Source organism: Rissa tridactyla, chromosome 2, assembly GCF_028500815.1.
Source record: "Rissa tridactyla isolate bRisTri1 chromosome 2, bRisTri1.patW.cur.20221130, whole genome shotgun sequence".
Classification (NCBI taxonomy): Eukaryota; Metazoa; Chordata; class Aves; order Charadriiformes; family Laridae; genus Rissa; species Rissa tridactyla.
The window spans coordinates 93447016-93735373 of record NC_071467.1 but is presented as its reverse complement, the minus strand read 5'-3'; the positions used below and the strand labels follow the sequence as shown (position 1 = coordinate 93735373).

General features: G+C 45.1%; 3 protein-coding genes and 2 long non-coding RNA genes across 22 annotated transcripts; 3 read left to right on the top strand and 2 right to left on the bottom strand.

Annotated features, from left to right (window-relative positions):
* Nucleotides 1-25513: 25513 nt before the first annotated feature.
* Nucleotides 25514-45517, bottom strand: RIOK1 (RIO kinase 1). 3 transcript variants are annotated; one of them, XM_054190937.1, is made up of 17 exons: nucleotides 45415-45517; nucleotides 42908-43112; nucleotides 39559-39649; nucleotides 38344-38413; nucleotides 37567-37609; nucleotides 36857-36949; nucleotides 35736-35848; nucleotides 35537-35617; nucleotides 34907-34993; nucleotides 34232-34369; nucleotides 33555-33658; nucleotides 31746-31852; nucleotides 30537-30602; nucleotides 28757-28876; nucleotides 28435-28488; nucleotides 27227-27370; nucleotides 25514-25732 (listed from the first exon to the last, which is right to left on the bottom strand). In XM_054190937.1, the coding sequence occupies exons 2-17, from the start codon at nucleotides 43046-43048 to the stop codon at nucleotides 25622-25624; spliced, it is 1563 nt and encodes a 520-aa protein (XP_054046912.1). In that variant the 5' UTR covers nucleotides 43049-43112; nucleotides 45415-45517; the 3' UTR covers nucleotides 25514-25621. The 3 variants fall into 3 exon arrangements, with proteins under 3 accessions (XP_054046912.1, XP_054046910.1, XP_054046913.1); XM_054190935.1 differs by lacking the exon at nucleotides 45415-45517 and adding an exon at nucleotides 44294-44514; XM_054190938.1 differs by lacking the exon at nucleotides 45415-45517 and adding an exon at nucleotides 43387-44196.
* Nucleotides 45518-57450: 11933 nt separating this feature from the next.
* On the top strand, nucleotides 57451-81231 carry SSR1 (signal sequence receptor subunit 1). Of its 3 annotated transcripts, XM_054192629.1 has the most exons (9): nucleotides 57451-57662; nucleotides 59626-59744; nucleotides 61476-61563; nucleotides 61738-62000; nucleotides 62656-62732; nucleotides 63683-63761; nucleotides 64790-64883; nucleotides 67562-67625; nucleotides 80342-81231. In XM_054192629.1, exons 1-9 carry the CDS (start codon nucleotides 57578-57580, stop codon nucleotides 80364-80366), a joined length of 894 nt encoding a protein of 297 aa, XP_054048604.1. In that variant the 5' UTR covers nucleotides 57451-57577; the 3' UTR covers nucleotides 80367-81231. The 3 variants fall into 3 exon arrangements, with proteins under 3 accessions (XP_054048604.1, XP_054048606.1, XP_054048605.1); XM_054192631.1 differs by lacking the exons at nucleotides 67562-67625; nucleotides 80342-81231 and adding an exon at nucleotides 65437-65671; XM_054192630.1 differs by lacking the exon at nucleotides 80342-81231 and having other exon boundaries at nucleotides 57452-57662; nucleotides 67562-74026.
* A 1412-nt stretch (nucleotides 81232-82643) lies between these two features.
* RREB1 (ras responsive element binding protein 1) lies at nucleotides 82644-207602 on the bottom strand. 9 transcript variants are annotated; one of them, XM_054192623.1, is made up of 13 exons: nucleotides 206724-207248; nucleotides 161060-161430; nucleotides 154447-154566; nucleotides 149912-150031; nucleotides 148342-148544; nucleotides 143649-143738; nucleotides 142151-142314; nucleotides 123738-123882; nucleotides 122419-122558; nucleotides 108046-108235; nucleotides 103743-106485; nucleotides 88139-88885; nucleotides 82644-84963 (listed from the first exon to the last, which is right to left on the bottom strand). In XM_054192623.1, exons 5-13 carry the CDS (start codon nucleotides 148453-148455, stop codon nucleotides 84443-84445), a joined length of 4854 nt encoding a protein of 1617 aa, XP_054048598.1. In that variant the 5' UTR covers nucleotides 148456-148544; nucleotides 149912-150031; nucleotides 154447-154566; nucleotides 161060-161430; nucleotides 206724-207248; the 3' UTR covers nucleotides 82644-84442. The 9 variants fall into 9 exon arrangements, with proteins under 9 accessions (XP_054048598.1, XP_054048600.1, XP_054048596.1 ...); XM_054192625.1 differs by lacking the exons at nucleotides 161060-161430; nucleotides 206724-207248 and adding an exon at nucleotides 207507-207600; XM_054192621.1 differs by lacking the exons at nucleotides 154447-154566; nucleotides 206724-207248 and adding an exon at nucleotides 207507-207549.
* A 28006-nt stretch (nucleotides 207603-235608) lies between these two features.
* Nucleotides 235609-238538, top strand: LOC128905053 (uncharacterized). Of its 3 annotated transcripts, none has more exons than XR_008464740.1 (3): nucleotides 235609-236006; nucleotides 237393-238014; nucleotides 238333-238538. It is a non-coding gene; the product is annotated as an uncharacterized LOC128905053 (long non-coding RNA). The 3 variants fall into 3 exon arrangements; XR_008464739.1 differs by lacking the exon at nucleotides 235609-236006 and adding an exon at nucleotides 236248-236772; XR_008464741.1 differs by lacking the exon at nucleotides 235609-236006 and adding an exon at nucleotides 236944-237236.
* Nucleotides 238539-240079: 1541 nt separating this feature from the next.
* LOC128905052 (uncharacterized) lies at nucleotides 240080-287611 on the top strand. Of its 4 annotated transcripts, none has more exons than XR_008464737.1 (10): nucleotides 240080-240184; nucleotides 248769-248864; nucleotides 251017-256732; nucleotides 257893-260789; nucleotides 263086-263177; nucleotides 272940-273234; nucleotides 274472-275930; nucleotides 277090-283064; nucleotides 283149-285447; nucleotides 286404-287611. It is a non-coding gene; the product is annotated as an uncharacterized LOC128905052 (long non-coding RNA). The 4 variants fall into 4 exon arrangements; XR_008464735.1 differs by lacking the exon at nucleotides 286404-287611 and adding an exon at nucleotides 240784-241356 and having other exon boundaries at nucleotides 283149-283834; XR_008464736.1 differs by lacking the exon at nucleotides 286404-287611 and adding an exon at nucleotides 240784-241356 and having other exon boundaries at nucleotides 240097-240172; nucleotides 283149-283834.
* The last annotated feature ends 747 nt before the right edge of the window (nucleotides 287612-288358 follow it).

Below are 288358 nucleotides of genomic sequence, written 5' to 3'. Positions count from 1 at the left end.
AGAGAGGGAGTGTGAGGGGGTCAGCGTGTCAGGAAGGGAGGCTGACTTCAGCAAGAGATGCACTTAGGATAATCCATGATAGGAAGCAAGGATACCATTTTGATTTTTTCTACAAGTTTCAAATACAGATGATTTCTGCTAAAAGAATACATTTTGTCCTTTCTCAAAGCATTCAAGAAAAATATACCGTGTATGAAATGCATAACTTCACTCCCGTGACCTATTACATGTCTCTAATACCCGCAAGAGGGCTGAACACTGCTCGCAGAAAGGAGCAGCACAGCATATGCCTGCATACAAGGTTCATGCTTTTCTATGAATGTAATAGGTATTTATCAGAGGGCAGTTTGACCCTGTACTAAGGTTTTAAACTTCAGCGGAGCTAAGGTGCAGCGTGAGCCTTGGCAATGAAAAAGAGTGGCTTGGGAGGCAGCTCAGAAATTCAGGAGCAATGAAGGCACGGGAAGACGTGGGGCTGAAAGCAGACTTCATTGCTCCTTGAAACACAGCAGGTTTACAGAGAGGCAGGACCCCGGGGTGAGCTCCCCCAGCCTGCAAAGGTGCAGTTCGTGCCCCCAGCACAGGGGAGCGGGGAGGCTCATCCCGCTGGGGACCGCCAGCCCTCCAACTGCAGGAATCCCAGTTTGCACCAGGTAAAGGATCTTTTTTCCCCACGCCTTCCTCTTGTCAGTGAAAGCCTTTAGACACTGACAGGAGGTCTGCAAACCACTGCCTCGCAGAAAAAAAAGCAAGCACATGAAGAAATGGATATGCCAGCATGAGTCGGCTGTAAGAGATGTAACAGAGACCATTTTCTAAGTCATGCCCTGTCCTGCGTACAGCCAAAACTGAAAAGCAGCTGGCTACTTTTCGCAGAGATGAACACTTTAAAGCCAGAAGGAACTGTTTTGATAATATAATTGGTCCCTGGCACAGCACAGACTGTGTAATCTCACCTCGTAAATCTAATCTTGAATCAAAGCCTGTGTTTTGTGGCTGAGTTAAAGCTTAGCTTTTGGAAAGATAGGCAATCCCGATTTTACTTCAGATGACTATATGAGAGGGGTGATTAAGAGCTTCAAGAGGAAAAATCAGCCTCAAAGAATTATTTTGGATGATGGGCCAATGAAGCTGACAGTTTAACCTCCCCCTGTCCCTAGATTAACAAGCAGTGTGAGAGCACATCAGTCCTGCCCAGCCGTGGGAGAAGTGGTACCTTGCATGGGACCAGCTGGGAAAGCTTAGGTGGGAAAAAAAAGAGACATGATACAGGGATACTGAGGTGGAAAGCTTGTCTAACTTTCCAGCCATGTTACTTGATATGTCAAGAGATTTTTAGTCTCTTGGTAAACCTTGTTTCCCTTTTCTCCTTAAATCATCCCAGCTACTGCAGTTCTACCTCTGCATCTTGCACCTCACCTTGGAAAACAGTATAGACAAAAAATTGTCTTTCCACAAAAGAGAAAACCACAGCAAAATACCAAAGCATATTACACCCCCACTGTGTGGCTGTCAGCCACATAGCATGGTCACAAGATCTGTTATTAAGCATTGAGTAAGTAACAAACATTTGATCCTATAGACATAAATAATGCATTCAAACAAACAGACAATGCATTCATAGGCATGCTGTCCGTCTCCCGACTCGCACGTGTAATGCTGGAATGTACTACTTTCATAAAATATGCCTTTTATCTCGCTGCAGCTAATAACCGGTCTGTGGTTAAGAACCTTTCAGCCATGCTCCATCCAAGTGGTGCTGCCTCAACGGAGAGCTGCTGGGCCTTTCCCCTCCCCTCGCAATCCTGGCCAGCCGGTGTAACCAGAGGGAGGCCTGGCACACCGGAGAACGGGCTCTTGCCAAACTTACCTTCTGAAAAGAGGAGGGGTAAGCTGGGGCATGGCCACAAACCAGAAATCCTTATGGTGTTCCTCCTGCAGCATGGTCCCTCTGCCTTTACGGTAAAAGAGCTCTGACCAAGACACTCAGGATTTTCCTTTGCATTCGTCATCCCATCAGTAGGAAGCAAATTCCTGACTCTCCTGGGCTCCGAAATGAGCTGGAAATAATTCATTGTTGGTGTACAGTCAGCCTCTTGTGGGTCAAGGGTGGTGTGGAGAATGAACTGTTTGACCTGGACTCCTCTGATTAATACAAGAAAAAATAAATGAATTTTATCTTTCATAGCTTGTGAAGTAGCACTCCATCCTTATGGTACCTTGGAAGACTTATCAGAAGATTAGGTACTGTCTGGCAGCAGCTGGGTATTCTTATATCTAAATCTTGACTTAGACTAGCAAATGTAAATGTAGATCCACATTGCAGGCATAATTTTTTGTGCTTCGCTTCTGCACAGTTGCACCAAGGGCTCCTGAGGTGCAAAAGGACTGGCGACTAATTTCAGTGACTGGCACATAAGCTCGGTTTGTACAAACATGTGGCCTGGAAAAATATTTGATTTATGGTGAAATAGGTTTACTGCTCACATAGAAGAATTCAGCACAGAAACCTCTTTTTGGATTATAAGGTTGCTATGTTTCTAAGCTGCAGTCTGCTCAAGACAACTTGCCTTCTTTTCACATTTGTGGTCCCTTGTGTTTTATCTGCCATCTTCACATATGTCCTGGAGAACTGGGAAACACAGGCAGGCCCCCACCCCTCAAACACATGAAATGAAAATCACCTCAGTCCTGAATATGCTCGTTTGAGTTCTAGCTAATTAAAAGGCATGAGAATGGGGTAAGGGTCTGGCCCCCTGCGCCCTCCCGCATCACCTGGGAGAGCCGAGGCCCCGGCCCCGCTCCCCAGGCTCCTGCAGCCTGCTTGGGAGGTCCAAGGAGGATGGTGGCTGTCTGCAACCTGTGCTCCCGGATGCTAAAAGCCACAAGAGCAGATACAGATAAATGTTCAACTCCACCCGCCGAGCCAAACGCATCTTGCATTTAAATCTGTTGATAGCAGTGGCTGTGCATGAGGGATGGATTCGCTGCATTGCAACCACCCATTGGATATCAGAGATTGCTGTTTGCAAATAGTGCGGGGTTTTATCTGCTTTATGTGTATATTTCCTGGCTACACTTGCCTCAGCCCACCTCCCTTATTTATGTGATTCCTGGAGCAACACTATGTAACATCAGCCCCATGTGAAACAGCAAGGCTAGGAAGGTATGTCAGTGTGGAGAGTAGAAAGTCAAGGTGAGCAAATTCAATGTGGAAAGGAGCATAGAGGCTCCAGATTTGGCCCAGACTTGCTGTTCATCTAACCCCGGCACTCTCCCCCCAGCAGTGGTCTTCAGAAAGAAACGTTCCTCCCAGAAAAAAAAAAAAAAAAAAAAAGTTTGGGTAATTCCCTGATTGTAACTGTGATTGTAACAATGCTAAGAATTGTTTGTGTTTCAAGGGGAGAAAAGGACTCATTTTCCTTTTCTCCTCTAGACTAATGAGAAGTGATCTGAAACTGTCAATGGCCTGGAAATTCACCTTTTGGTGTGAATCTTCCAAAGCCTCTGGTACTTGACATTTGAGGACACACAGGGTAAACTTGCAAAGAAGAAACGAAAAGCAGGTGGCACATACGAGTTTCCATGTATTCCAAGCCTTTACCTTGAAGCAGAGGCTGTCCACAGGTGTTTCCTTCACATATGTAGGTGTGAAGGACTTTCAAGCTGACCAGCCAGCAGTTTTTGGTTTGACAGTACAGCCACCTTCGCAAGAAGCCACATCAACATGCAAGCCAAACACCCTCAGGACAAGCCATTTCCCAGTTACTCTTCCCAAAGCCGCGGCTGGATCTGAGCTTTCCGAAGGGCATGCCCTTCTCCTGGGCTAGGAGGGGAGAGTTTGCCTCTCACATCCCTGACGCAGGTCCCGGCTCCCACGAGGCTGTCCCAGCGCAGAGCCATGGGTGTGGAAGGCGGGCGGCTTCCACCTTCCCATCCCTTCGCTATCAATAAAACATAAATCATGCACGCTCGGTCACAGGTAGGAACATGCCACCTGGACGGCTGCCTGGCTTTATTCGGCCACCGATGGCTGCAAGTAATCAGCAGTTAGCCCTGCAGAGAGCATGAGGTACTATTTTGATGGGCCTAGCGAGCTGTGCTTACATACGGACCACAATAAAGGCTGAAAATAAGCTACATGGCCAACCGCCAGTGGAGAGGGAGTGCTCTGCAGCCTGGATCCAGCCCGCTTCCCATTGTCCAAACTTGAGGAAATGCCCGCTTCCCGCGGCAGCTACGGGTCCGCCCCGCCATGGCGTTGCACTGGAGAGCCAAAAGCGCTCGCCGCTCTCTATTTGCACATCCCCCAGCTCCTCCCCGCCGTTCACCTGCCTTCCAGCCTGGAAATGATGGCCCGGCTTGGCAATCACATTGCCAACAACAAGAAGTGGAGAGAGAAGGTGGGGGAAAAAAAAAAAAGGAAAAAGAACAAAAGAAGAGAAAGAAAAAAAAAAAAGGGCCGTGGTGGTATAAAACAGATCCCTGCGGGAATAGGGCTGAGTAGGAGCAATGCCTGAGCTGCCAGCCAGTGCGGTGCTGGGAGCAGGTGGGATTGCGTGCGGTCCTCCCAGGGGCTTGTGGAGACAAGACTTTTATAGGGGGGATATAAAAAAGCGCACACACTAGGCAGTCAGATAAATAGAGACTCTGAACCCTGCGCGTTGTAGATATTACATTGGCACCGGCAAACACAGGGCAGGCAAAGAGGAAAGCCGAGGAGAGATGGGAACCATCAGCAGTGCCAGGGGGGAGAGGTTAAGCTCCGGCCAAAGAGGCGAGGAAGGCTCAGACCGGGGAGCTGCTGCCACTTGCTGCTGCAACCTGCCGCCTGTGTGGGCATTGGCAGGAGACCCAGCAGGGAGCAAGGTCAAGCAGCTCTGACTTTAGAGGCACTGAATGTGCCCCTGCCCACAGCAGAGGCTGAGCCCGCCCAAAGAGTCAGAAGCTGGGACGATGCAGCACCTGAGAGTCTAATGTGGGCAGCATCTTCGGAAAGAGAAGGACTGAAATAAATAATTTGGGGGTTTGCCATCTTTTAGCCCACTTTTCCCCATTCTCCTGCTACTCTCATTCAGGTAAATGAATAATCTATCACACTATTTTCTCCACCTCGTTATCAATTTAAGAGAAGACTGTTCGAAGATGCCTTAGTGAGTCCCATTTACTTTCACTGGGATTTATAGTTACTCAGGCAGCTACTTTAGAAAAACCTCTGCTTGGCACCAAGGGATATGGATCCAGCTGAAAGCTGGGAGCCCAAAAAGCTTTGGTGAAAGGCACCGGCCAAAGCCTAGTGGGTAAAGTGCTGAACTTCCTTCTGCTGGGATAAACTGTTCACAGAGGAAATCTCTCGGTACCTCTCCCTTCTTTAAAGGACACCTAGGGAAGAAAAAAAACACCTTATTTACATGACCCTGGCACACATGCGTTAGAGCTTCTGTAAATTTGACCCATGATTTCACCCAGGCCATATCAAACTGATTGCTTCTCACTAAACCCCATGTTGGTACGTGCAATGCAATAAGGTATTAGCGTTATCAGACCTTATTTTCTTTACAGAAACAGCCACTCTTAGCCAGTTGCCTAGGGATGCTCTGATTACATCACTACTATACAAAATAATTTCACTTAATCTGAAATTACATAGATTGTTCCTGCTGAGGCTAGGCTGTGTTTAATGCAAGATAATTAAAAATCTTTCCGCATCCTGCATGCCTATTAAAGCGCTCTAATTGTACCTGCTAGGAGAGTGCCTTTGCAGAGAATTTACTCAGTATCAGCAAAGTTGAGAGACACCGAGGCCCTTTTCTGGCCGTCAGTGGGAGTAGCTGGTTAACACAGCTATTAAGTTCCAAGGAGAACTCTCCATCTGACTGTCCTCTGACTCAGCCATAAACAAACTTGCTTTATCTCTGTCTCCGGCCTGGGCCCCCTCCCTCCCTCCTTTTCCACATCAACAAAGGAAAACGTGGAACAAGATGAAACAGCTGGGATAGGGCTTTCATTAAGAGTACCACGACAAGGAAAAGGAGGTAAGAAGCTCGGGGAAGGACTCACTGCCCCACGTGTACCCCCTAACCACTGCCAAGATGCGCAACACGAAACAACATGATTGCTGTGTATCATTTAATGACATTAAGTGTTGATGCCTCCTGCCAATACCAAATGTCATCCTCGAGCGTCGTTCTCAGACATGGTCTGGTTTTAATCCTGCCTTACTTCTGACCACGCTCTCATCCTCAAGAGGCGCCTGATCAGCACAGGAAGAGAGTGGAGCTCCCTGCTGCCTAGTTCAAGCGCCGCCGTTATAAATAAAACCTGTGTTTTACTGCATTGCCCTTTCCTGGTGCTCCCCAGCGCCTTGCCCCAGCCACCCGAGCTGGCAGACACAGCTCTCATCAATGTTTCAGGCTGAGTGGTGGTTGCCCCACAACAGCCAAGCATCCCGGTTTGGAGACCCGCTCTGTGGGAAGCCCCAGGGACGTCTGGGGAGGAAAAGCCTGCAAGGGGTCAGCGCATTCTTGTTGTGTTTTGCAGTACAGGGCTCATAAACCCATCCTGCTAAATGCCCCTGTCAAAAGCTTTTTATTTCAAACCACTTTATCAAATAGCCTGTCACTTGGTCTTAACTTTATGAACGTCTCTTCCTAAATCTGCTTAAACATATCTTTTACTATGTCCTGTAACAAGGCAGTACTTTATGTGCCTCGGCGGTTTCAGTGCATGCAGAATAATTTATAGCAGCTGAGAAGCAGGCCAAAAATATGTTTATAGTTCCACTATTTATTATTTTTTTATGACTATGTGCTTTTTAACGCACTGTGTATTCAACCTGAAAAGATAATATAATCCAAGCAAACAATACTGCTAATGAGCACGGAGTTAACAACTTTCATATTGCAGGAAGATCAAAACCAAGCTAGACATTGTCCCTTGGCTGTAGAGATTACAAGTGACACAGCGGGTGAAAGGGGGAAGGAGGGAAAACCCATACCACCGCTGCAATGCCCAGTAAGATTTTGCTGGTTAAGCTGCCCAGCTAAGTTTCTGTTACAACATTTTTTTCACTAGTACGTTAAGTTTTTGTATGGATGAACATACCCTTTTATAACTAGTCCTGACCTGTTACACTCTTGGCTGGCGCCAATAAAAGCAGCATTATCTTCCGTCTCAGGAATGGACAGGGAAGGACGGCGTCTCCAGGTGACGTCAGGAGAGTCCAACCCTTTCTTCTATGAGGCCCAAGGCTGCGACCCACCCCCGTGGTTGTGTGTAAACCTAATCCTTCAGGATACCTCTTCCGTGAGCTCAGTCCTGCTCTTACCTCTTATCTCCCCGACTGGAACAAAAAATCAAGCGGCAGTTCCCAGCAGATGTTGGCGCCTGCTGGATTTCATGATTTATTTCAGCCATTTTCTTATTTGAAAGACTTCTTATCTGGCTGGGGAAGATGCTGAGCGATTCCTCCACGACGCACTGCAGGCAATGACCAAACTGCCTACGGCAAAGCAAAAGGAAAGGTGCTCCACCTGGGCAACTGCAAAGCACTAACAATGCTGTTGAAATGCTCATTAGCACCTGAACCATCCAATACCAGATTGGTAAACGAGAAACCATCACAAACACGGGTACAGCACATGTTCAGATCTCCTGAGGCTCCAAAGGCCACGGGCATACACAGCCTATGGTCCAGCCCGAGCTGTGGGCACCAGTACCAACTGGTAATGGAAGGGGATGCTTTAGGAGATTAATTTTATATACTTAGTCCACTTCTCAGGTTGATCCCTTTCCTTATGCCCAAGGCACATGCAGTACCATGAACGGAGAAGCTGAGTGACAGACGCTGTGAACAGGAGCAAGCTTATCTAACGAGAGGTTAGATCCAAGGTTGGTCCATCAACCTCAGCATCCAGGCTCCACTGGGTAGTCAAGGGCACATACTTACAGAGCTGGATATGTGCAAAGCAAGCGCAGAGCAATACTTCCCCAGGTCCTTCTCAGACATCCACTGAACCTTGAGTTAGACACTGATCAGAGGAGTGACTGTTTTGTCTCAGATGTGGTAATTAATTAATTCCATTAATTTATTCAACTCTTTTCCAGTTAACCTTAAGTATCTGATGCACCCTAAGCCATTGAAGAAATTCTTACAGAGTGGCTATTCTGTACTTCTCTGTCCCAGACACATTTCTCTGTACTTTTCCAGTTTTACAAATTTGTTTTTGAGACAGAGACACCAGAGCCACAGAGGTACACTGCAACATGTTGACACTTCCCCTTGTGTTCACCATCACTTTCTTTAAAATTACTTGACTTTTTTTTTAAATGAGGATCGTACAGATTTTCACAGCTCAGTTGTAACCCCAGACCTCATTCTTGTGCTGCACCCACCAGCCTGGTACCCACTGCAGGATACATAAGGTGGGGATTGTTTTCCCCCTTGTCATCAGGTGCGTCGCCTTCACCTTGCACTTATCTATACTGTACTTTATCTGCTATTTCCTCACCCAGTCAGTGTCACAAAGTCTTTCTGCAGCCCTTCACAATCAACCCTCAACCTCCTCACCCTGACAGCTCAAAATCACCCACAGATTTTCTCACCTCACCACTTGCCCTCTCCCTGATCATTTACAGATATGTTGAACAGCACAGACTCGGGCGAGACACCACTGGTGACTTCCCTCCGTGGCCATGCTTCTGCATTCACTTTTCCTTCCCCGAGGGATGACATATAGCAATTGGTGAAGGCTTCTCGTTTTTCAATAATTCTTTAATTACTGTAGCAGCAATCTTCCCTTTAACTGACTTTGCTCTTTCAGTAATTAGACCGTGCGGGTATTTATGGGTGTAATGGACACATGGGACAGCAGATCCACCACAGTACCTGTAAAAATTAGGATTTATACTCCACCCGAATGCCAACTTCAGCAATAGCAAACCTGCATCCACGTGTGCACATCATGTCCCAGTTCAGTGAGGCTTTCCACAGAAGTCCACGCGCTGCTCCTGGAGGATTCATTCTTCCCACCAGACCAGTGGTTTAAATGCCCAACACTTTTGCTGGTGCTGCATTTGCCACCAGTAAGCACCGCTCGCCTGTGACTGACGTGAAGTCTGGTCCAACTGTTCATTGCCATTATTCACCTATTTCTGTAATTACAGCCCCAGATGCCATCCTTTCCCTAGAGAGCGAGCAGCCGAGCAGAGGGGCAGTGGGTGTGCTGCAGCAGGGCCCCTCCCAGGAGAGACCTGGCCTTTCTCAGTCCTGAAGACATTCAGCCTTCAGGCCAACTTGCTCTTCGACCCCCAACAGCGGCTGCAAAGGCATACCAGATGCAGAACCGCGGATGAAATACGTTTCCGTGCTTGCTTGAAGGAATGCCCTTCTTCTCCAAAGATTAGGGCGCTCGGTGGCTGCACAGTGTCTGTGTGGGAGACAGGCTCTTCTGGTATGGAAAGTTCATCAGATGATTTAGGACAGGTCAGACACATTCACACCCAAGAAATATGGAAGAAACATGCTGGTTCCACGCAGCCCCCTCCCCACTACTCAGAGTTTGCAAAGACCCGTCTCAGCATTAAATGCAAGCCCACACACAGTCGTTATCAGGTCAGAAATATTACGGTGGGATAGCTCTTCGTGCACTAACTTGGAACAGCAATAACTGAGAAATATATCTACTTTCTTTCAAAAAAGTTAAGACCGCGCCAAGTGCTGCACATTTGTGTGCATTTCCCTCTTTCAGGATACTTCCATATTTGTGCCAAGACTGTTGAATTTTGTAAATATGTTAACATTATTTGTATTATCTTTACTTTTCAGCCAGAGAAAAGTATCAAAAGTTACTGTTTAAAAATTGTCTAAATATTCATAGCTGGACATGTCCTACGTACTAGACTCATGAGGTTTACATTAATCAATTGTATTTGGAAGGAGAAGGATATTTATGGCACATTTTTACACAGAACCATTTTCAGTGGAAGACACAAAAAAACAGTGGCTTTTTTCTTACAGCGACTCAAGAGTCGGAAAAAATGTTTTCATTAAAATTAAGAAATGTGGTATTTTCTGACCTCGTTTGGTATTGACTTTTTTTCTGATGAACCTCTTTGATGATAATTGTTTTTATACTTCATTGCAAATCAGCGCAGACAAGGTCAGTACATCTCTATGTGAAGAAAATATGTATTAAGGCCTGCATTAATACCTACACTCATACATGACTGCCCATACCTTCCATGACATTGTGATACTTACTCTCTCAAGTAAGTATTGCTATCCAAGTACTAGTTAAGTAACACTTTGGGGCATCTTGGCAATATTTATGCCAAATGTTGTTTTCACATGTACCTACATGACACACGCTCCACTGCCAACAAATACGACAATGCGTTAAACCTTTCCAAGAGGTGGTCAGTGTATTTCAGATAACTAGGAAAAAGTAAGGGGAAAAGATTTGATTCCTGCTGTAAATCACTGTTTTCGCTGTGGGGTGTCACCATATGCAAAACCTTGAAGGACTGCTGCCTTTAAATCATCAGGATCAAATGCATCCTAATGAATTTTCCCTGTTAATCCAGGGAAATCTGCTCCCAAGAATGTTTTTTTGTATTTGTCTTTTGAAATCCCTCGCACAGCCTTCAGAAGAGGCAGCCCTCTGCGAGTCTTCATGTCATCTCTTAATAACTTACTACGAACAGGAAACCACCAGGAAAGAGTGGAGCTCAGATGTTCTCGAGGGTTAAGAGTTTTCCATCTTTTACTAAAAGAATTAAGGAAAAAGAACCTACCAAGAAAGACCATAAAAAAAAAAAAAATCCCTTTTTTTCTTCAACTGGCTTTAATCTCTCCCTCACTGTCAGCGAGGACGGCTCCCAGTGGTGGTCCCGGATCAGATGCCGTACATGAAGCAGCTGCATTTCAGAGCACAGTAAATCAATTGCAGACGTCCAAATTGGCCGCAGATGCGGAGCCAGCTCATCCAACAACGTGCAGGACAGTAACGCTCAGGAAGCAACTTTAGTTTCACCAACTAAGGTAGCTTGGGTAACACCTTTGCCTGGGGCACCGTGCTGGCTTCTGTCGCAGCCAAAAAAAAGCTGCTGAGTGTGGACAAATCACGGAACAGATTAAAAAGTAGCTGAGCTGACGCATGTGCTTCGTATATCACCTTCCTTTATGTACGATTCGATCCAAATTCCTCAGCTATCAAATGGCGGACTGAGGCTGTGATTTGTTTTTTCCTCCATTATTAAAAAAAAAAAAAAAATCCACAATATATTTTTTGAAACGATCAGCTTGAAGCGGTGCATGCACACCCAAAAATACAGAAAGCACCATGCTCCAAATTGCAGAAACATTCAAGATCATTTTTCTTTAAAGAAACATGCTTTTTGATATCGCTTCACAAATCACATATGCAGACAATGGCTTCACGTTATCTTACAACAGATAACCAAAGTTTTGCAAATACACCTGCATAGAGCAAATGGAAAAGGCGCTTGGCTCTCCACGATATCAAAGTATCCTGTGTGCAACTACTCTTACATTTCCCCAAACCTGATAAGAGCACATGTGCAGCACTTCAGAAATTAAAAGGTTTCTTTAATATCAAACCACAAGGAATGGAGACTGGCATTTCACATATTTCAAGAGTGTCTGCTCTGGCTGATCACAGCCATGCTACAACCTCCAAACCAGCAAGAAGACACAGTAATGATGTGCAAGGAGCCTGAGGTCTATAACTAGTTTTTAAACTATTTAAATCAGAGGGGGGGGGGAATAAAAATCAGTCAGTGGTTTTTTACTTATGGTGTTTTGCAAACATGCCAAATACTTGCAAATCCCACCAATAGGTCAGGGGGAGGGGAGCTGCCGGAGAGACCGGCAGTACCTTTCTGAATGGTCTGTGGCATCTCCCAGGGCACAGTGTGGGGACTGATGTTAACAGGGGCTTGCAGCGTACAAAGAGTACAGGATTCTGTCTAATGCCTCCCCAGAGCCTGCTGCAAACTGTGGGAGAAGCCCCTTGACTTCCGCAACCAGAAAGCCAAACCGAAACAACACACGGAGAAGAACAGAACAGGTAAAAAGACATTGCTAAGAGCTGGAGTGCTCTCCCAGGGGCTGGGGCATCCGCCTTCTGGAGGAACAGCCATCGCTGGTACCAAGTGACAAGAGGCAGCATGAGGCGAGGCATTTGCGATTCAAAGAGAGGATTGTGCCAGGGGCAGAAATGGAAGCCAAGTGAAGCCTCCGCTCTCCCGACCTAAGCACGACAGCAGAGGAAGGAGTTGACACCAAGTAGGTTTCGCTTTACTAAAAAGATTTTTTTTGTTTTGTTTTTTTTTAAATCAACTTGCCTGCACCTGTCAGGGAGAAACCATCAACTCAGTATAATCACAGAGATCTAGAGGGCAGCTCCTCCAGGATCATCCATCACACCCTGGTCCGGAGGAGTTGAAAAAGTTGTAATAAACACAATGCAAGCAAGCAAAGGCTAGGAGGAGAGATCAAAGGGTTTACCCGGCATGCCTAGCTATGGGAATGGGGAGTGCAGCTGCGTACATGAAAGGGTTACACCCAAAAAATGAATACGATTGCCAAGCAGGGTGGAAAGAAATTCTGTTTACAATTGCAAAGCCTCATGATTCCATCATCAGGTGTTACAGAACAGGAATCCTTCCCTGCAAAATTTTCCAATTACCTTCCTTGACTTTTTCTGCACGTAGTTTCCTTTCTTGTTACGTATTTGGGAAGTTACTTTCTGGAGTACTGTTCCCATGCAAACCAAGAATTAAAAAAAAAAAAAAAACAAACCAAAAACAAAAACCCAAAACGCAAAAAACTCTGATGTCATAGGATGAGCTGTATGCCAGTTCAGACAGGATCATAATGGAAAAAAAAAAACCCAAACCCTCAACTATTTGCTCTGATTCAGGTCCAACTTTTCAACTTTACCTATGGCAAAAAATAGTGATAACTTTCTGTGTCCTTATAGAGGGTCCAATTCATGGAGTCATTTGAAGCTTTATTACCATAAAAAAGCCAAAGGGGACATTTAAAAAGTAGAGCAAGCTGCCATTGCTCTTCTCTCTTCCTGAGCAAATGCAAGTTCCGAATACACCCTTATACTCTTACAGAGGTGGTCTCTTTCCTTTAAAATAAAGGAAAGAAAAAGGAACACAGAAGTTCTTTGAAAAACCACCACCAAGACAATCGCTGACTTAGAGATGGCTGATATTTTGTGGCCCAAGAAGCTTAGGATCGGGCCTTCCAGAAGAAAGCATTCACTACTGCAAAGAATAGTTAAAAAGAAGAAAAAGAAAGGAACCGACATGAAGCCAGAACGACACTGAAGACAAGACGAGGACGTTGCTGACCCTGGAGGCCATTTGCTGTGAGGGAACAAACTCCTCCTGTTACAAGATAAGGTTAAGAAAATCAAACAGCTGCATTGAAATACTACTAATACAGTATTCTGCTTTCCTGGGATGGGTTGAAAGCTTGCCGTATTTTTATTGGACTTTCCAGTGATGTCAGTTTGAGGCAGGGCTTAGGCGAGTAATTGCTAAAGGGTGAGTCTAAAAAGGGTATAATTACTGCAGGGAGTGTCTGATGTGGGAAAGCGGCATTCCAGCTGGAGGGAGAGACGGCCCGGTCTCTCCTGGGTCCCAATGAACTCACAGGTACCGTCATATGAGTCTTCCTGGCCCCGTGCAGTTAGTTACAACCGTGCAATGCCACTGACCTCAGTTATTCTTCAGCAATTACTCAGGCAACAGCAATTTCACGTCCAGCGTTATTCGCTGTCACAGTGCTGGGAATGCAAGCACGTCTTAAACCTCTAAGATATGTAGCCCTCAAGTTATTGCATCAGGCAGTGGTTGCAAAACAGACAATTGCTGACTTCAGTAAGGTTGCATGGGTGTAACTGGGAACAAAATTTGGCCCGTAGCATTTCTAAGGGTTTCACTGTAACTTAGGAGAGGGATGTGGAAGAATCTTTGTTTTGAAATTGCAGAGGGAGCACTACCTCCCCTGCTGTCCATCTCCTGCCCACAAAAGCTGCCCATCCTCCTTTTATGAATGAGAGGAATTCCAGGCGTCCCTCGATGCATCCCTCCTCCTTTAAACCTCTGCTTTAAGTTCACCTCTCCCACAAACGCTGGCGGCTACCAAACTGAGCCTGTAAGTAGTCTGTACCAAAACTCCCTCGTAGCCCTGGCCCATGTAGCTGCTCCTACACCCGCGTCCATCCGGCCATTTCCTTCATGCAGCTTTCGGCGCTTGCCACTGACAGGGAGCTCCGCAGCTTTTTCCTGTAGACGCGTCTATACAGCATCGCAACCCCTGAACAAACTGCCCACCTGCCGAGAACTGCGTGAACACGAGGCGGTGGGGCATCACAGCCTCATCCGAAGCACGAGCAGTCCAACCACCTTTTCTCGCGCGGCCTGACGAACGCTGCCAGATCCAACAGCCTGGGAGCCACTCAGCCATGCGAGGCTACAGCCACCCTGGGGGTAAAACCGCTCCTAACAAGCTACAGGAAGCTGTTAGCTTCCTTCCCACACGAATCTCTGCGTCTTTTGCCTGCGCTGCTCCTTACGTACAAAGCAGAGCCCCAGAGATCACCCTCTGGAGGCTTTTGCAAGAGCCGCTGTGTCGGTCTGGGAGCTTACATCTCTTCGCAGTCCTGGCCAGCACAACCATGAGATAGCAAAAAGCATCGGCAAAGAGATGGCTCAAGCCTGAAGGTGCTCTTTCTTATCATGCACTGACACCCTGAAGGCACGCACGGCTGACAGCGCAGCACACACCGACGGCTCTACGCAACCTGTGCCTTACGTTGAAGGATTTCAGTTGCGTCATCTTATTTTTCTCCCTCACTTGTCCCTCTTTTTCCTTTCTGTACAAAACCCATAGGTTCTCCTGGCTGCACCACCAATAGCAGGTGCTTTCAGGACCTGATTAAAACATGCTTCTTTTTCATCTAAGCCTTGCCATCCAAACGAATCTCATTACTCTCAGCTCCCATTTCTAACACTTCCAGCACTCCAGCCAGTACAAAGCAAGAGAACATCGCACCACCCAGGCTCACCAATTGTCAATAAAAAGTGCTCATTAAACGTCTTCCAAAGCTATACACGGAGCAACACAAACAGCACAGATATCGTTAATCCCATACAAACAGTAATCCTTTAATTCTGCACAGCGCAATCCATAGGCAGCCACAGGGTACTTGGTGTAATTGAGACTCCCCAGAAGAGGGCCTGGCCGGGCACAGAAAGCTGACGTCTCATTTCTATTTAAGTGGAAATCACGTAGCAGTAGCGTCTGTGGGCATTGCTAGCAGTTTCCCAAAATGAAAAAGACAAGAGGGAGTTCCTGGTTCACCTCTGGGAGGGGAAATACTCCATAAAACATGTTTGACAGGGACTTCCCAGTACCTTGGGAAAATTTTGTATTTGTTTAAGTCCTTGGACAGCCAACACTGAATGCAAGTTCAAATTGTTTTGTGACTCTTACACAACAACAAATTTTATTTTGCCTTTTTTTTTTTTTTTTTTTAAAAAAATCAATACCTCCATTGCAGGCTGGAGCTTCTTCAACTTTGAGGAAAGCTCAGCACGGGCTTTTCTCTCCACTGTCTATCATATGTCTAATGTTGATGTATGTCTCAATGCAAGCACTTTGGATGGCTGAGAGAGCTTGTAACAAATATGGTATTTTCTTCTTTTTCAGTGCTATAAGCAGTAATCATTAGAAGCTCAGGAAATAGAAAAAGCACATGTTACTGACTCTTCCGAAAGTTCTTCTAAATCCTTAAGAAAAAAAATCCTTGAAGGAACCACTCACTTTCTCCCGCTGCAGCAGCTCTACTGTGCCAGAAGACCAAAAATGTGACGCATTCCAGAAACCGTGTACCTGCCTCCCCTACGCACCTGTGAACCCTTCAGCTCCATGTTAAGCCAGCCTTAAAGCTCGACTCCCATCAGTTGCACCAGGAGTTGAGTCTTTATCAGGATTAAGCCCTTGGTCTGGTCCCTACCCATCCCCAACAATGAATCGCGCACTGATGCTCCTGATGTCACGGAGGCAAGTCACTGCAAATCTGCCACCTCAGTCACGTACCCCCACAGGGAGTGGCTGCTCAAACAAGTCAAAACTGCCCTGAAAAGGATCTCCAGCTCTCCCTGCTGTTTCTTTGTTTTGCCCCATGTGTAGCTGGTGTGTGGTCTATGGTGAAGGTGAGAACCTAAGGTCAGGTTGGGCCAACAAGGGAAGGGAACTGGCAAGCACTCGGAGCATGGCGGTAGATCGGTGACAGCACTCGGAACAAGCAGTGGTACAAAAGGGGCTGGAGAACCACAAAGTGTCAAGCCCTTCTCTCCCTCTTCAACTGCTCTTTCCCTCTCTAGCTTTATCTTTTCGGACCGTTGCTCCATCACGTGATCTATCGCCATCTCCAGAGAACTGTTTCTCATGCACACCACTATCACAGCCAAGCAAGTTGTATAAACACTGTGTTTTGTGCAATATGGTATTACCTCCTTATATTTCCTTGAGGGCCCAAATATTTGTCATACCTGAGGTCTGCCATGCATAGTGGCAGCTCTCAAGTCCACATAAAGGCCCGTTTGTAGTCCCAAAGAGACACAATGCTCTGCAACACATGCAAACTTACACTCCACAAGCTTACACACATCCGAGGACAACAGAATGAGAAACCTGACAAGGACAGAGGACAAACAATTCCCCAAGGTAATTTTCCAACCAGAATTATAAAAGCAACACCTTATCTGAAGCACACAAATTAGAATTTTTCTTCCAAACCGCAGCCACCAGCAAACCCTCCGCTCCATGTTTCTACTCAGCATTAGCCTTTATCTAGTCCTGACAATGCACAGCTCTCCAGGCTCCGCACCTCCCAATTGCCAACTGTACTATGCAGACTAAAACCGCTCCTCTTAACACCTCAGAGCAAACCTTACCCCAAAAAACTCCACACACCGAACACCAACTCAACATTCAATCCTTACTAGACCTAGCGAGAAGCCTGCTTACCCAGCCCCACCTCTCCAAGCCTTGACTCCAACCTGCTTTGATTATTTATAGGCTAACAGCAACCCTACCAATATGGTGACTTTAACTCATATATCTTACGAATACCAGCCTGCACAGCGAAGAATCCAGACTTGTCCAGATCCCTAACCAAAGTGTTGGTAACAGACCTGCAACATCTCCCTGCCCGGAACTCAGCGTAATTTTTGATGGTACCAACATTCACTCAGACTTTGAAAAGCTGCCATCCTAAGTTCTGTTCAATATATTCATCATTGATCTGAACGAAGGGATAGAGTGCACCCTCAGCAAGTTTGCTGATGATACAAAACTGAGAGGAGTGGCTGACACACCAGAAGGCTGGGCCACCATTCAGTGAGACCTGGACAGGCTGGAGAGCTGGGCAAAGAGGAACCTTATGAAATTCAACAAGGGCAAGTGTAGGGTGCTGCACCTGGGGAGGAATAACCCCATGCACCAGTACAGGTTGGGGGCTGACCTGCTGGAGAGCAGCTCAGCTGAAAGAGACCTGGGAGTCCTGGTGGACAACAGGATGACCATGAGCCAGCAATGTGCCCTTGTGGGCTACCAAGATGATTAGGGGACTACAAAGAAAGGCTGAAGGATTTGGGTCTCTTCAGCCTGGAAAAAAGACGACTGAGGGGGGATCTTACCAATGCTTATAAATACTTAAAGGGTGGGTGTCAGGAAGATGGGGCCAGGCTCTTTTCAGTGGTGCCCGGGGACAGGACAAAAGGTAACGGGCACAAACTTAAACACAGGAAGTTCCACCTAAACATGAGGAGGAACTTCTTTCCTTTGAGGGTGGCAGAGCACTGGAACAGGCTGCCGAGAGAGGTGGTGGAATCTCTGTCTCTGGAGACATTCCAAACCTGCCTGCATGCGTTCCTGTGCAACCTGCTCTAGGTGACCCTGCTGTGGCAGGGGGGTTGGACTAGATGATCTCCAGAGGTCCCTTCCAACCCCTACCATTCTGTGATTCTCTGAAATCCCATCCATCTTTCAGGCAACTCACAGCCAGGGCTAAGAATAGAGAGGGATGAACAGATAATTTCATTTCTGGATCCTGGAAATACTACCAAACTAGGCTGATTCTGGACAATACCAGTTTGGCAAGACGCTAGCTGCATCTGATCAGAGGTTTAGATTAGGGAGTGAAAGGGCTGAAGAACCAGCTTTGTTTCTTGCTCATTTAGGTGCCAGAGGATTGGAATGACAGCTGGTGCTGATCACACACCCCAGGATGATGTCTGGGGAATACGGGACTTTCCTGTTTCAGGGTAAGGCTAGAATTGGAAATGGGGTTAGGGCTCAGGGCTGGAGGCACTAAAAAGCGAGATCTGCCCCCGGCCTCCAATAAGTAGTGGGGGGCTTCAGTAGTGGGGTGAGAACCAGCCCTGGCTGAATCTGGGAGGGAGACGACAGCCGGGAGCGTGGAGTTCATGCTGAGCTTCAAGGGTGGGGGCTCTGATTAGGTAAAGGGATGAAAAGCAAAGCTTAAGAGTGGGAATGACAAGTACACACTCTGGATCCAAGCAGCCTCTCCAGAAGACAGCTATGAACCAAGCTTTGCGTCCTCATATCCCCACCACTGGCCTTCGCGCCAGCTCTTAGCCCACTGCTAGCACCAGGAGAAGGGTCACTGCCCATCTTTCATCCCGCTCTGCAGCAACCCAGTATAGCCTGCTGTCTTTAAAAAAAAAAAGAAAAAAAAGAAAAGAAACAACAGAAACAACACAGACAAAAAACCCCAAGCAATACCTGCCAAGTACAAGTCCTGCCCAACAATCCCAGCCTTGTGGCCTTTGCGAACTCCAGAGCAGACATGGATCTCTGGGCTAGATTAGAGAGCTAGTCTTAAATCTAGTGCTGTGGGCTAGGTCTAGCATGCACATTGTTGCTTAGGAAAACTTACAGTTCCATGCAGGCTGCAGAGGTCAGAGGCAGGTTGTTGCATGTCAGGAAGAAGGGCCAAGTTTGTTCTTATGTCAATCCTTTGAAAATAAACAACGGGGCAGGGGGGGAAAAGAGCCAAGAATGGAGCAGCTGTCAACAACAAACTGTCTTTAGGGCTAGTGATTGTGGCAAAACAACTGCATTTCACAAAAGATCCGTGTTTATGCCCATGGATTTGGACAGTTGTAGGATGGCATCCTTATAATTTTTTAGATTCTCACCAGGAGTCTTCATACATGCAGGGGGGGAAAAAGTCTCCTTGGTGCTTGTCATGTGCCATCAGAAACTCATCCTAAACCCAGCATTAATACCATAGCTGCAGCCCCTGCCTGGACCAGAACAAATTATGTCCCTAGCACCTCTGAAAGTATAAGACTTTGTCCAAGAACTACAAATTCAGGAAGAAAAAAAAATATAATAAGCTAGGTGCCATGTACAAATCCACCGAAATTTATAGGAAGTTATGTAGAGAACTGAAACATCATTAGCACTTTTCATATATTGAGGGAGCCTTAACACTTTCCAACATAGTCTGAGCAAGAAGTTACTTCTCCCTCTAGAGGACATGAAAATTAGCACAAGGAACGTAAGATTATGTCAAGACCAGGAAAGTAATGAGATGCTAAGGCAGAAGGTCAGCATTTTTGCTTTGAAAGTCTAGTAGCATTTTAGAAGGACCAGAATTACAACTGTAAAAACAATGAGTTATAAAGTTATGTATTTATTTTTACGGCAATGCCCTAGAAAGTTGAAAATAAGTTCTCAGTTAGCTTTTTGCATGTAAACAATCTGTGAAGCTGTTTACCACGGAACACTTTAAAAGTTCATCGAGAGTGAAAAAACAGTTTCTTTAGGTTCTCTCTCACTCACTGTCTAAATCCTTTCATTTCCTTAGTGGGGAGGGGCGAAGACAGGCCAGTCCCCGTAACCAGACAAGAGACCACTATACGCTTTCCTGCCCCAGTGGTCCCCCATCACTCTGCACCCAGGGGAGAAGCCCAGGGTGAAGGGCACACAGAGACAAAGCACCTGCCGCGTTCTGCATCCAGGTATCATATTTGCAGTATCATACTCAAGCTGGCTGCACAATTTTGCAGGTGAAAACAGCAGGTAAAGGTTCATCTGGAGAACCAGGTAAGCAATCCAGTATTCTGGAATCCATCTCTCGCCTTCGCAGCCCTTTGTCATCAGCTTCTCCACTCGCTGTGGCCAAAAACTGCAGGACACATCGGTCCTCAGAAAACATTGGCCTTGCTTCTTTTATATCTCCAAGGGCCACAGGTGTGACTCTTGCCTGAGCACACATGCCAAGAGCAAGCACGCAGCCTGCCACAGCTAGTTTTGCATTGTTTAATCAAAATATTTCAGCACAGAAATGAAAACCCTCTAAGGAGGCATATCCTTACACGCAAAGCTGGTTTTACTGGCTTCATCACGGGGAAACCAAATCCACAAACCTCCACCTTCCAATGCCTTCGCTTGCTACACGTAACAAAATCTATAGCGTGGGAGAAGGAACAAATTAATACCAGCCTGGCACAGACCTCGGAAGTGAGACAAAGCCTGACGCCAACTGCTCAGAGTGCAAACCCACCACATGGCACTGCAGGACCTCAGGGAGATAGAGGAGGGGGGAAAAAAAATCCCCCAAAACTCCAAAACCTCACTGATGAACTGTTTTGGAACTCAGCGTATCTTAGCTAGGAATATCTCCCTCCCAGTCCTCCTCCCCATACCTCCTCTCCCACTGAGCCTCAGTGAATGACTGGGAAGATGGGACTGCTTGGGAATGCTCGGGAAGATAGGATTAATTGGTATTGTACATTTTTATCTTTGACAGCAGAGTTGTAAATATTCCCACCCTACATACTTTAGCTGTCAAATATCACTAAATCTTTTGGCTGCAAATTGCCAGAAGTACATTTTTCCAAGCATCTGACCTGTGCCTGAGAATTTGATGTCTTTCATATGCTCAGCCTGTTCTAAAAATTAATAATAATTTAAAAAAAAAGCCTAACATCTCAGATTAGAGAGCTAATTTTCAGCCCGTGCTTACCTGCACTGGTGCAGACACCCCAAGCACCACCCTGCTGCAACCCACCAGGAGCCTGCCCTCTGTGTAAAGCACCTTCTCCTGCCTGTTTTAACCCAATCCTCCACTATTTGAGTGTCTGCCGAAGAGCATTTCTGCATTTTGTCTGCTGTTTTCATGATTTCTTAAACCTCCTTCATCTCCCTGCTTTGCTTTCTCCTCTCCAAATGGAGAAGGCTCGCTCAGCCTTTTCCATCTCTCCTCACGAGCTGCCCCATCCCCTCGGCCACGCTCTTCCCCGTGACAACTTGGTGACGCAAAGGCCGGAGTCGCGGGCAGCACTCGACACACAGAAGCACAGAGGCTTTAGGCGGCAGCAGCAGCATGGTGTTCCCCGTCCCCTGCCTGAGGACACCCAAAGGTCAAGGCTGCTGATCTCAGACCATCGAGGGTGACACCGCAGACCCCTCCCTGCGTGGTGGCTCTCCATCCCGTACGCAGCACCAGACCAGGGGGCAAAAGCACGCTTTGTGGGTCCACGTTCCGACTAGAACTTAATACCAGTCTTAAGACTTGGTCAAACACAATGCATTTCGTCTTCAGCCTGAAACCTATGTGCTCCTTAATTTAAAATATAACATTTTTCCCATTGAAAATTTTACCTACAGGGACTTTGATTTCACAACTGGTATGTTTAGTGTTTCTAATTTAGTCAGAAAGGAGTATAAAGCAGTTGACAGTTAACTATGCTTTTGCAGCTGTAAAAATTCAAACTAATTACCAGACAGAACTGGACTCCAATCCGTTTTCAGAGAAGACAGATAACAAAATATTTGTGCTTTGAAAAACATGTCAGACAATATAAAAAGCCTTGCTTGCCAAAACATTCCCAAAGCCACAGTGACAAAGCAATGGAGTTTATGCCATGACCTCAGTACAGATGTTCTCGTTCAAAAAGCAGGGGGAGAACAGTAGTAATCTGGAACGCCCAGGGAGCAGTGAAGCAACAGGTCTGCATTCAACAGAAGGGAATTCTCAGTCTTAGGGGTAGGTATCAGACCCCCACAATTCAGCCTCACCGCTGCAGTAACCTCTCAGGGTCATCCCCAGGAGCCACAGCCCACCAGTTACCCCACAGCCCACCTCTCCAGCGTCTGCCCGCGTGCACCATCAGGCGAGCTCCACAATGGAGACACTTGCAATAGCCCACAAGAGACCCCAGAGCTCTACCAGTAAGTGCAACCTTGGGGGCGGGGAGAGTACGGAAGATAAAGGGGAAGCGTTACCTTGAGCTGTTTGTGTCCCACTTCTTCTCATACAAGGTACTGGCATTCCGGCCCTAGCAATGCTGCTCTGGTCTGCTCAGGTGCCAGCAGCAGGGCACACCATAAACATGCTGCTATGGCAAGCAAGGTGAGCGGGCCTTGTCAGATCCTAATCTCCGGGGGGGAAAAAACCCTACCTCATCATACGTTGATATCGCTAGAGCATAACTGAGTATCTGTGCTACTTTGAAGTTTTTTCTTTAGCACAGGATGCAAAGTCATGCCATCCCATCCCCATCCTCCCCACCTCCTATGAGACTGGTGCCTTTTGGTAGTTAGGTCTAACGTTTCTTCATGGCCGTTCTCTTACTTCACATCACCTGAAAGATGGCTCATCTCATGGTCCTGGCCCAAAGAGCTCCCATTCCGCCCCATTCCTATGGCCTGCCTCACTACTATACATCTCAAGCCTGCAATGGCCCAGTCTGGTGAGCTGCGCTCACAGCCCACCTCGACAAGCGTGTACCCAGCTGCAACAGCTATCTCCAAGGCCATCGGCACTTGCACAACGTAGGCTTTTTTGGCATGCTCCACCTCAGGTGCTCTGCAAACACCCTACGCAAACATGCCCTAGAGAAAATACCTGAGGCAGATAGCTCATGCTTTGCACAGCCTGCACAGACAGTCCTGCTGCACATCACTGCGAGCAAGGATCCAACCCTAAATGACTGACTCAGGACCACCTTCATGCTACAGGATGGCTGGAGCTAGGCAAACTTGATCAGGCTGTGGTGCATGGCCTGGAGGGAAGACAAGGTTATGTGGGCTGAGACGTTTCCTCTTCCCTCAAGCACAGATGACAGCAGCCTCCCTTCTCTGAAGTGTCTCCTCAGGTAAAGGAGGTAATTTTCGCCCCCAGCTGGACACACACTCTGCATCTCTGGGGTTTCCAGGCTCTTTGCCAGGAACTAACAACTATCCTTTTCTTCAGAGCACCCAACCCCAATGAAAAGAAGGTTGTCCCCTGTGTTTAACAACCCCCAACTCACACTGATCAGCCATGGACCGGTTTCCTGGTGGAGTCATCCCCTGCTGAGCTACATGAAGTTAAAGCACACACAGCTTCTTGGAGAGTCACTTTCACCAAAAGTGCTGACATCTGCCCAATACGCACACCACTGCTGGAGGAAGGCAACAGCTCAGATGCAGTCCCCCACCATCACCCCATGTCCCTACACATACTTCCTGGTGCGCACACCGTCATGAACCACAACTGCTATCGCAGATGCATGTGCCATAGCCTTGTCAGTCAGCAGGGAAGAATCACCAATACAATGGGATTCGAGGCCAAAATGAGTGCACAAAGCTGTTATTGTTTCAGTCGCCTTCAGCACTACCTATGAACACAACCAGTCAGATTCAGAGCAGCCATCACCAAGGTCACCTCTGCCTGATGACATCAGTAGACAAGCTCCCGTGATGGCCAGGAAAAGCAGGAATTGTTTCCATACATGTAGCAGCACTTCAGCCCTTGGCTTTAGACAAACAGCCATCAACGGTACTCCCTCACCTCTGGATGTAGGTCTTGCACCTCCTCCTCCCTTCACTACCAAGTTAGAGGCTGCCCCCTTTCTTGCATCTGATGCAATGCAATTTTCCAAAATGCAGGTATTTCATGTCTCCCAACAAACATCCCCACTTGCTGAGGAACTACCATTCTTGCTTCCCAACATCTCCAGCAACACAATATACGCTTATATGCTGTGTATAAGAGTGCTGCCAATTCCCATATGGATACAGACAAAGGGAGGACAGACAGTGAGATCTGGAAGCACTGACCAGTTCCTCTTACCAGATTCTAGACAAAGGCACGAAAAAGGTTGTGAAGGCCAGACTGGGGAGTGCAACCAGACCACATTTCCTTGAGGAATACACTCCTGAGTGGAGCAACCACGTGTGCAGTTGGCCAACATCATCTCAGTCTTTGCCAGGGTGGCTCCCTATGACCACCCCACAATCTCTTTTGGGTGTGGGAGGTGAAGAGCAGAGAGAAAGAAGCTTCACCCTGCCCCTGGCCAACCCATCATTGTTGGGTACCCACTGATGGGTAAAAGCTGTCCCTCTGTCATCAGAGGGTGTATGTCCTGTAAGCATAAATCCCAAGGGCATCAACTCCACCCCTAATGCGGGAGAACATATCAAGACATTTACTGGAATCAGAACCTTTCTGTGTGCTGGTACAGGGAGTTCTGAAACTGCAGGCAGTGGGAAAAGACAGCTGATGTGCTACAGCATGAGGAGGACACCTCCCCCAAGACTTGTCAGCCTCAGCCGTCAAAGCAGCTGCCAAGAGAGGTTTTCTCTCTTCAGTATGGTGCCTTTGCCTCAGCCCAACTGGGTGACTCATGAGCAGAGCTCTGCCAGCGTCTCCTTAATGTAGAGCTGGGGCACCTGAGCGCAACATGGTCTGGTAATGCTGAGCCACTCCACAGAGCTCCTGCCACAAGCCTTTACACAGCCTTGAATTTTGAACATGATTAATCTTGACAGCTTACACTCATTTGACCAGCTTACAAAAAAAGCTGGTTCATAACACTCCTAAGAGCAACTACGCTGGGATCCAAACAACAACAACAAAAAATTAAAAAAAAAAAATAAATCAGGCTTTGGTCTGTTTGGGTAGGCCTGTCTGATTGCTTCAGAAGGGCACTGAGGACAGCTGCCTCCCAAATCACAAAACTCAACTTTCAGCAAGAAAATATCAAAGGTGATGCAAGCACAGGGAGACAGCAAAGGCACAATACCTGCAGGGTTATCCATGGGTGACTGTACAGCCTGCAGAGGACAGCTAGCTCACTTTGCTTCCATACTGTGAAGAAAGCATGGGCCTTTGCAGCAAAAGTGTTTCCTAATCTTTGCCATTCCCCCTCCAAGAATCTGTTAAATCTGGAGCAAACCACACTAGCTTATGGAGTGTAAGACAGGGGAGTAAGACCCCAGGAACAAATCAATGCAAGTTTAACAATGGGTTAAACCTGCACAGGTACAAGACTTTATCATTCACAAGTGTGCTAAACTCATTCTTTCCTACTGAGAAACCCACGGCATATACTGTGTTCAAACAATTTCACCACGTTATTAAAAAAAAAAAATCACCTTCCAAGTTAATATTGTATGCATATAAATAAAGGATTTTTAATTAAAAAAAAAAAAGAAAAAAGATAGTGACTAAATAACCCACAACAAACCATCCCTTTCCCCAAGCCAAAGCTGATTTTATTTGCCTTTCTTCATTTTTGCAGTCTTTTCTTTCCGCTTCTTCACATGCTTTGGGATTTTGGTTTTTCTCTTCTCTCTTTGGGCTTCTTTAACCATCTTTTTCCTTTCCTATAAAGAACCAAATACCATTCATTTAAATCCATAAGGAATGACAGATTTTGAGCAGGTCAATCAATAGTTACATTAACAAGTTAATTAACACACTACATAAAGATGATGTTATCAAGAGCAAGAAATAAAAAAGAAAAAAAAAATCAATAGGAATGGGGAGGGGAAAGAAAAAAGGAAGTCTAGGTTGGGGGTGGAGCTAAGAGCTGCAAACTGGTAATGACAAGGCAAAATTCAAACTAGTTAAAACCAGAGCTTCATGCAACCTTTGAAGAAAGGGAACAACAGGCACTCTAAAGTCATGCTATTTACAGCTAAGATTAAAACAGGGCACCTGATCTAGGTTTTCTGCTACCTATAGGGCTACTGGAGCAGATGTTTTTATGTCATGCAAAATACTGATCCAGTAACTACTGGTAATTCAGAGTAAGCTGATCATCATCAGGATTGGCAAGAAAGAGTGCTACGCTACAGCAATACACTACAATTTGTGCCAGACAGTGAAGACACTACGCTCAACTGGAAAATGCAAAGTCAGCATAACTGGGGGGGGAGGTGGAAGTAATTGCTGCTACTCAGTTGTTCAACCTACAGCTGAACCCATAGGTTACTAAAAATCTCATCTTTCTTACACAAAAAGTTGTCCAAATGAGAACCCTATCCATAAGGATGAGAAGTGATCAAGACTCCTTGCTCCATATCTAAAATGCTCTAGATTAGTAGAAAGCGTCGAGTACTGCATTTTTATTTGACAGACAGGAAAGGTATTATCTCACCTTTTCTAGGAGGAAACACCTAAAAAGCAAACTCCCAAATCTTGAACCCCTTAAACCCAGCAAGTTTCATCTGCCTTTTGTGCAACACCTAGAAAGCTGCCAAAAGATTCTCACCCACGGATGATACTCTGCAGAAGAGTCTCATTGAAACAGCATAGTTGTTCTGTGATTTGGAAAATGAAACTTAAAAAAAACAAAACAACAAACCAAACCATAATCCCTTTACACGACTGCGTTACATCTCTTGCTCACAGCAAAGCTAGCCAGTCTGTACTAATGGTACTGCAAAAGCCACTGTGGTACAAACATGGTCACCAAGTTTCAAGTGGTCTCAGTTCCCTGGGCAAAAGGAGGTTAATCAGGGACGACAAACACAAAGCTGTACACCAAAGCCTGGAAAAGTAGCCAGAGGCACTGAAGAGTTGCCCAGTCTTCACTAAATTCTGCTTTCCACAGCCTTAGAATTGCCTGCAGAGATCTCTTTTCTAGCTTGGTCTAGGCTACAGAGAGCTATGCTACATGTTCCTCTACATAAAAACACCATTAATAAAGCATCCATAATGAAATTCACTTTCTCTGCCCTCATTCTCCACAACAGAAATAGTCCACAGCTTGTTTCAGACAAAAAGTAGCAAAAACCACTCAGAACTAAGTTTGGATTTTTTTTCCTGTCATATAGGTAGAGGTTGGAAAAACAAACAATTTCTGGCCAGCTGACCTTTTTGTCCATGCTGACTTCAGCGGGTTTATCTTTGGGATGTACAGATTCTTTACAGACTGAATCAGAGTCCTCTGAGCTGCCACCATCCTCATCAGAGTCTGTTTCTGACTCACCTGCCTTCTTTTCAAGAAGTGCAGGAATCTGCAAGATATATCAAGACAGAATTATACCAGAGCAAAACAAAGAAGCCTAATGACAACATATACACACACACATACATAGATACATAAAAACCAAAGCAGAATCTGCTGCAAAGAAACCCTTAAGTGAGCTTGGGCCATGTCCTTTACTACAGCCATCACTGAGTCTCAAGAAAAAGAACGAGAAGTAGGTTAACCCAAACTAAGAACAAGGAATCTAGAACATGCAACACAGAATCTCTTAGGTCAGGGCTCACAACACAGCTGTATTGGCATTCCCAAACTACTTTCCATAAGTTAAACAGTGATTTGCTAACATATGCGGAAGCCAATTTTTAATTATACTTGGATCATACCCAAATCTACCTTGGGGGCACTGTATGTAGGCTTTATTGCAAACACAAATATCTACACTGGAAAACTCACTTATTATTAAATAAGCCTGGAGAATTTGCCACAGCCTGATCCCATCCATATTAACATTTCCATTTTAAAACAGAGTCTACACCACTGCTAGATAACATTTACAAAGAAAGGAGGAGGAATCCACGTAGGGCTTCTGCCTTGAATTATATTGCTACAAACTGTTCCGTACCCAACTGCTTATCCAATGTACTCTACAAAGTGTCACTGTCAAGTACTTCAAATATAGTAAGACATAATATCTTTATGCTTCATACTGCAGGACTGTTCTTTACACAATAATTAGAGCAAAGCTACCCAGAACATATCAAAACCTGTAGTCATGCTACAGTTTAAATCAATTACATTTTACATAATTGGAAAGCGTCTTCTCTCCTCTCCATCTTAATTTAGGGATCATGGCCATAGCAAGGATTATCATTTCTTTCTCATGCAACCCAGCATCAGCCACAGTGCAGCAAAGTAATTGATGCGGTGTGCAGACACACTGTCATGCCAGACCCACCCCAGACATAAATGGTCACTCAGAAGACAGGAGGCTTCTTTCATGGTGTCAGACACAAGACAAAGCATTCTCCATAGTTCTTATATGCACTTTTCTGAAAATGGCTAAAATGAAGAATTTCAAAAAGACCCTCTCACCTTCTGAACACCAGACAAATCCTTCTTCAGTCCTGTCACAGTCTGGTAGAGAATCTACACCCAGCGAGAGAGAAAGAAAACTACATTATCAAAACATGAGTCTTAAATCTTCATGCCCAGAGGAAATGAGTATCTCAAAACCAGGAAAAACCCCACAATGTTAGCATTAGTACTAACCAGACAATTTTAAAGTACGACACTAGATTCAGTACTCCACGCCTTGGTAACAAGGCTTCTGGTTTTGTTTGTTGCTGTCAGCTTCTAGTAAGAATTATTCATTTTCCCTCCCTCTTTTTTGCAGTGCCTCAGCATGTCTACTTACATTATCCTGCTGAACATTCAATGCCATATCCTCTTCTTTCAATTTCATCATTATATCCACATCTCTTTCATAGTTTTTAACTTCAGTCAAAGTTCGAGGTATGTAAGCTTTCTTAAACACCTAGCAGAGTGTGGAAAGGAAACACAGACTTACTAATTTACATATAGTTTCATTATGTTCTTCCTTCCTAATTATGCATCCTTAAGAGAACAATCATGAAGGATTTTGTGGCTCAGGGAAAACTAAAAATGAACATGGCAGTCACTCACTATCATTTGAACTGCAGAGTATCTTTTTTTTTTTTGCAGAAGCAGACTTAACATGCTCATCACTAATAAGGCTCCTTCCTCAGCATGACTACCACCAGGCCACTTACAAACTTCTCTAACCCTTCTAACTTACTCTTAACTGATTTGAGTCCTAAGGTTTTGTATTCTAACTATTTTCTCTAATGGTTTTGTTGTGATGTTTACAATGCCTGCAGGAAGCAACTCCATTAAAATGCACCATTAGAAGTTAATCTCTGTATATAATAATACCTTCTTCAACCTACAGTCCAACTCAGAAAAGGTTCTTGCAGCAGCATAGTACAGTGAAACCTAACCGCAGCATCAACAACATACTTAACGTTAGTCATGCAGTCTTTTTGAAACGGTCCTCCAGCAAACTTAAGTCACTACCAGACCAGAAAGAAGTATTTTGCTTCTCTTTTCCATGGTATCAGTTCAATCCCAGTACAAATTCAGTACACTTTATGATCGTAACTGCTAGACTAAGTGTTGTGCAAAGAGCAGATGCCCCCACCTCCGCAAAGCCAGCTCTACTCCCTTGTGAAGGAAGTGACACAGACTAGCCATGGTCACATGAGAAGTCAAAGAGAAATAAACTGAACATAGATGCTACTAAACCACCTCTCTTATATAAAGCAAAGAAATAATTGGTTTGCAAAAAATGGGCTTGCAACAGAACACTAGCATCTGACCCTATAGTTCAGAACTTGTATGCTGACACTATCTTAGGAAACCAAGAAAAAAAAATTTTCCTTGGCCAAGCTTGAGCCAGAAGCAGTTAGTAAAACCTGCAGAGGTCCGAAAGAAAAAGTGTTTGATAAATCAAGCAGCATTGACTCCAGAAATAAACACCACATGAACCAGTACAAATAGGCTTTCACCGATACAAATTCTGCTCAGAGTTGGTTTTTGGTTTAACTCTTCTGAAACAGAGAGATAAGACTAAGATAGAAATTGTTCTACCTTACATCAAGCCTTTCCAGAACGTTAGCAGTTTTCTGTAATGCACTAGAAATGGTTTCGCTTAATGTAAAAGCAAAGGAGAGAAACAGTACACGGAAGAACTGAATTATACTGGGACTGGAGCTAGATAGGCAATTTGGTCAATGTATATTGATCCAGATATCCTGCTTTTGTATCACTGGTCCAAAAACACTGTCATAACCAGATCTCTCCACTGAGTTTTGGGCTGCTTTGTGTTAAATGAACCTGAACTGGAAAATACATCACAGGACCTATCTACAGGCAAACGTTAGTTTAGGAAATGGAGTATCTGCCTTTTGACATCTTATCACTGTCAGTTTTTACACATGCCATCCCTTAATACTTCACATCTCAACTCATTCAAGACATCTCAGTATCACAAACAATGTTTTCCTTATCAACTGTGCATTTTTCCAAATAAAATGTTGCCAATAAAATCTTTTTCATTGTTTAGAAGAGGCAAGGTTAATATTAATTTCACAGCAGGAACAAAAATCGTCACTTACTTCCTCATCCACTTTATCTTGACTGGATCTTTCCTCCTCTGTTCTTTTTGATGCTATTTCCATTGCCTAAAGAAATATAAAACAATACAAAGTTATCACTCTTTAGAATCGCATCACTTAATCCAACTAACCATTCCCATCTATGTTTCTCCCTGTACTCCACACTGTCACTCACAAAATACTCCAGCTTTCCCTATGGCAATGCCTTGAGTGACACCTAATGGTAACCAATATTTCTGCGAAGCACACTCGGAACTGCAGATCTGCTTTATTAATATGGGGAAAACATGCTTGCTGCTCCTTCCAGATCAAATTATGGCAGGCCCAGCATGACTACAGGACATAACAGTGCAAGGAGAATAGAGTGAGCAGTGCTCAGACCTGTAACTTGGCTCTTCTCATGCACGTTGAGCAAGCCAGAGGAGTACACGGGGAACCACGCAGCACAGCTCTGTCTCATTCAACCTCCAATATGACAGAAAGTATACCACATCTGGAAATCCCCATGCTGTACTGCTATGCGGACCACAGTCAGTCTCTGCCTCATGGTCTTGACCATAAATGACACATCAGATCTCCACTCTAAGCATGGCATATGTGGCCCCCATTTCTCTTGCATTAACTTAAAAAGCTTCCTCCTCCCCTTTCCCTTTTTGAAGAAACATCTAACTGGGAGCAGAGGACTGGCAGCTAGAGATGAAATACATGGGTGCTGCTAGCAGCGCTGAGTAATTTTACCTCCTCCTAGAATCAACATGTTCTGCCAGCTGCTATATTTGGCTAGCAAGACCATGTGCCTTGGAGTAACACTGTGCTGAGTCTTACCCTTCCTCCCTCATCCCACTCTGTTCAAATCTGCATTCCTAACCCCATTCTCTATATAAGCATGATTATATTTCTGCAGAGCTTCTCCTTGCCAAAAAGACCGTACTAATTTAAAGCATCCTGCTTTTAGTAGCACCTGAAACAGACATTTGAGTTTTCATGATTAGACTTTTTGAGAAAACATAGAATGAAAAGTGCTGTCATCCTATAATGGTATAAATGGAAGAAACCTGTATGTATTTTTGACGCACAAGCATAACAATGTCATGTACCAGCTTCCTTCAATAGAAGGATATAGAGTAAATGAGATGAAGGAGACTGAACTAGATCTGATTTTATTGTTCCAAGTCATCCTACATTAATAATAAGACCATGAGGTCTTACCTCGGACAGATAGTCATCAATGTTCTCGCTTGTGATAGAAGGATCAGTAATAAACTCAAACAGCTCCCTCACAGTCATCACTGCAACATTGCGCTTCTGAAAAAAGTCTACCAGGAAACAAGAGCAGAGACAAAAACCGTAAGTAGTTATGTGTAACACATGCAGCTGTGATGTTCAAGTGACAGTTAGAGCAAGCTAATGGCCCTGATGACTTGAGAAAGTCTCAGCAGCATGTACCGCACCATACTGGGTTCAGTTATCAGATAACTCTTAGCCATCCGAAATAAAACTGTTCATCTTCCAGATGCAACCAATACTGAATGGAGAATGACTGGATAAATATAAAAGCCAAATCAATTCCATCACATTCACGGAGTAGGGGCTAAGTAGTAAACAATTTAAGACAGGTGTAGTATTTGCAATGACTAGGATGAAAAATGTGTTTCAAAGAATAAGGACTGTAAACCTCAAACTTTTGCCAAAGAGAAACAGAAGTATTTATTCTGAAATACAGTACAGCCTAATTATGATCCACCTAAAAGGGAAGACATTAACATATTAGAATTTTCCTCAGTACTACACTCAGAATTGGTTTCCTCCATCAAATATAACCAATTTCAGAGACTGCACTTCTGTACTGATAAACAGCAGTGAAAGACACTGAGGACTGCTTAGTGTTTCCTATTAAAATTTTCAGAAGATCTCTCACCATGAGAAATTAATTATAAAAAGAACAAAAAAAGTTAATTTAGAAACAGCTCTCTGTGCCCATGGAACCACAAATCTTCGCAATGCTCACAGTTAGGGCAGAGCATAAACCAAGGTGTTTCTCAGAGTCTCTGTTGGAGGACTACACAGAGAAAGTTACAGTGACAGAAAACAAACAAACAAAACACAACAAAAGCATTGCAACCCACTGATGTACTTCAGTATCTAGGGAGAGCAATCCAAAAGACATGAAAATAAAAGGAAGGGTGCAAGTATCTGAGGTGGAAGAGAATTATCAGAAATCCACGAACAGAAAAGGAATACGGAAAAACTAGCACACTGGGTATGGATAAACACATAGCATCAAAATGCACACGGTTCTTTTTCCACAGACTTTCAAGAGTCTCTGTAAAATCAGAAAAAAAGTCAATCTGAAAAAGTAAGGGGCGAGAAAAACAGCCTGCAGTGACATATCTCTTGTCCTCAGAGAGGAACGCAGCCTACCAGGAGGTGTCTGTTACGTAACATGCATGCTCACACATGAAGACCAAATTTTCAAGAGAAAAATACCATAAAGGTACCTTGTTTATCAAAATACTATGGCAAGTGATAACATCTCTAATAAATTACTCTATGCCTTGATCCTCTCAGCTGATCTGGACAAGTAAGTGCAGGGAGCTTCATAAGACACAGTAACTTCTTGCCAGCTGAGGCATTCCAGATGTGGATTCCACTCACAGGAAACACATCAGTATGCCTGCGCAGTCCTTTAGGTAAGGGAAGTTAAGACTGGGGTGGGTGCTGCTGCAGACTGGGACTGATCTCTGATCAGTCTGGGACTGATCTCAGATCTGTCATAAATCTGAGATTCAGCCAGGTGACTCATTTTGGCCGGATGTTTTCTAGCAAAATCAGCTACGGTCTTCTAAGCTCAGCACAGTGACTCCCTGAAGAAGCCAGGAGAACCTAGAAGAGGGAGCATTTTAACAGAAGTTTGACAGCTTCTACAGTCACTTACACCTGAAAGAACATAGGTGAACACAGTTCACCTTCCTAAATAAACCAGCTATCAGAACAAGTGTTGAAGTGCAGCCCGCTCACCGTTAACGTTGGCACAATCCTTTCGCAGGAACTCCAGCGCATGTGGGTGGTCATGCTCCACGGCCTGAGACACATCAATGATGTACACGTCCCCGCTGTGGTACCTGCAAACAAACGCAGAGAGCTGCGCTGACGCCACTGACGTTATACGAGAGATTACTGAGGGGCACGGAAGAAAGTGTGCTTCAAACTTAAGAACTAGCAAACAATCTTAACATATTTCTCTAGCATACACCTTGCATACTAGGGCCAGAACAACTTTTTTGGGTCAGTCCTTTCCCTCATTTACACAAGCTCTACTATTAAACTTTAAAGTCTGCTTCTGAACACAAAAAGCAGTGTTAGGGATGGGGGGAGGGGAAAAAAAAAAAAGATACCTCACATTTTTTTCTCTTGTTGAATAGGTTTTTTGTTTGTTTGTAAGGGTGTTTCTTCTGGGATATTTTTTTCTTTGTTTGGTTTTGGTTTTTTGTTTGGTTTTTTTGGTTTTTTTGTTTTTTTAAAATAGAGAAAGCCCAGATCTGGGTTAAAACCTACATAATTAATTAGATAAGTTACAAAACCAAGCCACAGAAAGGACCCCACCCTCCCTTAAAGGTAGATTCGTACTCTCACATAGAGGTTGCCAATGCATACATTCTAGGTGTCACAATTCAGAGCAAAGTTTAAAAACGTACAACATATTAAATTCACTGAGATCTGCGTGAACAAGTCTGGCATCTTGGTACATTCTTCTCATGTACTGGATGATTTGCAGGTACAGCTCCCGGACTTTGGAGTCAGATAACTGAGCATTCTTCAGCAGAGGAGCAGGCCTTGAAATTACAACACAAATAACAGGAAGTGAATGCTTCTTTCTTCTTCTTACCAGCTGCAAATGCTTTAACTGCTGTACCTGATCCTTCCACTCACTGTGTCAAGCAAGTTGGCATGAGCAGCTAAGTGCACAGAGCCAGCACGAAGGGCAGCAAAGCTTGGAATATACTTGCCAAAGATGCTGGAGCTCCATTTCCAACATCAGCTAATTTGGACCATGCTACATTAATGTTTGTACCACAAAATGATGAGCTATCTTCATGTATGATTAGCAAGCCTTTCCAGCCTTAATCTCTAGTTAAGCCACGTTATGAATTTATTTTGCACACAATTTCATGCTTTGGAATCATGCAGACTGTCTGCAATAGTAGCTGGCAAACGTCTGAGTATTCTACAGGTCACACGCACATACAAGAGTAACATGTTTACAGGCTTAAAGTAATAGTGGGTAAACTCAGAGGGTTGGTTTGTTTGTTTTTAATAAAAAGTTGTGTAAAGCTACTAATTAAAAAAAAATATTTTCTAAGGATACTTACCTATCACCTTTACCAATAAAGCCCATGACAAGCACGTGACTTCTTAGCACAATCGGCTCTGGACAAGGTATCCGGGCTGTATTCAACCTGTAACACAGGAACAAAGCCCCAAAAAATAAACCCAGACTCTACTATTTGCCTTGCACTAGTGCCTGAAGGAGCTCTATCGCTTTAAACATAATACACAACAAGAGCTCCTCTACTGAGGAAACTCACTTGTAAGGAGCAACTAGGAAATGAATATAAAAAGCCACAACCATTCTGGCTCTGACCTCTCTCTAAGCATTCCTGTGTCAGACAGACTTTTTACACAGTTCAGGTTAATCCAAGATTAACCTATATCACAGTGTGTTGTTACTCAGCAGCAGCAGCTATTTCTAGCTTTTCCTCACTTTTCAGTCATGTCAGACAGAGCATTCAGACACTGAAGAGCTTAGAGCATGAGCAGCAAAATGAAAGAATATCTTTATTCCTCCTTCCCCTTTCTTTTCTCGCCCACAGGGAAGCTTAAGACACTTTCCTGAATACTCCAGAGGCCCTAAAAGGTAGTGATAGCCACAGTGTAGCAAAAGGAGAGTACCTCAGGTTTCAGTTACCTTTGCATGCTGAAATAAAAACTGCAAGAATCACCTTATTAAATTCCTCATTTCTTTTTCAGCCCACGTCTTAACCATTTTTCTTGGGTTGCCTTTGCAATATCCATGACGAAATCTTTAAATGAAGAAATAAAAGACAACAGGGACTCTTAGCCAATCAATGCAGTATTAGCATCGGTGATTTTACCACCTTCATCACTTCCCCAGTAAAACCAGGCAGAAGTCAAACTCACCTGAATTCACCACTCACATATTTATCCCGATCTTTAAACATCAGAATAGAGGTTTTGTAAATCTTTATTGCTCTGTTCTCTCCGTCCAAAGTACCGGCATGATATACATTAGCCTATTGGATTATGAAGGGAAGAAATAATATTAAAGAAACAGTCTTTAAACCAACCTAACCTTCTCTCTTTTTCTCTTTCTGGCATCCTGTAAAAACCCAGATAAGCTTTCTCACCCCAGGCCCTACATGGCACCCAGCTGAGTAAGACTGCACACAAGGGCAATCTCTTTTTCTATCCGAGGCAGCTTACAGGAAGGACCTAAGACTGGGTAGGGGTGTGACAACGCATATAGGACAAAACACCAAACAGGAAAAACTCTGCCTCATCCACATTTTGGAGACTAAAACAAGCCCTTGTGCGAAGGGTTAATTTGAGTCTGTGCACTATTTCGCCCCTAAAGCACAGCCCAAATATCTCACATTGACACCGCTACGCAGGGTGGATGTATGCCTTTAATCAGCATCCAAGGACTTGGAAGAAAACCAGATCACCCTAGGGACCAGGCATTCTAAGACTGATTTATTAATTTACCTGGAAATTTGTGGTCTAGTTTTATTCATCTGCAATATTACTTGATAACAACAGCACACAAATGTGCTAGTTTTGTAAAAGCAATGAAGGTTTATAGTATTTTAAACAGAATTTTTTTACACCATTTAGATAACTCCCATTGTCTGCTGACAGGTGGAGCTGGCCCGATCTGCACAGAAGAGGGTTTCGGACGAAGAAAGAATTACCTAGGTTTGTATGTTTTTTCAGGCATTGTTTAATATTGTGTATACACATACCCTTTACAAAAATTGCAGTTGTAACATACAATTAACAAGATCCACAAATTTAAGATAACAAATTTAAGTATTCTGAGAAATCTTTCATATTTGTGGAAACTTGTTTCCTTTAACATAAATTGCATTTTATCTTAAGAAAGCTCCCTACCAATCAAGCAACACCAAAAATAAAAAAAAGTACTACTAAATCCAAGTATTTCAATACATCTTCTGAGCACCACAAGCTTCCACTTAGCTTGCTGAGAAAGAGACTACCATGTCATTTATAATAAAACTTACTTCTTTCCCTGTGCTGATGCAGCCATTGATTTCTGAAATGACACCTCTACTTAGCATCTTGAACAGAATCATTCGAGTCCGTGGATCCAACACCTCAAATTTAACACAGAAAAGTCAGCACAATTGCTGTCTTTGAAGAGGACAAAACCTACTAATACAGGCCGTTTTTAGTACTATACTAAAGGACCCGTGGCATCAGACTATTCTTAAAGATCAAACAATAATCCAAAGAGCAGCCACTCAGAATGTCTTTGAGCTATCTCCAGAAGAGACATAAGAGAATGATTTCTCACCCACAGTTGCATTAAGCGTGTTAAAATAAGGTTTCTCTTAAGATAAAGCTATCATAACTGAAATACAGGAGCTATATGACCTTGGGCCAGCAATAGTTCAGTCTTGTTAAAGAAAAAAGGAAAAAAGCAAATCCCACACTTTTTTTATTGTTCTTTGGAATTTAATAAAAGCTTAAGATGCATTGCATATATGAACAAATCACAATACTATGCACAAAAATGAGCTCCAAAATGTTTATGGAAGCAAGTACAACCTTCACACAAAAACCAAAGGAACAACAGGTCTCTCCAGGATAACAAGGGAAACAGAATTCCAAGGTGAAACTTTGTTCTTACACCATGCATTTGATCAATGATTCCTAAATTCCACATTATTTGTTCCGGTCAAAAGAGAAGTTTGATGCATTAGGGACTTACCTGTTCTACTGTTGCTCTGTCTGACTTATCTTTTACTCGGTACCTAATAGAAGTGAAAATAAAACGATACAATCCCACACAAGGACTCAGTACTTTGACAGAGTAAAACATAATAATCTGTATCAAAGAGAAGACGACAGTCTCAAGTAGTAAGGCTCTCAGTTCATACAAAAGCAAAGACTTCTCCTGCACGCTGGGGTGGGTGGGGGTGGGGTGGGCAGAATAAAAATTAAAAAATCCATAAACATCAGTGCCCTTCACTTCCACAGATTTCTTGCCTCCACTGAATTATGCTCACTCAGGAGAAAAAAATATCTGTCTTAACAACTTAGAGTTATAAGCTGCAGGCTTTAGAACAAAAAAAAAAGTTTAAAAAAGGTACCTCTCCTGACCAAATCATCAGGTGGAACCTTCAAAAGGCTTCCAGTATTTTTCCTAGGCCAAGTGCTTAAGGATCTCTGTTTAGAAAAAGAGTAACAGAGATAAAATAATCTTTTGCTAGTGGAATGACACCCGCCGCTTCTGTCCTACTACACCAATACAATCAGATGTGCTACCAGCAGCAGTGACAGAAGCATCAAAACTCTGGAACTATTTAAGCAACTGATCTGGAAACCAAATAGTTTAAGATCAGAAAGCAAACTTCATGCAGACTATTTACAAATTTTCGTTTTCTTAATAAATTTATTCAAAACTCAGGATCACATTAGGAAATAAAGAACTACTCTTCTGGGTTCAAATTATTTAAATGAAAATAGAACCAGAAGTAATACTCACATGTCTGCTTCCTTCTGTCTAGACTTTTCTGTGACTCGGTTTATAACAGAGTCATCAAAATTCAGCTTATCTGAAAAACACGTAAGACGAAATGGAAAAAAAAAAAACAAAAACAAAACAAAAACCAAAAAAACCAACCCCCAAATCAAAGAAGTTTCATACATTCAGAATTGCCCCTGCAACTCTGCTGCCAGCCAATATGCCACAACACAATGTTCAAACACAGGTGGAACTCTTTATAACAAGCACAGAAGCTTAGCTACATACCAGAGATAACCTAGCTCTCCGCTCTGTCTGCATTTCAAGGACTGTAAGGTAACAAAGCAGATGAGTGAGGCAGTCCCACACACTTGGAGATGTAATGCCATCCACAAGTAATGCCTTTTGGATAACATCTCACTATTACATTTGTCCACCACAACTGAATGCCGTTTTTCTGAACAGAATAAGCAACAGACTCCAAGATTCTTTCCTCATGATGTATTTAAAATGGTGTTTGTTAAATTGCTAAGTGTATAAAAGCTGCTGTATTTGGCTATATGCACACCAGCATTGCTCTTTTGAACCTTCATTTTAGAACCACGTCATTATGAAGGAAAACGCAACGTCTGTTTACTACCCTATCAAAAGGCCCCAGTCACAGCTACATCTAGCCCCAACAGGCTGAGATGCACAACCATTTCCATCACATGGTAAACACCAAACTACGCTGGCTAGGATAGTGGCCTCTGCACTGATCACAGAAACTCTGCACCTGTGAGATAACTGTTGCATAATGTACCACCCTAATACTAGAGGGGACTGCAATCATCCAGGAAATTTAGCTGTGGTAGCAGCTTTGAGAATGACCCACAGCATCACAACAGGGAGTTGATAACCCCCCTCCAGGCAAACAGCTTGGTGCGACAGAGAAGCTAGGGAAGAAATACTTTATGTGGTCTAGAGAAGTCAAGGGGAAGAAGAAAGAAAACAAAAAACAAAAAAACAACACACCAAAACAGCCCTGTGGCTCTGAAAGGGGAGAAAAATGGGTATGGCAGCTGCTTAATGGAGACTAAAGGCAACTTGCAAGTACGCAAAAGCCATTTTTTATTCTGTCTTGCAATGGTTAACTGCCATTCCAGTGAGCTCTGGCTTTAAGTAAGCAGAATTAGTCTGACAACATCACGGAGCGGTATCTGTTTTCATAAAACATGACAATGCAATTATACTCACCTAAATTAATTTTATTTTCAAATTTCCTTAAAGCCTTGTCTGTAGGGGTAGACATTTTTGCTGAACAGCAACTAGGGGTCTGTCTATTTGCCTGAAACAAAGGATTTGTTAATATAAGTTGCCTTCTCTAAATAGCCCTTCGAAATACAAACAGTATCATTGGAAAAGTCAGTTCAAATGTCTATGTCTAGAGCTATAAATAGAAAACCAGAAAGGGATATGGATTAACATCAGATTTTATTTAATTCAAGAAAAGAAAATACAGGTGACATCGGTTAAAATTCCAAAAACTGCGCCAATTCACATTTATTTTCAGTCTGGGAACTGAGCTGCAAGTCTCTCATGTTAACGCTTTTTCCATCTGTAAAAAGAAGGGAAACGGCAGACAGAAATGAAGAGAAAAATGAGGGGAAAAATGAGAAGAAAAAACGAACAGATAAAACTTTCCAAGATGGTATCTTTTTCCTACAGGTAGTCTTCTCCAAATACAATTAGTATCTGTACATGATTTCACCAGCACTGGACAGCACAAACCACTAACTGAAGGCAAGAATAAGTCACCCAGGACAAGTCTCTAGAGGGAAGGGGGGCCCAGGACAGCTGGTCAGTATTCAAGGATCACCTTGTCTCTGTCCAGGAGCAAACTATACCGACAAAGAGGAAGGCAGGAAAGAATGCTAGGAGACCTGCCTGGATGAACAGGGAGCTCCTGGACACACTGTCACACAAAAAGAAACTTTATAAGGAGTGGAAGAAAAGACAGCTAGAATGGGAGGCATAAAAGGAAGCTGTCCGAACAGCAAGAGACCTGGTGAGAAAAGCTAAAGGCCAGTTAGAATTAAATCTAGCCAAGGAGATCAAGGGAAACAGCAAAAATGTCTATAGGTACATTAATGGTGGGAAGGAGACTAGAGAGGGTGTGGGCCCCCTCAGAAAGGAAACAGGGGAGCTGGTGACAAGTGATATGGAGAAGGCCAAGGTTCTCAACGACTTCTTTTCCTCAGTCTTCACTGGCAAGGGCTCCAGCCACACTCCCGGAGTCATAGAAGACAATGGCAGGGGTTGGACAGAACCGCCCATCGTAAGTGAAGATCAGGTTCGTGACCATCTGATGAACCTGAAAGTGAACAAGTCCATGGGACCCGATGGGATACACCCAGGGGTACTGAAGGAACTGGCAGATGAGGCTGCTAAACCGCTCTCTATTATATTCCAAAAATCATGGCAGTCTGGTGAAGTCCCCACTGACTGGAAAAAGGGAAACATAATCCCCATTTTCAAAAAGGAAAAGAAGGAGGAACCAGGGAACTATAGGCTAGTCAGTCTCACCTCCATGCCTGGTAAGATTATGGAGCAGATCCTCCTGGAGGCACTGCTGAGGCAGAAGAATAATGAAGAGCTGACTGGGTACAATCAACACAGCTTCACCAAGGGCAAATCGTGCCTGACAAAGCTGGTGGCCTTCTATGAGAAGGTCACGACATCAACAGACAAGGGGAGAGCAACTGGCGTCATTTACCTGGACCTGAGCAAAGCCTTTGACACTGTCTCGCATGACTTCCTGGTCTCCAAGCTGATAAAATATGGCTTTGATGGACTGACAATTCAGTGGATAAAGAACTGGCTTGACGACCGCACCCAAAGAGTGGCTGTCAATGGGTCCATGTCCAAGTGGAGGCCACTGACAAGGGGAGTCCCTCAAGGATCAGTACTGGGACTGGTCTTGTTTAACATCTTTGTCAGCGACATCGACAGTGGCATAGAGTGCACCCTCAGCAAGTTTGCCGACGACACCAAGCTGTGTGGGGCGGCTGAAACACTGGAGGGAAGGGATGCCATCCAGAGGGGCCTTGACAGGCTGGAGAGGTGGGCCCACGCCAACCTCATGAAGTTCAACAAGACCAAGTGCAAGGTCCTCCATCTGGGTCGGGGCAAACCCAAGCACCGATATAGGCTGGGCAGTGACTGGCCTGAGAGCAGCCCTGGAGAAAAGGACTCGGGGGTGCTGGTAGACGAGAGGCTCAACATGAGCCGTCAGTGTGCACTAGTGGCCCAGAAAGCCAATTGTATCCTGGGCTGCATCGGGAGAAGCGTGGCCAGCAGGTCGAGGGAGGTGATTCTCCCCCTCTACTCCACTCTCGTGAGACCCCACCTGGAGTACTGCGTCCAATTCTGGAGCCCCTACTACAAGAGAGATATGGACGTGCTGGAACACGTCCAGAGAAGGGCCACGAGGATGATCAGAGGGCTGGAGCACCTCTCCTATGAGGACAGACTGAGAGAGTTGGGGTTGTTCACTCTGGACAAAAGAAGGCTCCGAGGAGACCTTATAGTGGCCTACCAGTATCTTAAGGGGGCCTACAAGAAAGCTGGTGAGGGACTTTTTAGGATGTTGGGTAATGGCAGGACTAGAGGGAATGGATTAAAACCAGAGATGGGACGATTCAGATTGGACGTTAGGAAGAAGTTCTTCACCATGAGGGTGGTGAGACACTGGAACAGGTTGCCCAGAGAGGTGGTGGAAGCCCCATCCCTGGAGGTGTTCAAGGCCAGGCTGGACAGGGCTCTGAGCAACCTGATCTAGTGGGAGATGTCCCTGCCCGTGGCAGGGGGGTTGGAACTAGATGATCTTTAAGGTCCCTTCCAACCCTAACAATTCTATGATTCTAAGTGTGGTGAGTCAGACACGATATGCCATGATCAACATCACAAATTTATCTCAATTCTTCTGTTATGTTGGTATCAATAATAAAAAGAGGTTTTGAACTTCCAGTGTCCAAGCTGAGGGGAAGAAGGATGATAGTTCTAATGCCACAAGTGCTTTTCATTGCGCAAAATGCCAGAGTTTCTACATCAACAGCATGCACTTTAAATTAATCCACTTCTGGCACCCCTCCCTCCATCTCCTATGCATTCTTTTTCCTCCTTCACTATTAATCCAAAACATAACCTGTTCACCCTGGGTGTGACAAGGAGGTATGGTCTCAAAACTGAATAGAAAGGAGGGGGAAGATGCTCAAAAACACAGAGGACAAATACCAAAACATAAGCAACATCAGCAGAGATCGGAGTGGGCAAAGAAAGGTTGAGAAAGCTAAGAAACAGATGAAAAACTGCAGTGACAAAGAGAATCCAGCAACAGAGATGAGGAAATCGAGGAGCTCTGGCTACAATGTACATACACACATGGCACAGTAGAGGAACAGACTCAAAGAAAGGGGATTCTCTTGAGGAAAATGTTCCATTTGTATTTATGCTCAACATAATACTAACAAAGAACAAAGCCTCTACCTTAGCCCCGTTTGCTCTTGGGTACCCTTGATGCTCACAAAATAGCCTTCCAACATACCTGTGGATTGCATCCACCAGCAGCATTGTGGCGCTTCATGAGTCTTCCCACCTCATCATCCCAGTCCCAGTCTTCGTCTTCCTCTTCATCATCATTGTAATCATCACCATCTCCTTCCTCAGTGTTAACTTCTTTGCACATGCGTGATTGGCAGTTCTCAGTGACCTCACCTTCTTTAACTGTTTCTGTGTCTTGCGTAGATTCACTTCAAACAAATACAGATGTTCATATAACTACAAATGACTGTTATAGTCATCAAACATTCAATACATTTATCCCAACAAATTATTTCACTAGTTTAGCTCTCCATGAGATGTTTCTCACTTCACCTGTCTTTAAGCAAGCGTATATGAGGATGTCACTGTGCTTAAAGGATGGACTACGTTTAAGTTATGTTCTTCACCACATCAGTGCTGCCTTCTAACTTTTCTGCAGTTATAAATAGTTGGATTCCTCTAACTCTAATCAGATGAACACACCAGATGAGGTCAGCTGGCTCCTTCACCAGAGATGAACCGCTCTACTTGGTGCCACGACAGATTTCCACCTGACAAGGTATCACACGAAATCTCACTTGAGAAAGACAGCCAACCTGTTGGTAACTCAGGGCATCAGCACAACCTACATCAAAAAAGTTAGGCCTACAAAAAAATTTGTGGGATAAACGAACCCTTTTGACTCACTCATGTCTTGATGTCCGTAGCTTGGCATGTTTTTCTGCCTGAACAAGTATGTCCCAAAGCAGATTCTCTGCAGACAGTTGACATTTAATTAAATGCATAGTAAACCGGGACGAAAAAGGCTTGAATGCATAACACAAGACCATTCCTTATTCACTCACCACTAAATATAAAAAGCTTTAGACTTTCAGCGCAACAGAAAGCGTGCTTTGATTCCACAAAACGAATCAAAGTTATTTGCTAAGTCCTAAGCAACTCACTGTTCTCTCACATGGTTTCAGGTGTTCAGTTATACTCAAGTAACACCAAGGTGAAGTTGCCCCCGCCACCCCGCGCCTGCAGGTGGGTCTGCCCATTTTAGCGGTGAGGCAGAAATAACCGAAATAACCGAAGCGGAAGGACGAGGGGACGCACGCAGCCTTTCCTCGCGCGGCCCGTCCCAACCCGGGCAGCACACCCGCTCTCCCCGCCGCTACTCAGCGGCCGTCGCCCCGCTGCCGGGCGCCGTGCAGGATCGCTCTCCTCCCCGCTCGTTTTTTTGGGGACAGACGCCCCCGAACCGCCGCCTTCACCGGCAGCTCCGACGGGGCCTGCGGGAAGCGCTCGGGACCCGCGGCCGGCTTCCCCCCGCTCGGCCTCGCCTCACACCGGCGCGGGGCCCCACAAGAGGTCCACACCCAGCCCCCCCGCCGCCGCCGCCTCCTACCCATCGGAGCACTCCGCATCGTCAAACTGGCCGGGAACCGCCTGGCTCATCGCGATCGCCCGGTAATCCATTGCGGCGGTAGCGGCCATGGTGGTAGCGGCGGCTAGCACACGGGGCTGCAGGCGCCGGGCTGCCCCCTACAGCGCCGGCAGAGGGACAAAAAGCATCGAGTGCGAGCGAGGCCGTACAGCTAAGGTGGGCGGGATCCGCCTACCTCTCAGGTTCCGGCGCGGGGATTGGCTGCAGGCGCCTGACGTCAGTCTAGCCGTCGGGGCTGGCCCAGCCGCCAGCGTGAGGGGGTAGGAATGGCGGAGAGACGGGGCATAAACCCGGCGGCCGCGGCCTTCCCCGGGGCGGGCTCACAGCCACCGCCCATACGTAAATAAGTCACTGAGGGACTAATGAGGAGCGTTCGTGCGCTCTTGGACATGATGAGAAGTCCTGCTCTGCTTTTTGCAGTCCCTTTGACTGTCTGTATAGCAGCACAGCAGGAGGCCGAGAGCTCATCCGGATAGCAGGAAAAAATTCTTTGCGGAGAGGGTTGTCAAGCGTTGGAACAGGCTGCCCAGGGAAGTGGTGGAATCGCCATCCCTGGAGGTATTTAAAGGACGGGCAGACACGGTGCTGAGGGACGTGGTTTAGTGCTGGTTTTGGCAGTGTTGGGTTAACGGTTGGAATCGATGATCTGAAAGGTCCCTTCCAACCTCGGCCATTCTACAGTCCTACCTCACGCAGTATGCTTGATATTCCGCTATTGCAGGTTATAGTCTGACTCTATACATGCATTGGTTTAAATGGAAGAGGCACATGTATATAGGAAAGATAAATTAAGGAATATGTTACGTCAGTGCTGCTGTGAACATCCATGTAGTTGCATCAAGTTTTGGCTAGGTGGCTCCTGATCAAAAAGGATACACACCGAGGAGCAAACGATACATGCATCCTGTTAAGTCCCAAAGAAAATATAATATAGCTGTGGAGAATAAGTACTATTTCCATGAACATTCTTTGAAACCGTTATAAGAAACTTAATTTTTTTTTAATTCTATATGAATTTTCAAGATACTTCTCAAAAAAGGAGTCACTAAGTCATAGAAACACTTGCCATAGAAGCAACGCACCTTTCTACATAGCCAGCTGGAAGGAGCCTTCAGGTGTGGACACATTTTTTCCAGAGGAGAAATCCACAGGCAAAGAACCAGCACATCGAAGGAGAACGCTGGGCTGGCGAGAAGAAAACATAGATGGAGAAGGCACTGTTAAAAAAGAATTGCAGGAACGTGGGAGAGAAGAGGTTTCATTGCCAGAACAATTATCAGTGAAGTCCCTTGTAGTTGCTCACGAAGAACCATTTGTAGAAATGGAGGAGTCGCTGCTGGATTGCAGTAGAGAATCCTCCATAAAAGTTCTTTCTTATTTTCTCACTCGACCCCATGTCTCTCTAGTCAAGATATATCCAGATTTTGGTACCGAGAAAGTGTTTTCTGGAGAAGATAATTTGAACTTGGCTAGCAAAACTCCCAGCCCAGAGGAAGTCATGGTTGAGATTTCATGCTGCCTGAATGGAGGCTTGAACGATGAAAATACCTTTCTCTGACAAAGCTAGTAGTAGTGCTTTAAATAACATGTATATTGCAGTATTTTACATTAGAGTGCTGGGCCTCACAAAGGTATTGTATAAGAGAGGAGTGTTAAAAATATTAAATGCAGGTGCTGGAGTTGTGTCTTGAATTAACTGAGTAATGAATGTAGGGGACAGTGCATTTTCATTGAAGTTCCCATTCAGGTTACAAATGATTAAAATTTTTAATTTTAATTAATTTTTAAATTAAATTACATTTAATTACAGAACATTACAAATTAAAAATTATTACAGGTTACAAATTACACACTTTTGGTAGGCAGCCACTGGACAACAGACAGAGCCTCCAAACAACTGGAGAGAGAGCAACAATACTATATCATCTGATTCTTTGCATGAGAACACAGTGTATATACCAGGTCTGATACAATCAAACAGAGAAGTGAAAAGAGGTAGAAAGAACAGCGTAATACACTACAACAAAAGAGGAAGCGCTGAGAAAGAGTTTCCACCAGAATCTGAGATGCTTTTTTCTTATTTATAGTTTTCTATCTTTTTCAGTTACAGACAGGGTAAGAAAAAAAAAAATGAAAAACATTTTAAAATGGTGGATCAAACTCTACTCCTGTTTATTATTAGTTTTATTATAGTATTTAGGAAATTCAGTGAAAAAAACTGTGTGGCCTATTACATAAAGTATTGTAGGATATTCTGACTGTCCCGCTTTTTCCAACAGACTAATTCAGTAGCATTTCAAACATTTTTTTTGCCTTTTACCTTTTCCTTCAATGAGTAAAATCTCCCTTTTAACAGCCTTTTCAAAATTCAGTAGAGCAATGCACTGAGCATTGGAAGACTTGTATTTCTTACTGCTTTAATGTAAATATTGCTGCTTCTCCATTTTCTAGAATCAAGTTGGCTGGCCAATAGTTTAATTTTGGTTTCTAGGGTTTTTTTTAATTCTGGCTTTAAAATGAAAGATTACTGTAAGTTAGGCCAAAATCTGACAGTGACATTCTTTAGACTTTTCACTCCACTGGAGCTTGATGCAGGTGCAAAAACTGTAGGCAGTGTAGAGGGGTGGGCTCTTTCATTTTCATCTTTTTATCATGCTGGCCCACACTGACTTTATCTTCACAGACGGAAAATTTCCACTGAAGTTAGTGAGAAAAAATAGCTTGCATGAATTTTACAGACTGTGTCACCTCTTGTTTTGCAACAGAATGGCACAGCTCTACCATTACTCTAACAGCATGGGTGAAGCTTACACAAATTTACCCTCAGTTGCCTTTTCACCTTCTCTGAATAGATTACTGGCAAGCCGCATGACCTCACATTTTTCTAATTAGTTGATGACAGAATGCGGTTGTCCCCCTAGGAAATGACAAGAGCTGAAAAGGACTTTTTACTCCAGCATTCCGAGATATCACTTGCTCCCAAGGAAGAACAGAAGCAAGAAGATACAGGCAATAAAGGGATTCTCTCCACTTATAGAACACGGAGGCCCTGTCCGAGTCTTTATGAAGCATCCTCAGATATGCGTGGAACAAAGTATTCCAATTACCATTTGGAGAAATTATCATTTCAGGAGAGAGTTACAAACTTCAGTGGGGCCATCAAGGAGCTACAGCAGGCTCTGCAAGAACAAACCCAAGTCACAATCTTCAATGTGATTATATGGTTTTGGAGAAGGTTAAAGACAGGGGGAAACTACTGCTTAATGAAGGGAATTTAGGTCTAGATGATGTGACTAGGAGGATGAAGTGGCATCACAAGAAACAGCCAACACAGCTTATTGATTCTTACTATGAAACCATTTCTCTGAAGACCAATTTTGAAGAGTTAAAAACAAAAACTGTCCAGCAACAGCATTTGGGAAAAACTGTAAATAAGTTAAAGAAGGATACTGAAGTGAAATAAAAAACAAATTCACAAAGGAGAAAAATGAGGCTAGAAGTTGATCATTATGCAGGAAACTTTATTCGGTGCTATCAAATATCTTGAGGATGCTGAGACTGAAAAAAAAGCCCTTCTGAAGCATGTGGAAGAATTTAAATCTGTGTATTACCTCCTTCAAGTAAAGCATGAAGCAGAACTGAAGGCCAGGTTTAGGAGACAGTGCTGGGAGATGGATCATACCTTACGCGAAAAAGACAGAAAGATATGGGAGCTCAGAAAAAAGCAGAAACATGAGGCCAAGACTAACTTCAGCCCTGCATGTGCTAAGGGAGGAATAGGAGAATACACAGAAATGGCTCCTATCCTTGCAAACAAAATTCCAGGGAGGAAAGGATGTCAGGTTGGCAGAAAGTCAAGAGTTGCGATGCAAATATAATAAACTGGCTGCTCAGCTTTGAATCCTGCAAGCAGAATTTGGAAACGAACAAACTGAGATGGAGAAAATGCAACAGCAGTTTTGTGAGTTCAGAAGACAGAACCAAAAGCTGCGGCAAGAGAGGGTGAAAGACCAAGAACAAGACCGCTTCCTGCAGCTTGAAACTGCCAGATGGAAAAAGAGATACGATGAAGTCAGAGAATCACAGACAGCCAAGGTATAATTCAGACTGATACAACACTGCAAGCAACATCAGTATCTATAAAGGATAGAGTTCTGCTTCCCTTCTCAGGGCAAACTTCCACTGACTCCAGCTGAGAGTTCTGACCAAGAATTTGAGAACCAGGAAAATATATAAACTTGTGTTTCTCTTCAAGAACTTCCACGTTAAGAAAGCACTCCTTCTCTTAACTCCTTTGCTGAACGTCAGTCCCAGTGTGGAATTTTGTCTTATACAGATATTTATGCAATCCTCTAATTTTGAGTAGTGATCAAACACTTTGCAAATTTATTATTTGAAATAAACACAGGAATAAAAAGTTATGATAATGGCCGTTTTTCACTTCTTCAAGGGGAAAAGGAGTTAAAGGATTGGAATGTGAATGTTGCAAAATTTGACACCTTCTGTCTTCCTTCAACTTTGCAGAAACTTCTAGACACAGTTTTGTCTGTATCTTCCCTGGGTTGGGGAGGTTCAAGACTGCACACAGTAATCTAGATGCACTCTAACACTGATGAGAGAGGTAATAGTCACTCACCTTGATCTGCTGCTGGCTGTGCTCCTCTTGATGTAGCCCAGCATGCTCTTGGCCTTTCATGCTGCTGGCTCATGGCGGTTTAGCATCTACAAGGACCTCCCAGGTCCTTCTCAGCAGAAGCTTCTCCCTGGCCAGGCAATCCCCAGCCTGTTCTGCTGACTGGGGCTCTTCCTTTCCTGGTGCAGGACTCTGTTGAATTGCAACAATGTTTGTTGGCTCATTCCTGCAGCTTGCCTAGGTCCCTCTGGGTGGTAGCCCTGTTCCCAAGCGTATCTGCTAGGCACCCACCACCACCCGATTTGGCACCATCTGCAAACCTTATAAGCACTTTTGCCCCCTCCAAATCATTGAGAAAAATATTAAATTGGATGGGTCCTGTGACAGACCTCTGCGCTATTCGTCTTGATCCTGACATCCAGGCCATATGAGGCTCCCAAGAGCCAGCAGATTACTGCTGAGCTGATGACTGCTGGCTAGATGACAGAGGTCAGCCACATCTGCTTTATAAACCCTCATACCCTCACCAACTCCCCATTAAAGAGTTCAAGGACCTGGAGGCAGGGGTCACTTCAGATGCAGAAGCCTGTAGGGCTGTGACCTACTTTGGTTGCCTGGCTGCAGTCTTCAGCAAAGATCTGGAGACTTACTAGGAACTGTCAGGGAACCCTGGGGGCAAGGTCCCACAGTACTCAGTTCAGGGCTCAAGAAAGCCCAAGCTAACTGTCAGGGAGCATGCAGCAGGAATGGGGCTGATCCACAAGGGAGGATGGGCCAGAAGCTGAGGGTGACCCCAGCACAGGCAGCATCCCACCAACCATGCCACAGAACTGTAGTACCTGGGTGAGGTAATAACAGCAACAGGTTCTGCCAAGAGTCCCAGTGACTCTGAAAGATCTCAACCTCTGAAAAGTCAGCATCTCCTCCAGCTGATGATCTGTGCATTGTTTCATAATGTTTGATAACACTCCTGGTGCACCTGACAAAGGTTAAATATGCTATTTTACCACTTCATTTATTAGATCACGTAGTGATTTGATATCACTAAATTTTTATATAAATTGTCTGAAAAATAGAGTCACGACAAAACAAAAACCAGAATGAAATGCAACATGGTTGGGTTTAGTTGCAAAACTGAATAGGTAATAAAGAAAGTGCTTGCTTCTTATAGGTAAAAGAAAATATTTTTTTTCCTTGTTGAAAGAGCTTTGATCCTTCTTCACTGAGCAGGGAAAGAAAAAGGTGTTCAGACCCAGAACACGTTGTTCAAATTTGAAAGTACCAATAACAGTACATAAAGCCATGCAACAATGAAAACATATCTGCTTTGTTCATTTCCCATTGCATAAAGTGTAATGTCTAGGAATTAACTGGATCTTCAGTTTCCCTTTCTTTTTTCTTTAACATTGACAACTCTACCATAGCCGTAGGGGTTTTTCTTATTTATTGATTAATCCATATGCAATTATGTGTACATGTTACGTGTACTGTTAATTTTTCTCCACTGTTACACTTGGCTAGGACACAGATCATCTTTTTACCCACTGAACGTAACAGGAAGAATTAAGCTATTATTGAACTGCAAGAAAAAGTAAAGAATTGTACCCTTGAAAAGAAAACCTTAGAGATAAAGGTGTATCTTTCCTGAATGCTTGAGGAATGTACAAATGGGTCTGTCCAGCTGATTAAGAAATGTTGTGTGGTACAAGAATACAGAAATCTTAGTAATTCTTTTTATGGGACTGATTATGAAACCTATTTGATTCACGGTGTTTTCATCATATTTTGCCTCCCAGTAAAGGAAATTTACTCTTAAAATTTTTCCTTATTTGATTATGACCAGTAAACACATAATTATGCCTAGTATTACACATAATATCATATCAGTTCTCTATCATCATAATGCCTATTGAGATTTAATTATCAGATTTCTAGGTCACTTTGGAAATGACTCAGAAGAAAGCACCCTTCACCTATGACACTTGGTGTAACGTCCTTCTATTACATTAGTCACTTCTAAAACAAACCTGAAGGTTTCCATTATAACATAAGCAAAAACCAGTCAAATTATTTGCATTATTTACTCAGTAACATACACTTAGTTGGGAAGATGATCAAGAATGGAGTCAAGAAATGCTTTCAGTGACTCTAACGAATATGAGAAGCACATGCCTAAGGATGTACAGTACTCTATGTGCAGCGTCACAGAGCGTATATCAATCCTTTAGGAGATACTTCCACCCAAAGAGGGAACAGACAGTAATTATGTGAACTGAACCTACAGCTCCTTTACTCTGCAGGCTTTACCTTCTCCCGGCAAGCCCAGCAGTTGACGTTCCTTACCTCCCACAAAGGGACAGATTGTCTAAGAAAAAGGTTTAGTTGCTTTGTAACTTATCCTACAGCCTTATCTCTCAGGCCAACTAAATAAAATTTAAGGGAGAAAAGCCCAAGCTAGCTGGAGATAACTGAATGTAGAGACTGAAGAACATGATACAAAGATCTGAACAGCTGGTTACATTCGATAGCTGTGATTCTACAGCTAAAAGAATGTTTTGAGATACATAATAGAAAGAGGCTCCACACAGAATGAATGTATAAAGCATTATTTCCAGCTCAGGGTTTATCACTGACAGTCTGTTTTTAAAAACTGCTACTGTATTGACAGTTTTTTGTAAGACAAGGTATGTATAAATGACAGTTGAGTCTCAAATTTTAGTTTAGTTACAGAAGTACATGAAAAACATAGCAATCACTGGCCAGTTCATCTATGAAATGAAAACTTTCCAAGACCAAGCTACTGAGGTGAGTTCATCATTATTCACAATGATAGAAGTTACAGGCTAGAGGTTTACTTGATGTACTGAGCACTGCCAATATAAATATTACTGTGTACTGTGCCCCCTTCCCTCTTGCTCCCCTTTTTTTTTTTTTTCTGTGTTCACATAGAGTTTATACGATGGAGTCTGAAAGCTTATTAGGGCCCTGCGATGCATTAATGTCCTAGGAATAAATACATAATACAAGAGATGCACGCCTCCTCAGCTTGCTGTTTGAGTACTTGCTACTAGCTCCTGGCTAGACAGCTACTCGAGCTCCTTTGGCAGGGATGCATGCGTACACACAGTCAGCAAAATTTGTCTGTTGCACTACGCCCTGTTATACAAACACAGCAGAAGGACAGGACTGCACTAAAGACACCTGAACGCTGCTAGCAGCACATAACATCTGATTAGCCTGGTAACTTCTCTAGCACAGAGGTGTCCTCATTCCCTCTTCCTCATCCTCCTTCAAAGGCTTATGCCTTATCAACACCACACCTATTATTATTTAGACCTTCTGGAGAAGACAAACTGTATAGACATGATAGTGTTCAGAACTGGACCCATCCTTAGCAGCAACCAGACATCCCTGCTATCTTTCAGGACTGTAATGCAGTACAATCAAAAAAAAAAATAAAGTGTGACTCAAGGAACTTGGAACACTAACAAAAAAACCCCAAACAAAACAGTGGACACTTGTCCCGTTTTACTTCTGATATAAAAAAAACATATCGGATCTTTTGCTGGACTGTGGAAAAGTGGTTTGCAGCCTTTCACCTCCGAGCTTGTCACTAGAGAACAACATCCATGTCTGGTGTAAGTCCCGAGCCCCTCCAGAACACGCTGTCAGCAGTTCTGAACCATGGCAGTTAGCTATGCACAACTACATCAGACTCATTTCCACTCCCAAACTCTTCCGCAGTATGAGTCCAAATTATGTAAAAAGGGAATGCTGGTACTGTAAGCATGGTGCCACCTAGGCTCTAATACAAGTAAACTCTCACACTTATCAATTTGTTTGATTTGCATTCAGAAATGCGAACGTAATTTGTAATCTTGATGTTGACAACTCTGGCATTTCCAGATAGGTTTAAACCAATACAGAAGGATTAGTAGATAAACACGATTAAATGGACATGATGAATCTTTAGTCTAGTACCATTAAAACCACAAACCCACTCTGACCCTCAGGCTAAATCTTCTTGCAGAATTTAAAAATGTTGCACATATGAATTATTCTTTATATACAGTAATTCAACAGTTGACAGTTAATTAAACTGTTTAACTCAAAAGATTTGATTTTTTACTTGAAGAAGATAAAATAGACTTAGGATAGTCTATTAGGTTCTCCCTTTACAAGTGTCTCACAACTAAAACACTTAGATGCAACTGGGGAACTCTTCAGAAGTCAGAACTCTCTCCAACTTTGTACTTTCCTAATTTTACAATGTAGCACCCTTCTCTTTGGTGAGAAAGACTAGAGGTGAATTCCATGTCCACAATGACATAAATCTGCCAAATAGTCAGACTATTGCTGAAATAGTACCAATCATTAATTTAGACAACAGAATAAAAATAGGTTTGTACCTTTTGGTGCCAACAACTTTGGTTTTGCTCAAAAATCTGGTCACTAAAAATAATCTGTACGCTTTAAACTGTATATATTGCAAAACCATCACCCCAACCTTCAACCAAAGTGTTACAAAGAGTCTTAAGCTGGGCAACCTTGAGCTAGGCCAAAGGGACCTCTGCAGTTCCTCTCCTGTTGCTGTTGTACAGAATTTCCTGTTGCAGCATATGGAATTCATAAATCTGATTAAGCAATCATGGTTGGTGATGACAGATTTGTCTAGATTACTAGATTTTTCAGTTGGTTCTTTCTGCTTCTCAGAAACATGTCTGGTTAGTCAAGCTCATGGAACACATAATTTCTCCATGTATTTGTATCAGGTAGATATTCAGATCTGGTTTTTTTCAGATAAAATAAGGAACTTCTGTGTCTTTGAGACAATTTCGCTGCAATAGGGTAACTAAAATTGCTTCCTGTAAACAAAAAAAAAAAGGGAAAGCACTGACTTTCAAAGAAACCCCACAATTCAGCCCACAATTTAGCAGATTTCATTAAGAGCTCCTGTGAACACTGGTTTGTCTCCTGTACTACCACCCAGTCAGAAGCAGCTGATAGGACTCCCAGGGCTGAGGCTTGTGATGTGAGTACTTTCTGCTCACATCAGTTTCAAATAAGTTGATCCCCCAGAGTTATAATGAGTGGTGAGAGAGAATAACACCACCTCGATAGGACCAAGTGGGAGAATTGCATTGGAAACATTAATAACTGCCACATATAGTAACTGTTTGACATTTTGAAAAGTACTATAGAAATTCATAGGAAAAATCCTCAGAATTCCATATCTAAAGAATTACTTCTCTAAACCACATAAAGTAATGAAGAGATAATACTTGATACAATTCTCTTGAAGTATAGGATTAACTCTTCTGATTTCAGCAGGCACTACAAAATATAGAAGGGTAGGAAGTCACCAACTATTAGAAGAAAATTTTACAGCTTTTTACACTTTCTGAAAAGCAGAAAAAATGGTCTCATCTGTGAGCCCATGAAAAGTCCCAGCAAAAAAAATGGGCTATCTCTTCAGTGTGCGCTTGATTAGGGGGGTTACTCATCAAAACTATTGCATTGACCTGAACCTGAAGAGAACTGGGAAGTACTGTAGTTCTCAGCACATGGTGGCACTGCAAGGTATGGACAGCTATAGCAAAGTCCAGAGAAAAACAACTGAGAAAAAAAAATTGTTAGCATGTAAAATTCCAGGAAAACTCACAGAGCAAGCAATAAAGTGAACCTCCTGATTCTACCAACAAAATTTCCCTCTACGTTACAAACAGGATCCCTGTCCTAGTCAGATTACATTTCAGCCGGCTTCTTCCTGAGACGTCCCAGTACACCATCCGAAACTGAGAAACAGGAAGCAGACAACAGGTTAGGACTCTATGTATGACACTGCTCCTAACAGCCCTTTGCTGAATCCATACCTCTGAACACACTCTGAATCCATTTACTCTGAAGACACTGAGTAAATGCTGATGAGGCAGTCCAACAGATTCTTAAACACTTTGCCATGCCAAAAGCAAGTATTAATGCAGAAATAAGAAGTCTCTCTATATGCACATAAACAATGATTTGTCTTTTGCTGATATCTTAGAAAAAGAAACACATCTGGGAGAACCTGGAAACATGAGGTAAACTTTATTTATAGTTCCCGGACATTAAGAATACTCACCCTTTTTGTAATACATCTTACGAAACTGAAGGCATTTTTCCTAACAACAGCTTTACCTGTAATTTCTAATTGAAAAGCTTTTTAAAATGCAAGGATACAATGCTTGTACCTAACTATGCCCACATGCAGAATTCCCATGGGCAACATGAACTCCTACTGAACTCCAGACTTCCCAGAATTAGCATCTGATATAAGAAATGCCAAATCTAAAAGCTACAATAATGGCAATTATTGTCAACAATTATTTTGTTATGTCTGTGAATACACACAGAGAGCAGTCTGTGCAAAAAAAAAAATTATATATGTCTGCAGCTTGCTTCAGTTATTCATACAGTCTTTCAGATGATAAATTGTTTAATAAGGGTAGAGTACTTAGCACAGAAGAACTGCAGCCTAATAGGCTTTCAGGCACAGCTGTAATATTGCAGTCAGTCTGGGCTCAGTGTTTTGCTAAAGCTAGTCAAGGTATATCAATTATTTTCACACATACTTTTAATTAACACCTTTCAAGTGTCCTCACCACATGCAAACTCAGTAAGAGCACCACACAGGTTAATTAATTAGTAACATCAGGATCAGTTAACTCAGATGGAAAAGCAGCATACAAAGTACGTAGTCACTACCTGGAAGACACAGAACATTTCAAATCCTACAGTGCTAAATAGAAAAACTCCTATAGCATGCTAGTATTCTCTCATTTATCTTCCCCGTGGAAAAATATTTAGCTGCTTTTCCAAAACAAACAACCCACAAAACAACCAAACCATGACTAGGTAAAGTTAAACATGTTTGGCCAAAGATTATGTTAAACAAATGTAAAGACCTTTGTGGAAAAAGTAATATTATATCATTGGGTGGATATTATCTGACAGGAATTACTTTTATCAGCAGCAATGGATGTTCTTCAGTTTTCATAATCATGCTTCATCTTCAGTCAATACTTAACAGCGTTTCAGTAACATTTTCAGCATGTTAAAAATATGATTAAGATGAAACTTAGCTAGAAAGATAACTTTTGGGGGTTTCTTTGCATAATTTGCAGGTTCAAAATCGAATTAATGAAAATAATGTGGAAAATGAAAGACGAAAGATTCAAGACTCCATTTACCACTGGCATCACAGCAAGCTGCATACGCATAAATGACAAAGTTACAACAAAACATGGAATGTGACTTAACACTACTCATGTTTCATTGTATCCTTTATGCAGATTGCCAAATTAACAGTGGGAGAAAAGAGAAAGCTTTGGGGCTGGTTTTGGCCTTGGTATTTTCACTTAATGTTTTGATTGTGGGATGTGGGAAGGCTTTCCATCTTAATATGCCTTACATTTAATTTGTCATAGAATAGAATCACAGAATCGTCTAGGTTGGAAGAGACCTTTAGGATCATTGAGTCCAACCATTAACCTAACACTGCCAAAACCACCACTAAACCATGGCCCTAAGCACCATGTCTACTCGCCTTTTAAATATCTCCAGGGACGTTGACTCAACTCCTTCCCTGGGCAGCCTGTTCCAATGTTTGATAACCCTTTCAGTAAAAAAATTTTTCCTAAGACTTGTGCTCTAGACCAAAAAGAACCCCTGAGATAAAGGTAACATAGCTTTTTCATATGCATTGCCTATCACGCTTTGGAAAACGTTTTCAAATAATCAAATATATGAGTCAAACCCAGTTATTTTGAAGCAATGTAGAATTGTGAGATTTTGTCATAGCGTCTGTTTCAGTAACTCACTTTACCTGGCTTTCCAGAGATGTATGCTAGTCTACAAAAGAGATCCTCACCTGGTGGATTTTATTTCTCCACCAACGTGAACGAACACGACTGGCATTCCCAGCGTTAACGGCAGCCGAAGCTGAGCGCACAGCCCCTCACCCTGCTGACTGCCGCCGGCATGCTGGCCGAGCAGCGGCCCTGCCTTCTCCCACACCCACCCCGTCCACCCGCCGTGGCCAGGACGGACCGACAGCCCCTCCACGCAGGCACAGGCACAGCCACCGCTTCCCACAAGGAGACCGAAGCCGCCTTTCGCGCGGGCGGGGCGGCGCGACGCTCTTCCCCGCTGCCGAGAGAGACCGCACCACCACCCCTCCGACAGGAAGCCCCCCAGCCCCAGCGCGACCTCCGGGGCGCCGAGGGCCGTTCCCCAGCCACAATTCACCTCAGGCATAACGGCCGGCGAGCGGGCGGGAAACCCTGCGCACGCGCGCTAGGCGGCGCGGGACGTAATGGGGCGGCGCATGCGCAGCGCCGGGGGGGGGGGACGGGCGGAGAGGAGACGTGTGCTAAACCCACGTGACCGCCCTGCCTCCTCCCCGGCGGAGCCACGTCCGCGGCGGCGGCGCGCGGGGGCGTGGCCGGGGGGGTGGTGGGCGGCGGGGAGCGGCCCCGGCCCCGGATGGAGGCGGCCGCCGCCGCCATTTAGACACAGCCCGCAGCGGCAGGGAGGGAGGGGGGTGTGTGTGCCGGGTAGTTATTGCCGCCGCCATGAGGTACCTGTCACGGATGCTGCTGCTCGCCCTGCTCGTCTTCCCCGCCGCCCTGCTGCTCGGGGACGGCCGTGGCGGCCCAGGTGAGAGCGGGAGGGTGAGAGGCCGTGGCTGCCTGAGGGAGGCGGGGGGGGGCGCGGTAACGGCTGAGCGGAGCAGGCGGGGGGATCCTCTCAGCGACCCGGGGAGGGGGAGCCGCTCCTGCCGGGCCCGGGGAGCCCAGCGCCGCCCTCCCGTCGAGGGGAAGGTGGCGGCGGCGGGCGCTGCTCATTCATCGCCGGCGCCTGAGGGCCTCCCGGCCGCCCTGCACACGTGGGCCGCCGCTGGGGCCCGGGCCGCCCTCCTCGTCCCGGGACGGGGCTCCGGTGCCTGGTTCCGCTGCCGTGGCCGTGCCCCCGAGAGGTGCGGGCTCCTCCGGGCCTCGCCTCTCTCGTTCCACCGCCCCCACCCCCGGCAAGTGTCCTTCAGGTCGCCCGGCGCTAATCTCTGTTTGCGCCGTAGCGTTATCTGATTCACGATCTGGAAATTGCCGCCCTGCTCCGAAGTCTGGCACAGGCGGGACGGGCCGCCATCGCGCCCGGCTCTTGCCGTGGGCCGCGGCACACGCCGTGTGGTGGGTCCCTCCTTCTCGCAGCGGGCAGCGCGCCGTTCCCGCTATTGCCACATCATCAGCCCCCCCGGCATCCACCGAAAAAGCGCTAGATTAGAGGTCTCGGAAAACGTGCCAGCGCAGCTCCGTGTGAAGGATGCCCATGCCCTACCCCGTAGCCTGTCCAGATACAAAGATTTTAATTAAAAATAAATCATTTCTGGACTTAAAAGTTTAAAAACTTCAAGTAAAATCAGCGTAGTTGGTCTTTAAGTATTGCACGTGGTTGAGCGAAAGTCCCTGAGTGTACCTACCTTCTAAAGACTTTGGGGGCGGGGGGGGTGTTGTATTTGCTTTTTCTGACTGACAGTCCTGAAGTCCTTGGATATACTTGTCCTGCTCAAGGATTCTTATTCCCCGTGAAAGTTTTAAAATATTTGTTCAACATTTGTACTTATAGCAATTAAATTATTTTTTTTTTCCCCCGGGCATGTGTAAATCAATCATCCATTCATTTTTACTCCTTCATTTTTGGAAAATGTTAGCTTTGTAAAAAAAAAAAACAAAAAAAACCCAAAATGTAATGTAGTTTTGCGTGTATTTTTAAAAAAGTTCTCAGCCTAGCCTGCATGTGCTCTAAACTGCAAATGGAACAGAACTTTGTCCTGTTGCCACTATTTGTATTAATCATCCCTGCCCAGTGTTTGAATGTATGAGACTCAGCTCCATAAAAGCAAAGAGGCGATGAACTATCTGACTGCAGTTGTATTGGAGCCTTGCTCTAGGTCAGATTTCTTTTCTGACTAGGGTTCGGTTGAACATATGGATACAGCAGTACATGATATTGAGGAGGTCATTATAAAAAGGACTATGTTTTAAAACTTGAATGAAAAGAAGTGCAAAAGTAATAAATTTTTAACTATCTGTGAAAGTGTAGTGTTCTGATACCAGCAGTTGAAAAGGACATGCTAATCATTTACTAAATAAACTTATTTGTCTTGGAAGGAATAATACTCACTAATTTCCTGGCAATAGCAATGTCTTTTTATTTTTACATTTGTAATGACAAAACAAAATTGAAATAGTTTAATACGTGGACATATTGAAAAATTAAACAATAGCTTTTAAGGCAAAGTTGGTTGCCCTCTGCAAATTTAAGCATTGCTATGTGAATGCTGAACTTCTTGTTATCCAGCTGTAAACTTTTTGGTTTTGAACTTACTGGCACATAAATGAGTGGTTCAGAAAGTTCTTAGAGAAGGAAAAAGACTGAAAGATCAACACAGACAATCATTTGAATGTGAGGGTTTTGCAACTGAGGCTTCAAAACACTGTTTTTGACAGATTTTTAAGAAATTCTTCAAACATTAGTTTGAAAATTGTACTACAATGTCAGTTGTCTATTGATTAACTAGACATTGAAAAGGCTTTCTTGTATTTGCATTTTGCTTTGGTAGGTTCAGGTTTATTAGTTGCAGCTCAAGATGCTACAGAAGATGAGGAAGCCGTGGAAGATACTGTAGTTGAAGATGAAGATGATGAAGCTGAAGTTGAAGAAGATGAGCCAACAGACTTGGTAATTGTACATAAATGTTATTCATAAGTATGAAGTAGACCAAAAGTACTTGAAGCTAGATAGTTTAGAGTTTAGTTTAATAGCATTGCTGTTTCCAAATAGCTGTCTCAAGGTCTCCAGTTAAACTTGTGTTTGATTTGAAGTTTCAGCAGGATTTGTCTTGTCATCCTGAATTACCAGCTGAAAAGTCACATGAGGACAGTCTGATTTCTGACTACCAAAACTGAAGTTCACAAAAAAGAACACACCAAGTGAGAGAACTAGATTCTGATAGGAACCCCATGTAGTTCTTTTCCAGCTTAAGCTGTGTCTCAGTAAACTGATAAGGACTTTGGGGTGTAGGACTACTTCATTCTGGCTTCTTTGGTATTGGTTTTTCAAGGGAAAACAGAAGCTTAGTTCTTGGTTAAGCTCAGTATTAATGCTGAAAACCTTGGTTTTGCAGCCTGTTTTCGCTTACTGCGTTCTTGGTCTCTGGCACTTATTGCAGGGTATGCCTGTTTTACCAGTGGCTATATTGCTCTTCGGAGTCACTTGTTTCAGCTTGACAAAGTGAAATATTTTATTTGTTATGTGATCTGCTTGTAGCAGTAGAGTATTAGGCTTACTAGACACTAGTGTACTTGAATTGGTACAAAATTTTCTCAAATTCCTGGTGTAAAATTAGAAAGTTTGGGACATCATTAGATGGAGGAGAAGACATGCGTAGAAATGGAGACTTGGTAGACTGTGCTTTGATTCTGTTAGATTTTTACTGATGTTGGTGAGCTTATGGTCAACCAGTTTTCCTAAGTGGTAGGAGGTATGCTAGGGATTCAGTATTGACGGAATATTTTTAAATAACCTTTTGGATGTAGTTTGCTTTTAATAAGTAGTCTAGACTTGGGTGTAAAACATTACACTTCTTAGGCAGTTTCTTGTATTTGTTGCCCGACAATTGTATTAGGTGCTCGGTTCTGGTTCATGGCTTCCCTAGATCATGGTACCTGTACAACTGATCCAGTAAACTATCCACTGCTTCAGGTGGTTGTTCTAGCAGTGAAATCAAATTATCTAATTAACTTGCAAACAGTTAGTTCAGACAGTTCAAAATGGGGTCAGCCTTGTTTTTATTTGGTGGAGGAGGTGGTGATTCTGTGATCCCCACGTGGAAAATAAGCCCTTAATACTTGCATTTTCCAAATTAAAAAGTGAGTCATCACTAAGGTCACAGTGAAGAAGTGAATCCAAGAATTTACTTAGTTCCAACAGTCTAACCATCTCCAGGCACACATAACATTTAATTAATTAAAACTGAATGGGAAGCTTCTATAAATACTCCCTTGTTAATGAAAGTAACTCTCATTTGCCTTATGGTTATCTGTAACTTTGGAAACGCTTGCTTTCTAAATAGAAATAGCTTAGATGCGGACACTTAGCATTTAGATTCTATTCCTTCCACCCCAAACAGGGACCTTACTGTTGCTTTCTGATAAGAAACCTTTAAATACAGCTAAATGCAGCTGAGATTAGTCACTGTGTCAAATGTAGCAATTGGAAGGATAAATGCTGAAAATGATGCTAATCAAATCTAGAGGGAGAACAGACCATGTGCTAATTCTGCAACAGCAGGGATTGGTACTAATGCTTGCCATTGTTGCATGCTTTGACACATGGAGATTCTCATGAAACAAGCATGGTCTTTGCTTCACTGTTCACTATACGATTTTTCAAAAAAGTCTCTTGTCTTAGACAGAAGAAAAAGAAGAGGAGGACTTGTCAGGAGAACCTAAAGCATCACCTAGTGCTGATACAACCATCTTATTTGTGAAAGGCGAAGGTAAGAGTCCTGTGCTAATCTACCATCTTCTTTACATTGCTTAGACTAACTATATCAATGTGTGCATAAAATAGCAAAGCTCTAAAAAACTAGAATCTGTTCTAGACTGTGCATTTAGAAACAGGCTAGGTGTGGTGTATGAAGCATCTAATGGTTTAATATTTTTTGTTTTAGACTTTCCAGCAAACAACATTGTAAAATTCCTGGTGGGCTTCACCAATAAGGGTACAGAGGATTTCATTGTTGAGTCTCTCGATGCTTCTTTCCGGTATCCGCAAGACTACCAGTTTTATATCCAGAACTTCACAGCCCTCCCTCTGAATACAGTAGTTCCACCACAGAGACAAGCCACGTTTGAGTACTCTTTCATCCCTGCTGAGCCTATGGGTGGTCGTCCTTTTGGACTAGTTATCAATCTCAACTACAGAGATATAAATGTAAGCCTGATGTTGTAAATCACTTTAATCTTTCTAGTTGATGTGGAAATGTCAGGAAGGAACTGCTTAGTCAAGTTACTACCTCTGTGGACAGTGAATGTTCTTTGTGGTTTTTAGGCGAATCAGTAGATACATAAGCACAGTAAGCAACTGTCTACATGTTTCACAATAGCCCCTCATGTACGCTTTAGTTCTGTATATGTTAGACTTGAAGTTATATCAGCAATGGAAGCTATAATGCCTTAGAATCATATAGTACTGGGCTGTACTCATTTAAAAAAAAAACAACCAAACAAAAAAAATTGCCAAAACTAAATGTTTCCTTAGCATAACTTAAATTTCACTGTGCTTTTCAGATTGAGCTTTGCTGACAAACTTGACTCTCAGCCTGAATCCCATCTGCAAACTTCACTTTGAGCACTTGATGAGTCTTGAGCATCAAGACTGTTCTTTGTAATTGCACCAAAAAGTTTGTGCTTTTATACATTGAGTCAAACTTGCACTGCTTATAAACTTAATAAAATCTCTTGCAGGAGATAACTGCTTTCTTTCTAGAGTTTTTCCAGGAACATGGAAAAAGATAAACATATGTGTGTGCGTGTGTGCGTGTGTTCAAGAACTGACTTTTAAATGTTATGTGGAAACTTTGTTCTAGGGCAACGTGTTTCAAGATGCTGTCTTCAATCAAACTGTTACAATTATTGAAAAAGAGGATGGGCTGGATGGAGAAACGTAAGGAGTCTGGAGATTCAATTTTAGTTGGTGTACTGGTAGAACCGGTTATTGATGAGGCCAGTGACAATAGTTCTTATGTCCTTATTTTATTGAATGTGATACTCTGATAAAGGAACTATCAAAAGAATTCAAATTATTAGAACCAATTTGAGTTAATGTCGTGTGAATAGGTAATTACGGTAAAACAGGGATGTTCAGTTAAGTCTCTTCTGTAGTTTAACTCCGTAATTTCCTTTGTTACAAATCTGAGCTAAGACGTTCAACTTGGAATAGATTCTTTACCTGTAAACTTCTGCCTGCTCCCCCAATTAATTTTAGATATAACTTATGTTCACCTTTTGCTAAGTATCAACAGGTATTTCAGGTAGAATTCTTCAAAACAAACCAAAATGCGCAGATTTAAAAAAAAGATTGTTTGCATTGGTAGAATTCTAACTGTGGAACACAGTTAAGGCCTTTCAAAGCTCTGTTGGCAGTGAATTAGTATGCTAGCAGTACTTGCTTTGCAGTAGCATATGAAAAGCATATAAGAGTTTTTTTTTTTTAAGGGTTTTGTAAGTGGTTAGAGCAGTCACAAACATAAATATTAACTGTGACCCAATGTCTTGAAACATGATACTGCAAAAGAGTTCTTGCAGTTACTAAATTTCAATAATTATTTATAATAATTTCCCAGTTTATACGGCATTTTTCAAATGTTCTGTTGTTCAGAATTAAATTTAGGATTATAGTTTCTGAAATTGAAGTCAGAATAATTACTTAAGATTTTTTAGCATTTCAATTTCAGATTCATTGTTGGGTTTTTTTCCCCACCCACCTACTGCAAAAGTTCTTAGGAAAGATGAAGTGGGCATGTGGCCAAAGCTAGGCTTAGTTTCTATGCAACTTTGTAAACTCTTAAACACTTAAGATTTTTAGTTAATTGTTTCTTAAACTGTTTTTTAAAGGATCTTCATGTACATGTTCCTCGCTGGACTTGGTCTACTTGTCATTGTTGGCCTACATCAGTTACTAGAATCTAGGAAGGTGGGTAGTGTATTTTCTCTATGTACTTGTTAATACAAGACCTGACTGGTATGAAAAGAAGGCAGTTCAGTAATTGCTTCTGGCATACAATGGTACAGGTTGAACTTTAGAAGACTTACTTTTAGAACTAAGACCTTAGAGATTACTGGGAAAACCAGGACATTTTAAAAAAGTGTTTGTAACTGGAGACACTTAGACTGCTTACGTAATGCTCTCTTGGTCTGCTCTTTGGCACCACACTGAAGTGGTTAAATTGGAAGCTTTGGTACCTTCCTGTCACTGGATGTGTGCAGCTACTGATTCGATACTTACCAGGTAGACTTTCCCTGTGCTCTCTATTTCAATCTATTAGTTTGATCTAGGTCAAACGTCAGGGAAAACAGCTGCCTAGTCCTTTACTTAGTTCTTACCAATGCTTTGCTGTAATGTTAACTAGGGCCTTCTGGATTCCATTTGTAATGCTACAACAACTAAGGGTTTGTCTGTATAAGTGGTCAGGCAAGTAAAAGCTGTTGAAACCTGAAGTCTCATCTGCATGCAATGCATTGGTTATGTTTTTGTGCAGTCTGGCATACTATACTTTTGAAGTAGTTTCCCTTGGGAAGAAGGTATGGAAGGATTATTGTGCTGTGAAATCTACTTTGCTAGGTGACATACAAGAATATTGTGCTAATCTGAGAAAGTATAATGAGACCGGTCATTACAAAGTTTGATTAATCATCAGCCATTTTTTGTAACAGATAAAATGAACTTGCCCAGGCGTGTGCATGAAATCTTGATATCTTTGTGTAGAATAAGGATTGTGAGGCATTAGAAGTGGTATTGCTAAGCTTAGGTGAATAAATCGCTAATGGTAAAGATAGTTAAAGCTAAGCTACAAAGACAGCTTCATACATTGACTAGCCTTAAGTTTGTGACTTAGTGAAATAATTGCAGTTCATTAAATACAGCATTATTAGTTATTTCTAATATTTGTGCTATCAAAACTTTGTGGAAAGAAAAATCTTTTTTTTCCCTTGAATTTTCAGAGGAAAAGACCAGTACAGAAAGTAGAGATGGGAACATCAAATCAGAATGATGTTGATATGAGCTGGATTCCCCAAGAAACTTTAAATCAAATAAGTAAGTACTCTACCTTCCACAAACTAGAAAATAACAATTACTTAATCAATTAGTTGTAACTGAACAAGTAGCTAATAGCAGTTTCTCAGAACAGCATACATCTCTTCTAGGGAATAAAGAACTGTCTAAAGCACTGTGCTTAATGATTAGACTATTACATTAGCAGCCTATTTTTGTATAGAACAAACTTCACTGCTTGATACAATAATGACTTTTACAATTTGTTCTGTAGACTTTTTCAACAGATAAAATCTCTTCCCAAAACCTGGATCACAAAGGAGGTTTAAGTAGGACAAAATATCTGTCATCTCAAAGTTTCTGTAAGCTGTTTGGCAGTTTGCCTATAGACCAAAGTTTTAAATAAGCATTAGAAGTGTGTATTAACTAAAGCCACGTTAATGTCCTTCATAAGTCCAAAAATGACTACGTTCTAACTGATGACTGAAATGTCAACAGTAAACCAAATATCTGATTTCTTTAGACCATTTGTGTATTTGTGGATATTTCTAACTTCTCTTGCTGTCTCTTCTGTTTTGCTTTCCCATGGCTTCAGTGCAGAGTAGAAGAGGTGAGGCAAACTCTGTTGACTTAAAGAGTGGAAGTGCTTAATGTGTTGTCCATGTGATAATTAGGCATAGATAGAAGTACAGCTTCCTGCATGCAGTGATTGGTGATGTAGCATGAGCAGTAAAAGATTCCAGAACAGATGCACACAACCACACAAACACCTTATATATATATATAAAACTATGTTTTGATATATAATAAATACGTGTGTATATGTATTATTTCTGGCTATACTGTTGTAACATAGTTTCAGTAGAATATTGCTGAAGTACTGTTGTCTCCTCTAACAGCTCCCAGAACCCTTTATCTAAAATGCAGCTGTGTATCTTGCCTTTCCTGCTACCTTGGTGTAGTATCAGGCTGATGTTACATGAGGGAGGTGGAGGACTGCTCATGACCAATGGCTCAGCACATCTTGTTTCAGTGAGAAACAAGCCTCAGCCTTGGGTATAATAATTTAATAGGTTTATCTTTGCTGCGTCTTCCTTATCCCAGGTCAACGCCTGTCACCAGTAGCACTGGCTGGTGTGAGGTGAGATAGCTGCACTCAAAACAAACTGCATCCTAGATGAGATAAGTGCTTTGGAAACCCTTTGCAGGAACTACCTTGACTTGAAAAAGACTCCCTTTCTGATGAAATAATCATTCTGTGCTTTATTCAGCGTAGAAAGGCTAGAGGCTCTGATATGAAGTTGTGCCAGGAGTTGATGACACTTTTTTTTTTTTTACTCTTTCAGCCTTTTAAACTGTACTTACACATAGGTATAAGGACTGGTGTTTTACTTCTGAAAGTGTAAGCTTTCTTGTACACTGTCTTCTGTGAGACACAAGAATGATGGCATAAAATCTAGAAATAGGAATTCGAAAAGTCTCAATCTAGCAAGAAAGACTGAAGCTCTAAATGTTTAAATGTTTGGGTTTTGTTGTTTTGTTTTGTGTTTTTTTTTCTGAAGAGCAAGCTGTCTTTAAATGGGTTCGGATCCTGGCAATGTTTGAGTGCTGTCCCCCATCCCTTTCTCTAGCTAAATAGGTATTCATATCTTAATACCTGAAGTCTAGGAAAAACTCACATTTTAAGTTGCTCGTAATTGTGCTTTTCTTTAGCTCCAGGTTAGTTTTAATTAGAACTCTATACTGGAATCCTTTGAAATGCATGGCCTTCAAGATCCTCTGAGGTTCTTGACTATTGTATTGTTGAAAGACACTTCATACTGTACTGATTGGCTTTGGCATGATGGCTGCTCCTCGTGTTTGCACATACAAACTAAATTATTGGAGATGGTTCTGCTTAAGAGAATGTGCATTTTTAAGTCAACAGATACACTTAGCAATCACTTTAGCACTTCATACAAAGTATTATAGCTTCGCTACGATATTACAAGGATTGAAGTTCTACCTATGTAAGGACCAACATTGTAAAGGACAATTACAGGCCTGTCAAGATCTTAAAAGTAGGGTGATGCTTCTGGTATCCAGTGATCATACAGCTAAAGCTGGGTGGCTTTCCCATATGGCATATCTGATTACAATATGACATCTCCGTAGTCAAATGTGGATGCTTTCTGGAAAAGTGTGGTTCTTTCACATCCAAAACACATCTTTTGCTGTTAATCTGTATGAATGTGGAAATATTTCATGCAAGACAAAGCTGTCTTTTTAAGAGGGTCAATCGCATATTGTTCAGGCAGGTAAACTCAAACCAGTAATGATAAAATAATTAACTTTCTAGAAGTGTAATTATTGAACATGGAACTTTTCTCAACAGCAGAGCGTGTGGTTTCATCAGGAGATGGTGTGGGGTTTGGTGTTTTGGGGTGGGGGTTTGGTGTTTTGGGTTTTTTTGCATTTTAGTAGCTAGCAAATTGAATAGTCCTCACCCTGGAGTTGCATGTTACAGAATAGAAACATTCTTTTTTTGTTGCCTTCTATTTAGGATGTTAATAGTTAAAAAGCCTTACGTTGTTTCAGCTTGCTTCTCTGTGGTGATGCATTGCACTAAAAGGGCAGTTTGGCTTGGGTTTGGGAGGGAGAAAAATACATGGTCATGCAACATCTAATCTGAAGTAGCCATAGCAATTGTTGTAACTATCTTTTTTCTTTCTTTAATCTAGATAAAGCTTCGCCAAGGAGGTTGCCCTACAAGAGGGCACAGAAGAGATCAGTGGGCTCTGATGAGTAAATGTTTACTAGTACAACAGTTGAACCTTTACTAATCCTGCCTGTTTGGGTTTTTTGGATTGGAGTAGTGCAGAGAATCCATATCACCATAAGGAAAATACCGCTAAGCATTTGGACTGAACAGATTAACTGAATGGTGTTAATATTACTGAAAATGCACTTCTCTCTTTTGTTAATTGTTGAGGGGGGTGGGGGGAGAGGTAGCCATTAAGATTTGTGCCTGCGTGTGTAAGCAGTTGGTCTTAACAGAACACGTTACCTGAAATGTGCCTTTAGAGTTCTTTGTAATGCTGGCTTGTCATCTGTACGCTGTCCTCGAAGGATTTTTCTCCTCCCCCTGATCTGAATGTCTAGTGACTTAATCTGTCTTGATTGTATCATGTCTGTATCGGAATCTATATGCATTTTTCTTCTTCAGTAAGTAACTTTATTCTCTACAGTGTGCACACACTGAAGTTTGTGTGTGTGGTCCTACTTCAGTGGCAAGGCACTGATCATCTAGATTTCTGCATAGTTTGCATTCTAAAGGCACAATTGGGTATAGCTGCTTGTAGTGGTAGATATTTTGCTGCTGGTTTGATCTGGGCATGCAGTGACCTAAAAATCTGAACTTATCTGCATAGTTGTTAGGAAGGCTCTTACACAGCAGCAGAACTTGTGAAGCATGGAATTTGTGTGCTGAATTGGTATTACTACATAAATTTTTTTTTTATACCCAACTTGTTAAATGGTTAGTTATTGAGTCGTGCCAACAGCTTAAGCGTTCCAATTTATAGTGGCAGCTCTGCAATGTTTACTCAAGAAATTGTATGAGTCAGAACAACTTTTCAGTAAGTTCTTGGTTGTCTCACAAATACTAGAATGTCATATGTATCAAAAGGTGGACTTTTCTTAAAGCTTTACAGGGGGCAGGGACTTTGCATTTACTGTACACTCTTGAAATTGAAAAATTGTTGGCTTCAAATAATGCTTTTAAATGGCAAACGATTTAATTCACCCTTTACACTTTTTAAATCTCAAACTTCTTTCAACTGGTCAGTACATTAATCTGAGGGTTTGGGGTCTTTATCACCTTGTCTTTCCTACTAGTAACATATGCATATCCATTAACTACATGTTAGTTCAATACTAAAGCAGAAAAGCTATATGCAATCAAAAAGGGATTTTCTTTTGTGGCAGGCACATGATTACCAGGTACTGAGGTACTGATTCGCATCCACTGCATTCAGGAAGTAAAAAAGGGCAGATAATATGGCATGTCAGTTTGCTGACATTCAGGTGCTTGGACAAGACTCAAGTTGTTTGCATCTCAGCTGCATCTCTTCCTGAAGATTATCTGGAAGCTTGCTGAGTTCAGGAAGAGGCATTGAGTGGAGACCTCTCTTTTCTTTTCCTCCCTTTCCTGATCCCCACATGTGAAAGTGCTCTTTTAGATCTACACTTGCTCTGCAGGGACTGAGCTTCTGAGCCAATGAACACTGAGCAATACTTACAAATCATGTCATAGCATGCTTGAAGCAGCTAAGCTCTGAAACTACCTGTACTGGCACTATTTTACTATACGCTTTGCCACAATGAACTGTGAAGATGCTCTTGACTCCTGTAGGACAAGTAAACCCAAAACTGCTTTGTTCAACTTCCTGATAATATAGCTAGCCCAGGCAGAATGTTTTTAGGAGTTAAGGTTGCTGAACTGTCATACAGATCACTTAGCAAACAGTTAAATGCTACCTCCATAAGGAGGTATCTCCACTCAAATTGTGGGGAACAACTTTGTGTTTACTGATATAACCTGGCTGGTTCTGTGCTAGGCTTATGGGCTTATATTCAAGTTTGCATTGATTCAAAGTGTTCATGTATTAAATGCTTTGTATACTAAAGACCGATAGCTATTGCAGCACCTAATGTACTGAACTTCTAAGTTCCCTCTCTGGGGTTATGTCTCTAACCTGAAATCAAGAGACTTTTCTTCTTTTCCACCTTCTGGTAATAGATAATCTTAAACTGTGTGCTCTAATTCGTCCCAAGATAGGAGGGTACTCTTTTGAGGGTTTTATAAGAGCTACTCTAGATACAGTGATACTCCAGGGAAAAAGACAGAGGCTCAGAACAGAGGATACTAGTTTATAATATCCTAGTTTCATTTGTTCAGATAAATAGTTTAGCCCTTACTGATTGAGTTTTGGAATAATTTTGGCCTTTAGAAATCTTACACTGACCAGGATTTAAAGAGAAGCTGAAGGCCTGAAGCATTGTACAAATAAGTATTTGAAGGTTTCAGCTTTCTTCTCCATACTCAGGGGTTAACATCCAAATGCTTAATTCTAAGTATGAAAGAAGAGAGGAGACAGTTCAGCAGCTTGCATAGGAACTAGCAATGTGAAAGTCGAGTTGTACCAAGACCGTCTTTCTGATCGTACAACTGGCGTTCGCTGTGCATGGTTCATAGTAACTTTCTCAGCCAGAACAGTTTGTAAGAACAGTGGCCAGCAGTCTGCTACTGCTCATGATAAATGAAGTAACAGTTTTGAATTTCTCGTTCCTTATTAGTTTGCTGTAGTTGAAATTTAGCAATAACATTCTAGTGTGTAGTGGTAATTGAACTTTGGCATGTCTTACATTATTTCTGGTGAATAAGCCAGTCTGCTACACCCAGATTTCTTCGAATAGGAGAACATATTGTGTTGTCCTTTTGGTTAACAACTTTTATTTTGGTACTTGAATTTTCTACCCGTTTTTAAAATGCATAGATAGCTTAGTGTCACAGGTACGTTAGAAGGACCCTATTAATTCCTTTCTCACAGCTCCTTAACTAGTTCAAAAAAAAAATCATAAACATGTAATGAGTCTGTACTTGAGGTAAGAAAAACCGTTGCAGAGTTCATGTCTACAGTGGTAGCAAAGCATTAATAGCTACACTTGAACTGCATTTGATAGTTGTAGCCCTCCGTATGCTGTCTGCTTTGTGACAGATGTTCATTTCTTCCCAGTATCATTTAATCTGAGAAAGAAGAGTGGCTGCTGTCAGGCTAAAGGATGGAGTATCATCTCTGTTCCTCATGTAAGAAATAATTAAGTTGTAGGCTGTAGAGATGAATGGAGCAGGCCTAGCGATGGTAGTGCTTCTGCTTGTTTCAAAACAGTTACACTGGACATCTTCCTTACCTTGCAATGGATATAATCAAAAGCATCATTCACTTTTTATTCCTGGAGTGCATGGCGCTAAATGAAGTGTTGCAGTTGAAAGCTCTGAATTCAGGGAGACAGCAGGAAAAGTCAAATACTAACATAGGCTGGTGGTCCTGTTTTTCAGTGTGCCTGATGCACTGAGCAGCAGTTCAGAGTCTGTTCTGCTTTCTTTGTCAAAGGAAGGACAGTACCTACCTCATAGGAGCAACACAAGGGCTGTTTCAGGAGTGTTTTGAAGTTACTTGATACTTGCACAATACACTCCGTGGAGATAGTAAGACATAGCATTAATGTAACTTGATGGCAACTACATGGATTCACGTTATACTAGTTTAATCCCCTTACGGAACAGAATTTAGTAGCTTTACAGAAAGACTTTTCTTAAATCCACAGAGGAATTGCAATTAATGTACAGAGGAGAGCAAAGCCGGAAAGATCTTTTAGTTTCTGCTTTTATTTATAGTGTTTATAGGTGGGCTGTATAACCTTCTTCTGACATTTTTCCATTTATCTCAGAATTTTCCCAGGGATTTTTTTAATCAAGCGTTATAGATGATTGTTTGTGTAGATACAATCAACAGTCAGTTTAAGAATGACTGATTGTTTTGGATGATTAAGTTCACATAATGTACTGCTACCAAAATGTTAAATTAACATTTATTCTTACCTGCTGACTTTCATTTATAAGTGAGATCAGATCTCTTGAAAATGGCTGCAGGTTGTTGTTTTGGGTTTTTTTTGTAAAGTAAACTTGATTTGATTTTTTTTTTCTTAGCATTGTGTAGCTTTTTTTTTTTCTTTAAATAAAGCATGAGTCTGGCAGTAAAAAGCTCGAGTGCTCTGCTGGTGCACTTTTCCTTGATAAGCAACCTGTAGTAGCAAATATGTAAAGAGTGAAAACATGCTATCCTTAAAAAGCTGCTTTTCTACAAGTATATTTAGAATGGGAATAATAGCAAGGAAGTATTCTGTGATGTTTTGGACAATGGACTAATATTAAGATTAAAATTCTTTATAAGAATAGGGGAGGGCCCTGAGAAAACACTTAGTAAATTCTTGAATCCTGATCTGGTAAAACTGAGCCATAGTCCCCTACATTTCCAGAAAGAATAACCTGTTGTTAAACTGTAGGCAGTTTGAAAAAGACTTGTTAAGATGCTTAAAGGCTGCAGAAGCACAAGGTTATAACAATGCCAAATCCCTATAGCTTTAAAGTGCATGCCATTGTCTGAGCAAACAAACAATAATATTCCAGGCAGTAAGACTGAAAGTAGCAATGGGAGCAGGTGTGCTGCATCTAAACAGGAGGAGGTAAGATTTGCTGGGGGAAAACGCTAACAAAAGCAAACCAAAAATGGCTTAAAGATAAAGGATGCTGAGACTTCTGTATTTGAACTACATCTGTGGATAAATAAGGGAAAACTTAGAAGCATATGTGTGAAGATGCATTTTTAACTCCCAGAGAACGTAAAAATAACTCTGAAATCTGTCTCATCCTTCCCTGAAAAGATCAAGGTAGATTTTTGAGACTTTGTAGTGGTCTCTATTCTTTCTAAGCAAGTCACTGCAGTCTTAGCTTCAGTAGGCTGTCTCTCTGTCCCCTCATGTTAGTAGTCTTGATAATTGATTTATATTAATCAAGATGCATTAAAATTTCAGTATTACACCATTCCAGTCCCTTAACTGCTGAGGGAAAAGTGAAACTTAACCTGTCTTTCCTCATCGCTTTTGGTCTATTCAGCTTACACGAACACCGCAGCTTGTCCTGCCTTATTTGAGTTTTCCCTGTGCCACTTAAATTCGCATAATGAAACCAGAACCTAAGAGCTGGCTCTTCCACATAGTGAAGAGAATACTTGGAGCTAATGTACATAGCCACACAAGTGTCTGAACAGGAGAGATTTGCAGGTGTGTATTCTAGTAAAACAGATGCAGACAGGGCCTGGGTGGAGCTAGACAGACAGCACGGTTTTCATTCAGATGAAGCTGCATCGATGGACCATGTGTGATTAAAGCATTCACCCTGAAGATAAAATACACTACTATGTTCACTGAATGGAAATTATTATAGCCAGCAATACCAGCAGCTGCCAGCTGAGGGATCCCCCAGGTCAGTGGCAGCTGCTTCTCATGCCAGACAAGCACAAGAGCCTTAGGCCCTTTTCAAAGAGCAGCACCTAAGTGGGTGGGCTATGGCAACCGTGTCGGGCTTTTCCTAATCATTCTTTGCTATGGCTTGATCACTGGAGTAAGTCTGAGCACTGCACCTCTCCGTGCTTTAAGAAAATAATTGAAAATGTGAAACTTGAACTCTGAAAAGCTGTGAATACTTGGTGTCTTGCATTTGCTTCCAAAAAAAAAAAATGTTAGGGCTATAGCCACTCACGGGGTCAGCCTGAGGCATTGCCGAGGCAGGGATAACAGTGATGCTACATCCACACTGCCTCTTTGTCACCTGATGGCCTGGTCCTGGGCTCCTCAGCAAGGTTTTCTCTGATTGAAGTTAGATTAAATTGGGCCCTTTAACTCCACAAGCACCTTGACCGTGTTCAGACACAAATAGGTCCATGTTCCGTCTTCAGCTGGAGTATTTCTTCCATGAAAGCCGAATCAGAGTCCAGTCCATCCAGAACACATAAGGGTACTTCCTTGCATGATCCACGTGGATCCACGGTACTAGAGAAGCCAGTGGTGCACAGGACCTCACCCTGGCAGCATGCTCAATCCCAGCCTCAGCTGGCCAGTCCACCAGTGAATTCCCAAAAGAGATAGAAAGAAACAACAAACAAACTGCTTTCTTTAGCGGGCGTCTACACAGAAAGGAGGAAAGTCTTAAAATACCCTATTGCAGGTTTCCATTGGAAAGGAAAAGCCAGAATTTAAATAACATCTGATGATTGTCTCATACAATATGAGAAACATTGTCACCAAAATAACGGGTTATAATTAGAAGCAAGTTTAAATACGCTAACAAGCTTGATTATGAAGTGTGTTATGTTTTTCTTCGAGACGGTATTAAGACTTAGTTAATGCTTGGTTGGTTGTAATAGAGGTTCATTCGTAAAGAGTGGAAGTATTTCTCACAGCTGGAAATGCCCGGCAGATCCTAACTGGTTGCTACTGTAAGCAAGCTGAAAACTAGGGGGCGCAGCTTGCTGTTGGGCACTGCAGGAAAGGCAGTCTTTCAGAAAGAAAAAAAAAACAACAAACAGGATTTAGCTTGTATTTTAAAAACCACTAGACAGGGACCATCTCCTTTCCAGTGTGGTCTGACAGGTGGTATCGCCTGAGCATCCTCTCACCACCACCCCCAACGACAAGGGGATGAAATTTGAGGTGCCAGCAGGGTCCGCCAGCCGGGAAAATCCCTGCCTTTGCTCAGTTGTGTTGGTCCATGCTCATGGAGAGCAAGGTGTTTCCTCAGTCTCAATGGGACCTTGAACTCCCTCTTCCTCTATTGGCAGCATCTTGCTGGGTGTCATTTACTGCTCCTTCAGTTGGGTGCTGCACTCCTTGTGGTTACTCCTGTTTTCCTTCAGTGACAATCCCCCAGGGGCCATCACCCCATCATTGCTATTTTGCCAAATTTGCAGAACTGCACCAAAACGGATGTCACTGATTCACTGCAGCAATAGAAAGTACAGGCCACCAAACTGCAGAACATCCCACAGCTCAGGTCAGTAGAACACTGACACAAGGAACCCTGGGAGGAGGGTGCTGGCACTTATTAAGTGTTGTTCAAATTCAGTTCCTTCATTTTTAAGCAGGTTCCTTCATTTTACAGCTGCTAAAGAGACTATTTTGATTCAGAATAAGCTTCAAAGCTGTTTACGGGAGGTGCATTCACCAAAAAGGAATAACCCAGTGCATTAAAAGCGGCACGTGGCTTTGCATCCTGTGCCAAAACGCATTGCCATGAGGTGCATGAAGTTGCTCGGTTCTCCAGACCTTTTCTTTTCCCTTAGCTCCAACCCTGGCAAACTCCTCTCACCAGCTCGGCGCCGATGCTGGGTTTCGGGTAGCTGCGCTAGGAGGGCCTCTGTGGTTTCAACGCCAAAAGATACCGGCAGATAACGATCTAGACGGGAGATCAAAAATGAAACTCCCTGTGTTGTGGTGCAGACTTTTTCACGGATTGCTGTGTATGGGCAGGCAGCTGGAGACTTTGATTTTTCTCCAGCCGTGGAGTGTAACGGACCTGATGTAGGTAACCCTGAAGCCTGTGAAGCTTTAGTCATATAAGCGTCTTGAAGGCAACGGATGGAATGGTGTTAAGTATAAGTATCCTGCCCGCAAAAAGGAATTTACTGGTAAAGTGAGCAAAAGTACAAGTATTGTATCCCGCTCAGCGGCAGCGCGTGAGATACAGAACATGGGAGGACACGTGCTACCTCCTCCCCAACCGCGGCCTGGGAGCCCTCTGCATCGCTGGGGCTACGCTTCATAGAAATAGAGGAAAACAGCAATGAAAAGAGTTAGATTTTTGTTGTTTACAGCCAGGTTTACTGCTTGAGTTGCAAACACTTGGGAGAAATATTTATTGGTCAAAGCAAGCCCACATCTCACAACTAGCACTGCCGTCACCCTGAAATGAAGTACAAATGCTCCTTTTGGGTGCAGATTCATTAGAAGTCAGTCGCTGCTCATTTAAAACAACCACCGTAGTTGCAAATCTAAGCTGTCGTCATTCTCCGCACAATCAGGTAACGGGATATGGGAGAAGACACACACACACAGAGACATTTTGTCCTAACCCTCGCACATCTTTTTACGAGCAGCGTGGCCACGCTCCCCAGGCGGTTACAGGCTAAAAATTCCTGACGGAAAGTCAGCCCGCAGCAGAGCTGGCCTTTACCACGTTAACCTCTGCGATTATGAAAATAGATCAGGCCTTCCACGCTGAAAAGCCTTTTTCTCCAGCAAACTTCCCTCTTGTTTACAGCCTCCCATTAACTGATGTTCGTAAACCGCTTCACAGCCCGTTGCTGAAAGGCCCTTGGAGGGGTTCAGGCGCTTTCACAACAGCGTATTCCAAACACCCATCGTTCAGACTTTCCTCAAACACTCCCGGCCCTTTTCCCTGCCAAACGAGAGACGAATCTGGCGCAGGAGAAATAAACAACCAGCACAGCAGAGGAGAAAGCTATTTGCAGTTCCTACTACTCAGAGGATTGCTACAAGGTTTTCTACTGCATTACGCAGCGAGGGTCGGCGAGCCAGAGGCATCTTCTCACTTGCTACTACTTAACAGATGAAAAAACTACTTCCTTTGAACGTGGGGTGTTTGGTGGTTTTTTTTTTTTTTTTTAAGGCTGAGAGGGGACTGAAAGTAGGAGGCAATACTAGAATTTTTGGAAAGCCTCAGCAGTGCTTCTCCACTCCATCTTTACTCAGTTTCAGCTCTACAGGGTGATTTCAGATGCCTCCTGAAGTGAAGACATCTTGGCCCCTTACCTAGGGACACTCTGAAGGTTTCATTTCCTTAGAGAATCAGCTTTTTCCTCTGTCAGGCACCCCATTAACAGCATGACACGTGCATGCAGATACAGGCCACTTACCTGAGGTGACACACACAGCCAGCAACAGCAGGGGAGATGTTCCTGTAGCTCTTGGGCACCCCATTCTGTGTAGTAACCTGTCCCCAGGCTGTGTCTTCACCACTGTCCTTGAGCAGGCCAACTTCCCTCCACCTCTCCACTGTCCTTCTCCCAGGTGTTGATCCAGTTAATTTCATTGAGAAAAAAAAAATCTGACTGGTAAAATACTTTCCTAAACTTTTTTTTTTTTTTTAATATAAAATACCAACATATGCTTCATCAGCACACAACACTACTCTCCTTGTCCACCCCCTTCCTCTCCCTTGCTTTAAATCAGGCTCACTGCCCCAGGTGAAACCACTGATGAGCCCAGGCAGCACACAGGGATGCTCAGCAGCTGGTGAGATCCTAAAAAACCAAATAATTCTGCCCCAGAGCACTCCTCTGGGCTGTGTCCCCCCCCCAGCCCTCTTAATAAGTCCCAAACAAACACATGCATGCCACAGGATGAATGAGTCCGTAACTTTTCATAGGACCAAGGGCACACGCCACCAGTGTCTGACACCCACTCAACACCCTGTGCTTGCTTGGTACAAATTGCCCTTTCAGGACTGGTGAGAAAGTGTTAAATCCCCTAAAAAATGCATTCCCAATAACTCAATCCTCAGCTGAGGTGACTAGGAAAGAGGCCGGTGTGGCCATGTTGAGAAAGGCCAAGAGCTTCAGGCTTGCCGAGCACCAAGGCATCTGCGGGACACGCTTTAGGCTCTGGAGGGGGCTGCATTAACAAAACACTTTTCCTGCTAAGGGTCTTACTTCAAAACCAGTGGATGAGACTGTGACCGACTGCACACAGCCTCCGCAGAGCTGCCAGCTCAGGAATCCCAGCTGTGCTGAACTCCCTGTACTCGGCACTGGTGGGGCCCCACCTCGAGTACTGTGTCCAGTTTTGGGCCCCTCACCACAAAAAAGACATTGAGGTGCTGGAGCGGGTCCAGAGAAAGGCAACGAAGCTGGTGAGGGGTCTGGAGAACAAGTCTTATGAGGAGTGGCTGAGGGAGCTGGGGTTTTTTGGCCTGGAGAAAAGGAGACTGAGGAGAAAAAGAGCCTTATCGAGCCTTATCACTCTCTACAACTACCTGAAAGGAGGGTGTAGAGAGGTGGGGGTCGGTCTCTTCTCCCAAGTAGCAGGTGATAGGACAAGAGGAAACAGCCTCAAGTTGTGCCAGGGGAGGTTTAAACTGGATATTAGGAAAAAAATTACACTGAAAGGGTTATTAAGCATAATAACATACAGGCTGCCCAGGGAAGTGGTTGAGTCGCCATCCCTGGAGGTATTTAAAAGACAAGTAGACGTGGTGCTTAGAGATATGGTTTAGTGGTGGGTTTTGTCAGAGTTAGGGTGATGGTTGGACAAGATGATCTGAAAGGTCCCTTCCAACCTAGGCAATTCTATGTGATTCCTGTCATCTTGGGGTATTTCCACTTCCTATAAACCTGAGAGCCGGCATGGCACTAATTGCCCAGGGCTGGGGAAATCCTGTGATCTGCCAGCAAACCTGCAGGTATTAGGAGTCTCCTGTTTCCAGACAGTGACAACAACATGCTCCTGGACATCTGTTTGCCTTGTTCCCTGTGTGCACACGTGAGGACATGGAGCAAGGGGAGCAGCTCTGGGCTGGGGCTGGAGGCCAAACCCAGGAAGCAGAGCATGCCCAGAACACAAAATCCAGGGGTGACCACAGTGACATGGTGCCACCGACCTGCTGTACGCACGCAGCCAGGCAACCGGTCATCTTCCCCTGTCAGCCACAGCACAGGCACAGTCTGCCTGTGGAGACAGCTAGTCAAATAACAGCCAGTTAGACACCCACCTTCCACACATGCAACCTTTCTTCCCCAAACCTTGGACCTTTTTTTTTGTGTGTAGCATCCAGCTCTTCGCTGACATGAAGGAGGTTTTCAAAATCCCCCAGGGCAAAATGTGGCTCTTCCGCTTCCCTTATTTAAACAGATTGGAGAGCAAAACCCCAGCATCTTCTTTATCGCCCGTTTCGCTGTTGCCGCACGCTTGCAGCGAGCCTCTCCCCTGCGCGGGCCATCGCAGCCGCTGCTGAGGAAAGGGAGTAGAGAGGAAAAGCGCTTTACGCGGCTCCTAGGCTGGAGAGCTCAAGTGACCCATGTCGCCAGAAGATACTGGTGCGTTGTCCAGGTTTCACTCACTTCCCGCCCTGATGTTGGCTGCTCAAGCACCCTGGGAAATGCCAGTGCGGCCCATTTTTCCACAGTCCAGTAGTTAGAGATGTCCCAAATAAACGATCCAATTAATGCATTTCTACATCCTTTTCTTTTCCTATTATCAGAGTGGATGATGAAAGATGGTGCCTCTTAGACTGACATACAGAAAGTGCCAGTTACTCCGTGCTGGGATCTTGCGTCTCCCTTTTGCAGACAGTCCAACCCTCAGGGTTTCCAAAACTGACATTGTCAATCCCATCTTAACTCCCAGTCTCTACAGAAATGCCTAAAGAAAAAGCCATGTGTCATTCCCCAAACCGGAGGCTTGCAAACAAGGAAAGGTTTCAAGTAAACTTTCACCCCTTGTTTTCCTTGCTAGTCGAATTGTGACTAATCTAATCTGGTGTGACAAAGACTTTTTTTGCAACAGAACAGGGCAAAACACTATGTTAATAGTATCAAGAGCAAATATTTTCTCATTGTATTCCCTTTCTGAAGATCTAAGTGTAGGTAGACAGCCCTCCCATCCCCCAAATGCTGGGTACTTCGTGACAGCTCGGTACTGGAAAACAAGTACTTTTATTCCTTTCTTTTTACCAGTTTGCATTTCAGCATCAATAAATACGCAAAAGATGCTCCAACCAGGCTCAATATCCTCCCTTGGCACAGCCAGTTTTCACCCAAGCCTGCTATCACCCAACCCTACCCCCTCCATGGTCCACAGCCCACAGATCCATATTCCACACTTCCAAAAATCCACCTTCCTGGTGCCCCTCGCCACCAACGCATCCCCACGGCGGCAGAGGATGTAGGTCTTCCCCAAATCTTAACGCTCTGGGGCGAGGACTCCACACCGGAGGCACTGCTGTGAGATAGAACCACAACACACAGCTCCACCCAGGTCAAGACTTATCCTGCTGCTCCACCTTTAAAATGGTGGAAGAAAAAGCTTTAGGGAATGAGGCAAGGGCAAGGAAGCAGCAAGTTGGAGGAGGCACATGGAGACACCACCACCTCCCCATCCCTCTGTCAGCCCCATGTCTCGGGCCAGCTCTTGCCATGGCCACCACAGGAGTTACTGCGGGGAGAAGCAGAGGCAGGAGGAGGGAGAGGGAAACACCAAGGAGGAAAGCTCAGCCGGCTGCAGGAGCTGGCCCTGTTGAAGGCGAGCAGAGCAGGGAAAACTCCCAGCTCAGGGATGGTCACAGCCAAAGTCAGGCAGAAGTGGAGAAGGTCTGGGTACACAAATTGCGCCCTTCCATGGCCAAGAACCAAGTGCTTTCGAAGTCATCTGTTTCGTAAGTAATTAGTCACAATCATTTCCCAGCCACATAAACTCATCCCATTTGACGTTACGCCTCATGCCAGGTCCCCACACCCTTCGGTTGTGAGTTTTCCCAGCCGCCTCACAAGAGGAAGGGAGGTTTCTCAGCCCAGTGGGCGGGAGTGGGAAGAACGCGATTTTCTGCAGGTTTCCTCCATCAGAAATCTTGTTTCCACCCCTTCGTCCCACCCAGGTGGGTGCTTCGTCAGAGACCCTTGGCTGGGGGCAGAGCTGGTTGATGGACTGGGTTTTTTTTCACCCTGTCCCTGTCTGGCGGTGAGGGACCAGGTCCTCCCCAGAGAGAGCGCTGTAGGGAATTTTAACCTCTGTGACGAAGGTGCAGGAGGGCAGAGGGAGGAAAGCAGCAGCACTTCACCCCCTGGCCGCGTCTCTCTCATTCTGAATCTCCTTCACTTCTCTACCAGAAAGAACCATCCCACCAGGGCTTAGGAAGATGCGGATGCTTCAGCTTTGCTGCAATCCCCCAGCCTCCAGAACTGGATACGCAACTCAAGACGATTCTTTGGTTCACTGCCCTGTGAAATGCGTTTTATTTATAGGAAAGCGTATAAAATGCAGCTAAGGTGGCTCCAACAAACTACAACAAAGGATTTCTCTCTTCTTTTTTTTGACACGTGCGCGTGGCTTTCAGACATGTCCTGAAGATTTCACAGCCGTACGCATTTATGTAAAAATAAAACTATGGTGGCAGAAACCTACTTCCTTTATACAGAAATGGACTGATAAAGAGTGTTTATCACCACAGCGTGCCAGAAGGATGCTCACTGAACGTCATCACAGCGCTACAGTTAATAAAAACAGAGGAGAGAGAACCCTGACCCAACACCTGTGCAGGAAAATGGGCAGCAAAGTACTTTCCTGCTGCCTTCGGTTGCTACGATAAGGAACTGCACCGAGAGAAAAGCACCATTTCACAGGGGCTTGACTCCCAGAAAATGGCAGAGACTGTAGTCAGTGGTTTGACTACCAGAAAAGGGTGGTCAAAATGAACGTGAGTTTTCAAAGAAGTGCTACATTCACCTCCGAGTCAAGCTCAGTCCGACTGAAGGAAGAGAAACGGCGATGCTATTTACGCAGATAAGCTCCAGCTCGGACGTCGTCCTCTAGCAGAGAAGCCTGAAAGCCAGTTACAACAAACCCACAAGAAAAGCCACGTCCATTTTGTAACCTATAATTTTTAAATATAACATTTTATTGCTTAGATGGTTTGATACAGAACAACTTTTACTTTTTATTTTGAATTTGGAAGTACTGTACAACTGAATAAAAAGAGGAGTAAAAGTACCAAAACAAATGTGTGATTCTCTGTTCATGTGGCATAAACCAGTCTTGTACACAATTCGTAGCAGCAGTTTAAGTTCCCTTTAGAAAAATATGAATTCTACACATTTATTACTGTTTCCTGCATGGGATGAAATCACTAGGATTAAACTTCCTTCGTGGAGAGAGAGAAAAGAAAGGAGACACACAGAGAGGAGAGAGAAGATGATGAATCATTCTGAAAATGGAATCAGACTGTCACATAGCCCCCGAGAGTTATTTCACAACAGCCTCAAACAAGGTTCTCTCTTTTTCTTTTTCCTTTGTTTATTTTTATTTTTTTGCGCTTTCACAGTCAAGTGCTTAATGTAGTGATTGAATTATCTCAATGTTAAGTCCATTGCAACTCAGTCAAAAGAATTTCAGAAGATCCTTTTTTTTTTGTTTGTTTTTTGTTTTTTGTAAAAGCCCTGAGAGAGGAAAAAAAAAAAATAAAAAGATTCAAACAAAAAAATCGTATAGAGACAAATTAGCTGAACATGCAAACTAAAGCCTAAGATTCACCCATAGTTTAAACACATTATAAATTTCACAGTTTAATATTGGGGGAGGAGGGGAAACAAAAAAACCCAACAACAGCAACGGTTCTCAGTCAAACTCAACTAATAAAAATGTCAATAAAATGTGGCAAGATCTTATACTCTACTAGGATATAGATAAAGGCTAAATAAAGCTTTAAATCAATAGTGATTATTGCTAGCAGATGTCCCGGCAGGCTGCTGGGAATTAATTACTTGCTACATTGTTCTGCAGCATATAGTTTAGTAATGGCTTCTCCCCCACAGTATTGCGCAGTTTAGTGTGGAGAGTTGCAAAAACAAAAACAAAAAACAACAAAACCAAAACCAAACCAAAAAATAAACAAAACGACAAAAACCAAAAAATACCCAAAATAATAATAATAATAATTATTATAATTATAATAGTAATAACAATTTAAGGGATGCGTGAACTGGTTTTAATTAAGTAGAATGCACCTGGGTAGAGTTTCAAATGAATCATTGGTTGTGACTGATTTATCTATATCTGGCGTTAGCTTCGTTTCTGAACTGGTTCAAACATCCCTATTTAAAAAAAAAAAAAAAAAGATAAAAAAAAATAGAAATCACATATACCTCAACCATTTTTTTTTCTTATTCTATTCGCAAGAATATTACTCGAGAACGTTTTCTCTTCCTTTGAATTCTGGACAGTGAGATTTCAGTCTCCAGAAATTTTCGGAGAATTTTTAATATAGATATAGATATATATAGATATATATATATTATATAATATAGTCGGGGTCCGAGGCCCACTTCCTCCATGTCTGGTGAGAGCAGGAAAAGCGATTTTGCGGGGGGGTAGGGGTGGGGTGGATAAAGAGGGAGAGAGGGAAGGGGGGAGGGGGGGTCACAGTGCGGGGTGGGCTGGGCTGGGGGGGCTGCAGTGGTGGAATAGCACAGTGAGGCTCCGGCAATGCTATTATGGCTCTGTCTGTCCCAGAGGTCATGACTGAAGGACAATTAACAAACAAACAATAACGACGACAACAAGGACAACAACAACAACAACAAAAAAACAACGCTGGGCACTCCTAGAAATGCGCAGCTACAGTAGGATACATTTCGCTTAACCCCTTCAATAGTGGTGGCTGGAGTGTCGCCTGTTGCCGGCAACAGGAGCCATGGGGAGAAATTCCAGCTGCCAGCATTAAAGGGGTTAAATTATTGATATGAAATTTAGACACACACCTCAAGTCTTCAAGCATCAACCCCAAAATCTCAGGAAGAATTTTATTTTTTTTTTTTAATTTACTTTATTTATTTTTAACATGTCTTTATATCTGTAGTTTTATTACCAGTAGTATTTTCTTGCTCTAGAACATGACAGTAGCAAGATGACGGTAAGGCTCGCATTTCTCTCCTGCTTGCTTTCAACTGGAAGACGGAAGAACTTTGCTCTTTTAAAAAGTAACACACGCTGCCACCGATGTGATTGCAACACGACTCAATCTAGTAACTCGCAGTGCCTTTTCTCACGCGCCTGGAGGGGCCTTCCACCGCCCCCCTTCTCGCACGCTTCTCCCCCCAACACACACGCAACGCACGCACTCGCACCCACTCGCAGGCACTCGCTCCCCACCACCGGTGAGACGTCGCCCTGTACAGGCGTGACGATACCTCGCTGGCCTCCACTTGACTCTCCGGTCAGAGGAAGGGTTTCATTTTAAAGTACAGTAGAAGAGCTGCAACATAAGAAGAGGAGCTGGTGAAAGCGTTAGAAGTCAAAAAAACGTTTCGAGAGGGGAATCCAAGCTGCGTTACGCATCTGCGTGGGCAAATATTGCCCATTGGTTTCTGCTGACTGCAGAGACAAGCGAACTGATGGATTTATAAAATAATAATAAAATAATAATAATAATATACTGAAGCAAATCAAACATATATAACAGCGGGTGCATAATTTCCATAGGTTACGTTGCTATGTAACTCTTCTCTGCGTACATGCTCAGTCCACGATGGCCAGAAAAAAACCCTAGGGTTCAGAAGACCATTTCTAATGCTGAAAAGTGGAAACAAGCGTGAGGCTGAAATTCGTTGTTTCCTGCTTTTGGCTTGAACCACTTTGAACACCTTCAACTGCCACGTTGTTCAGGCCCGGAACAGGCTTAATGCTCCACCATGTGGCAAATGCAAGAACATCTACTGAGAAAAAACAATAAATCAACATCTCATCTGCATTTCCTCTGACTATTTCATATGAAATTCACATAATTTTTCTTCCAGTTATTGGCTGTGGTATCCAAGGGCCTCCCACCCCACTGCCCCCATTTCCAGCTCAGAGAACAAACACAGCGACTATCACAGATATACAAGAACAAGCTCACGCACACCAATACAAAAGGTAACATTAATGCTTAAATGAAAAAGGTCCTCTCCAAATAATTCATTAAAATATTAAAAAAAATCATTTTTGAAAAAAAAAAAATCTATGATACCAAAAGATCTAATAAAGTAGTAAGGCACTCAAATCAGTATATACTGTAGTCTCTTGCATTATTATACTGAAAGGCATATGGCACCACGTCCAGTCTGCCATACTCTTCCCCATAGCTGTAGGTCGCTCTTCCAAAAAACAAAGACTCCAGAAACCTTGCTCTGCTGGCTTCAGTTTGCGTGCTGGGACGGGTCCCACCTCCTAGCAAGTCACTCAACCCCCAAGAGCTGAGGCGCGCTGTCTGCAGAGGCAAGGATGTGATTCATGGGAGACTTTTTGTTGTGCATCTCCAGCAAGTCTTGAATGAAACCTGAGGGCCTCTCGTGCTCGGAGCTACCCCGAGGTTCCTGGTCTTTTGCTGTCTGTTTCTGTGCACTCTTGGTGGGCTCCACGAGGCAGGTGCCGGCTCCTCGCCCGCTCGGCCTCTCCTCTCTGCAGGGGGATTCCTTGGCCGTGCCGGCCAGGGGCTCTTTTCGGCTTCCCACGAGGGATGGATGGCTACCGATGCCCCCCGCAGAGTCGCACTCGTTTTCAGAGATGGGGTTGGTGCCACTGTGGCTTGACTCATTTTCGCTGTCTTCTCCACACCTCGACTGGGTCTCCTCCTTGTCGCTCTCCTTCCCGTGGTTTCGGGCATTTTTGACTTTCTGGTGTATGCGCTGGTGACGAACCAGGCTGTGTTTCAGAGTGAAGGTCCGTTCACAGGTTTGACACTTGTACGGTCTCTCACCTAGAAAAGAATTAAAATACCAAGTCAGCCGTAAGGTCACAAACACACCTCCCTCTTGTTTCAAGCAACGTGAGATGCTCTACACTTTGGAAATTCAGTACCTATATCAAATATGGATGTTGCATTTATGCACGTTTTTCGCCTCTCTACTATCAAACTAGCTGATGGCATGCAAGCAGGAATACAGATAAATCCCTTGGGGCACAAATGAAAACCCAAAACTAAGCGTCTTGAGATTTCTACAAACTTGGTATGGCCCAGCACTAAGAAACGAGGAACACCATAAGCCTCAAGTGCTCGTTAGCGTCCCATCTAATTTAGTCAGCAACTTTTCTGGAAGAAGTTTGCAGTCGTCCTCTGGAGCTCAAAAGCCTTTGTGAAACCAGCCCACCATGGGGACTCCCTGCTGCAGGTCAGCCCCCGATACATGTGGAGAGAGAGGACTTGAGATGGAAGGACAAGGATACTGCCCAGGTAACCGCGGTCAACAGCGCTTAAAAACCGAACCGAACAGCACGAGAAAACATCTCCCTCTCTCTTAGATGCTGACAGACGGGCAAGCAAATTAATCACCAAAGGCAAAGAGAAGCTGTCAGGAAATACCCTAGCCACAACAGCCCCTCCTCTTTCTGTGAAGCAGAAGACAGTATCACCACGTTTCCAAACGGACACAGAGCAGCTGAAGGACCTAGAGTGGTCAGGCATTCATGGGACACGGGAGGTGTCTTTTAGAGGTGATCAAAATTTACTGACAGAGTAAAAAAATGCCTGCCGTGGGATGTTATTTACAGAGCCAGTGGCGTTCCTCAGCCCACTGGTGCTTTAGGACAGGAGTGACATGTGAAAACCCCTGAAAAACCTCTTCACACCCAGCCCAGAAATGCTACTCGGAGGACAGAATTCTTCCTCTTATTTTGCAACCTTAAGCTGCTGAGCAGCTGCAGGCATCTTCTGCTGTAATCAACAAGTAGTTTACTCCCATCTCAGAGCTGCTTTTTGTACCTGAAACGCTTGAATACTTTCCTAAGCACGAGCTCATCAGAAAACAAAGCAACCAGAGCCCCACAGACAAAATTCCCCCAAAGTCCCAACCACGTGCAGTGCCCCAAGGTGCTGCCTGCCCTGGGGAACTGAAGGTCCCACCCTGACCAGTTCGTTTTCTGTTTCCGATTGCACCTACTAAAGATTTTTCAGTGCTGCAGTTCCATCAAGACACCACCTTGTGCCAATGAGCATACAATGAACAAGACACTTGCGGCTCATTTCCCACTTGTAATAATGCTCGGGATCGTTAATAGAAACTTGAGGTGGCTGGCTGAAATGTGCAAGTAGGTCCTGCTGTCCCTGGGAAGCATGGCGCTGCTTAGAAACATTTCTCTCCAGAGCCCTGCTCGGGCATCTGCTATCAAGGGAGGCCACGGCTCCCTGGGAGCACTTTCGGCCGACAGCCTTTGCCCACCCAGCACGTGGCCGTGGCCAGTGCAGTGCTGTGGCCCACCCCGCGCTTGGGCAGCCAGCACCAGAGCATCCCCCAGCTATTTGCTGGGAAGCAGCCTGCACTGGGAGAACGAAACGTTTCCAGCCCGAATGCCATTCAGTAGGCAGGCAGAGGTTTCTCGCACACTTCAGCGTGTCCCAAATGCTCCTCTCCTGAGTAATGGAATTCCAGAGCCTTGCAGTTATCTTTAAAAAGCCCCGTACATTAAAACTGAAGTATAAGCAATGTTACAACCTGACAGTACTTTGTCAATACGGTTGAACAAGTGGGAGAGAGAGAGGGAGGAAGAGAGTCAACCCACAGTATTGAGACAAAATCCTCAGTTGAAAATGCGCTGATCTAACAGCAGGGATAGATGGTATTTATACTTGTTAAATTTGAAGAAAGCACTGTCCCAGGTTCCCGTTCACCACCTACTCTATGTTAAAACATCCTTCAGTGTCAAATAAAAAAGAATGGAAGAAAAACCATGCTGACAAGCCTTGTGTATCTCAGCATGCAGTGCAAACGCTTAAAGCACACTGTATGGGAATCTCCTCGGGCACACACCAGTGTGTCATCTGGAGGTGAAGCTCAGTACTTTAGAAACTAGAATCTCCTCAAGGCTTCTGAATTAGTATGAAAATAGGCACAAAGAATGGGACCCAGCCCCTGTTTCACTTACGGCTCAACTCACAATTTGAGTCCTCGATGCCGGAAGAAAACAGGTCAGTTTTGCACTTGAGAGGTCAATAGTCATGATTCAGAAGGGTAGTAAGTTTGGTTAAGGCACTAGTCTTTGGTGTAGTTTACTAAACATCACCATTGATTACAACACAAATATTTTGTTAATCACAAAGTTCTTGTCTTCACCAGAGAGCATCTTCAAAAGACACAAAATGTCAAAGGACAAACGGCACCAGTCTTCCCCCATCAGAGCAGTTCACTGACAGGTAAAATGCATCGTTAATAAGAATGCATTAACAAGGATGAATGATTAATTCACCTTTGAGCTGGCTCATGACTTCATCTCCTCTGCATGGTACTGCTGCAAACTCTGTATCGCATAAAGCGATCCTGCATATTTTAACTGCTGAGTCAAGTCACCGGATAAGCATTTTACTACCTGTGTTCCACCTGTGTCCCCCTGCCCAAGCCTGAATGAAGAGCAGGGCCCCCACTGTAGCTTCGCCTTTCACTTAAGCAGCAGGTCATGCAGATCACCAGCACGTTACCCGTACCAGGCTTAGATAATCAGACAAAACCAGGCTCTCCCTCTCTAAACTTTCACTCAGAGATGAAGTCTTATCATACACTGCCAGGTTTCTCCACTGCTCTTCGAAATACTGGGAAGAGGTCAAGTCACGCACATATGAGAAGAAGGGAGTCAGACGCTGGACAGAACAACTGCATGGGGATCTCCATACATGTCCTCACTCCTAAACTCTGAAAACAAGCATGGGGGACAATGGTGTGGGAACTGAAGATAAGGCAGTGCTGACATTTCCTGCTCCCTCGACAGGCTTTGTATGCAGCATGGTAGGTTGGGGAAGAGAAGACACCTTGCAAATACCCACAGGACTAAAAGCAGTGTCTCCGACCTCAAGTGCTAGCAGCAATCGTGCACCTAGCGAGCAGATGCCTCAGTCTGGTGGCAGACCTGCTCATAATCTGTTCTGCTCTCAAGCCTCCTCTTACCTGTATGAGACCGCATATGTCGCGTCAAATCTTGCAGAGACCAGAAACGCTTGTTGCACACAGTACAGACTTTCTTTCTTTTGTCTGCTTTTGCAGTACTCTTAGCCCCATCAGTCTTTGGTTTTTTGTCATCACTGCTCTTCTCAGTGGACTTTCTCTCTGTGCCTTCCCCCTCAGAGATGCTTTCGCTCTCTTCATTCTCCTTTCCTGTTGCCTCACAGTCCACAGGAGACTCCACTACCTTCAAGTCCATCGGAGACTCTTCCTGCTCAAGACCAGAGTCCTGCATCGAGGGAGCTCCTGCATCATCCTGAATGCTTTTGCTTTCATCCTCACTGCTCCTTTCATCCTTTCTGTCCTCACGAGTGTGGGCCTTTTTGTGACGGCTAAGAGTGCCAGCAAACTTGAAGGTTTTGCCACAAATGTCACAGGCATGTTTCCTTTCAGTCTGAGAACTGCTGCCTGCACTCTGGTCACTCTCTGCCAGCTTGAAGTCCATTAATTTGCTGGCAAAATTGAGGTCAAGACTTTTATTACTTACAGAATCTTCCTCAGGGCCCTCTTCATATCCATCCGCTTTTTCTTCGGCATCCTCATCTGCCAGAGGGGAGTCAGCCTTTTGCTCCTCCTTTGGGCCGCATGCACTCTCTGGTAGCTCTGTTATTTCCTCTGGCTGTTCCTTCTCGCAGGAGGTCAGGTCCAAGACTTCGTTTCCTGTAGCTAGTGTCTCCGCATCAGACTGGCTGTCTGCAAGCAAACAGAGAGAAACTTTCAGTGGGATGCTCTCTGCTAATTCTCAACTACCAGCGGTAAAGGCTGCACACAGTCCCACGAGCATTGCTTCTGATCAAGCATCCCAACATCTGTTTCTCTTATCTGTGACCCAGGCTAGTAACTTACTGAGAAGAGATCAAAACACCACAGAACCCAATTAACAAGATGATTAAAAATCTGTAACAAAATGCTTTCTTTTCCAAAATGCACTCATTTTCTTGAAGTCACTAATATAATCACTTTTACCAGAGAACGCAAAATGCTGACATGTCAAAGAAGAGTTGAGATGGCTACTATTACAAATACACCATACCAGAGACGTGTATGTACTATTTAGAATATTTCATGTATGAAATTCGGAGATAGACAGAAGTAATATACAACCACATATTAATGAGACTAACTTACAAACTACAAGTAGTGGGAAACACTTTTCAAAGGGAATGTAAAGGCCTCATGCAACCAACTGGGACAATTAAATGTTAACGGTTAATGCAGACAATAACACAGATGGTCAGTTAAAAAAGTGGGGTATACATCATGTAAGCAGAAGATGCAAACATTTGTCCACGTGTGGGTCTTTGACACACACTCTTTGTTACACCGACACCACCTGGAACCAAAAAAATAAAAGCCAAGATGCAGTAACAAGCAGCATCCTTCGTTGTTTCACACTTCCCATAACAAGAAGGCAAAACCCACCTAACACATCCACCTTAATGACCCCCTCTGCTTCCTTATCAGTTTGTAGCATTAACATTGCTGAGGACATAACATGTGTCGAAAAAAATAAACCAGATAAGGAGAACAAAGGGCTGGAGCTGTACCTCTTACAAGCTCTACACCAATAGTGTACGCGTAAATAGGAAATAAGCTTGACTGGATCTGGAAGCCAAAGCTAACGATGATGCACGGCATGTAACTGCATCCCCAGTGCCACTTGCCAGCAACTGTCTCAGGACAAGAACTTAGCAAGTTGTGCTTTCTGAAAGCTGAAACTTTCCTTGCTTTAAGTCCTCCCCCTCACCCCCTTCTTGTTAACAGCATGCAGCCAAGGGAGCACACAGCCTAACAGGCATTTCAGCATTCATCTGCAAGCCTGATAGCTGTTGAGTAACTACAGGGATTTAGAAACTCTAGTAGAGCTGTTTAAGTTCTCCATTTGACACAGTACAACATGTGCTTGTCTCCGAATTGCCTAGATTTCCTATTACAGGCTTGTTTCATAAGCAAGGAGTAATGACAGAAGATAAGAACATAGTTCTCAGGCACTTAGTAGTTCGGATGCAACATAACTTGCATTGACCCCATCTCCTTGCACAAATTACAATAAATGGCCATTAAACACATGTCAAAGATAAGCAGCATTTCCAATAATCGTGAACACTTAATAGAGCATAATCCTCGATACACTTTTTCCTGGGAGGGTGGAAGGGGGAGAACTGACCTGTCAAAAAAACTAATCTCACCTTTTAATCAAAACAGATCCGTTTACATAGACAGTGGATTAAATAAAGTTCATGGCTCATCTAATTATCTGCCCATTAAAACATGCAATGGAGCTATAATCTGTGTATAATGCTAGAGAATTTGAGGATGTGGGCACTGAAAACAAAGGTCACCTACAAGTGCTCTAAGAATCTGCATTTGAATTCTGTGTTTTGACTCATTGCTCATTTCTTGGCTATATTAAGGCACACACACACAAAAAGAAGAAAGCTATTACAAACAAAAAGAGGTAATTTTTAAAAATCAAGCTGAAATGCAGAGGCATGATAATTAAGGGGAAGCATTGCTCCGCAACCCAGAGAAATGGGAGCCAGGCATGTATGAGAAGCCAGGCCCACGCATGGTGCTCCTGGATGCAAGGCAGGTAGCCGAGTCTCACAGCTGCAGGCAAGAGAGTGAGCCCAGAAGCCAAACCCGGACTGTATCTACACGGGGTATATGTTTAAAAAGGAATCACAGTCATGGCTTCCTGCCTGCCGCCTTCTTCCACACACTGCATTTGGGGGCAGGACAAGCGCATCTGGTTCTCACTGGCGGCGTCTCACCTTGGCCAGAGAGTGCGGATGGAAGAAAGGATAAATGGCAACCGATGTGATGCCCCACGGCTGCTGAAAGGGTCCTCGTCCTTCCCTGGACGCCCACTCCCACCCCAGCCCTTGCACAGCCCTAACATTCACATGGCCATGCAGTGACCAGGGCCTTTTTCACCAGGGCACGGGTTTATGTTGGACTGAAGTGACCCCCTAATCACCACTCCCTTTAGGCTAAGGGCAGGAAGGAACGGAAACAACAGGGAAGAGCAGTTTCCTCCCCAGCAGCCTTTGGTTGTCACCATCACGAAAACGTGTCTGTGGATGATGGACAAAGACAAAACCAGAGTGGCAAAGTGAGGCTGAGGAGCAAAGACCCTGAAGCGACACCAACAGAAACGGCTGCTGTACCCCTGACATTGGTGTTCATCCTCAGCAAAGTGGGGGTCACCTCCTGGCAGGCGTGAGCCACCCTGTCCCATTCCCAGCGAGGTCAGGAAACACTCCCCCGAGGGGACGTGCGTTAGGCTGAAGAAAGGACTGCAAGCAGAGCATGGATGGGCTTCATCAGGGAGCCGGGCAGGAAACCATGTGAGCTCTGTTAGGATGGAGAGGTGTGAAGAGCACGAAGAGACCGAGATAGAGAGAGCTCATTTTTTATCATACCCAGAGAGATGTTTTGTAACTCTTTGCTGACCAAAGAGAAGACAGAGGACGCAGAATAAGTTTGTTTTTCAACAGGAAATATCAGGAGCAAAGTGAACGAGGGCAATATACACTGGTAGCACTCAAGAAAGCACAGACCAAAACCAGAACGTCTTAAAACTCTGAAATGCAAAAGTCACGACTTTTACATTCAACATGTGTATATCACACATGGTTTTCCAATTCCCCCCTAATTTTCCCTAACTTTATCTTCTTCTGCTTCCAGTATTTCCAAAAATATATTCTTTTTCTTACAGTATACTCATCCTTCAATTAATCATATCCAAACTCTACCTCCTTTTTTGCTCTCCTCTGTGCCCTGGGCTCCTTCCTAGCTGCTATGCTGTTCTTGTGCTGCTGGCTCGCAATTACATTTTCCTGTGCAGGAGAGGTATGCTCCAAGGGATAGGTGGTCTGCACTTGTGGTAAGTGACGTTGCCTTACTAGCACAGGCAAACAGATGAGGTCAACATCAAGTAAAACAAACGTGAAGTTTAAACAACGTGCCTTCACGAAGGGCAAAGACCACTTCAGACATCAGGAGCACAGATGCACAGAGGTTTTCTCTCCCGAAGCCGGCCCGCCACCCCTGAATGAACACATTCAAAACGCCGGTAGGGACGTGGCCAGGCACATGCTGACACACGCACGTGCTTGGGTGAGCGCTCTTCCTTTTTACCCGCACAAACCAGACCTGACGTTTTCTTTGTCAAGAAGGAGTTTTGCAGGCCCCTTATGAAACTCCATGCATACCGTAAAGCAGCAGCTCGCAACAAGTCGAGCTGCTCTGTGGTTACCCCCAACCTGCGCGGTTGGTTTTGCAGCTGGTGAAAAAAGCGAGCTGCTTTGCACAAACCCCGGCTGTATGGGGATGGGTGAGAGTCAGCCCAGCTCCGCCGCACCTGAACTGGAAGAGCAGCAAGGGAGCTGTGGAGGTGTGTGGGAAACACCACAACCGTGACAACAACCACATTGGGTCTGGTGAGGGACTTCTCCCGCAGCGCAAAGGACGGCCGCAAGGGTATTCTCGCACTGGCAACCGCTCTGTCCGCTCCAGCAGAGGTTAGGCTTGGCCTATACTACTGTTTTTTCCCTGCTTACGTACCTATCTGCAGCAACAGAAAACCTTGCTGGCCATACAACTCCGGCAGGCTTGTATCTTACACAAGGAGGAGGATTTTGACCGAGCATTGAGATCTGGGCAAATATCCCTCCAACGACGCTGAGCCCCTCCTCAGATGGGTAATTCCCACTTCCAGAATTTTGCTCATTTACGGTGCAGAGCAGATGCCTGCATCCAGGTGGTGAGGAAGGCAAGGTGCATGGGAAAGGCCTGCCTTTTCTTTCACTCCTTCGCCATCTTTCACTTGCTAAGGTTGTAAAATGCTTTCCGGTCCGTTTGTGACCCCACAGATATTTATACTCGGCGAGTCAAGAGGACAAGGGCGGAGAGGTCTGTTTGCCAAGGCTCCCACCCACTGCCACTTCTTCAGTAACTGTGGGAGCAGAACGGACAGTAACCATGGGAACATGGACAACCAGAGTCATCCCTCCAAAGCAAGGACAAGAAGGTGACAATATTTAATGATGTCAATTCTGACACCGGAGTCAAAGAACATGGGCAAGGTTAAGGGACAGAGTCTCGGAGACGAGCAGGGAGGTAAGGATGTACGGAGGAAGGCAACATGAAGCAACCACTGGTAGTTCAGCTGCTGCCTCATCAGCTCCTGGGAAAAAATGAACTTCTCAGGAGATATATTCATAAGCAAAACCTCAAGGACTCCATCTGAGAATCCAAAAACTTTTCCGCTTGCATGAAAGAAACCACGATATAGTTGTAGCCAAAGTAATTTTTCCTTAGAACTGTGGAAAGAAAAGACTGTTTTGCTGAAGTCTATTTACAATTCAAGTTGCAGTTTTCAGTCAGCCCAGTCAGAAGAGTCCGCTTAATCTTTTATAGGCGGCAAGAAAGAAAGAGAAAGAGGGGTAAACTGCTTTCCTATATACACAAACGAAATTATCAAGAGAGACTCTGAATGTGTAAAGTTTCAGATAAAAGAGCAGATACAGATCAAGGTGGGGAGCTTGCTGGTTTGATTCTGTTTTCCCGTGGTTTTCTTTTTTCCTGGAACTAAGGTGGAAGAGAGAGTAGAACTTGAGATGCTAAGGAGTTATTGGATAAAACAGGGTGTTGTAAGGGAAACTGTTTTGTGACTTTAAAGCAAGTGTTTATTGCCAAACGTTCCTGACGTCCCCAGAGAAGTGTTAGAAAACCCATCACCTAAGTAATTCTATAAACCAGAGCAGAGTGAGCACTGGAAATGGATGTTGTACAAGCAGCTGGCATTATCAGGCAGATGAACTGATGATTTACTATTTTCCCTACATTAACTGAAATAACCCCAGCTAGTCCTCTAGTATAGATGCAGCCACCACTAGGTGGTAGCAGCCTAGTAAATTTAGGGTTTTTTGAACCCACTCACAATGCTGCTTCTACTTCCACCCATGAACTGGAGAACATCTTTCCAACCTGTGGAGTCAACTTGCAAAATTTTCAGAGTTATCTTTGTCGATTTTTATTGTAAATACTCTAAACACTAAAACTTAGCCACCTTCATTACACCACGTGCATACACAAGTTAAATATTTAAGTAGCCCACAGGTGAGGGAGCTTCCGTATCTGCATGCCTTTTGAAATGAAAACATTTGAGATAGAAAAGGTCTATTTACAGTAAATGGAATGGAATATATTTGGGCAAAAAGGAGAAAACCAACTCTGGAAAAAATACTGTTTTGCCTTTTACACAAGGCACAATTCCACTCCCCCCCCCCGCCAGCCCTGGACCTTCAAGAGAGCAGTTGAAACGACCAACACAAAGAAAGGTGTTCAGGACTATTTTTGACTGTACCCACCAAGTGGAAATGTTAACTGGAAGGAAGCAGGGGGGAGGGAACCCAGACTTTCGGTTTACACTGAATTCCACCGTTTAGCATAAAGGCAGTTTGACACAGAGTCGGTAATACAATCAGCAAGTTATACACCATCATCTCAGTATCTTCCGAGCAACAGCTCTAGCACTCAGGCCAACTTTATGGCTCTTCCATTTGCCATGCACCCCAGCAGCAAGCAACTCTTGCTTTACCCTGAGCTGTAGCTCTGGAGCAGCTGTTAAACTTTGCCTAACACTGAAAAAGCAGTTTCAAGCCCTTTGTCCTCTAGGAAATACCCACAAATGTAGTTCAGAGGTACAGACAGCTAGAACAGTTTGGAAAAACAAAAAGTCCCCCACTATACCCAGGGCTCACATGATTTCTGGAGAGATCACAGAGTGGCAGATATGTAGAGCAAAGATGAATTCTGCTAAACGCTAATCGGAAAATTCACTGCTGAGTATACTTACTTTGTAAATATTTGCCTAGTTAGCACAGAGCAATTGCATTCAACCCTCTCACATTAGGGGCACGGCTCTTTAAGAAAGGTGTCTTTCCTTAGCAAAGTCTCTTTCTGTATTATGTGACAGATAATCCCTTACTCCATTCCCATCCCGCATCTCTCCTCCATCAACTGTATTTTGTTGCAAGACGGGAGCATTCGGAAAGCCCTAGGGAGACGAAGGCAAGGCTGCTTTAACATGATGAAACTGGGCAATTCATTAAGTTGCTCCGCAATTTTGTTGTATGCCTCTCTGCCGGTACAGGTCTCCCGTGGGCCGACTGCTGCGAGCCAGGCGAGATGTCCTCAGTTTGCTTCAGGTGCTTTAGTCAGACCATTCCCTTCCTCTCCATGCAATAAGGACACGCACAATCCCCATCACTTACACAGCTTCCTCATCTCTGAATCCTATTCAAAACCACCATCCTGTTTTTTGTTTTGGTTTAAAACAAGACCAAAAGAAACCCTCTATAAACTTGTTCCCAGTGACACTCCATTGAATTGCACTTCCTGTCTTACACCTCATCTTAAATCTTCACTTTGTTTATGGCTGACCAAACACCATCCAAGCATCTCCCTTCATTCCCTTTCCTTTCAGCATACAGTGAAACCTGGACGATTATTTGCTTCAAAGTACAGCCCTCACAAGGGCACTGCATGGGAGCCCCAAACATGCTACTCACCCAGCTTTTAAAACCAGCACAAAAAGAGAAACGACCCCATTTTAAACTGAGCCACAGTTTCAAATTGTTAATCTACTTCCACCAATTTTGAAATCCATTTTTCTTGGACAATGGAGGGAGACCACAAGTCCAAAGCTGTTGAATGATTTTGGATCATGATTAAACACCGCTTGGCGAAGCCAGTTATAAACACTAAGCTGTGCTATAAAGTGCATGTGGTAACTATACCAGTATAGGATCTGGGCTCCTTCTTTGCTGTCTCAAGCTGCTGTCTGAAGACACAAAACATTTGACAGCAAAGCCAATTTCAACAGCATCTATCCCCAGTGCCTCCCAGGAGATGCTGCCAATTCCACACCTCAGCTGCATCAATGTGCTCTTTTAGGGCCATACTGCCAGCCAGATCCGGGAACTGATCTCACAACTGCCAGTCCCTCCCCTTGCCCTTTTCATTTTTTTGGGCAGCTGGGTCAGCTACAGCTGTGGGGATGAACAGTTGGGAACAGGTCGAGCCAGTACAGCCAAGAAGGGCTTTGTGTTATCCAACCGTGGCCCAAGGCTCTGTCTGCCGGGGGCAGGTCGAACCACTCTGACCAGCCCAGCGCCAGCTACGTGAGTGCAAAGAACAACATCTACGTTCCACCAAAGTCCTACCCATCTTACATGTTGTGCCAGCACTCATCCGAGTGGCTTTAGAAACACTTGCCTCCTCACCCTGTCGACTGGTTGAGCTGTGCTAGGATCCCTCTAATTGCAAAGAAAGTTTTCAATGGACCCAAGTAGGACGTTTTAGTTTCGCTCTGCCGTGAAGATCGTCGGAGGTGAGCACTTTCAGAGCCCTTTCTGCAGACTTTTGTTCTGCGAGGGGATCATGTTATAACATGAGTCTTCCTCTCTCACGCTGTAGCCATCTGTTGTCTGCATAGGCAGGATGAGCCCACGTGACACCCCAGATACCGTGCTACAGCCCTGTGAAGTTACGGGCTGTTAACATGGTAACAAGACAACTTAGTCTCTTCGTGATAGGCAAGATCAAATCACGTCGTAACATGTCTCCAGTGTGGCAGATTTTAATGCCAGACTAGTACCGAGACCTGTAGTACTGCATTTGAATCATTGCAAGGCAACGTGCCGTATTAAAAGAAGAAAGGATGAGAGAGCCTGGGAAGACAGCAGACTTTCCCAAACAAAACGGAGTTTGAAATGTAAGAGGAAAACCCTGTGCACGCTTTTGTGCAACCTGATCAGCAGCTACCCTGAGGTTGAGAGTAACAACTGATTCGTAATTTTAACTACCCTGACGCACAGAACCAACTTCTTGCTGCTTTTAGGTTTGTTACTTCAACAACTCTCCCGTGAAACCGCCTCAAAGTGACAGAAAGTGACCCTGTCTCTCCTGGAGGTGTGAATGCCTTACAGCAACGGCTCCCCTGTGCAAACACTTTCCAGGCAAGGCACATGTACCACCATCTGCTGAGCTTCTTTCTTGCATCCATCCCATTTGGTCAGCACACAAAACCCCCGAGTGACTGTGCTCACCCTTGGTTTCACATCAGCTTGTCCTTTCTGCCTACATGCCACTCGCCTGCCTACAACAAAGCCTTGCATGATCTGACAATCAATCTCCTTCACTGCTAAATTCTCAAAACAGAGAGGGCAATATGAAGGCAGGGGAGCTTCAACGCAGACGAATGTAAGGTAAAACGCGTCTGGAAAAATAATTTAAAACATGCCTATGGGATGCTGAATGTGGTACTGGCAGGTACATTCAGGCAGACGGTCTCAGAGCCATCGCTGAGAGCTCTCTCCAGGATCACTGGTTTGGCCTGCAACAGCAGCCGAACTAAAGCCAAGGAACACTGGGTACCATGAGGAAGGGTATTGAGAGCAAGACCAAGGGTGTCCCTTCGCTGCTGCATAAAGCCCTGGTGTACCCTTGTTTCAGGGGTGTGTGCCCTTCTGGTCTCCATGCCACAGGAAGGAGACAGTCGTGTTGCAGATGGCACACAGCAAACCCGATCCAACCGATGGGGCAGCTGCCCTGCAAGGAGACACCAGAAAGGCTCGGGCTCCTCATTTTGAAGGAGAAGGGAGTGCTGTGATTGATGTTTACAAATCGTGAAGGCAGCTGAGAGGGCACACACAGAACTGCAATTCCCTGAAACTAGCAGGGGATCAGCTGAAAACAGATTAAAAAATAGTTCCTTACACAGCAGGTAGTGAACTTCTGGAGCTTGATGCCAGATGAGGCTGGAGGCAGACAGCATCAGCAGGTTCAGAAAGCAACCGGAGAGACTTGCAGAGAGCAGGTCCATAAACAGGTAGTAAAGGGCGCAGGCAGGGATGTGCTCCCTAACACACAACCCTAATGCAGCAGTTGTGGATGCTGATAGAGCATTAAGAGGAACAGACCAGAGGAAGTGGCCGGGCCCACATGCTCACCCCAAATAGCACATCCTACCGCTGCCATCAGAGACACGAGTACTTGGCTGCATGTACCACTGCTCTAACGTGGCAGGGCACTCCTCGTGTCCTTACGCTTTGCTTGTCTGCAGCATTCAGTCCAACCAAACACAACTCGGGCTTGCTATTCTGAACAGCCGGGAAAAACTGTATGTGACACTGTGAGATGCAGCATCCTCTTCCTTAGACGGGGGAATAAGCACATTCCTCCTCAGTGGCAGTTGGCAACTCCAGGTTTGTACAAATTCTGTTAGATTTGGTAAAAAAAGACAACACATTTTGACAGGGGAAGGGCTTCTGGCCCGACCCAAGAAAAAAGTATGTCTATCTGTCCTTCTAATGTGTAATAAGAAACTTCTTTGGTTTTTTCCCTTTCCCCCTTTCCTGCTTGGTGACCAACTACAACATCCTGACTGCAAGCTCCTCCACAGCAGGCTCTGTCCTGAGATGTCTATCACCCGTGTGAATTTGACACAACTTCTATCAAAGCCACAGGGCATCTTTCCATTGACTTCAGTGGAATCAAACCCCGTATGTTGAATAAGCAATACATTACTTCCCCACAGGAGAAAGTTTTTCATGTCTGTAATTCATTTAAATGACTAGAACAAGGGAAGGGACTGAGCGCAGGAAGAGTTGAAGGAAAAGCCAGGATCACGCAGTGCAATGAAGAAAGCGGTCCTGCAAGACATCATCGTGATGAAGAAAGAGATTGTGAGGATAGTTACTTGTATAAGGAGATCACCTCTTGTCACATTTTCCATCTCACACCCAAAACCTCTGATCTCACACACAGACACACACCCCCGCTTCCCCCTCCCCCAGCCAGCAGCCTCTTTGATACAACATTGTGGGTATGTTTCGCACTTTAATCTTCTGCAAGTTGGTTCTGTTCTAATTAGCATCTCAACCCGTACAAGGGATTCCCCACATCTTGCAGACATCTCAGGTGCTGTTTCTTTCTCTTAATTTTCTTCCAGTGTCAACACAACTCTTTAGAAGCATCACGGCACTGCTTTTTGTAGGCTTTCAAGTCACTCTTTTTAGATGCCTGCTAAGTCAACCATAAATTTATGGTTACAAATACTACCACTTTCTGCACTTTTATTTGGCTTCATTCACAATGCAAATACAAAATAGAACTTCAAAGTTGAGCAGAAATCCTTTTGCTTCATGATAGCCCAATTCCTTTCCACATTTCTTCTCAAGCATGCAATGACAGGATTAGCTGGGGATTAATTACTTGAAACTCAACCTGCATCTCAGGTCACAATTTTCTCATATTTTCAATCTTTAAAACTTTCGTATCAAACAAATATTTGTCATACAGACCAATACTTACAACAGACAAGATATTCTTTTTTCCCACTCAAGCGTCCTAGTTGGAGGTCTCAAAATCCAAAAAAAAATCACGTTTACTGTGCAAACTCCAATACTGCCACCTCAACTTACAGTCCTATTCCCAAATGGAAACCAGACTCCTTTCCAAAAATGTCACCTTTAAAGGCACAAAAAAGATCATTCAAAAAAGCAGGATTCTCTGCTTTCTGTATCGTCCCTTAAAGGCAACTGCTCTTCTGACAAAATATACTTGCTCAGTTTAAGTGTAATGTGATTTGATTTTTTATTAACTTTTTCCATAAGAATGGTCATGGCCTGGTTCACAATACGTCTGTGCCTCCACATTGACTCAGAACTGGCTGTAAAATCTCGTTACTAGCACAAGCGGGACTAGTCTAGGCTGGACACTTCATGGAAGCCAACCATTTGAAGGGAGTCTTTTTCAATAAAAAGGGTCATCTAAATAATCACAGCTTGTAAGAAGATCATTCCTTAATTAAGGTATCTCCTACCACTGTTGTCCTAGTGGAAATACATTACCGCCACGGTAAGGAAAAATGTTGCAAAGTAGGGATGTCTACAATTTCACTTCGACTTAAGTCATAAAAGCAAAGAATAAAAATGCTTTCAGTCCTTTTTTTTATGACTTGTGTCCTCCAATCAACAGGAAACATGCAGGTTCATGGGCTAGGTGTAACTGTATTCTATTTATTTATGACTTTATTTTGTTTATAGATTTTTTCTTGTCCAGTTCACCCCTGTTGTAACACCAAAGCAAAACAAAAACAAAAATAACCCTCCTCTGCCATCGAATCTTGCCTTCTATAAAAAATAATCTTGGGCCAAATAAGATCTGGCAGTATCACTCTGAAAATATCCTCAAGTGATTCTTTGCAAACAGATTTAGGTTATCTATAACAAACTAATGGCCAAAAAAGACCATTATTTTAATTTTGTACTGAACCTAGTCTGATGCACATGCCATAAAAGGAGCAAAATTAACTGCACCACCTGCAGGGGCACATCTTACCTGCTGCTTTGAGAATGAAAAAAGTCAAGAACAGGAGAGAAGAGCAAAAAAGAAAGGCAAACCAAGTTGAACGTAGAGGAGTAAATTAAACAATAAAGACATCAAGAGAAAGAAAGTATTAAAAGTGAGTGTTCAAGCATGTTCAAACAAAGCACATGTACTGTGTTAAACACTGTATAAAACCAAGCTATGCCAAATTCCCAGTGCCCCACTTGTGAGCTTTGCATTAAAATAAAAACTGGCGAGGAAGGTGTATGCTTCTTCAGGGAAATGCTTTTGAATTAAAAAACACACAGTGGTGTTGAGGTAAGAATAAGCAGGGTGATAACTTTCATGAGAGAGATTTTTGGTTGTGTGAGGGATGTGGGTTACTGGTAGCATGTGCATTTTTGCCCTTTCACAAAAGGTAAATATGATCTTCACACTGCATGGAAGGATTCTTCCATGTCAAAATTTCATTGAACACAAAAGACATACTTGCAAAAATCTTATCATGTCTGTACAAACACAGTAGTTTAAAACTGGTAGTGTATAGATTCTACTTAAATGCTCAAAAATATTTACCTTTTCCTCAATCACGCTCACTCATTATTAGCTTAGACCACTCACACAAATTACTCCAATAAGAACTTCCCTACAAATGGATGGAGAAGAGGTAGCTGCCACTGTTTAGCTCAAATGACTGCCCTGTTTTTTTGATAGCAGCGTACGACAGAGATCCAGGAGCATGGACTAGCTCGCCTGCAGTCATTCCCTATGGAGCAGATAGATACCCAACACATGCGGTTTGGAAGCAGATCACCAGGACTCTCATGTATCCCATTCATATCAGCCTTTTGGCCCCTTCTCTCTCCAGGTCGGGGAGCAGCCATCAAATCCACACAATAAAGTTCCCCCTTTCCCTTTACAGCAAGATTAGTGAACAGAATTTGTTCTTAACTCCTTTTAAAAAACAGAGCGATCTAACAAGTCACTGCCTGTGCAACAGGTGAGGACAGAAACGGTGCGTTGCACTACGACACTGCAGATGTCTCCGTCAGAAAACCAACTCGCCCACCCAGAACACAAACCCAACAAACTGCTGTATGTATCATGCCGCTGCCAAACTCCTCCCATGCAACCAGTACCTGACACTCACCACAAAAACACACGGCTTGCTCCACCTGAATGCATCTTAGTGCTTGCGTTGGCACCACCTCCCTGGCCTAAATCTCCGCTGTCTTCCTAGCTTACCTTTCCCTCTCTCCTCCAGTAAGCTTCATCTACACTGCTGCCACACGGGAGCTGCTGCAAACCCTCAGTTTAGAAACAGAGCGCGAGTGTCACCTGAAAGGAGATGCCCCAAGGCCAGTCAGAGCTTGCTGTGGGGTGGTCCTCCAGCAACAAGTCTCCCTCAACACTGCTATGATGGTGATTAGAAAAGAGGTTAGTATTATCATTGCCAGAGTGCACCAACCTGAACTCATTATTGCCACTGCTGCAGAATCACCAAAAATCTTGTACCTGGGGATCCAGACCTGCTACAGCCACAGCTGCTTGCCTTTCCCTGTAGGGGAAGCACAGGCTTTCTGAAAGGATGGTGTCTCCTTCCAAGCCCAGTGGTGGTAGGGGAGACAAGTTTTACCAGTACAACTCATGGCCGAGTGCATTTTCCTGTCTTCATTAAGGGTTTACACCAGTGCTGCTACCTTGGAAGTCTGCCATCAATAAGCAGGTCAAACCCCTTAGTCTGGGAAAAGCCTCTCCATTGTTTTCTGTCTCATGAACAGTTCTTCAGTAACTATATATTTTTTTTGGAGAGCAGGGTGTTAGAAAACAATTGATACGAATAAAGAGCTCTCCTCCACCGTTGAAAGTAAACTGTATGCTTAATAAGATGAAATAATTTGGTCTCTGTGGGCCAGAAAACAATAGCCCCACTGTTGCACTGATACCTTGCAAGTTATGTCCTCGCGTCACCCAAAGCAAACTGTAATAGGGACTGCTCCACAGCTCAGATTCCCTTTAGACCTCTTAGCTAACCTCTTCTACCTCTTCAGGTTTCCCTCTTTAGCACAAAGATGAATCAGTTGCTTCATGAAAACTCAATTCCATCAAAAAATACAAAGCTATCTTATCTCTTACGAGGCTGTACTCAATTCTCCAAAGCTTCTTACAAATATCCTTACCTTTCACTCTTTAACACCAGGTGCTGAGATTGGATAATGAAGAAAAAAATATCAATAACTGACTGACTTAAAAGGCAGCAACAGCAAGTAGAGCTTTGTCCTCTCTCTCTCCAAGCAGGATGAGAATCTACTAATTACTTTATTACAGTGTGGGTGGAAAAAAGAGTTAACTTCAAATCAGCACAGCATTCAACACAGTATTTCCTTTATAGCAAAGAATGAAAAATAACCCCAAACCTAGAGTAAATCTCCCTCCCCAATTCCTCCTTTTGTTTATACCAGGTTTGAGGTTACTTACACAGTGGCATAATATTAAAGTTTCCACACACATCTCCACGCCTTAGGGCATAAGCCCACCTTTAGTTGTCTAGCACTGAGAAGAAACACTTCCTAGAGGCAAGCAACTACGTAATGCTCAGGATGATGTTTCTTGCATCCTCCTTCTTTGATCTGTCAAATAAAAGCCACTGCAAGAAAAAAAATGCTAAGCACTATATTGTTTTATTTTCCTGCCACAATTCTATACATATTTGCTCTCATTTTTATGGATCTTTTTATCATTACTGATGCAGACAAACGGCCACCGGAAGCAGCCAAACAAACCATGTAAGGTACAATGAAATATTCAGCAACACACGTTCACCTTCAAGGTAAGACAACAGTAACAGAACACCTGCAACGAGAGTCTTTTCCCAGGTATGCTGTTATGCCACTGAAGTCAAATAGGTTTTAGCAGTTTAATTTGCCCCCTTGATACTCAAAGGCACAGAGATTATTCCATTACTGAAAAATTTACCACCAGCACTACACAACAGCAACGGCCAGGGATTTGCAAAATAACAAAGAATACCATTCAGGCATCAGAGAGAGGACAAGAAAGGAAGATTCCTCCATGGAGGAACATCCTTTCCTTTCATGAGGAACATCCTCGGGGGCTACAATCCACTGTGAGCACAAGGCGCTCTTACCTGTGTGAGTGAGCATGTGCCGCTGCAGGGAATTTGCCCATGGAAAGACTCGAGGACAGTAAGGACAGGGGATGTTTTGCAGGCAGTCTGAGTAAGCGTTCCTCTTCCCTCTCAGCAGCTTGTCTTCGGCAGTTTCCTTCTCATCCTCACTTGTTCCATTTCTGCCGCTTTCTTCCTTGAAATTGTCAGTGGACTGCAGAAATGGGCTAAATTTATTAGTGTCTGTGGTAGCCAGCATCTTCTCTATACTGGCAAACTCCCCACTTGACTCCAGATCCACACCACTGCTAAGTTTAGGCTTATTTTTCGTTCCTTTCTTTCTACCTCTTTTCTTAGTCAACCCAACATCGGCAATGGGAGACTGCTCTGGATCACACGCCTGAGTCAGGTCACTGGGCAGGCTGGAGTCCCTCTGAACAGCGGTCACGATTGTCACTTTTGCTTTGGCGTTCCCTGATTTGTCACACCCAGTGGAGCTGCCCACTGCCTTGGGATTGGCGTCTGCAGCCTCCGTTTTGAGCAAAGCGGGAGCAGAAGACACAGATGAAATGATCTGTGCGATGGAAGCCAACGGTGGCAGATCTTTAGTTACTGGAGGCTTTGGCAAGAGAGGTGGCGGTGGTGGTTTAGGCCTCAAGGGTCTCAGCAAGGCAGAATTGCCAAGGAGAGCCGGGGAAATGATCGGGACAGTCAAATGCAACGAACCTTTCAGTGGCTGGGGATGTCTGACAGCCCTGTTTTTCTCTGAGTTCCCACTGGCACCAAAAACCAAAGGACACTGCAGACAGTTATAGGTTTTATCACTGTTCCCAGAAGCAGCCAACTCTTGATTCCTGGCTTCACATGGGATATCATCTTTATCCTTCTTCAGGGCTTTGGGGATGGACAGGTCGATGGGCTCCATGGAACAGTCGTAGAGGGACAGGGGAGAAGAACCAAATAGGTTCTCCTGCTTCACTTGCACAGCACTCAGGTTTTTGTTCTTCTGAGAGAAATCCAATGGCTCGTCAAAATCCATCGGGAAGTTGCCCGTAGGTTCAAGTTTGATGGGAACGTGAGACGATGTCCCAAGCAAGAAGCCATTTTGTGTCTCCAGGAAAGGCGTCATGGACTTGTGGTCCATATAAGTGCTGTCTTCCAATAAAGTAGGGTCCGTCTGGCTTTCCTGGGCACTGCAGTCCACCGCTAAGATGTAATTCTCAATCTCCCTTTCTTGCACATGCAAGTGCTGCTTGAGGATATGGTGAATGCAATTTCTCTTGGCCGAAAAGGCTGTGCCACATTCCTTGCACTCAAATGGCTTCTTCTTCTGGCAGCCGCTGTGTGTCCTCATGTGAATGCGGAGGGCCCGGTAATGCTTCAGGTCCTCGCCACACAGTTTGCACACAGTGTCTGGGGAGCAGAAAGCATCCACCATCTCTGCGGCATTGCTGGTGACATATTCAATGTTCTTCTCTATATCCTTCCTGGTCACTTTGAGGTGCTTCTTTCGCAGGTGCCTCTCGCAATTGGCTTTCACTGTGAATGGGTAGTGGCAGATTTTACAGATGTAAGGCCTCTCCCCGCTGTGTGTCCGCAGGTGCCGGATCAGCGCTGCCTTGTCAGCTGCAATGTAGTCACAGATGTTGCACTGGTATGGGGAAATACCCAAGTGAGAACGGATGTGAGCTCTCAGGACACCAGAGAAGGCAAACACTTGGTCACAGAAACGGCAGGGGTATAAAACTTTCCTCATGGTTGGGGCTTTCTTGTTCGCTGCCCCTGCGATGATGGCTTTGAGGTCCCCTTCTGTCACCTCTTGCTTGATCTTGGCTTCCATGCTCAGAGGCAGGAAAGCTTCGATGATGCTGTCCTGCTCCAGTTGTGTCTTCATCTCGTGCTGAGTTAAAGGCTCTACTTTGGGCTGGAGGAGCAACTGCGAGGAAGGACTCGATTTGGCTCCTGGCTGGGGGAGGTGAGAGTTGGAGGAGGACTCCACCGAGTTCTTGATCAGCCTCAGAGGGGGAGGTGGGAGGCTTGGGCTGATGCAGCCAGGGGAGGCTTGCTGGGCACTGATAAGAGGAGGAGGTGTAGAGGTTGCGACAACTGTTCGGGGCGTTACCAAAGGCTTTGGCTTCAGTGGCGGCATATGCTTGAAAATGGACTGCACAGGGACAGAAGGTGCCTTAGAAAGTGGAGGAAGACTGATTTGAGGAGGAGCGGAAGAAGCCATCTTCAAGATCTGCTGAATGTCTGCCAGCTCAATGGCAGATTCATTGGAGATGGGTTTTACCACAATACTGCTGTCAGGCTGGATGATAAAACCCTTCTGGAAAGGCTGCAGCGAGAGGAGCTTTATGTTCTCTTTTGTAGGGGGAAGGACTGAAAATGACCCTCCCATAGAGGCAGCGTCCAGAGGAGAGAGGCTGAGCAGACCAGTGCTGCCGGGTTCCTGAGGTAGGTTACTCTTCAGTGCTCTGAGCTGCATTTCTTGGACCTCATCTTGTGTATTGTCCTCCTGCTTGACAGGCTTGATGTCTTTGGTGTACTGTAGGCCCAAGGATGCCATGAAGGCTTTCTGGTCTGGGTTCTCACTGGGTGGGGTCGTGGACTGTGGCTTGTGCTTGTCTTTTCCCTGATCCACCATGTGAGTTTCTTTGTGCAGTTTGAGCGCCGAAAGCATGGGGAATGCCTTGTTACACGTCTCGCAAATAAATCGATGGAAGTCACTGATGCACCTTCGCAAATTCGTTTCACACCAGACCTGCAAGACATGCAAAAATATTTAGACATCTCTAATTGGAAAGGCATCACATGCTGCTGCAAAAACAAACAGTTCACTCTCTCTTCCACTGCCCAAGTTAAGAAGTTTAGAGCAGCGACCACCTACCTGGCATAGAGATATTCCTGCTCCACAGGCTTTAGTCACCTAAGTGGTATATCTAAGTTAGCGGCTGATTCTCAAAAAGTTACCTTCTATAAAGGTAAACTCCTTTAGAGGGCTACTGAGACTCTCAAAATACTTTTCCGTGCTGAACTTCCCTTCCAGAAACCTCTCTGACTTCACTGATAGGACCGGAGCCTTGGTAGACTATACAGCAAACTTCAATAAGCTGGGCAGGAAGACTACCTCCTTTAGCTTTACTACCACAAAGAAACTAGGAGGAGAGGAGAAAAAACAAAATGGCATCCAAGAAATCAAAATAACATAAACCAATCAAAATAATAACCCCCAAAAGCAGATCAATAAAATACAGAGCCCAAAGTGGAAAGGCTTTTGGTTAGTGAAATCTGAATACATCTGTTTTCCCAAGTAAAATACTAACCTCACAAATGTCCCTGAAAATGATCATGAATCCAAAAGCTGTATTTAAATGCTACCCAGATAGCTCACATGTTGCAAAGGTTCCACATCAAAGGAGAGCACAAGTGATAAATTAAATAGAGAGCTGGGTTGTTTAGAAAGCTCTCTCTTCTGACTGTAACTTTTACAACAAAACCTAGAAGAGCTGGAAATCAATGCTTTAATCCAATGAGAATACGAAAAGTGCAGATACTGAGGAAGCACGGTCCTGATGAATTGTTGATTTATTTCTGTGTTTGGTTTTTTTTTTAAACAGATAGCAGCTTCATCAAGGCCCAAACCAACTAAGGCAAGCAAGGTTCGACAGAAGGAGGAATAATACGATCCAATAGAAAACTTTATGGCTCTCAGAAAAATATTTACAGACTACCTCTCCGCTTTTCCCCAGTCAGTTACCCTCAAAGGTGCAAAATCTTCAGAACTCACGTAAGGAATGTAGTAGAAAGGTACTTGGGAGTGTTTTGTGAAGAAGTCACGGAGGATGTCACCATTTAGTAAGTAAGGTGACTTCCCACAGTATTTCATGATAAGATCTTTCACACCACAACTGCATCCTTGTTACAGGTAAATTAAAAAAAATAATGCCTTGTTTACCATGTGTCCTCCCTATTGATTTTAGATGTGTGATGATTTGGGGAAGGTGAGAACTAATGGGCAGGCCGAAAGGGACAAAGATCTAATACCCCCTAAGTTTTCCTTTAAAATATTTTTATAGATCTTTACACCAATAGTTGTCTACTGGAACACTGAAAAAAACCCACAAACCCACGATTAAGTATTTTTTAGATGAAAAACAAAAAAAAAAAGGCAGGAAATGTCTGAAGCCTACACAGACAGCAGCAATGTGCTTTCCACAAAATATTCTACTCCTAATCTCTGCCTCATCAAGTACGAATCTTTCAATGAATTCAGAAGGCACTTCATCAGTTGGTACCTTCAGCTATGAAGAACAGAGCGTACCTGAGAAATGCGGGGGAACTTCCTACAGGAGAAGTCCGTGAATCCCAAGTCGTGGAAGCCTGCCGGAATCGAAGGGTTGTTCTGAATGAAAGGCTTTCCCATGGGATCTCTGGGAAGCTGCTTGTGGATAACTGCATTATGGCGCAGCAAGCCCCGATGAGTACGAAAGGTAATACAACAGATGTCACACCTGGAAAGAAAAGGAATAAAAAAGAAATGACTTACTGACTGCTGCAAGCTTAAGTACTACATTCTTCTCGCATTAGGCCAGCCTCCTTCCTCTCGCCCCATGATACCAAGAACCTGCTAAACGCAAAACAAAGCCACAGCATGTCAAAACCCCATCACCACAGAAAGGCCATTTCAATCACAGTCACTTTCTACCAATTTCTGACTATTAAGTTCACTGGAAGTTCAAAGAATAAAGAATATAGTGCATGAGAACTGAGCATCACACGTGGGCAGACAGCAAAGTGACAGCTGAGACCACAGCCTTCTGACAACCTTCCCATAGCCCTACATAAAACATTTCAATGGCTTTACACTGTTTCATTTTTACTAAAAAGTACTACTAAAATAAGACATTTAAAAAAAAAAATCAGTGACAAAGGCTAAATCAGACCTAAGTAGCAAGCAGCTGCAAATGTATAAATACCACCTTTTTTAACTACTGCTTAAAATGTACTACTGCACATCACTCAAATACCCGTGTATCAATTTTCTGCGCACTGCCTTTCCTTAAACTTTCACTATTTTTCTCAAAGCTGTTATGAGAAATATACTGTTTTAAAAGAAAAACTAGTGCTCCTTGAAGGGAAGGAGGCTCAGAGGAGGAAGACCTGAAATGGGTTCAACTCTCTGACACTAGTACATCCCCTTGGCAGCCAAGCATGCCCCAAAGAAGAATGCAGAAGCAACGTCTTTTCCTACCCACACCTCATTGCTATGATTTCTTGTTTTTCTTAAGTTCTCAAATCACAAATTCAGCTAAACAAAAGTTTCTCACATTAAGTACACTCGCATTAAACAGTCAAAGGTATTGGAAATGCAGCTGTGCTGCAGGCAGTAAGGACTACGCAGCAACATTTGGCCAACATGTCAACAAAAAAGCCTTTTAAATATCTGTGATTTGAGCTCTGCAGCATGACAGGTCACGTCCACTCTGCATTCAACAAGTGACACGCAGTTTCACTCAACGCGATTCCTTGTGGTTACAGCTCCGGCTCACAACCAAAACAGGAGTTTTACAGAAGCAAACACCAGTGAATGTGAGGTAGTCAGATTTTGTCAGTGAGGATACTATATGCTCTAGGAGTTCTTCACATCTTCTCCTGTCTTAGTTCTCCCCATACTGTCTTCACTCTCCACACCAAGGAAAAGGACATGTGCCTACTCATTAAAAAAACATCCTGCAATTAGAAATGGCTTCTGAGAAATTCCTGAAACCACTCCCTCCCTGTCCTGTCCCTAACAAACTCCCATTGTTGTTCTTTTTATCACTACATAAACTTCCACAGACTTTTTTTATTCCCTGAAAACGAAGAGATAACCAAGTCACCCACAAAGCAATTGGACTCATAGTCTCTGAGTGGTGAAAGAAACAAGTGTGAAGTATATGTAACACGGCCTTTGTTATCACGGTACCCAGAAGGCTGGGACATAAATATTATGCACTGGAGGTTTAATCTATTTTATCTCCCCTGTCAATTCATTTGCATCCTACCTTTATAATATTGCCAGCATAGTCCCTGCATTCCATTAAATACCGAACCGATGCCATTTACAAAGCAAATGTTTACTTATAGAGGTCTGCTAAATATGACAACAGTCTCTGGTGGGGGGCAAGGGATGCCAACACGTAGCACTCCTCCAGCGTCAGGATCTACAGCTCTCCTCCAGCTCACTTGGCAGCACCTACACCGTCAGGCAAAGCTTTCATCTTCAGCAAAACCAAAAACACACAACCACCAAAACCGCTGGTGGAAGAAGGGCATTAAAGGGTTGGAGCAGTCACCTGAAGAACTTGCTGGCTACTGAAATTCTCTTTCAGAGGTGATGAAAATGCCTCGCATGAAAGCAAGCAGTGCTTCTGGCATGCTCCTCCTGGTACCTCAACGTACGGACAACGAGGGCTTGCAAGCAATGCTCCTGCACCACTGAGAGTGTCGCCAGTGCTCTGTGGGGCCAGCTGTTCTGCAGAGGGATGCAGACCCTCATCTTGGGGTGTCTTGAGGCAGCTCTGGGGTCCCCGATGTGCCTGGTGTTCCCTGGATAAGCAACCCAGTGAAGCAGCTGTATGCCCTCGTGCGTGATGGGGCACGCACTCTACCATTGATGGGACAACAGAGCTACTGGGGGGGCTGGTGCCTGCCATGGTACCCCCAGGATTTGGGCTGAGCAGGAGCCAGCGCTCCTGGGCAAGCAGCCAGCCATCCCCTCAGCAAGGAGGTGTGCTTCATCCATCTTACACTGCCTCACCTCCATCGGCTGTGCAACACGCTGATTTTAAGCGCTGGTTTATTTAGGGCTCCCATCAAAAGCTGCACTTGAGAGTAAATATTTCAGAGCAGACACCCGTGTGAAAGTCCTTCACAGTACACCTGTATCAACTACTATGCCTCAGGACAGTAAAAATTTGCAATTTAAAATGGTGTTTTCCATGCAAAGGGAACCACCTCCCCTCCCCCAAAACAAAAATAATGTATCTTGAAAAAGAAAGATGTACTGTCTCTCTTGTATAATGCATACAATAAAATGCCCCTCTCTATTTTTCCTCCTTAGTCTTCTATTTTCCTTGCTGTGAGTGAAGAAGCATCAGGGAAAAAGAGAAGTTGGGAAAAGGATTAAGCTCTTTTTCCATTCAGTCAAAAAGAAGCTCCTGGCTAAAAAAAGGAACATCCAGACAAATCACTCCCATCATCTCAAGATTCAGGCACTTCAGGGAATACAAACACACTGCGCCCTGGCTCAGCACCTTCCCCCGGTGTCACAGCTTACAGGATGACACTGGACCTGCAGCACGGGAGGGACCCGTGGATGCCCTCCCTTCCTCCATGGTCCAGGTACACCTCTCTGTAGAAGTGGCCGCAGCTTGGAGAGGTGGAATAGAAACACACCAAGAGCCCTCCCCTGGGAGACATCTGGAGCAGTTCTCCGGGGCAGGCTCCCCAGTGGGCTCCAGCGTCCGTGCTGGCACCTTGTGCCTGTGCCACTCGCCAAGGACAAGGGAGGTCATTGTAAAGCCGCTCCTGATGCCAAGGGGTGCCACCGCACCGCCGGCTCGGGAGGTCTCTCAGGCGCTGCAGACCTCACTTGGGCTTGTCACTCTTCACTATAGATGCAAGCTATTTAAAATACACGTCCCGTTTGCCCAAGTGCGTGCACAACATTTTTTTCAAGTGTGTGTGTGTTTTTGTTGAATTCCCTCCCCCTCACCTCAAGTAGGAAGGGAGTCTGAGTTTCTCCCAAATTATGTGACTTGAACTTTGAATACAACTAGCAATGTAGATGCAGATATGGACGTGTACCACCTCCAAGGAAAACGTACAGGTACTGAGCTCCAAAACCTGACTAGTTAAGGCAAGCATCATGCTGCATTGACTAAGGCTTTTGCTAATTAAAATGGAGTAAGCTGCCATGCCTAACAATGCATTAACTGGAAGCATTAATTTTTTTTAAGAAAACCTAAGTATTGATTTCTATGTTTTGTCATCAGTACTATTTTCCAACTTTAGGTAGTGTCAATGCCTACAGTATGTTTAAATCTAAAACTACAGCCTAAGAAGACAATAGAAAGGAATCCTAGGTGATATGAACATTTTTTCATCTTACTTAAATTGCTTTTAATTAAAAAAAAAGAAGATAAATAATTGTGGAAAGTCTGAGAAGTTGAGCATATCAAATAAAATACCTGAAACATATGGTAATACTTTGCCCATGATGAACTTTTTAAAAAAGAACAACAAACCAAAACAAAACACCAAAAAACCCCGCCTCTCCTTACAATTTCACAAGTCTGCCCATGTGTAGTGCCAAGTCAAACACGGATGGTAAGGCTACAGAGAACAGAGATGGGAACAGGTTCTGAGGCTGTTAGCAGAACAGGCAGAGCAATGGCTGAACACCTGAGCGGAGATAAAAGCACTCTACTTGCAAGGTTAAGTTTCCAGATGTAGCAAATAAAAGCTGCTGTGCTATCATGTGACTGCTAGTCTTGGCTACAGTTTTCCATTTTTCTATACATATGCTTACAGAGCAGGGAGAAGAAAGCTGTTCGGTTCCAAGCACAGAGATTCAACTATAAGTTAAAAGGAAAAAAAACTGCTTTTAGCAGCTAAGACTGCTATAAAATGAACTTCATTCTTAATTGCCTTTATGTTTTGGAGTCATTCATACCTGCACAATGTGAACGTAATATGAGGGCTCTGGCTTGCTGGCAGAGGTGTACAAAGCAAGCAGGTGAGAAAACAGAACTGCTAAAACACAAAAGCAGAACCGAAATATAACTGTGCGAAGACACAATGACCTGGCTGACCTTGGTGCTCAGGCCACATATCACACCAGGCAAGTCTGTTTAATTATTACTGCATCAGTGCACCTTTTTCGGTTGTTTTGTGGTTTGTTTTTTTTTTAAATACAGACAAGGTCTCTGTGTAAAAACACACCATTAAAAAGCTTTCTACTAAAATAAGTTAGTATTCTTGAAATCTGTACTGCTAATTAGGATATAAAAGCATTTTAACAGGCTTTAAGAAATAGTCAATGCTTTGTGTGGCTTGTTCAAGAGGCAAGCCAGGATTTGCTACACGTATGACAAGCCGCACCTATGGAAGAGAAGTTTACAGAAGTGATGCCTGTTACCTTGCATTACACTCTCCTCTGAGGCAATTCCAATGTGTCAGCAATGGAAATAGCTTTTTTCTTTAAGAAAAGTACAGACATTTCAGAAAGGAAATGCAGAGCCAGATTTTAAGCAAAATTTATTTTTGGTATTAACTATTTGGTCACGCGGTCAAATCCTTCTAAACTTTCTATTTCAGTACTCAAGATGCAAATGCCAAATATTTATAACCATCATTCTGTTACCAAGAAATTAAACAAACACGATGCTCTGCATTACCTGAGAGTGCTGGTGGAAAAGGGAAAGTGACGTTTAACATTTTTCTACTTATACTTCTGAAACCACACAAGAGCAGACCAAAACCTGAAGTTTTCACGCATGCAGCTCACTAACGCTGTGTTGCCCATGTTGTGGATATCAACAAATAAAAACAGTGTTCATTTCTAGGCCTTATCTAAAATAAAAAGCTTGGTACCATTTTGTTCCTTTCCTGTCTGTGCTCTTTAGCAACTGCCGCAAACAGAAGCAAGGAAAACAAAACAAGAATGAAACATATCCTGAGACAGAAGTCATTAATACACAGTTATGCTATTAAATCATCTAACTCCTCCCACTGAAATCCCTAATACGTACCGTATATAAATTTCTACCCTTGTCATTATTATTATCCTTTCTGTCTCATGTTATTTGCAGAATTAATGCAGCTCTCCTCATGAGCAGAGCAAATCCTATGCTGATCTAAAAAATAATACAACTGGGCAGAAGAGAAGGACGGGCAATTCCCTGCTGTTGACTCATGTCCACACCAGGGACGGGAGCAGGCTCCCAGCCTCCACACCGGTAATGTGCACTGCAGAGGAGGCCAGCGGGGCTGCGGGGGGGGAAGGGGGGTGGATGGAGAAAGGATGATTTTAAACATAAGGGCTTTCACCACCTACAAAGAAAAACTAGCAGGTTACAGACATATTCCCCTTCAGGAAAGGATTTCTTTTCTTCTCTCTCACTTCTTTCGGTGCAAGGCGAAGGGAGGGAGATGAGAGAGACCAAATTGGTTTCTGCTCCTGTGCAACCCCACCCAGGTCCAGATACTCATCTCCTTTTGGATGAAAAACCCTTCCTGGCCTCCACACCCAGGGCCCTGGGAAATAACATCCAACAGCTGCACTAATCTCTCCCACTTGCTGCAGATGAGTGATGGAAAAGCAGCAGCTCTGCGAACGCCGCTCCTGCCTCCCTCCTGCGGATCCCTGTGGGTCCTCCCGCTGTCCTGCGATGACCGTTCCTGCCTCCTTCCCCCGCAGCATCACACCGTGTCTGACCCTGAAGGACCTGCTGCTCTCCCATCTCCACCTCGCCCAATGCTATGGGTCAGTGCCGAAAACGCAAGCGGCGCAGTAGCACCGGGAGCCAACTCCCTGCCAGGTGTGGTGGGATGGAAAGGTTCCTCTCCCCTTTCCCAGTGCGTAGGGGGACAGACACAGCTCACCAGGAGTTCAGTGCACAATGCTTCACCTCCTCAGCAAAGGCAGGACTTTTCTTTTAACCTCCCCTCCCTCCCACCTCCCCACTGGCTCTCCTGACTTTGTTACCAATGTGTCCCATCCCTCTCTTTAATCCCCTCCCTCAAAGAAGCCACCCTTGGGTGCAGCAAAGGCTGAAACCACTGCGCCAGCCCTTCTATTAATAGAGGGATGCACAATGCTATGTGCATTCCTACAGCCACGCTGTGGTCCAGGCGAGAAAAGCATCATGTAGGAGCCAGGGCAGATCCGATATAAACCAGGGTGATGTCATGCTTCAGAAACTTGTCGGCATGCTGCAGAGCCAGGGTCCATACCGGCGTATCTTGACTCCCACAACCAGAGTAACTCGAGTGAAGTTAACCTCTATAAGGTTTAATAAAAAGGCACGAGCCATCCTGGGCCATCTTTTAACTTTCTTTATATGTGAGCAAAGAAAAATCAGGAAAAAAACCTGCACTTCTTCCCCACACTGTAATGAATCGCATGTACCAGCAACACTTGAACAGTGACAGGTTTAAATACCTCTGCCCCAGTGGAAGAGTAGCTTACTCTACCATTTACTTCAACAGAATTAACATGCAACTAAGAACAAATAAAGGGAAAATGGGAGATGGCCTGCAGACACTTGCACAAACAAAGTAGTTCATTTTCTCATAATGACCTTTTTACTTAATAAAGGTCAAAGTTTTAAAAACCAGAAGTGGCAAGAAATTGCCTGGACAGAATCATGGAGCAAGAGCTGAAGATGAACATAAATAATGGTGAAGGGTTTAATAATTAGGGCATGCATACCTGGCAGAAAAAACCCCTGTGACCAGTACAGTCCTCCACAGCTACCAAAACGGGAAGCTGCACAACATGCAGCATAAAAGTCATTATTTGTGTACACAAAAGGTGCAAAAGTGGACCTTCTGGTGTTCTTTTGGTGTAAGAAAAGGAAAGCTCTTCCTGCCTTCTAACACATCTTTTGAAAATGTAAGCCAAGTACTTGTGTAGTTTAAAAATTAATGGCAAGAGTTAAGAAAAAAAAAATCTATGTGTCTACGATGTTAAAAAAGCAACACCACTTTTCACAAGTAACATAAGAAAAAAGACATCTACAGGCGCCTGTCTATCCAATAACCATCCACTTTTGACATCCGCTCACACATAGGTGCAGCTGCATCTGGACTGAACACCCCTTGCCCTTATCTACATTCGCAGGTAAGCTATGCTCAGCAGGCAGGCCTGACTGCTAACAGCCAGCACTTGGAGAGAGCCTGCGTATAAACCAATCCTGGTCAGCAGGATCGGGCAGGCATGCTAATAACCTATTTTGGCTCAGCCCTCTTTCCCTCCTGTATTCCCTTTTACGAGAAGCTTTCCTCTAGAGTCAGCTTTGCATTTTACCCACTTTCTATTCTTGCAACCGAGCTAAGATATTCAACACCATGTGACACACCACACAGTTTCAGATGAGAGCGTCACTCCCTCTGTGTCCATTCACTATCTGATATTTTTACCCGGCTGCTCTGGATTCCCAGTCTCCTCGCACAATGAGCTCCCTGATGTGAGCTGATCACTTCTAGGCCCGTGTTGGACTCGCGCTGCTCTTCAGATTTTTCCCATCTATCTTTTCTGAATAAACTTCAGAAAGCACTTTAAAATGCAGTTCTGGTCTGCTTTTGCAAGCCAGCATACAGACAGATGCTCAACCCACTGATTTTACTTCTCCATTTGCTCAGTAAAAGGATGCTTTCACCAGTTTGCTTGCATACCCTCTCCTCTGCCTTATCAACATTAAGAGTTGCATTGTACACAGTGTATTTTTGGTCCTAGCATTTACCAGAGCTGGATTTCATCATCACCAGCTGGCTCATGGAATTGCTCCTGCACTGAAAATGCTGCCGACAGAGATCAGGATTCAGTTCCTAGTTCCGATCAGCAAGACACCAAGCAAGCAGCTTGCAGAGCAGAGCAGAGCAGGAGAGTCAGCCGCATCGGCAAAGCGACACAACCGACCCTTGTGTGCCTCCATCCTTGGCTGTAATGAGTCTTGTAGCATTGACTGTGTTAGTACTCAGTAACTCTAGCAACAGTTCCTACCTAAACTATCCTTGCTGGTACAATCTCAAACAGTGACTAAGAAGAGAAGTATTGGGGCCAGAGCATAGTGTGCCAACACCAAAGGTCAAGAAGGTCCATGAACATGTCTATGCTGGAGTGCTCTCCATCTCTCTCTTGGGTACTCAACAATCATGTAGGATACAACCACCTCACAATTATCCAGCTGCATTAAAAGAGCACAACATTTCATATTTTGAAGGGCTAACAAGGAACGAGGCTTATTATCTATATGCACACCAACAGTTGTGACAGAGACAGAAAAATAGTATAAAATTTCACATGCCGCATGAACTACTTGTTGTTCATGCTTCAAGTTGCTTCCAGTAACAGTAGTGTCAACTGCTAGGAAAAAAACTTCCTCTCCCCACCACGAACTCATAGTTTCACAAGTAATATAAATTGCAAACAACATTTAGTTTTCAAACACGTTCGCTCTTGTAAGTTTGTAATGCCACTAACACCCTCTTCCCACAAAACGCTGACCATGTGTAGAAAGCAACGAGCTTCACAAAAATCAAGTCAGCAGGATTATTCCCTACTATATAAGGAGAGAAAAGATAGAAAGTGAATTCCTAAAGTTGCTTAAGTAGGCATTGGCAAAAACAGGAATGAAACTTAAGGGGCTTTTTCTGGTGTTGGTCTTTTTTTCTTTTACATCCTGTACAATGTACTTTTAGTCATTCACGTTGCTGCTCTGTACACAACTTAGTTTTGTACTAGTCTTTTCTACTGGTGCTAATGATTGAAATAATCTCTATACACTTTAAATTTACATTAATTTATTTTCTTGTCTATTTTATCTCCCCAAAGCTGATGTGCACAACTGCCCTGAAGAACAGTAACTGGGCAATAAACATGTAATATTCCAAGTAGTTGGAATTGTTTTGACTCAAAACCCACTTCCTTTTGTCTTGACTTAAACAGTGCACAGGTTGCTCATGTGCACTGGCTAAAATGATACAAGATTGGGATGTGAGTCCAGGTGCCCTGCAGCATCCCCACCACCTGACACCATGCACTGAAGAATGGGGATGTGCTGACAAAGGGGGAAACCTGGTGACCAGCCCGACTGAATCGCAAGCTGCACGTTACACCTTGTGAAACAATTTACCCACAGAGTCCGGGACACCATTCCTAGGGCACTGAAGTTGTTCACTCTTTCTGAGTGAAGCCAGGTAACACCAAGGCATAACGACAGCATTTTCCACCTGGGAGTGTTTTCAGAAACAATACCTCACAGTGGTTACCCTGTCAAGACTGAAAGCAGATGGCAACAGGCATGAATGGTCAGGGTGTCCTGACACTTTCCATTCCAGGACCTGAGCTCTTCTGTTGCTATGCCTGTTACTGACCTAACTGTTCAAAACAACAGCGTTCCATGGTGGTGCTCAACCTCTAGCCAATTTGACTTTACAAGTTTCAGCAGAACTTGGGTAGGCTGTTTTGAAGAACAAGGTAGACTGTGAATGGCTTTTGGTTTTCTTTGTGTGGAAGTTCTACAGAAGCCCATTACCCTGGGGCAAGAGAACTGCTTTTGCTGTCCTTGTGAAAATATGCCTGGGATTTGGCAAGTTACAAAGCTTAATATATTATATCATTGTTTGGACACGCTCTGTAAAAGGTCAAAAAACTTAATCTACCCTGAATCCATTCATGGCAACAGGCATCTACTGGTTCTGGTCACCAGGTCAGCTCAGTGACTGAGACAGACAGTGTCTTTCACACTCTGCAATGTCTATTTATTTCTTGTCTCCTATAAAAAGTTAGTAAAAACAAATCCTGTAACGGAAGGCAATGCCACACTGAACCAACTGTTCCACAGAACCAAGAGAGTCCCCGTAACACTCATTAAGATCCAGGTTTTTACCATGTCCAAACTGCACAACCATCCCTGCTGAGAACTGATGTTGAAACATGTCCCTATGAAAGGAGGTAACTGCAACGCTATCACCACCTCCCTCCTCCTCTCCTCAGGAAGATACACAGGCGTAAGAGGCAGAATTAATGTCTCCTTGCTGCTGTGAGAAAGGAAAAATTAGAAAACCCTTAGCTGTTGGTACAGAGAGTACTGTAAGAAGCGTCCTGGAGGAGAAGAAGAGGAAATTTAAAGGGTATGCTTTGGTTACAGTGAAACCCAACAGAGGAATTTTATAGTGCATGTACTTTTTTAAAAGCCACACGTTTTACTTTAAGCCTGTTCCATTGTACTTCACAAAGGAAAGAGGAGAAACCTCACATAGCGCCTGGAGAGGTTTCTCCCCAGGAAATCCTCACGTCTCCTTTGCTTGCACTGCTGATGTTGCTCAGAGCTGTCTGTCAGGCGACCTTTACAAGCACATTACCATGTTTGACAGCAGCCCTCCGCCACAAAAGTTTCCAGAGAAGCTACCCTGCTCCGCAAGGTTTCTCATTTTCCCTATTGGCTGCACAGCATCTCAGCGCTCTGCTAATTATATCAACGCTCGGATACAAACTCACCAAAATAGACGGTGTCCTGAGGCCCCAGCTGCAGGGAAACAGACGTCGTCTTTAAATAATCCAGGTAGAGAGGGGAAGGGGGTCAGAAAACACCCCTGAGCCACCTCCCACTGCTAATGGGGACTGCAGGCAACCTCGCTGGGACCAGCTCATGTCACTAATTAGGGTGCAGGTCCCAGGAGTTCAAAGGGACAGAGACTGACCAGGGGGGGTAATGCCATGAAGGAGATGCAATGCCACAGCCCGTTGTCAGCGGGACAAAGGGCCCTATTATTGCTCCCAAGAGCAGGGCAGTTCTTACCATAATTAGGAGACAAAGATGCACGATTTAGGATTTTACATAATCAAGAGATACTCTCCCAAGCGGGAGCCCCTCTCACACAATCAGTGGATTAAGTATTGTTTATTCTGCCGCAAGTAAACAATGAGGTGCTCCCTGCTCGGGGCTTTACATGAAAAAGCAGCACTGGGGAAGACAATGTGGGGTGTCTTTTCATCCGACTTTGAACAGCTAACCCTGTGATTTAAAGTTGTTCATTTAACAGTATCTGGAAGGGTAATGGCCCACCCTGTAAATTAGCCGCTCACATACTGATCCGGGAGCTGCCAGACAGCCTTACCTTTTCTGCTACTTAGCAGAGGGGGGCCGGGACAGACAGACGCTCTGGGGGCAAGAGGCTATATTTACACAACAGCACTACAATGACAGGATTAAAGGACCACAAGGAAGCCGGGCAGAAGCTCCTGCATGCCACGGCACTTTGCTGCTGCTGGGGATGCATCCCTGAAGGGAGGTGGGTACCACTGTCAAGGCGGTGCCGGCTGGTGCGTTGCTTCAGAGCTGATGTCCTCAATCATTTTTACACTAACTACTCGGGGAGCAGAAAGGAACTGCATGTTTGACCTGCGGTTTACAAAGAAAGGCACAGCTAGGCAGACTGAGCATCACTTATTTTTGGTCATGACAAAACAGTCTGTGCCGGGCTACCTAAAGCGGTAGCTGCAAATCAACTGCCAGACCCAGAGCATCCGGCCCTGGGATGCTCAGCATCTGATACCTGCCTCACTGAAGTTCTGATCAACTGACTCTACTTTCACAATACTGGCAATAAAATGAGACTGAGCATGTTCTGCTCACTGCTCATGACACAGCTGCTATGCTTTTTTGTTGTTGTTTGAACTTTGTTTAAGGAGAGTTCTTCCTCCATGTCTTCTATAATAGGGAAACGCCAGATTTGATGAACGCCTTCTAAGATTTTGCAGTTTGCTCTCCTGCAATGAGCACACTCATACACACATGCCTCCTGCTCTGACACTCAACAAAATATTCCTTTCTTCATCTCTTTCACTCAAAAAAACACACCTAGGCCTCACCAAGAGGAATCACTTCAGTCACATGAACTTGGGACTGAGAGTGGTGCACCACATTCAGCGTATCTTGTTAAATCCTACAAACAGTCTTGCAAAACCCTGGGACCCAAGGGATTACAGCCCCTGCCTGCCAGGGATTTTAACCCATTTCCTTTGGGATGAAAGAGTCACCTTAGCAGCAGCCCAGACTGCTCTGCTTACCAGCGGATTTTCTGCTAGGCTGGGCCTAGCCTAGACTGTCTAGACTAGGACAAAAGGTGTGTTTTAAACCAGATAGGCAGGGCAAGTTGCGTTTGAATATGTTAGCTGACCAGGGAGAACCACAGCTTCCTTGTCCTGCCCTATCTATCTCCACTAACATGTCTTAAATTGCTAAAGCAAATATTTGACAAAACCCCCCTTGCCATCGTCTAGACAAGCCCATAAAGACCAGCATCCCAGCACCAGCCTTAACTCATGCCCACACAGCTTGACAATCATGGCTTTGATTTAGGGATCCATTTTAGTCTTTGCTGCTCAACACAATCAAGGGTAGCAAAATCCATTTCAGAAGAATATTAACCATAAGCAAGTCTCCTAATCCTAGAGAAAAGAGTTGCATGAACGGCATGTTTCCACAGCCAGTGTGTCTTTCTGCCTTGCTGCAGCAGACTGCAAAGCTGCCAAGCTAGAAGGGTATCTATTCTGTTATCTTTTAGACATCACTCAAAGCAAGAGAATCCACCTCTCCACTCAGGCCCACGGCATATAACTTTGCAAAGAGGTCATATCTTCATTGAAGCTTCGAAATGAGGTTGATGCCAGGATAAGCCTAATATGACAGCTGCTTTCTCTAAAGCGTAAAGTACCTGGCACAATTATCTCAGACTCCATTTTGGGGGGGTTGCAGAGCTCTTACCAGAGAACTGTTTCAGTTTTGCTCTCTCATTAAAATTTATTTCATTTACTTCATAAACAGCAAACTCCATTTAATTAACTACTATTTGCCGGACCAAGTTTTAGAAAGAACTTTCCAACTGCTTTCCCCAACAATTATAATGCCTTTAAAAATGGTTTTACATGTATTTACCAAGGTTGTCATTAAAAAAACAGAGGGAAATTTAATACAATTAATCCCATTTAATAGAATGAGATGGTTCTACTCCATGCCGTTCTATTAAGAAACTATATTCAGGAGAGAGTGTTGACACTTCAAGATGCTGAAATCTGCATCCTTCCAAAAAGATCATTAGAGTCCAATGTCCCAAAATAAGCTTAAAACACTGACAAGCTTCTGCAAATGGACAATCTCCTTTTCTAAAATAGCAGCTTTTCTACATGTTTAAACTAGGCTGGGAATCTTTCTTTTATATCTTCATGTATCTGGCTCTACATTTTTCTGTGGTAAAAAACAGGAAACAAAAAAGTATCAGGAGTCCCAGGGGCAACTACTTGAACCAAAACACAACACCCAAGCACCTTCCCAAACAATTAATAACTAATTTTTCCTTGTTAAGAGAAGCTGATTTAAGCCAAAATCCAAATCATTCCCTAACCTCAACAGGCAGAAAAGCTTAACACATTTTATTGAGTTTCGGGTTCCAGACTTTCATCTATCTTCAGTCACTCCCATGGCAGACAACAGAACCTTTATATCCAGCTGACGCCTTCTCCCCAAGCAGAATCATCTCATAGGTTGGTACTTGAATACTTTAATCAGGTTTTGAATCGTTTTAAGCGTCTTTAGTTTAACTTGTTAAAATTTTGCAATGTTGGCATTTTTCAGTTTTGTGTAGCAACAGTGATGGGTTTGGAGGGGAGGAAGGGATGCTTTAATTTCTTCTAAAAACATTCCCAGCTATTAACTGGCGAGATTTCCTGTATTTGCAAAAAATAATAAAGTTAAGGCCAACAGTGCCCTGGTGACCTAAGATGAGGCAGAAACATTTAAAAACCTGTTCAAAATCACAAAGTGGGAGAGTTAACAGAGCAGGGGGCTAAATGTCTCCTGCCCCTCCCCAGCAGGCTCCCTCAGGCTATCTGGTGACCAGAAACACTCTCAGTATTATTTCTTACCTCAGCGAATTATCTGGATGTGTCTCCATGTGGGACTCCAGCCCATACTTGCAAAAAAAATCTTTGAAACACACTGGACAATGATAAACTTCCTCTTCAGCCTTCTTATCCCCTTCACAAGAGTGACCATCCTCGACAACCTTCAGAAAGAGGGGAAAAAAGCCTCACTAGACTGAATTTTAAGCAACAAACCAAACATGCAATCCATTTGAAGTCATCCTCTTCAAAATAAAGCAGCGGTCTTCATCCGTAGCTTTGCTGCAGGCGACCAGAAATGACTCATTTCGGCAATAGAGAGAGGGTGAGCAACAGAGCTTCCGCGCGTATGTGAGAACGTGCACGACGGAAAAGGAGGCTTAGCAGGAGATAAAGCATGCAACTAAGTCACGGATACATCAGTTCTAATGAGAAACTGCAATTTGAACAACTTATAAACCCGTATGTTTATATACCACAGAACTAGCATTCCTCCCCCTTCAGAAAACCAGGCGAGCTGTCAGCCTTGATTATTTATGCCATTGAGATACTGCCAACTCCTAACTCAAGTGGTCCAGGGAAAAACAGTGAACTTCTGCATGTTTTCTATCGCCTTCTTCTGATTACAGGGAGGAAAGCATGCAGAGAAACAAGGGATACTGAGCTAAATGGAACTGCTACTAGCTTGCCATTTAGAGATAGTAAGTGGAAGGGGTCGAGTTAAGTTTGGCAGCCACCATACATTTTGTATAAATAACTGAAATGCACTAAATTATTTCGTAAACAAAACCCTAATGGAAATGTCTAGCCTTCAAATAAATATTTTCTGGTTGCTCTTGCAACTCCAATAATGCAGGATTATGCTACTGTGAAAGGGAAATGTACTACAGAAATTTTTTTCTGCAGATCAAGACAAAAACAGACTTAAGCTGTTGCTGCTTTTGAAGTAAACACTGTCTTTTTAGATGTTCAAATCACTATCCTGCAAGACTACTATGAAATAAGCGGGAGAAAAAAAAAACCAGGGGAAAAGCTGCAGTAGCAAAAGAATAGTTCATCCACTTGTCATCCAACATCAATTATTTAATATAAATCCTAAGCAAACCCAAAAAATTGAGCAATAAAGAATAAAAAAAATGGAATTATTTCAATCTCTGAAATTAGAAATTAATTTTCAATCTCAGACAAGTGTTGGCTACACAGGAAAAGCACATCAGCTTAAAACATACACAGGGCTATAACAAGACCACATTTTAGTATTTCTATGCTGACTGCATAAACACAACAGCCGACAGTTTAGGAGATAGCCAGGGAAGTATTTTGCTTCATGCCCCACAAAGAACCTTTTTTGCAGGTGTCCTCTCCTCTCTGTCCATCTCAGCATCGTGACTAAACTTCCGTTTCGAAGATAATCGCCTGCGCTTCAGCGGCGACGGGGGAGTTGTGCTTGCTGTGCTGTTCGGATCCTTCTCATGAATCTTCATGTGCCTGAGCAAGATGAGGAAGAAGATGCTGTCAACAGGCAAATCGGGGTGGAAAGTCCATGTAAATTTTAATGCCAACACCACATCTAACATTTGCCTTTAAAGGATACCAGCAGAGAGCCCACAAAGCAGACTGCACTTCTGGAAGACAGCTGGGGCACGCACAATCCAGCATGGGCCCTTTACAGCGCCCGAACTGTGCCGGGCCAGCAGCAGAAAGCCCGGCAGCTTTCCCCCATGCCCTGACCCACAGCACAGCACTTGCCCCAGTACTGCCTGGCCCCATGAGCATCGTGCCTGTCCCCCAGCATCGTCCAGGCCCTGCTTCTGCCTAATACTGCACAGTAATCTACAAGCCCGGGCTCCCAGTCTTGTGGCCGTCTAGTAAGTAAAAGCTTAGCATCATCCTCTCAGTGCAAAATAAGCACCCCATCTTCAGCTGGCTCTCCTTTTCGAGTTTCAGACAGTACCCCAAATTGATCAGTATATGCCAACGTTTGAACACTTCTTAAACACATTTGTTTCCTTCTCATCCTTAACATCCTTAACACCCCCCTATTGAATTTCAACTGCAACTTTGAAGTCAAGATACATCAGGTCGCACTGTTAAGCTGCAGCAGGTTTGGCTTGCAAAACTCCGTATTGCCAAAGCACATTCACAAACCTGCTTCCCCAGGAAAACAACTATATCTTGTCTCAAAGACACTGGAAAGTGGAGTGGGAGAAAATGGCTCAGGAAGTGATCTCATGAATATCTGTATACCTGACCTGCTTGCCTCTTGGTTTTCTGTATCTGCAACCTGATGAAGATACTGTGGTCTAGTTCTGGAGTATTGCTCCCATGTTTATTTTTTTGAGTACCAAAAGCTCAAACTGTAATATTTTTTTTTTTTTTGAAAAAAGTAGGGCCTTTAGCCTCACTTCAAATTTATAGTGCTTTTGAAAAAAAAATCAAACTCGGGCTCCAACATGCAATGGAAATTTTTCCTTCTAATAGGTAGAAATGGGAATGCAGAAGAGAGCTGCCCTTTGTCTGTATGAGTGACTTCAAAGCAGCACAGGGGAGACAATGTTAATGGCATTTGGGCACATCCTTCAGAAGTCACACCCCCAACTCAGGACTGTGCCATTTAACTTGACTGCACACTATCATGTTCAAACATGAGAGAATGTTGTAACCTAGACGAGTCTCATATGTCCTCATAACTGCTTGGGTGTTATGACATAAAATCAGTTTTAGTTTTGGATGCCAAGGGCATGATGCTTCAAGATAACACACTGGACCAAACTGACCCACGGGCAGACTCCACTGGAGCTGCTGGGAGGACTGTCTCCTCGCACAACGCTTGTTTTAACATTTGCCTTCACAATCTCTGAACCTTTAAAAAAAAAAAAAAGGCATCTAAATTACCGTCTCAAACTACAGCCAGGCTTCTGAGGGTGTTATGCGGGAATAGCCTCAAGCCAAAAGCACCACACGTACCAGAACCGATGCAAGATTCAGTTCAGCTGAGTTCAGCTATTGCCTGCTTTCCACACCTGGCAAGGCTGGGACTGCTCAAAGGACCAGGTCCACATGAGGAAAAACGTGGCTTCCCCAGCCCCCAGTAACCCTCACCAATCCCACAAAGGGTGGACAGACACTGGTGACACCTGTCAGTCACACCGTGAGAGGTTCAAGGAGCATCTGTGTGGAGTTGTGCCCAGCAGGTTTGTCATAGCATCACAGAAACGTTGCTGAATTTGTCTGACTTTTTTCCCTGCCGATTGCCTGAGTGGGAGAAGAAGGAAGGCTGATGATTTGAGGCTTTGGCTCTCCAGGTTTGACAGACCCTGGGAGAAGTCAGAGCGCTAACACAGCCTCTGGAGTGCAGTGCACCCCCCTGCCTTGGCCCTCTGGCAGCCCCACCACCACAGGCACCAAAGTGAACGTTTATCTGCACGAATCCAGTGCTACCTGGTCTCACAAAATCTGCAGGGAAGGCACCTACAGGTATTGTATTGTCTCATTGTCTTTATTCTTTTTTTGGTCTTTTTTTTTTCTCCCCTTATGGCACTGATCTAACTTCTTGTGCTTAGCTAAGTCAATCCCAGAACTTCCTAGAGGTGATAAATCAACAGCGTGAGGAGCAGTTGCCTGTATTCATGCAAGAATAAGGGAGAAGAAACCAGTTATTTGTTCAAAGGGTTTCTGTCCTCAATGGTTGAAGATAAAACTTGAAAAGCATCTTGGAACAACAAAACATAGCGTTCAAGTGCACAGGCAAAACCCTGAAAGGTGGTTTGTTGGTCTTTTTTTTTTCTTTCCTTTTTGATAAAGACTTCTTTCCAGTTTCGATGAGCTCTTGAAAGTGAGACAGAGGCTTTTGCATGTGCCTCTCTGTCCCCCCACCCCAGACACACACACATGGCCTGCATGCTTAACCTTCTGGCAGCTTGGCTGATGCATAGCTAGTATTACTTGGCCAGTTACTTTTCGGAGAGCTAGAGAGCAAAAGGAGCCAAGCTAAATCACATTCACCCAGAAAACAAACAAACAAACGATGAAAAAAAATGCTATGCATTAAGCGTGGGACTTTTTGTTCCTGTTTTCTTTTAAAGTCTCCTTTCTGCCAGTAACAAGTATGCAGAACTCCCGATTAGTAGCTACCCATGCAAAACACCTTCCTCAGGGCTGAGTTCTTTCCTCCTGCCCTCGTCCACCTGTTGAACTCTGCCTGTTTCGATGGAGCTGCTCCTACTTGAGAGGGGTGCGACGGCACATCCACAGCGTACCAACGTGAGAAACCGTTGAGACCTCCAGGCCTGGCACCTCTGCCTGGCACGACCTAATGCATGCAAACATACTGGCTCCTGCACATCCCGAAAGCAGTCTAGCCGTGTTTGCAGTATAACGTATGCTAGTAAGGCAGGGCTTGCCTGCGTGGGTGCAGCACCACAGTGACGGGGCTTTGCTATGTCTCATATCAAAGTCATTGGCTGCCCCCAGCTTGCAGTTCTCCTTCCTGCAACTTGTGTGCTTTTGCCATGCCCTAAAAGCGTGAGCAGGATCCGTACCCACAGCACGGAATGTGGTAATCCCTTCATGTTTTAGTTTTGCATATTTGAAAGGAAGCAGCCCAAGCTATTGAGCTATAAACAGGAAGACACCCTGACTGCACCTTTGACTTTTACCGTGTAGGTCAAATATCACAGCCGCTGTGATAGCTCTCTGCATGTGATCATTAAGGGAAAAAGAAAAATCTGAAACCGAAGCAGACAGTTCCAGAGCTCTCAAGGGGAGTCGCAACCTGTCCACATTACAGCCAGCAGATTTGTTCCTTTGGCAGGTTAAGCAAGTTTCACTACATCAAGTCAAGGGTGGAGAGGAAAAAAGATTACTAGAGCTACAGCCCAAGATAAGCGGGAAGATAAAGCCGAGCAGTACAAAGGATAGACACAATCTTCATCTCTTTTTTTTACTTTGCAACATGGATGTCATTCTCCCTCGAGAAAACATTTATCACCCAACTTCGGCTGAACTGCAGCAGATGCCAAGTCACATCCACATCCACAACCTTTCTTTTAAAGTTAAACACTCCCTTCACCAAGGCTTCTTTCACTTAAGAGCTTCCTAACTATAATTAGGGGGAAGGAGTATTTGTGTTGCCTTATCCTCCTTTAGAAGAGTTTGCCTCGATTAGATCTTACATGCAACACTGAAAATGTTCAACCTCACTGTTTTAGCCTGCCAAGATACAAGGAGAACGGGAACAAAGCTGCGCTTAGAAGTTATTTTCCCATTGTGACTATAACAACATATTTTGGCCTGACAACACTGGCATACTTTGAATACGAAAGCCAGGCTCAAAAGTCAGCCTGGCTTTCAGCATCTTACAATGATAAAGAAAAATGATATGACGTTCATCAGTTCCAAAAAATAAAGATAAACATTCAACACTTCAAGTGAGAATGTAGTGCAAAAAAAAGAAGGACAAAATAAGGACGTGCACAGAAATGCTCATATTCAGCCACAGATGTAGGTTACAGTAACATGTGCCAGCAGCTCTGAAGTGACCACTACCGCAGCTCAGATGAGAGCCAGAGCCACAGAGGATGAAACTCGGCTTTTTGTCGTAATTTAAATCAATGAATTGTGGCTCTGAGCCATCCTACAGAGCAACGCGAGAACAGCAGACGAGCTTGGGAAGGTACAGAGCCCTGAAACCTGCACTTCATATGGTGGTTATTAGTCTCCACAGCACGCCTGCAAGTACACATACACTTGGACAGTACTGAGGGTGGAACACTAAAGTGCAACCACGACACACAGGATGAAAGGAAGGAGATAAAAATTTGAGCTTAATACTAGGGAGGACTCCCTTGCACTAAGTGCTAGCTAGCCTTGATTAACCTCTCAGAGAAAGTGGTGGAATTTAAAATGAGACCAGACAGAGAGCCAGAAGAATTTGCAAAGAATAATCCTGAAATGGAAAGAGGAAATTAAGATTTTCCAAACAAGGTCTGATCCACCTCTGAACCAAACTCGTAACGCTTTAAGAACTGCTATGCAAAAATGCAGTTAACTTGCTACACGGTATGCTTGCCGCAGCACAGCTGTATGTGAAAAAACTCTCCTCGTAATCTCTTCCCTCCCCCTCACGCAAAGAATTTCACAGGTGAGCCAAGAGGATCCAACTGTGCTCCGACTGTGTGCCAGTCAGCCCTCTCGACAACATCACATTTTTCAAGTGCTTGACTGCCTTTCATTCCATCCTCCCCGTGAGAATCACCTTCCGCTTCCCCTCTTCTGCCACAACTTTCCTCTCCCCTCTAACAGTCACGTGAACAGGATGACTAAGATGATACTGCACAAGAATTCCCCCAGTTTCTCCCCTTTTTCTTTTTTAAAACAAATGGGCACAAAAAGTTTTCAGCCCCACACTGCAATGCAGAGCATGAATGCAGAAGGGTGAATATTCCACCAGAACAGCAGCAAGTGAATACTTTGCTACTTTTCATAGAAGAAGAGACTTTTGTAAAAATAAACAAATACAGACAAATGCAGAATTCAAGTGCCTTACTCCTTTTTTCTCCCGGTGGATGGTATTGGATCAGTGCCTAAGGGAGGTGACTCATAGGATGGGGAAAAGAAAAAGAAAAATAAAAAAAAGAGCATGTGTCCTACTGAAGTGACATGCAGCTCCTGCTTGTCACATCCCAGTCTTTACTGCATCTCCAAAAAGGCTGCTGTATTTTCTTAATGCCGAGAGGATTTGCATGTTGATCATATAAGCTTTCTGGAGGTCTCGAAACAGGGCAGCCTACAGCTTCAATGCCAAAACCAGAACGTGGGCAGGTTTTGACTGGCTGGCTCAAGGCTAGAACGAGGAGTCAAAGCATCCTGAAAGAGGCAACTGCAAGACACAGCTGCTCCCAGCTCCGGGTCCCACTGAATTATGAACAAAACCAGGAGCTCCTGCTTTGCATGCAGATAACCTGATCAGCGCCACTTTGGCTCTCGGAAAGGAAGCATCCCTCAGCATGCGTGGGAATCCTTCACCTCTAACTCTGGGGAGAAAAACCACACCATAGCTGCACCCTGAGTTTCCACGACTGCTGATGTGCTCCACATCCCTCAGAGACAGGGCCTGCCTGGCTCAGAGACCCAGGCAAAAGGAAGGTGTGGAACAAAAGGGTGTATCTGCAGCCTCTGAGCAGGGTCCAGAGTTAAGCCTCTCCCCTAGCAGCACAAGCATTGCTGGCTTTCAGTCAAGAAAGGTTTGTGCCAGGTAGGTCTGATTAGAAGGAGCAGCATGTCCAGAGGGGGAGCAGCAAGCAATTTCACTGAGGCCAGGTTGGGAAAGTCCCAGCATCTAAATCAAGATTAATTCTTGAGTGCAGGATCCAGTGCATGTATAAACACCCTCCTCCTCCCTCACGTCTCCACGCCTGTGGAAACGCAGTGGGGAGGCCAATGAATCCAGGCATTATCAGTCCAGAGAGATCGTCTGACAATATCAAGTTCAGGTTGTGGCTTCATACTCCACATATTATTCTAAGTTTCTCCACTTTACCACTAGATGTACCCTATACTCTACTGTATTACACATGGCTGTTCCTCATCTCCCTCGTGATTTCTGAGCAGTTTGGTAACAAAACCAAGGGTATGATCCTCATACATCTGATGCTTATCTAAAGACAAGGGAGCCATACATTCAACCATTCAGAGACTAAGAATAAAAATCAGTGGTTTCCAACCTTCACCTTATTTAAAATATACTTTTTTTTTCTCCAACATAAAGAGTTACTCAAGTTCACCAAGCTAGTCTAGGGAGGACTGAGCTGGTCAAGCGCCGTTAAGTACAATTTAGCTGATACAGTTGCTTTACCTCTTCCATTGTTTTCTTCCCTGAGATCTTTCACTTACATTGCTACCTTCAAATAACTTCAGCCCAAATTGTCTAGAGCTGTAGGAAAACCCAGGGACCTCCTCTTCAAAGCTTCTGCCATTTGACATGCATGGGAAGTAAATCCTAAACAAAGTGAAGCAGCACCATTTTTAGGAGCAATCACTTAATACACCACCGCTAACCTCCTCCTTAAGAGTCTCGTGAGTATGACTGGAACTTAAGTCAAAAGTGCAGTAACATTATACCCTTGGGTTAAAGAGTTTAGTCAGTTGTTTGTTTGTTAAAACATGTAGAGAATCTGTATTGACAATGTATTTCCAGTGCTAATTACCAACATCACCCACTTAAGAGAGCAATCCACTCAAGCTCTTGCCAGTCGTAATCACAGGAACCAGAAAGATGCAGGTAATTTTGCAAATCAGACACAATCTAGACCAATTTCTGTTTGTCTTCTCTTCCTGGATTCTTTGCTATTTGTACCCTCAAAAAAACTCAAAAATGACCCAAAAAGCCCTCAGACACGCATGCACACTTCACAAGTCAAGAGACATTTGAATACCTAAAACCCAACCATTTGGGAAACGCCCTCTTACAACTGCGGAGTAATCTCAAAACAAATTTCAAGTACCACCAAATATTCTAGTGGTAACCAGTGCTGAACACTAGCATAGATAAACAAAACGAAGCTGAACAGCAAGGAATCTCCATGGCCCTGCTGGTTAGAAAGCCACTGCAACGCATGCAGTGAAAGAGCAGGGTGGGGCGAACGGGTCCCAGGAAGGATCAGATTGGGAAGCACTGACTCATTTTAGCCGCATGTCTTGCAACCAGGCACAGCAGGAGATCCCCCAGCTAGCGCTCCCCACGGCACCCTGGTGCTGCAATCTTGCCAGCACGGCTCATTATCCTCATGGAGGCCCCAGCGCTTATTAGCCCTGTCTATCAGGGCTAACACGGCCCCGGCGAGCTTCCCCGCATAGCAGCGTGTGGCGGCATGTGGGTGTAGCAGCCCCCTCGGCATCCCCCCAGGAATTGCCGCAGCCCGCAGTGCCACACAGACGTGCCGTAAGCATCCCCCCAAGTTCAGTGGGGGCTGCCGCGCTGTCTATCTCCCTGCACAATGAGGTTCCCCCGGCAAAGCAAAAATAGCCTTACAGCGGGGCGGCAGACAGCATCATTAGGATGACATGAGCATTATTATTTAGATCCACCAAGACTAGCTTGGGTGCGCTAAGGCTGCAAAAGCCACCTGTGATTATGTTCAAAGAACAGATTAGAAATCCTTTTTCAGTGCTACCAGGACAGTCTGCAAAGTTAACCAGTGCCTTGCAGCTGCCAATACATGATACCTCAGGATACACGATACACACACATGCACCACAAAGCATTTTGTATTTTTAACCTAGAATAAAATTTTGCTTTGCTGTGAATAAAGGCAAGTTGTAAGCATGAGTGAGAGGAAAGATACTGATCTACAAATCCAAAGGGGCGGGGGGTGTACCATTTCGGAATAATTATGCTGTATTCACAGATATTTAAGCAACTACTTGCTACGCAGAATCAGCAAGTTCAAACAGGCCGAGATTGATACAACTGCATTCCCAGCTTGGCTCAGAGTTACTCCTGTTCCCTACCAGCAGTGTTGTCAGAACACCTCAAAGGAAAAAAGGGAGAAAAACATTTGCCTGATGATGCTGTGACGGGGAAGTGATTCAAACCATGCCTCCAAAGCAACGCTTCCCAAAGGACAGCAAAAGAAAGCATTCACTTGCAGCTTGCATCAACCCTTGCATAAGAGAGGGCAAAAGAGGAGGGAAATACAGTGTGAGCTTCCCAGTATCACTTCACCAAACCGCCGTCCCGCAGTCCGCATTAAATTCAGAGCAGACCTAAATGAACAATGCCAAATACTGCAAGGAGACTTCCAAGCCGTAAGAAACTCTTTCATAAGGGACGCGACTAAACAAGATCCCTCTGAGGCGTGTGTGGTTCTTTAAGCTTGGAGACAAAAGTTTAATAACTAACAACAATAAAATTAAGCAGGAATACGATTTTTTAAAATGTAACAAAAACACGGCGTGGGATATTCTGAACTACTCTTTTCTTCCATCATTTTGGAAATTAGTAGTTTTCAGTCAAGTCTTTTAGTTATCATGGCATATAACCTTAGCCGATGACTTCATTGCTAATTTTTTAGGAAAATTCATGTTTAAAGAAAACAAGTGTGATTAGATGGTAAGGATAAGTAAAGTGGTTTTAAATTTTAGCATCAGGAAAAAAGAAGAGAAAGAAAAAAATAGAGAAAGGATGTCAGAAGGGGGAGAAGTTTTATCCTTAAAAGCAAACACGGTTGAAGAAGCCCTAAGTACGTCCTGGCTCCCCCTCAAAATTGCACCCCTTTACCAACTAAGCAAACATAAGCCCCAGCTCTTTCCCAGAAGCAGGCAAAGCCCTCATGCAGTTGCCTCCCTCTCACACGCCACTGTTGAGCAATCCTGATGGCACACAGCACAGAACAACTTGCTGCGTCACACAGCTCAAGGAGCAAAAAATAGACGGTCACAGCAACGCTGGGGACGCTGCACAGATGGAGCTGAATACCTCCCCCCAGCACACACACACACATGCAAGCAAGGAAGCTGCGCTAGATAAGAGAAGCACATCTTGGTTAAGGGAGGGTCTCTGCATCACCCCGATATCAGCAGCCACCAAGTAACTCGAGGGGCAAGGAAGTAAGGGGTTATCACTGCACACACACAAGTTGTGCAAACTTTTCCCAGCGCTGAGGACGGCATCCTAGCAAAAGAGGTTTCACGTGCTCAACCCATTTCCTCTCCTGTTCCTGAACATGTGGTCCTCCTTCCTCACCAGCAGTGATCTCACAGCATTCCCCCGCCGAGCAGAGAAGCACTAGGAAAAGGTTTCATGTCTTGTTACATGGCTGTTTATTCAAGTGCAGTAGCTGGAAACAGAAGTCCCCGCATGACTTGTGCTATTTTACAGGAGTTTGGGAACTTTCGCCCTCAAGTGAAATTAATTTTGGTGCAGTCCATGAGCAATACGGATTGCTTTACTCTTTACGCTCAGTTTGAAACCATCAAGAAAGACAACACATTGAGGTGGCTTGATGTCAAAAATGAGCCACACGGAAGTTGTACGCCTCCTGTGTTTTAAGAAATCTTTCCACATGAAGCACTGCAGAGCTGACTCTGAGAATTTACCAAAAAAATGCTGAGAGTGTTTAGAAAACTTCAGCTAAGAGAGCAGCCTGAAGAACCCGGCATATCCATGGATGCCCTCAAGAAAGAGAAAGCAGTATTTGCATATTGTGTGCTATTTACCAGTTGTATAATGGCACTACTACTTTATAGGCTATGTCTTTGCCTAAGCTATGTGCATCACGCAGGTGAGCATCATGGCTCAAAAAAATGAGTGAAAGGCCCTGGCTAAGCCCAAACATCAAGATTCCCCTCACTGTTTTTTATAGCTTGATTAGTTCCCCCAAATACTGACAATCTACTGTCAACGAATAGCCTATGTTTAAAAGTGGGGAGAAAAGAAAGAGGAAAAAACCCGCTGACCCTGAGAGGGGGTACCTTCTGCAGTTTGCTGGTTCCAGCATGCTGAACTAGAACAGGTTGAGCAGGTTAGATACTGGGGAGAGAAAAGGTAAAGCTGGAAGACACACATTAAAGGTGGAACGACAGCAACCACAAATGCAGTCTGAGATAGACTTTTTCCTCATTCTCATCGGTACTTGGCCCACAAGTCTTTTTAGACAACAAGAGGAAGAGAGCGAATACACATTCATTAGAGAAGCGATGCAAGTATTTCTGACGTGCACACACAACAGGCTGAGCAAAGATTACCTTAACATACAAACTCTCCCAGCAAACTTTCTCACAGAACTTTTCTACACAGAATCACCCAACCAAAGTACAAGCTAGATGACAAACCACCAACCAAAATGCCAACAAAACAACATGTTACTCGTTAACCTTGAGAGCTAACACCTCAACTCCCGCAAAAATCGCCTGGATTTTCTAGTGCTTGCTAAGTTAAGGTTTGTATTTATTTTGTAGCTCTTCAAGGTGAGAAGGGGAGGTAACATCCCTGAGAATACTAAACCTTCAGAGGAGGTGATGTTCCTGAAAGGGTACTTATGCAGAAAGATCAAGGTCTTGTGCTGCCATGTGCTCTGCGACTGGGGTCTAATCTGTCAAGTGGCTTGTGCTCATTTGAACTGTGACATGGGTAACAAAGCAGCACTAAGCTACGCTCAACATCCTCTGTTATACGGAGATTTATGTTACTGCCCGTGAGGAGGGTGGTATTACTCTGCTACATCAGACCACCTTCCCCTCGGCACAAAGTTGCACCAGAAACCTAAACTAACTGAGAGCACTGTGTCCCCTTTGTTTGCCTGCAGAAAACCAAAACATAAAAATCCACAACCTTACAAAGCACAAGATCAGACTTAGCTATTCCTTAAAGGCAACACACACAAAATCCAAGACTGATAAGCACACCAAAGTCCTTCTTCTGTTTAGATACTGAAGAGCTCTGGAGATGCAAGTACAACAGTTCCTCATTGTGTACGCTTCGGTTCTCAAGAACAATGGAGCTAATTAAGGTCAGCGTATAAATCTTAACTCTGCACTTCCTTGCTTCGCTTGATTCTAATCAGATCTCAGCATTCGTGTTTTTGTGTTAACTTCCTTTGCTGTTCTTTAATGATAACTGAAGAGGGATACTGTCCAAGGCTACAAGCAGATTCTAACACGACTGAAATCATGGCATCTCCTTTCGGCTCTGACAGTTCACAGAGGTACCGTGGCGCAAGAGCTCCTTCACAGCCTCTTGCCACTGAAGATACCCATGGAGGGGTTTTTTGGAGCACCCTGTTTATACCTCATGTGAATGAAATAAAATTTTATATAAAGTCTTTACAAAGGATGACCAAGTTAGACAAACAAAAGTTTCTGCCTGGGACCATTAAAAATACTTTTGTCTTCTAATTCTCATCAAAGACACAGAAAACCATACTCTTACTGCTATACTATTGTTGAAAAAGCCTGACCTTTTCCTTCTTTCTTTCTTCTTAACCTCCTTCAAAAACGTTTACTCTGGGCACATCTGCTGACAGGAGAGAGACCAAAGAAACCCTCTCTCCATCTGTTTCCCTATCCTTATTTACAAAATGCATTAGCAAAAATGTAAGAAACATTTTTTAATTGCAAAGAAAACAAAAAACCAGCTATCACATCTCACCTGTCTCCTACAACTACAGTCATCAATTACTAGAAACAGAAATTAGTCCTTTGTGTTTGTTATCCCTGCTCAAGAATTAGGGCACTTGCATTTGCCGAAGCTTATCTTTCACTAGCATGCTGACAGTGGTTAAATCATCCCCCACGTATAAGGAATGGATTTGAAAGCCTGTAATGCACCCTGCATCTTCATATTTAAGAGCACTGCCTACCAATTACTACACTGAAATAAAAGCTCCTCAGGAGATGACCAAAGAGACATTTCTATTGTGCAAGACAATAAGAGAAGGCCTTTTCACACGCGTGAAGTGCCAATCATTTTCAGCGTGGCAAGTTCCTTGGGTATTTGTTTTTAGTTTCCAGACCTCGTATGTTCAATTTTTCAAAGCTACCCAACATTTAACACCAGATTTCACCTTGGCCATCTTTGCTAACCACCAGAAACCAAACCATGTTGTGATAAGGCAATTCCTCTCCTCTTCTGGAAAAAAAAAAAAAAGAAAAGAAAAGCTCGTCATCACATTTGGCTATGCTCTGCCTCCAAAAACTCCCATCTTAAGCAAATGCCAGACTGCACGTGCTAGACTGCAGAGATCCTATTTGTACTTGGAGGCTGGGCATTGTTATTGCACTGCACCCTACCAAGCACACACAACGTACTGGAAGCGGGCCAATGCCATAAATAACACAGGGGCAATTCACAGGTGGAATGCAGGGAGAGGATGGATTCAGCCAGATCTCGAGGACACTCAGCCTATTGGGCATTTGCAAAGTCACAGGCAGCCTGTATGCACGCCTGCCCAAGAAACACAGATCCATGTTAAAGAGAGTGGGGAAATCATTAAAGCATATGCATCTCAACCCCTGTAGCCTTTATCAGGATCCAACACTCATCTTCCAACCAGTACGTTACAATCTTCACCAAGCGTATGCTCTTCACTTGCCAGTGAAGATGGCCGGCTGTAACATCAAAATTCACAGGTTACGCTCCAGCAGGTGTGTTTTCTGTCTTTCTTAAAAAACTCATTCCGCAACATATACACACACGTAAAGTGTTGTTTTACAAAGACTTAATTTGAACATCAGAATAGTACCATATCCTGATAGCAAGAACAGCTGTTTGTCCCTCCAGAGTATATTAAAAAGAGAAGTTTGGGAAAATTATCTAGCACTGAAAATAAGATTGAGAATGAAAGTGCCTTCTTAATTAAAAGAAGAAATACCTTCTTTGATAGGACCCTTTGTAAGCATGCTTCAAAGCATAGCTTCTGCGATCCAGATCTTCCAATTTGAGTTTCAAAGACTTCTGCATGTGGTTGTTGCATGTGGTGTTTCGCGTGTGCCAAAAAAAAAAAAATCCCCAAACTTTGAGACCTGTTCCTGAGATCGTACATAAACAGCCTACAAGTACCTAAGTAGGTGTAGATAAAAACCATTATGAAGAATTTTGCTAGGTATGGAGTAAGGAGCAGAAGGAGAGGAAGAAGGTAGATAACTGTAATGTTTTGGTTTCACATGAAACGCTTCAGGTTAGTTTGCATTACTGCACTTATATGGACAGCCTGGTGAACGTCAGCCATGGACACTGCAGCTTTGCTTACGAAACTGGGGAAGCTGTGGCTGAAATACATATATTATCCCTTTACTCTTTTCAGACTTGCCACAGAACCTTTAATAGCTACCCACTGGAAACTGACAGGAAGGTCATTTCTCACCTGCCTTCTGGCATTTATATCCTATTAACATTTTCAAGTTGCACGAAGAGCATGTCTTTGGCAGGGAGGAAAATGTGATTTTAAAGTGATAGGCACAGACCATCCTCAGTCACAGAAACGGAAAAGGAGCTGCTGGCAAAGTCGCCTACCCCCAAAGGAAGCCCTTTTGGAGCAAGTGGAGGCATCGCCCTTACCCCTGAAGCCCGATCCACGTTCTACTGGAACACAACACAGCCAGTCAAGCAAAGTCTTTTGTCTACCTGAAGGTCCCTTGCTAAAGCTTACAAACCACTACCACCACTAAAACCCACAGGAGCAGCCTAACTCCTCTGTCTGCATTTTGGGAAGATGCAGCGGTGGAGACGGAATAAGAGGCTTGCAACCTCCTATTTGGTGGCAGAGTCTAGACCCCAAAGGGCTCCTCAGAGTCGGCACTACTCATAGATAAACTCCCTAGGGAGCTACGGTGACAGTACAGATGGAAAGCCTTTGGAAAGCCTTTAGTAATTGCAATCTATTGATTTGAGACACTACTTTGGAAATCCCCAGCTCTTTCAGAGCTACAGAAAACTCTTTATACCTCTCCCCCACACACACACACTCTCCTTCCGTATAGTTTATGTTCCTGCTGGAGATCTGAGAATATTCAACTTTAATTTACTGTGACTGAGAGAAAGCCATAGCGTCCACGTCTCCAGCGTGAAAGCGTGAGGATCAGCATACCCTAAATTTCAGATTTTCTTATGTACTGATAATTGGAGAGCCATTACAGTTACACAAATTTTGAACTCAAAATTACTATGATCTAACTCCTTCCTCCAAATTCGTAAAAAGCCCCAAGAAAACAACTCCCCAAGCCTCCAAATCAGTTCCTGATGCTAGAAGGCTTACTATTTCCAAGAATTGCTCTTTCCGATACTGGTCAAAAAGAAATCTCTGTAAAATACTCAACATCCTCAACATTGTCTCCAGCTCTCCTCCTCCAGAGCAATTCCTGTTCCTGATACCAGAAACTGACAGATCTCCCAGTTATCGTACCAGATTACAACAATCCTCCCCAAACAGTAGGAGCAGCACTGAGGCAGAGGCAGTTAGTTTGGCAGCACATTTGGAAGAATAAGAAAATCAGCTTTTTCCACTGGACGTTGAGCACTCTCCAGAAACTTTTCCTCTCTCCAATGGTGACTGTTCCCACAGGAGGCTCAGGCCACTCCTGAGCAGTCTGGCAGCTGTAAGAGAGTTCTCTGAGATGCCCTGGGCTCACGGTTCTCTGTTGAAAATCCTGGCCAGGAGTCACCCTGGTCAGAAAAGGAAGCAGGTTTTAACCTCTTTTTCTGAATGGTGCTGCACAAGAGAACCTTCCCCCTCCACCCCTGTCTGCTGTGCCCATTCAACTTGACTTGTTGACAGGGAGCCAAGGAGCACAACAAAAAGAAACTGGACTTTATGTGAGAGGCTATGACTCATTTACAAATGAAGTGCTGCATGTATTGTGGGAGTCAGGAAGGGCAGCATCAATTTAACACATAAAGAGTACACAAAACACCCCAACATGGCTACACTTACCCAGAGAAGAGATGGGCAGAAAAGAGTGTTTCCACTCCACAGAAAGTCCGGCTATTGCAAAAAAAGTTTTGCCCACATGCAAAAGAACAACAAGAGCTCTGGAGCGGCTTTTCCTCCTTTCATTTAATAAGGTGAAGGAGAAGAAAAATTACTTGCTGTGGAGAGGATGGGCACTTGAGAGCGTTAACAACACCGATATTCTCTAACCCAAAAAAGCAAGCAAAACTCCTTCCCTCCCTCTGGTCAGCTGAATGTCTAATGACCTGGCTGCTATGAGGTGGAAAAATGGATCAGAAATTTCATCCTCTGCCGGAACAGTAATAAGCACTGCTATGGCATGGTATTTCCCTTGACAAAACCACTTCATTGGACTTTTTCCCCTAAAAGGTCTTTTAAAAGTCTGGATTAAAGAAATAGTATAGTCAGTTAAATAAGAGACAGAACAAGGCAAAGGGCAAGAAAGAGAAGAGAGGATGTATGTTGTATGTACCTAAACATTTTTTCCCCTCTGTTCACATACTGGCAGACTAACTTCTCCCTCACTCCTCTCCCATGCACTGAGCTCATTTGGTGTAAGTACAGTAATATCTGGGGAGGGTCCTGCAGGACCTTCACAAGCTATGTTGATTCTCCAATAGCACATTCACTATTTTCTGCTAAGCCTACAGCTTCTCTCTCTGATCCCACACTCTGTGTGATGCTCCAAGGATACCACCATGCTGGCTACCAGAAATCTTATTCTTTGCTGTTTTGGGGCATATATCTATCACTATTTAGATACCATAGCACAAAAATAGCGAACAATAAAGGAACTCTGTGCAAAAACAGAGAAAGATGGACTTGTATTATCATCCAGCTGGCGCAAAGAACAGACACGGCACCACCACGAGCAAGGCCTGCAGGAGCTGCACACAAGGCAGGACCTGGCAAGCAGGTCCTTGCTCCAGGGTCCTGAGGCAGAAGCAGTTTTGAATGTGATGTGAGAGGCATTCAGCCACAGCACTGGCAGGTCACTGGACCTGATGCTACAGCTAAGTTTGAGATGCCTATGGAAGAACTTACTTCACACCACCTTAGACTAGAAATACCTGTTTCTGCAGGAGGTACCCGGTGGGCAAATTGAATATTTTCCTTGTGAGTGTGTCATAGCACCAGATAACAAATTTCATTTCACTTTGCATTTATCCTCATCTGCCTACTTGCACATTTGTGCTTTCCACTTCAACAACAGGATTCACTATTACAGTTTGTTATAGCAACAAGAAAGGTTATTCACTGCAAAAAACTGGTAGCACAGTCCTGCCAACCGCAACCCTCCTTTCACAAAACTAGCCTGTTTCAGTGTGCTCAGGATCTTGCCTGTCATGGGTCTGGGGTCACTTGTTGCAGTGCCACTGAGCTCAGTAACAGGTTTCTATGATGTCTCACAGAGCTGCAGTGGTGCGGGCCTACACAAGAAGGAGTTTTTACAGAGCAGACAGGAACCTGTCAGATGGAAAGAACTTTCAATAGGAAGATTTTCCTTGTGTGAACTTAGATCTTTCTTAGTGCTGTCAGCAAATACAGCACTCCAGCTTGATAACTTCCAGCAACATCTCAGTAAGAGAAAAATTTAAAACCAAACAGTATTCTCATCAGAAGGTTCTGATCTGTACTTACTTCCTTTGGGGAAGTTACTGAGCCTGGCAATACTGACAAACTTGCTACTAAAGCATAGCAAGAGCTGCTATATGGGGAAAGCCGCAAAAGCAAAGGTGGCTACATCAACATCTGACAGGCCTGGAGTCAAGTCTCGGGAAATCTCCCTTTCCTGCTTCTGGGAGAGGACAAGGAGATGCCTAGTGAGCAAAAAGACAAATAAACCCCGCAAGCAGTCCTTCAGCAAGCAGCCTGGGCTGAGGACCTGGACACAAGCGTCCAACCACTTCAGAGTCCCAGCACTGGAATTCACCTTTGGATGCTGAGAGTGGCATCAGCTGCAACTCAGCAGCTGCCCTGCCTTCCTCAGAGCAGACAGAGTAATGACCCAGTCTGGCAAACATGTGGCTTGCAACACCTCTGGTCAGATGAGTCAGATGTGTGATTTATTCAATGCCCAAGGCCAGTATCTCCTCTGAAAGTCTTTGTGTCTTTCCCTTCTCATTTTGTGTCTCTCTCTCCAACTCTCCCCAGTTCCAATCTAGTATAGGTTAAATAAACGTGGAAATTACAAAACTGCATTCCCTCCTGTTTCTACTCTGTTTTCACATAACTGTTTAACCTGAACAATATGATACAGAAAAGTTAAAGCTGCAAGCAGCTATTGCTTCCTTCGTGCGGCATTACATTATCTTTCCTATTGTCATAGAAGTCACCCCTTTCATTCCATCTATAGCACACTGCTTGGAAAATGACTGGTAATAATCACGGAAACAAGATTTCTTCCCTCCCACACAGAACCAGTCTGTAACCATCACTCTTGTCATTTTGCTTATAAGCTATATTCCTTTCCCCCACCTGTCTTGCAGTTTCTTTGTAGGTTGTAAACTCTTTGATATGGGGACTAAAGCTATGTGGGAATTCACGAAGTCTTAATCAGCCCTCAGGTGTTCCACCCATGCAAATAAATGAATACTGAATCGGGGCATGAGAGAGGGGAAGGAACATCCATGCGATTTAACATTTTGTTTCCCCATTTGACAACTGTACATATTGCTACATCCCTATGAAGGAAACTACATGAAATATGTTTGGCAACTTGGGTTACAGATAATTTCCCAGATTATAGTGCAGTAAGTTGCCTACAGTACAAGCAAGTACTGATGTATGTATTTAAAAACAAGATCGATTATTCTGAAGAGGCATCTTCACGATGGCACTTGTATACCTAATTGTGTAACATACAATAACACCACAGATGTTCTAATACAACCACTTGCATCCACGACTCTGAAGCTACAAAATCAGAAGCTCCTATAGAGCTTGGCTATGTATTTTTGACCTCTGAGAAAAATGCATTCCATTTGGCAAAATAATAATAAGCAATAATAATAATAATAATCAATAAATACATAAATAACAACCACAACACTAAAGCAATACTTTTGGATATCCGTAACAACTCTTGATAATATGCGAGGAGAGCTAGAAGACCCTTCTCAATTCTGACTTCTTCTCACAAGCATCCTAGTAGTTGTACTCTGTGTGTGTCATGCCATACTTCTTTCTGACAGATAGTCCACATTTTCTGCCCAAGTGTCTTCAGTCAACTTGGAAGTCCTTCCAAGGAAACAAAACAGCCCCCTATCCTGTAATCCTTTCCAAACTCCTGGGTCACGATCAGCACTCACCTGTGCATGTTTCCATTGGTGGTGAAGGACTGTCCACATACTGAACATTTATAAGGCCTTTCACCTGAGTGCACCAGCATGTGGCGATCAAGGGAGCTCGCTGAGCTCAGAGACTTTCCACAGATGCTGCAGGAATGGTCTGTCCCTCCAGTGTCAGTGTTATGCTAGAGAAAGCAATGATTTTTTTTTCATTGAATGACCCTTCTGAAGTGCCGGTAAAATATTAGCAAGAACTACAAACATCTTAAAAGCAACTTTAAAGAGCCACTCGGCACAACACCTTATATTAAGGTGTGCCCCCGTATATACCTCTCCTCCCTAGCCCTCCCCCCCAACTCTCCCCCCACCCTTCATTTTTAACTCCTTAATGCACAAGCACAAGTAGCTGTTTTACACAGGCTGCAATGCCTGCCACACACGCCATTTCTGCTGGGTGTGCAGCAGAAAGGCATCCAGCAACAACTCATCAGACAAAGGGTACCTTGAGATACCTTGAGCTGTGCAGTGGTTTGGTGTTGGGTGAGTGGTAAGGGGGAAAACAGAAAAGCATGTAATTGCAAACTTCATGGCAGAAGAAAGACGCTTAAATATTCTTTAAAGACATTAATTTCAAACTGACTGTGTAGTAAGAAAACAGAAGTAAACTCCTCCTGCGTGCACATGCAGACTTCTATGGCCATAAGAATGCACAACAGGGCGAAAATACGGCCATTAGCTACTGTGCTATATGTACCACTCTTTCTAACTTGCATTCAGAGACTTGAAGATTTCTTCACATACCAAAAAAAAACCAAACCCAGGAGAGTAAGGAAAAAAAAGTAACATCTACAGTACAGGAGGGAAAACTGAAGCAACAAGTATCTAGTGGACTCACAGTGGTGAACCACAACCTTAGCATCCAAAGCAGAACCTTCTGACATAGAAAAGAACAAACCTCCTTATAAAGTATGCATATATTTCAAGAGGAGCAAGAATAGGCCTGCAGCTGACAAAAAAAATGCATCATCCATTAAAAAAGTGTATTTTTAATTCTGCCTCCCAAGATTACTACACCTTGTGAAGGACTCAGAGGCTTTTCTACACTGAGGGGATTTAAAAATTATGTCTTCCTGCTTCTTAATTTGCACAACCAGTAAAGAGATCTGTACTCAAACAGGATAAGAAAACAGGACTTGTGCCTCATCATGGAAGTGGTTTTCTGGATCTTTGGATACCTTAAGCCATGCAGAACAGGACATACATCCTTGTTTGAGCCACTGGAGGGCATGGGGGGGGAGCGTTGGGGAAGGAAGGGAGGAAAATTACCCACCGCGGGTTTGTGGTTTTTTTAAAAAAGAAAATACAAGGGGAAGGCTAAAATAAAAGCAAAACAATTTAATAAAGTTATAATGAAGCATTTATGGTTTGCACACTGAAGTGTTTTTCACCATCATGAAACACACACTGGCAAACCAGACACTCTTAAAAGTAAGAAATCAAGAGCCAGTACTCTGCGTACCTGACGAATGTGCATAGTTAGCTGGTGTTGTGTAGTGCAAATCTTTTCACACAGAGGACAGGTATAGGAAGACTTTTCTTCTTTTGTTTCCTGTGAACAAAACAAAACAGAACAAAAAAATCAGAAGGAATATCAATACAAAAGAACTTGAAAGCTGTTACTGCTGGGGATGGAAAAAATATAATCCATCCTAAGTACAAAACGCCACTGCTAACAGAACAACTTCCATATATACGTTTATCATCCTATTAGATCCCTCAGGGAAGTTTCAGAAACTTCTGAATTTATAAATAGGGGCCATTTCAACTATCAAAGTACAGCAGCTGTTTTAACAGCACACGGATACTCAGTAGTAGCAGTTTAGGACAGGAAGTGAAGGCAATTATTGCAACCAGCTCAAACTGCCAGAAGACATTTAAGTGAGCAGAAAGTAGTTACTGGCACACCGCCACTAATCTTCCCAAAAGATATTTAATAAGCAAAAGTTGTCGGGACTTCAGGTTTTTTACCCCATCTCTATGGCAAGGCACTAGCTCAGTGCCATTTTCTAGGGGCTGTATGTTCTGCTCTATGGCTGACTCAGAAGGAAGAGCAGCATTTACTGAATCACCAACACCATTTCCCTTAGCATCCTGTGTTTCTCCTGGAAGCATCCCATCCAGGCACTCCGGCTATGCCCAACCCTTATGCAGCCTGCAAGATCTGATGAGATCATAGTGAGAAAGAGGTGACAATGCAGGAGTGTACGTGACTCAAAAAGAACACATTATGAATCCGGTTATTCTCCACCCAGGTGAGAATCAGGAGTAACCATGGTCAAACCATGAGTACAAACAATGAAGCTGACCGGAGAGTTCAGCCTGATTTAAGTATGCCCTTGAGACACTGAGCAAAGCCACCACTCTTTCAGCCAAGGATGAAATGGCACTCTCGCAGGAACCAAAGGCGTTTGCCTGAATTGTCTGCAAGGATGGCTACTGCATAACCTAAAGGGTACTTCCACACCACCTCACTGGGAAGCCCAGGCATGGCTTCTGCACCAATACCTGTATATTAAAAGGAAGATAGTCTGGCACTGAAAATTAAACCTCATTTTTCTGTAGAATGATGCAAATCTTCACCAGCTAGATAGATCCACCGCCTGCTACCCACACTTCCGATGACAAGAGAGCACAAAAAACATCTCTGCATGACTGATGGGAAAGTGTAATATTTGTGCCAAAAGGACATGTTCTACTTAACCTCTTTGCTGGCTATTTTAAGTATCGTTAGTAAAATCATGAAAACAAGCAAAAAAGAAAACACACCCTCAGTAGGTCTTTAGACAGGAGGGAGTTGATGGGGATGAGTGTATCTGTGCGTTTCCTCTCTCCATACAGCCCTTTTCCCCTATCGCTGTCCCAAAAGTCATCAACTTGGAAGCAACCATTTCCAGATTGTCAGACACAAGCATTTGTGTAGAACACTGAGAATGACTAACCCAAGCCTCTGTGACAAATTCTCTGGCATGTTAGGAAGAAAGGTGCTGACAGTGTTAGAGAAAAGTTTTTTAAGTCTCAGTAATGGAATATTCCCTCCTACATGATTTGGGGAACCATTCTGGAGAGTCCCCTACTAAAAATCTAATACTATGTTTTCAAAAATAGGGCCATGATAATTTTCTGTTAACTTCAGAGACCTATGGATTTGGATAGAGCTACTTTGCCATTTTGCCTGAAGTAAACAAAACTTGGGACCTCACTTCTAAAAGTATCAGGACTGCAAGGATTAGGTTCTCCCACTCCTCCCTACTATTTCTCTTGTACATCTTTTTCTAACTGTATTTCAGGGCTCTCTATCCTAAAGCTAATCACTGTAGGCCATGCACACGGGCCAATGCCTAACGTACTGTTACTCACAAAACATTAGAAAGCAAGTGAAAAAGGCTGCCGTTATGAAGTCTGAACACCCCAAGAAAATTAAAACACATTATCCCAGTGCACCCCCATTTCTATATACAAACATACAATTCGCATACATGCATTCCATCCTGCTTATACAACTTTAATTTTACTATATGCAACCTGTCTGTGGAGTCATGTTCAGCTCCAATCATACTGCAACCCTGTTAACGTTGGCTCAGGACAGAGAACAAACACAGTGTGCCATGAGGAAAATCCCTGCAGCTGTGCTGACAGTTTAGATGGTGTTTAATCCCCAGGGTATTTCTGTGAAATTATCAACCTACTACTTTTTTTTTGTTGCCCCCATCTCCCCACAACGAGTGCTGCAGCTCTGCAAGATGCATTTGATTGTTTCAAAGCCTGCTTTCTAGACTGCTTGCTCTTTGAATCAGCAAATTAACAGAAGATAGAGTAATTACTGGTTCACCTTGAAGCAAAGATCAGAAACACACTATAGCTCAGCCAGAGATGATTAGTATTGAATCTGAGGTTTATTATTAACTAAAACCCAAACTTTCTCCAGTGGTCACACAGGGTATATGCCGCATACCGTAACACAGCTCAAGCAAATCCAGGGTAGCTACAACAGGAATGCTGTTGACTGACCCAATCCAGACCAAAAAACATTAGCATGCCTACTGTAAAAGCACCCCCACTCACAAATTTAAAACACAGCACTCAGATACCCCGCTGGAGCCAGGTTGGTGTTAACACACTTCTTGAACTGAAAGATAAAATTAGCATCTAATTTGTTAGCTACTCTCACTTTAGTAAGTCAACCTGGCACGACTGCTCTGCATTGAACTAATGGCAAATGCTTTTGGAGTTGTGCATTATTTGTTTTCCTCCAGTTCAAGAAACACCTTTGTCACACTTTTTATTTTCTGCAAAAGCAAAGCAAATGAGAAGTTAAAATGGATGCTGCTTGATGTGAGAACATGATTATTAGACTATGGGTAGACTAGAGCCAAGATAAAGTCAGCATTACAAAGAGAACCATAGACTTTGGGACAAAGGTTCATGGCAAAAGGTTTTGCTGCCAACTCATGGGAAACAGCAGTCAGACCCAGAAAACTAGCTAACTGTTATTATCCTTGAAATTATAATAAGGGACACATTCTGACCAGAATCTGAGATCTGTGCACTGCTACACACTGAAACAATTCAGTGCTTTCATTCTGTTACGCTGAAAGGGGAAATTTGCTGTATTAGAGGTTGCTAGTCAGATTGATAGCCACTTAGTATTTCACATCTCGCTTCTATTTTCTCAGTAATGTAGCCATTTGCCCCTCTGGCGATAATGATCTTTCAGCCTAAAAACAAATAGGTTATTTACTATGTTTTCAATGTATTTGTTTATTTTTATGCTGTAAGAATCCCTCTTAATCCTGTCACATTTACTCTCGAGCTTCCTTTGATTCGATGCCCATCGAAATATCAGGTGGAATAAAGGTCACTAACGCTAATAAACTTCCCTGAAGCCAAACCACATGGTGTACCGCCAGACAGCTGTGTAATAGCACTGCCACTGAGACTAGTCTGAACTCCAGTGCCTTACTTCACATGATGAAATCAAGGAACCAGGGCAGCCCCTACGGGGGAATACTGCAAATAAACCTTAAAGCCAGGTGCTATACAATACGATCCCACAAACACTGTTGCCAGTATACTGTCCAAACTCTTCATTTAAGAATGTTCATTTACAGTTAATGGCTTTTAACTCCTTTCAGGAAAAAAATTGAAGACAAGTCATAAGTCTGTCAACTGGGCAGCTACTCGGCAAGCTATTAATAAACTACTATAGGAACATCACGAGTCATGCCTCTCAACCTTTCTGGTCCCTGTTACATCTTGATTCATTTACAAATTCTCCATGCTTCACTACAAGCTCTAAAGTCAAATGGACACAGGGATTTGGGGTATTTCTCCCTGTTCTGCAGCACCTTCATTGGTAGGCCTTGTCCCAGCAGGAGAAAAACATGGATGTAAATATTCACAGTTTTAACTGATACGACTCTCTCCTTTCACTTGTTTAGATTGATATTGTTATCAACCGGTGCCATCAACTGGTAAATGGAAAAAAACTGATAAAAGCTACATGTATTTGCTCTGCAAGATTTGTACAAAGCATTCTGCAATAGCTCTTCATAGTTTTATTAACAGTGAAGTAAGGGCACCTTACACTACACATGTGTGAACTGAGTGTCCTGATGGATGCTTTGTTCTAGCACCACCTTTAACCTTAAATCACTTGGATCTTCCCCGGGGACAGCTGTACACCTCATGAGGGGTCCCACACGATGGCCGAGCCAAGCTCCCTGCCACACTGCTCTGCTCCTTTCTGAGCTATTTCTTTTCACCTAGTTTCATGAAATGAACAGGTGCCCCAACAGATTATGCAAATGCAAGAGCCTCCAGAAAGCATGCAGCAGGGAAGAAGTGGCAATTCTTAGGTGGCTTTGCCACTGCTAATGGCATCTGCTAGACCAGCTCACCATTGCATAACATCAGAGCTTATGCTCAAATGTTTTACATGTGAATCAAAGCAAGAGGAGCCCTTCAATTCCCAGTTTTCTCAAGTTATGTTCTGGAGAGCCGTCAGAAAAAATACATAGAGGAGCAATGGCAGAGGCAAAAAATACTCGCTGAGGGAAAAAAAGCTAAACAATCAAAGAAACATAATTATGTCTTATCACTTCCTACGCAGCTGCTTGTGTCCCTTCACCCTCCCTGTATTTGGGTTTACACACCTGGTTCCTCCTGCCAATCCGATTTGGTGCAGGAGACTTCGAGGGGGATTTGACATTTTGAGAGTTCCCGCCATTTTCAGCAATCTTCCCCACATTCATCACTGCTGACATCATGGCGTCAATGGAGGACAAGTCTGCTCCGTCCAAACTGTTTGGTGAACTTGGTGATACCTTGTAGCTGTTTAAGCTTTCCAGCTGCTTCTCTGGAATTAAAAACAAAAACACATATAGGAGCTGCTAGGCCATCTAAAAAAGAAAATACCATAGTATTTTCAGCTGCCTGTAACTTGCATCACACACTGCTAGATCATCCTGGAGCACAGGCAACAGCCCATAATAACTGGAGTTCTTGTAACAGGAAGTTTCTCATATTGGAACGCATAGGACAAGGTGTACATTTCTTCTCACAGGACGTTCACGTTCATCTTCATTTTCAGCCTTAACTCAGTGTGGGGCTTACAGAGTGATTTACCTTAAACTCTCTTGCTGTAAAACGGTATTATTCATGGTACCTTGTGATCACCATGAACGAGTAGAGCAGTACTGATGAATGCACGCTCTGGCAAGCACAATCATTCAAGCAAGCACATGTTTTGAGCAGAACTGCACAACTAAGGCATTAGTAACACAGCGTAGGGTACTGGATTCTCTTTCTAGTATACCATCAGCCAGTTCTGTATATGGAATAAGCTAAAGTAGCAAAAATCCAACCAAAACAAAACCCCAAATCCACCCAAATGCCTCTTTACTGCCACAGCTGGGATCTATGCAGATTTTTTTTTTCTTTTTGGTCTACCAAGCCATATTAGTCCATGAAGCATATGTGTTACATCCGTGGCTAATGCCACAGCTAGAGCTGTTCAGATTCAGACTTCTCCATCACATTCTGTATGTAGCAGGGATGCTCCTGTCTCAGAATACCAAATTCCAAACACACCTAAAATCTCATCTCTCGTTTCTCAGCATACAGACGTGACAAACACACGGGTAAGGCCTTCCACCTTCCTCTTTACAAGTTTGAAAAGAAAAATGCTTTCAAATTAAACACTCCTTTCCCCCAAAATAGGTCTCCCAAACAAACAGGAACACCCTGCAAGTCTATTGCTCTGTCACGTCTGGTGGAGAGCACAGAATCTTAATGTGCGTTTGGGGAAAGTCACTTTAACACAAGAGGATGTGAGGGTGAACAAGGAGGAACATGTTTGTTCTGTGAACATTTGATCTCTGCATAATACAGTCTTTGGGAGATAAGTTTGAGCATTATAAACAGGTGCTCTTCTGAGGCTAAGTAATGTGGTGCCAAGTTACTGGGAGCCAAGAAAATCTTAGTTTGGAAGTCTGCAGTGGTAGTTGAGTATTTATGTGCCCATGCTTCTGCTCAAGCTATTTTATACTTTTCAGACAGATAAAAGTTAGGGATAGGAAAAGAAACGTATGCACCACTGCTTCTGCTTAATATATCTTACACTCTTCATATGGGTAAGGGGTATGGATGGCTAAGAAATATTTCTACAAGCCTTAATCAATACCCTAATTTACAGAGTCACACAGAGCTAGTCAAACCAGTTACCTTCATTTTTATCCCCTGATTGACCGTGGCTCTCTTCTTGGTTGCTGGTCTCCTCACTTAGTGTAGTACGTACAGTAGCGTCTGGCTCTTCAGCCTCTTCTTCAGCAGCACCCTCTAGCACTACGTGAGGGAGAAGGGAAAAAGAGAAAGGGGGTAAGTTTTTCTGGAAGCCATTTTTAGCAAAATAAGACTACAGCCCGTTATTTTGAGGAGGAGAAGGAGAGAGCAAGCTAGCATATCACTGACAGTTGTGACATTTGGTTAAGAAGTTGGAAGAATATTCTGCAGCTAGAGAATTTAAGTGATTCAATGTCATACATACACTCCTCCCCCCTTCTCTTCTTGGAGGATTAATATTTACTCCAATACATGAATTCACGGTGACCTTTTTCTTCCTTCTAGAAGTGGTGAAATGACTGCTGAGGTTTCTGGGACCATTTGGCACATTCCTCACACCCACTGCCCAAGGTTTCCAGAGGAGTTGAAGACATAAGCAACCATCGTATGTGCCGACAGAATTTCTCCACACCCCTTTCTGAAACCACAAACTTATCATTGCTATCGTTGGGGTTTCAGGAAGGATGCCTGTTCTGGCTGGAGAATGACAGGGCAGTTAAACATCATTTTTAGAGGTGAAGGAGAATGACTGACGCATGAGAAAGAGAGGAGTTCTCCGCCCATGGCACCCACAGCGATAGCCTCTGGAAAAAGTTATTTGTAATACAGAAAACTATTGATACGTTTTTAATGGAGAAATACACCTTTCTAACCTTACAAGCAAAATATTTATTTATTATGTAAAGGAACACACTGTGGACATTTCATCATCTCAGATTTACAAATCGCACCCGGCAAACTTAATACAGGTTTTCCTTTTTTCAGAAAGCAGAGACCATCGGCCTCAAACTGTGGTTAACTAAACAGGTTTTCTGCCTTCTAAAAAACCATATTCTCAAGGATGACATGCAAATCAGTCCCGTAACACATCTTCAAATGCTGTTTGAACAGCATTTGCAAACAATAAAAAACTACGTTATCCCAACTACTGACATTTTAGAGCGCACAAGAAAAGGCAGACAAAGAGAAAAGGGCCCGGCTTGTGTCGAGCAGTTCCTCATTTCACGCAATGCCAGACCACGCAGCAGACTCCAGCTTCCTACGTTTAACCACCAACCCTGTGAGGAGCGGCACACAGATGATTTCACAGAGTGCGCCAGACACAACCTAGGACCCAACTAAGCCCAGTGTCTAAGGCTCTGCGTAACAACTTCTTAACAAACACCGTTTTCAATTTGCATCTTCAAAAACAGACAAAAAGACTATTTTTATGCTACCCCGAACAACTCAAGGTAACTCTTCCCTAGTCATTTTTGTACTTTTCTGCTAGGAAAATACTAGTGGTCCCTGCATCATGGGGATTTCTTGATCCAAGGTGAGGTCAAGCACCCATCCTTCTGTATTTTCCCCAGAAATTATGCGAGCTGTTTATTTGTTTATTTTGTTTGTCCTTAACTGTTACAACTTTGCTGTTATTTTGTTTGTTTTTAAAAAAGGTCTATCTCGCTCAAGAGCAACAGTTTTATTTTTTTTCCTTTTTTTTTTCCTCCTCTCTTTCTTTTTTTAACCGCTTATGTGGTAGCTGACTTAATTTTGAATAAGCACCAGAGTTATTTTCGAGACTGGCCTAAATCTTGTAAGTTGCTTGCTGTATCTACTTAGCACCACCAAAAAATAAGGACCACTTTAAATTATTTGGAGGGGATTTTGTTAAAACAATGCAATTAAGTACTTTAGTCCTTAAAAAAATACAACCAAAGAAAACAACCCTTCCTTCCAAAGTAGACCTATTCATTCCTCTTTCAATCAATACCTAGGACATTAATGTCACCACTGATTCATCCCGGAAAAAGTCAATCTATTGTGCAACTGCGAAGACTCCTGTGTTGGCCAAGGCAACTTTAAGAAAGCTGAGGAGCTTCCCAGAGAACTAAAGTCAGAATTCCTAGTGCTGCTTTTAGCAACAGTGAAAATGAGAAATGCCCATCACAAAGAGAAGAGGCAGGCATACACGCACATATTAACAAACCTGCCTCCTGGTTTAGAAACACCGGCCAGTTTGCTCTCTGTTCTTCTTTCAGGAGGAAAACTATGTATTGTGCCATTTCAGCCTTTCGTAATTTCTGTGAACCATCAGTTATGTTATTTCTGAATCTAAATATCTTCCTGCTAACGCAAAGATGTATAGTCACAGATACTGTTTTCTGTACAATAAAAATTTCCTATTTTGAAAGCAGTCGAAACATCACAACTTAATTTCTGCAAAAATAGGTATTGTTGTTGTATGCTTTTATTTATGTATGTATTTTTCCACTCTCTTGCATGAAGCAAAAATGCACCACTGAAACAAAGACAACTGCATGAGCAGCACACACCAATTTCAGAAGCATAACTTTCTATTTGCAATAGGATATAGAAACAATAAGAATCCTGGGCCAAATCACTCCTTCCTGTGGGAAAACCCGTGGCAGAGTGCCTTTAGGCAGGAACATACTGAGAGATTTCTCTTGCAGCTTTTTTTTAAATTTTTTTTTCTTTACATAAATGTATCACTAAGGATGGGGATGTGGGGTTTTTTTCCACAGCACCTTTGAAACTCCGTGAATCAGACAGACAGCAACCAGCACGGATGCCCTATGCCATTCTGCCTTCAGGACTGCAAGCCTCAGCTCACACGAAATGCCCCTGCTTGGAGGTCTGGAGGTCCTGCTGATGGAGCATTCTTCCTCCCTCTCCCCAAAAGAAAACAAAGACCTCCAGGAAAGAGGACAAACAGGAAATAAGCTGGCAAACAGTGCAGCCTCAGGTTGCATTCAACATCAGACCAAAGCCTCTAGGAAACAGGGAAGTGGTCACAAGCATTCAAGACAACTTCTACTTTGAAGAAACCCCCCAGTGTCACAGTCATCCTCTGTGAAGAGGAGGAAAAGCAGAAAGCAAGAGACAGAGCAAGAGCAATAACACACGTGTGTGGGGGGGAACCAAACCAAACAACGTGGCAGCCCTCTTTGCAAGGCCACACCAAGAAACCTGGCTCTTCTCCGGGAATGCGTCCCCTCCACTTGATGATGTTGCAGAAACCATGAAACTGGGGCAACTTTGATCACACAGAGAAACCTGAGGGGCCTTTAGCTCCTGCTTCTGACAGAGGCCCATTCCTGATGCCCCACGTAACCAGCTCATGGGAGGGTCACTGAGAAAGCAGAGAGCTAAAAAAAAAAAATTAAAAAGGCTTGTTGCTTCCCATTCAGTCTGTACAGGAAGACACTTGCTAGACCTATTTCCTCCTTTGGGATAAAGTGTGACTCCACTGTATGTTAAAGCTGAGCCCATCAACAGTTACTTCCCCCCTTTGCTTATGTGTATGTATTTGTATTTAATTTTCTTAAGACCACTCTCAACAGCTACAGCTGCTTCTCCTTCTGGTGAAGAGCATCGCGGATGAAGCGAAAAGGAGAACAGAGGCCACAGGGGAAGGAAGAAGAAAGGAGAAGAAATGATGAGTCTTCAGAGTCACAGTCACTTGACCTGCCATCGAGAGGCGGCTACACAAGCACGGAGCAGCACGTCCTGGCCCCTGGGAGCTGGTACAAGTCTCTGCTCCAGATTGCTCCACTGTCTTTGCTCATGAGCTCTCCCTTTGGAATAGATAGGAAGAAACACACAATACAGGCAAGGAGGGGGAAAACCTGGTGTGTAGCACAAAGCCGTTCATTGTTCTGCCTTCCGAAAAAAATCCACATTAACGTTAAAGTAGAAGCCATGCACTAATTGGGCCAGGGAAAGATTAACACTCTCAGCCAAATACTTTTATTGGTTTCATTAAACATGCCGTGGTACGTAGTGCAGAACACGGCAGGGAGGAGAAACAGGGGAAACAAATGACAGTTTTAGGAATGTGCACCCCCCCACGCATGCATTTCAAACCACTTTTTCCCATGAGGCCCAAACAGGAATCCTGAGCCCTCTTCATCATTTCCATCCTAGCAACGCTATTACCTTATTCAAGGTTTTCCCAGTGCTTTTTTTTCTAAGTGGTAGAAAAAAACCCAAGGATCATTTAAATGAAGGCCAGACCTTCTAGTATACAAATTTAGATGAGAACAGAACTTCAAAGAGGGATATCGCATTTGAATAAACAAAAGTTTACCGTTTACCCTTGAGATTGTAATACTTAAGGATCGCTATGCTGCGCTCCAAACTGTTTCTGATGCACTGGTCTCCTACTAAGCTTCTACACAGAGGAGCAGATTTTACTCCCAGAGCACACAGCAACACTCCCCTGCACAAATAGTCGCTCCCATCCCGAGAGATGCACGCAATCACCCGCACTAAATTTTGAACGTGATTTTGCATCAAAGCTGGCAGAACGAAAGCGGGTGAAAAGGCATCGTGTGGGAAGAAAAAAGGGTTAATACTATTCAAAGCACTGCCTCCGGGCAAAGGAAAACCAAACGAAAGAAGTTTTCACGACTGACCTTTTTAATACCAACTCTGCCCTTGCTACTGAAGTGTTGGTGCTGACTCGGCACCCCAGCGGTAAAGAATTACAGCGTCACCTCACTGTCACCACTGCTGGAGCACCAGTACAGAGCAGCCTATAGGGAAAGGACAACAAGCATAAAAAGAAAGATAGTGGCATGGGAGTATCTGGTGGTCGTTCTTTCACTTAACATTCGGTAAAAACTAGGAATGTTACCCCAAAGGTTTTGAACTTGTACCTGTAACTACTGCTTTCCTCAAGGGAAAAACAAAACCAAACGAAACAAACCCGAAAAGACAACAACCAAAAGAAGCAACATCTCTTGAAAGGTACTCTCTGAGCACCAAAAGACAGACTACTCCTCCTGCTATGAACTCTCTGAGCTATTAGCGATACAACTGTTTTACCTGTGTTAGTACAGGTATAATACCTTGCTTCCTAAAATAACCCTACAAATCCACAACATCCATATGAGTTTTCTTACCTAACATGTACACAGACAGATAAAGGCAGACACAGAATAAAAAAGTGAAGCACATGCTCATGGCCTTAAAACCGAGCTTGGGACTACCTTCTGTTTTGGGGGCAGAGCAGGGGAAGAAGCACCAAACAAGAACAAGATGACCCCTGTATTTCCAGATTATTTTGTTGCTACAACACCTAACAGGCTAAATTTTAAATAGTCAAACATATTTATTTCTCCTGTTTTGTTTCCTTGCGTGCATGATGGGATACGTGTGTGCATTTAGTTTTTATGTAGGTTTTGAAAGTCACCTTCTGATGTCTTATGGACCACTAATGGTCCTCAGGACTTTGGCTCAGATGACCAAAAGCATCTCTCCATAAAGCATACCAGAATTTGAACTTAGTTAATGCCTTGAGTGAACGACAACTCTGAATCATCATGATACTCTGGTATTACCTTGATGTAATACACTGAAAACAAGGAAGCTACATTAACAGTGAGATGCCTTACCGGCAAAGCAGGGGTTTCCTGGATGAAATTCACTTATATTGTCCAACTGGTTTACAGCAATGCACAGATACACCAGGCAGCCTTAATATAAAATGCATTTGTACCTATCTTCTTGGCCCCGCACTCAATTTGTTAACTTGAACAGGGCACCCACGTTTGCTCCTTTCACAAGCGCTGTGTGCTGTGGGAACAGCCCCCACGCAGGGGCCTGTGGTCTTGCTAGGCTAGAAAGGAGAACCGAGGCACACGCTGCTCGCTCCAGCACCGAGAGCGAAAGCAAAACCCGACAGCCCCCAGGCTCCCAAAAGGAAAGCCCAGGTCTCCGCCAGCACCCTCAGACGCCACCTCAGAGGGTTTGAGCTGAGCCTGGACCGAGGTCCCAATCTGCACTGCCGGTCTCCGGGACGGCAGTGCCACGCCAAACGTACGGCACTGCAAGAGCTGCAATAACCTGCAGCCACATTTCAGCTCAACAGCTGCTGATGAATTTTGAGATTTTCTAACGCCATAGCCCTCATCCCCCCCCAACCCCGACCCAAGACGTATCTATGAGCTGTTCCTCATCCTCGCTGTTCGTATCAGCTTGTGGGTGAGCACCTGGCCCTCCAGGAAGCCTCTGTCACTGAACTGCAAGTCAGCTTTGAGAGCTTGTTCGAGCAAAAAGGATACTGAGATTTGAAGACAGTGTAACAAACCTGGGGCCACAAGCGCCACTTTTAGACAGGGAAAAAAATAAAGTCAGGGCAGAGCAAAACAAGTGGCTGTAAGCAGGCATCCCTCCACGGCTTCCCATGTAGACAACTGCGAACACCATTCCATCCTCATCCTTCAGCCGTTGGGAGGCGGGTGGGGAGGGGGCCCAGCTCCCCCCGCCGTCACTGGGAACCACAGTGACGCCAGGGAAACACGGGACAAGACAGGCCTTGGGCCTTACCCGGCACATCCCCTCCCCTGCGCCCTCCCCGCCGGCTGAGGAGGGACACAAAAGCAATACTGTCTGTCCTTATAAGCTCTGCTTTGCATGTGTTGGGGGAGCGGGGACAGCTGTGCGGACGGCTCACAGAGTTCCAGGAAGTCGATGTGTTTCTTGGCTTTGACTCCAGTTTATTTGCCTTAGATGAAGTGGCGACCCGAGAAAGTCCCTTCGCATCCCCCCCCGCCCCGCCCTGGGCTGGCACCAGCCGCAGCGGGGCGGCGGTCCTTGGGACACGGCCCCGGGGTCTCTCCCCACACCCATCGACCTTCCCTGCTCCGGCCACCGCATCTCTCCCTTGGGCCAGGGCTGGCTCACCTCCCGCCGGGCAAGGGGATGGCTTGGGATGCAGCACGGGAGAGGGTGGGAGCCCAAAGCAGAGCCAGGGACTGGAGTGAGCAGGCCCTGAAGGCTCTTCCCTCAGCAGGCTGGATGGAGGTGTCACGCTGCCTGCCAAAATCGCTGCTGCCCACATGGCCCCGAAGGAGCCGAAGGCAAGGCAAGAGAGCAGAGCGGCAGGGGGAAGCCGAAGCAAGGACCAGCAGGCACCTCCATCCCCCCTGTCTCCCCAGGATGGGGAGGCGAGGGGAGCCCCAGAGACGCTGGGGATGCACGTCCCCGGGACACAAAACCTCATCTGCTGCTGCCGGCGCCTCAGACAAGCAAGAGGGGACAAGGGATGAAAAATGAGGAAAACATCTAAAAGATAGCTCTGTGGGTTTCTTGGGTTTTTTGTTTTGTTTTTTTTTTTTTCATTTTTGCTTTGGCCTGCCAAACCTAGTTAACTTAAAGCCCTGGGGACGGGGAAGCTATAGGTTGATGTCCCATCACCTACATGGCTAAGCAAGCACTGCGCTGAGGGAACGGGATACTTGTCCAAGAGCCCGAGGGGTGAGCTAAACAGATTGCATTTGGGAAAGCCAGATGGAAAACATTTCTGAGTAACGGAGAAGAAAAGCGACCTCCCCTCCAGACAGCCCGAATTACAGCACCCCTTGGCTCCGACCAAGGAGAGGCTGCAGGGACGTGGGGCTGGGCTCGACCGGGTAGCTGTGACGGAGATGCTGACATCCCCGACAATATATGGCCAGTCTAAACCACGGGATATCTTGTCCTTTTAAGGTGGGCCAAGAGCAAGCATCTGTGCAGCAGCAGCACAGCCCCAGCCTGCCATCAATAGCCCCTGGTGTCACTGAAAAAAACAGGGGCTCCTGTGCCGTACCAACTGGCCGTGCAGATGCCCAGGCACCCATCCCGGGAGGAGACAATCCGTCCGGTTGTTCGTCCGCACAGCATCACAGAAACAAGAAGGAACAGTAATAATGAGGGGAAGAAAAGCCACGAAACCATGCGGCTGGGCTGCTCACTGGCAATTGGCGCCTGCAGCTGTTGGGGGGGGAGGGAGGGAGGGCGGGCAAGCCTATCCTCGTCCCCATCCGCGTCCCCATCCCTCACCCCGACAGCCAACAGTTCAGCCAAGGGCAGCTTTGGACCCGGGGCGAAGATTTAAAGCAAATCTCTGGAGGGAGAAACAAGTAAATGTTTCAACCCCTCATGCTTGCTCTTCACATGTAGCCAGAGCTGTGTGTGCGCAACAGGACGGGTTCGGCAGGGATTAGAGAGGGGCAAGATGAATCACGCCAAGGAAGATACAGAAAATCTCCTGTGCTAGTGCCCTGTTTCTTATGTGGCACCCTGGTTGTGATCCTCTTCCTCCAGGCAAGCTTTAAAGAGAGCTTCGCAGAGGGCCTAAATGCACAAGCAATTTTACAAAAAAATGTTCTGGAAATAGGGTAAGCTAAACCAGGAAAAGACTCTTTCCTTTTGGAGTAGCTATGTCCCACATGGCATTTCACCAGTGTAACTGCATCCACATGCCAGCAAATTTCCTTGCACAGGCAAGCCCGAGGGGGACGGCATCGGCTTGTTTACCGCAGAGCCCCCAACACATCCTTTGCAGCCCAACCGTGCTGTCTTTGCAGGAGATGCCACTGCGCTCCCTGCTTGGAGCACAGTACCAGGTAGCTCACCAAAGCACTTTATGCCTCCCAAGACAACGCAGTAAAATGATGCACATGAGAAAAGAAAGAGAAATTACAAGCATTAAAACTCATTTCCTGGTGGCAGTGTTGTCAACCATCGTGATTTTATCATGAGCCCTGTAAAAATCTGATGGTGTTACATTACTGCAGAAAAATCTCATAACTTTTTTTTAAGTCAAAGTTCTTGTTTTCTGGGTTGTGGAGAAAGGACAGAAACATTAAACACTCAGCAAAATACAAAAAGCAAATTAAAGTGAACAGATTAATTTTAAAGCCTCAAGCTTTTAAGGATAATCATGATCTCAGATGTTCAACCTGTAATTTCTTAACATACAGCGATAGTGACACAGAGTGTCCCTTATTTACACAGCACGTTTTGTACCTCCCAAAACTAAAATGGCTTTTTTCTTTTTTAAAGAGGGAAAAGAATTGCAACATCTCAGCACGTTTCTAACGTTTTATTTAAAAGCCAACACAGCTGCACTCTAACACTACTTAAAGATGAGAACCTCCACCAAATTACCAAACTTGTTTTAAGCAGAAAGAGATTCAACATGCAAATATTTTGCAGAGACAATGATTCAAGAGTTTGCAGCTCTTCTCGCTGCTCTTTTCCAGGGAGCATGACTTGCTGACAGGATTAACTACTGCCAGGCTCACGAAGCTGGGAGACAGCTGCCACATGGCAGCCATTTATTACAAAGCTCCACTCCTCTAAAGTTAGGAAAGAGGCAGACTATTTCATCTGTGTTATCAGCAGGGTTCCTCTGCTCCACAGGCTTTGAGACTAGGCTTTCTCTAAACAAACACCTCCTTTTCTCCCCCACCTTGTTAACATCATTATCTTCCTGTCTTCTGTTTCTGGTCAGCACAGGAAATATTCCCCCTATCACACTCTCCAAACAACAACAACAAAAAATCTATAATCAAGATGATTTAAAACGTTCAGAAACACCCATACGCCCCAAAATAGATTTTTTAATTAGAGAGTTGTATCTTGAAATTTTAAGGGGGGAAACCACATGCTACAGAGAGGAAAGAGAGATGTGCTGGAGCAAAGGGATTCAGAAGTGTGCTGTACAACCCTCGCTCTCCCATCCTCCCTAGGAGGCATTTGTAACTTCAGCCTCCAACTGCAATGCCCAAAGTGGCTACACAGCTTTTTCATGAGCAAGATGACCTGTAGCGCAACCATGAGCAACACAACCCTTCCTAGCTCATACCTCCATAGCAGGCAGACCCTGAGCAGACCCACTAGCCAAAAACCACCCTCCTGCCCTGCACTGTATAAGGCACAAACAGGTCTCATGTTAACCATCTCACACAATCTCCTAGGGACCAGGAACAGACATACACCATCTACATCATCTCCGTGTGATACTAAGCATAGATGACCATCGCTTACCATTCTCCTGTTGTTCGAACCAGAGATAAGAGACGCAAGCTAGCTATTTAATTTTACCTGGGGTTATTCTAGATATGTATTTGCCACAGATGCCAGAGTACCACAAATCACTCAAACTGAGGTTTATTGCTTCCCCCAGGTGACAGGAGAACCCAGCCTTGAGAAAAACATCTCTCTCCCATCACTGATGAACAAGTTGCCAGAGTCTTGTAAGCACACCCACTGGCTTATACCAGCTAGGCAGGTAGCCGTCAGGGTTGTTTGCAGAGCTCTAAATTCTGAAATACAACATTTCTTTCATGTTTTAGTTAGGTAAATTAATTACAGCAGTACATGGTGCTGGCAAGCCTCTCCAAGTTGAGCTCCTCACAGGAAAGCCACTAGGAAATTTTTAAACAGCAGTGCTACTTGCCAATTATATTCTTCAGTACGAGTTTTCTTTCTATTTTGAAGTACACACAGTGAAACTAACCTGTGGGAGGTGCTTCCCGAACACTGACAAAATGAAGCAGCATCTGTTAATTTTCATAGACTGCAACACGTGTGCAAAAAACGGGCACAGGGACCCAGTTCAACAATTTCTTATGGAATTCAGAAGTCCCTCAGCTTCATCAGATGAGTACAAGAAGACTCCTCAGAAAGGAAGTATCCCTATCTGACTTGAAAAAGATGTATTTTCAAAACAAGAACTGCATACACACACACACACACACACACACACACACACACACACACACACAGAGATCCCCCTTCATCCACAACCACATCCAACTGCTGAACTTCCAAGTTCCTTGTAATATAGTTTTTGCTCTGGGACTTTAAAAGCCTAGCAGGCATTTCTAGAGGATTTTACAAAGTACACAGGCCCGGCCTTGTAAAAGCTCATGAGGAATCCACGGAGGTCATCGTGGAGCTTAGACAGTCTGCAAACAGCATAATCCACGTGCTGGTGAGGTAAGGAATGACCAAAGTCGGGCAGAAAGGCCTGGAGACTTCTGCAGTGACCAGCTTCTCCAACAATGCTGTAAACCCTGAAGGAAATGCCTGCTGATCTTCAAGGCCCTTCAGTAGGAACAGCCTTAAATTTCCTGAACATGAACATTCTGGTTGCGAGGCCACAATCCTCTTATGCACAGAGAGAAAAATATAAAGCAAACAAAAAACGATAAAATCCACTAAGGTTAATAACCGCAAATAACCAGTGAGACTGACCCTCTACTCTGCAACGAGCTGTCGGATCCATCCAGCAAAGTTTTGATGCTCCTCGGCACAACAGCCACACGGATCAAGCAGCAGCTTACAATCTCTGCAGCTTTCCTTTTTCTATTCCAGGCAGTCCTCCACACGTGTAGACTCCTGGAACGCAACACTCAGTTGTTCGGACTAGGAGGGGATGCTACAGCCTGTAGCTGTACAAGGTGTCCACCGTAACGATATCAAGACCACTGCAGTGCGCTGCACTGCTGGCAGAATTTTAGGTACAGCCTTCAGTCGCCTGACGGGCTGCACAGGCGACCATGAATAAAGGGTAGTCTGGACACCTGCACACTGCAAAGAATTGCAGGAAGTTTATTTCAGGAACGCTGGGGAAAAAAAAAAAACAGACAAAATTGTGAACAGGTTTCTTCAGTAAGTGAAGTTTCAAGTTGCTACTCCTCCAGCCAAAAACGTTTGCTGCTAGTCCAAAACCACCCTCCTCTTCCAAAAAACCAATTCCACCGCTAGTGCTTCACACATTGCCATCAAACAGATGATACAGACAATTCTTCCCACAATTCACGTATAAAAGGGAAACTCATTTCCTTCTGCTGACTCCCATTGACATATAATATACCACAACGTTAGTCTGAAGCAAACTAGTATGAATTATGGATAGGTTCAACCCAATTCTGGGTAAAGTAGTACCTGCAAGTGTTCACCATAGAGAAAAACAAACGACAACAACAAAAAAAATCAACCGAGTGGCTTGTGCATGCACCCACCCCAGTTTCTGTGTAGGACAGCAAGACAGTGGAACCTTGACTAATCACTTTCATATATGCACACAGAGCAAAGCAACACTGAAGTATCATAATCAGACCTATGATACTGAAATTCATACTTCTTTTCAGGAGTGACATTCCCACGTGAACATTTTCGCAGTCACATATACATACGTGCCCACACAGTCACTTTCTTTTGATTATAAAAATGAAATCACCTCGCTTTATAGTTTTAAGCCAGTACATGCTATGGCAATATATATTATATATAACATTAATCTTGCTGAGGTCACTTAGAATCTGCTCTACGACCAGAGGCGAACAAGACATAAAGTGTTCTAAAAGAGTCACACACACACAAAAAAAAAAACAACAACAAACTGATATTGTTCTTTGATTAGGTTACAACTCTTTAAAGGAACAAACTGTATTTCTACCCAATTGACAGATGCCATCCTCCAAACTTCATCTAGAAATTATGTTCATTCAGAGCAAAAGACAAAGAAAACCTCGACACCAAAACCCGTACTTTCACTCAGATACTAAATAGCAGGAGCTATGTTCCAGTTCCAGTTCAGATATTATTGTTTTGTAGTACGTTTTATACGCCTTATGGAGTTCAACTGTTCAATATAAAGAGATACAAGAGAAGAATTCAAGAAATCCGTAGCCATCTCACCCGTAGACCTGACAAGCTTTGAATGAGTTAAACCAAGATACTAAAAGGAGAAAGCAAGGAAAACCACCAGCTAAATAAATTATTTTTCACTGTAAGGTGAAAGACTTTTCTCAATCTACCCACTCATTTCACACATGCTAACGTGCAAGTATCATTCTACCAAAAATTAGAAGAGAGTCACCACCAGATTTGTTTCACTTGTTCCTTCACCTGAACTTCAAACAGGGTTTCTGAAGCTAAAAGATTTCACCATCCCTACTTACTGACAGCTGAAGACAGAAACTGTCCGTTTCCTCATCTGTTAAGGTCTGGCATGCCACGGATGCTGGGGAGGTAGGCACTTTCATAAACAGAAGTGGCAGCAGCAACATGTTCAGTGTATTTCATGCCGAACTTGAAACGTGATTCAATGCAGATTTGACATAAAAAATATGAAAGCTGACAAGTTCAGCAGTTCCTCAGCAAATATACTCCTCTGGAACTTCCTAAAATCTCTAAACATGGATAATTTCTGAAGTAACGAGGTCTTTAAAATAGCAGTAAGCAAGCTCCCCGACGGGTGGGGTAATTGGGAGGGTTATCACACCTCTGGGGGAAGTCACAGGCTCTATCTTGGCAGTGTTTCATCCCTTCATGTACCCAGGGGACTGATTAGTTCATGATAAGCAATTAGGCACCCTAGGGAGGACAGTTAACCGTCTTACCAAAACAAAAAGGCTGCACAAATGTAAGTCTCACTAGATTAAAGAAACACTATCTGAAGAACAGCAAATTTGTGTTTGTTCCCTTCTACTGGAACTAGCAAATATTACATTTTGCGTACATATGGCACACACAGATCTCAGAAATCCCAAATTTGAGCACGTACTTGCTGCTAAATTGGTAACAAATGCTCTGAAGCATTTTCTTTCCCAAGACACCAGTGCTGTGATGCAGGAAAAAAGGAGGAGGGACGGAGGGGAGGAATACAGTAAATAATGATTAGCCTAGAAATAACAATCTCATTCATTTAAATTCTCTTCCTCGTTGTTAAAATAGTCCCCAACCAAGGATGAGCTGCAGAAAGCTGGGACCTGGGAAGGCTATATACAGCCAAATGCTGGTTGATTTCAGAACAAAACCTCCAGTCAGCAGCAGTCCCACCATTACATGTTCTGCTCCTAAAAAAGTTCTGGGAAGCTCCTGCCCACTGTGAGGCTTGCAGTGAGGCTCCTATGCGTGTCACAATCCTACCCATGTTAAACATTTCTCTCTGGTGAAGCAGAGGGACGAATTCACCTTTTGCCTGCCAACTGATGTAAAAGCTCCAACACACACCAGAGCTGCCGATGACGCCACTTCTGACTTACATCAGGCCCAGTGTATTTCAAAGTACTTTGACGGCTTAAAATATGAAGGAATGCGTTTCAATAAGATGACCCCCTGTTCCTTTCTGTCCTTTTATCTTTTCTTAACAGTTTGCCATCCAGTGATAGGAGGGAACCCCAGCTGCATAGCCTGAGCTTTTATCTTCTGCTGACCATGCAACAACACAAAGCTCAGCACTGGATTTCCTGCTGCTTGCCTAAAGGGGCTGTTCAGCTTGTTTAAATATTACTTGCCTTGGGAGCCTTGGAGTTGTGCCCAAGCACTGTACTGTATCTTCCCAGCATCCATTTCAGCATGTGCTTTAAAGGTCTTTAGGTTCGATGTACTATGCTCTCCCTCGCTACAGGAGGAGCCTGATGCCTTTAGAAAAAAAAAAGAAAACCCACCCAACTCCTCCCTCTCCCCCCAGCCCCCCCATTAATCCCCCTGCCTCATTCCGTTACACAGCTAACAGAAGTCCCTCCTCATCCCCAAAGCATGCTAACATGTTTAGTCCAGTAAACAGAACCAATTACAACCAAGGCAAAAGACATTCTGGTATGAAAGGCTACAGTTAGGAACAAATCAGATCCCCTATATCATATACAGCAAGCTATCAACGCTCACTGAGCAAACAACCGAGAAAGTACAGTAGCAAAAGTGGGCTTTTAAACCGAGCTGTGTTACAACAGCCTCTTGTCATGCTAGATTTGGGGAGTCTCCACAATGGATTTTACACAAAAAAGAATCTTCAAACATGACCTTCTCCCAGTTTGCAAACTTAAGGCACGCACTTTCCTCATGCAGAGAAGTGATGGAAATAAAACACGGCTTTTACAAAAACAGAAAGGCTATTCCAGCCTTCATGAATTCTTTCGGAAGCCCTCCTTTTCACAATTACCATGCCACCGAGAGGCTGAGTTCTGGCTACAAGGTCAGCAGGGAGATAACCTTGGCCAATAGAAACGATCTGCATCAGCCCAAAGGCAGCGCCAGGCGGCCACCCATTAAGCAGCCCAGCAGGCCTCACTGTTAACCTGTTTGCAGCCGATAACAGCTGATACGGATGGAGAAGGAGGAGATAAAAATCCAGACTGAAAATCTATTTGTGGAAGTTGTGGACACAGCAGCTCAAATGCAGAAAACTTTAGTGAATACTAAAGTTTGTGAGAATTGTCCTGTAAAAACATGTCTCTCATACGCCACGGCAGCTAAGATGCAGCCCTATACATATACCCGCCACAGGCTGATGGAGAAATACAGTTGCAAAGAAACTCGAGGCTGGAAGTGAAAACCTGTTTTTAATCCATTCTGCTTCGCCTCAGCCTGCAGTGTACAGACCGATTTAACCTGATGTAAGCCATGGCTGTCATTCAGAAGGACAGACTGCCAGTCCTTGCTTCACCCCGCAGCTCCAGCCACACCTTCTCCCTCCGGCCTCGTGCCAGTCCTAGCGTTTGAACAACCACACGGTTGATCCGGGATCATGGAATTGATCTGGTTTGGGATTTGCATTTGTTTGGGGTTTTTTTTGTTTTTCACTTAAAAACGTACACACATATAGTTTCATCAACAGCCTTCACACAGGGGAGCTGAGGCATCGTCAAATTACACCCTCTATTTGAGTGAGGGATGAGAGACCTGAGCAAGAATGTTGTCGGTAACTCTACTCCCGTGGTGCTGCAGTACCAGGGAAAGATGAAAAGATGTAGTGGAATGAACCCACAGCCCGCTCCATCTCCAGACTCCCACCTCCCGCTCCCTTCTCTCCAGCTCAGAGCTCACTTGCAATCCCTCTGCCATAAAGAACACTCCTATCCTTTAAAAGCCTACCTGAAGTTCAGTTTTCCAATTAAACCCAGTGAAAATAAGTTCACAATAGAATAAACTACCACAATTAAACTGTCTGCACCACACCTCGCCCATGGCATCCCTGGAAGAAGGGAGGAAGAGAGCAAGAGCAGTCTCAAGCAAAGAGTTAGTAATTTTCTGCTTACTTACCCAATTTTTCCTAGATCAAGGACTGAGTGTACCTTTTGCACAGTGCCAGGCACAAAACAAACACAATTCCAAAATATCCCCTTCCCTCTGCCTTTACACAGCTGAACTAAGCATCATTTTCAACTTTTTTGTTTGTTTGTAAACATTGGTAAATGACCTTTTCCACACACACAAAGACAAAATTTACCCCCTCCAGTACAACTCATGCTTCATTAAGTCACATTAGTAACAATGCTGAAACAGTCTGCCACCGTGTCCCACCACAGGTACCAAGCACAGCTCCAGAGTCCCCGGTAAGTAGGGCGAGCAGCTCACCTGGAGTCCTCAGGTACTTTAGAAACAATATTTACAAACCTTGGGCCCTTGGACTTGAAATACAGCACAGTGGGAATGGCACACGTGCTCCTGCATGGGCAATTGACCCCCTCCAGAGAGCGGTACGTATTGTAAAGTGCATCACCTTAAGGGGACGGGATGGGACAGAAGTGGAGAAAAGAAACCAAAGCTGCAGAGGGAAGGGACGTTGCCTGGCTGCATGTCCTCAGGCACTGCTAGCTCACGTTGCTTGCACCATCTGATCGCTCAAAGCTAAACATGGAATGTAGGTAGCAAGTCATAACGCTGCGCAGGGCTGGAGACGTGACCCATCAGCTGTTTCTGCATTATAATTATTGCACTGAGGCACAGCAGGACCGAAAGTTTGCCTGGGCAGATTTCTGCGACGTTTTGGTTTGTTAAAAATGACACAAAAGGCCGCATGCCGCTTTCACATTTGCGACTACAGTCGCTGTTCCGCAGGCCCGGCATCCCATCCTTAAAATCCTCAATCCGCAAGAAAAGCAGAAGGCCCAGAACTATTTCGCTTTATTCAAAACTGTATTAAGAAGTCAGATTTCACAGGGCTGTGATCTCTCTCTCCCCACCCTCCACAAGACAGAAAGGAGCTTCACACAAAGATGCAGCGAAGCAGCACTCCTGAACCACCATTCTCTGCATTTCTAAGCTCATCTTGGTCACTTCCCCTTCAGGCCACTTCTGCTCCCAGGCCTTCTCTCAATCTCTTTTTATTTTTAAAGTTTCTGCTACTAATAAAAAAAAAATGAAAACCTTATTGCAATACCATCATTTCCTTGTATTACCATATTCTCTAGTGAACTGATTAATTCTCAGCGATCCTGACCCTTAGCTCCCACTGGGCATCAAGCGATGCAAATGGTTTCTTTCAGCTCTTCCTCCATTTTATTTTTGTCCTAGCATGCACTGAGCACCAGCAGAGGACTACGTTTGGCAACTCTGGACTTAAAAACGCCAAGTATCTTCACTGGTACTGCTGGAAAGGAACACTTCACTTTCAGGCAATTCGATTGCTTCTGTAGCATGCTCAGAACTGAGCAAAGCTCAAAGAGAACAGGTCAGTAAAGAAAATATTTAAATCAATGTATATTCAAAACATGTTACTATCCGGGCTTTGCCCTCTGAGTGAAGTTATTAGAAGCACAGCTTTGTCAGGCAGGGATGTGAATTTTAGTGCAACAGGTCAGCAAGAAATAACAACAAAAATTGTAGGACAGCAACAACAGTACACAGGCAAAGCATTTCTGTCACATGAAACGTCGCAGGCAGTGCAAATCTGGATAGCGCAGCCCCTTTCCAAACCTTTGGGAGCCTTAAGGAGCCCATGAGCATTCGCAGGCCGGAGGGATGCTCTCAGGAGATCACTCAGAGCTACCTCAAGGTTCCACCTCAAGGTTCCTGTTTGATACCATGTGGACTCCCCCTGCCCTCCCTCCCATCCCTCAACCAAACAAAATAAACATTTTAGCACTTTTAGCATATTTCCAGACAAAGACGGAATACAAAGGGATATCCCCCAAACTTCAAGGATGCCATTTTTTGCAGGAGCAGAGTGGCACAGGGATGCCAGGCTGGGAAGGCACGTGGACGGGAAGAAGACACCAGTAAGCTACAAACCACGCTCTCGTAGGTCACAAAAGCACACTCGAGGCTAACAGACCAAAACTTCTGTTAGCACAAGAAGAGCACCCATCTCTAAGAAACCACTTCCTATCTTATTCTCCCCATCCCCTCCCTGATAGCCTTCTCCCTATTGTAATTTGGAACAGCCAAGCAACTGATCTCTAACCATCCATCAGAAGAATTGGCTAATACAACGTCACCCGGCCCACCACACGAACAAAAACCACCAACGAATCCAGCTAGTGGTTAACTGCAAATTTTTGCTTGTACTGATGGTATTACACTGCCGAGGGTTCCCTTGCCTTTGCACCGCATACACTGCCCTCTTAGAAACCCCCTCTGCTCAAACTCAGATTTACAAATACATGTACAGATATTCTACACATCTGCTTCCACCTGGTGGATTACCAGAGATGGAGACTGCAGCGTTTTTAAAAACAAACGTGTAAACCCACCTCTAAAATTAGTTGCATGGTAATTCTGTGGGCAAGAGCAGAGGGGAAGAGCGGCTGGGCTCAGGGGGGAGGGGGAGGTTTGCTAGAAATGGAATACTAATTGCTAAACTGTTTAACCCATTTTGAAATTCAGGTTTTTTCTCTCTTGGAAAACAAACAATAAAAAAGAGATTTTTCTTTCATTTTGAGGAGTTCCTCGAAACAGAGGAGGACAGAGTTATTCAATATTGCTCTGGGCGCTTAACACAAATAAATTACTTCAATCAAGTGTCTTGTCAAAAAACTTAAAGTACTCTTTCCAGGTCTCCCCTTCCATAATCAAGCAAAAAAAGGACTTTTAAAATGCGCATTAAAATACATGTTATACATACATACTGTATATAATCAAAACAAAATCCTACAGTAATTTATTGCTATCCATAACTACAGAAACCAGGTGTTCTTTTAACACTTCGGCAAAGCAAATAAACGTCAGGGAGTATCCTGAGATACTCACTGTTGTAAAACCTTTCAGGTCTGGTTTCTAAAAATTTCCTTGCTATGATACCTGCAAATGCAGCTTTGCAGTAACTTCCAGTTCCGTTTTCATATGCATATTTTTAAAGATAGCAGCTGCCTTCGCCCTGCATATACAGCATCGGGGGTACTTCATTCTTGGTGGCTGAAGTTTCCAGAAAAGCCAACTCCAGAGATCCTAGGTGTGGCACATTCCTATACTCCTCCTGACTGGAAGCGAAGGTAAATATTACTCCAGCCTCAGTCTGTTTCCCTCTTGCATCCACAGCAGTTTAGTAAGATACAGTCAGCAGGCTATTGCAAATTACACTTAAGGGCTCATTACAAATCAAGGCCTCGGTCTGGCTAATGAATTGATACTAACAGGCCCATTCTATGGAAGAGACCCATTAGCTTCAATAGAAGCTACGGAGGTCCCAGTGCAAGCCACGGTCTGCAAGGGAGGGCTGTGTGGCCCCCGCTTCAGGGAGTTTATTTCCATCACATGAACAGATATTACCGACTTCTGGGCCTTTGTTTTTATTTAGGAGACCAGCGACGTTTGGCAAGGTGTGCAGATCTCGTCAGACAACTTTCAAGCTACCCTTACTCCATATGGAACAGAAGTGCCTACAAAGTCAAGCACAGTCACGAGAACAATGTTTTCATCTTACCACTGACAAACCCCTCAACCAGAAAGTCGATGCCTGTTCATCACACTGCAAGAGTCACGCATTCCCCGCGTGTTTTTTGCATTCCCCACGTGTTTCTTGCACGTGAAAGAGCAGACAAATACAGAGGTATACAAGACCGCTAAATCACCGACTCAAGATGTGGGACTAGGCTGCCAACTTCAGTATTCACAGAACTGAAATGACTTGCTCTGGTCTGGAGTAAAAGGGACACGAGGATGCTTGGCTTTCATTGGGTCATGCACGGTCCTTTTTACCATCCGTATTGCAACAGACATTAACAACAGAACACACTGAGGAAATCATCACTGCCCACGATTATCAGCTATGATAATCAATAGCTAGCTTAATCAATCAATAGCTGTAACTGCAATCTCCCACCTGTGTTGCCCTTCCCAAATCTCAATGCCCCTGCGTTACAGCTTTGAGGACCAGAAGAACAGGTCAGACTTTCTCCCCCATTTTTAGGGATTCTAGGTTTGTTGTGTTTTTTTCTTCTTTCCAGTAAGAAAAGAGAGGACATGAAAAAGAATTCAAAACCTAAAGTTACTTTTCCCTTAGCTACATTCTTAGAAATGGCTGAAGAATATTTTTTGTTATTATTTTTCTTTCAACCAAAACAAATGTGGCCTGAAGCTAAACACCTGACATGTAGTGTTTCAGCACAAATGGTTAAAGCTTGGTAGAGCTGCATGCAAGAGAAGACAGAAAGCCGCCTGCTGATCTCCAACTGAAAATCCTCCTGGCAGCCCAGCTCCTTTCATGCAGAGGAACTTACTGACGTGCTCTCTCCATTCCTGTCCCTGATGACTCTCTCAGTATACCTGGAAATCAGGAAGCTGACTAAGCTCCCTAAAAACTGGTCTGGTCAGTCGCAGTCATCCCCGCTCCAAAACGGTTAAAACGGATGGTTTGACATCTCAGCGGATGAAGTCTCAGACTACACTGATGGAAACGCCAAGAAATATTGAAAGTATCTTTTTTCCCTTGAGTTCAGTGGCTGTCACAGCCCCTCATCCCAAAAGTCAAGAGAGATTTCCAAGGCATTTTTGGGGTTGCTGACTTTAAGCCCATAGGATAAACTCCATTTGTGACGGTTCACAAGTGAGAAAATGTTTGCTTGGAAAAAGAAAGCAGAAAAAAACTGCAATCCTCTCACAATCACTCAAGTCCAAGAGCCACAGCCTTAGCATTGCCAGTTTCCCATCTCATTAAGTGTCTTGCAATACTTGTTTTTGTAATCGTTTTCCATGCTGTCTACACAAAAAGCTATCTCAGAAGCCAGAAGAACTACATTCCTTAAACATGGACCCTTTCCAGACTCACCCCAAACCTTCTGTGCTTAAGGTCCTATACATACATGAACACACAGATCACTACAGGCCCAGCAGTTAATTCATTTTCAAGTTGCCCTAATTTTGAGGCTAAACACTTCCTAAACTCCTCCATCCCTGATGTTCCCTTAGCTCTTACAGGGAAGCCAGCCTGCCTCCTGCTTTCTCTCCATTCACAGTTGCTAAGACTCCACTGCAGCCTACCGAGTTCCTCTCCCATAGGCCGCATAAGTGTGCTACCATGCACGCAGACTGCGATTCACATTAACTACTACATACGCAGCATCTTTCTTTCCAAGAACTTCACAGTGAGTAGTTACTTGTTTTCCAGTTTTTTCCTTTTCTGCTCTTTTTTAAGACACGGACACCTCCTCCCCCTCTTTCCTCATCACCTCCACTCAGGAAGACTGAAGCTCACAGATCCCACGGTAGATGGCAAGGCCTTTGAATCGGCGGCTGCTAGCTGGTCTTGAATCGCCTTGGGTAAGGTTCAGGCAAGAGACAGAGCACAAATACTCTTCCAGAAACTTTAAAATCCAAATGCGAATTCTCCACCTATCACCTTCAATGTCAGGCAATAAAAATGATAATAAAAGAAGTCACAGTACGAGAGGCCATCGGCTAGCTGTCTGGGGTCTGATGACTGCTGACAAGTCCTTGGGAGGAAGGGATGGCAATCCAGACATCGCTGGTGGTTGTCTCCCTTTGCCTCTCCACCAGATCCTGCCCAACTGACCAGGCCCCACGTTCAGCTCACCCGAGTTCCTACGTCTCTCAGATGTAACGAACAAATAACGGCTGAACACCACTAACGGCTGCTTGAACCCAGCAGTGTCTACATCCTCTCCTCATCCTCTGGCGATGCCACAGACATCCCAGGGCTCAACAACACCAACTCAGGGGTACAACGAAAAATAAACCAGCGGTCACTTCCCGAGGTCAGAGTGTACCTACAAATGTAGGCTCACAATGTGACACACATTTATTTTCTTCGTGTACTTTATGTCCTCTATGCCTAGCTCACAGGAAATGCTGTTTTGGAAAGCTTTTTAAGAACAAAAAAGCCCAGTCCTTCCAATTTTTGTGCAAGTAGCAAATCCTCCAATACTTGTTTTGTGTGCTTAGGGCCCTAAAAGCTGCCAGATATAGTTGAAAGAGCGGGGGGGAAAGAGAGATTTCTGTGATGAATCCTACTTTTCAAAAGGTTTTAGAAATACATGTATGATCAAACAGAGGTTGCTCAAATCAATATGTAAACTCAGAATGGAAACTATCCTAAAAATCACTATGCCATTAGGTTTTCTAATTATATTTATTTACAGTTTTGACAGCAAAGGACAAGTAGTCTCCTATAGAATAAAATTATTTTTCAACTTCAAGATACAATTAACACAGGAATTGGTATCTTTGCACCCTTCCTATGCATTCGTAGCATAGACTCAATGGTAGAAACACGAGGATGCATACCTGCAAGGTTCATAACCACACCTTTGCATTTAAAAAGATTACTGAGCAATCTAACAAAAGGGTGTTTACTTTTAGTGCGTACAATTCTGTACTACTCAGCCCATTTGCAATCTGTAGTACTGATATCATTTAACATTGGAGACAAAGGGACCCATGCTTCTCCATCAATCAGAATTAGCAAACCCACAGAAGTCAAAATAAAACCAACCAAGAGACAGAAGAATCAGGCCTTTGCCTGATCAGGGATGCTAAGCTACTGTCTCCTGTGTGGTTAATTTCGATGAGCTTGTTGAAGCACAGCCTTTAGCCAAGTGCTTTTTCATACAAACTCATCCATAGCGCAGAGACGATTAATCATCATTTGTTACTCACCTTCTGGCAACACCCACCTTAAGCTTGGCACCGTTCAGACACATCAGGAAAGACAGTCCCAGTCTGAAGGCTTTGCGGTAAAAGGGAGCCATTTCTGAGACCCGATCCTGATGGACAGACAACTACAGACACCCGTGGTACTCCGCATGGTTACTGGGATCTGCCAGAATAAAGCTGCTCACAGGATAACTTAAACACGAATGCAATTCTTTCTAAAAGGGACAAGGTACATATTAAATACACCGTCTCTGCCTACTTTTCGGCGCCTGTCAACTGCTACTAGAGTTACGGTACAAGTTAAGTCTTGTGAAAGGATTTTGCTGAAGAAATTATGGTGAATCTTCATAGACTTATCGATCAGAGCACCTCACTTGGTTACGGTACATAGGAAAGTAGTTCTTCTGTTCTTCTGCAGCATTAGTAACTTCTCAAACAAAGAAGCCTGATTGAGGCAGACAGTGAGGGGCTTATCAGCTTAGGAAATGGGAAGGATGGTCCAATTAACTGCCAAGCAGTCAGACATAATTCACTCTGACGAGGCCAATGAGAGACAAGTCGGAGAAATGCATGTCCTGTCCATTTATGTAACACCCAAACATTCTCCCCTGCAAAGTCTCCCCTTCTGGAGGTGTTGCCTAAATAAGGAGAAAGTCATTAAAGGAAAATCTACCTGTATGGATCTGCATCTAACCAGCACCCTCTCTGATTAAGCAACCGTCTCAGTCGTACAGGAGACATCGCCTGTTGCTAAACTGCTGGACCCAGGCACTAACAGCCACCACCAAGCAGACAGCCAGAAAGCTCTGCGCAAGGTTATCTGGGGTCCACACCACTGCACTGTCTTGTCACACACCAAGGAACGGGGCAAGAAGCAGAAGGCGCAAAAAGGCAAAAATACCCCACCCCGGTCTAGGTAGGCAGGCTTCATCTCCTTTTCCTGAACCACTTCTGCTAGCACAGAAAGACTCAGAACAGTACTGAAGTAATTTCACAATGTTAAAAAAAAAGGGGAAAAAAAAAAAAAGCTCAAGGCAAACCACATGTAACAACCGATTAAGAAAGCTGTGAATTCAGCCGCAGTACTGCCCTTCATGTCCTCTGCCATGCTCAGCATGGGGTAAACAAAAAGAGGGGACAGAGAAAGAGGAAGGGGAGATGCTAGAATGAAGAGAATGTTCTCAGTGAATCACAGCTCTAGCTTGGGACCCATCATCTAGGAGGCAACAGGCTTTTAAAGCGGAGAGAGGAGAAAAAAGAAATTTAAAAAAAAAAAAAATAGTTCCCGAAACATTGATTCATAAATATGAGCTTTGTCTGATGTTTACGGAAAGAGTGGAACCTTTAATCTGCAGTGAAAATGCACATGTGGGACCCGGTCCATCCTTTGATAAGGCACCTTGTTTTGTATAATCCTCTTCGTTTTTCAAAGTGCTAGACTTAAGACTGTCATGATCAGAAACACGTGCTTTATGCACTATGAGCAGGAGTGCAAAAAATCCCAGTTGTGTGGAATATTTATGTTACATATGGCAACATCCTATTTGTCAGCCGGTTACCAGGAGCTAAGGAATCTGTGTGGTACTAGCAAAGTTGCCTTGCAGCAGGGTGTTATAGCGAGCACGAACCAGACTATATATGGTATGTTTACTGAACGATTAGGCATAAACATGTTACAGAAGAAATGATGTCTTGTATCAGACGCTGGGCTTGCTGCTGCAAGGCAAACCGTCTTTGCTCGGAAAGGGGTTTGTCACATATTCCTCACACGCTCCTGGCTGCGGGTGCCAGTGAAACCTCTAGAAAAGAGGAACAGGTTACGCTGCAAGTAATGATTAACTGCACGGAGGACCAGCCCTCCAAGCTCCACCCGCCAGCATCCCCGTCTCCTTTGCTGCTCTTCCTCCCCGGCTACTTTTTCCGTCCGGGACTGTTCACAAGGGTAACCCGGTGGCGGAGGGCACAAAGGCACACACATGCAGGCAGCCGCATGCCGGGCAGAGCACCCTCCTCTACAGGATGACGGGCACGGACAAGTGCACCCTCTTTATTTCTTAAGAAACAGCCGGCAGCAGGCGAGCAGGCACCGCAATCCATCCGCCTGCCCCACGTTCAAACCCAGTGGGCACAGGACTATTTCATAACGGGGAGGAGGGGCGGGGGGAAATCCTGAAGGGCTGAGGGAGGAGGGTGTACTGAAGATGCCTTAAAGCACGGGAGAAGGTTCTTATCTGGCTTCAGCGTCCTGCCTAACCTGTTTTGTGGTATGTTCCGGTTAACCCTCCTTTTGGTTGAGTTTTTGGGGCGGGGGTGTGTGTGTGTGTTGGTTTTTTTTTTTGGGCAACCAGACCCAAGCTGCAGCCCCTTCTCTCCTCGGACTCTTTTCACGGTCCATCACACACCAGCACAAACACGGGCACACGAAGAGGAGACGCCAGAAAACAAAATGCCAAGTCCATCACAGCCTGAAACTGGACGCACAATTTCTTTACTGTCAGGAACTGGACCGTCCTTATCGACTCGCCAGGGCCACCAGCCTTTGAGTGCCAAACTTCCCGCCTTCGTCACTGCTTGTCTACGTTAGCAACTTCTGCAGCTCCTCAAAAAAACCCCAAAACTATGCAAAGTGGTAAGGGGGTGGGGAAACAAAGCAACTCCCCCCACCTCAAAACCACACACCCAGAAGACTGCACGCTGCGCAGATCTAACCAGGGTGCGCACCGTAGCGATCACAGCATCAGGACGTACCTGCATCACCACAGCAGATTTACGTCCTCATTGTGTACAGTACTCACAGGGTTAATGGACAGCCCGAAGATCAGAAATATACCTGCTAAGTAACAAAAGCATCAACTCAAAGCTGTGCTGGGTCGTTTTTGACAGGGGTTAAGCAGTTGGTAACGAGTGGCAAGAAGTTGGTGGTGGTTCAGTAGCCATTTTAAGCAGCAAACGTATTAATCATGGGAGTGCAGTAACAAACGAACGAGGAGCAAAAACATGGTACAGAAACAAGGAACCCCTAAAAGCTTAGCAACACTCATGCTCCCCTCCGTCGTATGTAAAATAGACTCAGAGAAGCCAACAAAGAAGAAAGATTATTATATGACCTCCAGAGCACAGCAAATCCCTCAGAGCAATGAGTGCTAGGCATCAGAAACTTCCTGGTTTCCAGGCCGTTGTTTCACATGTTTTCTGGGGAGTTTTCATGCTGTGGGAAAGATTTCTAAGTACACTGAAAGTAAGCCTGCAACATCCCCTTCCACTCCCACAGCAAGTATGCAGTCCATAAAAGATTAAAGTGTTGGAAACATATGCTTGAGCAAAGACTCCTCTTTTTTAAAAAAATCACATCAACAGTTTAGCACTTGATGCATTTTATCAAACTATTTTGCCACCCCTTTTTTAAGGCAGCAAGGGTTGGGGGGGGAAATGGAGCGAGAGCGCGTGAGACGCATGCAGTCTGTAACTTGAACACCGTTTTACAGATGTATTTACTATACTGCTTTTCTTTAGGGGCTTTTCAGGCCAGGGCAGCCTTTGTCTCTGCATGCTATACGCTAGCCAGCTCATAACAAATGAGCAATCACAGAGAAAGCAGATCTGGCCTCTTCTCTGAATCTGCTGGGATGCCGAGGCACGAAGATGTGCCTGAAAAACTTCTGTCTGTCCAGTTACGAATCCGATCAATCCCTTTGGTCACGCGAGCGCCTGAAGTCTGGTACAATTATTAACTGTGCTGCAGTCACATGAAAGAGAACAAGCTTCCCCCTCCCACCCTCATCCCGCGGGTAACATTATGTGGGCAGTGAATATATGAAGGAACATGGCGGGGGGGAGGGGGGCGGGGGGGGGGGGGAGCGGGGGGAGTGGAAACCTCCACAGAAAGGCTGCAAAACTGTACTTTTAAAAAATTATTTCTTTTTGGTGGATGATTACATTTCAGGCAAACCTGCCCGATGCTCACATTCATTTGGGTACCCAAAGGAGGGTGAGGTGGGGAATCCACATCTTCTCCACTCAGTACCGCCTTCTTTAAAGAGGGAAAATTAGAGGTGTTTCCAGTTTTCCCCATTTCTTAAACGCAACGATGATGAAGCATGGAAAGTATTTTTACTGAAGCATGAGTGGGCGATTTCTAAGCTGGTGAGGTTGGTTTGTAGGTGGGTTCTTATTTGCTGGAGGTTGCTTCTTATTTGCTGGAGGGAGGACTCAACAGGTATGAGACAGGAGAGAGAGGGAAAAGAGCCCACTGTGCTTCCGAGGAGGAAAACTCCTGGCATTGTGACAGATGAGACAGGCAGTGTGGACTAAAAGCCTAAGCTGCGATTCAGCCGCTGGGACCAGAGCTGCCTGCAACCTCCCTGCTTTACAGCCTGCGCTCGCCTAACTGAGAATGGGGATGGCACTTTCCAAAAGCTTTTTTTCAGGGCCGAGGGGGAAACGGCATGTGAACAGCGTGGTACCCGCGAACCCCCAGCCGCGCCTCCACCCCCTCCTCACGCACCCCCCAGTCCGCTAGAAGGCTGGTCTTGCATTATTTTAAGTATAAAACAAGCGTCACAGATGTATGCGTGTGCCGTAGAAACCCGTGCTGGGAAATATTAAAGACTGCATCTCAACTAGGACAGGAGCTGTGCTGGATGGCCACGCAGCCCCTCCGGCCTCCCCCAACATGTCCCAACCCACTGCAGCAGCCCGCAGCCACGAGCACCGTTTGAGCCGAAACCAGTGAATTACGCTGACCTTAAAGGGCGGGTAAGTGGGGAAGGCGGTGAGCACTACGTTCGACATCAGATGACATTTCCTAGACAAACTTAAGAATGTAAAGCTCAGAGCATCTTTAAGTGGTTACACCTATACAGTCTCCAGTCCTGCAGCTCTTAACAAGAAAAAGGGAGGGGGGGAAATACAGTGCGTTGATGACATACAATAAAACATAAACTTTCAAAGTGCTACGTGTATTTTCAGTTAAGTTACAACTGAGTATGTCCCCTTATAAAACAACTACATTTGTAATGTTATACCATGCATCCATTTCATAAAATATTTTAAAATGTGCTTTTGCCTCTGTCCGCCTACACAAAATAATGAAGAAATATCACTCATCAGGAACTCCCTAAGAAAAATAAAGCTTAAAATAGCATGGTACACTCACTGAGTAACATGTATTTCTGCAAAACTGCTGTTCTTCATATATTTTGCCTCTGAAAACTAGAAGTCTCACACGCGCACACACAAAAGACAGACAGACTGCTGCTGTGGACAAAATGGTGCCATTTAATACAAAAATCTGGTTTATGCATAGCCTGGCTGTAGTGCATGCTGGTCCCAAGTAGAGTGGGATGCAGCCGGTTATATCGAACAGTTGTGCCCTCGGCAACAAATGGTGCATTCATAAAACTGGGAAAGCCTCTGTCTAGGGGCTCGCAGCTCTGCAAGGGAAACAATCGCTTGCTGACATTTTCTGAGGGAGGGTACGGCGAAAAGAGGTTGAGGGGGAGAAGTATGATCTGCAGGAAAGTTATGTACAGAGGAAAGACCAAAGTACAAAGGGAAAAACCCCAATCGGCCATTGAATTACCTTTGCACTCTTCTCTGCGTTAGCTAGGCTCTAACAAAAAGAGCAAGGCCACCTGAAAAAGACATGCGCTTGGAAAACACTTGGCCAGTCAAGAGTAGAGAAGAAAGTGAAGAAGGAAAGAAAAAAAAGCTTTCTTGTAGAACGCTGGCCCATGAAGAAGCGACCGACATCACGCAGGCTGCAGCACACAAAGCCGCATCTGACAGGCAGTTTCTCACAAGTTTCTTGCCCTTGCCTTTATTAGCTATGCCACCTCCACACTGGTAACTAAAAGCCAACATCTGGTGCTAGCTAAATGTCAGCACAGACAATCCCTTTAATAAAAATTTAAAGAGTCTGGGTCCCAACGAGGAAGTCATTAGTGCTTTGAATGTTAAGACCCTACACGAGAGCTGCAAGACTGAAACAATCCAGGCTTTTAAGCCGGGCAGAGCAGTGACTTGGGCGAGCATGAGGCCACCTCTCCAGGCCCCCTGCCACCTCCCCACCGGGGATGCTCAGCTCGCAGCCACCAGCCCACATGTAGGGAACCCATCTGGAGGGTTCACCTGGTCAACACCCCGCGCTGGGGAGCCCAGACCGGGCTACGGATGCCCAGATCCTGCTACAGGAGGGTAGCATGACGTGCAGCCTGCCCTTGGCCCAGGAAGCTCCGGCTCCCGAAGCAGAAATGCCAGGCACCATTGCCTGACCCAAACACACCTGCATCTGCATCGCTGAAGCTGAATCCTGCTTGCCCCCAAGATACACAAAACACCCACGCAAGTCAACATGAAAGTGCTCCTAAATGGCAGCTAAGCAGCATGGCTTATTAATGAATACCTGTCACCTGCTCCGTTCTACTGAGCTCAGTAATTAAACAAACACCCTCCCCTCGCCCCCCAAATCGCACCCGGTAACTGAAGTTCAGTGGGAGAGACAGTGGACATTTCTGTAAGAGTAGAAATTAATCAAAGCCCACCTGCACCTTGATAGGAAATAAAAACAAGCCTCCCCAGCCACTCCTGGCAGCCCCAAGGCTGCGGTGGGGCACCCACCCTGTGTCCTCCTGGCACGCACGAGGCACAGACGTCTCTCACATCTCACCCAACAAAAATCTTCTACCAAGCCAAACCTGACCACAACAGTTTGGGAGTAATGAGAGTGTCTTCCCCAGCCAGGGGGAGTCCAGCTGAAGCAGAAAGAACAGAAAATTTGTATACTGGTTGACAGAATGAGTCCCTTTACTAAATTAGGTGCATTTGTATGTTAGAGATGCAAGAGAGTACTCTTGCACTGAAGCCTTTGCAAGGGTATCTAAAAAGGCGACACAAGTAATTCTTTCTGCCCACGGTGCATTTAACGGTCCTCTGAGAACCTTTTATGACACAATTTCAGAGGGGAACAGGACTGTGGTCTCACAGACTGACAGTGCAAGTATTTTTCCACGGAGGTTTAAAAAAAAAAAAAAAAAAAAAAGGGCAAAACAGGACAAGCGGTTCTTCAAGAGCGAGCCCTTCCTGCACCTCAGCGCTAAGAGCAGGCAAAAGCTGTGGGTCTGCTGGAGGCGAGGAATAAATGCTGGAAGCGGGCACGGCCAGCTACAGCAGAGAGAACTGAGCAGAAGCTATTGAAGCGCTGGAGAATGAATGGTAATGTTTTTGTTTACCAGCTGTGCAGTGTAAATGATTGCTATTGCAATAAAGTTTGCACTGTTATTTGCATAAATAATTTCAATAAAACCGTATGAAAAGCCACTTCATTAGTGCCGGTTATCAGTTGGAGACCTACAGCAAATACAGAACTGCAAAGGCTTTTGCAGAGGCATCAAAGTAATCTAAAAATCGTCCTTCTTTATTCCTTGGTCAGTTTCCAGGCAAAGCAAAAGTTTACACACACACTTAATGTTTTGTACATGCTCTCATTAAACTTGCCCTTAGTACTAACTGAATGCATTTTATAATTCAAGTTGCACACATGATCTTGTTTCCCTCCATTGACTTGACAAAGGCTTCTACTACAACACACAACTGACTTATTAGGAAAGGAAGTTTTGTTTGTTTGTTTTTGTTTTAAATTTGGAGCAGGCAAAAGCACCTGGAAAGCTGTGGAAGAACATCAACAGAGTTAAGAAGAAAATTACATCCCAGCCTCCTGAAAAAGCTTTAAAATAAAGCTCTTTGGGAAGTTTGCGAATAAGAGATGAACAAAGAAGTTCTCAATTTGAGAAATGTCTGTCCTTTGAACACTGAGTCACAGAATACAAGTCTCCACATCACCTTGCAAGAGAAAAACAAAAAATAAATCCTGCCTGAAATGTGTCACTTTTCGCTACTGTTTACTTTGTTTGTTTGTAGTGGTTTGGTAAAATCCCACAAATATTTAAGACCAAAACCACAGTCCGTATTTTATACTTAGATGAACTGCGGCATCTTCCAAGAGGCTGTAATTGCAAGCCTGCATCTAAAGCTTCTCAGCCTCTGCCACCCCAAGGACCACGTAGCCTCAGGAGGAAGAAGAACACGGGCCACCGCTGCAGCCCTGGTGGTGGCCCTCCTCCATGCACTGGCCTGGCCACCCAGCAGCTCAACTCAAGTGACGTTAGAGCTGAACCCTTGCATGTTCCACGACAAGGGATGGCTTTGAGTTGGACAGCTGATGTCTGTAGTTAAAATTTAAATCCACCACCAAAGTCCTTTCTTGTCTCTCTTTCATCTCCCAGTTGATCCAGGTGGAACGAACAGGGATTTACCTCCTGTGCCGATGCTTCAAGTATCAGCCCTTATTTAAATCAGTACAGAATGCAGTAGGGAAAGGAGCCCGAAGGTTTCTAACCAGGTGTTGAACACCATGACCACCTCACACCCCCGCCCCACAAATGCTTAACTGCTGAATGAGATTCCTTTCGTTTCCTGCTCTGAATCATCTGTGTCACCACAAAGATGAGATTTTTAACTGTGCGCACACGTTTCTTATTTGAGGGGCATGCAGTGGAGGGTGTTTCTCAAACTACTGTCAGATCAGCCACAGACGGTTTGGATTTCTTCTGTGTTTGATGTATCATTTAAGTAAATCTGTGTTTTTCCAATGAGGTACAACCTTTCAATGATGCTGTTTTCTAGGAAACATGCAGGTGAGCGCTGCTGCTTCTTTCTTTTGCAAAGTATTATTTGAATGGAGCTAGGAGGGACAGGATATGCTGATTTGCACAATTAAAAATAACTTACAATTTGAACTCCGGCATCAGATGCTTCAAGAAATTTCATTAGGGCAGGTCACATGCTCTTTTAGAAATGCTTTTTTTCCACACCTCAACTTAAAATCACCTCACTAATTTACCTGCAATTTACCTCACTTCCATTGCTAAGCTGATCAACTATTTTTTAAATCACTGCAGCAATTCACTTTGCAGCAAAATTAGCAGCACTGCACCCCTCAAAAGGAATAAAGAAACATCCAAGAGAAACAACCAAGAGAAAGAAAGGTGAGGCAAAATGCTAAATCACAGTTCCTTAACCACCCTTGCTAGCCAGGATGGCTTTGTATCATTGCTTCATGCAGGCAGGGAGGGGAGGAAACTGTGATCTCTTGCTGCCTGCCCTTGGCTGTGCGAAGTCAGTGTGAGCTTTGTGGATGCTGGGTAGGAGCAGGCCCCTATAAAGATGCGACAAGCGAGAGCGAAGATCACACTCTGCTCCCTGGATTGATCTGAGTCACGAGGAGTTCATGCTGTCAGTCAGCAAGAGCGCAAGGAGGGCTGATGTGTTCTGGTCATCTCACTAGAGGAGAAGAAAAATTAGAGATGCACGTCCTCCTTGCATCCCACGTACTCTTGCATGGATGAAAGCTTAAGGACAAGAACCATGTTTTTCATGTGGGCCTACTTTTTCCACAAAGTCTTGTCAGCCTTCTCCACCCCTTACTTTAATAAAGAAAGACCTACCATCCCTTTGACCTTGGACTTGTTCATTTTCTCTGTCTCCCTCAGTACATGCTCTTTGCTAACCATTCAGCATGCTGCGAGCCCTGATAAAAGTGGTTAATGTTTACTGAAACCTGCACATGAACTGTACTAAACCTGATGCGGGGGGAGGCAAAGTTCTGCTAGCAGCATCCATGACCAATTAAAAAAAGTGTTGGTTTGGTTTTCTTTTTAAACTCCCCCCTCCCACTAAAAAGCTGCATCAGTAGATGGGCAGGCAGCGCTGAGAGAGGACTGAAAAAATGCTCCTAGTCCATCCACCTAGACACTTCAGAATAAGTCACTGTTCTGAGTATCACAGGCCTTCCAAGAATACACAAAAGCAATGAAAGAACTCACCACTCAGGTTCTCTTTCGGGAGGATGCATACTTTATCCCCGAAGAACGGTTTTCCAAAACAATCTGAAAACCTGCAAGTCTAGAAACACTGCTAGGCGTTCCTTTCTAGCTCTCCTTGTGGGAAGTCCATACACCCTTGCTTGAGCAGTCTTCAAAACATCCTCTTAATAAAGTGAAAAGGCAGGATATTACTACTGTAAACTCAAACTACAACTAACAGTTGATCAGTAGGTTTGAGAAACCTTAAATTTGCCTTAATTTCTTCTCATCAGAGACACATCCTTAGAAATATTCATGTGTTTCAGTAGCTGTACCCGTGTACTATTTAGGAAGAATGTTCTGTAGTGTAAACCAAATGTAAGCATCACCCTTTCTTAGCTTCCTGGCATTTTCTCCCTCTCTATTCTAATAACCAGCCCAGAGAGCTCTAACAAACAGCTCTTTCCTCCCTCCCACTGTCTCTGGTGACAGTGGGATGCTCTCAGGTGTGGAAAGCCCTTTTTTCTTCTTTTTTTTTTATTTTTTGTACTAGAGGGCAGCAACAGCGCCATAGTCACCTTGGAAACAACCATCACCCACTGTTTACAGAACAAACAATGGTACCTTTTCAGCCAGCGCGAGGCAGGCAGGGCAAGGGGCAGCCAAGCAATTCTGGGACTTACAGGAGTGTTAACATATTGCATTCATTCAGTGCGTCAAAAAATAGTTCAGCACGAGAAGCAAGGCGCTCTCAAAGTGAGAGCCTTTGGCTGGAAACCACAGACAAGTGCACGGGGCTCAGAAGGTCAAACAAGTCTCCCAAGTCAGCAGCGAGGTCTTTTCCTCTGATTTTTTTACTTGCCCTCCTGTTCCCCTCTCTCATACACACAGAAGGAAGAAAAACGCACCTATTTAAACTGATCTTATCCTTGAAAAGTCAAGTGTTCAGCTTCCAAGTAGCACTCGCTGAAGTTTTCTCAGTGTGCCAAAATATTTTAAAGAACTGTTTACCCGCACTTGTAGTGCTTTGTACCCAATGCATCAAGAGCCGTTTCCAGAAGCGTTCCTTGTGAAGTTAGCGAGAATTGCGGTTATTCAGCATTTCAGACCCTCTGCCTAAGCACTCAAGCAGTTATGTACCCCTCTCCTTTCAAAATAATTCCATTTTCATAGAGCCACGGACAATCTGACTGCTTTAAAAAACAGATGATGTGCATCTGGCTTAACAGTAACTTCTGAGTGGCTTCCTATCTCCTGGAGACTTTTTCCGCTGCTCAACAAAAAAAACACCGCCAAACAAGCCTTTTTACCTGCAACAAGCAGGGAAAAAAGCTAGATGTTTATGGATTCAGGTTTTATCAATTTTAACACCCTCTCACGAGGCGCTCGCTCTTGCGGCTGGTCGCAAGTGGAGCGTTTAAAGCAGAACAGAGACTGAGGCATCTCTGGGATACGTTAGGGCTTTATAACCTTCCCACACCAGTGAGCAGACACCTACGTCGTTGAGACATCCAGCTGCCCAGCTCATCGGCAAGGCCACTCGGCAAAGGATTGCGAGGCCCTCCTATGAAATCATGCCACTGTGTTTGACTTGTGGATGAAAGAGCATCCAGGTGTGCTGGGAAGGAGTGGCAGGCACAACACACCCAGCTGAGAACTGCACCGAGGTGACGAGAGCTGCACAAAAGTACAATAAAGCAACTCCTGGGTGAGATCTGTAGATTTCCACATCACAATATAAACATTTTCCTACAGCCTTCACTCGTCTTCCATGCTGCACTCAGCATTGCGGGGAGGGGGGGGAGGGAAGGCAAATCATCTTAATTAGACCATTAGAAACACTGACTGGTGCTGTGCTGCTAACTAAAGCCTCCGGCAGGCTTGTCCATGTGGGCCAGACAGGTTCACTCACGACTACAACCATGGTAGCTCAGTTGAGTCAGATTAACATTACTAAAAAATCTATCTTAATGTTCATTAGGATGCAGGTTAACACATTAACTGGTCTCGCGCAGCCACAAACACGGCTTTGGACACGGGAGGCTGTACCTGAAGGAGCATCAAGAGGCCTTTTTTTTTTTTTTTTTAATTGTGTTCAGCCAACTCATTTGACCTCAAACAATTGAGACACACGCCCTTTTTGCCTGTCAGGACAGGGTCCTTCCCTGTCTTTCACTGCTGGAACAGGAGAAGTAAAATAGGTCTAGAGGTGATTCACATGCAGCCCATCCTTCACTTACTCCTAATGCGGGGTGAAGGGGAGGGAAGCACACGGGTGAAAAGTCGCAGCTGTTCCAAGGCTGTTCCCACTTTACGGCACGTGATTTATGGAAAACAAAACAAGAAGAACAGAAAAATAGGATTTGAACATTACCAAGCTGAAAGAATCATTATAAATACCTCCTGCTCTGTGTAAGGGCTACCCTGGGCTCCATCTGCCTTCAAGGCCAAGAAAGGAAACATTAAACTTGAACAGCAGCCAGAATTCACTGTCTACTCTCCTAACAGCGCCGGGCCGTACTTAAGACGGGGAAGTCTCTACCTGTGGCAGGCCAGCAGGCAGCGCCTCGGCCGAGCCCTGCTGCTGCTGCTGCTGCTGCTGCTGCTGCCGCCGCCGCCGCCGCCGCCGCCTCTGCCCTTCGTACCCTCACCCTGAGCTCCAGCTGGAGCCTGGCAGCAGGACAAACACACACTCTTGGGCTGCCCTGTCCCGGACCATCCGCGAGCAGCACCAAGTTTGGAGGGGAACGCGCCCCTCGCGCCCCAGCAACAGGCTCTGACTATTTTAAAGGCAAGAGGCGCCCGCTCCGGAAGGCCCTGACTCAGCGGGCGAGGAAGGCACGGGTACCAGTCAGACGGGAAGGCTCTCCCGCACAGGACGGACAGCCTTCCAGCGGGCTGGGGTTGCTATTCCAGGCCTGGCACCAACACGTTTTAAACAAACAAGGGACAATGCAACGTGCGTCCCCTTCGCTGGGGCATCACCACAAAAAACTTCGCCGGGGCCAGGCCGCAGCCACGGACGGGCCTCCCTGCCCCAGGAGCGATGGGGAGGCAGGAGCAGCAGAGCCGCAGGGCCGGCCCTTCCCCTCCCTTCCCCCCCAGCGCAGCCACCCCCACCCTCCAGGAGCTCTATCGCAAATCCCCAGGCCGTGCCGACTGCCAGCTGACATAACTGTTTAGTCAGCAACCAGGGAGAGAGGAGCGGCCGGCCGCCCCCCTCCATCCTTCTTCCTCGGCTCCTTCCCCTGGTACCTTTCCTGGCCGCCAGCAGGGAAAGAATCTCCGCTCCCCAACCCCTCCCGGCCTCCCCTCCAAGTAGTCAGTTTTCCAAAAAGTTTGTCGAGCTTTGCACATCGCGTTGGGGATGTTCTGGGTTTTTTTATTATTATTATTACTATTATTTTCTTTCTTTTCTTCCCCCCCACCCGCTTCGGTGCTTTGTGTAACCCTCTTTCACCACCCTGCCCCATCCCCCAGGCGAGAGAGAGGAGATGCAGGAGCCCGGCTCCTGCTCCAGCGGCGACTTCCTCCATTTGCCGTGAGAACGTGGCCGGGGCCAGCCCCGCGGCCCGCGCCGCCCCGCAGAGGAAGCGCAACATAATAGCCAGGCCCCAGGTGCCAAGGTTAGCCTGTCCTCTTCCTCTCTCGCCCCGACATCACTCCCGCTCCTTTCCAACACCAGCCTCCCCAAGAGCGAGGGCTTAAAAGCCGGGCTAAACTTAAGAACCAAAAAAAACCCAATACCACCGAAACGCTGAAGCCTGATGAAGCACCACACGGCTGTTGCACACTAAAACTTACACGTGTTTCGGAAAGGTCTAGCTTTTTTTTTTTTTTTTAATGGAGAGAAAAGTCAGGCCTCATCCGTGCACGCAAAAAGCTGAAGGACTTTAAAGCGTACCTTCTTCGGTCAGAGAAGCCCAGCCCTCGCTAGCAAGGCAGCAGCACTATCGGCCTACGAAAACTGCCCATGCCAGCTTTCTGCAACAACTACAGCAGTACAAATGTCTCAGCTGAAAGGAAAACCGTATCCCCCGTTATTCCCAGGCTGGAATAACAAAGAGCCTGGGCAAAAGGCAAGGATTTAGCCTGCAAGGGAGATGGATGGAGGTCATCACCCCAACGCCATCTCTCAGAGCAGCGAGGACACAGTATCCACCCTCCACTCCGACACCACCTGCGTAACTGAACACATGATGTTTTGGGTTTTTTTTTTCAAAAATAGGTTTTAATGGAAAGCTTCACAATGTATTACACCTTTCTCTCATCAGTTTGCCTGCATGGTTCCAAAGTGTGCACTGACTTACTCCAAAGTGCAAATACTCATAGTGTCGAGTCATTGGAGGGAAGCTGCTACACTGGCTTGTTTCGCAAAATCCTCTGCCTTTCCAGGTGCAAGGAGAGGAGATTAAAAGATGCAACTATGCCCTAGGTGTTATGATGCTATCCATAGTTTACGCAGAAACAACACGTCCTGTGCTGACATCCCTAAAACAAAAGGTTATTTATTCAGCTTATGCAAAACTCTATTTCATGGTGAAAAACGGCAATCTTCCCTTTCCTCCTCTCTTCCCCATAAAAAAAATATACGCATGCTCTTTTTTTGCATTTCCTCCCAGCTGGGTATCCGTGCAACTGACTGCAATTCATCTGATTACTAAACTGTAGAATAACTGAGAAAACTGAAGAGTTAGTGACCTGTCTCAGTTTATCATATTGTGAATATAAGGAGTTACTGAAAGAAAAAAACCAACCCTACAAATAGTCTCCAAATAACTAAGCAACGGTGAGGACTGAAATTCCCTAGAAAAGAACGTTTTAAGTTCAGAACTCCTTAATTCACTCTTCCACGCTTCAGCGCTAAAACCTCACATTCTACACAGGCTGCCTGCTGCCAAGAGATAGACAGCTGCAACACGTAGACACAAAAAGGAGGTGTCTTTTGGCTGGAGTTTTAGATTTCTACATGCTGCCCTGTTTTACATGCTACTCCCCCGAACAGTTATAAAAAAATGACTTCAGAAATTTAAAAACAAGTGGACTATTGTAACTGATGATAACTGCTGATAGAGCCTGTATCAAGTGTGCAGATGCCATAAAGCCCCTTCAAGGTCCACGTTCATTTGCAACACGACAATTTTCTTGGAAATGTGCTCTTGCGGTTATTGTACTCACGTGGCCTTTAGCATATGTTTCGTTTCATATCATATAACATAAGTCTGGGCATGCCAATAAAACCTACATCAGTCTTCACGATTGTTTTCTTTAAGCTGGTATCTCTGTGCAGTGATTGATACTCTGCTCCTGGCCACACAAATGGACTTCTTCCACAAAAGACGCTTCACCGACACTGGCAAAGTTGCACCAGATTTGTACCAGTTCAGCCAGCATAAAACCTGGACCACAATCTTACATGATGAAACATGATCTCCTTACACAATATCAAGCGTAATTAAGAAAGATACTCTCTTAAGATGGAAATTAATTTGGGAGCAGAAAGAACATCTAAAGGAGACACAATTTACAGAAGCAACAGAATTTTTGCACAGCTAACACAATCAAGAGATTTGCATCAAGAGAGCAGACAGAGAATGTGTGGTAAGGTGGGAAGACGAGACTATCTTCACAGCTGAAACTCTCAAGCCTCTTGATGCAAACAGCATGTAGTTTTGTGCCGCTTGCACTGAGGGTCAACACCTCTCCAGAAGCTCTTCCCCTTCCTCCAGCTGCTCATGCCCATGCCAGGGAAAGCCTAGGGTTTGCTTCCCCTATAGTGACCAAACCAAAAGTTGGTGAGGTGTGACTGTTGAAAGACAGAAAAAAAAAAGAAAGAGGACTGGCTACCCAGATAATTTTAGAGATAAGGCTTACAGAGAAACCCCACAAACCCTTGTATCAGCATCTCTGAAGAGGAGGTGAGTTAAAGTACAACAAGAGGAACGAACTGCTAGAGGTGAGGGGGTAAACAAATTACGAAAACCAAAAACAAACCCCCCTCCCTAAGCTGGTTTTGCTGTCGATGCTAAACTGCTTCTTCATCCTATGATGTCAAATGCATATTTAGGTTGCCAAGGACAATTCTGAAGTCACTAATTCAACAACATTACAAATTTTTCTAGTTTTCCAGGCAAAGACACATCAGAAAGGGGAAAGCTGGGAGGAAATACCTAAATATCAAAAGACTCTTAAGAAAAAGGCGGCTTCAAAGAGATAACAAACATTGCACACAGATCTCCACTGAGATTTTTCCCTTTGCATTGTTTGTAGTCACATACCTGGAAGAATACTTGCCTTGAAGTGGTGGTGGGGGAAAGCATTAAATACAAGTGGTGTTAAATACAACCTTTGAAGGCAAACACCACAATGTACCTGAAAGACAGGGGCAAGTGGGAAAAGCAAAAGGGGTGGTAGGGGAAAGTGACTCTATTAACAGAGGCCTGCCACTCTTTCAGTACAGTTACTGGCACCATAGTACAAAGATAACCATGAACTGACAGTAAACATGGAATGAATGCTCACTCTTACCTTCAACGAAGCTGGAAGCCAGAATGCAGGTAAGAATACAAGTTAAAAAGGAAGCATCTTCAAAAATAAACCCCCAAAAAATGGCTGTGGTGTTTTTTCAACACTGCAACTCCAAGCCAGCAAAGACCCTAAGCCCAAAACCAGAGCAGATGCAGTTCCTATATACGAGGACAGATAAACAGACACTGCTAATGACCCCCCACTTATGCGGCAGAGCTCGGATAAGGCTCTGTGTGCAAGAATTAATCAACCCAGCAACACTGGTGCATGGATTCCAGGATCCATCCTAGCAAGCAATGCCTCCTGTTTCACCCAATCATAGAATCATTTAGGTTGGAAAAGACCCCTGGGATCATCGAGTCCAACCATCAACCCCACTCTGCGAAGTTCTCTCCTACACCGTATCCCCTAACACCACATTTAAACGACTCTTAAACACATTCAGGGATGGTGACTCCACCACCTCCCTGGGCAGCCTATTCCAGTGTCTGACCACTCTTTCTGTGAAGAATTTTTTCCTAATGTCCAGTCTAAACCTACCCTGTTGCAGCTGACTGAGGTTGATTTGAGGCCCCCGCAAAGATAAACTGGCAAAAAGGCATTCCACTCGATTCTTCCACTTTTCCTCCCGGCCCCTGCTTTGCTACAAAGACGTGATGGTGTTGATGGTTTTAGCACCAGTCTTTTTAATGACGGACTTTTAAAATCTGTCCTATCTGCACTGCAATCGGAAGTCCTGGCCTCCTCTGCTGTGTCTTCTCCACTGCTTCCTTGTGCCACCACAACTGAATCAGCTGCAGAGCAAGTCAGATTAGAGAACTCATCCAGCCAAAACTGAACATTCGAAAGGCAGGGGGACAAATACAGGAAGTCCTTATTAGCTTTGTGGCCTAGCGCTTTAGGACACACCTTCAAGGTATTTAAGATCTTTAATACTTAGGATATGCACCCTAAGAAAAAAGGCAGTTAAGAAGAAATTACTTCTACTTAAAGCAACATAAACATGTCCTACTGCTTACACATACACAGTGACTTTATGCTAGCTTTTAGGCTTTCCTCATCTAACACCCAAAAGCAGAGAGACACCTGCAAAGCACATGCCATGCTAGGGCTCCATTCCTTGGTCCTCGTGTGGCCTTTAGGATACTAAATTTAAATTTAGGATATGAAATGTGTAGAGCAGCAGCAGAGCAATACAAGACAAGCTCTGAATTCAACAGTCAGAACTACAACCACAACTTGATAGTTTAAAAGGACAGCCCCTGCCTCATTTCTCCAAACAAATATGCTAGCTACTTCCAAACACTATAAAATTCACAGAGCCCCACAAAGTACAGCATTAAGTGCTGAAGAGCTTATTAGAATGGTTTTATACACAGCAACATGGAAAGATTATCATTATAAATCAGTACTACACGATGAACAGGGCTTGTTTCTCCTAAGACCACTATATTTCATCAGTCCTGAGAGGCTTAATAAAGGGAATAAGTAACCTAGATAAAGCTGATTTCTCACTGTGAAAGGCTTTCTTTACCAAAAGGTTTGAAATCGCTAGCATCACCCTTCATATTACTTGCAACTAAGTTCACAGTTCTGGCAAGTCGGAATAAAGTTTTTCATCAGCTAAACACAAATCAAGCAGCATGCATCATTCGGTGGGCAGGTTAAGGTAGGGCTTTAAAAGCCAAGGGTCCTTTTTAGGCTATGTCAGTACTGAAGAATGCGCAGGACTTCACAGAGAAAGAAAGGGGTTAGCATGACCTGATCTAAACCTCTCCTTTCTCACTCTGCACTTCAGAAGCAGCTGCATTTCAGTAGCATTGTAGGCACCGATTTGTAAAGCGCCCTGGGAGCCATCTAACTTAAGTAAATACTAGCAGTATGATTAGTACTGAAGCAAAACTCTTTTGGCCACAAGAATTAAAATCTCCAAGTCCAGCACCACAGAGCAGTCCTACAGGTGGACAAGTGGGTTGGCAGACTACCAAAAAAAGGGGATGGGAGCAGAATAGAGTTACATCAAGAAATATTCTCCTTCAAGGAGTTCAAACCAATTCCTCTGATACTTGCCAAGACCAAACAGATGGGTGAATCCTAGTTATCATTCCATATAAGCAGTCAAGCATTTGGATGAGGAAAGCAGGCAAACTTTTTTTCGTGAGTAGTATCACTTGGTTTGGGTGAAATATCCCCAGAAAATACCCCCAGAGCTGGCAAGTACGAATGCTCCTTGTCTCTGGATAAGTTGCATTCACTAAGGTTTTAGATACGCAGGGTGTGCTTCAGGCTGCCATCTGTAGGGGGTGGAAAAAAACTAAGTGGAGGGATACATGGCCGGTGCTCTTAGAAACCAGTAGTGTATTTGGGAAAGAAGGCAGAGAGCAAAGTACCCTGTAAGCAAGCAGTTCTCAAGCAATTGGGATAGAAGCAGCCAAGCCAGACCTGCAAACACCCTCACCAATCAGCATCTTCTGCCTGTAACCTGCCAACACTGAGAAAGTTTCCCAAAAAAGCTGCTGGAGAATCCTGGCAGCACCTGGAAATCTTTAAGCCTGTCCAAGTATATGTCTTACAGCAATAAATATGTAGGCAAATAAAGTACTTCTGGCATATGCCTGTGATAGATGTTAACACGGCAAACTGTAGCTCTAACAAGTGTTCAGTGAACAACGTAATCAAAAGCATGGAACAGCTTCTGCATAATAACTGATACTCAGACCCAACCCGGAAAGAAGGCCACAGAGGTGATACAGCAGAAGTCCACAAAGTCCTGAAAGGTATGGAGAAGGTCAGTTGTGAATGATTACTAGCTATTTCCCATAGTAAAAGTCCTAAATGGTATCAAGTGGAAGCATCAAATGGGCAGGTTTAGAAGGTTGTTTTTTCACCTCCCCTCCAACAAAGCATGTAGTTAAACTGCAGAACTCACCACCACAACATGCCGAATGTCTGTACAGGTTCAAAAAGCTGCTGGACAAGTTCAGAAAAAAGGACTGTTGAACCTAAATACTGAACCTATATAAAAACCCTTTGGCTCAGGAGACTCCAGAAGCTGCATGTTGCTGGTAGATTTTACTAGGAAAGCATCATTAATAGGTGCCCTTTTGCCATATTCTGTTTTGATAAATCTCCATCAATCAGCATGCTGGGCTAGATGGGCTTTTGGCCTGACTTGGTATTAGACACAAGCAGGACTCCTTCTAGTTTTCAGTTTTGCAGGCAAAAAATGCAGTATGACTTACTCCACAGGACTAAAAAACCTTCCGCCATGCAACCGGAGGCATTTCTGTCAGCTTGAAGTGGCATTCCCCACTCTGAACCCAAGTTTTAATGGAGAAGCAGGTACCAGGAACTGCTCATTCCAGGACAGGGCAGTCCTGAAGAAACATCGCTGGAGCCACAGCTTCAGCATGATTCAGGTCAGGGTGATTTCAGAGGTTACTCTACCATGGCTGCCTTCCCTGTCTGGCGGCCAGAGGTTACCACACTTGCAGCAGAGACGTGTCCAACTCCAGAGCTGCCCGTAATTGAAGTTCTAACTACCACTCGCTACAGCTGAATCACAGCGAACTCCGAAGGGCACCGCTTGGGAGGGAAGAGACACATCCACACTTCTGCCTTCTCTGCAACACTGACCCAAGGTTAGAGCAGAGCAGCAGGACGAGAAACCTCTGAAAACACTGAAGCCATTTCTGCAGCAAACATCTGCCCGAGGCCCTCACCTGGGCAGTGAGCACAGGCACGCTTACTTCCAGGCCTTTGGGCAGGGACAGTGGCTAGAGGCATGTCTGTGGACCACCTCCAGCAGAAGAGTCCAGCACAGAGCCAGGCCTCTTGTTGGTACTGCCACAGGCCATATTAACTTGTCGCCTTCAATATGCATCCAGCAGAGTTCAGGTCATGGATTTGTTGGAAGTTCATCACTTATTCAGGCTTTTGTGTGAGAGGTCATTGCTGTCAAACTGTCTGCTTTCACAAGTACAAAAGCTCATGTTAAAATGTAAATACTTACAGGTGTTCCACCAGGCACTCAAGATGAAAGTCAGAGCAAATATATTAGCCCTAGCCATATTTTACAACGCTGGGAGTACTTGAATGTCATCTGTTTGTGAACCAAGGTTTTTATGTGGATTCATCTGCCTAGACAGGAAGCATGATCTAACAGTGAAGACACAGGACTGGATTTAGAGCATTTGGGCTCTTTTTCTGCCTCTGTTACTGTCTCCCTCTATGACCTTCAGTAAATAAATTCTTCATGCCACTGTCCCAGTTGAAAAGAACATGAATAGATGCTTACTCAGTCCCATACAACTGCTGTGACCCTGTGTCATTTTGGCTAATTACTACAAGAATTCTGGAATGATATAGGAAATGTTAATCCAACTCGTGAAGTTAACCTGAGTCAAGAAAAAGCAAAAGCCTTATAAAAAAGCACAACGCCCTCCTCCCCAAAAGCCTGCGTTACACTGTTTGTTTTTCAAGACGGAATCTCTGCAACTTGTTATTACATTGGCCTTGATGGAGACAGCATTTTGCAAATTCAGCTTTGCAACAAGCCCGGATAGGCTGGCTTACCCGTCGCCTAGATTTGTGCACTGCATACCACTTGCAAGCAATTCAAGCACGACTTCTGTGTTGGGGTAACACCACAAGACTAGCAGCAGGGCGATGCTGGCACAGGCCTACTGGGAAAAATCAGCTCCCCAGCTGTGGGAAGAAGGAAAGCCGGCGGAGGCTGCAATCACCACGTCACCCTGGAATCCAGTTTCATGTCCAGTCCAACCTCGTTCTGTGATTGAGCTGCACAGTTCTGGAAAAGCTGGTATCCTCTTCCCTCAGCACTTCCAGCTACACGTCAGATTCTCTTGCAACTTTCCGAAACTACTGTATTAGCTATTAAGTTGGAAGAAGTCATCTCGGGCCCGAGAGGAACTCGCATTCATTCAGTTCAGTACCTTACCTATCACAGGAGTAATTCTGCACTGTGCATCCCATGTCACGGAGGTGCCCCACCACCCTTAACCACCCAGAGGCTCTCACCATCAGGGACCCTTGGTATCAACACACAAAGAAAGACGGCTTCGGTAAACGTCATGGGTAACGTGAAGTGCCATCTCTCTGGGACAACACAGGGGAGCGGAAGGGAACTGCGAACAACTGTGTTCTTCTGATGTACATTCCCTTCCTCTGCTCAAGCAAAAGCACAGGAGGCCAAGCAAGCACACATGACATGCTCCCTGCAGGATGCCACATCCTGCCGTATTTCATACGGCATCCCAAGGCAAGCCAGATACTTTTCAAACACAGTACGATGTTTGACAGTGTGATCTGTCACAGCGTGACAGGTTCTCAGAGACAACACAGGGGAGAGAGAAGGGATTGGCACTGACAGATTTATCCAACAGCACCAAACTGTTCCTAGCCACACTCCTCTGAAAAGCAAAAAAAAAACAACAAGCAAACAGACACACTGCAGATACACACAAATTTTACACCGCGTATTCCTTCTGCTCCTTGCTTTTGGTAACTTATTCTACTTTTACGGATTTCTCATAACTCTCACTCACTCATCCAAAACGTTCCCATTCCTACAGAAAGCAGAGGTTCGTTTTGAAGGGGGGGGGGGAGGAGGGAGGAAAAAAAAAAAAAAAAAGAATCATAGAGGTTGGTTTATGTACTACTTACCCCTCTAAACCTGGTCCCAGTCCTGCTCCCCCTCACCCCCCCCCCCCCACGGTGCCGCATTTTAAGGAGCGCTGGTTCTGCTGACATCAGTGAGGCTCCGGGGGCCACCGAAGCAGCTGCTGCTGCTCCTGTGCGTGGCCAAGAGCCAAGTCGCTCTGCCTTTTTGGTGATGTTCCCTCCTGCCGGCTACCCCCACTCCCGCCCACACGTCTGCAGGGTGGGGCGAGGTGGCCACTGGCAGCCTTTCCAAGGAAACCTAAGCAAAAAAAAAAAAAAAATTAAAAAAAAAAAAAAGCGGCTTTCATTTCCAGCCTCTGGTCAGAAACGCTCAGCAATTTTTGACAGCGTGCTTGTGGGTTGAAGGAACTGTAGTTTTTCTTCCTGGACAGACAAGGCCCAAGTCGCCCTTCGGACTTTGTCACCTAGAGGAGAAAAATGTCCTCCCTCTCCCCATGTGTTGGGACAGTCCGCCAGCATCAGAGACGGGCCCATGGGCCCCGCTCCGTACAGCTGTTCCCCTGTTTTAAAGCAGATCCCCATCCTTGGAGGCAGCTGTTCTTCAGCCAAATGATGATAGCAGCAGAGCAGCAGAAAGCTCCCCCAGACCAACGCGAGAGCGCAAGGCGGGTGCAAGACATCTTCCAGATGCAGGAAAGGGGCCACCGTAGCACTTTCTTCTTCCCTCCCCTGCTCCCCGCGAGGGCAGGGAGCATGGTCAGGGCAGACGAGGTGTACCAGGGCACCTTTGGGCCCAGCCAGTCCCGCGGGAGCGAGTTTTAGGCAGCTGGCTATCTGCAGCCGGTAATCCCAGTGGCGGGGAGCGTCCCCGCGCTGAGCCGCAGCCAGATGCGGGGAGCGAAAAGGTGACAGCCAAGCCAACTTCACGTACACCCTCGGAGCCGGCAGCTCCGACCCCATGTCAAGATTAGGAAAGTATGCACACACAGAGAGCACATGAGCTGCTGGAGTGCTTTCGTTAACTCTTGCAGGCACCACATAGTCAAGGAGCTTGAGTTCACCGCCACGTTTCTTGCCGTCTCTTTTCAAAGCCAATTCCTCTCGGGCCACAAGACCCGCGACACTTCCTCGGGCAGAGCAATAACTCCTCAAGTAGGTCAGAAACTGAAGTCGGCGAGACGAGTTTGGAGCTGCAGCTTACACGGGTTAAAGATTCTGGCTTGTGTCAGGAATACTTTTTCTGAAAGTTAAACGCAGGCCCCAGTCCTGAAACACTTCCCCTAACTTCGCCCATGCCAGTATTTTGACTTAAATGGAACAGCCTACTTAAGTAGAGTTATCTGTGTTTAAAGTGTCTGCAGGATCAGTGTTTGGCATGATCTAGACTTGCCTCTGACATACACACACACGCCCCCAGCAAATATAAAAAATACCCTGAGAGGCATCAGGCTAAGCTGCGTTAAAACAAAAAGAAGAGGATAAAGATGGTAGCCCCCACCACAGCACATTTAAAATTTACATCTGCGTACATTGCAGGATGATTCACCAGGGCAGGAGAAACTGGGATGCCTGAAGGCTACAGCTGGATGCAAGAGAAGGGTCCCTAATACTCAGTTTATCTGGGCAAAGAGGAATCTCAAAAGCAAGCAGGTCTGTGCGCTATCAGCACCAGAAACACTAAGGATTCTAGGAGTCGCTTAGGATTTTTTTTAAATTTTACCTCTTCTAAGGGATAATAATTTAAGTACACTAATGTTAGCAACCCTAAACTGCAAAGAAACCCCCCTTCAGACAAGAAACAAACTCGACTCCTTCCTTCTCTGTACCCAGCACAAAAGCAGCAGATATAAACAGGAGTTTCCCTGGAACAAACCAGTCAAATTCATTCAAATCTTCCCAAAGCGCAGCAGGGCAGAACCCATTCCTGTTCCCAGAGCTTATTACAGCAACATGACTAAACATGCTCAGCAGTCCAATGTGATAGGATGCATCCATTTGCTGATGCCAGAGGAAGATGCATGTCTCTTCTACATGGCACTGCTCTCGCAGGCTGCTTTTCAAAAGATGTTTTGAAAAGCGACCTGCTGCGTACATTCTTAACAAGTCATAGTATCACCGGCTGCACAAGTGTTTGACCTCTACTTGCTATGTGCTGTGGACAAAAATCTGACATCAGCTTATTCCAACCTTAGTAACACCGAACTGCGCCTACAAAGCTGGCTGGAACAGACTAAGACAACGCACTGATGAACTCCCAGACAGACCCCTGGAGTGCTGAAAACGCAACTAGTTTAGTACATGAGCCCACATGTTTTAAATTTGGGTTGGTTTAATCCAAGTAAGTAACCTGATTAAAATGGGAGTCTTCTCTGGAGGTCTAATTTCTAGATGTTTCCATTACTCCATATGCTTTCATGTTGTATAAACATAACATACATACATCACTGTTGGGATGATTTAAGAATTCAGTTTAAAGCTACAACACAAGTCAATCAAGGCAAGAGAACAGATTACTTTATGAACAGCACGAGACAGGAATTGCACTTCATTTAAGTCTTGGGAAGGTGACGTATTGAAGGGGTGCCATCTTTCTGTTCCCAGTTTTTTCTTATAGTTTCTCAATTTCAGAACCTTGAAATTTGTTATTTTTACATACAGACCTAAAGCAAAAGGGAGAGAGAAGGACACGGTCTAACTGCGATGCTTTAAAATATGTATTAAAGCTAGGAGTGTATTTGCTTCTAAACCAACCAACCAGATGCAGACCCCTGGAACACGTGTATATACTTGCACCTATACTGCCTAGAATAAATAAATAAATAAATGAATCTTTGTCCATCGTGTGCAAACTAGGCATTTATGAGAGCTGCCCAAATTCTGCCTTGGAACCAAAGCTCTCTGTTTATACGCAGACACCTCACCAGCAGCAGTGCAGGTTCCCAGCATGCCTCAACCTTGCTATCTGGAAAGGCTCCACCATGGGGTAAGAAGATAGTTATAATTAAACATTTATACTGAGGTAGTGCTGAGCAGGTCAGTTCCACAATGTGTTAGGTGGCTTTTCAAAACTCGGTAATTGAATGCTGATCCCTGCCCCAAAGAGTTTACAGTGTAGGAAATCAAAGCATAACACTTGGCATCTGTATACCGGGAATTAAACAAAGACCACCACCACCTCACTTCTTGGGTCTTTGGACTAGGCAGCTCATATAAACATCCATCACCAGAAATAGTGGAAATTTTTAAATCAGCAGCCTGGACTCTCCTAATCCACATCTGTGCTACTGGGTTGTGCGCCTCCGTTTGAGTCACTAGCTGGGACAGTAACTACAGCATGCAATCCGCACATGCTGCTGGCATCTTCTTGTCCAGTGTAAATTATTTTTGGCCCAAATACTTTTTAGCAATCATTTTGGAAAGACAGTGAGCACAAAAACGGAAACATTTACTGTAAGTCAGACGATTCAGGCAGTGCAGGCATAAGAAAGGCTGCCAATGCACGAGGTTGAAAGTCAGGCAACAGCAGATCCTTCTGCATGGGGTCACCCAATATTCCAGGACGACCCCAGCCAGGCATCATCAGTAAAATCTACTATGCTATTCTAGCACATGTCGGCTATCAGGCAGACCACGGCCACATGCAACTCTGTGGTGTTGCAAATCTACTAACCCACATCTTTTCCTATGGAGATTAAGAGTTATGCAATGGTGTAAATAAAAACTCTGGCCCCAAACATGCAGGGGCCATCTCTGCCCCAGATCCATCCTCGGGGAAAATTCTCTACATTCCCCTTTTCCTGCAGGGAAGGACAGGCCTGAGAAGGCCAAGTCCTCCTCCCACTTGCCACAGCGAATATACTCAAGAAAGTTAAAGCACAGCCTCTAGGATTTAGTAAAAGGATGAAGCAATGGCCACACTGTTTCAGCGATGCCCAAAACCAGGATCAAAGAGAATTTAGTTGAAATAGGCTATTATATCGCAAATTCAGCTTGACGTTTATCAAACAAGCTCCTAAACCAGATGCACTGACTTTGTAACTACACCTGTAGGAATTTCAAGCACCAGAAAAATACAAAGACGCTATTAGTGTTTCAGTTTTTTAAAGTTTCCTAGCATTTTTCATGCTGTGAATGCTCAAGAGCTTTCAGCTGTATATACCCCACATAAAATCTTAGTCCAGGGAAGCCTGAAAGAATTTTGCTGTTGATTCCAATGAAGCCATGTTTTCCACTTCTACATACTATTTACACATCTATTGATTTATTAAACACATAACGGCAACCATAACGGGGCACCATCTGTGTTCAGCTTGGCCCGCTTAACTGTTCTGTGAACACTTAACTTCCGTTTGCTCGCTTTTGAGCATTTAAAATTAGTTACCTTACCATTTATTTCTATCTTTTTTTCTTTCTCGAAGGAAAAGGGAACCGTGGACAAACCTCAGCCCCTAGATTTAAAGAGCTTACAAGTTCCAAAAGCTTTGCAAGTAGAGATTGGGAACTGCTTGAACTGCAGTTAGCAGGGCTGCAGCGTTTACAGAATCCCCCAGTTCCTTCCTGCAGAGTTTATAATCTGCACAGCTTCCTCCCAAGGTAACCGGCATCCACTCCAAGGTACGGATCATTTCACCCACCCCTAGAAATTCACCCGCTGGTTAAGTGGAACATGGTGGGCACTTCACGCTCAGCAAAAAGACACTGCCATTTCCCAAAAAGGAGGAATGGAGACAGAGGACGGAGAAGATTTCTCCCACAAAGTGTAGGTAGGGCTTATACAAAAATAAAGCCTTCACTATTTAAAGAAAAGCACAGTTTCCAACAATAAACCAAGTTTACACCAGGGGAATAGCGGCACTGTGGTACAGCTCTCTTTACGCTTTTGCAAAATGGACAGCCAGGCTCCTGACAGTTCAAAGACTTGCCAGGAGATCTTACCAAGCAGAAAAGACACCTATCAGCTGTAAAGGTGGGAAGTTGCTCCAAGACTTGTTCCAGAGGCTGCCAAGGACCATGGTTTTGAACCTTACTTGGAAATGTAGGAAGATGTCCTAAGCGACACCTGGCTGGACCATCTGATAAGGAGGAAACAATACCTGCAGCAGTTAGAAAAACAGACCAAAAGAAATATACCCTCCGAATCAATTGAATACAAGGCGTAAGTTACATCTCCATAGGGAAGCACTTCGTGTTGCACTCATACTTCTTCCCCTGGAAAATAAGCGTCAAACCTCACAAATGGAAGTCCTTAGTAACCCACCTACATCTCTTCCACAACCAGCTTCTATGGCACGTGCTTCCACTTCCTGGGCCTCCAGTGTCTCACTTAAAAAGCAAGCCTCCTCCTGCAGCTTTCCTTCCTTCCTTCCATCAAAAAGCATCGGGATGTATAGAGAGCAAAATACATGAGTTGTGCTGCAAGGATACTGTAAGGCTTTGGGGGAGAAGGGGGGGACAAAGCAGACAAGCACATGCTCAAGACGCCACAGCCACCTGTTGTCCTTGATACAGAGGCAACTGCATCAACACCAGAAAAAAAATGCACACAGGAATGAAGAACAGCACACAGGTATTCATGTCCTGGGTGCTTCTCAAAACGCTAAGAGCAATGAGACATAACAAACTTAATTTAATGAAGAAAATGCATTTTGTGTCACAAAAAGAGGAACTTAAACTAGGGTCTTTCCCCTGCCCAAATCTGTGAGTGGTCCAAATTATGTGATGTTGCTCCCTAAAGGAAATACAAGGAAGTACTGCTGCTTATTGGGGCAAAATCCAAAGCAGTTCTCCATTGTCAAAGCCATAATGTTAACAGTGTGAAGGAGCTCGGCCTGACCACAGGAATGGAATTTATTGCTGTGATGCAAGCGCTCTGAGCAAAGCACTCCCAGGTACCGATACACTTGAACACTGACATCACCTGCCGTACGAAACGGGACTAACAAGGGCTCGAGTTAAAGATAGCTTAATCACACACAATATAAAAGCAAAGGCCAGCTACACTTCAATGTGTGCATCGTTTTGCTCCTCTCATCTTCAGAGAGGAAGCACATACCTAAATTAACTAAAAAAAGGTCCGTCAACGGTTCATCATCCTCCGGTTTTCAAAGGACGGATGATGCACGCCACCCATTCCTAAAACACCTACGAGTCCGTTTGTGCTGTTTCAAGAAAGCACATGCTAACACCTGTTAAAATATCCACCAGGAGATGACAAGCGGAGAAGTCTTACACGTATCAGTGGCTGGCACTTCCACTATTTAGTCAATTAGAAGAGGCCCATCTAAAAAGTAAAATTACAAAACAGAAAATTGGTTCTGTTTTACCTCAAACCGGGACATAACCACAAAATACATTTATGTTTTAGAACTGAACTAGCACATCAGCACAGAAAACGTCCGAGATGCTTAATGTACTTTTTGCCCAGACTGGCTTAAGAGTCAAAATTCAATTTTTCAAAGCTGACAAATTACACTGGGAAGGCACTTGGCCACTGTGTGCAGGCAGCTCTCCCACACTTTTCGAGAGCTCTACACAAATAACGTCACTCGTGGAAACGGCTCTCAAAGAAACTTCAGACACCGGGATGAGGGAATGGCTTCTTCAAAAGGAAAGGGATCTCCCTCGAAATCCCGAGATTAAATAAGTAAATAATTAAGTAAGATTAAACACAAAACGTTTTTGCTCAGGAAGGTTAGGTGTAGGAGAACAGCGGAATTTGAAAGTTGAATTCCACGTGTTTCTACGGGAAGATCGGCAAGGGGGGGGGGGGAAGGGGGGGAAAGGAGGCAATCAAGGCCTGAAAGGCTTCCCTCTCTAATAGTCCTTGGAATACCTATTTTAGTTCAGGAGCCTAACAACACCCTTGGGGGATTTTGACAGCTTTTCTCTTCCCTTGCTGTAGCACCTCTGCGGATGGCTGGGACCCTGCAGGTGAATCCTGTTGTTAAAACAGCTGCCTTTCTCTACATCTTTAAAGAGGTATTCACATTCTCTTAGCCTTACTTAGTTGAATCACTCTGAATAAACAGTCTCCACCCATCAGCTACTTCTTTTGTGTAAAGCACCTATTCAAAGGCAACCACCTTTATTGATTGCTAGGCTGGCCAACCTGAAAGCTGAAATGCCACTATAAAAAAAAAGCAAGCAGGATACACCAGAAGGCCTGTGTTGTTTCTAAAGGAAGCACGGGTCCAGGCGCTGCTCAGTTACATCAGGACTGCTCCTTTCTGACTGCAGGAGGCTGCTCTAGCAGGTTTAACACCAGCACATCCATGAGCCAAGTATCCCACTGACTCTTCTCCCCTTTGTCCAGGCCCTTTTCCTTGTTCTGACCCTTTTCCAGCACAACACGAACAAGCCCTCTGACGGGAGTCCACAGCATATGCCCCAGCTGGCAATTACTCGGACTTTTAGTATTTCATAATAAAGCATTAGCCCGAGCTCTAAATAGGTTTTGTCACCCTGCTGTGAGTAAAATGCTGAGGGAAGAGATGCTCTGGTCCTGCTGCCTCGGAAGCCCGCGCTTCTCTAAGCCACTGGCCCTCAAATCCTGCTATTCAAAACAGAGGCACAGGGTGGGGTGGAGGGAACACCTTCAGGTGGGAAAAACATCATGACTGGCAGACATCAAAGATAAGCCATCACCAGATTTATTGCACCCAAGAAGAACAAAGAGCCAATGCTCCTGAAATTCCTGTTCAGAAGTACCCCAGAACAGAGCCAGCACTTCCCGCCTCAGCCAACCTCACCTATTTTCATTTGTAATCAAACGCTGATAACCAAACCTGGCCTGGCAAAGCTCTGCAACTTTCAAGCCCTTCCTGGCTCCGCAGAAATAGCTAACTTTTCAGTGTATCACCAGAGTGGCACTTCCAAAGATACCCGAGTCCTGCCTTTGAAATCACTGCCTATAAAGATGCTTATAAATGCAGGGCAGGGGGGTAGGCACAGCTCCCATAGTTGCTGGTTTACATAGGATATTTAAAAAAACCTAAACAACAAAAAAACAACCCAAAAAAACCCCCAACACACAGAGAGAAAGAATTCCTCATATGCCTCCCCAAAGAAAATCTGCTTTAACTGCTGAAGAACAAGTTGGCAAGAGAAATCTCCCACCCAAAAATAAGAAACAAGCTTCTGCATGGTCTCAGGGGGCAATTCCTTCTCACCCCCAAAGTTTACATCTGCTTCTCGAGACGCTTCCCAGCAAAGCTGCAGGGTACCTGAGCACTCCATCCACGCTGAAGCTGTACTCAAAAGAACACGAAGCAGTTCCTGGCCCCTTTCCAAGCTGCAGAATACTCTTGGAAAAGCGTATTTTAAAGCTGTAATCCCATGACTGACCGTCTTGCTTGAATTCAGTAAGGACGTAAAAGAAAAAGACACAGAGCAAGAGGCATTCTCACTCACTTCAGGAGAACCGAAAGCTGCACTACCGTCCTCCTCTACAGACAATTATCTCCCAGGAAAGAAGCTACCACATCATCAAGGCAGCCCTCTCAAACAGGTCCAGTGACATGGTCCAATAACACACTCATTTTGAAACAACCTCCACTGCACTGAAAGAAGACGACATGATTTCACATGTTTTGAGAGCGTATACCTAAAACAGAGATTTACAAACTTAGGCATCATTCATCAAAAAGTTAAAAGGGGCTTTTTCTGCACATGCATAGATTTCAGCCTAACAGGATTTACTTGTTTTCTGCCTGTTCCTGGGGAACATTTGCAGTTTCTTTTTTCCCAAGACTGTCCCTACAGGCTGCTATCCAACATACATCAGATGCTCTTGCAGCAACAGATAACTCTGGAAGGACATTTGCAAAGGGCACAAATCGAGGGCCCAATGCTGGTAAAACTGAGGCATACTGGGGGAGGGTGGAATTACTCCTGTATGTAGATAACTTGAACACTCAACACAGTCCCCTGGAAAACTTTATTCATGCATCTAAGTATTTTTTTTTCAGGCATCTTACTATCAAAAAATGTATTTTAAGTCAATAAAAAAAAATTATTGCAACCTAAAAAGTGAATCCCTTACAAAAACACTCAGGTTAATTTTAGCATCCTTCTGTTTAGCTGCTTAGCAACACTTATCCTATGACCTTCTAAGCACCACCTACTTTTACAAGGGATAATGAATATAACCAAAGCGATTTATCTATATGTTTTTAACCTATACAATGTACAACATGAACAGTTTTTATTTAAATGAGAAATCCAACCGAGAGCAATCCAAACCATTTCTGCTGAAGAAGGAACTTTCACAGGCTAAAGTCAAGCTACTGTTACGACTGCAGTGTGACTTCAGTGTAGGTAAAGTGATAAAATCCTTAAGGATTGAGAAAACCACTAGAGAAGTCAATGTTTGTGTGCCTTGGGAAACACTGCACTTGCCTTTTGTACCAAAGGAGATTGTAGATACTACTGACAGATAATTAAGACCTTCAGCTTTCCCAGTTTTGAAACTTCAAGAATCTCCTGACCCTCAGAATCCAAAAGAAAAGCCATTTCGTCAGAGGGTCACGGAATATTGTAAAGAGTTAAGAATGGGCACAAAACCTGGGCGAGCTGCATCAGAATAAGATGTTTCACGACACTGAAATCTGCAAGCAAATAAAGCTTCAAACACCCAGGTCCGGGTGAAAAAATACCATAACAAACAAAAAATCCCAGAAAAAGAGTCAGCAAACACCCTGTTATATTCTGACTCAATACCAAGCCAAATATATATATATTTATATATTTTTATATATATTTTCTTTAGGGTCATTAGTTATTAAAAGAAATGTGTAAGAGTGGCTACATAAATAGTCACTACCGATGGACAAACAACAGTTTGACAACTTGAAGCTGGCAGTGAAATTAGAGCAGAAGAAAAGTTTACTCGACTCTACTTAAAGGATGGTGGTTTTCCACCTCCACAATACGAATTCAGTTCCAAATACGGCTGCCAGCAGGAGGAAGGCGAGGGAGCAAAAAAGGCGACACCAGGCCGAGCACAGCTGCCCTGTAGCAAGAAAGGAGGCTGGATGTGTCCCTGCCGGCAGGTGAGGGAGAGCCCTGGTACTCTGATTGATTGGATGATGGATTCATGCTGTTTCTGGGTTTCTAACAAACAAAAGGGCCTATTCTTCCCTGGATGTACCCAACTCCCGTTAAGGCTAATCGGTATTATGCAGGCACACCAAGAAAAAGACTATATACCCTTAAGTCTTCAAAGGGAAAATTAAAACCTAAAACAAATATGGCTGGCCTGACCCTGAGTCACTGCATCCCTTTCACGCACGCTGACCCTGTGGAAAACAGGAACTGCGGTAACAAAACTCGGGGCTTGTGTCAAAACGACAGACCTCAACGAAAAAACTTCAGCCATCACAACAGCTGTCTACTGTGCACTGCAGGGGTGACAAGACGGCGTTATTTAGCAACTGCTCCTGTTGTTAATAAGCAAGTTTGTTGTGTTTTTTTTTTTCTAAGGCACAGGGCTGGATGTTGGAATGGTAAGAAAGATCAGCTGCATTTGCTGCCTCTCCTCGACCACTGCCCCCAAATCCCACCGAACTAGACGTTTAACTACTTTCTAAAATACGTAACCACACTTGATCTTATCTACAACAGAAGACGGGCCAAAGGGGGAGTCAGGATCAAAACCGGATGGTTGGTCCCCCCACCCCGCTCTTCCCTGCAGAAATCAGTTCGGCGGCTCCCGGGCAGGATGCTGGGGCTCCTGTGCAGGCAGGACCAGAGCATCAGCTCCGAGCCGGACACCCCGGGGTGGCCGTGGGAGGGAAGAAGGGAGAGAGGGAAGGCAGCGGGGCAGGGAGGCGGCCGGGCCTCCGCGGGGTGCGCAGCCCAGCGGAGCAGAACGGGCCGGGCAGGGAAATGTGCTGAGCCAAGGAGAAGCGCTCTCCTCCTCCTCCTGCATAACCCGGCGAGGAGGATGCCGAGCCAGGCGAAGATATTGCAGCCGAGAGGTGAAACGAGGAAAATAAGGGAAAAAAAAAAAAAAAGCGGGGGAAAAAAAAAAAGAAGAAAAAAAGCAAGCGTGCGTGCGGAGGGGAGGCGGGGGAGAAGTGCAGGGAGAAGAAGCCAGAGGAAACTTATCTGCGACATGACAAAGTTCAATCCACCGCCCTCCCTCCTCTGCTGAAAGAAAAAAAAAGTTGCAGCATCTCGTCGCTCCCCGGCCCGGCCCGGAGCCCCCGCCACCCTCGGCGGATGGAAGGCGGGGGGGGGGGGTGAGAGGAGAAGAACCCCCCGCATTATTAACTGAGCGGGAGGATCCGCCTCGCATCCTCACCGCGGCCCCCGCGGAGCCGCCCGGGGAGGGAGAGGGGGGGTCCCGGCCCGTAGCAACGGCGATGGGGAGCGCAGTCGCCTGAGAGACGGGTCGCGGCCGGCTCCCATCCGCGCCGGGCACCGCGCCGCGGGGAGGGGGGGGAAGAGGGAGGGACACGGCAGCAGCCGCGCGGCCCCAAACTTTGTTTTCACCCAAAACACCAACGCTGCGGGGGGGTTGGGGGGGTGGTGCCACTGCCCCCCATCCTCCGCAAAGATGGGGGGTGAAGGGGACGAGGGCGGCCCCGGCCCGGACCCCCACCGCCCCTCCCGCCTCGGATGCTGCCCTGCTCCTTCCTGTAGTGGTGACGCCGCCCGGGCGTCCCTGCCCGCCGCTGGCCCCGCCGCGCAGGGATGTGTCCCTGGCACCGCACAAAGGCAGCGGGACGGGGGGGGGACCCAAGGGGGAAACCCGCGGGGGGCAGCACCCCCCCCCAGGCCTGGCTCCCCCCCACCCCCCCCGCCGCCGCGCAGGCTGGGAGGGGAAAGGACACGCACGTCCCTACCGAGGGGGGGGGGTTGGAGAAAGAGGAGGAAAGGGGTAAAAAATAAATAAAACAAAATAAAGAGGGGGAGAGAGGAGAACGGAGAGGTACCGGGGTGCCGAGGAAGGGAAAGCACGGCCGGCCCCGCCAGAGTTAAGGGGGAGTGGGGGGGGGGGGAAGCGGAAAGTGAGCGGAGAGATGCGCGGCGAGAGCCGGCTCTACCTGCGGAGAAAGGGCGCCTTCATCCCAACTTCCCGGCTGCGGCCCTCCCGTCCGGGAACAGCGGGCAGCGGCCGCCGCCGGACCCGCCGCCAGGAAAATCAGCCCGCAGGAAAAGTTAAAAAGGCAAAGCGGCTGCGGGCTCGGGAGACGGGGGCGAAGCCGGGCTAGAAGATGTTGCTTCCTCGCAGCCCCATCCAAATTGTGGCGGTGGCTGGTTAAAAATAAACTTTGCAGCAGGAGGGGGGGGATGATCTGGCCGGATTCCTGAGCTCAGACGGTTTAATATGGATGAGCATCAGGTCCTGAAGGCAAAACGCCGCGGCTGGTGCCGCTGGTTGGTAGAAAGTCTGCAACAGGGAAGGGGAAAAAAAAAAAAAAGAAAAAAAAAAAAAACAGGAGCCGCGGAGGGAGGAGAGGAGAGGGAGGAGCGGGGGAAGAGGGAGGCTGCACGAACTCATCATCATCTCCACCGCTGCCAGCCAAACTTTTTTTCCTCCTCTTTTTTTTTTAAAGGAAACTTCCCCCCCCCTTAACAAGCATTTCATTTTTTTAAAGAAGTCGCCCGACCAGCCGACACGCTGCAACGTCCTCACCCCCGCGCCTGCCCCCTCCCAGAAGTTCATTTTTCCTCCTCTTTCCTTCTCCCCCCCCCAACACCCCCCCTTCCCTCTTAAGAAAAAGAAAAGAAGAAGAAGGAAAAAAGAGAGAGATCCCTCCGGAGCTAAGGCACGCTCCTGCCCTTTGTGCGGGAGCGCGGCGGCCAGGCAGCCCCGCGGTACTTACGCCGGACTTTGCTGGGGCTGGGCTGCTTGCGCCGCGACATGCCGGGAGGATGGGCCGCCGGGGGGGGCCGCGGGGGCGCGCCGCCGAGGCGGAGGAGTCGGGGAAGGGGGGGGGGGGGGGGTGTTGGGGGGGAGCGCGCACGGGAGGGAGCCGCAAACTTGTTCCGGAAAAAAAAGGAATCAAAATGGCGTTTCTGTGGGATGTGCAAAGTTCATCAACTCCGCGCTAACTTCCCGTCCTCCGCGCCTCCCTGGAGGGAGGGGGGGATGAGGGGAGGGGGGGGTGGGGGGGAGAGATGGGCACGCTTAGGGACCCCGCCGCACCGCGTCCCCGTCCGCGCCGCGCTCCGCGGGCGCCCCCGCCCCCTGCCCGCCCCCGCGCTGCCCCGCGCACCCTGATAAGGAGACACATCACGTGTCGCTCCGGCTCCTCTCCCGGGGACGCGCTACCGCGGCGGCGGCCGCCTGTTGCAAACAGCATCTCTATCGCGACCGTGTCGCGGAGAGAGAGAGAGAGAGGGAGGGACGCGGCTAAGGAGAGGAGCGAGGACAACTTTATCCGCCCCCCCCCTTCCCCGCCTCGCTCCCTCCTCCCGCCCGGCCCGTCGCAGCGGGATGTCCCGGGCAGCCGCGGGGGGGGGGGGGGGAACGGGACACGGGGGGACGCGGCCAGGTGCCACGCGGCGCCTCGCGTTCTCCCGTGGGGCTCTCCTGGGCAGGGCCGGGACATCCCGGGCGGTGTTGTCGTCCCCCCCCCCCCCCCTCCACGGACGGCCGCGGAGTGCGCCCGGGGCTGGAGCGCATCCGGAGCCGCCGCGCTGCCGGGTTTAGGAATTCGTCTGGGCTTTCCGCTGGCAGTGGAAATGTCTGTGCATCCTCCTCCTCCCCCCAAGCCCGGCGCCTCACCAGGTACAGAGGGTGCGCAGGCAGGAGTCGGCTGCTCCCAGTTTGCAGAAGTCGGCTGAGGATGTTTTGTTCTTCGTTTCCCCGGAAAACTTTGGTCTTTGTGCGTTTGGTATCCCTGCTGGGGTCAGTCATCCATCCGGCTGACGAAACCTAAAGGACGTGGGATTGAACAGGATCCAGAACATCAGCGTAGGGACAGGAGGTCCAAATACTGTGTCTGACCAAAGGCGAGACTCAGACAAATATAGGTAGTGACAAAGTGCTCACGGGCTGTATATGGCACCGCACGTATGGTCCCTTCCGTCACTGTCGTGGCAGGGGCAGCTGAAAGATGTAGAAGACTCAGCAAGTGATGGAGAGGAGGCTCTCTGCTCGGCGTTGTAGAGGTTTCACTTCAAAGCCAGTACCGGTTTAGAGTTGTGTGGCAAATAATACCCGTACGGAAAAATAAAACACTGGAAATACTCCATCCTGAGAGCTCGATGGGGGAAAAAAAAAAGTAAAACTGCTTGTGAGGAGTGCCATAATGAGCATAGGAGGAACCAGTTTACTCTTTAAGGAAATGGTTCTTGACCACGTTTCTAAAGCTACTAAAACTAGGCCTTTTAAAGCTATTATTGCTGAGATGGGACCTGAAGTCAAAGGCTGGTTTTTAAAGAAATCAAGTCCTGGCCTGTAGGCAAAAGGTTTGTACCAGCTTACCTGGTATCCTATCTCCCGATTGAAAAGGGGATTCACATGGAAAGGAAGGCTGAATTCCAGGTATGTGGCAGTAAGCCCTGAACCAACTCTTTTCACAGTCTTTTGCCTGTAAGGTGTCATCATTATCTTCCTTTGCACTGTTCTTTTCAAATACTGGATAGAGGCACCCAAGTGAGGAATACACAGGACCTGTCTCAGAGACACAAGCTGTGCTTTGGTCAGAAATAACCCTCTTTCTTCCTGACTCCATGAAAAACACCTGCAGGTCTGGTGATCTGGAACCTGGAAATGCCAAAATTGGAAGACCGAAAGGCACACACATGTATTCAGAATATGAAACTGCAGCTTTTAACTTACGTGCATTTGTCGTGGTGGTTTCTGCAGGCTGAATTTTTGTCAGACGAATTTTGTGCACTATTACACGTGAGCTTTGTGTATAAATCTCAATGCCATTAAGCTCTGTTACAGCGGAGTTGCTGACTGACACAACAGCTATATAATACTTTACCCCACAATATAGCAGCAAATGTTAGAAAGTGCATTCTGATTGTGTTGTTACAAGGTGGCTATTTCACCAAAAAACAATCAAGGGAAGTAATTAAAAATAAATTCATTGTAAAGTGTCTTTAACCTTTTAATCTCTGTCCCCATTGTACCTGCCAACCCACAGTGGCAGAGCTGCTGGTAAATTCAGTATCTCTTGCGATCGGGCATCCAATTAAACAAAAAACATTTCATGCTCAGCCTTTAAGACATGTTCTTCACGTTGGAAGTCTGCAGTGATTTAAGCCTGCATCGCACATACATAGGAACTCGTGGAGATCAGGCCTACGAGTTTACAACCTAAGGCCTTATTTGCGCAGACATTTACATAAATTGCTGTAATTGAAACTGGTGCGAATTCCTGGATGGATAATCATCTTTGGAGGGTGGCAACACACGTTTTTCTGACCTGTGGCTAGTATCTCTAGCAGAGTCTTGGCGGCATTTTGGACCACCTCTGCGTGAAGATTCCCATCCACTTTCACTGTACGTTGTAACTTCAGAGGTGCTTGAGCAGCCCTCCACGTGGGAAGTTTAGGGAGCGGATGGACAGAATAGAAAAACAAGTGCCATTCAATTCAGCATCTGAAACCTGTACTAGAATCATGGAGGTGCAAATCCTGTAGGTATTGTACAGCTTGCACTGGAAATAAAAAAACCCAGAATTTTGGTGCTTGGAGAAAATATGTAGATAATTTTTTTAATCGCATTTATGTTTTTATGTTTTAAACATCCCTATTCCTTCAGAAGGATGTAATGAAGGGTGAACCAGCACGTATTATGTTAATGCTGCAAATTTAAAAAAGCATGCAAAAAGGCTATGTAACAACTAAAAAAAAAAATTAACTACCAGGGTTTATGAAATAGTAAAAAGTGATATGTCTTTAACAGTTTAGGAATGAATTCTAATTCTGGGCTCTCACAGGGCAAGAGAAATTAAAATAACTCCGTTTTCAAACTTCCCATCATTCAAACTTTTATAAGAGAGAGGTCAAAACCCACTGTGGTCTAAGACTGAATGTGAAATTTTGAGCAAATGGTTTCATTTTTTTTTATTTCAGTGAAAGTAGAGATAATTTTTGTCTAATAAAAACCTCTGTTATGAATAAAATGACTCTCCCAAAATGTTACTACACTGCTTACACGATACAGCTATCCTTTTCACTCCACATTTTCTACCATCTGCATTGCTGTGTTTTAGCCCATCTCCTCTGATCGCTGTATTTGTGACGATTGAAGTATTAAGTCCTTTTTCCCTAAGACAGCACATGGTTGTATACTCTCTGGATATTGTTACATCAATATTCAACAGTGATGGTAAACATGCTAAGGGGCAAGAAGATTTTCTCTAACTTCTATATACCCCTCACACACCTCTCCAATCCTGCACAGTGATGTTAAATGCAATGAACAATAGTACAAATAAAAGCAATAGTTTTGTGAAGGTGTTTTATGTATTAACAATTTTATTAGGACCACTGGGTGACATAGCCATAAAAGCCACCTGTGGCGGTCCCAAAAAAAGGACAACTCTGCTCCCACCCACAATTCAAATATCAGAGAAGCTGATTAAAGGTATTCAAGGAGAGAAGAAAAACAGGATGTGTAGCTTATATGAAGGCCGCAATTTGAGGATACAATGATGTCTTAAAGCGCAGAGACTAAAGCTAATATTGGCATTAAAAGAGGAGGTAAAGGTTAGTTAGAAAATCTTTTTCTCCCACGTCTTATTAGACATTATCAATGTCCTCTGCTTTAGATCATGGCATTTAGAAATTACTTTAGTTTCTTGCAATGCTGACACATCCCTTCCAGCCAAAACAGTTTGGACGAAGGCAGTGCTCTTACTAACCAGGAGTATTTTACACGCTGTACGAGGCAGCATTGGGCCCTGATTTCCTAACGCCTCCCGGCTGCTGGGTGAGGGCAGCTGCCAGGAGCCAGCTCCCTCGCCCTGGCACCCGGCTGCCCGGCCACAGAGGATGTCGGAGGCATCAGAGGCCCCGTCCGCTGCCTGAGCTTATGCCTGCACAGCATCCAGAGTTCTCTCCCCACCATCCTTTTCCTGATGCCCTCGCTCATGCTGAGAGGCAGAGCTCAGCTGACATACTTAACGCAGGGAAAAAGCCTGCTCCGAGGATCAGAGAATACAGCCCCCAGGGCTTTGAGAAATAACTCTTTATAAAACCTAAGACCAAAAGAAATGCTCAAATTTCCTTTACATTTCGACCAGGTATTTCTTTAAAGGACCAAACATGCCACTGCTGAGTCTTTGCATAGGTTGGGGTTTTGTTTTGCTTTTGGTTGCTTTTTTTCTTCAGCTGACACACAGCTTTCTTGGATCAAAAACTCCTTAAGAACAAACGCAGAACTGACAAGTGTGACCACCACACATAGGGCAATTATACGGAATAAAAGGGGGAAAGTTCAATTAAGTATATTTCCTAAAAAATGCTCAGAAAACTAAACTTCATGAATTTGCACAGTGGAAAAACACAAGGAAAAGTGCTCATCACATAAGACCAGCCGCAAACTCTCTCAGGGCATTGGTCGGATGACACAGCATCACGTAGCATTCCCATTTTTCCCTGTGTGGGCAAATGGGATGCATCACCGTGCTCAGCTACCTCGGCCTCTGGAAACGGGGCAGCAAGGGAGCAGAGCGGTGGAACTTGCTCCTGCAGCGACCCCACCCTTTATCTCCAAGGGCAGCTCGTGAGGATCAGAAAGTCAAGGCCGAAGCTTCGGTCCAAATTATCTTAACGTTAGCCTTTAGGGAGTGAAAGAAAAGCGTGCTTGAGCAATTTCCCTCACATCTCAACAGGCTAGCAATGGCAAAGCTGGAAATTAAACCCATCTTTCCCTCCAAATCCCAGTGTAGTTCTTCAGGTACCACACCATGCACTCTGCTTTATGGCCTATTCTCAGCAGATGGTATTTTAGAGATAAGACACAGCAAAAATAAAAGATCGAGTGCTAAGTATTTGCTCCCTGTTTGCTCTGAGATGTTTCAACAGTGCAAAACAGACCTTGAGCTGACTCACCTAGCCAGCTACCACTACCTCTTGTCTAAGGACTCATCTGGAAATACGAAGACTGTATTTCTGGAACCCACACCACTTTTCTCCCCCATAGATCACAGCCCGTAGGGCGTATTGCAGGACTGCTTGAAGTCTTTGGCTGCAATAATTGCTGGCCCCGTCTCCTTCTCTCCTTTCACTGTGGGAGTCTCCAGCAGATAGATGCAACGCAGAGCAGCCTTGTTGCTGGGACTGGACCAGCTTGAAGAACTAGTCCCTTCCCCAGCCCTGATTTTCAGGGTGTAAAAAGTAGCATAAACTATTCCTCTAAACTATTTTAGCAATGACCAATGTTCCTAAATCCTTTCTGGGGAAGATCAACAACTGAAATCTGTTCTTTCAGGTGTATAGGATATACAATGGTAACTGTAGAGAATGGCTAAAGTAAGCAACTGACATGTCTTTCAGCTTTGTAACCAAAACAAACAACAGGGGCACAAAAGAGTGTTATTACATTTTTAGTAACCAAAATTCTTAAAAGAGGACGATTTAAAAAAACAGTGTGTTTTAAATGGATAAAACTAAGTAAGATCCCCCCTGCATACTTAATTACTTAGCAAATTTTGGAACAGCACAGCCCACTTATTTCTCAGACAGTTTAAAAACGTAGCATGAAAAAACTAGCAAGCAGATGTTTGACATTTACATTCTCAAACAGTTCTGTGATCACTAATGTACAGCCTCAGAAACAGGTTGTATAGCCCATGTGTAGAGACGGAGCTGGAAAAAGAACAACAGTAAGCAAAACCACCCACTGCAATACTTTCACTTCTTTTAAAACTCTGCATTGTTGCCCAGAAGCTCTTGTTGCCAGGTAATGCAAAAAACACAGGTGTGCAAAAAGAGGTTAGTGTTTAATGCCCAGCTTGTGATTTGGTACTGAACGTGACATGTTTCGTTCTTATTGACCACCCAGCCTCTCACACCTAATTGATTGTTCATTTAAATGTGATTATTTTCCCTCCTGAAGGCAAGTAGTAAGCCAGCTGTGTGTTTCCCCATGTCCCATTTGCTAGGGAGAGCTGATTCTGAAACCTCTCACAAACAAAATAAAGTCTCACGCTAACAGCAGCTTCTTCATGTTCAGTCGTTCAAAGGGCTGCTGTAGCATCTCTGGAGACATCAGCAGCTAAAGGCAGGCAGCAATACCCAGCTGAAGTGTTACTTACTATCTTTTGGTATTATAGGCTAGACATGGAAAATACCTGCTATTCATTCCCTGAGGCTGCCACAGTATTGCTTTATGCCACATACTTTTCAGTACTGTCTTGGTTTCATTTTAAATATCCTCAATTATGGAGGATTCAACAGCTTCTGTTGGGAGCTTGGGCCATCCTCTTGCAGATTTTGCTGTTAGGACGTTTCTCTTGATTTTTCCAGCCTACATTTTTATTTTCTTAACTTCATGCCACAGCTAATTATAGCTCAAAGAGTGCAAGTAGAAAAGGCGGTGGGGAAGAAGGAAACCCCAACCCAGCCCAGAGAAAATACAGTAGACAGTCCTTTGAGATGCACCCACAAAGCACCAGAAAATATGCAGAGAGGGCCAGCAAGCAGCAGAGAAGTGAAGAAATAGGAAGTGAGGCAGCAGTCATGAAGAAAGTATGCAAGGGAGCAGTTACCCTGCAGGGAAGAAAAAAGCAGGACAACTCTCAAGGGCAGAGATTAATGTAATTTGGGGGAGGCTGCAGTGGCGGGATTTGGGGAAGAGAAGAGAGGAACCGAACTACCAGGGAAAAATGTCCAGTGGATGCCGTAGACAAAGAATCAAGGGGCAAGCAGAAGAAAATGGTAGTGCTCAGGTAAAGGAGCATGAAAAGAGCCGCTTGTGCTTTTGTACCTACTTAAATCGTGCTTTGTACCTCCTTAAGCCAGAGGCAAAATTGCCTCAGGACGGGTCTATGCCATGAAGTTGTGCAGGTGTACTTACACTAGTCAGATGTACAAAGGGATACCATTTGCAACTGAGGTTAAAACCCAGCTACAGTACCTAAAGCAGCGAATGTTCACGGTTATGCAGTCAGAACTATACTTTCACCAGCGCAGCTTGTGTCATTCAGACAACGATAAGATAAGCCACGCTGGCAAAAGCACAGTTTTGCTGATGTAAATTGTATCGGGGGTAGATAGACCTCTGCGGCAGCGTACAGGGGTGTAACTACACTCTTTGCTTGTCAAAACAGCCACACTGTATTGGCCGATTGTCCATAACAGAGACACGATTAAGACAGGTAAAAGGAATTCTTCAACTGACATAATAAAATGACTTCCACAACAACAGCAAAAACCATCAGCAGAAGGTTTCTCCTGACAGAAAAAGACAGCTTTGTGAACTAGAGAGGCGTAAGATAGGGACATGTCTTAGATCAGTTCTGGAGCTTTCATATAAGAAAAGACTTGTTTCTACAAAAGGAAAACTCAGTACTTGCAAAGTGTCTGAATATTAGGAAAATGGGATAAGAGTATTTAATTCCTAATATTGACACTTTTACATTCCTTTATCATTCAACATTCACTTAGTTTTTAAATAAAGGATTCCTGAGAAGAAAGTATTCTCAATACATTTTTCTGCATTCCTGTCTTCAATTTGTATAATAGATAACATATTCCGTAATCTTGTTTCCTCCTGTGTCATAGAAAGAAAGCGAAAACTCTCTTAATGAGCATTTAGAGAGGAAATATTTGGTATACAGGGTAGATTTGGTAGATGTGCTACTAAACAATGTTTTTTTTTCCTTTTCAATTACTTTGGTGGTCAGATGGGACTGTGCTCTATCTAAAATGAAACTTGAAAAGGAAAAAAACCCCAAACCACTATTATTGAAATGAGCATAAGAGAGCTGTTACCTGAAGTGATTCATTGAATGGAAATCTCTACTCTTGAAACAAATGTTTTCTAAGAACAGGACACAGACATCAGCCTCTTCCTCAAAAGAGCTTCAAGTAACTAGAAAGGGCAGAAAACATTTAAACTCCAGATTTTCAGCTTGCAATCAGTGGCCCATGTGTTTACAGTGAAGGATTAAATTGTTTGTGATTAATGTCTATGAAAACATCCTGAAATCCTAATAGTCATGCGATATTTTTCCTGCAACCTCTTGTGAACTGGTAATAGACTGTTGTGGCTCCCTAAATTCACCAATGTAATGATCGCCTCAGCTATGAATTTTGATTAAATGTCAACTGCAAATAAGATTTTCTCTAATAATTTTCTGAACAATCTTATGTACTCACTTCACATAGACCTTCTGAGTTTGTTTCATTTAGCTGCCTGTTTTACTCTATGTCCTTTCCCTCTCAGAAGTGGCTGAGGGTAGTTCTTAGAGTGCAAATGAGCAGCCTGAATAGTTCAGCAAAATTATTTAAAAAATGGTCAAATGCAAAGAAACCAAAAAAACAAGAAGATGCCTGAAAGTAGAGCCTAATGTCACTAGAATTATACAGAAGGCAATCCAAGAGAAGAGCTGAGGAGAACACTGCTAAGATGCCCGGTACCACAGTGGATTGGAGCACTGGCTTTCTACCTCTAGAGATGTGGATGCGAAGCCAGATTTAAAATACACATAAAAATTAGTGTGATGAATTCACCTTAGAGGCTTCTGAGCAGTGGTCCACATGTAAAAATACCATCTGTTGAAGGGCACCAATGTCCTCCACAGTTACTTATCCCCCTTCACACACATACACACTAAATAAGGCTAGAAAGTTGCAGAAAAGGCCTCTCTGCTGAAAAGTAAGCTTGTTTTTTGTTTCCTGTTCATTTTTACCTGGTATTTTTAGGAGCTTTGCTATGGCTATAGTTATATGCAATAAAGAACTGAGTAGCGAATAGTCTACTAAGTTACATGAAATTCTGAACTGTGGTTTCTGCTGTAAATGGGGATGATCCACCACAGAAGATCTAGTTTGTCATTCCCTGGGCACAGACTTAATCATTAAAAATCCTGCCTGATGTTTTTGTATTAGCTGTGAAACCCCTGATCTACCAGCCAATGGATATGATTTGCCGCAGTCCGCACACTTTTCTTGGGATAATCTTAAAGACAGATCCGCAGATGATGTTTCTGGTCTAGACTCCAGGTTACTGACACGGCAAAAGAGGAAATATTCCCTGTGCCTACTTGCATGTGGTGATTCAGTAGAGCTGGTATCATTAGTCCTGTCCTGTGATGAACACCACGTTACCCAACCATGCTGGAAAAGAATGAGCGGGCTCAGATTTCATATCTGGAAACTGACAGCTCTTGTAAAACTTGGTACTTGGATAATATTGCACGTAAATAGGAACAACAGCAAAATCTTGTGGCAGTGAATTGGGGCTAACCATAAAAATGGAGAGTTTTGGAGAGCTGGGACAACAGCGGAATGAAGAGAAAGTAAGAGGGGTGTATAATAGTTCACTGTACAAAAGTTTGGTAACACAGAAACTAATAGAGACAGCTCCTGGCATGATTTTGGGCTAGTGCTGACTGCAGAGAACTGCTGTACAGCTGGAGTACTCGTGTGAAAATGTTAGCAGCATATGTAATAAAAACCACTGAACTGGAATTATACAGAAATAAGTTATTATTGAAACACAGCTGTACTTTGAACAAAGCGTTGAGGAATTTAAAAGACAACCATTTGCCAAAGGGAACAGCATAAACTTATCTCAGCCAGAGAGCCACAACCAGTTCCTGTGGCTGCTCCCCACTACTGAGTGCAAGCCCCGTTTGCCTGCAGTGATGAAATGGGGACCAAAAGCTTTAATTGCATGGCGTGCTCCACAACAGTTTCTATAAATTGATGTCCTTTCTTCGTATGAACTAAAAACACGTCAAGTGTCTTGCAACTTTTTTCATCCTCTTTATCATTGCTATCACTCTTATCGTATGAAAGTTGATCACAAGGGAACTTAATTATTCAGCTAGCAGCTAGTGGTGATAACATCAAAGCAAAAGTATGTTTATAGGGTTAATGCATGATTATTTTAGCATCCCAAAGGCTTTGGACTGCCATACCATCCAATTATCCCAGGGCTATGTGAGAAGAGGGAACTTCATGTAATTAGGAGGGCCTGAACTAAGCTTTCAGGATCAGTAAAATACATCCTGTCAGAATTCACACTGCCAGCTGTTTCTCCCCAAATTTTACAGAACATAACACTACCTTTTTTAGAATTTAGAAAACGAAACAAATATGTTGAAAGTCAGACTATAGAATTAGTAACTGCATTTTAGTTTTTAAATAGAAAAATCATGACATTTGCTAGACATCATAAATGTATGTATCAGATTTACCACATCCGAATGAGCAAGAGATCCATTAAGTCATATGCTCTGCTTCTGCTAGGAACCAATACTTCACCAATATTCGATAAATTAAAAAAAAGGCAGTTTTTTTTTCCACCCCCAGTTATGATGCCTGTAGTTAGATACTTGATTCTGTATTTTCTAGGCACCTATATAGCCTGATTTTCAGACATGTTGAGCACGTTCATTGCTTCTATGGCTGCTGAGCAACCCTGAAACTTAAGCACATGAGTCTGAATTAGATGCTGAACTACAGTCATTCTGTTTCAAAAATTAATAGCATAAAGCATATAAGTAGTTGTGTGATCTCTGATGAAAATGAATGGAAACACTTTTCTGCATCTCAGGTAACTGTCCAAACTACTGGGATATTGAATGAGTCACCTTTGGCTCAATTAAACCTTCGCAAGAAGGGATTTATCAGCACTCAAACATTTAAATGAAAAATTCGGGATATAAAATTGGATTTCAGAAATTTGTGGAAAAATTCCAAAGCAAATCTACTTATCAATAATCTGTTCTCTGAATAATACCAGGAAGTTAGTTTAAAACTCGGTAAGAAATATTCATTTAGAATTCTCTACAGTTTGTAAAATATGCTGCAGCATGTTGAAACACTTGAAAAACTATTACTAAGAAAACAAGTTAAATTCTTCCCAACAAATTCTGAACAGTTGGGAAAACTGTTGGAGGCCACGGTGATTAAAGGGAGATAGGAAGGTTGCTATGAACACAAAAGAAAAGGCTTTCAGGAATACAAACAATATAATGAAGAAATAGGTTGAACTTTAAAGAAGAGTGACGTTAAGAGCTGCTTATGTAGATAATTTGAAAATGCATATGATTAGTAAGGTTTTCTTTGATTATCAAGCACCCCATAATAAGGATTTGGAAACGGGATAACAAAATGATCTCCTAAAGAGATATTCTGCTATAACCTTTTTGCATGGAAAATGAGAGGATGGAGTCATCTATCTGTGAATGGAACACAGTTTACTGATACAGTGGAAGGAGTTAATGTGCAGATAACAGCAAAAAGAGCTGTTAAAAATATTGTGTATAAAAAATGCCAGATAACAGACAACCACTTGTAAATGTGACCCGCAGACATCTTTAAACAATCCAGTAATATTAGATGTTTGCCAAATGCTTCTGAATATCACAAGGTTCTATGAATTATTAACTGGAACATTAAATAGCTGTGTGTTTTGTGACTCTACGGAATTCTGGTGATCTGCTCTTAGTGATGATCCTGCATGCTCTCTGCTGGTCATGTCTCATCCATAAACCCTTTCCGCAGACTTCAGAGGGCCCACGGTTAGAAAGATAAATGTTGTCTTATTACAATGCTTTCCATTCTTCAGGGCCTATTTTTCATTTCAGCATTTTATTTATCACTTGGCATTCACATTAACTCTCCAAAGCAAAATTCCTGATCCCATTACGCAGACACACTGCTCCATTGTAGGAATATACAGAATTATAATATCACCCACACAGTGCTTTCTGGGGCATTCTTTGGAAAATGGGTGTCTGACCCAGTGCAAGGCTGTTACAGGATCTGGGGACTAAATGGTGTATGGATGAAAAGGCTCAGCTTCAGATTAATAAAATGTACAACATATACAACTATTGTGCAGCTTATAGATCCCTGCCACTTTGGTGGAGAAATTTTTACTTTAGGGGATGAGTCGGAAGAGAGTGAAGATGCAATGCAGTTACCTTCCTCTTCCCTCCAGAACCAACCTAACCCTAAATCTGCATGTACATTTCAGTTACTTTCAAAACAAAATTAAAATTATCCGTTAGTAAATTGAGATACCTGATTAAGGAACAGTGCCTCTGGTATCAAAGTTGTGTACATGATTCAGTGCAAGGAATTATTGTTTGTTTGTTTTTTTTTAAATTGGAAGGATTGTCATTCCAAGTTACTTTGAGTTTCTCACAAAACAAACTCAATGTCACACTGGGCATATTCATCAGCAAGAAAACAAGGCAGTGAAACTGACAGGTCTAAATGCTTATAAAACTTTTCCTGAATTATTCAATGTTTGCTACATCCTCCAAGACTAGTTTCTGAGGCCTGCTCTGAGAAAAGATGAAGTTACAGAAGTGCTGATATACCCAAGTGTAAGGAATTCCAGAACTGTGTAATTCACATACTAGCAGTTTTCAGTAAAATATTAAGAGATATACAGTAACACTTAGTAATAAAATAACAACACTTAAATGATTAGAAACAATCCTGATTTCCGAGAACAAAGGAAGAGATACTGTGTGTACGACGTTTACTACCTACTTATAGGTATACAATGTCTCAAGGTTCATAACTGGTTAAAAGAGAAATTGCTTTTGTTTTGTTTTGTTTTGGTTTTGCTTATTGCAAATAACTTCCACCAGGATCCTGACAAGATCTTAAGAAGACCACAAACATTTTCATATCTAAGATGCTACTCTGCCCTAGCCGGGCTGAAGAGTAGAAGGCGCTAACTTTGAAAAATGTTTTGCTGCTTTGTGTATACTAATACGATGTTGGAGAACTCCCCATGCAGTAACAGTGGTATATAATACTTCTGCAACAGCTGTTGCTGTCTAATTTCATGTCATGTTCTTCACCAAGAATCTTAAATCACTTAATAATAAAGAGGACAGTTTTGTGAGCCCCGTGGCACGGCTAAGGGAACTGAGGCAGTGAGAGGGGAACTAAGCAGCGAGATGTAGAAAGGCCGGGAACAGGAGCTGCCTCTCGTAGCTCTGGGCCTGCTTATATCAACAGTGAGCACTTCATTGCATGAAATAGCATAGGCTCTCATTAAACGAGGAAGAGAGGTGTCAGCTGTATAACCACGCTTAAAGAAAAAGTTTTAGAAATTGCAGAAATCGCATCACTGACTGATACAGTTCTACTTTTACAGCTTTTGAATGCAAACCAGCCTGTAGCTGGACCTCTGCTCTACGCATACTGGTAATGAAGAAGAATCTGCTGGTTCTTGACAACTCAGGAACAGACACTGAAATAAATAGAGGGAATGATGGATTGATGCTTTTAGGAAGGCAAGCTGTGGGTCGAAGAATACAGAGGAAATAAGCAGAGTCAGAACATAGAGTAGGAGGCGAGAGGAAGGTTTAGGGGAAGGATTTTGCCTTGTCCAGTGCTTTTCTGTGAGGCCACTCCTGACCCTAACTTTTAGGGTGAAAAGGCCTTGTGACACAGCAGAGCTGGTGTGCATTTGTCACGCGGAGAAATAATTTGAGGAGGGTGTACAGGTGTTTCCTGTGTTGCAAAAAATCATCTCTACAGAGACTCTTGTTTGCTATTACCCAAGACTTCAAAGAAATTACCAAGACGGATGTGTAAATGGTCCTGCCAATGCCAGGATCCACCATCTATTCTCTACTTACCAAAGCAGATGCAGATGCAGCTCCTGGGAATGCTTAGGAGGAAGCACCATCAACAGCAGCTCTTCAAAACAGCCCTAGATGTGAAGAAAATTCTTCCTTTACCATTCCCTGCTGGGCAGCATCCCCAGTGACTCAGGTACATTTCTAGAGTTGGGCCCTACATTTTTGTAACACAACATGTAACTTTCTCTCAATATCCTGATTTTTCTTAAATTCTTATGCTGCTGAACAGCTGTACTGGAAGGCCCTTCCCCTTCATCAAAATTTCTTTTTTAGTCTGAGCCGGTATGCTTCAAACCCAATTTCCCTTGCTCTAACATGATGCTATTATTTGTTTGCATCATCTTTTGTGTTAGGAAGCATATCCTGAAAAATTACATTTATGATTTCTTCTAAATCCTATTCTACATTTCTGATTTTTCAGAGCAAGCTGTATAGAATGAGATTTTCAGAAGTGCCGAATAACCCGTTCTGACCTGAAACGCTTTGCTACACATCAAAAAAAGGGGTACTGAGAAGTGCTGAGAAATCTGTGGTTGGAAAGGGGGAACCGAATAGGAAGCTAGTGTGCTGTGCGAAGTCCTTATCCATGTCTTTTCCTCCTCGGACCTCCAGCGCAGAGCAAGCACTGCCAGGTGGCTGCAGAGGAGCTGATCTGTCAGGCACTCTAACTATGCCCTGGGCTTGGGTGGGAGGACCCATGCACAACCCTGTGACCTGAAGCGTGGCCCTTCAGCAGGAGAGAAAAAGAGTACAGCCTTGGGCAATGAAACCTAATTTCACTCCAAGGAGTTCTAGTTAATGGGAACTCAGAGAAAGCAGGATTATGCCAGTGACTGTTTCCAATGAAGTACAAAACGCCTGCATCTCCCATGGTCCAGTCACTGCATAGCCTCTCCCGTGGGTGTTGGCTGAATTACAGTAAATTAAGATAAGGGGAGCTGGGTGGGTAATTAAGACTTTTATATGCATGTTTTGAAACAGGATCCGGTAAATTCACAGCTAAAATTTTGAAAAAAAATAGAGTAGGTTAAGCATTTTAAGTCCACCATGTTCTTACTTGCAAGATGCAAATCTTTTGAGCTCCTTCCGAAGCATCTCACTGGAAAAGGGGCTATAAATCATGAAATACTTGACTTTTGTTGTTTGGGACACTACAAAAACTAGGGAAATGTGTTTAATGAGCATTCTTCTTGTTCAAAGCATTTCAGTAGTTCGGCTCTGATATTGTTTCAAAACTGTTTTCTCAAGGCCCTCCAGCACATGGCGTTACGAAAAAAGTTGTCAGACTGGTTTTAACACATCTTTTCAGTACTGATAAGCAAAAGTTCACTGAAATAATTCTCAATAAGACACATGTGGAATATACCTTTCTTAAGGCTTTCTTGTTGAATTCAAACTTTGAGGAGACCTGTTGCATTGTAAACTTAAGCAGCCTCTTTCAAAGTTATTAGAAAAGTACAGGGATGTGTCACATACTGTGCTGGAGAGAGTCTATGTCACATCCTGTTAACCGTGTCTGCTTTTAAACCTGTTTTGTAAGTACAGTGAGTGGCTGACAGTCTCCAGCTGCAAACAGCTTTGAAACTACATGAGCGAGTTTCAAAAGAAAGCCAGACACTACTGTATTTTGGTTGCTAAAGGTAAAACAGTCAATAGCATGTTTTTCTTAATGAAGTAAACGATTTAATCTTGAGGCTACTTTGCTTAACAATGCCATCATTAAAATGGTAATGGGCTTTGAGGTCCCTATTCAGCATGGTATGGCATCGTACCTTTGCTGCTATTGTTTCATCTTGTTTACACAGAAGTTTCTGCAATTCAGTCTGGTAAGAACAAGATATGAACCAAGGAAATAAATCCCCAAAATAGCATGTGGCTAAATCTTTAAATCTATCTTAATAGGGCTCAATCTGTCCTCTCCCTGAAGCCAGTCAGCCATTTTAGTAGGATGCAAAATAGTTCCCCTGCAAGGTGGAAACAAGATGAGCTATAATTTTTTTTAATTATCTGTGTTGGAAATGATGGTTTTAAAAGCCAAAACATGCTAAAATTAGTCAGAAAATAAGTATTTTACTAAACCATGCACTCTAGCCTTCTAATGTGATTTGGTAAAACTTTATACATCTTCTTCTCTCTGATAACCAGGGGACTCGACTGAACACAGCTAGAAAAAGCCCTATTTAAATAGGTTATTTTTTCCTCCTAATTTTCCAGTGTACAAGTTAAAGCAAAAACAAAATGAAAATACTTTTGCAGATGGGCTCCAGTATCAGTCCTGGAACTTTTCCACGTTTCCTTTTCCATACTTTTGCATTAACTAGCCTCTCACTGCAGACTAGGCCCGTGCCCAAAGCTTGGCACTAAAGGAGTAGTCTGGGATGCCACAATCAACTTCTGTTCAAAGCAGCTGTGGGTTGTATGTCTAATTCTCTGTTATACCTAAACTGAGCTTCGTGTCTTGTCATATTATCTGGTCCTTATGGGGACCTCTAAGACATCCATACAGATTTAGAGCGGCATCAAGGTCCCTGCCATTTACCCTTGAATAGAAAGGCCTTTGCCAGAGCCAAGAATAACTAGAAAGCAGCAACTTTCTGGCCACACCTCCTTCCTCACATCATCCCTACAGAAAGGGGCGGGGGAATAGATAGGAAGCACCATGACGAGCACAGGAGGATTTTGTCGTGACTGTTTCCATGAAGCATACCATGCCCTTTGCTTGTCCAGAGGGGCGTAAAAAGGGCTGAGCCTAACAATGAAATCAGACCCTCCCTGCCAGTAAGTGAAGGAATGGTTGCTAACACAAGTGCTTCTTCTCCATAAAGTTTAGTTTTCCCAGCTCACTGGGTTGCCACAACACATGTGGAAATATGCTGATAATAGGTGGGACCATCAAGACTTTCTGTGGCAGTCCTGGAAAAGGAAGCTTTCAAACCTGGCATTTTCACCTGATAATGAGAGAGACTTGTGGGATCCCCCTGCCCAGATCTGGAGGACTGCACGGCAGCAAAGGCCCGTGCAAGCAGATGGCATGAAAGACTGTGTCTACTGATTGTTCTGCATTGCCAGGAGAGTTCACAAAACCAAGCAATGTTGTTCTGCGTAAAATAAGCGTGATATACTTAAGCAATTACTGACCTTAAAACTGGATAAAGACTGTCTAAATATTTTATGTGACTGGAGGCAATGGGCTATGTTCGTCTGTGAGGTATCACCCAGGCTTTCTGCTGAGTTCTTTTTAAGAAAAGCTTCATGGCCCACAGCACTTTAACCATTATCGGTGTCTACTTTTTTCTTAAAATAGGAGTGATGGTACAATAGATTACATTTCACCACAATTTGCTTACATCCTTGTAAGTTTTATTATTAAATTTAGCTTTTAGTAGCAAGTGATTTGGGAAATCAACTTGACAAATTATCTTGCATAAAAAGTAGAAACACTAACGTTCATTGTGCATCCTTGAATGTCCTCAAATTAAAGGGCACGGATACTTTTAAACACTGAGTAGCTTTCAGAGATGAAAGAAGCTAAGGGATGTTTATTTGTAACAATACCTCTTTGACAAATAATTCAGAGGAGTAAAAGGAATAGTTGCACAGTTTGCTCCAGTGACTTTTGTTCTCTTAATGAAATATAGACGCATACCCTCATCCATCGACTGGATGCATACCTATCTGCTGCGTGGCCTGCACTTGATGTGTCCCCTCACTTCTAATACATCTATGAACCTGACAGCTCAGTTCTCTATCAATCCTCAGGCTGGGATCCTCAGGCTGTACAGTCCCATGTACAGCAACTGTTTGTTTTGTTTTTTTTTTCAGAATACCAGTGCTTTAGAAAAAACACAACTTTGGAAGAAAATTAAAGAAGAAAGAGCTGTATCATGGTATCTGTTTTCTGTGGTTTTTTTCAGTTCTTCATTCTTACTCTGAAAAGCAATTCCCCACCCCTGTGAATAAAGGTCTATTTCTCTATATGAGGAAGATGGAAATCAAACTATAAGAACTGGAGGGAATAGGGAGAAATGATGCATGACTTGGCCTCAAGTTGAATGTTTTTCGCTTGTTCTTTTACTTTGTTTTCCACTTTGAAAGTATTTAGTTTGGGGATTTCCTATAGAAAGCAGGGTTGATGAGTTCTCTCTTTTAATGTAAGTACCAATATTGAAAATTGTTAATCTAAAGTAACAATGCTGAAAATAAGATGGATGCAAACTTGAGGTTTTGAGTCAGCATTCCCCTTCTTTCACACCCCATAACTTTCAAAAATTCAGGCCATCAAACAAATGCAAAAAAGGGCTGCACAGGTCTGCTGCAGACTTGTGGGTGAGCTCTGCACCTCATGCTACGTCAGTAAAGCAGTTTATTTCTATCTCTGTTTTCTTAGTAGTTTACAATACATAGGGGATAAATTCTGAGAGTTTTATTGCATCAGGAAACGTAAAAGTCATGTACTTAACTAATACACTTTGTTGGGATGTTTTTTAATCATTTCCTGACCTGACTGCAAGAGTTATCCAGCTTATACAGTTTCAGCTTCCTCCTCCTCCATTAGCAAGGCTCACCTATGATATTTACTGCATCATTGCATCCAAGCCAAACTTGGTTACTGCGGCAACTAAGTTTTTCTTCTCAAAGGGTCACAGGGAAACACATCCTTCAGGATCCCCTGGTAACCGTCAGCCGGTACGACTGGGGAACATCAACAGTGAAATGCCTGCTTTCCATCGCTAAGGCAGCGCCGCCTGTGCCTGCAACAAGGGGGGCAGAGTCTAGTTACATTCCTGACCCACTTTCACATCCCTCCCTCCTCCTCCTCCATCTCCTCCTCCCTCCCTGAGCACAGCAGCAACCAGCAGGGCAGCAGGAGCCTCCATTTAGCAAGCCTCGCACACCCGCAGCCACCAAGCTGTGTGCTGTCTCCTAGCAAGCAGCAGAAGCACAGGTTTCCCCAGCAGCGTGCGGGGAATGGGAGGGGGAACCACAAACCTCCTGGGAAGGACATCTTCCCTCTTGCCACCCTGTATGCACAGCGATGGTGCTTCTGTCTTTTGTCCAGCCCTTTCACGCACCCACATCGAAGCATGCACCCACACCAAATGCAGCGTAAGGCTGTCCCCCTTCCCTCCACTCCCCAGCTGGCCAGCCATGCTTGGACAAGCATTTAGTTCCCTCTCCAAACACCCCTTCTGCCATCCCCTCGCCTCCGGATTTGCCTGGATGCACGCATCTGACTGTCCTGCTCCCCTTCTCGCCCACCTCCTTTGTGTAACCCCACTGTTCCTCTCCCACTCTCACCCTCCCGGGGCTCGTCCCTTTCCCCAGATATTGCAAAACCTCCTCCCGCCTCCCCGCGGTGGCGGGCAGGTTGGTGAGTAAGAGGAGGGAGCTCCTGACTGGTTTTGCGTCGCTCATAGCACCCATCTGTTAGCCTGCGAGGGACACTACCTTCCCCTCGGGCAGCCGAGAGGGATTTCACCCCACGCTGGGGGCAGACGCTAACCCCCATGCCTCACCTCACCTCACCTCACCTCGCCTCGCCACCAGGGCTGCCCACAGATCCCCGGCCTTGCACCATGGCCAGCCACGGAACTCACCAGGCCACAGGAGGCCATGGCTGCTTGTGAGGGGACATGCAGACAAGCCTGGGGGGGCCCTGCTGCTTGGGGAGCGCAGACACTGCCTGGGGGTGCATGTGCCACCCCGGGGGTACCAACATTTGGAGCGTGGAGGCCCAGGGGGGCGGCTGCCACCCTGGGGGGTGGACAAGGCCTGGCTCTGGGCCTCAGCCTTGCCTGTCTCCTTTCAGGGTGCAGGGCCATCCCTGAGGCGAGGAGAGGGGAAGGTGGCCCCCAGCAACACTCCCACCCCGGTCCCTGAGCAGGTGGGGGGTTTCAGAGATTCCTCCTCACTGGGACCAGAGCTCCCCAGTGAGGAAGGTGTGCTGGGCCCCGAGGCCATGGGCAGGGGGAAACACCTCCCAGTGCCATGGGGGAGCCCTGCTGCTGGGAAACACACCAGCCCACCACCACGGCTGCGAGAGATGTTAATGGCAGCTGGGTTTTTTTTAGTTTCTTTTTTTTTTAAGTTCTGTTATTGCAAAATACCAGCGATGACCACAAGCAGGCTGCTTCCCGCCCGCGCTGCGGAGCCCACCCTGCGAGGGCGCCCTGGGACGTTGGTGCAGGATGGGGTTCGCACCGGGGAGCACCCCATGGCGGCGTTAGATGCTCACCGGCCTGGGACAGGAGCTGCTGCTGGCCCAGCAGTCCCTGGGGAAAAAAAAAAGGCAAAAAAAGTGGTTCCCCCCCTTGTCCATGGTGGGAAGGAGCCCCAGTTTTAAAATTACAACTTAGATTTCATTTTCAAGCCCATGGGTGGGGTTTTATTTGGTAGTGGAAATGGGAATAAAAATATCTGTTTAACTTCTGAACACAAAAAGCGGCTGCTTAAAAATTGTTCACTGTTCTTTGTGCTTGTATAACTTAAAACCACCTGTTTTCAAGTTTGGGCTTGATACATATTTCTGCTCCGTTCCTGTAAGCACTTCAGCACATGTTACACATATGCTTACGTCTGCGGAGTCGGGGGCCTGAATATTCAATGTCACCCTAAATCTTTAGTGCTGTACCACATTTACAAAACTAGTTGAGTAATAGATTAATAATAATTCAAAATAACATGACACGCAAGCAGTATATTATTTCCATCACCACAGAAAAGGTGCGTTTCCAGATACTCTCTCTCTCTTATAAATGTGCACGTAGCAGAGTTTGAGGTACTGAGTATTTTGTATTTTTAATTATTAAATTTGAACTAAATGTTCACACTTCTCATTTAACCTAATGTGTTATACATAAAAGGACCCTAAACCACTTAAGTATTATTTACGTAAACTTTAAATTAGCATACACTGTCCTGTGTGCTGCCAGTACTAAGCTGGTAGCAGTACCTCAAGCATCTTTAAACCTTCTTCAGGTATTTCTGCACAACAGTGAGTGGATGCCCATAGCTGGCCATGCACTAGAGAAGAGTTACACACCTGCAGGGGTGTTTTTAAGGACACAAGATTGTACACAGATTTTTTCACTCCCTTGTAGTGTTTTTTAGGTCGAGTGAATACACTGGGCTTCCCTGCATCTGTTTGAGACCACGACAGGTGACCGAATTCTGTGAAGTGCGCTTGTCACTGACAGAGGTTTAAGTTGAAATGAGCAAAGAAAAATTAGGAAAAAAATGGGAGAAACCACCAAGAAAATAATAAATGCAGAACGACAACAGCAATAGATGCAAAAACTATTAAACTAATTTTAAGTGCAATATTTTTCACTGAGATAACTAAATCTCGTGGTTGAGATAAAACACGCTTCTGAATAGGTAGCAGTAGCTGTGCTGCAAATGCATTTTTCACCTTTTCAGACCTTTTGAAGAAATTAAAGAACAGTGACTATTTGCAGTACTGTTTGACAGCTTGTTATTAAAATAGTATCATCCCCATTCCTAATGTCAGAAGACATGACTGAAAAGAACTGCTGGGCTGTTTAATGAATGATTGTCAATGAGCAGTGTATACCTTTTTCTATAAAGGATTTTTACATACTAGGCTTGCAAAAATCCTATCCAAATCAGCAATTGCAAGATATTTCCAAGAAGAGCTGTAGATAAGAATGTATTGTCTGGATTTATTGCATAAAATATTGCTTTGCGGTACTTTATAGTGAAGACTTATTAATTAAGCAGCTTGTTTTGGGAGCTTTTTGTGCTTGTTCCTAGAGGTAGTGGAGAAAGGGAGGTGAAATTGTATGGTGCAAATTGGTACAGACACTGAGCCTAGCTGCAGTTGCTCAAGTTTAAAGGTGCTTTGCACGGGTGCATTTTCTGTATTGCAAGACAAGTTTTAAGGTGAAATCTGTACCGTACCTGCTGCAGTAAAGATGATGGTTGTAATGCCCTGATCAAGCACTCTCCCTTGGTGAGTTCGAGTTATGGATAAAGAGGTTTGCTACAGATCAGATACTGAAATATGGTGAGCAAAGTGATAAAGCAGATGCATATGCAGCAGGTTTGGAAAGGCTCAGAGGAGAGCGATGGGGAGGCTGTCCTGAGCTGTCCTGGGCAGTCCTGGGCCGCTGGGACGGCACGAGGGAGCATGCTGAGGGCAGAAGCCAGCGAGCAGCCTGAGACAGTTACTTAAGATGGCCTTTATTTCAGACACCTACTGCAGCCATAAAAATAGGCGTGTGAGGGAATATCCTGGGAGAGCCTTTCTCAAACAGCAAGGCGCGCCTCGAGGCACACCGCCATGAGGGCTGAGCTGTGGAGGGGCCCTGCTCTAATGGGAGGCACATGAAGGATCCCGAGGATGGCGCGGAGCAGGAGGAGCAGGAACAGCTCTCCCTCTCTCCCTGCTTCCCCGTGACCCTCAGCCACGCTGCCGGCCATGGGGCGAATGCCTGGGACTTGGGGGTGAGAGAGTCCGTCAGATATAGCAACATTGGGGGGTGTGGAAGGGAGAGGGAGAACAAGAGGCAAGTGACCCCGAACAACCCCCTTTTTATACCCTTTATTTCAAAACAGACATTAGGGCCTGTCTTTCCTGCTCTCAAGGATTTTTTAATTTTATTTTTATTTAAACCTTGCTGTAGCTGCTGCTGATGCAGTAAAGTAGGTGAGGCCAGCAGCAAACCCTTATTTGGGGCTGACCTCGCCTGGTTTGCCTTGCAGTGAGGCTTCACTGCTTTTTTACCTCGGGATCGGTCAGAAACATCACCCCGAGGTAAAAAAACTGCACTTCTTTGCACGGCGGAGGCAAGGCTTCCCCTAGCTCTGCCTCAGCCATCTCTCTTCGTAATTGGAATTTCAGCAAGTACCTGCCCCTAAGATGAATGTTTTGCGGCATTCCCAGGCATGCCCCACCTCAAAGGCCAGCCCGATCTTCCTCCGGGCCCCAGCACAGCATCAACAGCCTTTTCCTGCCTGGAGCAATGCGCGCCGGCTGTGGAGCAAGGCTCCCTACTCCCTGTGAGCTACTGATTCATGCCGTTCTCCCATCAGCAAGCAGGGAGATGTCTGCCCCATCTTGGGGACCTGGGCGTGAGTCCTTACCCAGGCAAAGTTCCTGCTTGGAAAGAAGGTCTTTTTCTGGCTCTGCCAGCCCCGTTCTTGAAGATTTATATGACCGATTTATAAACTCTTCTTAATTGTAGAGATAATGTATTTAAAACATATGTGCTTCCCGTAGCGCTGCGCGCGCTTTGAATGCTGTCTGCCTCTTGCCCTGTCTACGTTCACAGAAGGTACTCGTGCATATGGAAACAATCAGGCTACCCAAAAGACAACACACTCGATACTGCTAATTACATGGAGTAAACGCCGCTGGGACTATAACCGGTCTCAAGATCTGAGTCAGTGTTTTGCTGCTGAGCTGAAGAAGAAAGTCCATTATGTGCGCTCGCATTATAGCCAGCTCAGTCCCTGCTGCACATATTGCTGATTTCTGTACATGCTACATGGCAAAGAGCCAAGGAATTGTAGCACAAACAGGATTTTATAACCAGTGTTATTTAAGGATGGGCAAACTGTGAAGCTCCAAAAGTTAATGATTCTAGCGCACTTTCAATTAATTTTTATTGTCAAGCTATATTTCAGGGTACTAAAGACGTTTTGCGATGACAAGAAGGAGTGTGTGGGAACAGGCGGGAATAGAGTATGCATTGTTATTCTCTCTGATTTATAGATCAGTGAATAACCTATCTGGATAACAAGTTACTTCTTTCCTCTCATGTTAGATAGAATTCACCTCTGTGTTGAGCTCCCCCCAGAAAAGGCATTTTAGCAATATAAATACAGTACCAGGCATCATATTGCACAAATGGTACATTTGAGCCCTTGCACAGAATTAAATATCACCCTTTCTGCACTACTGATATCTGTAATACTTGTGTTGTTAAGACAATCAATCTTATAATAGCCTGATAGAGAAATCAACAAATGGAGTTAAAAGTATTAACTTCATCTTAATGACTTACAGAAGGAACTTCTGACAGGATACTGTATTTTAAAACACAAGTACGTACTGAAGTCTACATGCCATAAGTTTCGAAGTCTGGATTAAAGCAGCCTGTGCACAAGCAGTCAAAGTGCTAAAGCCTGGCCTCATATGATGAGCATCAGGTTCCCACCTCAGCTCCCTCCCTGGCCCTCTGAAACCATAGGCTGGTGCCGTGTGTTGGCTAACCGGCAGCACTGGCTGGCAGCCGGGTTTGGCCTGCCTTTCTCCTTGCAGAAGACACGAGTTTGGGCTTCGACCCAGACACCAGCTGATTTAGAGGGGCATACTATGTTTGAGACTCTTTCAGATTTGACTGAAATTGGACAGAAGATTGGAAAGGGATTACAGGAAGACTGAGGGACAGAGCTATTGCATAAGCCCCATTTCCTTAGGAAACCTAAGGAAAAAAAGCCCTAATGCAAACCAAAACACACACTTTGGAAAGTATTGGTAAAGCTGGGCCGCAGTCAGGCATCTTGCTTTAGCTTGCAGCAGAGCGAGGCGGCTGATCCAGTCGGCTCCTCCACTGCCCCAGGTTACTGCTTCATTGGCTGTGCTGATTCAGCTGTTTGTCTAGCTGCCCTTTAAGCCAGTTCTGTGAAATGATCCACTTAAAAGAAAGGACGTGCTTTTCAGGGAGGATGTTTGGTGTTTTTTTTTTAACCCAAAGGTCCTTAAAAAATCTTTAGAGCTCAGCTACACAAACACTTGGTTTGGTGTCGTGGGACAGCAGGTGTAAGTGTCTCTGTGCGTGTGCGAGGGATGAGGGAGAGCTACACCATGGGGCTCTGCTTCAGTCTGAACAGATGTATGTCCGTAACCTGAAGTGGCAAAAACAGTGTTACATGTGTTCTGGTGTTCCTACTCTTTTCAAGTCTGACAAGACCATAAAGTGGCTTTACGCCTGCCTCCGCAGTGTATGCACCTACTGGGTGGTCATTCTGTGGTCGGCTGTCATCCTCACCACTGCAGAACGATGTCTTCCTTTGGACCCACCAGTTCTGGCAGACCTAGCCTACATTGATTTTTACCAGTTAAGCTGTATCATACCAATTTGAGAACTTAATGGCAAAGGTATGCCCACACCAATTAAAATGTTAGCCAAGCCTAATGCATTAGCACCGGCCTCATCTCCATTTGAAAGCTGGCATGTTACAAGGCAGAGCATGAACTTCTTGGTCACTGTCACCCTGCACGTAGGCCATGGATGTTCATGTAGGCTGTGGCAGAAATCACCATATCCAGCTCTTCCCTGGCGCTGGAAGATCTAGGGAGTAGGCTGTGGGGTGACCATTTCCCGTCTTGCATTAGGTGGTAGCTTATAATGTTGAAATACAAGTCCTCTGCTTACCTATCTCATTCAGACTGAAAAAATGTGAGAAGCATTCAAGCAGAGTTCAGCAAAGGAGACCTGAGGGATGGTAACCACAGGCTGGGAGGACAGACCTTTTCCACCAGCGCTTTAGCTTGGGAGGATGTGCATCTGCAGCCCAGCCCCCTGCGTGGATGTTGTTAGATTAACTTTAGAGAGTTTATTGCAGAGAGACCTGCTGCTTATTTCTAGCATGAAACCACACAGCTCCTCCTTTGGGCTGGCATCATGCTCCAGTTAATGGGGGCAGCTATTCAGATCGTCTGTGTCTGCTTAAAAGGGGCAGGAGTAACCCTTGTGTATGCTAAGTGGGAGGTAGCTCACCCCTCTTTGAAATGCAGGTAAGCTACTTCATCGCTAATTGCAAACCAGGAGCATCTTCGTGGGGAAGTTTTCTGCTGAAACCAAAGTGAAACTTCACCCTTGGCTTTCTTATTGCTACCTCCTGAGTCACCACATCCTTCTCTTGTCACCATCACCTTTCAGTTTAGAAAGTGGCAACAAGCTATGGTATTCAGCAGTACGTGAGAAGTGGGTCTCTCTGTGCTTGTGGGGAAGGGATGAATTTATGGAGGGGTTAAAATCTGCTCTTTGAAAGCAGTGAACACTGAAGGGTCCACCTGGGGAGAATGTTTCTGGCATGCTGCAATTTTACGTTGCTTCCCTACGTTTCTTGTGGAGACAAGCCCCAAGGAATCTGAAGACTTGGCTTATTTTCCTGATCCTGCAACAGATTTCCTGTCTTGCCCAGCCATGGGCAAGTCCTTTAGCTTCACATTTTCAAGCATGGGCTTTAATTTTAGCCCTGTAGCTTGAGATACCCAGAATCTGTCTTGCACATGTGTTAATCACTTACAGCTCTAGCCAAAATTAACAGAAGCTGCCTGTACACAGAAGTGCACTGAAAATTAGATGCTGCTTAGAAAAAACAGGGCCAGCTCTGTCTTACTCAGCTTGCTCATGTGTTCAGTGGAGATGATAACACCTGTCCAGCCGGGGAGACATCAGGCTATATTAATTAATATTTGTGAAGCATGTGAAGCAATTAATTTTTTCTTTTTTTTGGTAGCATTATTCGCAAATGTAAAGGAGAAGAGCTCTTTGAGCATTGTTTCTCTTGTTTTGCTGTTTTTATTGGATTTAAATAAGGATAAACATTACCTCCTTGAACAGCAAGCTTGCTGCCCATAAAGATTTTGGTTTTGCTTGGAAGGATTAGGGCATGAGATTTTGGTTCCCCTCACTTGTTTATGAGCACGAATTTGCTACACATAAATCACTGCAGGTCAGAACATTGCTGTTCCCTTAGCACAAGGTAAGAGAGCACAGAATCACTCTTTAATGTTGTGCAATTGGACAGGATTTGGCTTGTCCTGATTTTGTGTTTGGAGAACTCAGGCTGCCCTTTGTGCTTGATGTTTTACCTCTTTTTCTCTTGAAAGTCCAGTGGAGAAATCTGACTAGGTGCATTTGTATCACTCACTCGCTGCCTGCTCTTTGCCTGTGTTCAGTGTTTTGCTGAAATTAAAGCACAGCTTCCTTCTCTTTTGCTCTCTGTGGGATTTCCCAGTGTTTCACCAGGCTGCAGTTTGATGAACTCCTCAAGCCGGCGCTGATGCTGAAAGAAGCAGTTGTATTTTCTTTATAACTTGTCCAGGGTGCACGTGGCTGTAAGATGGACCAGATCAGGGAAGCAACCTGGCTCAGAAAAGAACTGTTTCTGGTTTTTGATCGGCTTTGGTTTCTCTGGTTCAGTTCCACAACAGAGCTGAGCAGCAGGACAAGAGCAAGAGCTGCAGAGAGAGGGAGTCAAGGCCTGATCCTTCAGGTGGCCTTGCGTGGTGGTGTTTGCAGAAACTCAGTCTTACTATTTGCCACCCTGTGCCTCTTCATCTCTCTTAGTGCCACTATCTCTTGGTGGCGGGGGGTGGTGGCAATAAGTTAATGTTACTCAGTAGCCAGCAAGCAATGGGGATAAAGACCCATATTGTGCCTTTCTGATACCAAGGCTATCCCCCTCCCCCTTTCCATTCTTTGGTTTATTCAGTAGAGCTACTCTGATTCACATAAGCTAACAATCTGTTTGAGAAGAAACAATTAGGCCCGCAGAAGTTGTTGACATCTTATTTTCATTTTTTTCTCAATGGCATAACGGGTACTCTAGTCCAGCTTGTCCTTTTGTCTTCTCCATCCCAGGCTTTCCTCCCAGATGCAAGGACACCATGAAGATGGGGACAGAACAGTGGCCCTCCCAGACGTTTTGAACCAAGAGGCTGCTAATGACACTTAGCATTTCTCACAGACCATGATGTGGCTGCTGAGCAGGCTATTAATTGAAAACACTGCTCGAACTAGGCAGGCTCCCCGGGCCAGCTGTGGGCCGCTTCCCGTGCCCTCTGAGCCCACAGTGCTGGCAATTGCCGGGACGAGCCATAGAGCCTGGGGAGGACCGACTGTGGTTGCAGGAGGCCATAAGAACAGCTCGGGTGTCTTTTCCAGGAACTCCAGTGCACGCTCCCTGCTTCTTCTTTCTCTGTGGTCTTTTGGGAGTTCAGCGTAAATTAGATCCTGAAAACAGCATCCTGCTGCAGAAAAGCCGATGGTCCTAGAAACACACTCCTACTTTAAAAAATCCTACAGGAGCCAGATGCCCCTGATCCTGACGAAGATTGATCGAGTGGCTGGTGGTATCACCTTACACTTCACTTTGGCAAGGGGGGAAGCACGGAATGATGGAAAATTTTCAGGTGGATTTATATTTAACGGGCTTTTTTTTTGGTTTTAAGTGGGAAAAAGTCATTCTACACGATGCAGTGCCAGCACAGAGTCAGAAGGAAAGGAGGACTGTGGGTACCGAGGAGCAGCCATTCCTGAATGTGGCGTGCTACAGATTCATGCTTTGTGAGAGGGTCGCATTGCCACGGACTGTTGCCGTGGAAAAGGAAATCTATTGAATGGAGATACAGGAGGCTCTGCAACACGTCTCCCGGGGCAGGGTGAATCTTTGGGCAGAGAACCGCTTTGGAGATGGGAGAAGGGAGAGAGTGAGAGAGATGCTCAGCAGCTCTGACAGCCTTTGCGGAGCCTCCACGCCAAGCCTCCCTGCCCCTCCTTCTGCAGCTGCACCCCACGACTGCTTCCGACCCGCACGGTAAGTCACGGTGCTGCTTGGAAGAAAAACCAAAAACACTGCTTTAGCGTAAATTACAGACGTAGTAACTTGCCCCCGTTTCGCCGGGCTCTGCGGTGGCAGGTGCTCCCCCCGCCAGCCGCCATCGGCACCGGCCTCCGCGGGGGCGGGCGGGTCTCTGCGCGCCGCCAGGGGGCGCTGCGCCGCCCCGCGCCGGGCGGGGACCCGGTCGGGGCCGCCGCCGCCGCCGCCGCCGCCGCCTCCTGCCGGCCCCGGCGGCCCCGCGGCGGGCAATCGGGGCCCTCTCCCCGCCCTGGAGCTCTCTGGGCTCGGCCTGCAGGCCAGCCCTCGCTGCGGGGTGCGCATCGGCTACCCGTGGGGAAAACGCGGGTGTCCGTGTGGCTCCCCAACGCGGGGGAGAACCGTCGAGGCGGCGGATGCGGTGGTTGTGGCATCTGGGGGATGTTTGTGTGAGGAATGACGATCTCCGGCTGTTCGGAAGGATGGATTTGTGAACTTCGCGCTCCTCGGTGCAGTCACCAGGCATCGTTTAGGAGAAGAGGGTTAAGACAAAAGCAGGGAGGGCATTAGTCTGGGAATGGCATCCCTTTGCTAATCTCCTGTGCTCCACAACATTCGGCCGTTCCTCCTCGCCCCATCGGCTGCACACCGGTGACCCACAGATCTGGGGTTGTTGCACGGAACAGTCCTTATAAAGACATCTCTTGGCACAAAGGCGGTCCCTGGGAGCAGGATCCTAGGTTGAAACGATGCCTTCTTGGAAGAAGTAAATACCAGGGTTTTATTTCTTATTGAGCTAGCAGACAGTTTGTTCATTTTGCCGCCGTTTGCAGTGTCCGACCAGATACGGGTGGATACTTCTCGTCTTCCTTCCTCTTTATATTTCCAGTCTGGGAAACAGCAAAAAAAAATTTAGCGAAAAGAGTAACATCTGTGAGAGAGGGAGAAAAGGATGAGGCGGGCTGGCCAGGCAGCCAGCCTCAGGAGATGGTAACACAGAAGAGCTATTCATTCCGAGAGCCAGTTGCTCCTCGCCCTGCTAGATTATAAATTGGACACCTTATTAAGAGCTGATCCTCCAGCAGCCCCACCCAGGGCTGTGCTCATGCTCTAAACCGGTGGAACGTAATCCAATTTCACTATTGATGCCTGTTACTGGATAAGCACATGTACAAGCAGGGCAGAGGATACTAGGCAGAAAGAAGCAGCATCCTGGCTGTTTTCTGAATGGTCAGTTTAAGAAGGCAGAGTTTTGGGAAAGAATGGGGAAGAGGATGGTTTGCACTAAAATTTGGGCGCTTTTATGGTGATGCCTGCCAAATACCTATGATGCTGCCTTACCAAATAATTAAACCATAATTTTTTTTTTTTTGCTTGTTTTCTCAGTTGTGACTTAAAAATGCTGACTCACTGGCACAGTGTCCCCACCCAAATGTTGCTGCGGGAGTCAACCACTGGAAGAGCCCGTGGCATAGGCTTCGAGTGAGCCTCTTTGGTGATTCCAGCTTTCTCTTCTGATGGTTTGCTTGGTCACTTATTTCTTGTCACGTTAGCCCAAAGGTCTGGACAGATTTAGGCAGATGTCAAGTTAAACGGTTGTTGCGGTGAAAATTTCATGGGAACATAAGTTTAACAAATTCAACAAAGTTTCATCATCCTTGACAAGACAGCCAAGCTTTCTGACCTTCACACACCTTTCAATCATTTGAAAGGTTCTCTGACTGGTATTTGAAATGCACAAAGTTATTGCCAGTTGTTGTCAGAAATAAATATCTGACATGTATTCTTCAGGGCTTATTTTTGTGCTGAAGAAAACAGGATGGAGTATTATAAACCTGTTTCAGTGTCTCTGAACAGTATCCTTGGTCATACATACATGTTTTTCCTTCCAGGCAAAAAGCAGCTGGGGAGTTCATGCAGTGGTAGATGCATTGTGAGGATTCTGCATCATCAGAGCATTTATTCTGAATATTGTGTAGATGCATGGCTTGTTGGTTCCCCTATTGAGGTACTCTGTTTTACTTTCCTTGGAAGGCAATTTAAACATAGATGTATTGCAGCTGAGCAGTGGTCAGGAAACGCAAAAGTAACATGGAAATGCAACCCTAAAACAAGGCCCTCTCCCAGTGTAGCAGTGAGTTATGGACATAGGTTCAGGTGTATTTTGATGATATCTTCTGGACTTTTTGATTTTGACTTGTTTTTCATCTCATATAATTGAAAAGCTGCTTTTATGTTTGTTTCTGGAGTAAATATGTTTGTTTCAGATCTGATCATCATTAGTGACTCATTCGTCATTTGAAAATGTTTGTGTGATTCTCTCCAGGTTCTGAGTGCCTGACTGTCACTGGTGTGTTGGAAAGCAATGACTCCTCAGATGTTCCTGGATACCTTTATGTATCTGCCTCCTTTATGAGCTCATGAAAATGAACACAAGGCATCTTCGACATTTCTCTCTCTTTTTTCCTTTCCTAATTTTTACGTAAGGCACTTTTGCCAGTAACTGTTTCCTAGTAAAAGAATGCCTCTGAATTCGTGCTCTCTGTGTGTGTGTGCCTATGTACGTGATTCCACGTGCCCTACCTCCCCACCTCCCCAAAAGCGTGGGCCTGTTGGGCAGTTAACTCGGCAAAAGAATACAGATCTGAAAGTGAGGTTCTCATAAGGTTAAAAGAGAGAGGCGGATGGGTACACGAGAAAGCCTGTTTGTGCTAGAGGCATGATGGTGCCGTCAGCTCACCTCACCTTTTATCAGGCACCAGAGAACTCCCACTGGAATGTGCCCTTGGAAATCAGACTTCATGCTGTCTGTCAGTCATCGACTACTTGTTCGTACTGGTGGTTTTGGTACGGTTAGAATAGAGAGGCTGGGCTGAAAAACTGGAGTTTCTCTTTTTTTCTGCACTTTTGAGATTATGGTTGACTCCTGCAGGTGATCAGGAGTCCATAGTTGTGTCCTAGGCACTGGGGAATCTCTGGTGCACGCAGCTTCAAACTGGGTATTTATTTTGTTACAGAGCAATATAACCATCAGATTTCCATGTAATATTAGAAGTGTCCATGTCCTTAAACCAATTTTTGCTAAGCTCATGAAGGCTTTGAAAATAAGGGCAAAGCCTTGAATATAAGCTGGGCCTGAGTGGTCAGCAGAGCAAAGAACAGAGCTCAAACCTCTTTGTTGGTCTTGTGCTGCTGAGAAAATGGACTGAAGCATTCTTGTATGGGGCATCATTTCTAAACCTGACAAGTTGTAGAAATCAAGCATAAGGGCCAAATTCAATCTAGCAAGTAATCTGACCAGAAATAGTGCTGAAGAATGGAAGTTTTTGTAGCAACAGTTGTTGGGGTTTCTGGGATGCATGAGTTCAGATGAACATTAAATCTTCCATTAGTCTTAATGCCAGTGATGGAGAATGGATGACATTATGGAAATGTAAAATACTTTTCCTGTACTGTTGTCAGCCCAGGCTCTTGTGACGATTCAGCTTCTGCCAGCTTCTCTTCATTCATTTGCTGATCTCAGCCAAGCCCTTGAAGAGCTGGGTAATGGTGTTATTTGCATGGGAGGTGAAGATGATGTAGAGATGGGTGTCATATGTGTACTGCTGACAAGTCACTCCATGATGTGCCACCGAATCTTCTCTAGAGGCTTTATATAGATATTGAACAGGCTGGGTGAGGGGAAAGAATCTTGTGTTATTCAGCAGGTGGAAAAGGTTTTGGAGGTTAAGGAAAGAGCAAGTGTTTATCATAAATCTCTTGAGTGTACAAGAGATTTATGTAAGGGATGTCTGAAGATGTACCAGCTCAGTTCCATAAGGCTGTGGACAGACATTTATTTTCAAACAGCTGAGCTGGTTGGAGAGCCAACAGCCCTTCCAGATGCTTGCTACCAATCCTCTGCTGATGGCGCCTGTACCACTTGCTCTGCGATTAGAAAAGGTGGTCCAAGGTCTTCCTAATTTATTAGGTGAAGCCTCTCAGATAGTTTTAAGTGCTGACAAAGGTGGTGTTAGTTAACTCAGCTGACATTGCTTTACCTTTAAGAGAGAGCTGTTTACTAGCACAGCCTTACCCTCAGTCTTAGAAAGGAGGGAGAGGAGAGAAGAGAAGGTGGCTGTAGTGTTTCCCGCAGACTCAGACAGTTCCTGCATTGCCTCCTACAGGTCTGAAGATGGGTAAGGCATGTGTGTGGGACTGGATACACATACTGGAACAGACCGTGTTACTCCTGTTTTGGTGAACATGTAGTTGGATATTTTGTGCCAAGCACGTGTGTAAAATATGTGTGAAGTGCTGTTTGTTACACGAGGCAACTGAAATGGTCTCTTTGGAGCTGTGTCAGCCTCTTGTGTGAACAAGAGCTGTAGGATGGCTAGGTACATAGTGTGGTAGAAGCCCAGGTGACAAAGAAATCATTAGTGTATGAATTTACTAACAGAGTATTTACAAGAAATTTGTACTAATTATGATGTTAGTACCACTGTGGTAAAAGCTGAACCAACAAGTTATGATAAAATGTTTAAGAATATGCAGTTAGGGACAAAGAAGAAAGCTCCTGTGCTCAAAGGGTCAATCAGAAATGGGAGGAAGCAGGAGGAAAACGTGTAAGTGGTTTCCAGATCCAAAAATACAGAACTGTTGAAGAATCCTTGATGCATGCACAGGCAAAACGGAGCAAGCTATAATACTGTGTGTGGCCCAGTTGTGAATGTGTCTGCATGCTGCTAGTGCTTTAACATGGAGAGCTGATGGTACCCACTACTGTGATTTTCAGGTAGTGAAACGTGCTCTCCATTATTGAATGGTCCCCTCTGAAGACTGGTGAGACTAAGGAGCCTTCCCAGCATCCCAGAAACAACCTGCAGCCTTTCGGAAACATGGAAATGAGCACGCAGTTTTAAAATTCTCCCGTCATCAAGAAACAGACCCACCCTTTCATGTAAAGCTGCTGGTTTATTGTGTGACAGAAATGTGCAAAAATGGGCCACCCTCATGTCTGAGTCTGGCTCTAAATGAGTTCCTTAACTTACTGGTCATCCTGTTTCTGAACTGGGCCAGAATGGAACATCCTACCTTAACAACAGTCTGAAACTCTACTGGAATTTGGACTTGGATCCAAACTCAAGGCACAGGCTCTTCTCTAAATAAAAATAACTAGATCACAAGCTATTTTGAGGTGTTGACTTTTAGACAAGAAACGTAGGGCTTACATAGGTTTTTACTCCTGTCAAATACATCTGGACGCTATCTTCCTTCCAGCCAATATTCTGAAAGCGCTTTCATCAGCTCAGAGCCAAATTGCTCCAACTGGAAGGTGGAAACTGTAGTACAACTGACATTATTCATGGTAAACAACAATTTTTCTTTGGGTTGGTTGTTTTTGTTTGTTTTTTTTTCCTTTTTTCACACAGAGTATTCTGCTACTCTGGTTGCTGCTGATGTTGATATAATTTCTGTCATGGCCTGTGATGAATAGCATGTGCAATGCTGGGTCAAGATAAGAGCCAACAGCATGTTGGAAAGCCTGCTCTAAATATGAATCTCCATGGTTCTGGCTTTCTTGACAGGGAGGTGGTTAACAAAATTGGCACTCCTGGTACCATTTACATAGCTGCCAAAGATGCTGATCGCCATTACCTCTTCCCTTCCCTCAGCCCCCACTAGAAAACCTTATTTTTTTTCCTGTTTACTTGGCTATACCTAGTATAATGGTATGAATAATTTCCATTCACGAAGAATGTGGTGGGATATAGCTGAATATTAGGGATGGGAGGCAAAGGAGAAAGTGGTATGATGGGACCTTATTGTCAATGGCACTAAGTAGCAAGCACTACAGCATGTTTTACATCAGTGTGAGCTGGTTGTGTGTGGTACCCTACTGGGAGCATTCCCACTGTGCTCAGCAGATGGACAGCAGGAGGTTTTCATTGCTGTGTTTTAAGGTGGGAGCACTTTTCACCTTGGGAGCTCCAAGCAGTCTATGAAATTCAGTTAATGTAAAGCTCTGGACTGTGTAAATTATTATCCTGTTGTATTGAGGAGTAAACTGGCTACCTTAAGATATCACAGGAAGTTTTCACCTTTGCCAAGGGTATAAACTAGATCTTCTGACTCATAGGTCTGGGCTACAATCGAAGCAGTTTTCTTCCTCTTAACATACCTTCTCTTTGATATTATCCCATCTTCCCCTAATCACTGGGTGACATCTGATCTCTGTGACTTTTGTACAGCATCCAAGATCTATTGCATTTGGCCCAATATCTCGCCTTTCATTTCTGGCTCTTTTAATTCCATTTCAGTCCCTGTTGATTCCAGGAGGCTCATCCCAAGCCCGTCTGCCAAGCCCTTGGAAAGCAGGGTGCACCTTGGAAAGCAGGGTGCGCCTTGGTGGTGTATCTCGCCATGGCATGGAGATTTCCTTGAACCCGCCACAGGAATGGTCACAGTGTCCTCCACTAATCTCTAGCATGGAGGATGGCTATTGCAACCCACACGCTTCCTGCAATTTCTGCTTAAACACAGTGTTCTTTACTTGCTGCCTGTGGTTGGTATGTAAAGCTGCTTTCTGTAGTTTTAAAGCTGCTGCCCCCTCCAAAGTGGCTTTAATTTAATGTTCAGTTCAGTGATTTCAACAGAGTACCTATTAGCCAGTTTCTAAGGTTTTCTTTAGGGTCAAGTTAACATATAGCATTGCTTTTGTCAACATTATTATTTTTCTTTTGTCTGTAATCTCACTAATTGTCTGAAGGCTATTGTCTCTTTTTCCCCCTCTCCTTTAAGGATTTGCAGTCACTTTTTTGGGCTATGGATGTCACGGACCAAATCCTGGCCTAATTTACACCTGTAAAACCGATGGTGCTGCATATGCGCACAGGAGGGCACAGTTAATAGGACCTTGAAGCTCTTTCCCTGTTTTGAAATATCATATAGTCTAGAGGACTGATGCTGGGAAATGTCATTTAGGAACTATATAATTCCTAAATCTGTAAATCCTGAAGTACAGGTAGCTTCTCCCCTGGCTGTATACTTTTTTTGGTGATTATATATATATATATTTAAAATTTTAGATGCTGTACTGGTAGAAGCCCTTACTGGAGTTATAAAACTTTTATAACAGCTTTTTACACAATACAGCGCTTTTCCTATCCTACCGAGTACTAAAGGCTTATCCACACCAGGAGATTTCCCAGATTGAGAATTATATTCGAGTAAGTTTAACATTGGTACAGAGGGTGAAAATTGAGATTTAGGTTTGGTTTTGTAGAGGATTTTTACTTTTCAGAATTTGATTTGGCAAATCTGAACATCTTCTGGTTTTTTACTGCTAACTACTTTTTTTTTTGTGGGTTTTTTTGGTGGTGGTTGTTGTTCTTTTGTATCAATTGGAAGCTTTGATTTTGAGTTTTGCAGCTTACCCAATGCAATGCAAACAGACACAAAATTAAAATGAAAGTAATTTTGAAATTAGAAAAAAAAAAAGCAGCTATGTTGCATTTCAAACATGCTGAAAAATGATTCAACACTGCTGGAACTCCTGGTTTTCCTGACTTTCTTCTTAAGGGAAATCCTGGCAAAATCAGCTGGACTTTGTGATGTGTTTTGATTCCAACAGAACAGGATTCCAGCAGAGATTTTTTTTTTTCCTGATGGATGGAGAAGAGCTGGACCAGCAGAGCTCCCTGTGCAGAGGGTGTTATTCCAGAAGAGCACTCCCTCACCCGCAAAGAGGAGCGATCCAATATGCCTTCTGTCCGGGGGAAGGAGGGAGGAGAGGGGGAGTAAGGATGCTTCCTTCCCAGCACTCGGGGCTGCCGGCCAAGAATGTAAGTCTAAATTCAAGCCCGGCGAGTGCTGTGCCAGATCCAGAGAGTTTGGAGTCCCTTTGTCCAGAAGCTTGCAATACGTGAGGGAGTTGCCAAATGGGATGTGTGGCATCCATGTAATGTATCTGATGCATGAAAACTGGTTCCTACTGAGCTTACCGTGGTGCCTGAGGCAAAAGTACTTCTGATGCCCTACATGATGCAGCCATCACCAGAGCACTGCTGCTCTCCGGCTACAATGGCAGTTCAGGACAACCTCCCGCCTCAGGTCAGGCTGGGGCAGATGGCACGCACAGGGAGAGGAGAGGTGGTGCTGCCTTTGACCCCGCTCTCGCTCTCTGGGAAGGGAGGACCCGATGCCGTTTGCATTTCTCCCTAGGCTGAACCATTAAGTCTGATGACAGAAATGAACCTTTCCCCCTGGACAAGGGCCAAAAGACTTTTTTTTTCTTTCCCTTCCCCTCCTGTCTCTTTCATAACCGACATTTTCACATATCTCTGGAACATATCACGTACTACTGTCATGTGCTGTAGGTACGCTCCCCTTTTTTCTTCAGCTACGTCCTGCTTCCCATCTGCCAGATAAGAGCCTCTCCTTGTATGGCTGGTGCTTGTTTGCCACAGGTGACAGGGTGGACCGAAGCCATTGCTTCTGCCCCAAGGGAGAGCCTCTGCATCTAGGAGAGAGGGAAATCTGCTGTGGAAACACCACCTAGCAGCCTCCGAGTCAACAGGGCTGTAGCAATTCCTGTGGGATGAGAGTGCCTGTGTTCCTCTGCCTCGTCGGAAAGTTCAGCCAGTTGTGTGTGTGCAAACCCCTCTGAGGTTGAGCAGGTGTCAGCGAGGACATAGCCTGGGTTGCAGAACTCCTACAACAGGCTGTGCTGGACAGAGAGGAAACTTGTCTTGGTAGGAATTGTTGTTGTGTTTTATAGGGATGCCAATGGAGGACAGTAGGCAGGGGGAATACTGTGATGACGCTTCCCAAGCCAGTAGTAACCAAGGTGAGTTCCCCATTTCTATACTAATGGTGTTCACATCAAAGGCCAAGGCATTGCTGAGGGCTGCCTGTGGAGCAACTCTGATACAGGGCATGCCATTGCAGAGCCCTGCGCAAGGGCATCGGTTCAGCCAGAGGTGGAGCAGAAGCAATGTGGTTTGCTGTAGCGTGGTTCTCTTAGGCTTGAATTCCCACTAATCCAGGTCTGAAAGGGCCCACTTGGATGTGTGGCAGTAGTTTTGTAACCCAGTCCATACCTGCGTCCAGGCCATTGCTAGAGAGACTAAAGGAGATGTGATCCCTCCATCCCTCATCCTCCTGACAACAGTTGTGATCCTGGCATGCATTCCTCCAGCTTTCTGGGGCTTCTCATCAAAGCCACGCTGAGAGCAAGAGCTCTGGACCAGAAAATGAGAGCAAAAGCTTTTCCTTGGGGCTATCCCAGCCTGGGCAGCTGTGCTCCTGCGGTCTCCTGGGCCGCAGCTTAGCTGCTCCAGCTCTGCAGGCAGCAGCTCTTCTTGTCCCCTGCAGCGTGTGCCAGGAGGTGTGTTTCAGCTGCGAAACGGAGCCTGGTCTCTCCTGCTCTCCCTGGGTCGGGCTCCAGAGAGCATGCCCTTTCCCTGGCATCTCACCCGCTCCTTCATCTTCTCCTCCGTTCACATTGGGGCTGCTTTTTCTTCCCCTGAGCACAGCGAGCAATCCCCTGCCTTTCTGTCCTGTGCTGGCCGTGAGCGAGGATTTCTGTGTCGGCCTCCCAGGCAGCGTGACTTGTTTCCAGCATGCTACAGGCAGGCCTCTATCCGGGTGATCGTCCCTGTTAAATATGTATGAATCCGATTGACTTCGACTTCCTATTTGCCCAGGTTTTATTCCTTTTTATTCATTCGTGGATGCCTCCTGCTCAACAGGGAGTTGTGAGTTTTGACTTGTTTGACAAGCTGCCCTCAATCTCGTCTTTAAAGCTTCCTCCCCTCCTCCTCCGCTCCATCTCCCTCTGGCTCGTTCCTACCCCCCCTGCTCCTCTCTCTCTGCAGCTGCTGGACAGCTTTGTGACCACCAGTTAGGATGGCTGTTTGCCACTCTCCCATGATTGCTGCCATGTGCTGTTTTCCTTATGCCTGTTCCCTGTTTTCTTCCCCGGTCAAAGAGGAATTCTCTGCAGAAAGAGAAGCAGGCGCAGTTGTCTCTGGGCTGAAGTGGGAGCTCCTGCTTAGCTCTTACTCCATGGAAAGCCTAGCATTTTATTTTTATTTTTTTTATGGCGACCAGTGATTTTTGCCTTGTGCTTCTCAGTATACCGTGAGGTTTTTATTTGTGTTCAAACGGCTGATCTTTTGGCTTTCTACCTGAGCTTTGTGTTTACGTACGGGTGCGAGGGCTTTGACTCATGTACCCTTGGTGGCGGGCGGAGGCTTGCTCAACCCAGCTGTTCTCCACCTCTCTGCCACAGGCTACCAGCCATCAGGCCAGCAAAACGCGTGCTGGCACCTCGACCGGAGGAGCCGCTTTGGGGTGGGATGGCTTTTTGTCCCACCGGCTCCTGGCTCGTGGAGGCTGCAAGCACTGGTGGTGGAGCTGGAACAGGAAGTTGATGCTTTATAAATAGACTTACTGTTGTGAATGGGGCAAAAGTCCTAATGAGAGGGGTGCCTGCACAGGGGCAGCTGAGCTTGTATAACCTGCCTGTGCTGGGCCTGAGGACTTTGGATGGGATTTTTGGTGGTGCCAAAGGAACTTCAGCACCTGACTCCTGCTGAGGTTTTCCCTTTTAAGCTTTTGGGACATTGTTGTTTCCCTTCCTCCCCAGCCACCAGCGAATCCTCCCAGACAGGCCATGCTTGTGGTGGTGTGAAATAACAGCAAATTACGGCAGGGAGATCTCCAAGTGCATGTACTGGCCCACAAGCTGCAGTGCCACCTGCTGAAGCGGTGGGTGGTCAGAAACGTCACCTAAGCCTGGGTGAAATCAAAGGTTTGTAGATTTTGCAGCCTGCCACTGCTGCACCTGTCCTTACCGGTGCCTTTCAGGGAAGCTGGTGAGCCAGCTGATGCCTTAGAAATTGCGGGCCCGGGAAAGAGAACATCTCCTGTGCCTTTTTGTGTTCCCTGGAGATTTCATGCTGGGTGGCAGTCCCCTGCAGGGACCTGCACTTGCCACCTGGCCGGGCAGGTGATGTCAGGTCTCCTCATCCTGCCTAATCCGGGAGGGCGTGAACTGAAGAAGGAAGGGCTTTCCCCTCCTCCGCCGCAGAAATCCACTCCTGCATTTTCCTGGGAGCACCCACGGCACTGGCTCTGCCAGGAAGCCTGCTGTGGCCAGCGAGCAGCCCCAGCCTTTGACCGGGGCATCGGGTTCCTCTTGAATTCCGGCCAGAGCTACCTGTGAAATGGTGGTGTGAATCAGGCTGAGCTGGCACCTGGGAACACTTCGCCTCCTCAGCCACTGCGGATGGCAGCCAGCTGCCCCACTGTCTGTCAAGGGGTGCTTCTCCAGGGATAAAGCCCTCTGAGACCCACCTTTGTCCTTCCATGAGCTGGGATGGGAGTCCGCTGCTGAGGCAGGAGCCAGTAACAAAGTGGCTGCTCCTCCTTCCCCCTCCCCACCACATTTTATTTTACATTTAAAACATATTTATTTTATTTTACTTCATCCTATTCTATTTATTTATTTTTAATTTGCTCTATTTATTTTTATTTTGTTCTTTTTTATTTCACTTTGCCTAGCTCTATCTTATTTAATTCCCTCCCACCCCTGAGTGCTTTTTAGGCTGGCAGTCCCTCTCACCCCGCTCTCTGTACCTCCCTCCCTCTCTGCTCAGCGGGAAGGTTATTCCTCGGGTGCTGGAGCTTGTCACTGCAGGTGGTCCATCACCCGGCTTAGGAGATGGGGAGCACTGTCCCGCCACCCCATGGCAGTGCCCATGCCTGGCTGGTCCTCGCCATGTGCGACTCAAGTGTCCCGCACGCTCAATGGCCTTTTCCTGCCAGGTCTGAGATGGGGCCACAAGCTGCCTCTCCAGCACCCCTGTTCCTCTTTAAAGATACAATATGATTCCTTTATCTCCTGGCGCCAGGCGAGCCTGGGATGCTCAGAGGTGCAGATAATGCTGCCGCTGTGCATGCCGGACAGGCGAGTGGGGACCCCTCCTCTCCCCCAGCGCTCAGCAGGTGACTGCCTGGTCATCTCCCTGCCCTTGCTTTTATTTCTGGTGGGCACAGATGGATCCAGCTGCCGTTTCCTCCCCGTTAGCAAACTGTGGTGTGTCTCTTCCATGTGCAGGGTGGCTGGGCAAAGCTCTCGGGGAAGGGGCAGCAGGCAGGAGTGAGCGGGCAGTGGTGGGCGGCTGCTGCCCTGCTGGGAGCTGCAGGGCTCGGCAGGGCAGTGGTAGCCTTCTGGGGAACGGATGGGTTCAGGCTGCAGTGCAAAAGCTGGTGGGGAAACCAGGCCATGCACAAAAAAGCATTTTATGGCTTGGCCAAGGGAGTTAGGGAGAAACTTGATCCCTCCCTGGTATTGGGAGTTCTTGTTTCTTTGGGTCTGCTCATCCAGGGACACAACGTATCTTGCCCCATGGATGCTTATACATATCCAGTTACTTAGGTGCCGATGCATAAATTCAAAGCTGCTTTTTGTAAAATCACAGAAGAAAGAGCAAAATTTTAGTCACCGTTAGCACAGAATACCAGTGGTGCTCCCATCCAATACCACAGTTCATTTTCCCACGATACACTAAGGTGAGAATATAAAGCCTGGCTTCATGCAGTTTTATAACTGAAACATGTTTACAACAACAGAAATATCTGGGAATTCAATATTGTCTGGGTCATTGGATTAAAGGCCTGTCTATCAATTTACCCTTCCACCTATAGCTTTTCCTGCACCTGTTTCCACAAGTGTTAGAGCATTTGTGTTTTGTGTGTCTTTTCTGTGGCCAGATGAAATCATCTTGGAGCCTGGGCGTGGTGGTGAAAGATGCACGTAGTGGATTTACATCTCTGGGATAAAGGGAGAAGCCAAAGAAAGATTCCCCGGTAAGCTGGCTCTTATCATCAGTGCAAGTGTCTTAGTCAGCACAAGCCTGGACTGCCAAAACCGTGCAGCTGGGTGCTGTCAGGGCTACAGCCTCTGCAGCTTCCTGGTTCCCTAGATCAGCCAAGGATGAAGGCTCCAGGAGCTGGTGCTCCTCTGGCAGGAACTGCTCAGCCCAGGTCAGGCAAGTGGCAGGCTTGGTGTGTGACCCTGCTCCTCTGGAATTTGGGAACAACAGCCTCCCATTTGATTTTAACACATCATCCCGAGGCCAGGTCCTATAGCACATTGAACATCTGTAGACACTGGCTAGAGCTGGCTGTAGGAGAAACCTAACATTTTTGACAATCGTCTCCCTGATACAGACATGATACTCAAATGGGATATTGCGTGTTAAGGTACTCAAGTTTCCAGGAAGCAAGGATGTGCAGATACTCTGACTCACTGTAAGAAAAATGACTTCTGGTGACTCAAAGGCTTGGGTGCTGTTGTTTTCTAGTTAATCCCCGTGCTCCACCGTGGGGCCAAAATCCTCTTTTGAGGATCAGAGAAAGTTTGCGGCCTTGAGGATCCTTCTTGCTCTGGTGCAGCTCTCTGGGTGGAGAGATTAACTTCTTGCTGCCCGTCAGTACTTTCTGCAGGCCTAATTCATTTCTGGGCCGTTACCGCAAATGACCTGATAGGCTCCGAAACCATGACGGTGTCAGCTTTGTCTAAAAGGTGGACTTTGTGGGGGTGCAGGACACTTGGACTTTGCTGGTGTTACCATGTGATTTGAGGAATCCCCACAAAGGTATACTGCAGGTTTGGCAGCAATCTCATGATCTGTTGGTGTAGGGGGTACATGGGCAGTCATTGCCGGGAAGAGACAGATCCAGTGGTGCACTAGAGCTGGGGAACCCCAGGGAACCCCACAACTCTGCCCTCCTTGTGCAAGAGGACAGTAGGAGAATCCACCCTTTGCCTTGGTGTGGCTGGTCGACCAGAAAACTGTTCCCACTGGGTAAAAGGTGAAATTTATATCCTTCGTAGCTTTGCGTTTGATTTTTGTGTCCTGTGGTTATTTTGTGCCAAATGGTACAAAACCTGAGTATTATGCATTGATTCTCCACATAGCTCATCTCCTCTGCCCTAAGACCAAAGCACATGCTGCTGTCAGCACAGGAAAATAGTATGTCCACAGATGAGAACAAAGAATATGTCTTTTCAAAAAGTTTGTTATAATTTTGCACTTAATTGGTATGTAAGAAACCTGGCAAATCATAATAAAACTGAGTTTTCCTTTTCCTAAAACTAGGTCTTAAAATGTAACTTGCCTTAAATATCTGAGAGGAAAAGGCAAGCTTTTGAAAGAGATGAAGCATGCCCTCATGTGGCAATATTTTTTCCTTATAATACCTGTTTGTTTTGGTTTGGTTTTAATCCCCAAATAATCTATTACAGCGAGTTACGTCATTACATCAGAACTGGCATACAGAGTGGATGTTGTGATACAAAGCTGGTGTACACACAAAATGTTCGGAAATAATTATATGTGCCCTAACTCTCTTGTTACTTGAGTCCCTGCTTGAGTGCTTTTATTCTAAAATAAGAATAGCTCCACACAGGAATTCTCAAATAAACCAGGGTGTGATTTAAAACTTGTCCTGTCCTCTGCTTTGTGGGAAAGTCTTTCCATGACCAAAAGCAAAGTTTAAAATTGTTACAAAACCCTGGGTGGACAACTTTGAAACCAGAATAATCGATCTTGAAGTCAATTTTAAGCTAAACCAAAACAAACTGAAAATTAAATACATGTTCCCAGAGCTGGCCTGAATAACTAATTTTAAAAATCATGTCATTTGTTGAGCTGGTAGAACTTCCTTATGTCTACATAAGGCTTGCAACTGCGGGGATAAACCTTTGGAAACCTGGCTTTGCTGTAAATTTTAAATTTTTGACATGTAGAGATTGGGTTTTAAAACCCCAGCTGATGCCACTCTGATAAATTGGGAAGTTCTTGTCTTGCCTGGTATAGCATCATCTGCTTTTACTGTAGATTGATTTTCTTTTTTTCTTCCCTGAATTTAAACAGTAAATGTGATTTATAGCAATTACTGGGTCCTAGCAGCTTATCGGGACTTTTTATAGCATTTTTTTTTTGTGTGATTACAGATGGATTGATATTTTTCACCCAGAGCACCACAGGGAAAGTAAAGATATAAATGGATGAGAATCATGGGATGCCTGATTTGGAGGTGTGTGATGGTTGCCATAAAGTTTTACAAGGTGGGTAAGTGATTGAAATCCCAGGGTTTCCAGTCTACTGCCCAGTTGCCGTTTCCGTTGGCTCACTCTTTACTGGATTGCTGGGAAGATGGAGGCAAGGAAGATGTGCTGCAACCCACGGCTTGAACTCCCTCCAGTGCATGATTTCTCTTCTGAGGGACCTGTGAAAGGCAAGACTCATCTGTGTGGGGGACCCTCTGTGGCAGCTTGTCACCACCATCACCAGGCAGTCACCTGTGCCGGAGGTTCCCCGAGGTTCATCCTCTTCCTTGCAGGGCCTTGCAAAGCTGCGTGGGCTCACAGGGTGGTTAGGGAAGCTGAGGAGCATTTGCTTTCTCCTCTTGTCTTCCTGTCCAGCCCAAGCTCCTGCTTGTACAGGCAGCTCCCTCCTGAGCTGAGGGTAGCTTCTACGGGGTGAGGAAACAGAAGAAGCAGAGAAATGGGAAACTCGGGATCCACCAGGCTCCCTGTGACTCTGCTGGGGGTGGTGCCTGAACGTGTGTGAGAGCTTGTGAGTGATCTGAGTTTTGGGTGCTTGATCTGAAGGCTTTGGATATCAGTGTGGTTATCCAAGTTGCTCTGAAAAGATTTCAGGCTGAATGAGAAGTGAATTCCTTAAATCTTTCCCCTAGGGTCTCATTGACTTCAGTGGCGGCGAAATCCTTCCTCAGACATAACTCAGCAATCTTCATTCATTGCATCCTCAGCAACACTCTGCTATCGAGTTCCCTTTGAAAAGGTTTTTGTGCTGTAATCTGCTGGCTGGTTATTTAACTGGTGCTGCTTACAAATCTCTACTAGCTGTTGCACGTCTTGTAATTTTTAAGGGTTTATTTCAGCTCCTTTGCGAAGCATAAGGAAAGGGATGATTAGCGAAATTCTTCCCAGTATTTTAGAAGCATTAGTAAATATTGAGTAAAGGGCAATCACACTGCTGTTTTCACAGGAACTGTGAAAGAAACTATGCGTGCTAGGTTAGATGTAGTCCTGATCCTACAGTCATAACTCTTTCTTATGCATCGGGTTTTTTGCACTTTGGTGCAAAACTCGTGTGTGAGAACGTGTGCTTGTAATGTGCCAAGTTAACTCAGCACCACAAGAATCCCACCATCTTCGTCTCTGAGCCAGTAATGAACAGAGGCCTGGACATGTCCACCCAATTTTTTTGCTTGCAGAAACCATCTTGCACTATTCAATGACAGCGGTGTCCTTCAAATGTTGGCTTTGATGCAGTACACAGAAGTGCCACTTCTGCTTTCTGCTTCTTCTTGCTGTGCCCTAGGCTGGTCGTAGCTGTGCTCTGCTTTCTGTTACCAGGCCAGAGGCGCCCCGCATCTGGAAGAAGGCGAGTGGGGCAGCTCTGTTGGAGAACTGGAGTCAGCCCTCCAGCGGTTAGTCTGTCCCTGTGCCTTGCTGCCCATTTGCAAGGCCTCAGTACCTGTGCCAGCACGTTTCTGGCTGGCCGGCGTGATGTCCCTGCAGCAACTGCACGGAGGACCAGAGCGGCACGGTTGAGGCGGAGATGCTTGCTGACGTAGCTGACTAGATGAGCTGGTTGACTGGTTAAATATTGGTGGCAAGGGAACTTGCAAAGCAGCTTTGAAGAAGTGGGTGAGTCTCGGCCACGTCCTCACTGGCTTTTGTGTTGCACCCTCAAGCCTGATTTCTGTTTTCTGGATACCCTTTTCTTCCTGCTTTTCTCCTTGTTTCGCAGGAGATGCTGGCCAGTGGGTCGTGGCAGGCTGTCAGAAGTGGGCAGAGACCTCCATTGGATGAATGAAGCTTACCTGTTTTCTGCTCAGCCCAAAAACCTTGCAGAAGGCATGGGATGCCCGGACATGGTCCTGACACTTGTCTTCAATCTGCAGGAGACGAGTGACGGTGGCACCCCAGGCACCTGGACACATTGCTGTTAGACTCATAGCAGTGTGACGTGGGGGTCAGACGGTGGATTTCAGATGCAGAGCACTTAAGCCCATGGATCTGAGCCCTCTCTCTAAACTCCTTTTTTTCCCAGGCCCTTCAGCATTTTTTAACGCTTTCTGTTCAGATAAATCTGAAATGGGTATTATAGGGGTACACGGCTCCTGCTGCTCTCCTCCGGCAAGGCTGGGAGTGCGGGGCAGGTAGTCACCTCCTCCCCGATGGGCTTCACCCATGCGTGCTCCCTGCATCATGAGGGGGGCCAGGCTGTTTGTCAGAGGTGGCATGATGACCGATTTTGCTTCTCACCATACACCCATGAACCCTGGCTGCTTTCCTGCAGGCGTAACCTGCCAGGCCAGCGGGATGTCGAGGTGGCAGGGAGACAGCAGCTGCCAGGGATGGGGGGAACAGCTGGCTGCTGCCCTAGCCCTGCTGCATGGGGGAGATGCTGGCCAGAAAGGTGGCGGGCAGGAGGGGAGAAGTGCCTCCAAGAAGGAGCTGAGCCACTACGCTCGCCTTCCTCCAAGCCCATCTGCCCCTGCTTGTCAAAGGCGATGTCTGCAAGGCTGCCCGAGGCTTTGACACACGTAGGCAGATGCCAGCGAGGTTTAATCCAGCTGGCTCGGGTGCCAGTAGGCAGGGAAGTGCTGCCCCAGCCTTTAATCACCTGAGTGAGTACCACGTGCGCCTGAGAAGCTCAGGCTGAAAATAGCAGCCTTGCAGCAAAAGGCAGAAGTTTTGTCCAGCACTGGTCACGGCTGATGGCTCCCTCACCAGGGCAGGCTGCACTGCAGATGGTCCTCCAGGCTGCTCAGGCCACCTCCGAGGTCAAGGTCCCGATCTCTGAGGGGCTCCATCCCTGGCTTGCAGGAAGATGACCCAGGAGAAATCCTGAGGGCCTTGAAGCATATGGCCAAGTCTGTTCTTCTTCCAGAAGGTCCCACAACAACAGGAATATTGTACAAGGAGGTGACTGTGGGCTTTAGCAGCACACGGGCCCCCACCCTCAACTGCAAAGTTGTGCAAAGGCCTTTCCATGTAATGAGGTTTTCCTCAACGAGACCAAAATAGCACAAGAAGCAGGGAGGGATGTTTATGAGAAAGGCAGGTCTGCTACACTGGGGCCTTGTGTGAGAAATTGGTCTAGTACCGTCCACTAAAGTTAGATCATGAATTTGGAAAGGCCTGGTTGAGGAAGCTCCTTAGCACAGCTGGATTGACCTTGGTGTTTTTAACCTGGCAAAGTCAATTCACGCCAAGAAGCAGCTTCTGTGTCTGTGGCAGAGAGAAGCCCAGGAGGCCCCGTGGCACCTTTTCAGGACACCTCCATGCTAGCATAATGGGCCAGAGAGATGTCCACCTGGTATAAAGAGGGGTGCTGTTGAAAACTGTAACCCCAAAACCCAAGAGCCACCCTCTTTTTGAGGAGGAATTTGATGAGGTGGAGAGGAGGCAGGGGAGAAATGAGTTCATTTAGAGTTCTCCTCTTAGAGTCTTCTCCCCTAGTAGCTCTCAGAGTGTTTCCCAGGGGACACTGTTATTGTTACCCTGGCTTTACTCTGGCTTTACTTTTACCTGGCTTTACTGTACTGGGGAAACTGAGGCATGCAGCAGTAAGGTGACTGATCTGTGGTCAGTGCGAAGCCCAGAGAAGGACCTTGCTCTCTTGGGTTCTAGCCAGGTGCTCGCTACAAGTTATATGTGGTACAAAAATAGCTGTTCTACTCTCTCTATTTAGAAATCCCCATTTCCATCGGGAAGCAGGTAGAGGGGGAATTGGTACACCCTGTTGCTTTTCCTTACTAGTCTGCCTATCAGTTCCCTTTTACCATTTTACATATGGTCACTTGATACCAGCAGCTGCTTTGGGACATCTCTGTCTGTCACATCCTTCTTTTTATTTCAGTGTCCAAAAGCTTCAGTGTTCCACCAAAAAAAAAAAAAAAAGCATTAAAAACCCCATCCCTGGTAGCTGAGTTTCCTCCCAGGCTCAGTTCTAAACATGTCACTTTAATGATGTCTAAACTACGCAGCGCTTGATGAGCAAAACATTACTATCTTCTAGCCACATTTGTTTTCCCTGTCTCCCAGAGCATTATAGTCACCCAGGGAGAACTGCGTGTTCTACTTCGCTGCTGTAAAGCTATTATGGGTATGAAAAGTTCCCATTAATCTGCTCCACACATGGATGTTTCTGGATAAAGTTCAGTAGCCAGATCCCTCTTTCTTTGTGTGCATCAAACGAAGCAGAAAAACGCCTCCAATTTAAAGACACCAAATGAATAACCAAATAGATGAGATTAATTTTTGTTTAATCCACGTGGGCAGCGAAGCCAATGGCCAGTGTTTGTATGTGGACTTCTCCCGGAGTTCATTACCAGCCGAGTCTGTAATAAGTTAATGCAGAGATTCCATGGAAATAGGGGGTTAATTATATGCAGAGGATGTTGGCCAATGTACAGCTTTGAATAACAAAAATAGCCCAAACTCTTGTGTTTTGGATGTGGAATCAATTAACAAGGTCCACGACATGTACCAGAATTTGTTAAGATAGTTGTTGTACTATAAGGATGCTTTATTTTTTTTATTTTTTTTTATTTTCTAAAAAGCTAAGAAAATAAGTGGGTAATGGCGGGCGAGGGACAGAAAGACATGAGACTGGTAATAAAACACTGGACTTTGGCCTGGGGCCAAAGCAAGCTTTTCAATGGGTTTGAAGTTTGGACGGCAGCAGAGTTTGAACCGGTTTTCACTAACTGTCCAAAAGGCTATACCGTAATAGATGGAGAGAAGAGGTTGCTTTTAGTTTACCAACTCCCTTCTCTCTGCTGGCAGGAGCGTTATGCTGCTAATACGCCGTAGTCATTAGACTGACGGGTATCAGCATGTGGTGCGGCGTGCTGCAGATTCAACTCCGAAGCTGAAACATAAAAAATTCTCCTCGATGCTGGTTGGCACAAACCTAATTTTTTCCCCCTTTCCACATCTGGTCCTAATATAAAATGTGTCTTTCTGCCTTTTTTTTTTTTTCCTTTCCCCTTGCCACATCTTTAGAAATGGCTTATTTAAAAAAATAGAGTGTTCCCCCCCTTCCCCTATATTTCTAGGATTTAGAATTAATTGTATGTATGTGTGGTAGTTCAGTAGTACAGCTTGGGTACTGAATGGAGCACAGCACCGAGGCTTTGCGAAGGGATGTCATTTCACAAAAAAAGCAGAGAAAGATGAGATTACTTCTACTTCCCTTTCAGTGTTCAGAGCTGTGAAACACACTTTTGGCTGTTACAAGTTTTCAAGGAGCCCCTTAAATAGGTAGAATACAAATTTAAAAGAAAAAGATCTGACCCATTTTCACCCCCTTTCATTTTAGCACAAGCTCTGTGCATGCTCCGGGCATTTTGTAAGTCACTTAGCTCCCACTGCTTTTTTTCTCACCCCCTTCCCCCAACTTGATCCCTAAAGCCATTAGTTTGTTCCTAGAAATTATCTACTTGTTTGTTGTGTTGTGTTTTGGTTTGTTTTTTGTTTTGCACACAGAAATCCGCAGGCCAAAGCAAACAACACTTCAGAAAAATGTTGCAAGACAACCCAGTTTTGAGCCAAGTGCCCCTGATAATTTCTCAGCACCTTTGCTGAAGCGATGGAGGCCACTGAGTCTCCAGAGAAATCACAGCAGGTAAGATTTGTTTAACTAATTAGTGTCAATCCTGAGCAACTGTGTGGGCTGTAATTTATGGGTTTTCCACCAGGTTCTGTGTTCAGCTCCTCATGAAGAGGGTGGGTCCCCGGACATTTTAGCACATGGACTGCTAGAGACTGTCTGGCAAGGTCTGGAGATCTCAGAGGAGCTACCTGGGGAGCAAGGACATGGCTTGGGCTCGAGTGCCCTTGCAGCCCTCCTGCCCCTCCTGGCGGGCCAGCCCCATTACTGGCTGTTGTCCAGTACAGGTACTCGTGGGGGATCTGGGATGCAGGCTAGGACAAGGGCAGGATGGTCACCGGTGGGGTTTACAATAGTGTGAGGAGGCCAACTATAGGAGGGACCTTGGAAGGTCATGCTGGAGAAAGGACTCAGTCAGCAGAGGCAATGCAGGGACCACTCTAACCTCTCCTCTGCCCGCCTGGCTGCTCGGAGTTAAAGTGTTACCAGCAAAGGTGGCTGCAGCCTTTACGCGGCAGCTCTGGTGTGCTGTGCCCGTTGCCTCCCAAGGGCACCTGGGGACAAGGTCAGAGCAGCGAGGAAGGTTGCTTCTGTGGCAGCTCTTTAGATAGATGGTAAGGAGGAGGAAGGAGGAGGCAGGAGAGGTCAGGCAGGAGGAGGATGCAATAGCTGAGCTGAGGTGACCAGCCTCAGGCCATCAGGTTGATGAGGAGACACAAGCTGTGGGGCTTGTTAGTCAGGGTCCCAGCCTGCCAAAGGAGCCGACATAACAAGTATGGTTTCCTATACATTGCACGAGAGTGGGCAATGCTTTTATTTTGACTGTAATACCAGGGATGGCTGCAGGCACTGTGTTACAGGTGCACTAACAGTGAATGCTGGCAGGCAACTCCTCCATGCCCCCCTGGTACCCACCAGGTGTTAGAGAAGGAGCAGGCTACATCTGCTGTCTGGCTTGAATGGAAAAGGTGTATCCCAAGTACCAGAGCACCACTCAACTCCCTCGTTTAGTATCCTGCAACTGGTTCAAGTAGGGTCATAACCAAATGAAATGAGAACGTCCAGCACCATTCATGCTGTATGTGTGAAAAAAACTGTACTTTTTGTTTTCTGAACGATCTGGGGAGTGTCGTAAGAGATGGAGTCTTTACTGTCTCTGTATCTGTTGTTTTTAGTTCTTCCTTGCCTGGGAATGCTTTAGGATGGGGTGACCTGCTGCTGACACAGCTGAGCAGTGCCATGTCCTGTGCCTTCAGCTCAGCTGAAACTCTTCGCAGAGCAAGAATGGATGATGGCAGCCTAATTCCTCTGTAACCAATCTGAGCAAGGAAGTATAATTATGATAGTTATCACTGGGGGATGTTTCAAAGGGAACGCATGCTAGAGACTCTGACTAAGCACTTAATTTTTTTTCCATCAAATTGCTTCCAGCCCAGCAGCTAGCTCTATGTACATAATAGCTCTGTTGGCTTCGATGAGGTCCTTCAGCTAAGGTCAGCTGAGCACCTGCCCCATGAGAGTGGGCCGCAGAGCAGATGTGAGATGCTGTGGTGTCACCTCATCCGCTTCTTTCCCCTCCTGCAGCAGACCCCCCGCCTACTGGCTACTTTTCAGCATTTTGCCTTGTATAGTTTTAAATGAATCAGGCTCCATCTGATTTTACTTTTAAACCACTCGATCATTTCCCTTTTAAAATTCAGATTTTTGTTCACACTCAAATAAAAATACATAGCAATATTCTATAATTTCTGCAGTGTATCCCCAGGCACAAATTATATTGTAATAATAAACTAGCTAGCTTGTTTTAATAGTTCCTGGCTTTTGGCTTTATGTAACACTGCAGGTGTGATTCTAGTAGCAATACTGTAGGTGTGAATTATTATGTTAACGTAATAGGCTGTACTTTATTGTGCTTTATTGCTTAATTGGCTTCTTCCATAAGGATTCTGCAGTTGTTACTGGGAAATAATGCCAAACTTTTCTATGAAAAGTGTGATACTCTTTTTTTTTTGGTGTTTACTGAGGTCAGCCTGATTTCAGTGCTTGACTGGGTGTGGGAAATGAAGGAAAGATGTCATTAAGTGAATTAAGAAAGTGCTTACTAAGTCCTTAATAAAAAGCAGAGCAGGCTAAAAGATGCTCCTTGTTATGCGTAGATACTTGTAGCCCCAAAGAGCCCTTTGGGAAAACAGCTGGCTGAGCTTTCTGGCAAAGGAAGCCCTCTCCCATGTTTGGGGGATTCCCAGGTGGTGGGTGATACCTCTGGCTGCTTACACACTCTGTGATCTCTTCTGTCCTTCCCACCACCTTACTTTTGCCAGAGGATGGAAGAAGATCAAAGTCATCCTTGCAGCAGCACACAGGCCCTGATCCCCTTGCCAGCATACCCGTACAGGAGAGCATGCCTCAGCCACCCCATGCTGGGGCACCTGCCTCCCCTGGCCACACTGACCAGCCCCAAGAAGTAGGGATGCAGGCAGCCCTTTGGAGCAGTGCAGGGACTCCATGCGTGGGTCCTGCTGCTGTGCCTGGCAATCGAAGGGTCAGGGAGAAGTCCTGGGGATGCCCAGGTGGCCCGTGGTCGTGTCTGCCACTTGTAACCTGAGGCACCTCCGGTACGTGCAGCCACACTGTGGTGTGGGGACCAAGGGCGTTTTCCGATGGTTGGAAATAGTGAAACTCCTGTGAGTCACTCAAATTCCCACCATGTCTTCTTGCTAAATTATTTCCACCTCTGCTACTCTCAACAGTGTGCCTACTCATGCTGCTGAAGTTCATTGTTGGCCTCTCTACTTCATTTAAGCCTTTTTATGTTTGTCTGGAACTACAGGTTTAGCAGAGGGATCTATATTTGCTTTCAGCTGGGTGAAATGCTTATGCCTGGCATCTTGTTTGGGGGGACAGTGGGGTAGGTGATTTCCTAAGTGGGACCTTCATCATGCAGAATAGGAAACTTTTGATTTGCCCTCTTCCTGTAATTTCTTCCTGTATTTTCCAAAACTAGTAATGAAAAGCAGGGCTGGTCAAGAACAGGGCTGGTCAACCGCAAAACACAGATGCAGATCTAGATTTTGAAGGTGCAGGGTTTTGTTTGGTTCCCCCAAATGGTGAGGCTGTTTGTGTGCTGAATGCTATCTTGTCTTACCAGGGATCAAACTGAAAATCTGCTGAGCTGAAAGCCCAATGGATGCACCATTAATGGTCGAGTTAATAGGAGTTAGCCATGGAACAGATTGTCCTTTTCTATGGCTAAGGCCCCAAAAGTGTAGTACTCATGTCTTCCTTTTTCCAGATGTCACCAGGTCCAACCCACAGAGGATGAGCACGTTTGAGCTGTGTTTGCTCTCTCTGCCCAGGAAGAGAGGCCTTGTTTCAGCCACAAAGGTCTCAATGGGGTTTGTGCTGAAGTGGGTTTCCACCATCTGGGATCTACCCAAGAGCTACATCATACTCTCTTAGACATAGGAAAACTTCATAAAGAGAAGACTTTGAATTAGAAGTGTGCTGTGCATTGCAACATTTATCATCATGATTCACAAAGTGTGAAACGATTCTCTCTCTTATCTTTGGAGAAATGCAACGTGCTCCAACCCTGCTGACTCTGAAAGCCAGATCTGCCCTGTTTTGGTCCATGTAAATTGGAAAAGCTCAACAAACCTCAACAGCATACTCTACCCAATTAATTTTGAAGTACTGTGGGAAGCATTCAGTATTTTTTCTTTTCTTTTTACGTTATGCAGCTCCATAGAAACACTTGGAGTTCTGCAGGTACATACAGAGTTATGAAGGAGCTGGAGGCACTTAGAGAGCTGGAACATGATTAATAACTGTCAAATTACAGGGAACACTTTAAAATCCCGTAAACCCCTTAAATCTCTCCCTTCCCATACTTTGTTCTAGGAGCTAGGACATGAGCCTTTAGCTCATTCCTGTCATTCCCTGATGCAGTCCCTTCGTTTGTGATTGCAGAGGACCTGAAGCCACGGGCAAGGCGGTCAGAAACTTTGAGGCAAAGTTCTGACGTGGAAAAAAAGGGAGCTGCAGCAGAGAGGATCACACCAGGAAGTAGCTGGTATGTGCATGCCAGCGCCAGAGTCCTCAGACTCTTTCATCACGGGAACCACAGCTTGGCTGCCAGATAAACCACCTCCTTTTGTATTCACAATTGCAAAATATCTCCGCAGCAGCTCTAGCAATTACTCAGAGAGAAAAGAAATAGAAAACACTTTTCTTGCATCCTTAGCATAACAAGCGTTTTTACAAAAAAAAAAAAAATAATTAATTGTGCATTTTCATTTGGCCCTTTGCTGTATCTCCACTCTGTGTCTGAAATGTTTTCTTTGCCAGGAGACAAGCAGAGGCAGTCAACTCTTTGCAGGCCCCTGACAGTGTTTTTAGGTTTATCAATTTTACGTTTGTTTTGTTGTATATATTTCAGTATTGTTTTTTGTTTCAGATTGCATGAAGTAATTGTATTTATTTTGCTGCTATGCCATATTTTGCAGAAAAATTTAAGAACTAAGTTTATGTTTCTCATTCTCGTTTGCTGTGGAGGCCTCAAACTCAGAGTGAATTGCAGGAGAAACCCAGAAACAGTTAATCGAATGTTAAGCAAAACGAAAGAGGCTTGTATAGTGCCCTGAAGGTCATTAGACTCAAGGTCTGAGCGGCTGCCAAGGGGAGCGAGCTCCAGGGTGGGAGCACTCATCTGAGAAATCCCCGTTGCTGGATGTGGAAGGGTTGAACCTGGGCGCTGGCTGCGGGCTGAGCTCAGCTGCCATGGCTGGACGTGGGGTAGGACCTCATCCCTTCTCATACCCCTGGCCCAAAGAGCCCTGCAAGGGATGCAAGGGCAAGTCCCATCCCATGGGAGGGCAACAGGGACTTGCCCATCGCTCCAGCTGGCTGGCTGTTTCCTTCGCTAGCTGTGGAGCAAGCTGGTAGCTCTAAAATCATAAAGACAGACAGTTACTGGAAGTTAGGGCTGATGAACAGGACTGTGGTCAGCTGTGTGTCCTCTAAGCTTCTCCCCATCCCACCCATGTCTTTCTCTCCCCATCAGAGTCACTCTGCGGAGGGGCTGCTGGTTTATCTTCTGCTTCAGTCCTGCCTCTTTCCAACTTGGAGGTGGAAGTGAAGCCACAGGATATGGATGCAAGATGGAAACAGGCAGAACGTTGTGATGTCCATTGTAATGTCTTCCAGGGCCTCTTTCTCCTTTAGAGAAGAATTTTAACTAAATAAAGTCCTTAAGTGAAAACTATTATGAGCAGGGATGAAGACGTAACTGGGTACCCGTGCACTGTTATTCGTGAATGTTAAGCAGCACGTTAAACCTTCCTATAGATCAGTTTGTCTATCTGTGGGACAGTCTTGATATTTTATTCCTCATTCATGCCATAATTGCAGGAATCCTTTATGCCAGTGTAAACACTGATCTCACTGCATGTTGGAATTACAAAGTATATAAGATGAGGAGCGCTGGAATAACAAGAATGTGTATTTTCCGAAAAAGTAGAAGGTTTCTGGAGGAGGAGTTTTCCCAAAGGGAGCTAAGTTTACAGATCTAACTCATTCAGGCCTTTTTGCTTCTGAAGCTGACACACACATGCACAAACACACACGGTCGAGTATCTATTTCATGGACGCATTCTTCCCATCTCAGTGCGTAAAGGTCTTGAAAGCAATAGCTACTGGCAGTACCCCAATTCAACATATCTAATAGGTCCTTTCCCGTTACAAAATCACTAAGGACACATGCCCAAGTGAAAGCAGGGCTTAAACTACCTTGCTGTCAGAAGCAATGAAACAAGTTGCTTGTCCTTGTAGGCTTGATTTGTGGGTCCTTTGTTTTTTTAGTCTTGGTTTGCTGACTGCATCTCAAGAATTGTGTTGTTAGGGCGACTTTGCTAACCTGACTCCTGCAAGTAACTCCAATGGTTTCCAGGACTTCTCAAAATCTAATAATAAACTGTAATGGGTTTTCATTGTTTCCCAAATTTTATGGATTAATAGGCTGAAGGTGGAAGGAAAAAGGGTAGATTTGATTCTTTGCAAACTCAGTGGATCTGCTCAGATTTAAGAGGACGCGCCCTGCCTACATACTTAAAGCAGATATTTTGGATTAGCATCAAATGGCCTAACTCTACTGACTTAAATGTAGCATTTCCAATTTACATCATCTCAGTGTTTGAACCTGATGTTACGTGTGCAGACATGCAATCAGAGGAGTGACACTGCCTCCCTTCAGCTCAGCATTTGACCTGCTCTGTGTTTGTGTGTTTATATGCATTTGTGAGTCCAGAGATATGGAAGTACATATATGAACACAAAATATCTGTGCTTTACCATGTTTTCCTTCTGCGTAGGTGGGAAATCTTAGCTACAGGAACTGTCGGTGCAAACTTTTCGATGCAAACAACCACCAGAGAAAACAAATGCCTTGGAAGCGGTCCACCTGGTAAGGACATCCTGAATCTCCAGGCTAACAGGAACAGAGTTCCTTGCAGGCTGACATGCATTTTCCAGGCCTAAACTTCTGTTAGGAGTTGTTATTTTTTTCACATTGGCATCCCTCCTAGCAATTGTCATGCTGCCTATTCATACTTCTCAGCCTAGAGGAACCCTGGCCAGGCTTTATCTTAGTGGTCTGTATTCCTATGGTCACCAAACAGTTCAGGCTTATTCTTTTGAACAAAATTAATTATCGTTAGGTTATCTAGGAGTTTGACTCAGACACTGTGTTTCACTAATAAGCATCGTTTTGAAGAGCTTGTGTTTAAAAAGAATTGTTATCTAATGCTTACTGGCAGGTTTTGAATCTTACATCCCTGTTGAGATTGATTTCCTGTACATGCCTAATTACTGATGACACAGTAAGATATAAGCTAAAGAGCTATCTTGCAACTGCAAAAAAAAAGCTTTAAGCCAAGTTCCCTTTGGCTTAAACAGAAGGAGGCTTCTTTTTATTTCATTTAGTAAAGTCACCATGGAAGGATCCTCCTCCGAGAACTTGCAGCAATATAAGGAGTGTGTACAAAACAAGTCCAGACATCAAACAGGGCAACTCCCAAAATGTCTCTGCATTTGTAAACATGCTTCACATCTGCTCAGCTTTGCAGCGAGCATAAAACATAGAACTTGGGATATCTGTCTTATTCATTTGAATGGATACTAATTCAGGCTGCAGCTTGATGAGATGGAGGCTGCAGCTGCAGCTGGCTAGAGAAACTGTTTCAAGGAAAAAGCCCCCACCCTGTAAAATTAAAGATATTTTTATTAAAAAAAAAAAAGCATCAGTTGCCTATCAGTTGCCTGATTTGATTTGCAGCACAGCCCTATGAATAGTTGTTGGAGCAACTGCCTAAGCAGTGCAGCCACTGATAGCCTTTTCCTGGGATCAAACAAGTTTTGATCTGAAGGAAGTTCACTGATGATGAGAATGTGGAGGGAGGGAGAAAAGCTTCTACTTCATTGAGATACCTGTCCTTTATTCCACAGTATGTGTGAAAATGGCTAGGGAGCATTTATTGGGATGTATATTGAAGTTTTGTGTAACCACCACAACTGCGGAGTGGCCTGCTTCAGCAGGCGTACTTTTCCAAATACCTAGTAGAAATTCCTGCAGTGAGAATGGGAGTGTAGTAGTTTATATGGATGTAGAGTGGCACGGCTTATCCCCAAATTAGAAAGGTAATATAGTTCATCAGTAAAAAGCAGTTTTATGCCAGCTTTTTATGCCAGTACCTGCACAGCAGGGATAGTACTCTTAGAGACCACATAAATTAAAAAAAAATATATATAGCAGCGTCCACCTATATTTGGTACATAATTATAAGCTGTGGAGTGTGTATGGAGAGCAGGTCTGAGATACAAGTGCTGTACAGTGAGTTGCATGAGATGACCTTCATTCATGGCCAGGCACTAAATGGGAGTTTTTGTTTTAAATGTTAGTGAATATTGTAGTCACTACACTACCAGTTAATGTATCTTTGGGACCCAGCTGCTGGAAGGAGTTTTTGCCCCCAGTTGCCTATCACTGTCCTTTCTTTGCAATTTACATCGCTAAGATTTACTGGCAGAGCTGGTGATCTGATATGACTCGTGTACTTCAGTCAAAATATCTACCAGTACACCTGACTGAATGTCTGTCCATACATAGCCTGAGGCTTTTGGCTTGAGGCAAACCCTATCAAGTACAACAAGAACGAGCGGGCCAAAACTGATCTGGACTTTTCAAGAGTTTGAGGATCTGAAATTAAAAGAGCAGCGTCTAACAGTTTTACAAACTTTTATGCTATTTGAATCCATAAATACAAGCACCACTAATCACGCCCTTGTTGGACTACTTTCACGCACTGGTTAGTACAACTATTTTCTCTCTCCCCTCATGCCAATTTCTAGTCAGACATGCCAGCCGGGCCCATTAGTTTTCATGGGAAATGCTCTTCTTTGTGTAAAGCATTTACACAATTTTCAACATACAGACAGTAAATCTGTCACCAGTTAAACATGTTAAGCAGAGTTTCAGGAGTGCTGCAGCCTCCTGGAAAACCTTGGGCTTCACAATGTGGATATTAAATACCATGCAGTGAGAAATCTGTGGGTATGTTGGTGGGGGAGGTAGGGGAAAGTAAGGCACATCCTAACAGGTAAGGTGATGTCTGCTGCTTAAGGACTTAGAAATGGCTTGACCGTCTGTCTTCGGCAAAACTTCGCTTTATACATGCTCTGTCGCTTGTGTCACTTGGCCACGTACCAGCTGTAACTCTAGAGTGGCTACATTTCAGCAATGCGGTGTGTGTAAGTGTTGTGAATTATTATTTATATGACAAGCAGTACCTGGAGGCTTAAGCAAGGACTGTAACCCATTGCATTAAGCACAGAACAAATACACTGTGAGAGGCAGTCTCACTCTGAAGATCTCATGGTCTAAAAAGACCAGGAAAGGAGCAGGAAGGGGAAGAAAAACAGAGCTCTGAAAAAATGCATCCAGGGTCTCCCAGCATGGAAAGAAGGCACCAGAGGTTCCTGCTAATGGGTGGTGGCTGTTTTTGTGCCTTCCCAACACACAGTGTTGCGTCACTTAATGCTGCAGAAGGTAACTTTTGGGTCAGATCTATGCTGCAGGGCAGCTCTGGTGGCTTTTCCTGCTGTGACAATTTAAGAGCATCCTGTATGACTGCTGTGTGACTGTCCTAATGCCTTAGCCAGTGAATAAAGGTACATGTGCCTATGCAGCGGCCCTTCTAGAGGAAAGTCCAGCCTTTGAGTTTCAAACTGCTTGTATGCAGCAGATCATTTGTATTGCTGGAGGTGGACTTTAAGCACCTGGACTCCTAATGCCCACTAGCCTCCACCATATGCTTTGGGCTAAAAAGTGCTGTGCAAAGGATGCATAATGTTGTCAATACAGTCACTTTTACAAGGGAGCTGTGTGTGAGAGGGTTTTTTTATTCTTTGGGGTTTTTATTCTTCTTGTTTTCCTAACTCACAAAAATATGTCCCGTGTTCTCATGAGTACAATGGACTTCATCCACACTGCTAATACTTATTTCTATTCACCTCCTTAATAGAAGTGAGGGAGCAGTGACTGGTAACCTGCCTGCAATGTCACAACCCTGAACTTTTTGAGTGAATAGGCTGGTAGGAAATGACGGCAGACTGCTGACGAGATTAGCACTTCTTGATCTTCGTAGTGTAAAAAAACCCCAGGACTAACTCATTCTTCAAGCTCCTCAGTGACTAATAGGTGTTTTATCATCCTTTCAATTAGAAAGCATTTATCAGCAATCTTTGCTAGCTCACTGCATGAATTGACCTGTCATTCAGTCTCAGCCCTTGGAACTGGTAATTAAGTTTAGCAATCTGCCTCGGCAGCTCTGATTGAGATACACGGTATGTTACCGTGTGAGTAGGCAGATACGTTGGGTTTTCCTTCCCAAAAGGAAAGAGCTTCAAGAATAGTGAATGAAGGCTCACAGCAGATGCCTGCTTATCATAGAATCATAGAATGGTTTGGGTTGGAAGGGACCTTAAAGATCACCTTGTTCCAGCCCCCCTGCCATGGTCAGGGACACCTCCCACTAGACCAGGCTGCTCAAAGCCCCATCCAGCCTGGCCTTGAACACTTCCAGGGATGGGGCATCCACAGCTTCCCTGGGCAACCTGTTCCAGTACCTCACCACCCTCACAGGAAAGAATTTCTTCCTAATATCTAATCTAAATCTCCCCTCTTTCAGTTTAAAACCATTACCCCTTGTCCTATCGCTACACTCCCTCATAAAGAGTCCCACTCCCCCTTATGTCAGGTACTTGCAACTATCAAAGCCTTGCAAGCAGAGTGCAGTGAGAGTCAAGGAGCAGCTCCAGTACAGCCGGTGTGTGCTGGGGCACTGGGGCCAACATGACTACCTGTGGCCCCAGGACTGGAGCAGCTTTACTCTGAGTTGCTCGACATGAGCTGGGACCAACGCACAGTGCTCTCTAGCCAAGTACATGCTTCATCCCCAGACTTTCCAAGTTGCCTGCTTTTGGGGCTGTAAAGGAGATCCATGCTTCATTCTTGATGTTTAGGTATGTCCGCCTTGAAATTTAGGCACGGATATGAAACTCTGAAGTCCGGGTACCTCTTTGTGTTGAGCAAGGGGTAAGGCAAAGCAATCGCAGTGAAGCATGTTATGTGTGACGAAATCCGGAGATAAAGTACACTGACACAGGTCCTACGTCTTCTCTGGTACATTTCTCCTGAATGCCAGCAGAGGATATGTTTTATTGACAATGTAAACAACAAAAAAAAAGTAAGCCTGTCTCCTGCTGAAGGAAGTTATTTAAGGAGTTAGACCCTAGGGAAAGGTGGCTGTACTGCAATGTTACCACATGATTTGCTGTATACCCTTGAGGGGTACCCTCAATACTTGAGGGTATTGCTAACAACGTCAGAGGTATTGCCGGCATGGAGGCTGCATGTCTGTTGTTATCTTTTGCCTGTCCAGCTATCATTTTCTTTTTAAGATGAGAGGAAATTTGCGGATCGCTTACATTGAGACCATACTTCAAGTAAAGGAGCTGTTTCCCCTCCTTGTCCAAATCTTTGGTTGACATGAATTGATAGAGGCTGATTTTGAGTAGTTAGCCCACTGTTTTTTTAAGCAAATTTTGCTCTGAAAAAACAGACATCTTAAAAAGACCTTCTTCACAACTGCCAAGCAGTACAGAAATGCCAGTGTCCCCAGTACTCGCCCCAAAATCAGGTTCAAGTTGCCTGGTTTGGGGTTCTGGAGGAAACGCACAATTTGCAGAGTTCACTGAACCTCACGGAAGATTTGGATTTGAATTTGTTTGAGCTGCCCTGAAATATTCCTTACCATTCCTGAAATATTCCTTACTCTCTTTTACCACAGGAAACGTCCTGAGAGGATTTTTCTGCTGCTTCTTTTTTTCTCCTTTCACTAAAACAGGCTCGTCTCCGTGCTGTCTTAAGGAGACCACCTACAATTTAAAGAAATAAAGACCTCCGTGAAAAACTACAGGCAAACCTGATATTTAAGGGTCAGTTCCCCACAATATTTATCTAGTTGTCTGAGCTGGTCTAACCACAGAGGGGAAAAGAAAAAGCGTTTTCATGTGATGGCTGCGAGGGTAACCTCTGCTAAAAAACAACAACAAAAACAAAACCCAGCAACCTAAAAGCAATGGGAAAACTGCCAAGGAGAGGAAAGGAAAAGGACTCTGATATTTATGAGGTATAGCAAATAATAGCGCTGAGAGGTAGCACTGCTTACAAAGTATGTGCTTGGTGAGGATAAAGCAGCAGACATACTTCTTTAATTTTGGAACGGAGAGAAAGGGCCCTGCCTAATATAATTTATTTAAGAGGTTTCTCTGTGTTTCTAAGGGGGGAAAGTGGTCCTGGACATGAAAAAAAAAAAAAAAAAAGGATGGAGTTTGGGCAACAAAATACGCTTCTTCCTTGAAACCACCCAGAGGTTCCTTACAGCCTCCTGCTCCCCAAAGATCACACATGTTAACTTCAGACCAAGAAAAAAAAAAAAAAGAGAAGGAAAGAAATTTGGAGCAAAGGCCGGCTTTCCTCACCGAGGCACTAAGCAGGGACATAAATTACAGGGTATCTGTTTCAGGCCCCTTTCAATATATGGCTCCTATAAGAGCTCCGGAGTAAGATAATCCTCTGGAGATCAGAGGCAGCATGTTATTAGCAGAAGCTCATAGGTTACATTTACTGGTGCCTTGGGTACCTTTATGCTGAAGTGTTAGTATCAGCTAGAGAGCACATAATCTTTCTCCCGAGTCTAATTATATATTCATTGCACAGGCAACAGAATATTCATATGTATTTAATTAGTAAAAAGATTATGCTTTAAACCCACAAAAGCAAGGCAGTGAGAAGTAAGGATGAAAAGTCAAACAGCCCTTAAATTGGTCTTTTACCTAATAGCATCACCGACTGCCTGGGAACGCCTAAGCCCCAGTGTGAAAGATACTGGAAACGCATTTAAATATAAAGCCATAGTTGAATAAACTACAGCCAGAGCGAAACCCTGGGTCTCTGGTACACTTAATGACCAGTTGAATTCTTCCTGATTTACACCAGTTCATATGGAAATGGAAATGTGTACAGTTAGCGTCTGCTCAGCCCCTCACTTGGATCGCCTATAACGTTTGTGGTGTGGGCGAAATGCCTTCTGCTATTTGTAAAAGCAGGTCGTTATCTTCTTTGGAAATTTCTCATTTACATTATCCCATTACAGAATATTAGGTAAAGTTCTCAAGGATTTGCATTGAAGTTAGGTTAATAGCTTAAATAGGGGGTTATATTTAAATATAAACCTTAAAGGTTTCACTGTTGAAAATAATACTATTGTTTTATCTTCTCATCTGAAGTACCTTATTTCTTTCTTTTTTTTTTTTATTTTTGGTGTGGTACCTTAACTGGATTTTGCAGGTGCTTTCTGAAATCTAGTGGCGACATAATTGTTACATGAAGTTGCAGCAGTTAAGTTTTTACCCCAGAGCCTGTGGCAAAAGAAGAGATCTGGGAATGGGGAGAATGGTGGCACCATTTGTGCTTCTGCCGGTTTGCGCTCTGCCTGCCCTGGGCAAACCCTTTCGGCTGAGATTTTCAGGAGTGGTCACTCAACCCATTGGCGTGGCATTATTTTTTTAACCTGTTGCTGAGTGTCAACAGCCCCCAAGGAGATGGTGCGTCTCCAGCTAGGTGACGTCCCCCGAGTCAGCATCTGCAGGCTCCCAGGGGTGCCCCAGCCGTGCTCTGGGTCAGCTCAGCTTCACGCAACTTCGGCTCCACTTGTCCCTGTTCAAGCAGTATAATGCCTTCATCTCAGAGACATTTCGGTTGGAAAGGACCTCTGGAGGGACACCTTCAAAGTAGAGCCATCGTCAAAGTTACATCAGCTTTTCCCCTGGCCAGGAAAGAGACCTGCTGATACATGTTTTCCCAAGGCATGCTCTGCGGTGTGTGACTTAGTGCAAAGAGCATCCAAGACTGAAAGGAAAAAAACCTGTGAAGTGACCTGAAAATCCAGCTCCTAGAATTAGAGGAGTTAAGGGGATTCAGTCCTGCCTTAACAGAGTTCAGACAATTAAAATAAGCCATTGCTATCGAGGATTAATCGGCTCATTTGGGATGGGTGATAACGAATGCCCTTCAGTGGGCTGTGAGCGTGCTGATGCTGCATCCACGGCCTGTCTTTTGGAAGCTGCAGGCTTTCCCCAGAGAAAGGTGTCAGAATAAATCTGCTCAGTATCCCCAAACTGAAAATTTATGAAGGTTTCATCCTGGAAAGGCAGCACCTCAGTGAAAGCAGAGTGGAAAATAGAGGGCCTCTTCATGCTAAGCCCTATCATACAATATAGCTATTGTTTCACTACATACATCTAGGCTGGGAGCGTCGTGCCATATGCAGAGCATGAATCGGGATACAGTGAATTTATTCCTTTAGCAGTTTTTAAAACCATCACATGTCTGTGTATGCAGCGTGTGGAATACGTCATGCAAAGACCTCTGTTGTTTTTAAACACCCTTGTAAAGGGTTTGAAAGGGATCTCAAAGAATGCAAGATATTGAGGGCCTGATTGCAGATCTCTACGTAGAGCATGGGACCAGGAGACATGTCTCCTGAGCTGTGGTCACTTGCTCTTGCTACAGGCACTAACCGTGGGGAGTGTAGATGGCCGTAGATGGCCGTACCTCCACAGTCTCCTCCCAGCTCTGCAAGTAAATGCTAGGTAATTTTTCAGCTAGCTGGGAAAACCTGGGTCTTGAGAAGTATTTGGATACCTTGGTCTTGGTACTTTGGTGCAAGTAAATGTCCTCCTGTGATGACTCTTTAATAGAGGAGATCTGTTCAAGCCAAACATCCTTCCTCCCTCTTTACCCCCCTGCAACTCACACCGTTCAGGGGTGTAGCTGGGAGCAGAGTTCATGCCAGTGTGTCTTTTGAGGAACAGCTTGGGTTGGTATTTATTGTTTTTTTTTAGGGTGCGATGACCGGGTTGTGGAAAAGGTGTTCAGAGGGCTGGAGCCATTGCGGCATGGCTGGTCTTTTCCTACCTGGAGCTGGTGGGATATTCAGGAGGAAGGAGTGGGACTGCAGTTGTTATTCTAAGCACCACCCCTGGCCCTAAATTTGATCAATTGGATGTTTTCTTGGCCTGAAACACCATCTGCTTGCTACTGTTTATATTCCATGCGGGCCCTTGCACATCCAGGCAAGTCCATGCTACTGGGCCACCCGTGGTCGCAGACAGAACGTAGTCAGTCTCGGGAACGACGTGTGCCCAAAGTGACTCCTGGGCACTGACAAACCGAAGCAGGCAGAGGTGGGAGAACGCTGGTGTGTTTTCAATGCTCTGCCTCTTTCAGGCATGCTTCTGCAGCTTAGGGGCTCAAGCTTTAGGCTTTATTATCTCTCTTTTAAGAATGGGGGAAAAGCAAGGGTCTAAGCAAGCTCTGAGAGGGTTACGTAGGGCCCCGGGTGCACAGACTGACTTTCAGGAGCCTTGAGCACTCCTCACCAAAGCTTTCCAGCTTGGGAGGAAGGTGGCCTCCGTCTTCACAGCACTTCAGGCTAAATTAACAGAAAACTGCCAGTGGTTCTGGGTACTTCAAATGTTTATGCCACTTATCTGGTACCTAAAGATGGAGGTTTTGAAGGCTTTTTTTTTTTTTTTTCTCTTTCAGTGCTAATCTTAAAGTGGCAGGAGTCTGCGCTCATGGGAAAGTTGCACCAACTTACCTTGAGGGGTTTTAAATTTTAGTGAGTGTTGTGGGATGCCTTTTGCATCACGTTAGCAAAGCTGAAGTTCCACTGGTGCATTTTTCCAATAAAGGCAACAAAGTGTTACCTTGATGAGAAAATAAAAAATAACATTTTATGATAAATTAAAAAAAAAAAAAAAAAGAAAAGAGGAAAGCCTGTGAACCGGGAAGACAGCGTTACAAGTGGAGTGCGACCTTGCAGCTTCCTGCCTTGCTCTTTCACTTCGCTTTTCCAGCCGGTCACGAGAGCGGGAGCAGCGGGCAGACGCCGCCTCTCCCCATCTCACGTCGCCCTCGCAGGGCGGGTGCCATCCCTGGTGTGAATTTGGCTCCCCAGCAGGCATGTGTGAGCACTGGTGGTGGCCTGAGCAGTGGACCCGTCGCTGGATGGGCTAGGCGGCTGACTCACAAAAGCCAGGTTTCTGCCCTGCTGGCAGTCAGCAAAGCAAGCAGCGATGCTGCTGGTCCTCCGCAGGGTGACGTGAGCCTCCCTGAGGCAGTCCTTCATCCCTTGGTGGGAGGATGAGGAGGAGGTGTAAATTACGGCCGGGTTTCCACACGGTAACCTGCAGGCCTTTACCTCTGCACAATGTTTCGCAACCGGCACGGCGGACCGAGAGATGACTTGTTTTCCCACCCAGGCTGGCTCGGTCCTTCACAGAAGTCAGTGGGCAGCAGATCTCTTGGGTAACCACTGCTCGGTGATACAACATGAGAAAAAAAAAAGAATTGGAAAAAATGGGCTATCGGGTTTTGCCTTGCTCATCCTTAAGGGCTGCGTGCAGGTGTGAGGCACCAAAGGTGAAAAGCTCAGCTAATGCCATTGACTTCAGCTTTCGTCCCCTTAATTTTTTATTTCCACCGTTACTGGATAGGATGGGTTCAGCCTGTGGACACCCGTATCCCACTGTTCTTTTACAGGATGCTTCCCACTGTCTTTGTTGGGATGAGGATGAGGGGTTCCTATGGAAACCAGGTGCAGCTCAGCCCGCGGGACTCGTTACCACCTCTGGCGTCGTTAGCGTGCCGAGGGACGAGCGAGGAGGCTCTTGCAGGAGGAGCGCTCACGGCTTGCAACTGCAAAAATCCCAAAGCAAAACAGTGGAAAGCTGGCCGGATAAATGCGGAAAGCGCTTGGAAATAAACACCCCCACGGAGGCGCAGCCAACCTTTTTGAAATCTGTTTAAAGCAACCGGTGACTGAGTCCTCCTCCAGGTGGGTTGAGCCCGGGTGGGAGGTTGGCATCCCCTGCGAGGTGTGCTGGGGGGCACAGCGGGTCCCTCTCCCAGCTGGGAACGCCCCCTGGGGCTGTCACGTGGAGATGTGACGTGGTACCCGCCAGCCAGCTGGTTGTGCTGGTGGCCAAAAGCCTCCCTTCCCAGTGCCTGGAGCAAAGTTGAGGGCGTTGAGCAAGATGGGGTGCCGAGCCTGGTGTCCCCCGCCCTGATGGCAGGGGAGGGTGAGGGCACGGCAGGGTTGTGTGAGACCTCGTCCTGCGTGCATCTGCTTCGCAACGCCTTTAAAGTGCTAACATGTTTTACGACGCGGTGCGAGCGAAACAAAATAGTGGCTCCTGGCTCCTCGTAACTTGTGTAAATTCCAGATGTGACAATCCTTTTACTGGCAAACGGAGCTGTTTATCCCCGCACTCTCCTCGCATTGAATTAGCTCCTGCTAGGAAGAGCTCGCTGAAAATGTGCCCGCCTTGCTACTAAGCGGCTGCATAATTGTCCCTCTGCCCCTTCCTGGAGCTGCACATAAAAAGTGCAATCCAAATTCCTGGGCAGACCATGCAGGGCCCTGGAGAGCACTTCCCCCCTTCCCCTTCAGGAATTGAACGTCATTCCTAAAGGATAATGCAGGATTAGGGCAAGGGGAAAATGAGTGGCTTAAACAGATCTGAACTGCAGCAAGGCTCAGCAAAATGTGTCCTTCTTCCCACCCCTGGCCCTCTCTGTTGTTTTTTTTGGTTTTTAAGTAAAATTTTTCTTTCTTACAAGGGGAAGGAGGAAGGAGGGCCTCCAGATTGTGAAACGTGCGGAAGAGGAACAGCGTTAGTTCCCCGAAAGCCCCCAGCCCTGGCGGCAGGGCAGCCCTGCCCGCCGCCACATGGCAATCCACATGGGAAACCCTTCCCGGCCCTTCCCCGCTCGTCCTCCCCCACCGCCTCCTCTCCCTGAACACACAGGCGCTAGTTATTAGGGATTAGGTGGAACAGATGCATGTAAGATGCTTACGGCCTTTTCCAGACACAAGGCCACTTTCCAATCAGCTCAGAGGAAACAGGGTAATTAGATGGAGTCTTGGGCAGGGAGCAGGGGGGAATTAGCCTGTTACCCAACCAGGGACTGTGAGCCCACCTCTTTCACCCCTCCCAGCTTTTTTCCCCCCATTCCTCTGCTCGTTCTGTCATTTCAAAGCTTTTCTTTTTCCTTTTCTTTCCCTTTTCCAGGAGGCAGCTGATGTGGGCTGGCTGCTGCCAAACAGGTCAGGCCTCTGCAGCTGAAGCTGCCCGTGATGGTTAAGCGGGACCATGCATCAGCTGTGTCCTTTAGAAAAAGCATCCTCTCTTGGACACGCTGCCGGGGTTTTGTGTCCCCCCACCTCTCTGCGACTGTGCTCAGACCTGCTGGCCGGTGACAGTGGGTGGGTTGATGAATTTGGGTTAACTCTTCCCCCTCGCCCTCATAAACCAGCTTCACCTGCTGGTGAAGTTATTGCCCCTTAAGCTGATGATAGCAGTTACAGATGCCTGAGAGGAGAAGGAGTGCTGGGCTTTGAAGGGAAAGATACCTTCCTTGTCATTTGCCTGCCTTTAAAAGCATATTAAGGCAGCTTTGGCTTGAACGCCCTGCAGGCAGAAATTCTGAATTGGGGACAGGCTGGTCCCAAAAAAGCCTTGGCTGTTGGGGTTGCTGCCCCCCACCCACTGGAGTGCAACTGCTGCAGTCTGGGGGCTGCTGTTCCCGGGTTTCACCCTGCCTGATGGCTCTGTGATCGAGCAGGGGATGTGTCTTTTACATTTTTTTTAAAAAGTTACCTGTCTGTGATTACATGTCAGTGCATGCTCATCTTTAGAGAGATTTTCCTGGGTAAAGTCCTCCAAACCTGGAGAGCCATCCTGCCACCACAAAGCACATGGCAGCTGTGACAAGGTAATGGTGATCAGGCATTAGGGGCGGTGATTAAGAAGCTGGCTGTTGCATTTATTACCATCTCCTCCCACAAATGCCTGCCTTGCTTGTTTAGCTTCTGTGGCCTGTCTGTGCTGCTGTTTATTGGGAGAGCAATGCTCTTCTCTGGGATGTTTAGCTTTAAAACCATCAAGATGTCCCCAGGGCATTTGAAAGGGGACATACTGTGTCATGAAAGCCAGTGTTCTGCATGGAAGGTTGTTTTTTTCCAAGTGACAGGTCAGTTGGGCAGTAAACATATGAAGGAGGATCACCATCCCAGCTGTAATCAAGCAGAGAGGAGCTGGCCCAGTTTTGAGGCGAAGAAACTGGGTAGTGTCTGAACTTCTCCAAATGAAGGGGCTTCTCCTCGCTGGTGGTACTGTTTTGCACGTCCTGTAGATAATTTTCTGAGGTTGGCATTAATCTCTTCTCATAAGTATGCACAAGCACCAAGTGTTGAAATCCACTCAAGAGCTGGATGGAAAATTTGTGACGATGGTTTGCTGTCAGGAAATGCTGGTTCAGCAAGAGGAAAAGATGTCAACTTCAACAGTAAAAAAAGGATCAGAAAGAAGCAGGAAAAAAATAAATGGTACTGTTGAAGATACTCCCCGGAGGGCTTTTTGAAGCAGTGGGTTTAATTTTTCAGTGCTCTGTTTTTGTTGTTCATTGGCATGTGGGATGGACACAGACAGAGCAGAGGCTGCACCATCTTTTTCCCTGTGGTTTTGCTTGGTACGTGGCAGGTAACAGCTTCTGCGCACCCAACACATCCTTCCCAGTGCATGCAATGTCGGAGACTTTAACGGTGTGGATGGAGGGAGAGGGAGAGGAACTCTCTTCGATGTCACTTCTTCCTAAAGGGAGAGCAAAGTGCTTCTGTGGAGTATGAAACTCCTGCAGATGCGTGCTGGGGTCTGTCCTGGAGCTGGCTTATCTCCTTCACTGACACCCTGCACTCCTGGCTGTGTGGGTTAGATGGTGACTTAGAAAAGCCATCATCTCCCCCCAGGTCTCAGCATACTGCTCATTTATGTACCTCCAGTTCCTTAGGGCCAGTAATTCTAAACCCAGCATCTTTCCTGAGCATCCAAGTCCTCGCAGGAGTATAAAAATAAACACCCAGGGCAGGAACAAGACATGGGTGCCCTGGAAGAAGAAACCCGTGTTGCGTGGTAAATGCATGTAGGGTCGGCTACTGCTCTGCATCTTTTTCTGTCTGCCAAATGCATGACATGGAAAAGCCAATAGACAAAAATATATATGTTGAAGTAAAAACCTAAGCAAAGCAGTAGTCTAGGGCAGTTCTGGAAAAAGCCAACCAAAAAAAATCCCCCAAAATACACGGCTTCGCTACCCAGGGCGGTTGTTTGGGTCAGGACCACCTCAATTAGAGTTAAAAACAGACCGTAGTGCTATGTGCGTTTTAGCATACATTGCATAAATAGATTATTACTGTTAGATGGCGATTAAAATGATTGACTAGTCTAATCTATGCCCTGGCCTAGTGCCAGATATCAAAGCACCAGTTTACGCACTTCCCCCTCCTCCCCATGTTCTTTCTGAAACAGGACGGCATTTAGATGGGTTTGTTGGGAAGCCTGGCAGCTCTTCTCTTGCTGGCATTGGGTCACTGGTGCCCTGAATTCCCCTCCGGGAAATGGGATGCTGAGAGGAGAAGGGGCCTGGCGCTTCCTACCCCCAACGGTGAATGGGTCCAGGCTTGTGTTGGTCCACAGGTGAATGCACCAGCCCAGATGCTCACATATAGCCCGATGTCTGCTTGTTCCTAGGAAGGAAAGCTAGAAGATTTCAGGGGTTTTCTTTGGTATTTCACGTTATGATGAGGTTCCTGACTCAGAAGTGATGCTTGTGTTTTACTCTCCTTTTTCAGTGCTGCCCCTTAAGGTGGAGGATACAGGAGGGGAGCATCGTTTTTATGATAACAAGGATGTGTCCTTTGAGATTGTGACTCCTCTCAGCTGGCATACAGGATGCTGTCATTGCCTGCCGTGTTTTCTGTCTTTCTCTGGAACTGATGAAGTGAATATCTCACTGCTAACATGTGACAGATAGCTTCGTGATGGACGTACTGGCAGAACCAACATGTTTGACAGAGGTTAATATGAGTTTTGTAGCTATTATTTATTACCAGGACAGAGACTGCCTGCATGTGCCCCTATGTCTTATTGCAGTAGCAACGCTTGTTCTTGAAAACCTGCTCATCTGCTTTCCCCCAGGCACTTGTCTGCTTTCCCCCTCTTTACAGTTTCTCCAGGCCATGCTGCCCATTTAGCATTTCCCTGAGCTACAGGGGACAGACTGAGTGTCTGGGAATGTGTGCACACCTCAGATGACCCGAAACAGCCTACTTTTTTTTTTTTTTCTTCCTGTTACTGGATCACTCAGGTGCTCTTGCTTTGAATCTCCCTCTTTGTTCCCCACTGGGGCATTTTTAGCTGGAAGCGTGTCAGGACAGAGACAGTTTGACACGAGTGTGTACAGCATGGAGGAGCAGTCTGACCTGCTTGCTTACAGGCTCCACGCGCTGCTGCTCTAACGACGACAGTGATTTTTCATGCGTGTTATTGGAAGAAGGAAGTAACTGTTTGCAGTAAGCCACGTATTAATCGGGAGCTGGATTTCTGGGGGCCTTTTGCCTGTTTGCTTTCCTCCCCGAGTGACTTGCCTCTATGCGGGACGCTTTGCAGCCCTGAGCCTTTGTCAGCCCTGCCGGGGTCTGGCATTTGTCAGTCACTTGCAAGATGGGAGCTCAAAGCGAGAGCTTTTCCCAGTTGCCAAACATGGTCCATATTTAGGGAGGCTTTTGGTCACAACCGCAGAGGAGCTGTTGGTGTTCTTGCTGCTGGGCGATGCTCCTGCCAGCCTGGGGGTGAACGAGGAGAGACAGGGATGTCCAAGGCACTCAGCTAGATAACGCCTGGATTTCACCTCCAGCACGTGATGCAGCTGTTTTGCAGCTTGTGCATGCAAACGCTGCTGAAAACCGAAGGGGCATGGGAGAAGAGGAAGAAACATTTAGTTTCTTCTTTCCCCTCCTCTGCCTGTTCTTGTCATGCTGCTGTTCTCCTCCTCCTGCCCCGCTCCTCAGCTATTTGGCAGAATCGCTGCCATTGCAAATGTACGTGACTAATCTGTTACTTGAGGAACGGGGAGGCAGATTCACAGGCACGAATGACCCAGGCTTTCAGGAAGCTGATGGGATTCTCCGCTGGGAAAAGTGTTTTTTTTTCTTTTTTCAGAGGGCTGCTCCCCTTGTTAAATGATGGGAGAGATACTCATCTGACTATTAGATGGAATGGATGGGGTTTCTGTTAAAGAGGTGGCCGTCTTCTTCCCAGCCCGGGAGGCAGATGTGCTGCAGCAGGACGGCACGTCCCCCTCCTTTCCCCCCAGACATGTGGATGCCGTTCCCTTGCGGTGGCACAGTGCCATTAGCCACCGCGTGCTCGCTTGAGGAGGGAGCGCAGAGGCTCTGGAAGGTCTGGGTGTGAGATCAGGGCAGATCCTTACTCATTCATCTCCTAACCAGCTCACGCAGAGGCCCGAGGCTGCGGGACCTGAATGTTCTGACCTGAATACGGCCAGGCGCCTGTGCTGCAAGCCTGGTCCTCGCCTCCCTCCGCCACTTTGCCTTGCTCTGTTTCAGCTGTGCATCCTTAAGTGATTCAGGGGCTCGGGGCCAGAGGGCTCTCCGCCTCGCCGAGCTGATCCCGAAGAGAAGGGGTGATGTGCCAGGAGGTCTGGGAGGCGAATGTCATTTCATCACTGTTCTCCTGGGAGAGGTGGAGGGATCCAGCATGGGAACAACGGGGGTGGGGGGCAGGGGTTAATGAGGAGAAACGGGATGAATTAAAGCAGGGAAAATGTAGGCTAAGTATTGGGGGAAAACATATGTTTTATAATAAATGTTACACGTTTAAGTGCTTGCAAGCCAAGAATTATTTGCTCAAAAAAAGAAAATAAGTAAATTCCAGAGAATGACTAAATTATTGGACACAGTTCCTAACTAGGTACCTAGAAAATGTGTTGAATCAGGCTGTCAGTGTGAATTTCTAGCCCAGCTCTGGAAAATATACCCTAGGGAGCACCAGCTTTCCTGATTTTCCACTGATCACAATGCCAAAGTGAAATCTCCTGAGGCAAAGGGCTTGCACATTAACTAACTTACAGTGCCATCTAGCCCCGTCTGAGACATAAGACGTTTATGAGTGGTTGCTAATTTTGTTCCTGTAACCAGGAGGCTGAGTCACTTTAGTTCGAACCCACCTCTTAGGTCATGTGCTTGTGGATGTAAGTGTATCTCGGAGTACAACCGTACGTTCACTGGGATGTATTTTTAAAGATTCAGCCACGAGTCACAAACGTAAATGCCTGACTGGGAGCCATCCCAGCTGGACAAATCCTACGTGTTTTCAGGGCCAGTTGATGTGGGGGGGGCAGCTCAGTGTCACTGAAGCCTGCCTGACGCTTCCCATTGATAAAGATCTTACTTTGGGTGGCTTAGAAATTTGCCAGCCTGCGATCGCTTGGGCTGGGAGGGTTGGGTGCTGGGTGCTCGCTGCAGGCTATTTCTAGGAAGCTTCCCCCAGAGCAGTGTTTGTGCCGTTCCCGAGGGTGGGCTATGGACTGATGCCTGGGTTTGCTCGTTCCGGAAAAAAAATAAAAAAAAAAAAAGGTAAATACAAAAGTGATAGCGCTGCTGCCACCGTTCATCTTGCGAAACACGGTGGGGGAAGAGGGCGGTGGCTCTGGCTCCCGCTGCCCACGGTGTCCTGTGGCTGCATCCCTGTGCCCTTCACCGCCCCCACTGCAGATGCATCCTCCCCTGAGAGATGGGGCCGTGGGGCAAGCTCCGGTGACCCGCCAAATGCCAGGGGGTGGAGAAAGATGCCGCAGGCTCCCCTGTGCAAGGGTTTGTGCCTCTGAGGTCTGGGAGAGTCCTGAAGTCGGCTCTTTGGGCATCTGCTTTTTGCCCACGTGGGTTCCTGAGGGCTCCAGAGGGCCCATGGGTTTGGTGCAATGTTGTATTTTTGAGTCTGCTAAGCTGGTGTCAGCCTTTCTTTTCTGCCTTGCAAAAGACTAAAGCAGGGAAGCTGCCAGAGGTAGCAAAGTAACCTTTTCCTATAGAGGAAAACACCCGTTATCCTAACTGGGCTTGGATTAGAAGAGTGTTGTTTTGCACTTTCTCCTTTACGTTTCCTTTTTTTTTTTTTTCTTTCCTTTGCTTGTGTGCTCGCAGTAATGGCCGTAGCCAGACATATGCTCATGGCCTGGAATGAAGTCGACTGCAATTACATCCTAAGGGAGTCACTCAACGGGGGTTTTGTGAAGGCAGGACACAGGCTTTGGTGGAGCCTGTCGCTGCTGCACATGTGCTGCTAGACCTCCGAGTGCACTCACCCTGCCTTCAGCTTTGTGGGAACAAGGAGCAGAAGGCTCAGAAATACAGCCAGTCTGGAGCACATCTGGAGGCCGTAACGTGAGGCAAAGTACACACCTCCTCTACTCGAATGAGGTGTTTTCTTGCATTAGCGATTTCAGCGCGTTGGCACCAAAGTGCTGCCTTTTAAACGCACTCGCCCCGCGTCCCCCGTGCTCTGTGCCGGTCCCAACCTTCTCCAAGCATAAAGATGCTTGGAGCTGGGTTGCAGAGTCAGGCCTCTCTCTGCAGTGCTTTCGCCTTACTTCCTTTATCTCCCAAAGCAGCAAGAAGCACATGCTGTGGCAATGTAACCATTTAATCCAGGCTGGTGAAACCTGTTCTCCAGATGAACAACTGACAGATCATTTGCTCCGTAGCTCTGCATATGAATGCAATGTTTGTTGGGGCGGTTGGATGTCGGTGCCAGCTTTCCACTCTTGTTTCCAGCAGATCCGAACGGCAGCCTGACCATGAATCTGCTTCCAGCTCCTTCCTCCGCTCCCTGCAATGCACTCGCTTGCAGCTGCCTTTGGTCCTGGGGCTCTCCCTCCTCGGCCACTCGCTGCTGTTGCGGATGCCGTAGGTGCGCAGGTACCTGCCAGGCAAAAGCAGTCCTCGGAGGAGCACACCAGGCTTGTGGAACTCGGGATGGGAACGTGTTTGCCTGGGGAGGCAGGTGATCCCTGAAAGGGTGCAGCCAAAACTAACAAAGGTGTGTTCACAGATAGATAGGGTTTGATCTTTAGCCCCTGATACAAGCCTTGCCTTGGCTGGGGAGGCTGCTCTGCCAAGCCTGTTCGTAAGGGCGTAGGAGCCTGGCAGAGTGCTGGGGATGGGTCAGAGCGGGGGGCATTTGCAGTGGTCCCCCTTGCAACTGCTGTGAGTTCGCAGGGGCAGGAGAGATGTGCATCCCCTGTTTTAGGCCTTGGAAAGTCCTTGCATCTGGGTGCCGGATGCAAGGGGACGGTACATGTGTCCAGAGCCTGGCGTTCCTTGTGTATCGTGCAAATGGGTGTGCTCATGTTGGTTTTCTGAGTGCCCAGCACTGAAAATCTGCCTTCTCCCAAGCGCCAGAGTAACTCCCAGTGGGCAGCCTGTCCTGCTCTGCTGCGGGAGGCTGCTAGCCCTTGTCTGCAGCTTCTCTGGTTTCAGCTTCCATCTCTCTTCCAGATTTTGTAATGCGAGTAGCCTGGGCTGCTAAGTAACAGCTGACAATCTCACGGCCCAGCCGATGGCACGGTGGTGGCACGCTACCAGGGAGAGGACTCTGGTGTGCTCCTGGTGGCAGCCACCATTCCGGCAAACAGTGTTAGAAACTTTCCAGGTGAATATGCAATGGTTTTGCTGCCGTCTTCTTTCTTTATGGCTTAAGGAACAAGCCCAGACATTGGGCTGAGGCTCTTCCAGGGCCAGTTTATGCCCCTTGAACTGCTTGATCTGCTTGCATTGCCTCTGAGGGTGGAGGGCGGAAAGAAGCTGCTTGCATTCAAATTTGCAATCCAGATTTCTTTAAAATGCCTTTTTCAAGAAGGGCACGTGTTAAATATTTTCAGGGCCAGCACTGTGGGGCTGGCTCAGCCTCCAGAAACACTTTCGAAAGCTTGTTGTCCAGAATAGTGTGCTCTTATATCTGTTGCATCCCCCTGCACTAGCTGGCCCAGCCTCCTACCGTGGCTGTACAACAGGGTTTTTCTTTCAGCTCAGATGACAGTGGTCTCATGCAGGTGGCTGCAGAAGACCCCCCTTGCAAGACCAGCTGTCCTTCCAAGCTTGGTTATCTTGGCATCATATGAACTGTGTGAGTCAAGGAGCTTTGAGGCCTCTTGTCCAACTTTATGGTAGCCCTGTTTGCCCTCTGTCTCGGTCTCTTTCCCCTCAGTAGCTCTGGCTGGTGTAGATGGTTTTTAATGGACACATTTTATTGCTCACAGATGATGTCAGATTAACAAGCTCGGACATGTGAAGTAACCTGGTCACCTACCAACTGGCAGTGGGTGGGAGAACAAGCACCCTTCTCCCACCCCCCGGCTTTGCCAGCACGGCTGTCCTGGAGCAATCATCTCTGTAGATGAAATCAGTGTTCAGTTCAGGGTTTGCCCCATCAGCTGGGACTCTAAAATCTGTTCCTGCTGCCTTCATACTTACTACTGGTTTTACTGTTTTCAGCTGAAGCGTAGTAAAGGCATTGGAAACCCTCATTGATTGATTTGCACGGACTTAGGATCCAGATCGTTTTGTGAACCTGAGATCCATATTAGGATCCATGTCTGCTGCACATTGTGGAGTTCAGCTGCTTTTTCTTTCTTGCTCCCTCTTAGGCACCTCTGGTGCCTGGCTCCGTGCTAGGCGAAAGCCCGTGGGGCGTTCAGGGAGTGCAGGTCTGGGCCGTGTATCACCCTGTCGCCAGGACGGAGCTGGGAGAGGTCAGTACATGTGCACGGCTCAGGGCAACGCGTGCTTGGCGGGGGATGGGAATTTTAAAAGGATCTCTGGTATTTTATCTGCAGTTGAGCATGGCTCAGGTTTGTCAGCAAGGCACCGCAGTCCTGAAATTTCGAGCCTGAGGTGGAGCTGCGAAGGAAATCCTGGAGCTCTGGGTCTCTGTCTGGGGCTTTGGACACAGCTTCAGTCAAAGAGGTGCTGAAGTGTGATGTTTGCATTTGTTATGTGGAGTCCATTCGGATCTATTCACCCCCCTGCCTTTGCGACGTTTTTTTGGGCAAGCATTAACTTAATAAGGAAGTGAGTAAATCTTGCTTGAAGTGTTTTTTTTCTCTTGCTACCCCCCCTGCCCCACCCCCAAGCTCCCCATGGCAGGTGCTAAAGAGGCGAAAGTCAGCGCTCCCGCAGAGCGCGATCAGCAGCGCACAAAGTGATCTCTCTCCTCCTCCTGCACCTCAGAGCCCGGAAATTCCCCCATCTCACCAGCCTTGCAGCCCAGCTGTCCCAAACCCCAGACAGCAGGGATGGAGAGCAGTGGGCTGCTCCTCGCGCGGCAGCCCGGGCGATGGAGAAGATAATGGGAGGGATTTCTTGGTACAAGCACGAGCATGAATCCTCTGAAGAAACATTAAGTCTGGTTGCAGTGGAAAGAAAAGAAAAATAAAGCAAGCGCCCGCGCACACAGACACACACACGACCTCAGCCTCATGTGGCGCTGGAGGGTTTGGTTGTGTCTGAGTGTTTTTTCTCAGCTGCTGGTCCTTGGACTCCTTCCGACACAGCTCCACCCGTGTTGCTCCGCTGGAGCAACAGCTGGAGTGCTGAGGTGCGCCGCGGCGCTGCCAGCTCTCCTCGCTGCAGATCAGACCTTGCACTGTGATACTTGGGGATTTCCTTGAAGCCCTCGTGCCTCTCTGCCCAAATGCTGAGATCGCCTGACAATCTTGCCTTTCAACATAAGAAAAAGAGGGGGGAGGGGGAGGAAGCTAATTAAGAGAAAAAGGTTTCTAGCACTCATGATTGCGTAGGGAAATTTAAAAATGGGAAATGAGTGTGACCTATATTAAAATAATAATCAAAAGTGTATTCTACCTTTTTGCCCCAAGCAAAGGGGCTGTGTGAATTGTTCAGATGATGGGGCGTAGAAAACAGAGCCTCGCTCAGCGCTGCAGCCCTGTCGCCACTGCAGAAGAAAGAGCAGTGAAAACTTATGTTGCCACTTTGGATGCGAAGTCATGCCAGCCAGTGGCTTCAGCGATGGTGAACGACATGGTTGGTGCTTCCTGCTCTTGGCTGCTCCCTTTTGCCAAAATTTACTGCAATGGTGGTGGTGGTCGTGGTGATGGCCTAAGGAAGGGTATGGTGGTCCGTCACAGATTAACTCCTAAGCCTTAGGGTGTTTTGCTAAGTGAGGTGCTAGTCCAGTCTGTGGAGATGTCTTGAATTTTATTCTTTTTTAAATGTTAGACCCTGCCTGCAAAGATGAAGTTTTTCCTGGCCTCACTTTTCAGTATTGCTGCTATTCTTTCCACCCTCTATCTTCATTGCTTCCACTGTGGGTACAGACACATCAGTTTTCAATACCTGCTGGTTTCCATCCTGTTTATTGGCAGCGCTCTGTGCGAAAGGGAGCATGAGAAGTTGGAGATGCTACAGGCAAGTGTCCGAGAAGTAACCCTCGCTTCCTCAGTGAGACAGTGCGTTTTGCACGGTTAGGGCGGTGGAAACAGGACTCATGAGTGACAGAGCAAAAAATCAGTGATTACTCTTTGGCAGGAGATACTTAAACTTTGTCAAGCTAGGCAAGTATCTCCATTGTGGTCTCTGACTCACATTTCAAATATGCTGGGAACATTTGAGGGGGCTGGGTCAGTTCTTTAAGCAGTGGGAAAAACAAGGCTTTAATACACCACGGCGTAGCTTTGGGTCTCTGCTCTACTGTTCTGCTTTTCTTTGAGGAAACTGGTGTGGCTGGCAGTGGGGAGAGGGAGGTGTTGTGAAACCACACACACACACACACGCGCGCATGTGATTTTGATCCCTCCTAACAGTGTTTCAGACTCATTTGACTACAGTGGCTGAGCTGAACTGCTTCTGACTCGCCCTCCTTAAGGTGAAGGGAGGATGAGGCTGTGCGGGGTGGTTGGTGACAGCTCGGTCCTCACCTCGGCTGCAGCAGCCTGGCTGAGGTGTGCGATGCAGAGGAGCTCATGGAGGAGCTCACCGGCTCCTTCCAGCTGCCCTGTACCACTCTGTGGACACAAGAGTGTCACAAACTGGCCAGTGAAACCAACTTTGGAGCTCTGGTGTGTCATGACGGTGGCAAAAAGCAGCTGGGCTGTTCTGGTGAATGAGGCTGCGAGGGTAAGAAGACTTGCTGGCAGCTCGGCTCTCTCTGTTCCTTGCACCACGGCAAGATAAAGCCGTGCAGCTGCCCGGGGGGAGGGATGCACTTATGCCCTTAACGAAGGTGCATTCTGCTGATACGGCACGTTCCTGCGCACGGAGGGGAAGGCAGATATGGCCAGACATCCTCTCCCAGATCCTGTTGTGCGGGTGGGAGCGGCTGCTGGCGGTGGGCTCGCTCCTCCGGCTGGAGGCAACCACCCGCTCGGGGGATGCTTCCCAGCAAATACAATTGCAAAGCGGGCAGATGCTCTCAGCCCTTGGCTCTGCACCTTCTGCTCCTGGCAGGGGCTGGAGGGAGAACCGGGAAACGGCGCTGGAGGAGTATGGCCAAAAATGAGCAAGACCAGGCGAGGAGCGGCCATATGGCAGACGAGCTGTTGGCTCCGTAATTAGGCCAAGCGCTGGGGATGCGAGAGGCTCGGCTGTGCTCGGTTCAGAGCCCGGCTTCCTGTGTGTTCCTCCCTGCTATGATTTTGACCAGAAATTCCATTTTTGACCCGAAAAATCTTCCAGATGAAAATTTAATTACAAAAGTGATGTATTCCCACAAGAAACTTCAGTGTCAGCAAATAAGCATTTTTTTGATGAAAAACTGTTTTATTCACACACACAAAAAATTGACTCCCATTGATTCCATGCTAGAGCGTTACCCTGGTAAAATCTCTAGTGTTTTGTTTAATAAAAAATTATTATGACTTGCAATTAGTATCCATTAGGCATACAAGTCACAAAGAATTGATACCGACACTGCGGTCCTCCCATACTGGATACAGTTTGTCAGCGAGTTATTAAATCATGGCCTGCGCTTTGCCCGTGATTTATAAAAGGATACTGGCAGTGGAGAAGTGGGATGAATGAGACGCGGGAGTGTTAACCCAGAGAACAAGATTTTCTTTCCTTTTGTGCAACAGATCTCCTGCTTTCTGCACAGCAAAGGCGCAAGCGTTTTCCTCCAGCCGATGTGATTTGTAACACGGACTTTGTAAATATTTTCCGTATGCAAAGGTCTTCGCTCGCGGTTGTTATTAGTTCCATATTTACTTGGGATCTTCGCATGCAGAGGATGGCTTCTGGCTTGTGAAGAGGAACTTCTCTGAGGCTGGACCGTTTCCCCTCACACAACGAGTCTCTTCAGGATTGTGTGTAATGCGCAGAAAGCCTGCTAGGGGCAAGCGGCTTTTCCGCATAACAGAAAACTTTGCAAGCTCATTAATAAAGGCCAAATAAAATAAAGCTTAGAAAGTCGACATGTTTGAAAAGATATGCCTTTCTGGGAAAGAAGTGGAGATGGGGTGTGTATTTATGTGAACAAAAGAAGTCTAAACTGTAAACTATAATATATCTTTTAGCTCATTAATGCGTCTGATGCTGACTAATTCCAGGGGTGTTCCTGCTGCCCGGCAGCAAAAGTGCAAATAAATGGACAGCTGTGATTTAGTGCCAAATATTTAAACTCATCGTGACAATTCAGGCCACCCACACTCTTAAGTAAATACAACTTCTGGAGAGTCATGGCAGACTGGACTGAAGTGCAGAGCAGCCGCTTTCACGTGCATCTAGGCCAAATGGTCTTTGAGTATTTTTGGGGCCAAACTTTGCCCTCTGTTACACCCTGGGAGCCCCGATTTGCCCCACAGATTTTGCACTATGTGGCTGAGGGTCAGAGCTGACTATTGATGCTAATCTGACTTTTTCTAGCTCAGTAAGTACGATTTTGCATGTAAATATGAACATGGAACAGATCTGGACTCGATTAGCTCCTGAGTCCTTGACAAAAAGCCATAATTGTTTATCCAGATGATTTTTCTTTGTGTCTCTTTTATTTTCTCTACACTTCAAACTCAAGGTTTTAATGGGCTTGTAAAATAAATACATGAGTGTAGATTACAGTGGTATAAAAGGTGTGAGGAAAGCCCTTCTCTTTTCCTCAGTGGGAGTAAATGCTCGCTTGGTGCAGGCTTAAGTTACAGTCGCCAGAGCCTTGGGCAAGGGTGGCTGTGGATCCGAGGGTAGGAGGGAGGGTATTTCCACGACAACGCTTAGCCTGGGGCTGCCATTACAGATGTGAAGGACCTGCGATACATATCTTTTTTTCCTGGTAGGCAGTGAAATCTATGCTAGTGGCAATATCTGGGGCACGGGGTTGTTAGGGGAGGGGTAAAGCAAGGGAATATGAAAAAATATTATACTTATCAGGGTAATCTAGTCTAGGAGCACAAGTACTAAAACATTTTAATCACAGTCATATGGGTATGTGTCACTACAGGGCAGAATTAAGGCTATTTGTATGCCTTGGTTGCACATTGCCACACTTCAACAAGTTTGAATTTATTTTAAGCATAACTTTAACTCTGAATTCCCTGGGTTTGTAATGCCTGGTCTGGACAAAAAGTGCAACCTCTTTATATTGTACTTTACTTTTAAATTAGGCTTTCCACTTTCGCTCCATGTGTGTTGGCTCGGCAATAGCATGGGCTGTCATTTCCTGCCCTGCCGGCTTTGCTGTTTAAATGGAGAAGGCGGTGTGTACGAATAAAGGAATACACTAAAAGTGGGGATGAGAGAGGATGGCACATGCAAAAGGCACTTCCAGGGCTTCTGTGTGCATAGCCTGATTATTGCTTTCCCTGTCCGTGCTTGGCTATCTCCTGCATGAATGTGAGGATACCCTTGGCGCACAGATGCTTTTGTGGGGGTAGAATCCCACATGAGTTTGGAGGTTGAAATTCAATTTCATGCTGTGGAGGCGACGCCGTGATGCCCACTCCCAATAAGGCCACTGCGTTTGGTGGGATGATGCTCAGCTCACACCAGGGTACCTGTGATCTCCGCCAGCAGCTCTGGGGCTATGTCCTGTAGCTCTCGG

What these genes read in the sequence shown, in the direction of transcription:
- RIOK1 (XM_054190935.1), bottom strand. Translation starts at nt 44,382, where the DNA reads ATGGCCGCTACCGCCGCAATGGATTACCGGGCGATCGCGATGAGCCAG. An exon ending in CTGGTGGATGCAATCCACAG is followed by an intron (nt 39,650 to 42,907) that starts GTATGTTGGAAG and finishes CCTTTGTTTCAG; the next exon opens with GCAAATAGACAGACCCCTAG. An exon ending in ATTTGTCTGGTGTTCAGAAG is followed by an intron (nt 27,371 to 28,434) that starts GTGAGAGGGTCT and finishes TATATCTTGCAG; the next exon opens with ATTCCTGCACTTCTTGAAAA.
- SSR1 (XM_054192629.1), top strand. Translation starts at nt 57,578, where the DNA reads ATGAGGTACCTGTCACGGATGCTGCTGCTCGCCCTGCTCGTCTTCCCC. An exon ending in GATGGGCTGGATGGAGAAAC is followed by an intron (nt 62,733 to 63,682) that starts GTAAGGAGTCTG and finishes TGTTTTTTAAAG; the next exon opens with GATCTTCATGTACATGTTCC. An exon ending in AGATCAGTGGGCTCTGATGA is followed by an intron (nt 67,626 to 80,341) that starts GTAAATGTTTAC and finishes CTTCTCTACCAG; the next exon opens with AAAGAACCATCCCACCAGGG.
- RREB1 (XM_054192619.1), bottom strand. Translation starts at nt 207,546, where the DNA reads ATGTCGCGGCGCAAGCAGCCCAGCCCCAGCAAAGTCCGGC. An exon ending in ATCAGGGGATAAAAATGAAG is followed by an intron (nt 148,545 to 149,911) that starts GTAACTGGTTTG and finishes TTTTAATTCCAG; the next exon opens with AGAAGCAGCTGGAAAGCTTA. An exon ending in GCACATGCTCACTCACACAG is followed by an intron (nt 88,886 to 103,742) that starts GTAAGAGCGCCT and finishes GTTTGCTTGCAG; the next exon opens with ACAGCCAGTCTGATGCGGAG.